General features: G+C 42.3%; 2 protein-coding genes across 2 annotated transcripts; both read left to right on the top strand.

Annotated features, from left to right (window-relative positions):
* The first annotated feature begins 90,899 nt into the window (after positions 1 to 90,899).
* On the top strand, positions 90,900 to 148,743 carry LOC116639653 (aldehyde oxidase 4-like). Its single transcript, XM_032416168.1, is given in 40 exon segments — positions 90,900 to 90,953; positions 94,342 to 94,395; positions 95,030 to 95,033; positions 96,372 to 96,468; positions 99,234 to 99,342; positions 100,559 to 100,685; positions 102,842 to 102,903; positions 105,320 to 105,409; positions 106,214 to 106,294; positions 107,380 to 107,524; positions 107,776 to 107,868; positions 110,047 to 110,144; positions 110,146 to 110,199; positions 111,575 to 111,668; positions 113,291 to 113,400; positions 115,581 to 115,641; positions 115,644 to 115,764; positions 116,782 to 116,944; positions 119,131 to 119,223; positions 119,950 to 120,119; positions 120,674 to 120,787; positions 121,545 to 121,668; positions 123,387 to 123,456; positions 123,459 to 123,479; positions 127,368 to 127,492; positions 129,497 to 129,630; positions 130,853 to 130,940; positions 131,254 to 131,340; positions 131,525 to 131,716; positions 132,683 to 132,707; positions 132,710 to 132,906; positions 135,510 to 135,605; positions 137,379 to 137,507; positions 141,039 to 141,113; positions 142,197 to 142,249; positions 142,679 to 142,793; positions 142,979 to 143,042; positions 145,188 to 145,375; positions 147,694 to 147,861; positions 148,690 to 148,743. Coding segments are annotated over 40 exon segments (3,999 nt in total).
* Positions 148,744 to 158,496: 9,753 nt separating this feature from the next.
* On the top strand, positions 158,497 to 236,131 carry LOC116639550 (aldehyde oxidase 2-like). The gene is given in 35 exon segments (XM_032416098.1): positions 158,497 to 158,550; positions 160,473 to 160,530; positions 162,283 to 162,379; positions 163,863 to 163,971; positions 165,349 to 165,475; positions 166,712 to 166,773; positions 169,801 to 169,890; positions 172,496 to 172,576; positions 174,372 to 174,516; positions 179,011 to 179,103; positions 183,217 to 183,368; positions 184,894 to 184,987; positions 186,978 to 187,087; positions 188,713 to 188,897; positions 189,564 to 189,741; positions 191,006 to 191,098; positions 192,198 to 192,367; positions 192,963 to 193,077; positions 194,574 to 194,696; positions 197,630 to 197,726; positions 198,247 to 198,371; positions 199,273 to 199,406; positions 201,693 to 201,780; positions 204,603 to 204,689; positions 204,879 to 205,070; positions 207,342 to 207,569; positions 211,918 to 212,013; positions 213,867 to 213,995; positions 215,916 to 215,990; positions 216,744 to 216,796; positions 217,960 to 218,074; positions 222,150 to 222,215; positions 222,327 to 222,515; positions 225,487 to 225,654; positions 236,046 to 236,131. Coding segments are annotated over 35 exon segments (4,032 nt in total). The 3' UTR covers positions 236,100 to 236,131.
* The last annotated feature ends 468 nt before the right edge of the window (positions 236,132 to 236,599 follow it).

Here is a 236,599-nt window from a genome sequence, read left to right as displayed (position 1 = left end):
GTGAATTTTATGGTATGTGTATTACATCTCAATTTAAAAAAAAAGCATATGTGGAGAGAAACAGAAAATGTGGGAAAGATTGAGAAGTTGTGATAATCATAAGAAATTTATCCCAATGGCCTTCAGTGACAAGACCTCAATGGGGGCTAAGCAGCAGGACAAAAATCACTGGAAGATTCCATTTGCATTAAAGGCAGGAAAAAAAATATCTACACTGAAGTATAAAATACTAGAGATTAATGGATGGCACCTTCTCCCTGTCACACTCTCAACTCAAGAACTCTTGTCCCAAGACCAAGTTAAGATGGTAGCAGTTCTTCATGTTTGCCTTTCATTGCCACATGGATGTGTCTCAAAGACACCTCAAACTTAATGGGTCCCAAACAGATCTCCCTGTCAGTACAGCCATCCCCGAGATGCTAAGCCAGAAATGAGGGAGTGATCCAAGATGCTCCATTCTCTTGGTGCGTGCACTTGTTCAGGCATGAAGTCCTGTCAGTCCCACCTCAGAGAAATCTCCTACATCTGTGCCTCCCTCTCTTTATTCCCATGGCTAATATGTTAGTTCCAAGCCACCATTATTTCTAACCTATGTGGTAGTCTCCTTATTATTGTCCTGCATTCATTCTGTTTCCCTTCCAAATCATTCTTCAGATTAAAGTGAATGTTATATATAAGTTTAGGGACACACACACACACACACACACACACGATATGATTATGTTACACCCTTGCTTAAAACCTTCAATGGCTTCCTATTCATTGCACCAGAATAGTATCCCAAGTCTCTAAGGTGGCATACGTTCCCTCTGTGATCTGGCCCCAGACCATCTCTCCAGTGTTGTCTCACAACCCCCATTTTTGTCATCAGAATTCCCCATTCTGTTTCTCACTCTGGAACCTTGGTCCTCTGCCTGAGAAGTGCTGTCACTTCCATCCCTCCTTTTGTCTGCCACTATGTAGTGCTTCTTAAATTTTAAAATGCACACAAATAACTTGAAGATGTTGTTAAAATGCAATCAAGCGATCCCAGAAGCAAGAAGGTGTGATGGAAGTGGTCCATCTAGAATCAAGCACAAGTAGGATCAGAAGGAACCCAGTTATCCTCTGCTGTTATATCAGCATCCCTCCTGCAGGTCATACATGTGGCTAGATGGTGGAGCGAGAGGCCCCTCATGACAAGCTGAAGGAGAAGGAGAAAGTCTGAGCTTGGTTCACAAATGGGTTGGTTGGAAAAAAGTCCAAGCTTGGTTCACAAATCAGTATGTGCATACAAGCCAGATATGGGCAGTGACTGCACTACAGACCCACTCAGAGGTGGTGAGGGGAAGTTCTCCCAATGGGCAGAGTTGTGCACCTGGTTATCCACTCTGTGTAGGAAACAGAGTGGCCCAAGGTTAGGGCATGTATGTATAGTAGCAAATGGTTTGGCCAGCTGGGCAGGACTTGGAAGAGGAAGGATTGGAAGATGGGGGACAAGAGGCTCATGAATGGGTATATGGGGATGGGCACAACGTGTCAAAATGTTCATATTGCACATTAGAAATATAAACTGTTCACTACATAAATTTAGAAAAAACAATGTGGAAAACTTACTTTCTTCCATTCACAAAATAAGTTCATCTGACTCTTCAGAATGAGATATTATGCCAAAATAATTGGCTGGATATTATGAAGTTACATCGAAAGCACTTGCTGCTATGTCCGCCTGAGACCATGTTGGTGAAGGCTGCGGGGAACAGACTCTCTTGTGCAGGCTTTGTTGGACTTGTACACACATTTTGGAAAGTGAGTTAGTTGGGCCTCTCAGCAGTCCCACCCAGAAATCCCAGTTCCTGTTGAAATCTCCCACCATGAAAGAGGCACTAAACAACCAAGTATGTACACAAAATGGCATTTGACATTAGCCCTCTCTGCCATTGGTCACCCCACTGCTTGACACAGTGGGCGTGGGAAGAGTCATGACAGCAGGGATGGGTGCTCTGCTTCCACGTAGCTGCTGCCACAGCTGAATGTGCAACCTGCCCCAACACAAGCCAGGACTAGCCCCCAAGTTAGCACCATGGTCCCAGGAGACCAGTTAGCCCCTGGGGGGCACACTGACAACTCCACGCTGCAAGGAGCAGTGATTTAACAGAAATAGATACGCATTCTGGGTAAAGGTTTGCCTTGCCTGCCTGTACGGCCTTAGCCATTACCACCTAAGGGCCTGTGCAATGTTACATGCACCCTCGTAAGATCCCCATGTAACACTGCATCAGACCAGTTTACAGCCAAGTAAGGGCAGCTATTGTACAGCAACGGGGTGAGAGTGTGACATGTGATCCACTGGTCTTTTCACATCTGTACCACTCAGAAGTGCAATGGATATTGCTCCAATAGAGCAATGGAATGGCCTAGAGAAATGCCAGCTAGGAGGCTTGGGAGGATGGAGCTCCATCCTCCAGGATGCAGGATACTTGAAATCCAATGGACAGTTAACAAGCTGGCAGAAAATATCTGGACATTTGTAGCAGAATATGGTTAATATCCATTGTATATAATTAAATTCTTCACATTGGTAAGTCAAAAACCTAATAGAAAATAGTCAAAGGACAGAAGAATAAATACAAATATTCACTAAATGTATAGCAAGATGGAAGAAACCTAAAAATAATAAGAAATGCCAATTTTGGACTGTCCCTTCCCCCACATATTTGAAAAATGGTAGCATGGATAATACGCAGTGTTGGTGAAGGCTGTGGGGGAACAGATAATCTCTCATACATGATTCGCCATATTAGCACACACATTTTGGAAGGTGAGTGATTTGGACCTAGCAACATGCTTACCCTTCAACCCAGAAATTCCAGTTCTCAGAATTTGTGCAGCAGAAATACTTGCTCAATGTGCCACATTAAAGCCTAAGAGTTTTCATTGCAGCATTGTTTGTAATAGTGAAAAATGGAAAACAAATTAATGTGAACTAATAGAGGACAGTTTATGGCAATAATGAAAAGGCTAACAGACACATGAAAAAGTGCTCCACATCATTCAGCATCAGGGAAATACAAATCAAAACCACAATGAGATACCACCTCACACTGGTCAGAATGGCTAAAATTAACAAGTCAGGAAACGACAGATGTTGGTGAAGATGCAGAGGAAGGAGAACCCTCTTACATTGTTGATGGGAATGCAAACTGGTGCAGCTACTCTGGAAAACAGTATGGAGGTTCCTCAAAAAGTTAAAAATAGAACTACCGTGTGATCCAGTGATCACACTACTAGGTATTTATCCAAAGAATACAAAATTAGTGATTCAAAGGGACACCTGCACCCCAGTGTTTATAGCAGGAATGTCCACAATAGCCAAACTATGGAAAGAACCTAGATGTCCATCGACAGATGAATGGCTAAATAAGATGTGGTATATATACAATGGAATATTACTCAGCCATCAAAAAATGAAAATTTTGCCATTTGCAGCAACGTGGATGGAACTAGAGGGTATTATGCTAAGCAAAATAAGTCAGAGAAAGACAAATACCATATGATTTCACTCATGTGGAATTTAAGAAATAGACAACATAGGGGATGGGAAGGAAAAATAAAATAAGATAAAGACAGGGAGGCAAACCATAAAAGACTCTTAACTATAGGGAACAAACTGAGGGTTGCTGGAGGGGAGGTAGGTGGGGGGATGGGGTAACTGGGTGATGGGCATTAAGGAGGGCACATCATGTGATGGGCACTAGGTGTTATAGGCAACTGATGAATCACTAAATTCTACCCCTAAAACTGATAGTATACTATATGTTAACTGACTTGAATTTAAATTAAAAATGTTTTTAAAAAGAGAAAAAAAAAGTAACATTTATTGAAAACTTACTAGGTGCCAGGCACTGTTCCAAGTACTTTGCATGTATGAGCTGATTTAACCCTCACAACAACCCCGAGAGACGTACAGCCTCTTTGTCCATTTCACAGGCGAGGCAATTGAGGCACAGAGAGCCTAAGTAACCTGAAAAAAAGCAGAATTTGAAATAGTATGAATAGTTGATTTCACTTTTTAGAAACCAACAAAAAAATTCATGTATGTAAACATGTGTGTAGGGAAATTCTGTATGTATATGGAGGAGTCTGGTAATCGTTAACTCTGAAAAGTGAATATTGGGAAGGAGTATTTTCATTTTCTGCTTTATACACTTTTGTATTTTTGATTTTTTTAAAAAAAACAAGCATTGGTTTTAGAATTTAAAAACAAATGCATTAACACCTAAAAATGCACCTGAATGCATTGTGTCTGCCGGATTTAGTTCCATTTCACTGACCAAAGAAGGTTTTGTTGCTGATTATAAGAAGAAATTTTATTCCAGGGCAGGAAAATTATGCATTGTTTAAGAACTACATTGAGATTGAAGTTCAACTTGGCTTAAGGCAGGAAGAAAATGGGGGTAGCAGAGGAAGATGGGGAAATAAGAGGATTGGGAGCATAGACAGACAGGATTTGATTAGAGGAAAAACAGAGAGCAGACTCCTCAGTGCAGAAACAGACCCCAGGAGAAGTCTAAAATTCTGCCCCTCCACCCTCCTCACAGCCCTCCTGAAGGCAGATGACCACATTCAGGGGCACACTCAAGTTCTCTCATTCTCCCCTTGAGAGGTACAGTGAATTTCATGTGCATTCAGCAGCCTGACCATTTGGGGGAATGCTTAATTATCCTCATTCTTCCTCCCACCAGTATTTTTAAGCTCCCCTGTCCTAGGCACTGGGAACCAGTTACCTGCCTTCATGGAGCTTACACTCTGGTGAAGTTATTGAATGACTTGCCTTCGAGGTGGTCTGCTTTGACTTTTCCTCATATCCTCTGGATCTTTATAAGATCACACATAACCTCGAGATTGGAGGGTAACGAGTTAATGATTTGACCAAACATAACAGCCGGTAAACTGAAAAGGACATAGGAATAAATAGAGATCATTTCAACTCCTGAAATACATTTTTAACAAGATCATTTGGAGGAGGAAATGGCTTTCTTCATTCCAAGTAATAAAAGATTTTTTAGGTAGCCATACTCAAATTCAAAATCATTTATGTAACGGCTCGGCTTTAATATGTACTCAACTAGTTAGACTCATGTCAAAGAAATTGCTGTTATAATCACCTAAATGCATTTTTCTTTTTTCCTTTTTTTGGGAAACCACTGCTGTAGCGAGAGCAATGCTCAGCTTCATTGTCCAAACTCTGAAACCACGTCTCCGTCCCCGCCTGCCTGGGGCCCATCTTCTGCTCTCTCTTTGGAGCTACCGTCACCACTGCAGAAGCTGCAAGAAGCAGCAAAACCAGGATTCGCCTAGTTCAAGTAAGAGTATATGTTAACAAGTTCAGAATAACTATGGATTTAGGGGGCTTCTTTAGTGGTCTGAGCCATGGGTTAGGGTTTTAGAGGACCAAGATGGCAGGTGAAGGTTTTCATCCCTTTTATAGGAAGAAAAGTTACCCTTTTCTTAAGTTCTTTTATCCTTCTCCAGATTTCTGTATTACCATTTGAAGTTTGTTATACTTCTGTAAAAATGTGAGGGGAGGTGGTCCAGAGGGAGTGACACCCCATCTGTGTCACCTTGGACCGTCTCATTGCCTCAGGGAGGAATCCTCCCTTCAGGAAGGCTGTGGGTCCTATGCACACAGAAAGGGGACAATTCACCTTTATCTTGGTTCCTGTAATAAAATGAGAAAAATAAGGAGGCATATTCTATGTTTGGTCCGTGTAAATAGTCATGCTACAAATTCTACCAGAAAAAAAAAAAATACTTCTGTGATTTGGATATTTGAATTTCGCATGTTATGTAGTAGTCTTTAATCAAGACTATATTTGTTGAATATTCCCTAAACTGAGTTCTAAAGCCCTTGGGAGTGAGGATTGTGTCTGTTCTAAAAATACCTTCCCAGACCATAAGGAATTGGTTGACCTAAAGGTTGCTGGCAGGCCACTGAGCCAGAGGCCAGAAGGAAGAAATATCACGGGGCTTTTTGTCCTTTTGGCTTCAAGAAACTCCTCGGATCATCAGAGGTACAGGTGCATTAATCTCAAGGCTGATTTTTGTATAGGATTTTTTAACTCATGTACTGAAGATGCATTAGTGAAAATGTCCCAAAGTGAATAGAACACCAGATAACCCTCCAACATCAGAACAGGAAATGAAAAGTCGAAAAGCTGGAGCTCTCTTTATGAACAGAAGACTTTACAATAAATCCCTCCAATTCCAATTCTTTTTTTTCCCCCCAAGCAGTAGCAGAATGAGAGAGGCAACAAAGTAGACGCAGATGATCTCAATGTCTGTGGTCTTGGTTGAATCCAAACTGGGCTCTTGAAGCCATGCCCTGAATTGACTTTGAGGGCTTCCTCTCCCAACTGCCTCCATGGAGTCTCTACCCAGAAAGCTTCTGTCAGCATCTTAAATGTGAACAATTACAGCATTTCTAGTGGATTCCTGACAGGCCTGTGCCTACCTCTGCCTTTGCCAATCAGAAGCCTCTGTCTCATTTCTGAGAGCTTTCTGCCCATCACTTTTAGCCTGGATCCTCTGTGTTCTTTGTTTTTAGGAAGTTTGCTAATGGCCATGGCACCCAGTATGGATTCTGCACCCCAGGCATGGTAAGGAGCATCAACACTCCGAAGGAACCATCTGGAGCCCTCCACAGAGCGGTCCATGGGAAGCTTGGGGGTGAGTCACAAACCCCTACACTGCAGAAGGAATATTGTCTTTAACAAGAGGACCAGAGACGCTTGAACATTTTCCTCCAGGGAAGTGGGCCAAAGGACTTGACATGGATCTTTATGATCCATGCCTCTCAAGCAGTGTTGGCAAGGATTATCCAACCCTGTTTAGCAGAAGGGTAAACTGAGGCAGCCAGCCAGAAAGTAAAGTGAATTTTCCATATGACTATTACATTCTTGGCACCATATCAATTGTTCCTGATCATTTTAGTGTAACGTATGTTTGGAAAGCATATGCTTATTGAATCCATGTGCATGGGTGACTTTGATGCAATTGCAGTGTTAATGGAAGGGGGTGTCTGGAAATATTAGGACTTGAGAAATCTTTTAATTATGTACTTAGAGCTAGCTAAAAGAAGCAATGACTTTGGGGTTGTTTTTATTTTCGTTGTAGCTGTTGCTGCTATACTTGTTATTTAAGTATTATTAATGCTTAGGAAATCATAGTTTTTAGTTAGGAATTCGGAAAAAATCACTTATGACTCATAAACTTACATTCAGTTGAAATGCCTTAAGACTTTTAAAGTGGTATTTCCCCCTTCTGCCTTTTGGAAACTTTTAAATTCTTATTAAGTTTCAAATATTCATTCTGTTCTATTAAGATACTTTTTAACTTTTATTCTATTATTTGAAAATCTGATGAACATTGCCTTCGATCTGCACATAAGTTGTTGATTAAAATATCAGACACAGTAAGCCAAGCAAAGAACTCTGAGAAAATTAAGCAACACTGTTAACATAGAGCTATTGTTCAGTCAAGTACAGACCTTCCTGTGGTATCATGCATTTAGATTTCTCTATCCCCTCCACAGAGGGAGCACAGACACCATCAGGTGGCTTGTGAGATCCCCATGCACTGTGTCTACAGCACTGATCAGTTTCTCAGTCTAGAAATCTCATCTCAAAAGGCATCGAGGCTAGTTTTCCTGAGTACCCAGTCTCCTCTTTGGGACTGCTGCCCTAGGCCCTCTCATCAATACTCCATTCCAAAAGAGATCCAGAAAGCTATCCAAGAGCAAAGTCAACCTCACCTAAATCCATCTTTTTGGAAACCAGGATCCATGGTCACCTGTCTCCAGTGCTCTAGCCCTGCTCTGGTTTTCTGTGATGTTTCTAAAAGATTACTGACCATGGCTTCACAATCTCATTCACAAATTATTTTAAGGTCATGGGACATAATTCACCTTGACTGATCTGACCATTTGAATAAATTTAAAGGCTAAGCCCTTTCTTATAATCTCCACATATCCTGGGCTTCAAGTCTTGTTTTAACTATGCTTGTCTGATGCTTTTAATTTACAAAGCATTCCTTTGGTGAGAAATATGGAAGCAAAAATAGGAATAAGTTCTGCCTTCTCTCTGACTTCTGTTAATATTCTATCTTCATTGAGCAGTATATTGAGTCTCTGATACATTTTAGGCTGATAGTATTTTCTGCAAAATACATCCCTTAGACAACTGGACATTGCTCTGCACCATACTTTTGCCTTTGTTGTCAGTTTGCCCCAGTACTTCCATCATTTGCTCACATCGTTTCTTTGTTTTTGCTGGTCAGAGAGCAGTCTGGTTACAGTGCCTTCCCAAGTCCTTAGTTCTTCCTCATTTATAATTATATCCTCCAAATTACATTTCTGAGTGCTTCCTGTGCATTTTATGCTATATTTTCTTGTTACAGTTTCTGGTAAGTGGGAAAAAGTCCATCACTGTTCTGTACTGTCTGAATTTGGCTTTTTATAAGCCTGTGGCCCTGAGTAACAACACTGGTATTCTTCTCCTTCTCTTGTTATAAACCCAAACAAGTTCTCCCCCAAACATTCTGTCACAGGCTCTGTGGTTAGCTTGACAGCCATTCCCCTCATTTATTCCTCTCATTTCTGAGCCAGGCAAGAACTTTTTAATCCCCTCTTCCTTAGAAATGGTAGAATTTTTTAAACCTGGGTAATTGAAGGGTCCCTTCCCAGCTGTATCCTTCCTCTGTTTCAGTTTTCTAATTTGCTTCAGGGAAGCCCCATCCACACCTTTGGTTGGACCAAGTGACCTGTGTTGTCCACCCTGCTGAGAGCTAGATGTTGGTTCAACAGATAGGATGGGATTGGAGTTATGAAGAGATCCCATATCGCGGCTGCCGAGGATACTTCCGACCAAGGAAGCTGGGTTCAATAAGCCAGAAGTAGGAGTCTCAACATTTAGCCAAAAACTGGGGGCCTAGCAATTGGTATAAAAAACAAGGAAGACCAAAGATCAGAGGGTCCAGTTAAAAAACAGGAAGGAAAGAAGTAGTGAATCTAGATAGTTACCTTCAGCAAGCACTGAAGAGAGTTGTGGGTGCATTTCTGTTTGTTTCTCTTTAAGCTCTCGCCCTCAAAGTCTCTACCCTCTTCTTTCCTTTGAGGTTCCTGGATTTCCTTTCATGTTTATATTTTATGATCATATGGTCTCTGCCTTCTTCGTTAGTTTTTTTTTTTTTAATATGGCCAGATACCATTAGTGGGTCTCATCCCTCTGGGTTTGGGTGATGGCTAGTAGACAACAGTAGCTTCACTGCACCAAAATTTCAAGTCCTCTCTCTTAATACCCTAGTCTGTGCTTTCGTATCTAGACACCCCCAAGTGGCCACCTTGTACCGAGTACTTCCTGTAGTACTGGCTCTGTGCCAATTGTGCAGAAGACAAAACTGAAGTCCAGAGTGCTCAAGCTATTGCCCAAGATCCCACCACTAGCAAGTGGAAGGGTCAGGACTTGAACCCAGGCAATCTGGTTGTAGAATCTGTGTTCTTTTTCTTTTTTTAAGATTTTATGTATTTATTTGACAGAGAGACCCAGTGAGAGAGGGAACACAAGCAGGGGGAGTGAGAGAGGGAGAAGCAGGCTTCCTGCTGAGCAGGGAGCCTGACGCAGGGCTCGATCCCAGGACCCTGGGGTCATGACCCAAGGCAAAGGCAGACACTTAATGACTAAGCCACCCAGGAGCCCCTAGAATCTGTGTTCTTAACACCCTCATCTGAATCTACTTATTTTCCCGATACCGTTTTCTTTGCTATTTTTCCTGGAGAATTACCAGCACCCCTTTACTATGATTATTACTTCCCTGCGTGCCCCCCCCCCCACAATATAGCTAGTGTCCTCTTTGGTTTCATATTTTGGAGTATCATCCAGGTAAGGTTTTAGTCTTCTCCTGTACTTACTTCTTTCTCACACTTATTCACGAACGCTTCTGTAAGCATTAGTTGAGTGCCTTCTGTGCTATGAGTAGTGTGACCATGGTTCATACCCTTAGGGAGAATCAGTCCCAATCAGCATTTCTGAGTCAGGGACAATTCATGTCATCAAGGGACCCATGAATACGCAGAATTTTGCGCAAAGTGTGTGTGTATTCACATGTGACTTTGAGGGTATATTCACAGAACAGAACTATCATCAGATTCTCAAGAGTCTGTGACTGCCTCCCAGAAAGGTGAGAATCACTGGTCTAAAGGAACACAGAAATAACTATAAAGGACAGTGACATCCTGCTTAGATCAAGGCGCCATGCTCCCAAACATGCTTTCCCAACCATGTGAGAGTACTCCCTCTTTGATCGGGTCAGTCCTTCCAATGTTCTATGATTTTTTAATACCATCTAGTGACTGTCAGGAACTTTAAAGGGTCTGAGATTTTACTTACAAGCTAACAAGTTGGGCTGGTGCAGTTCGATGGATGATAGCAGAACACACAGGACTCCTGAGTCAGAGACAAAGACTTGATTCTTCACAGGAAGAGTATAGCTAGAGTCTTAGCATTTCCTATTAGCTCCCCAAGCCCCAATTCCCACAAGGCAACGTGGGCCAGGTGACACCAGATGTGCAGTAGGTTGCATTTCAGCAGAAGAACCCTGAGATTAGGGAGCTCACATTTTTATAATGGGTCGTAAGCCACCCACAAGGTGATGTTCTCTTTAGGATACTGGACCGTAAGCATTCCTGCTAATTCCTTCACAGAGAGTCACGGCTGCTCGCTATAACAACATCCTTGGAAAGATAGTCTGGAACAGAAGCAGTCAGCGCCTCTGCTCATTCAGCCTGTTCATCTCTGGCATGTGACTTGTACTCCGCGAGGGGTTTCCTCAGTCCTTTCCCTTCCTCGTCACTGATTTCCTGCTCTGCACAGTTCCATGGAGTGCACTCCAGAACTGTGTCCTAAATGTCTTCTGAGGATACTAGCTCAATCTAGAAAAACTACCAGGATTTTATATATGATTTTGGAGGTAGGGGAGGAGAGTCCCAGTTAGAACAAGGGAGACATGCCAAGGGTAGAGACGTGGCCTTTGGGTTGAAATATCACGCATTTCCTTCTCCCTGGGTAATGTCTGCTGTGGTCCTGGGCAGAGACCCGTTGTGAAGAGTGTTTTAGTCCTGGGAGTGGGAAACCACTGGCAGCTGCTGAGCCTGCTCTTCTGCATTCAGTAGCAAAGCATCACACCCATGACGTGGAATTGGTTTTCAAGGAAAGCACAATATTGTGCATTAGAGACTCAGGTTTACCATTTTGCCCATCTCAGTGAGGGTAGCCACTGATATCTTTCTCAGAAACGCAGGCAGGTAGCACCTTAATGGCTTATTCAAAAGGAAAGCTTATAAAAATACCATATTCTGACTGAAAACGGATTAGGCCATCTTCCTAATGTCTAGCTTTGTGACGAGGAGAAGCAGAGAAGAGTCTGTTCCTCACATTGCCATTTCAGCTGCACATTTTATGGAATCACAGCCCAAGTAAAACATTTTTGCGAAATAGATGCCCGTCCTCTCTGAATCCGATTCCGTCTCTGATTAGTACTAATGGTCTATGAGGAAGAGAGGAGAAACCATTTCCATCTTTCATGTTGTGCAGAATCAGTAGCCACTGAGCATATGTAACATCCACAGAGCATTAGCGTCAGACCCTCCTCTGCCCACTCCCTCCACACACAGCCCCCAAAAACCTATAAGTAACTAAGAGAGACAATACGGAATTATTAATTTTAAAAATACAGTTTTCTCCTGCAAAAATATACCTTATAAGCTGCAGAAATTGTATAGCCAGAGATGTTTGGATTCCTAAATTGTTAAAAAGGAAAAAAAAAAGGATGTGGAAAATGAGAAATGAGTTAAGATGATGCCAAAGGGGACATGCAAGGAAGTATGTCCACAGAAACGACTGAGGAATGGAGACTAGAGAACTATGTAAACAAAATAGACATGAATAATCCATGTAAAACTTCTGTTATGGTGCATTGCAGCTGTAAATATTAGTATTACAATTTACCTGAGCTGGGGAAGCAAGACAAATTGCAGTAAGATGTATTTATATATTTGTTCATTTATTTTTCAAGTCATTTATTCATTCATTATTTATTTGAAATTATGTGTTCTAGAATCTAGGTACCTTCCATTGTCACCTATATTTCATTTTGTTTCCTCATGAATTTAAAGATTACTTGAGTCAATTTAATTAGCCAGAACACTGTCATCAGATAAACACAGAGGAAAGACCTGTGCCAGATTCCCAGGCTGAAATAGATGGAGGGGTTATAGATTTGGCAGAAGGAAGACTCCTTCAGGGGAGCCAGCCCCTGGCTCTCAGTGGCAGCCGGGGATCGGTCTTCTCTTGGGCAGCCTGCTCCCCACTCCTGTCTCTTGGTTGTTTTGAGCATTAGAGGCCTTAATGAATGGGAAGTGCTGGACTGTGGTAGACAGCCAGGAAATTATAGTTGTTATTAACAATTACAGGCAATACAGTTATGTTTTATAAGCATGAACTTCGTTATCAAAATGCATAGCTTCAAATTCTGCTATTCTTTAGCTATATAACCTGATAAATTATTTAACATTCCTAAGCCTCTGTTTCCTTATCTGTAAAAGAAGATTATGATCATGAGGATTTAAATTATATCATGTCTGTAAAGTACAAATCAGGCTGAGCACATACCGAGTGCTAAATAAAATGTCTACTACAATTAATACCCCTACTACTACCACTGCTGCTACCACCACCATCATCATCATCATCATCATCATTAATACCTCTTTTGATATTACAACTGTAGGAATCCTGCTTTGCCATCCTTGTTTTTCTTTAATAGAGTTCATCTTGCTGTCAAATGAATGGGGAAGGGAAATGTTGCTTGGGTCAAGAAGAAAAGAAGCCTGAGAACAAAGCTAGTGTGTCTTTCTTTCTCCTCTTTTATCTGCAACTTTCCATATCTGGTCTGTAAGGATGAACCTGACCAACAGGGCTTGGAGTGCTGGTGGGGACCTCGTGAACGTTCTAAAAGCACTTGTCCTTCTCCCAGTGCTTCTACCCCTTCCCTTCCATTGGCCCTCAACCACCACAAACCCAAGTCTTCCTGGGAGGAAGGAATCCCCGTGCCGGGCCTGTAGGAAATGACAACTCGCCAAAGATGGTTCCAGCATGGGGACACCAACTTTGGGAAGACAGGACCCAGCTCAAGTCCCAGCCCTGAAACTTTCCAGCTTGGGTTTAACTTCCTCCTCGGTATACTTGGGATAATCCTTCAAGGGAAGTATTAGATGGGAAGACTAGATGACACACATGAGTGATGTACATAAAGTCCCAAACACTGTGATAAGCACATTGCTGTTACATAGTCAATGCCAGTTTTTCCTAATGACTGATGTTTGGAATTGTTCTTAGAACAGTCTTGGCAAGAAATGGCTTTCTAGAAATTAGAAATTAACTAATTTAATTATTTATTAAATATTATGATTTAATACATTATATAATTATTTAATTATAAATTAAATAATTTTATAAAATTAAAAATTAAAAATTTCTATGTATACCCTTTTTGAACCAGTATTTGCACTTCCAGGAATGTACCCCAGAGAAATAATTAGAGGTAGGTCAAAGATTTACTATATATGCTTGTCACAATGTTATTTATAATAACAAAAATTAGAAATAAATGTTCAACAATCGGGGATCATTTAAATAAATCATGGCATACCCATATGATTGGAACTTCAACTATCTTGAAAAATCTTTTTTGTGTAATAATTGAATTTGAAAATAAAAATGATTTAAGTAAAAAGTTTTTAATTGAGCACTCTGACACCAAATTTGTAAGGAAAAACTTGTCTATATATACAGTATGTGTACATACACACAGCAAGAATAGAAATGGAAGGAAATACATTAATAGTAGTTCTCTTTGTATGGTTGCATTATGAAATTATCTTCTAGATTTTATAGCAACTCTACTTGACTTTTTTTACATGAACATGCATTGTAAATTTTATAACAGAAAAAGTTTAAACAAAATGAAATTCCTATGGATGATATAATAGTTACAAATGCATTCCGTCTGGGGGCACCTGGGTGGCTCAGTCAGTTAAGCATCTGACTCTTGGTTTTGACTCAGGTCATGATCCCAGGGTCATGAGATCGAGCCCCCCGTTGGGTTCCGCACTGAGCACAGAGTCTGCTTGAGATTCTCTCCTCTCCTTCTCCCTCTGCCCCTACCCCCACTCACTCGCATACTCTCTCCCTCTCTGCCTCTCAAATAAATAAATAAATCTTTAAAAAAAGAAACACATTCCCTCCGAAAACCAATTTCACTTGGTTTCCAGCATAGATTGGGAAGGGGAGAGGAAAAATTTTAAAATTGGCATGGCTGCTTATTGGTGACCACCAAATATCATTGCCTGGGCTGGCAGGAAAGGGCAGACCTGCCCCTCGCATTTGCAAGAGGTGAAGCAAGAGTTCAAACAGAAGACATCCGCTTCTCTTCTCTTCCTGCCCAGCTCTGCCCTGCACTGGTGCTCACATGTCCAAGCTCCATCCATCCCCCAGACAGCCACCTCTTGGCCACCACACAGGCTTAGGGGTGAGTTCCTAGTTGTACTTCTGCCCTCTCTGGGAGGAAGGACTGGAGCAGAGTCAACATGGGCCCTGGAAGTGGGTTTGGGGCCTTTGGGGCAGGGAATTCTGAGGTAGTGTGTCCCCACAGCTTGTGGCTAGAAGACAGAGTACTGGCTGAGCGTGGAATGTCCCTTTGATCCCGAGGACTCCTTGCCCCTGGGGGAGGGGTGTGGCAAAAGAGGGACAGAGTTGGAACCCAGAGCAGAGTTCCAGTGACCTGAGGCCCAAGGATGAAACTGGGAATGGATTCCTGGGTGCCACATTTGATGCTTCTGTCATCAATAGAAATATAAATAAGAATGAACTCCAGGATGGCAGTTTATATGACTAAAAAAATAACATTATAGAAAATCTAATAAAGCGCTTAATCGAACCATTACTCATTCTTCAGCTATAATTTCCCCTACATCACCTTCCTGCCGTGTGTCAAGTAATCACGTTTCGTTCCTGTTACAACATCCACTTCTCAGTGGTGAGCTTCCCTGGAGCTCCCCCAGCCAGCACACAGAGCTGCAACCGGCAGTCCCCCAGGGCCAGCTCTGTTGTGGAAAGCCATTTCCTATTCTGACTCACTCTTTTGCCACTCAGCTTCTGCTACCCCTAATTGCAGTTCATCTTTCTCCAGCTGGGCCCAGAGCTCGGCAGGAGCAGGGATTTAGCAGCCTTCAGGTTCCTCTCCCCCCCACCTCCCACCCCCACCTTCTCCTCTGGCCAGAGTGAAACCAGGAGCTGGTCTTGTCTTGCACCATCTCGTGCCCCCGCCCCCAGCCCACCGCCTTTCAAACAGAACGAATTTAACACCTGCCTGCTAATGCCCACGATGCTTATCAAACTTTGACTTTGTTTTTACCAAAAGACTAAAACATTAATTGTTTTTTCTTAAGGCTTGTGTCAAATTGTATGAAAAAGAAGGATTTCTGCCCTTGGACCCAACCCAGGAACACGTTTCCACCTGAACTAATGGTATGTTCTTTTTCTCCTGATTTCTTTCTCTTTTCATGCCAACGATGAGGGAATAAACAGTCCCATCAGCTCATCCCCAGTTGATACTTTCCAGCATCTTTTACTCAGATATCTTAACCTGAATGTCAAAAGGAAAATGTGAAACATCTTCAAGGCAAAACACACTCATCCTTATAACTTGTTTCTTTAGTTTTCATCCATTAAAAATAAAGCCAGGGTGAAAAAAGTCTTAATATCTTTCATAGCAAATTTTACTTAGAATGTTAATTGGCTTAACATCAGTTTGTCCCCACAGTCAACTTTGCGCTACTGTCACTCTCAGTAACCTGAGAAAGGCATTTTTTCTCCCAGGACCTGCCCCTGGGTGGACCCACCTTGTCCCTGAACTCTCACCTAGTACAACTCTCCCTCTGTGACCAAAGCAGGAAAGTCACAGTCGATTCTGGTACACAAGCATCTTTCTTAAAAATCCAAGGAAAATCCAGGGTACAAATACTAGGCAGGTGAGGGAAATTACCACCTCCAGATCTCACTTTCCTGAGAGTTTGGCAGAGTTTTTAAAGCATCTAACTGCCTCCTTTTATTTTTTTTTAATTTTTTTTAAGATTTTATTTTTAAGTAATCTACACCTAAGGTGGAGCTCAAACTCATGACCCCAAGATCAAGAGTCTCAGGCTCCGCTGACTGAGCCAGCCAGGTGCCCCTTTTTTATTTTTTTGCTTGTTCCTCCAGGTGTCCATGGACCTACTTGTAATTGTTTCACAAACTTCTGTTGAGAGCCTCCCAAATGTCAGCACTGAGCTGGGCACTTGGGATACAGAAATGACACACTGCCCGTCCCTTGGGAGCTCACAGTCAAATGCAGGGATCAGATGCGCCAGCAACAATTAACAGTGGAGCATGCAGAATCTGGGAGTAGAGCAGAGAGCAAGAGGTGGGATAGGGAGAGAAGAGAGAGACTTCTCCAGAGAGCCAGACTTGAGCTGAAACTTGAATCGTAAATAGTAGTTATCAGGAGGTGGGAAGGGGGGATGAACGGGACATAGAGAGGGAATTCTAGGTAAAGTAAAAATCATGCACATTGGCTTGTGGCTTTGAAGAACTCGTAACTTACAGGAAAAACAAGCAATTCCAAATGACTAGGCCATGGCATGTTGGAAGGTCTGCTGTAACCCCACTCCTACCCTGTAACGTGAGGCTGGGCAGGGAAGAGGAGGCCAGATCCTGATACGCCTATAATACAGACCTAAAGGACATGGAGTTTTTGTACACGAATGGAGAGCCATTACAGGATTTTGATAAAGGATATTTACAGTTTTGAAAGATCACTCTGGCTATTGTATGGAGAAGATTGGGTTATAAGTGAATGCAGGGTGACAAGTGTGTATGGCCGCAGCCCAGGAGAGGGACGGTGGTTATCTCAGATTAGGGTGCTAGTAGTGGAGATGGAGAGAGAGGACGAATGGGAGAGATAGTTAAGAGGCAAAATCAAGAGGGATATTGGTGGCAGATTGGATGTAAGTGGGTGAGAGAGGAGCAGGGGTCAGGAGTGACTCCCTGGCTTTCAGTCTGCACAGGGAGATGTGAAGTTAGAGATGAGATACTGGAGCAGAAGCTCCTTTGAGGGATTTTCACATCCTTTTTAAAAAATCCAAAGAGGAGTGACAGGTAGGTAGTTGGAAGCTCAGAGGAGAGGTCGAGATTGAGTGTTTACAGTTACAAGCCATTTGGGCTCGAAGCCAGGGGAATGGTGAGTACATAGCTGAAGAGAGGCCCTGGATCAAAGTCCTTAGGGGTTTCCAACAGCTAATGAATAGGTGGAAGGATGAGTGGACTCAAGAGAGTGAGAATGAGAGGTCAGAAAGGGCATACCAATCAGAAGACAGGAACTCCAGAAGCATTGAGAGAGGACGTTTTGAGAAGGAGAGAGTGGTCAAATGCATGAAGTATTGTTGCGAGATCAAATAGGAAGAGAACAGAAAGCAGTGACAGAGGTGGTGATGTCAACTATCACAAAAGCAGGAAGGAGTGTGTTGCGGGAGGCGTGGGAAGGGAGGAAATGGAGTCAGGGAGGCCAGAGTGCTTTACACAATTAGCTGAGGGAGAGAAAATAGAGAGCACAGCAGCTGAAAGGGACCTGGGATGGAAGCGTTTGAGTTTTGCCTCTTGTGTTATGAAGTTTGACTGTTGATTGGAAGGATACAGGTAAAAGGGAGACACTGAATACTTAAGAGATGGAAGGAGTGGGTCCAAGGCATGGACTGAGAAAAGTCTTCTCCATTTCTTTCAGAAACCCTTCACTGAAGTATTCTTGCCTAGTTTGGGAGGAGGCCCACAGTGCCCCCTAGAGCTCTGCCTTTTCCCATAGGGTATTTTCTGCCCGATGGCATTGCCTATTTTCTCACGAGGTTGTGAGCTCAAGTCAGCTCTGGGAGGCAAGTGTGGTGTTCACCATTGTGTCACCATTGCCTAGTACAGTGACTCTCAAGGTTTTGGTCTCAGGGCCCCCTGTACCTTTAAAAATTACTGAAGATCCTAAAGAGCCTTTGTTTATGTGGGTCAACGGATGTTTGTAGTATTTGTAATTAAAACTGGGAAATATTTTAAATATTTATTTATTTACTTGAAAACAACGTGGGTAAACCCACTGCACATTAACATAAATAACATGTTATTCATGAAAAATAACTATATTTTTCCAAGGAAAAATCATTGAGAAGAGTGGCATTGTTTCACAATTTTTGCCTATCTCTTCAACACTGGCTGAAGAGAAGACAGCTGAATTCACATGTCTGTGTCTACACTCAGCAAGACATGATACCACACAAAATTCAGCCTTTGGGAAGCTCCACTGTAAACTCATGAGAGAATGAGAAGGAAGAAGGCAAATAACACGTTGCATTATAAAATCGTTTTGACCTTGAGACCCCTGGAAGGGTCTCAGGGACTCTCTGCGATCCTTGGTTCCCCCTCAGGGAACCAGTGCCCTGAACTGTGGAGAGGAGCATGTGAATTATTTCATTAACCAGAGCTTTTACTACGTCCCCCGGGACTTCCAGCTCTCTGTCATCCTTTCCAACAGAACACACGACCGAAGGCAACAATGACAGAACCCTTATGATAAAGAACCTCTCGTGTAGCCAGTCCGCCTTTAATTATCGTTCCCATTTCCATCTCTTTAGTCAGTTAAGCAGCTTCTACCATGATTTGTGTTCAGTGTTGAAATTACTCAGTGTGAAAGGATTTATGAAGACACGGAACTCTCACCGAAAGATCTGCCCTTTCGATGGCTCCCACAGTGAACAAAATAGTTCTGCATAAAATGTTTTTACAAAGGTATTATCAAATTTAATTCCAAGGAAAGTAAACAATTCAACTCCCTTGAGAAATGGTTCCCTTGTTAATTTTAACCAGCAGAAATGATTTAAACCATGTTTCTTCTGGACGCATGGAGCCCTTTCAGTTTCAGGGCACTGGGCAGGGAGCCTGACGCCCTCGGGGTCATGGTCCCGTTCACATTAACCATCTGTGTCACCTTCACCAGGTCACTTGCCCTCTCTGGGCCTCACTGTTACTTTCTTCTGCAACACTAGGCCAGTGGTTCTAATCCTCGTGTGAAGGAGCAATGGGAAGCCAAGGGCTTTTCCTTGAATACCATATTCTTTGCTGAGCACCATAAAGTAGTGGCAAATTTAGTTAGACTGAGTGGAAAAGGAAGTTTTAGACTTAGAAAATTATATGATCCCTGTACTGGATCAAACCAGTGGGCACAGAAGTTCATTAAAAAGAAAAGAAGAGAAAGGGGAAGAAAAGAAAAAAGTCATGCAATTCTGCACAGTCAACTATCTGCGAATTATCCTCACAAAGAGTTATTTTCTATTTGTTTAGTCCATCTTACTGTCAGCTATCACTTGTGGAGACTCGGCTTTTAGAGAAAAGGATGGGAGGAAAACTTTAAAGAAAGTCTGTCCATTAACTACCTGTGCTAATTGAGAAAAGTCCCAGTTTTCAACTATAGCTTTAAACCCCTCAATTTTGCAATGGAAACAACAAACCTTCCTCATCGGCTTTAAAAAGTCCAACATTCTAGGCTTTTTGCCTCAACAAATAGCCTCTGAAAGCCAAAAGAGCTTCTAGTCAAATCCGTATTTGTAGATAAAGCAAAGCCAGGCCTAGAGAGATTCTGGGGTTTTCCTAAATTACTTGGCTAGCTTGCAGCCAGGCTGGACTTAGAACCCGGGTCTCGTGTTCGCTGGTGTACTCCGTGTTTTTCCACTCTACAAGCTTGTCTGATAATAAATCGCATAAACACTCCAGTACACATATAGTTCATTGTCTGTTGATGTTCTATCATCATTTGTAACTTAGCCAACAATTATTTCTTCGGTTGAGAAGTTCACATTAGAAATCTCATCTCTGGCACATAAGATTCTTATTTGTTTATAAGTTAAGATTTAATTAAAATTCACTTAGTTCTTTTTAAGCTACAAGAGATGGAAAAATACGCAAAGCAGTGAATTTAATTATGAATTGATTAGGCCACTGTTCTCTAAGTGTCTGTCTTCGTTTTTTGGTGTTTTTTTTTTGTCTTCATTTTGTTACCCATGGTAGGTTCTGTTCATTCTTGTTTAGTTTGTGAGCTATAATGAAGTCTATGTGTTTGTCATTGAGATCAGCATTAAGTCTGCATTTATCTATTGTAGTGGATGGCAGAAGATCTCAAAAAGAAATTTCTGACTGTCCATTGGGAGAAGACTGTCCGATCACTGTAGAAACCCTAAATGACCTTCCAAGAATGAAGTACCCCCCTCGTGTGATGGGGAACACCTCTCTTGGTGGGCAGCAAAGAACCCACAGTTCCCACATCCCATATTGAAAATCAAAGTTCATGAAAGAAGATGTGAGTTGTAGCATCCAGTCACCAATGAAAATACATGCATGGTGAGTCAAACCTACCATTTTGCCCAACTAATAGCCGACTTGTTATATAACTAATATCTCTAGCTCCTCAACAGCAATTGAGCACCTCTTTCCTACTCTGGAATGCAATTGGATTTTTTCTGAGGTTAAAATTCCCATTCTTTAAAGTATCAGTAAATAGTTAAACAGATGTTTCTCTCAGGTTCTAGAGTGAAGAAACCTGCAGATGGGTTTACTGCTTGGGTCAAATTCCACTCAAATATGGGGGAGGTTGCTGAGGCAAAAAGGCTTATTTGTCGTAATTTTATTTCACTTTGCTTATTAGACTTATAATAATCACTTCTAGGTCATAGCGTTATTTGCAACACGAAACCTAACTTGCTTCTTTTCCTCTTATGATAATTCTACCTTTTAGGGCCTGATAAGAAGTTTAAAGAAGTTTAAAGTTTAAAGAAGTTTTCCATCCAAGGGTTATCTCTCTTGCAAGGATTTAGGGATTATTTACAGTGACTCGCATAAAAGAAGGTATGTTCCGTTTATTATAACAAAGTCCTCTTGTTGCCGATGTTTCTGCTAAAGAAAGCTAAGGCTATTTGACACTAACTGAATCACAGGATCATGCAGATGGAGGAAAACATATTTGGTCCTGTGATGCTGACCCACATCTGATCTTTTGAAAAGAGGATGTCCTTGGATTCAGGAAATCCTAGTAAAGATGGTTCATCCTCTCTTGAGACTCCATTTTCTGCTGATAGCTGGGGTTCCACGAACGTTTGTCGATTCATCCAGAAACTCAGTCAGCTGTCTCTAGCCACCTCCATTATTCGCGGAGTCCTTACGCTGTTTGTCCCCCCAGCAGCAGATGAGAACAGCTGCCACAGTGTCTCCCACATCACCCCCAGCGTTGTTGCTGGCCCACCAGCCACCAGCTGTTTCTTCAGTGTCCCTCCTCCCACTCAGCAGGACCAATTTCAGTGACTGTCCCAAAGGTATCCAACAGCAAGAGCCATGTTTTGTTGTTTTTTTTTTCCCACAATTTAGGACTCAATTCTCTAGGTCCGTATTGCTCTGTTTTATGAATGTCATCGTTATTCAGCATTTACCCTGTGCCAGGCCCTGGGCTGTAGGCCAGTAAATCATGCCTACTGAGAACGACAGGATTTCTTCCGTAGGAACTCATGGTATTATGGGAAAGATAGATATTTTAAAAGATAGTTATAGAGTGATATAAGTGTGATATTTGACCTTTATATTTTCCTTTATCATCAGTGGAATCTTCCCCACAATCTAAGGAATGCTTTCCAAATTCTACTGTTTTTGCATTAACCCAGTTATAGCAATGTTTAATTTCAATTAAGGAGTATTTGGAGATTTTGAAGGAAGGAAAAGACGAAAACAAATACCCATTTCAGATGCTGCATACATTAATTGTAAAGCTAGATATAAAGTTATAAGCACTAAGTAAAATAAATACCTTGTGTATTTATCCCCTTATTCACACTTTCTCCTGTATTTTCTATTAACAAATCTGTTTGACTTTGATAATGAGAAAAAATAGGGTTTTTTAAAAAATTGTGTTTTCTATCTTATAGAAATATACTAATTAGATTTGTACAACAAGAGCAGGGGTGATACTAGGGAAACTTCTATCTAATATGCTGTTTTCTGTCATTATTACAGTTCTTTGGATAACTGGAAAATTGTAGCTTACACACACACACACACACCCATCTGTTAGTGTTATTGATTCACCTCTGATTTCAATACTGCAGAGTCCCTTCGTGGTTCTGGCTTTTAATCTGAGAGATGAATTTATTTTCTCAATCTTTATTTACTTTGCCTTTGAACTTGGATCATGTGTAGTAAACATCCTTTGAAGGCTAAATAAATATCTTTTTTATAATCTCAAAGGGCAAGTGTTCAATGTCAAATCATAGTCATGTTAAAACAAATCAAATAAGTTTATGTCCTGAGTTCAGAGCGAAATATAAAAGGCCATAGAAATGTGGACATGTAAATAGTTGTCGTCTTTCTAGATGAATCCTTAAGCTCTTCAGCTGGGATACTTGTTCTAAGTTAGACTGTTTGGTAAGCAAAACAGAACCTTATTGAAAAAAACTCTGCCCCCAAATGAACTCATTAGTCACATGTATTTATGCAAATGAAAATTAAATTATCCTTAATCAAATGGTCTTTGCTCCAAGAAGTACTAAAAGGAAACCTTATTTAAAATGAGAGCTGCAGGGCGCCTGGGTGGCTCAGTTGGTTAAGCGACTGCCTTCGGCTCAGGTTGTGATCCTGGAATCCTGGGATCGAGTCCCGCATCGGGCTCCCTGCTCGGCAGGGAGTCTGCTTCTCCCTCTCCCGCTCCCCCATCTTGTGCTCTCTCTCTCTCTCTCTCACTCTCTCTCTCAAATAAATGGATAAAATCTTTAAAAAAATAAAAAATAAAATGAGAGCTGCAGGGCGCCTGGGTGGCTCAGTCGTTAAGCGTCTGCCTTCAGCTCAGGTCATGATCCCGGCGTCCTGGGATCAAGCCCCGCATGGGGCTCCGTGCTCAGCGGGAAGCCTGCTTCTCCCTCTCCCACTCCCCCTGCTTGTGTTCCCTCTCTTGCTATCTCTCTCTCTGTCAAATAAATAAATAAAATCTTTAAAAAAAAAAAAAAGAGAGCTGCAAAGTTTATTTCAGGTTCTTTTTACAAGAGCCTTCCTTTCTGTCCAGTTTCCCAAAATTAAAGTATGAGCTCCCTCTGCTGAGTGAATTAATATATGTCGATGAAACAGGAAGGAGGAAGGCAAGCAGGCAGGTCTGCAATTACTTATAGTGTCATTTAGGATGATGATTCAATTACAGACGATGCAGGCCTAATCATATGGAACTAGATACAAACTTAGTAGGAACTGAGAGAAAGGGGAGAATTGATGAAGGCATGGTGAAAGAGCTGTGGAATTCAAACCCAACCTTAAAGGTGGGAAGGGTTTAGTCAATTTAGACAAGGAAACAAGTATTGTGCTAGGCACTGGGGATACGATGTTTTACTAACAAAAGGAGCGGGGAGGGCATGGACACTGTCCTCACGAAGCCTACAGGCTGACAGCGAAGATGGATTTCAAACAAATAAGCACCCAAATAAATGGGGTGGGGTGGGGGGTTAGGGAAGACTTCTCCTAGCAGTAATCAAAGGGTAAGTGGGAGCAACCAGGTAAAGAGGGGGGAGGGGGCGCAGCGTGTGCCAAGGGCCAGAGACAGAAAAGAGCACTGTTGCTGGAGTCAGGGAGGAGAAGACAGGAGACTGACTTCACAGCCTGGGGAGGGGGCACTGTCTTCGTCCCAGGAGCAAGAAGTGGTTCTAATGGTTTCCCTCAGTTTTTCAGGGATTCTAAGTTATTTTTACTCTTTTTCCTATTTTCTGTATTTACGAGATGGTCTACTACAAGTGTGTGTTACTTAAAAATGAGAAATACGCAACATTTATGAAAGAGAAAGGGGGCATTATATGCCTACCATAGCCTTCTTGCCCTCCTTGCCTTATGCTTTGTCAGGCTTACAGAATTAATGAAGGTGTCTCACTTTCAGGCTGAACCCAGGTACTGGCCCGAGCCTGGCCAGGTACAGGGCATCCTGGGAGATGCCACCCCAAAGCTCCCAGTCACGAAGACACAAACATAAATCATCTGAGGACCTCAGGGACATGGCAGTAGGTTCTCTTTACCCACCACCTGGGTATGGGTACTTCAGTGAGGATATTCTATCATTTCATATTTTTACTATTTCCTGATATAGCCATCTGTGTTTTTTACATGGCTGAATCAGATGGATTCCTTAATTCCACATCATTGTGGCATAAGCCACTTAAATGACTGCCTCCCTGGTCCCCCCCACCCATGACCCAAATCTTGTCTGTGGTTGTCTGTTAGGATCTGTCCTGTCCAGAAAGATCTATATTTAATGGCTCCCAAAGGGGTTCTTCAACTTGTTACCTTAGAAAGACAAACAAACGGTTTCATTGAGAGTAACTGGCCTCATAAATGCAAAGGAGTCCAACACAATTCACTCAGCCCTTTAGGGTAATTCTGGATCGTAACAACTGCAATCTATAATAGTAACTCTGAAGTAGCGACTATACATGACACACATGCAAAGAACTCTATCACTCGGGGCACAGTTATCCTTGTTAACTCCATGTCTCTCTGCTGTGTGTGCAGCCCAGTCTAAATCCCTTCCGTGAGAGTGGTGGCCTTGTGTTTCTGCTGGCTCCTCGGGGACCCCGTGACGTTGGCGTTCTAGCTGCCTGAGTTAGAGGCTGCATCTGTCTGCAAGGGCCCCAGGCGGGGGTGGGTAGTCTCAGTCCTTGTACCTGCAGGTCATCGTTCAGAGCCAACTCCTCAGAGCTGGAAGCCCTCATCAGCGGCCTTCCTGGCGTGCAGCTTCCCCAGACGGAAGGCCAGGACCGTGTGCCCTGCAGGCCATCTCTCCTCCGCCCCCACTCTCCCCGGGCTCTGTCACCGGTCAGCTCTGCGCCAGCTGCATTGTTACTGCCGCCGTGGGAAGGATTTTACAGTGCCCGGCCAGGAAGATTTCCATGCCTCGGGGATGTTGCCTGTCCCCTCCATCAGTCACATCCTCCTGCCCTACCCGACACCGCACCGTCTCCCCACTGCTCCACCCCTACCCTATCTTAGTTCAGGTTGTTATAACAAACACCGCAGGCTGGAGCTTATAAACAACGGAAATTTATTTCTCACAGTTCTGGAAGGTGGAAGTCCAGGATGGTGCTGGCATGTCACATTCTGACCAAGGCCCTCCTCCTGGTTCATGGCTGGTGCCGTCTCACTGGGTCCTCACATGGTGGACGGGACTAGGGCTTTCTCTGGATGAGTACCTCTTTTATAAATTACTTATCCTGTTCGTGAGGGCTCCGTCCTTATGGCCTAATCACCTCCCAAGGGCCCTACTTCCTAATACCATCATCTTTGGGCGTTAGTATTTCAATATATGAATTGGAGGGGGGAACATAAACATTCAGTCTATAGCACCCCCCCACCCCCTACCCACCCTGCTATCCCCACCCGCCCACTGCCAACTTACTCTGCTTACTTACTCTGTTTAACCATTTTTGTCTATTTATGCAAGTTACACATGCATCATTTCAGAATGAATTCTTCATACATAAATCATAATTTGAGTCCCTCTAACTCAGAAGTTAGAAGTGGGTGGCATTGAAGGGATTTTCACTATTTGTCTTCATAGTTTCTGTTGTATAAATAAGTAAAGGGATTCATGATTCCGGTAAGACATTTTTAGGATTTGCAAGGACATCTCTCCTGCTGGCATTTTTTACTCTAATTACCCAGAGTGAAAAGAAATGCCATCCTCTATTTAATTCAGCATTCACAGTAAAAGCCCCAAGGTTGCGGATTCATCTTTCTTTTGGTCCTTAGGAAGCCATATTATGAGCAGACTTTTAGTTTATGACGCCAACCCATTCGGAGTATAGGTAACTGCATCCTCAAGGTGGTTTCAAAAGGCGGGCTGCCAAACCCCCTTTTAAGTGCTGATGTCAGTTTTATAAATATATTGAACACAGAGCGTTGGGATAAGATGAACCCTCATTTACGTCACTGGATACAGAACTAGCTCTTCTCTTGCTGCGGATAGCAGTGAGAGCACATGCGTCATGAGGATAGTGGGTAGAAATGAGACACCGTAGGTAATCAGAAAGTACGAGTGAAGCACCTCAACTTGTCCTTCCTCTCTATTATCAGGAGATAAAACGTTTGCGATTGAAATAAGTTTATGATTAGCGTTATATATAGCAAAACTATGATGTAATGGAGCATAGAGTTTTTTTTGTTTGTTTTGTTTTGTTTGTTTTTTAATTTTATTATGTTATGTTAGTCACCATACAATACATCATTAGTTTTTGATGTGGTGATCCACGATCCATTGTTTTTGTATAACACCCAGTGCTCCATGCAGTACGTGCCCTCCTTAATACCCATCACCAGGCTAACCCATCCCCCCTCCCACCTCCCCTCTAAAGCCCTGTTTGTTTCTCAGAGTCCATCGTCTCTCATGGTTCATCTCTCCCTCCAACTCCCCCCCCCCATTTTCCCTTCCTTCTCCTAATGTCCTCCATGCTATTCTTTATGTTCCACAAATAAGTGAAACCATATGATAATTGACTTTCTCTGCTTGACTTATTTCACTTAGCATAATCTCCTCCAGTCCCACCCATGTTGATGTAAAAGTTGGGTATTCATCCTTTCTGATGGCTGAGTAATATTCCATTGTATATGTGGACCACATCTTCTTTATCCATTCATCTGTTGAAGGGCATCTCGGCTCTTTCCGCAGTTTGGCTATGGCGGACATTGCTGCTATGAACATTGGGGTGCATATGGCCCTTCTTTTCACTACATCTGTGTCTTTGGGGTAAATACCCAGTAGTGCAATTGCTGGGTCATAGGGTAGCTCTATTTTTAAATTTTTGAGGCACCTCCACACTGTTTTCCAAAGTGTCTGTACCAACTTGCATTCCCACCAACAGTGTAAGAGGGTTCCCCTTTCTCCACAACCTCTCCAACATTTGTTGTTTCTTTCCCTGTTCATTTTTGCCATTCTAACTGGTGTAAGGTGGTATCTCAATGTGGTTTTGATTTGAATTTCCTTCATGGCTAATGATGATGAACATTTTTTCATGTGTCTCTTAGCCATTTGTATGTCTTCTTCAGAGAAGTGTCTTTTCATATCTTCTGCCCACTTTTTGACTTGATTATTTGTTTCTTGGGTGTTGAGTTTGAGAAGTTCTTTATAGATCTTGGATACCAGCCCTTTATCTGTAGTGTCATTTGCAAATATCTTCTCCCATTCTGTGGGTTGCCTCTTTGTTTTGTTGACTGTTTCCTTTGCTGTGCAGAAGCTTTTTATCTTGATGAAGTCCCAAAAGTTCATTTTTGCTTTTGTTTCACTAGCTTTTGGAGATGTATCTTGAAAGAAGTTGCTGTGGCCGATGTCAAAGAAGTTACTGTCTAGGCTCTCCTCTAGGATTTTGATGGATTCCTGTCTCACATTGAGGTCTTTCATCCACTTTGAGTTTATCTTTGTGAACGGTGTTAGAGAATGGTCGAGTTTCATTCTTCTGCATGTGGCTGTCCAATTTTCCCAGCAACATTTATTGAAGAGACTGTCTTTTTTCCATTGCATGTTTTTTCCTGCTTTGTCAAAGATTATTTGACCATAGAGTTGAGGGTCCATATCTGGGTTCTCTATACTGTTCCATTGGTCTATATGTCTGTTTTTGTGCCAGTACCATGCTGTCTTGGTGATCACAGCTTTGTAATATAGCTTGAAATCGGGCAACGTGATGCCCCCAGCTTTGTTCTTCTTTTTCAACATTTCCTTGGCGATTCGGGGTCTTTTCTGATTCCATACAAATTTTAGGATTGTTTGTTCCAGCACTTTGAAAAATGTCATTGGAATTTTGATCGGGATGGCATTGAAGGTATAGATTGCTCTGGGTAGCATAGACATTTTAACAATGTTTATTCTTCCGATCCATGAGCATGGAATATTTTTCCATCTTTTTGTGTCTTCTTCAATTTCTTTCATGAGTGTTCTGTAATTCCTAGAGTATAGATCCTTTACCTCTTTGGTTAGGTTTATTCGGAGGTATCTTATGGTTTTTGGTGCTATTGTAAATGGAATCGTTTCTCTAATTTCTCTTTCTATAGTTGCGTTGTTAGTGTATAAGAAAGCAACTGATTTCTGTGCATTGATTTTGTATCCTGCCACATTACTGAATTGCTGGATGAGTTCTAGTAATTTGGGGGTGGAGTCTTTTGGGTTTTCCACATAAAGTATCATGTCATCTGCGAAAAGAAAGAGTTTGACTTCTTCTTTGCCAATTTGAATACCTTTTATTTCTTTTTGTTGTCTGATTGCTGTTGCTAGGACTTCTAGTACTATGTTGAACAATAGTGGTGAGAGTGGGCACCCTTGACGTGTTCCTGATCTTAAGGGAAAGGCTCTCAGCTTTTCCCCATTGAGGATGATATTCGCTGTGAGTTTTTCATAGATGGGTTTTATGAACTTGAGGAATGTTCCCTCTATCCCTATACTCTGAAGAGTTTTAATCAGGAAAGGATGTTGTATTTTGTCGAATGCTTTTTCTGCATCAATTGAGAGGACTGTATGGTTCTTCTCCCTCTTCTTATTAATTTGTTCTATCACATTGACTGATTTGCAAATGTTGAACCACCCTTGCATCCCGGGGATAAATCCCACTTAGTCGTGGTGGATGATCCTTTTAATGTATTGTTGGATCCTATTAGCTAGGATTTTGTTGAGGATTTTGGAATCCATATTCATCAGGGATATCGGTCTGAAATTCTCCTTTTTGATGGGGTCTTGGCCTGGTTTGGGGATTAAGGTAATGCTGGCCTCATAGAATGAGTTTGGAAGTTTTCCTTCTGTTTCTATTTTTTGAAACAACTTCAGTAGAGTAGGTATTATTTCTTCTTTGAATGTTTGGTAGAATTCCCCAGGGGATCCATCAGGCCCTGGACTCTTGTTTTTTGGGAGGTTTTTGATCACTGCTTCAATCTCGTTACTGGTTATTGGCCTATTCAGGTTGTCAATTTCTTCCTGTTTCAGTCTTGGCAGCTTATAGGTTTCCAGGAAGGCCTCCATTTCATCCAGAGTGCTCAGTTTATTGGCATATAGCTGTTGATAATAATTTCTAATAATTGTTTCTATTTCCTTGGTGTCAGTCATGATCTCTCCTCTTTCATTCATAATTTTATTAATTTGGGTCCTTTCTCTTTTCTTTTGGATAAGTCTGGCCAGTGGCTTATCAATCTTATTAATTCTTTCAAAGAACGAACTTCTAGTTTCGTTGATCTGATCTACTGTGTTTCTGGTTTCTAATTCATTGATTTCTGCTCTAATTTTAATTATTTCTCTTCTAACGTGTGGCTTAGGCATCGTTTGTTGCTTTTTCTCTAGTTCTTTAAGGTGTAGAGTTAGTTGGTGAATTCGGGATTTTTCTATTTTTTTGAGTAAGGCTTGGATGGCTATGTGTTTCCCCCTTAGGAGCAACTTTGCAGTATCCCATAGGTTTTGGATCGATGTGTTTTCGTTCTCATTGATTTCCATGAGTTGTTTAAGTTCTTCTTTGATTTCCTGGTTGACCCAAACATTCTTGAGCAGAGTGGTCTTTAGCTTCCAAGTGTTTGAATTTCTGCCAAATTTTTTCTTGTGATTGAGTTCCAGTTTTAAAGCATTATGGTCTGAGAATATGCAGGGAATAATCTCAATCTTTTGGTATCGGTTGAGACCTGACTTGTGACCCAGTATGTGGTCTATTCTGGAGAAAGTTCCATGCGCGCTCAAGAAGAATGAGTATTCTGTTATTTTAGGGTGGAATGTTCTGTAAATATCTATGAGGTCCATCTGGTCCAATGTAGCATTCAAAGCTCTTGTTTCCTTGTTGGTTTTCTTCTTAGATGATCTGTCCATTGCTGAGAGTGGAGTATTGAGGTCTCCTACAATTAACATATTGTTATCAATATGACTCTTTATTTTGGTTAACAGTTGGCTTATGTAGATGGCTGCTCCCATGTTGGGGGCATAGATATTTACAATTGTTAGATCTCCTTGTTGGATAGACCCTTTAAGAATGATATAGTGCCCTTCTGTGTCTCTAATTACAGACTTTAGTTTAAAATCTAATTTGTCTGATAAAAGAATTGCTACTGCAGCTTTCTTTTGAGGTCCGCTGGCATGGAAGATGGATCTCCATCCCTTCACTTTCATCTGGATGTATCTTTAGGTTCAAAATGAGTCTCTTGTAGACAGCATATGGATGGGTCCTGTCTTTTTATCCAATCTGCAACCCTGTGCCGTTTTATGGGAGCGTTTAGGCCATTCACGTTGAGAGTGATTATTGAAAGATATGAATTAATTGTCATCATGTTGCCTGTGAAGATGTTGTTTTTATAGATTGTCCCTGTAAATTTCTGTTGTAGATCACTCTTGGGGTCTTTCTCCTTTTATAGAACCCCCCTTAATATTTCTTGCAGGGCCTGCTTAGTGGTCACATATTCTTTCAACTTCTGCCGGTCGTGGAAGCTCTGCATCTCTCCATCCATTCTAAATGAAAGCCTTGCCAGATAAAGTATTCTTGGCTGCATGTTCTTCTCATTTAGTACCCTGAATATGTCTTGCCAGGCCTTTCTGGCTTGCCGGGTGTCTGTGGATAGGTCTGATGTTATTCTGATATTCCTCCCTCTGTACGTAAGGAAACTCTTCCCCCTAACTGCCCTTAAGATGGTTTCCTTGGTTCTAAGATTTGCAAGTTTTACTATTACATGCCGGGGTGTTGGCCTGTTTTCCTTGATCTCGGGAGGGGTCCTCTCTGCCTCTAGGACACGAATGTTTGTTTCATTCCCCAGATTAGGGAAATTCTCAGCTACGATTTGCTCAAATACCTACCTCTTCTAGTCCTCTCTCTCTCTCCACTCCCTCCGGGATTCCAATTATTCTGACATTGGAATGCCTCATGGTGTCACTTATTTCTCTGATTCTATTTTCATGGATTCTGAGTTGTTTTTCCCGGGCCTCCTCTTTTCCCTTTTTATCTATTATATTGTCTTCCAGGTCGCTTATTCGTTCTTCTGCCTCACTTACCCTAGCTGTTAGATTATCTAGATTGGATTGGATCTCATTGATAGCATTTTTAAGTTCTGCCAATTCAGCTTTCATTTCTGCCCTTAGAGACTCTATGTTGCCATTAATTGATTTCTCCATTCTAGCCATTGTCTTCACAATTGCTAGCCTGAATTCCATCTCCGACATCTTGGTTATATCTGCATCCATTTGTAAATCTGCAGCATAAGTCATAATCTCTGAGTCTTTTCTATTTTGGGGGTTTCTCCTCCTAGTCATTCTGTTGATGGGTGTTTGAGGGAATGTATAGAGTCCAAATTATTGACCAGAACCCAAGCAAGATGCACCTGTTTTCTTGGGACCTTAGGGTTGCTGGCCTCTTGTTTTCCCAGCCTGTCTTCTGCAGGAGCGGCCTGCCGCGCTGTTACTCAGGCAACCCTGTTTGGGTGGAGTTGCCCTGCACCCCTGTGGCGGGGGATGGGCTCAGCGGGAATCAGTCTTTGGGGCTTTTGTTCTCTGGCGCCTTTCCCTGGCGGCTTTCCGTGTCTCTTCCGTGAGTCAGAGCAGAAGAGACCATTTCCAACCCTCTGCCTCAGAGCAGAGAGACCTCAGTCTGTTCTTCAGTGAGCTCTCCAGGCCACACTGTCTCCGTTTCTGTCCGTGCTGCTATAAACTGCAGCGTCCTGGGTTGTGCGCCCCTCCGCAGTGCCCCCAGTCCTGCCTCCAGGTCGGGGCACGTCTCTGTCCTTTGTGCTTCTAAAACCGCCAGCGGCTCCCAGTTCACGTGGGGGCGCGTGACTCCGCCGCTCTGGGGTTCCTGCCCCGGGGGCTGCAGTTTGCAGGCGCGACCCCCGCGGCTCCCGGTTTCCATCCGGGGGCTGCAGTTCGCCCGCGTGACCCCGCCGCTCCAGGTTTCCGCCCCGGGGGGCCGCCCTAGAGTCCTTTCCCCGCCGCTACTGGTCTGCGAGTCTGTGCCCGTCCGCAGCACGCGAGGCTGTCGCTCACCAACGGTGTAGGTGGAGCAGAGAGTTTTATTTTAGGGGCAGATTTATTTTAATATCTTTTTGACTTTCTGTCCTGGACTTATATTTTCAGGATTTAAGAGAGAATTTCCTTTTTTTTTTTTTTTTTTAATACTTTGGAATCTTTTATGGAAAAACTTTTAACTACAGCGGAATCCTCAGGAGAAGATTCGTGAGGATTACAAGACCCTGAGGGCAGGGTATCAAGAGCCAACTGAATATAAAATATCTAATTTTATACCGAGCTTGTCAGATACATTAATTGGAAAGGAAAGTTTCAACAGGACCAGCCTGGGAAAGTGGCCCCTATGAGTTGAAACTGAAAACAAAACAGAACATTTTTGGTTAATGGGCTACACAAAATATGTCTCTTTCTCACTTGACTTTTGACCAAAAAATGTAATGGCCAGTCTGACTCCTGCCTTACCCATCAAGCTGGCTTCTGAATGTCTTTTACCTCTTACCACTCAAACCCACCTTCAAAGGATAAAGATTTATCGCTACGAGGGCCACAGGCTCTGCAAGAACACCCCCCAAAAGAGTTCCCAAAATGTCCTGAGGAGGCCAGCACTATTGAGGTAAATGTGTAATCTCTCTTAAGGAGCCAACTTCAAAAGGAATACCATTTATTTGCATGTCTGTGTTTCGGGATTGGGTTGAAAATAATCACATGACTTTCTGGCCATCTTTCATGTACTAATGTTCCTTTTGTCATCTGTACATCATTTGGTGATGTCACTATGCTCCTGAGTCATATACCCATGTTCACCTCTGTCCCTCTTGAGATATTTCAACTCTTTGAACTCACCCTCATGCTCTTCCCACAACACACCCATCTGTCTTTATTGTCACATTTACCTGCTGATTCAGACCATTCTGGCCTGTAAATCACACATCGTAACTTTGGCACATTGCCTCCCATAAAGTGGAGGAGGTCTGCTCTGTTAGCACAGCAGGAGACTGTTTTCCCAAGGCAGGGTCCCAGGATACATCTGGATGGGACCACATCATGAGAGAGTCATGATATTACATGTGGCTATTTTTCAATTTCACTTTAACTTTAGAATGCACTTTTATAATAAAAATACTACTGGATTTAATAAAGTACAAAATCATTTCTGTAGTATATGGTACCTTTAAATGAAATGCTTCTTTTTTCCCCCCGCTAACAGAAGGAACACCAGCAATTATTATTTTCTTGATGGAGCAACAAATGCAAGCCTTAAACCAGGACAAGCCCTGGTTTCTGTTTTCATTACTGTCTCTAAAAAGGTACAAGATTATGAAGTTTATGATGTCCACTTTGATCTGTTTGTTTTAATGAATTAAATTTAACATAATAAAAATAGAATTTTCAGCAAATACTTGATGCATGCCTAGGTGCAAACAATAATAACAGGTTAAATGTTAATCTGTTTCATTAGAGAACTTCAAGACATTGCACTATTTTCTTCAAACACTCTGCAAACCTAGGATCATTGAAATCACAAATCATGTCATTGAAAGGAGTAATTAGCTAATTGTATAGGTGAGGGACTGAAGTAGAAAGAAATTTAATTATTTCAATGAAGTTTCATGGTGAAAGGGAGACAGACCAGGACCACAATTCTTATACAATAAAAATACTGAAACTGAATAGCATATTCTTAAAATTTTTTTAGTAAAATGCTTAGGGTTAACAAGAACCCAACAACAGGGGGCAGCAGAGACCTCTTCTGCCTGCACATATCTTATGTTCCCAGTTTAGGAATGTGGCTTTTTCTGTGACGGGGTTTCAAAGGTGACAACGTGTAGCAAGAAGGCAGATTTGTGATGAGTTCTTGTCATCTACTAGTGGCTCATGGCAAGGTGGTATCTCTGGGGCCTTCTCTCCATACTTTATTGTAATTAAATATGCACATCCTACATAGCGGGAATCTTGCAGTCCCACCCATCAGAGCCCAATGGATGACATCACCTCTGCTCCTAGGTTTACTGAGTTGTGCCACTGTCTTTTCAGGAAGCCGGCCTTTAAATCACCAGCACTCTAATCTGGGTTTTCCACTGAGAATCCTTTCCAACAGTCAATAAATTAGGCAAAGTAGAGCAACGAAAGTAGGAAACTGCCATAAATTCTCATTTGCCTTTCTAAGCAAACACCAGCAACCATAGTCCTGTTGGCTCGTGGTTTCTGGGTTGGAAATGAGGAGTGGTTGGGAGGGGAAGATGAAAGATAAAATCTGAATGTGAGAACAAAAAAAAAGACTAGACTGAACCAGTTCCCTTCCCTCCTACAAGGTGCAGGGGTGGGGCTGGCCGGGGAAGATGGGTGTCAGTGCAGGCTCCCTCTCCAGTCCGCTGCTTCCAGGCTCTTTCCCATGCTTCGGCCCCTTTCCTCCTGGGGTCCTCTCTGCCCTCCCCTGGGTCTCGTATTTGAGACCTTCCTGTGCTTCCCGGTCCCTCACTTGGGACTCAGACCCCAATTTCCACAAATAAAGGGCCAGGGCCTATTCCTGCACTTGTCTTCAGCTCCCACTGGAGAAGTCAGTCCTACGCCCAGCTTAGCTGACTGTGGAAATGGATTTCGTCAACTTTAACCTGTGCTTATCCAGCAAAACAGTTGTTTTCAGGGAACACCTTTTCTTCTATGTCCCCTGGAGTCAGAGTTCACCCTGCCACCTGCAAAGCTGCTTTTAGAAGTCCTGGGGACGTAGGTCCTTCATTGGGTCTAGGGCCAGGGAAAGTACGGACTGAGAAATCAATATAGAATGTGTGTGTACACATAAACACATACATATTTGCACTTTCTTAATATAAAAGTAAAACATGGCCTTTAAGAGATTGACATATATAAGAACAATATCAAGGAGAAAATTTAAATCTCACAGCCATTGCCAAACTATTTTTAAAATATTAAAAATTTGATTCTCATACAAATCTCATTAATGAGGAAAGCGGCAAGAGGATAAACTGAATGGAAGTGGATTTGAGAGGCTGAGGGTACGGACGCTGACAAAACAGTGGCAGAAAATTGTTAGTTTAGATGCAAAACTGGTTAATGTCTTATAGAGAATACAACTGTAACCTCTGAGAGCAGAACTGATTTGATCTGCTACTGGAAAAAAAATCTAATGTTATCATACAAGCTCACAGGGTCTAGGTCCTATCCAATAGTAAATAATAATGTTCCTTAGAGGAATGTCCCAGCGGAGAATCAGGTAATCCGTGGGTGGGTCTGCTAGACTGTTTCCATATCACATGGAAAGGATATATAGTCATGTTTTCACTTTTTTTCCAAGTTCTAGATTGTTTTTATTTTAATAAATTTTCTTCCATTCTTAAGAATTTTTAGAGCACATATAAATATATGAATAAATAAAACACATATTTTTACAAAGTGAGGATTAGATGGCATGTATAATCATAAATATTTCTTCTTTCACTTAATAGTGTATCATAAACGTGGTCCAGTCTCTTCCTGCTCTCCTCTTCCCCACACCTACCCTCTTTAGCTTCACACAGATTGACAATGAGGAAAAGAAAACTCTGGTTTAAGCTAAATAAACTCACTTGGAAAGTCCCCCATCACATTGGGGAAGATCTTTGCATTTCTTAGCAGATATTCTATCTTATAAACACTCCTGCTGGGTCAATTTGCTTTCTTTTTTTTTTTTAGAGTAGCCTCCACGCCTAGCATGGAGCCCAATGTAGAGCTTGAACGTGAGATCAAGACCTAAGCTGATATCAAGAGTGGGAAAGTGGGACGCTTAACCGACTGAACCACCTAGGTGCTCCTATTTGCTTTTTTTTTTTTGAGAGAGTGAAGTGGGGGTGGTAGAGGGATACAGAGAGAGAATCTTAAGCAGGCTCCACATCCAGTACAGAGTCCGACGAGGGATAAATCTCATGACCCTGAGATCACAACCTGAGCTGAAATCCAGAGTCAGATGCTTAACCAAATGGGTCACCCAGGGACCCCCCCCATCTGCTGTTTTTTTAAGCATAGTGTGTAGATCCCCAGCAGCACCCCCAAGACCCAGTTGGACACCTCATCATGCATCATCCAGGTGTTAAATATGGCACAGGAAAGGGTGCACTTTGTAATGACATGCTGCCTTGGCAGGAGAACCTTTCCTGGCTATGGTAACCAGCACCGGCCACATGCTAAAATTACACAAAGGGCAGAGCTGGAAGGCCAGTTATACCCAGCAGGCACTTAAAGGCATAGTTACCTATCAACAGCCTACTCAACTCAATACACTGACTGAAGTATTTCACAAAAAGCAACCCCAACATTTAGCTTGATAAAACAAAATTTAAAAGAAAGAAAACTGTGGGTTTGGGAGTGGATACAAAAGTAGACCCCTGCCAAGATAGAAAGCTGGTATCTGAAGAACCAGCGGTTATTATCTGAGAATGTAAAGGGTGAAAACAACTCCGTCAGCTCATGAGATCCCAAAGAGCTTTAATTCTCTCCACTGTTTTTCTGAATGTCCATCTTCCAAGGAGCCTGAATTCCTCGGAGTGCCGCGGACTGAGTATTGGTTTAGGAAACTCGAGGATACGCCCCCAGTGGAAGGTGAGAATGACACACTCTCTCCGGAGGACGCCTTCCCCCCTCATCCTCTGCATCCAATGAAACCAGGGGTTTCCACTTCCCATTATGGACTTGCCTGGGGGCGCTCCCATGAATTCCGGTGGGTTCTTGGGCTTCCATTCACACGGAAGAGGGCCACATCATCCCATGTAACACTTGGCACCTTTGGGGTTCTGTTTCTTCTCAGTTCCATGGATGCCTCTGAGCCCCCGGCATTGCCTGGTGGGGTCCACGTGATAACGGCTCTGCACGTTCCCGGGGGCGGTGACGGAGGAGAAGAGGAGACTGTACGCACAGGACCAGGTAGGATGACGACAGTGTCGGGGATTCTCGCAGCACCTTAATAATAGTAGCAGCTGCTCTTCCCTGGTAGTTTGCCAGGTGCCTTTAGACACATGACCCCATGGAGCCCTCCTGACCACCTTAGATGATTTATTTGTACTAAGCCCATCTCAGAACACATTTAAGGCAGCTAAGAACCCTGTTAAGTTGACACAGATGTCTCCATTTTAAGAGAGTTCTGGTAAATTGCCTGAGGCTGTAGAGTTAGTGGTGACAGAGCCAATATTCAAACCCAGCCCCAAGCTCTATCCTGCAGGTAACCCCACACACATCGCAGCCGGGCATGTTGTCCCTGGCTAAGGGGACCTTGCTAGTGTATGTTTCTGTTCCCTTCTGGAATGTTACTTGGTTCTATTTTTTCTGCAGGTGATTTGTGGGGATCAGACTGTACTGTGGCTGCTGATTCATATGCTTATGCCAGGCAGGTCACAAACAAAGCAAAGATTGTGAGCCAAGATGTGGAGCCTGTGATTATGGGCATTCGGTCAGAATTCAGTCAGTCTCTGGTCATTTGGTGGTGATGATTCTTTCTGGAAAGTTCCAAAGCATATTGTTAGCAATATGTTTGTGAAACCTTTTTCTCTTGTGTGGCATTTCCCAGCTGCTGCAGAGATACAACACAGACCACGAAGCATACTTTCTCCTAAAAGTTTCAGTCTGCCTTTCTTTCTCTTACTGCTACCTGGAAATATGTCCTCTCAGGCCACAACAGATCCATAATTGTGCCTACTGCCCTTAAATATTCCTGAAATGGTCTGCTCGTCCTAAAGGGAAACCGTTACAGAAAGCCCCAAGTTCCAGATTTGACGTTCAGAACTTAGAAAGTTCAAATCCGTGCCCTTTAACATTTTTAAATTTGAACTTTGTTTCTCTTAGCTCCTGCCCCATATTTCACCTGCCCTCATCTTTACCTCCCTTAAGTTTTCTCTTGCTCCATGTAGAACCAGCTTACTCACCACTAAATGTGAGAACTGTCCCTTTTTCTTCCTGGGCTTCTCTGCACTTTTTGCCAGGTTCCACGGTAAAGCTGCAGTGATTCGTTTTGTGTATTCCTGATGCCACTGAAGAGGGAAATAGCAGTCATCGGAATTGTTTGCATTACGTTGGCTTGGATAGCAGCCTGCTAGATGCCCTTGGCCCTTTTACTTAAGGACAGAAATGGAAAATTTGTTCACAAATGAATACAGTAGGATGACATCTCACCTGGGGTCAGCTTCCAAGTGAAAAATCAAGAATGATCAAAATTAACCTTAACATACTGTCCCCTGACACCAAGAGAAACCAAGATAAAAAGGATTAAAATTTAAATGTCAGAAATGAAATCCAAAGAATAAAAGAAGAAATCATGGACGAATTCCTTTATAGTATTTCTAACTATGACTCAAACTCTAAATTCCATAAAAGAAAAGATTAATAATTCAGTTACATACAATAACACACTTCTGCATAAAGAAAAATATAATAAACAAAGTTCAAAGACAAGCACCAACTGGAAAAATTTTTGCAAACCACAACACAGACAACAAGCTAATTTCCTAAGTATATAAAGATCTCCCAGAAGTCATGAAGAAAAAGCCCATAAAAAAGTGGACAAAGGATGCAAGCAGTCAGATCACAGGAAGAAAATATAAATGGCCCTTTTATAAATGAAGAGATGCTAGGTCTTACTAGTAGGAGAAATTCAAATCAAAAGCTACAATGAAAGGAATGCCATTTTTAACCTATCAGATTGGCAAAAATACAAAAGTTTGACAAATTCAGTTGCAAGCTGTGGGAAAAAACAGGTAGTCTCTTATGTTGCTGATGGAAGCGTAGATTGGAACAATCTTATGAAGGGAAATTTAGCAGTATCTATTAGAATTCCAAATGCTTTCGCTTCCTGACCCAGCAACCCCACTATGGGAATTTATCCTGCAATGTAGCTTGAACACATTCAAAATAATATGTTTTCAAAGTTATTTACTGCAGCATCATTTGCAATAGTAAGATATATATTTCTATATGTGTATTTCTAATGCAATAACTCATGCCCATCCATCTCTACAATGGAATTTTATGTAGCTATATATATTTTAAAAAGGAACAAAGACGTTCTCTATATGCAGATATATAAAGATCTCCAAGTTATAATGGTAAATGAAAGGAAAATGCAGAAGAATGTTTGTACAAAGGAGGCTCATAAAAATATTCATTTTGCTTATATATGCATATAGAAACTCTGGAAGAACACACAACCTAACAATGGCAGTCAGCTTTGATAGGAGTAGGTAGAAACTAGACAGAGAGACAGGGAGAAGAGCAAGATTCTTCATCAAATACATTTTATTTTTTTCCATTTTAAATTGTTTGAATGTGTTTCTATTTCTGAAAAATAATTTTTTAAAAAACATTGAAAAATCCCTTAAGTTGTCTATAAAGTACAGAACATAAGGTTTCATACATATGATCTTATTCCATAATGTTTATGCAACTTAAGTTAGAGAACAACTTGACTAAAATAAGGAACAAAGGTTAAGTTGCTATGCAGGTATCTGGGTATTGAAATCATTCTCCTTTAACATACCTGTCAAATTCCTGGCTGGGAGTGGGTGGAGAATTCTAAAAAGCACCTGCTTGCCTGGAGGGATTAGACTAATCTAATACCAAACCTCCAAAATAAGCCTGTTTGTTGTTGTGAGAACAGGAGAAGAGGGGAGTGCCTGGGTGGCTCGGTTGGTTAAGCGTCCAACTCTTGATTTTTTGGCTCAGGCCATGATCTCAGGGTTGTGGGTGGGGCCCTGCACTCAGCAGAAAGTCTGCTGGAGATTCTCTCTCTCCCTCTCCTTCTGCCCCTCCCCACCCCTTGCCTGCCCTCTGTCTCTCTCTCAAATAAATAAATAAATCTTAAAAAAAAAAAAAAGGAAATCAAGGATTCCCAATTTCAGTGAAGGTTGAAGTTCATGGGTAAGTTAAATAAGCAGCTGATATGGGATTCCATGATATGGTGGTGATATTTTCTAAACTGTGCCAGGCCAGGGTTCATGGTCTGAGAAGTGCAGCCGTACCCGGTGAGGCACTAGGAGGTCATATCTAAAATTGGTGCTGTCCTAGGGAATTCAAGAAGTAATGGTTAACATCATGTATGATTTTCAGAGTGAGGAATGTGGAGGTGATCCAAGTCAGAAATCTTGAATTGCACTACATTGGTAATACCTTTTATTTATCTCTCAAGATGCAATACAACACAAATCATTCATTGGGCCTGGAAAAAAAAAGAAAAAAAAAACTGAGAACAAGGAAATATTGAGGGTGCCTTTCAATCCATTGATTAGATCATTGAAGGTGAATTCTTAAGTCCTTTTTCATCGTGAGAGTTTTTAATATATAGATAAGATTTTAATCAATAATGCTGATTCTATAGAACTTGGGTGCAATCAACTCATCTTAACTCTTCTCATGGAAATTAGTAGAGAGATGGACCATCCAGGACATCAGACTCAGAGAGGAGGGGAAGGTTTTATGAAGGCCCTTGATTCCTTGGCCAGAAAGTTAGTACTGGTTCCATAGACTATGGGAAACATTTGAAATTTTGAATAGGAGGGTGATGTGATCAAAATTTCCCTTTAGTGAATTCGGCAGTGCAACTGGAGCAAGGTGGGAAGGGAGTGTCCATGGGAAGCAAGATAAGGGTCATTATCGTCTGTCAGGTAGAGATGATGACTGGGACTGGGTGTGAAGAGCAAAGGAGGATCAAAGAAAACCTTGAGATTAGAGGTTGGTTGACTGGAAAAAAATGGTTATCATTAATGACATGGGGAGACATCATGACCTGTTTAGAAGTAAGCAGAAGATGAAGGTTCAAGGGACTGGCAGAGCATTCAGGGGCATTGCCCACAGGTAGTTAGGAGGGAGTTCTGGTGCTTTGGGAGACACTGAAGCTGGAGTTGTAGGTTTGGGAGAAGCCATGAGAGTGAATTAAGTCACCAAAGGAGAGAATAATATCTGAAAATCTGTTTTTTAAATATTTCTAAATAAAAATACAAGTGCTTTAAGACCAAAACCTGAAATAAAGTAGAGAGAGAAGGAGTTGGTACTATGATTAATGAAAATTATAGCCACCATACACATGGCAGAAGCAGGAGAGAGAGTAGAGAGAGAGAGAGAAGGGAGATGGCGTGAAGATAGAATCCTTAGCATCACTTCCAGTTGGAGTTATTACTAATTCCCACACTTCTGTCACCTAGAAAACTAAAACTGGATGAACATAGTCATTTCAGGATGCCCATTCTGGACACTCAAGGGTATGAATTCAAGGGCTGCCCCTATATAAATATTTTCTGATACCAGATAGATCTAAAATTTATATTGACAGGTGGATCACTAAATGCGTCACCAAGTCTTTTCAATTGCCCTGATACTTTTCTGCACCATCTCCTGCTTCTTGAATGCAAACAAACTTGATTTTCTAATACCTATGATTAATGATAGATTTCTGAAGTTTTTACTTCCTACTTGGGTGAAATTTGTTTTTTAAAAGAGCTTTCATCCTCCACTCCTTCCCCACCATGCCCCCACTTCGCTCCCATAGAACCATGTATTCTTCATAGATTAAGGTCCCTGGGGGTTTTCAGGGCACCTCTCTCAGTGGGTGCTGAATTGTGGTTGGGAGTCTAATCTTTCCAGGGAAGCGAACAGTGTGCGACTGGCTGGGTGTCACTGTTGAAGTACAAGTCTCTCCGTGCTATGGGAAGTCAGCTCTGCGCCCAGGCCGTTTCATCGTAGAAATGGCTTCACTCTTAGGAAAGACCATCTTACTCTTTATTCTTATGTGATAGCAGAGTTGGCTCAAGCCAGTAGTAATTAGTTGTAAATCTTGGCAACACACCGCTGTGGGTATGTAGGGAAATGGAGCCAAACATGTAGGAGACATTCTAATTACACGTAACTCCTCAGGTATCTTGTGTATATTAACAGCTGCCCGTGAACACTTCACCAAATTATAATGATTCTTTGAAATCAACACAGGAAACCAAATGTTATCCCCATTACCTGGAAGAAAATAATATTAACGTTTAGTAAAAAGCACTGCATTCTGTTTTGAATATATTTAAATTAAGTATCTCTAAAAACCAGAGCCTCATCTGCTCGCTGTGTTTAACAGGGGAAGTGCACTTTGGAGGGCAGGCACATTTTTATGTGGAAACTCAAAGTGAACGTGGTTCAGAGGATGGAGAAACGGTCATACACATGTCAAGCCAGGATGCAGCATTTGCACAGGTGGGTTTCCTTTCCAGTCCTGATTTTGGGGTCATAGTTGATGCATTTCTAAATGAGGTGTTGTCATTTTCTTGCTTTATAGCTGTAGAACCCAGGTGTAAGAGATAACATTCAGTTAAACATTGAACATCAAGATAGGGGCAAAACCCAGCTCCAAATTATACCAGTTTCCTCTAGTCCCCCCAAGAGTACTCCTCCCCTTCTTCTCAAATGATGGCTGCTTCCTACGTCTCCATTACCACCATCACCCCATTTCCTCTCCTCACCCCCAGCACACGCACAGTCTCAGAGGGTGAGGGGTCCTCCCTCCTTTTCAGGGCCAACCCTTACATTGTGCCTTTGGTTCCACTCACTGTCCATAATTACCCCTTCTGTGTTCTATATCTTTAACTTCATCTCTTTACTGCCTCATTCTCATCAGTCCATAAATTCAAGTCTGTCCCATCCTTAAAAGTGACCCTCTCTTAATCCTCCTTTGACCTTTAGCTATGGCTTCTGTTTCCTTCCCTTCTGAGACAAATTTTTATATCAATTGCCTACCCTCTCTACTTCCTTACTTCCCATTTATGCCTCAACATACTGCTTCTGCCAAGACCACCAGTGGCTCAACAGTTCTTCAATCAAAGAGACACTCTTCTGCCCTTTCTACACTAATGCCATCTACACTGCAGACCATTCGGTCCTCACAACTCTACTACCCTAGCTTCTCTGACACTACTCTCTCCACTTTCTCCTTATGCCTCTTTGCTCTTGCTTTAATTCCCCTCTGGGCTCCTCCATCTCTGTCTGGGCCTGTTATTCTTTTGGGAGCCCAGATCCCTTTGAGAGTCTGAAGGCATAGACCTTTGTCCCAGATAAAAAGGACATATGTTCTATGTAAGTCACACTACCAGCTACAACAGACAACCCCCAAATCTTAACAGATTAGCACAACCAAGGCTGATTTCTGGATTGGACAAAGTCTAATGTGGATGTTCTCCTAGACATGTCTCCTCCGAGCGTGACTCAGGGATCCACCTCCTTTTATGTGGCTCAGCCATCTCGGATTCTTTGGCTTCCAGATGGGAAGTCAGGGTGGATCCTGCCCCCATTCCGTTGGCCAGAACTCAGTCATACAATGTCACTTAGAAGCAAGAGAAGCTGGAAAATGTAGTTAGCTACATGCTCAGAGAGGAAAAGAATTGGATATCAGTGAACACAATGCTGGGGGTCTCCAGACTCCTTGAAGCCTAGATCAAGAGCTACATTAAATGTTAGAGTTCCATTGGATCCCCATAGTCCATTGCTTGCCCTTCTTTTTCAAGGTCTCATTGGTGTTCTCACTGCCTCTCATCTTTTCTCTACCCTCTTCATACTGAAAATTACCCACTATGCATCTCTAGCTCTGATCTTTCCCCTGAAGATCTCATTTTCATATCTAAGATATTTCATTTGGTTGGGCCATAGTCACTTCAAAATCAACAAGATCAAAACTCAACTAACCATCTTCTTCCTTAAGCCAATTTTACTCTGTTTTTGACCTTAAACAATGACCTTATCATTTACCTACGGCAGAAAACCATAGTGGCATTTTTAATCTCTCCCTCACCCTCACTTCCTGCAGAAAACCCTCCCAATTACCTCTTAAATGTTTTTTAACTATTCAATATATTTCTCTTATGTTTTACTATTTAAATTTTTTATTTTGAAAAATTTCAATCATTTAGAAAAATGAACACCTATAGACACTCTTACCCTGGATTCACCAGTTGTTAATATTTTGCTTCATCTGTGCTCCCGTCCCTCTCTCTCTCTGTTCCCCCCACACCCTCCTCTATCAGTGTTCATTCTGCTGAATGGTTGAAGTTTTTCAAAATAAAAGATTTAAAAATAGCAAAACATAAGAAATAAAATGTTAAATATCTATATATACACACATATTCCTATAATACTATCCTTCATAATCACAGCCAACATTCTTGGAAAACTTAACATTGATAGAATAATATTTATGATATAATAGTAATATATGAGTCTTATTTAGATTTCTCCTATTGGCTTGATAATATCTTGAGGTTTGTTTATTTGTTTTTTCTGGTCCAGGACTAAATGCAGGATTATGTACTGTATGTCTCTTTTAACTCCTTTAAAACAGTTTCCCAAACTTTTTTTTTTTTTTTTTTTAATAGCATGAATGTTTTTGTAAAGCCAGGATAGTTGTTCAGTGTAATATCCCTTAGTTTGGGTTAGATGGTTGTTCCCTCCTGAGTAGATTCAGGATAACTATTTTTGGCAGGGGTGTCTTTTGAGGGCATCACACCTAGAGGCACATGACATTTGTGTGGCCCATTATCAGTGATGTTCAGTTTGATGATCTGGTTAAAGTGGTACTTCCAGGTTCATTGTATGTAAGGGTGACTTTCCCCTTTGAGATGAATAAGCTTTCTGGAAGTGTTCATTTGAGGCTGAATGAATATTCCGTTCCCCAGGAGTCTTTCACTCATTTTAATTAAATTAAATTAATTAATTAATTAATTATTTCAGAGAGAGAGAGAAAGGGAGGGAGTGAGGGGAGGGGCAGAGGGAGAAGGAGACAAACAGACTCCCTGCTGAGCAGGGGCTCCATCCCAGGACCCTGAGATCACAACCTGGGCCAAAATCAAGAGTCAGAGTGATGGGGTTTTGGAATGTAGGTGAGGTTTGGTGGGGTGCGGTCCGGAGCCAATGACCAAGAAAGAATTCTTGAGGGGCGCCTGGGTGGTTCAGTCGTTAAGCGTCTGCCTTCGGCTCAGGTCGTGACCCCAGGGTCCTGGGATCGAGCCCCACATCGGGCTCCCTGCTCAGCGGGAAGCCTGCTTCTCCCTCTCCCACTCCTCCTGCTTGTGTTCCCTCTCTCACTGTCTCTCTGTCGAATAAATAAAATAAAATCTTTAAAAAAAAAAAAAAAAAAGAATTCTTTAGACATCTTTGGTGCAAAATGGTGGTTTTATTAAAGCACAGGGACAGGACCCGTGGGCAGAAAAAGCTGCCCCGTGTTTGTGAGGCGTAGCTAGTTATCTACTTGGGAGTTGGGGGACTAAAGAAAAGGGAGGTTTCAGAAGGATTTTCTTATGTTAAAGAAGACTCACAGGATAACTGGAGGCCTTGCCATTGTCAAGTTAAGGTTGTTTCCTTCTATGTAAAATTAATACACAGAAATCAGTTGCATTTCTATACACCAACAACAAGACAAAAGAAAGAGAAATTAAGGAGTCGATCCCATTTACAACTGCACCAAAAACCATAAGATACCTAGGAATAAATCTAACCAAAGAGGCAAAGAATCTGTACTCAGAAAACTATAGAATGAATACTCATGAAAGAAATTGAGGAAGACACAAAGACATGGAAAAATGTTCCATGCTCATGGATTGGAAGAACAAATATTGTGAAAATGTCTATAGTACCTAGAGCAATCTACACATTTAATGCAATCCCTATCAAAATATTATCAACTTTTCTCAAAGAAATGGAACAAATAATCCTAAAATTTGTATGGAACCAGAAAAGACCCCAAATAGCCAGAGGAATGTTGGAAAAGAAAAGCAAAGCTGGTGGCATCACAATTCCAGACGTCAAGCTCTATTACAAAGCTGTAATCATCAAGACAGTATGGTACTGGCACAAAAACAGACACATAGATCAATAGAACAGAATAGAGAGCCCAGAAATGGACCCTCAACTCTATGGTCAACTAATCTTCAACAAAGCAGGAAAGAATGTCCAATGGAAAAAAGACAGTCTCTTCAATGGAAAAAGACACTCTCTTCAACGAATGGTGTTGGGAAAATTGAACAACCACATGCAGAAGAATGAAACTGGACCATTTCCTTACACCACACACAAAAATAGACTCAAATAGATGAAAGACCTAAATGTGAGACAGGAATCCATCAAAATCTTTGAGGAGAACACAGGCAGCAACCTCTTCGACCTCAGCCGCAGCAACTTCTTCCTAGAAACATCTCCAAAGTCAAGGGAAGCAAGGGCAAAAATGAACTATTGGGTCTTCATCAAGATAAAAAGCTTTTGCACAGCAAAGGAAACAGTCAACAAAACCAAAAGAACTGACAGAATGGGAGAAGATATTTGCAAATGTTTTATCAGATAAAGTGTTAATATCCAGTCTATAAAGAATTTATCAAACTCAACACCCAAAGAACAACTAATCCAATCAAGAAATGGGCAGAAGACATGAACAAACATTTCTCCAAAGAAGACATCCAAATGGCCAACAGACACATGAAAAAGCGCTCAACATCACTTGGGATCAGGGAAATCCAAATCAAAACCTCAATGAGATACCACCTCACACCAGTCAGAATGGCTAAAATTAACAAGTCAGGAAATGACAGATGTTGGCGGGGATGCGGAGAAAGGGGAATCCTCCTACACTGTTGATGGGAATGCAAGCTGGTGCAGCCACTCTGGAAAACAGTATGGAGGTTCCTCAAAAAGTTGAAAATAGAGCTACCATATGATCCAGCAATTGCACTACTGGGTATTTACCCCAAAGATACAAATGTAGTGATCCAAAGGGGCACCTGCACCCCAATGTTTATAGCAGCAATGTCCACAATAGCCAAACTATGGAAAGAGCCTAGATGTCCATCAACAGATGAATGGATAAAGATGTGGTATATATATACAATGGAATATTATGCAGCCATCAAAAAAATGGAATCTTGCCATTTGCAACAACATGGAAGGAACTAGAGGGTATTAGGCTAAGTGAAATAAGTCAATCAGAGAAAGACAAGTATCATATGATCTCACTGATATGAGAAATTTGAGAAACAAGACAGAGGATCATAGGGGAAGGGAGGGAAAAATGAAACAAGACGAAACCAGAGAGGGAGACAAACCATAAGAGACTCTTAATCTCAGGAAACAAATTGATGGTTGCTGGAGTGGAGAGGGGTGGGAGGGAAGGGGTGGCTGGGTGATGGACCCTGGGGAGGGTATGTACTATGGTAAGCACTGCGAATTGTGTAAGACTGATGAATCATAGACCTGTACCCCTGAAACAAATAATACATTATATGTTAATTTAAAAAAATAAAAAAAAAAGGTTGTTTCCTTCTAGCAAGACATTAACAGTAAGATAGTTGGGAGTTTCCTGGAGGAACATTACACTCTGCCCACTTCAAGTATCTGTCAATGGGCTGCAGGTTATAAGGACATTTCATTGTATCTACATTTCCTTCTGGAAGCTAGGTTATTGATAGAAATGCTTTGTTCTTGTAGATTGCTAAGACATTTGTAAACTGAGGGAGACTCCTGTCTTGCAGGATTGCGGTCTCTATAAGTTAACTATTTGTTTTTCCTTTCCTTAGCTTTAGGGCAGCCAAGAGCGCCTGAGGAATGTCATACATGTCCCACCTTGAGGGTGGGGGGTTGGGGTATCAGCTTCTGCTTTGTCCTCAGCTTGCCTTCTACTCCCTCATCAAGAGGCTTGACTGAGACACTCCGGCGCCCCTCATTCATTAGTTTTCATGTCACTGATGAGTCTTGCCTGGCAATTCTTCTAACTCTCTTATGCACTTTACATTTATTACTTGGCATTCTTCTATAAAGAGCTTTAAAATTTTTTTGTATCAGTGTGGACTCAGAGTCTTTTTTTTTTTATTAATGTGTCAAAATCCATCCTGGCCATTATTTTTGATGCTCAAATTGTCCTAAATGTGGCCAGTAGGAGCCCCTCCAAGCTAGTTCCTGTAGCCTTCTTGATGAGGGAGCAGAAGCCTAGCTGAGGACAAAGCAGAAGCTGATACCCCAACCCCCCACCCTCAAGGTGGGACAGGTGTGACTCCTCAGGCACTCCTGGCTGCACTAAAAGGAAGAACAAATGGTTAACAATGGTTAACTGATAAAGATCACAGTCCTGCAGGACAGGAGTCTCCCTCAGTTTGCAAATGTCTTAGTGATTTACAAGGAAAAGCTTTCTTATCAATAGCCTAACTTCCAGAGAACCGTAACTCAGTTTTCTGGAGCCGTAACATCACCCTCCCCTCCACGAAATTGAGGGAGGCTGAGGCGGAAGGAAATGTAAATAACATTGAATTTCTGGTGCCTGGGTGGCTCAGTCATTAAGCGTCTGCCTTCGGCTCAGGTCATGATCCCAGGGTCCTGGGATCGAGCCCCACATTGGGCTCCCTGCTCAGCGGGAAGCCTACTTCCTCTCCCACTCCCTCTGCTTGTGTTCCCTCTCTCGCTATCTCTCTCTGTGTCAAATAAATAAATAAAATCTTCTAATAAAATAAAATTGAATTTCTTTTGAAACTGCCGCCCATTGACAAGGACATGTGATACGAGGAATGTAACATTCCTCCAGGAAACTCCCAACTGTCTTCATGTTAGTGCCTCATTAGAGGGAAAAACAGCCTTAGCTTGCCAATAACCAGACCCCCAGTATCCTGAGAGTCTTTAGAATATGACAGTCCTTCTGGACACCGCCTTTGTCCTCACCTTCCCAACTCCTGAGTATATAATCAGCCTGGAACTGGCCTTTCCTCCAAGGAGCCCTGATTACGTTTAGTGGGAAATAGTGTTTAGAAACCAGATCTGATGCTACCGGGCTATCTTTGCTCTTAGGCTTTTTCAGTGGACAGAGCTAGGAAATATATATATTTTTTAAAGAAATGAGGCCATACTGATACCTCTAATTGCAATCTGACACCACAGGATTCTTCCTCACTTTTCCCCACTCCATATTTGCATCTCCCTTTGCCCACAGTGAAAACCCTAGTTTGCAGCAATATACATGTACTTATTCATTTGTTCAATCATGCAATACACTCAAAATGGTTTCAGAATCACTACACTCAACACTGCCATATCCAAACTTACTAAACACAGTTAAGCTTTCTTTTTATTCTAACAGTCTTTCCCAGTGAGAACGTATAGCCCAAATATCAAGTTCAAAGTTTACTTGGATTAATGTTTTTTGGTAATATCAATTTTATATACAGCTAGGTTCATTTGTTTCTGGTTACACATTCAATTTTAGAGTATTTTCTCCATTGCCATTTACTTAAATTTTTATTATAAAAACATCCTCATAAATATTAATGGCTGGGGGCACCTGGGTGACTCAGTCAGTTGAGCATCTGACTCTTGATCTCAGCTCAGGTCTTGATCTCAGAGTACTGAGTTCAAGCCCCACATTAAGCTCCATGCTGAGTGTGGAGCCTACTTAAAAATGAAATAAAAAAAAAATAAAAATAAATATTAATGGCTGTATATAATGCTTCAGTTATTGAGATTTTACTAACAAGATATTTGGCTTAATTTCAGATTTTACAAGGATTTCTTCAGGGGCCCCAGAGAGTTTGCACAAATATAATTAGTAATTAGTTCTCCCCCAGTGCCCTTGTACACCTGAGAGTGTGACTTACCATCTCCTACCAACCAACCTACCATGACTATCTAGGTGTGGCTGATGAGGGAACAGAAGGCAATCTGAGGACAAAGCAGAAGCTGACACCCCACCAACCCTGCCCCCATGGGGTATATGTGACATTCCTCAGGCACTCCTGGCTGTCCTGAAGGAAAAACAAATAGTTAACCTGTAGAGATTACAATCCTGCAAAACCTGAGTCTCCCTCAGTTTACTTACAGAAGCCTTAGCAATAGCTTCCAGAAGGGAATGTAGATATAATTAAATGTCTTTATAACTTGCAGCCCATCAACAGATACTTGAAGTGGGCAGAGTATAATGTTCCTCCAGGAAGCTCCCAACTATCTTAATGCCTTACTAGAGGGGTAAACAGCCTTAACTTGACAATGGCAAGGCCTCTGGTATCCTGTGAGTCTTCTTTAGCATATGAAAGTTCTTTTGGAAACCTCTATTTTTCCTTACCTCCTCCAACCCCATAGTATATAATCAACCACCCCTCACAACCCCGGTGCAGCAGCTCTTTCTGCCCATGGGTCCTGTCCCCGTGCTTTAATAAACCACCATTTTGCACCAAAGATGTCTCAAGAATTCTTTCTTGGTCATTGGCTCTGGACTCCACCCCACTGAACCTCACCTACTTTCCAAAACCACATCATATGGCGCACAACATGGGGCTTTGAGTCTTTACATCTGGACTCTGAGCTTTGGTGCAGAATTGGTGAGTTTTTTCTCTTCTCTTCCTTTACTCTCATTTCTGGGGCTCTTCAAAGAGTTATTGGAACACTTTCACATAGATTGCTCTTGCTGCAATCCTCTAGCCCATGGCTACTCTATGGGGAGGAGAAAGCCTGCCTTTTGGCTGGAAGTTAGTACCCTGGCCGGGATGGTAATAAGACCCAGAAACTTGATGCCCTCTCTTTATTCCTGTCCTTATGCAAAGTTGTCTGTCTTGGGCACAGGACAGCCACCTAAGTGACTAGCATGGCTGCCAATCTTAAGACTCCATATGAGGTTTCCTCCTGATTGATCTAATGTGATCCCCTTCACATCCCTGGTCTAGCCACTTCTGGCCATGGGACCTCCACTGGGGGCCAGCCGAAACCAGTACCCAATGGAATAAAAGCCCAACCGGGGACCGTTTCCTAGGGAAGTTGGCTGTAAAGACCACATGTGTTGGAATGTAGCTTAGATCATGATGGATTTCCATCTTTACTGTTTTTTGTCAAGGCCCTCTACTATTTAGGCTACAAAATTAGGTAATTTCCCCCTTGTAAAACTTTTCTAGTATTTTCCATGGGTTAAAATAGCAGGGTAGTACGCAACCTTCAGGGCATATGATGGCACGGCACAGCCTAGGGTGCGATGGGGTAGGGGAGGGACGCTGGCATCTCTCCAGGGCCTTTTACAGCAGGAATGCCTTCACAGGAAGGCAGGATTGTGATCATTAGCGATGTCTTGTTTGAGGGACACATGGGAACCTCTGACATATCCTGCATGGGACGCCACCCGGGAGTCGGGGGGAATTTGGTAACGGACCTTCTTTACTTTTCTGGAAGCATGGCCTCAGTAGGCTTCTTCAGTTCCCAAGGACTCTCCTTTGGGGTGCCTTTTAACCCACTGGAAACAATTTGCATTTGCAAAACTTAGGAAAGGACTGAGCTCCTGTAACACCGCATGGCCTCAGTGGGATCTATCAGTTAGATCTCTGCAGGAAATAGGGCAAATGGACCTAGGGTACCTTCATTGCTTGTACCTGGGCCTTCATTGCTCTACACCAGGACCCTGACCTAAGGGCCTCTTGCAGAATGTGTTTGCCTGAATGGGTCAGCTAGTAAACTCTCCTGACATTGGATGATAATTATCTAAATAGGCCTCCTCCAAATCAGGTTGCTGGAGGAAACACAAACTAACTAAAGTTGCATTTTAACTAAGAATAATAACATGGGACTAAATGAACTAAAAGTTGATTATAGTTTTGTACTCTTTTTTGAAACACTGCTGGTTCTCTAATGTTTGCTCTCCTAGATTAAGCAAACTTTATCTTAAGATCTGATTGTCTTTAAATGTTTGTTGTTTACCTAAGCTAGACAACTTGAGGTAAACTTCCAAGAAATTGCACAATAGTTCATATAGACAATATTTGTGCTTTTTACTCTGTGGGGATAATAACAGGAACCCATGGACACATGATTATTTAAACAGCTGGAAAATGGGATTGATTCCCCAATGATTGTGTAACTCAGCTATCACTTTGACCAATTCCATGTGGCTGGGATGACAAAATCATTCCCTAAAAGCCAGGGCATACCCCATTCCAGAGGGTTAACTATGGACTTGTGTAGATAATGGATGACCCCACTTTCCTTGTGAATGGACTGGCTGATGACGTGGGGATGCCCTTATCTCTTGACAAGTCTTCCCCCACTTGCCAGTGATTCCTCATTAATTAAGATATTAAGGCTAGACCTCAAAGAGGGCTTCTTGATGGCATCATCCCTCATAGTTATATTTATCCTAGAAGCCACCTCTATGGATGTACAGTTACAAGTAGAGGCTTTAGCCAAGCATACAACAGCCCTCTTGGTAGGAGCCTCAAATCTCACAATGGGACAGTCCCTGTCTGTAATGACTTCACATCAGGTCCAGAATGTCTTAGAGACCAAAGGCCACCAATAGATGATAGGAGGCCAACTTATTAAACACCAGGCAATGCTTATAGATCTGCCTGAAATAATACTTGAAACCTGTCAGACCTTGAAACCTGTCCTACCTTCATGCCTGGACCTGACCATTGTACACGTATAGAGCATAACTGTTTAGAGGTTATCGATTTTGTTTATGCTAGTCGACCAGATTTAAAAGATGCCCCTATTGAAAATACAAATGACAGTTGGTTTACTGATGACAAGAGCTTCATGGAAAAAGGAATAAGAAAAGCTGGGAATGCTATAATCAGTCTGATTCAGACTGTTGAGGCCAGAGCCCTGTCAGCAAACACGTCTGCCCCAAAAGCAGAATTAATAGCACCCACCTGTGCTTTGCAATTGGCAAAAGCCTTAAAAATTAACATTTATATCATGACCTGGAGTCCTGGGATCGAGCCCTGCATCGGGCTCCCTGCTCGGCGGAGAGCCTGCTTCTCCCTCTCCCCCTGCCTGCCGCTCCCCCTGCTCGTGCTCTCTCTCTCTGATGAATAAATAAATAAAATCTTTTTTTAAAAAAGATGTCATTATAGTGAATAAAATAAAAATTATATGCAGTGGTGCTTTGATATTAATTTTCAGTTAATTCCTCATCCAAGAATTGGCGAGTCTTCAGCCCATTTTAGCTAAAGACTGTCCTTATCTTCTTTCTCTGCCCCAATTCTATACCATGTCTATGTCTCTGGTGTCTTTATTATCTCCCACAGCTCTGTGGATGTCTGATTCATGGCCCTCTTGCACTCCACAGATTATTCTCAGTTCCTACAGACACCCAGTCCATTTGTCATTGTGTTTCCCCAGGGGCTACTCCCATTATCACTCATTGCAAAGAATGCCTCCTGCTCGTTCTGTGGCCTCTAATCCAGAGGAACCCCCAGGTCTTCCTACCTCTCTATGCCAAGTGTCACCCAGCAGAGCATTCTACACCAGTAGACCAACAAAGTGGCAGGAATCATTTTCTGATTGATGTCTGGTTAAACACAGATCCTGTGCTAAGCAGAAACATAGACATCATAGAAAGAAAAGGAGGCTCCTTTCTTTAAAGTTCCTCCTGTCCTGCTGCTGTGGAGTTACCCTCACCACTTCTCACCTGCAGCAGTGGGACCATTTCCAGCTTCCGTCTGGGCACCTACTTCCAGCCCTGCCCCTGCATCCGCCACACACCCAGGTTTATCTTTGCAGCACATTGGCTGCTGCCGTGCCATTTTCCAGAAAAGAACATAATTAAAAAGGCATGAGGCATATGTTCTATTTTAGTAGTTCAACTAAAATTAGGAGCTTAAGAGCTTCATAAAGGAGGTAATATTAAGTGAAATATTGAAAAGAAAAGAGTGAGGTTCAGTATACTGAAGGGAAACCACTAGGTTTCTGTTATGGGAGTCATAATCCGAGGGATGTTTCCTTAGAAGGCAGCCTCTGCTACTTTTATGGGGTGGATTGAAGATGGAAATGGTCAGAGAAGACTCTGGAATTTGAACAACTGCTGTAGTTGGGATGCAAGGAAATTAAGGCTCAGACAAGAGGATGGCTATTGAAAGAAGAGAGCTGGATCCTGGAAATGCTGTGGGAGAAGAAATGAATGGCAGGATTTGAAGATGGATCAGTGTTTGGATGAAGAATGTGAGAAAGTGGACTTAAAACTAAATTTTGCAAAGCAGTTAATCATTGATGTCATTAATGTAAAATGAAGAATCTGGCCAAAAGGTATCAGAAAGGAATAAAAAAAAAATCTTAACCTATTCAGAGAGTACCAGTGAACAGCTATTGATGACCAATCTTAAAAACTGAGAATTGTGCACAAAAACAACCACAAAAAGTGGTCTATCATTACTCCTAAGGAAGAGCTACAGAAAAAGAACTTAAGCACTAAGATAGCTTTCTAGCTGCCTCATTTATTATGAAAAACAAGAAATTCATAGCTTCCTACTCTTTTCTGGGAGTAATTCTACTCTTCGTCTCTTGTATACTCAAGAGGATATCAGTGATTTCTGGAACATTCCACAAAGCTGAACTGCCAATCTCAAATCATATAAAGTTGTGATTCTCTTGTTTTCCTCTCTAGGACCTATCCATTTTATTCTAGAGCATGAGGATGGCATGTTAATAACTGGAGAATGCCTTCCACTACTTGGTATGTGTTAAGGTAAGTGGAAAGTCATTATATTTAATACAAATTCAGTGATTCACCAACCTGAAGTTCCAAATATCTGCAGAGCCCTGTGCTCACCAGGATTCCCCAGACAGTGTGATTGCTGCACCTTTTTATCAAGCCTCACTGCTGCTATTCTATATGACAGCTGAGTCACTGCACATCAAAGGGAGAAGGGGGTGAGAGAAAAGCTAAAAGAAGATGAAGATGTGAGCAGAAGCTATGGCATGTACAGATCTCCAGTTTCTGAGGCCCTCAGGAATACAGATATACTAGGATTTGGGGTGAAACTTACTCAAGCCTGATTCATCCAATGCATTTGTAACCTAGTTATACAAATGTTCCCACTTCCCTAAAGGATATTCTTCAGGCAACTTAAGCACTGTGGAATATAGCTTTGAATCTAGAAGGAAGCAGAAAATACCACTAAGAATCTAAAATAACCATTGCAAAGCTGCAGCACTAAACCCCAGAAGAGTTCAGGCTGTAAGAAAGGCTCTTTGGTTCTCACTCAGAGCTTTATCGAGCCTAACTTACAAGCATGGGTGGTTTCCCATGCCACCACAGATTAGAAGCAATCCCTACTCAGGTATCATCCTCCCTAGAAAATCTCCCTGAGTGAGCCTGGATTCCCTACAGAATTAGTTCACTCAGCATCAGAATTCGTGGGCACTTCCCACTTGCCAGATGCTGTCTCTCCTTCCTGGTACCTAGTACAGACTTCTAGCATTGAACTTCCAAATCTGAATCAAAGGTCTGATTATAGGCCAGTCTCCCTGCCAGACCATTGGCTTCTTGTGGGAAGATGGTCCCTGTCTTTGCATTTCTATTTTCCTAGTATCTAGCACATAAAATACACATAAAAGATGCTCAGTGAGTGTGTGCTGAAATGCAGCATGTGAGAGCACACTATAAAGCAGTCAGGGAGTCAGAGAGGAAGAAGTCATACATGCCTGCCTTCCTTGGAGTGATCATTCATTCCACAGATAGATAAGCAGTTGAGGGTCCTTTGATAGGACTTACCAGAGTATCAAGTCAACCAGAACAGTGACTGAGAACAACATCATTAAAAACAATGGAAGAAACGCAAAATGCTTAGTCTGAGGAACGAAAGAGCTGAGGTACAGTCAAGATACAGGAAGTTCTCCAGCAAGGAAGGGCTGCATGTGTGAATGCTGGAAACAAAACAAAACAAAAACACAGCTATTGGTCAGCCAGGACAGAATTCACCACCCCACCCCCCACCCCCCGCTCCTGTCCCCTCCCCGCAGTCTCCGAGCTGGGGCTTTGGATTTCCTCCCCTGCCCTGCCCCAACCCTCTGGCGGCTACTGTCGCACCTAAGAGCTCCCCACACTGACCCTCGGCAAACCCATCTTCAGCTGATTTAGGCAGCCGGGATTAGGACCCCAGTGCAGCCCATCCAGGGGGCTGGCCCTGCTCAAAGTTCTGAAGAGCTGTGGAAGGAAGAAGTAGAGCCATTCCCAGGTCTAATGGAAGATGCAACCGGGGAAAATTGGATACGAGTTGAAGGCAGACTTTCATACTGTATGAGAGCTGGCCACCGTAAGAACAACTGCCTCCCTGATGCCATTCCTACGGCCAACAGGAAGGAGTGCTTTAGGCCAGCTTTCAAACTGTTTCACCATGATGATAAAATCTATTTCATGATGGGACCCAATACACACACACACGCATGCACGCACACACATGCGCGCACGCACGCACACACGCATACTGAACCTAAATTACCCAGAACACTTACCACTGTGATACAGTCTGATATTTCCTGTTCTCTCCTCCTCTTTCTTTCTCTTCTGTTCTGCTTATTCTTTTAAATATGCTGGCCCCAACTGAATGAATTGATTTCATGACTTACTACTGAGTCATGCTAGGCAATTTGCAACACACTGAACAAGATGCTATTTCTGTGGAGATGGTCAGAGAACACCCACATCAGAGTCCGGGAGATGCTTACCAGACTCCTGAGCCTCACCTGCGCCTCCTGAATCTGAATTTTTAGGGCTGCTGAGGACCCAGGTACAGGCTCCAGAAAGAAGCTCTGCCCTGGGAGAGTGTGGAGGTGACCTCTAGAGTTCCTTCCAACTCCAAAGACTGGGATTTACTGGGCCCCTACCATACACAGGCTATTATACTAAGAGTTATGAAGACAGAAAGAATTCTAACACACAGCACCTGTCCAGCTGGAGAGACAGGACGTGCACATGGAGGGAGCTACACAAGAACTTCACAATTCACAGCCAGAGAGGAGTCCAGGCCCTGATGCCCTGAGTCCAGGAGGCTGAGTGTACTTGCACACTGCAGCGGTCAGGAAGGACCTGGTAACCATTAGTGGGAAGGTATGAAGTTCTCGTTAATACTATGCTTTCTCACTGATAACCACAACAACAGGTATAACAGTAATAAATAGCTAACATTAATTGAACAATATTAAATAGCTAACATTTATTTAATTGCTTACAACATGTGGCTTTATGTGAATTCTCTTTTGATGCTAACAACAATCTTACACGTTGGGTCGTTGGTCTTTAAAGTGTAGTCCCTGGACCAGCAGCATCAGCATCACCTGGGAATTTGTTAGAAATGCACATTTGCACTGACGGAGAAACTCTGAGCCAGGGCCCAGCCATTTGTTTTAACAAGCTCTCCAGGTAATTTGGATGCATGTTAAATTTTGAGAACCACTGGGTTAGTAACAGTTTTGTCCCCATTGTTACATGTGGTGATGAAGTGTAGAAAGGTTGAGTGGGTTCCAAGGTCACCCAGCTAGTAAACGGTGGAACGAGAGTTTGAACCCAGGCAGTCTGACTCCCTGGGACACTCTTGCCTGGAACAAAGGAGACTGTGCTTACACTCTGCAAATGTCCAGGATGCAGCGCTTGGGCCTCCCCTGCTCACAGAATCTAATGTTGCTTACCTCTCACAGATTGGCTTCTTGAACCAATGGTGGGAAAATCATGGCAGCATTGAACACCACATCAACAGAGGCTGCGTACCAGGTGTTTCAGAACTGGTAAGAGGCTTACAAAAATGACTCGGTTCCATTGTTTGTGGGGTAGATTAAAGGTAAGCTTGGGGCACCCGGGTGGCCAGTCGGTTAAGCGTCAGACTCTTGGTTTTGGCTTAGGTCGTGATTTCAGGGTCGTGAGATGGAGCCCCATGTTGGGCTCCATGAAATCTGCTTGGGATTCTCTCTCCCTCATCCTCTGCCCCCATGTGCGTGCACTCTCTCTCACTCACTCACTCTCAAAGATAAATAAATCTTTGAAGGTAAGCTTCTTAGAGTATAGCTTTAGAAGATGTGTGTGTACCCACACTCACTTCGCGTGGAATATAACCTGGGGTCACAAAGGTGACTCAAATAGCTTCCAGGTCTCCCCTGTCCTCTGTCTTTGAGGCAGCAGGGACCAGCAGGGCCCCTCTGCTGCTTTGATGAGAATGCCCAATGTTCATTCCCCTTTGCTACACTCTGGCCATCGTGTGTCCCTTTGATAAATGCCTCCAGTTTCCCCCCAAAATACACTTCTACAGAGCTCAGTCATCCTTTCTCCTCTCCCCCCGACCTCCTTCACCCTAGGCAAGGCCAGTAAGGGTCAGGGAAGGGCATTCTTGGTGTCCAGAAGGAGGGCAGAGGTTTGAGACTGTCCCAGGCAAATCCCTCTTCTGCTTATGGCAAGGGAAACGGTCTACCTACACACCTGTCAGCACCTCCTCTCCAGCCCAGAGCCTGGGCCCATCCTTGGCCCTCGTCCAGGCCCACCTGCCCTTGCAGTGTCTCATGCTCCAAAATCACAGAGCCCCTCCCATGGCCTCTTTCACTCACTATCTAATCCCTTGACAATAGGTTGGAAGACATCACTGGCCTCTTTGGCTTTTTTTCCACTCTGCCCCGGTATTTCTGCCTGTCCTAGAAGCTTCAGAATTTGTCTTTTCTCAACCTGCTCATTTCATTGGAAGGAAGCCCCACCTGTTACCTTTGCTTCCTAACGAAACCTTAAATGGAAACCCACATTGGACTCCCAAATGGAATTTTCATGACCCACCCACCTATGGTTTTATGACATGCAGGTTTTTTGTTCATTCTCAAAATAAATATATTCTAATTTAAAAAGCAAATGAGCACTAGCACCTTGGAGGAAAAAATGCTGTCCTGAGATCCTAACTCCACAAAAGGCTGGGATTGACTGCGCCCATCTGGCGGAACTGGTCTTTCCCTTCTTCTCTCCATCTGGCGATGGACTCGCTGATTCGGGAGAGTCACTCTAGGCCATCAGTACCAAAATGTTTTGGTTAGGTCATTATCTGAAACTTTGGGCTTTACTTGAGGCTTCATGTTTTAAATATGCAGAAAAAAAAATGGAGAAGATCTCAGGAAATACTAAGGAAGTCTCTAGCCTAAAGGAAAAAACTCTGAGTATCCATAACACTCATAACATTTTGAGATGTCAGAAAATTTTTTAAAAAACAAACATTAAGTTGTTTCCATTTCTACCAAATACAGACTATAAATTAGTTTAAGTTGCAGAAATATCTTTTATCTATTCATATAAGTATGGGCATATATACATATATATATGAAATGCTCATAATTTAAAATTAAGTAGCTGGTCACTGAGGTAGGTTGCTGGAGAACCTGTGAGGTAGTTCTCTCTGGTTGCCTCTGAGAATCAAGTAGAAAAATACATTTCAGAAGGGCTGACATTCCTCCGGCCTGAACAGGGAATTTGATTATTGCCTACTTAAGGTGGCATCAATCCAGATTTCATCACTCTAATCCCCTTTGTACTTGGAACACTTTTCAGGTAATAGAATATGCTTTACTCAAGCAAAATGCTTATAAGGTTCTTAACCTGTGGGCTCAAGGCCAAGCCTACAAAACCAATTTGCTGTCCAATAGAGCCTTCTAGGGGGTTGGGTTTTCCCCAAGGAGTATTTGTAACAGAGACTTGGATGACAGCTATGGCAGCCAGATGCCACCTGCCACCAGAGAAGGTAACAGACAGGACCTAGTCATCAGAAAAAGTCTTCGAAAAGATAGAAGAAGCACAATCTTTTCAGTTCCCAAAACTGTTGAATCTTAAATGCCTAATTTTTCTTCAGTATGTTCTTTCATGTTGGTTCCATAATATTCTACAAGCTAATCTCTGTCATGGACACACACTGTCTGTGGGTCTTGTGAAGCTTGGCATCTTCACCCTCCAGGTTAGGGAGTTAAAAGTGTACAAAACAATTGGTAGGACAACTTGCAAGCAAGAATTTGATCCAAAGAATCTGATAGGATGCTGGCAGAAATGTGTGAAAACTCTTCATACTCTAGCAGGAAAAAAGCTGTAGAAGAATTTAACCAGCAGAGTTAATGGAAAAGAGGAATTGCCATTATCCCAGTAAAATGCTCAGTTAGATTCCAAAGACATTTTATTATCAGGTAATTTTCAGAAATGCTTCTAAGTCTGAAAACAATTTTCTAAGAGCTTATAATAAAAAATGTATTGATACTAACTTTTAGAAAATTATCTAGCAACTCTCAAGGTTTTGGTACTAGCTTGGCAGATATGTTTCCATTTGCTATAGCAGTCACATGCTATTGGTTAATGATCAATTACTGACAACAAAAAAGGTCTGTAAGGAAAACTGATACTAAAAACACCAAAGTTCTAATGTACAGATAATTTTGAGGACTACCTTAAGTCACAATCCCACTTAACAGCTGTTGTCATGCTTTTGCGTAACCCTTAAGTATGACTTCTGGAAGGCTTATACAACCTGCAATACTGGCCCTGCACCACCTACTCTTGGTTTTTAACTGATTGCAGTCACACAATGGTGAAATTGTTGATTTCCCTTTAGGGCTTCTCATTATAGGCTGTAGGATAAGCCCTTGCCTTAATCATTTCGTTATTCCTCTGCAAACACAAGGCATAAATGTCTGGATGGATGGATGGATGGATGGATGGATGGATTGTTGGTTAATGGATGGGTGAATGGATTGTTATGTTACATAAATGAGAAGGTGAAACAACTTTTTGAGGTATTGGGTCTTCCTTTCTAATGTCTTTGAAATTGCTTTACTAGTCTAGAAAAATAAGATCCATGTTATGGTCTTTCCTACAAAGGCACAGTGGAATCATTGGAAAACTACAGAGAAGACACCAACATTTCTGCTAGTGATTTGTGCCATTGAAATCAAGCAAACACAGATTCCTGAAAGGCAACGTTAATGAGTGGGATTTTAGAACAATATTTTTAACTGAGTTTTGTGAGATTATACTAGATTATTGAGAAAAAAGTTGAAAATATATAAACACTGCTACATAGAATATTCAGGGACTCCTTGCCAAAGAGATGAAACTCTACAAGATGCTTCTCTTGCTTCTAGCAACCACCTTCCCACGGGTGTCCCTGGGAAACAGAGCAACTCCAATGTGTTAAATTGCCCCAAAGGGATTCGTGTGTCTACTTCAGCAATTTCATTTACCACTAGATGATTTGAAAACATAATCCTTACTTTGTTAACAGAGATTTCTTTGAATAGTGTAATTAACCACCCCCAAAATTGTGATTGTAACCAACCATTAAGTTCAGGGAAGACAGTGACTAGCTTAGTTTTTTTTCCCCAAATTAACGTATATGTATATTTACTAACATGCCCAAAGTTGCCTGTGATCTGCCCTCCGGTCATACCTGTCTCCCAGAACTTTTTACCTGACAGGGTCCTATTTGCTCAAGACATTATCCCTTCTGCTCTGGAGAGACACTAAATTGAGATTATAGATTAATGAATTGCACCCACCTGGTAAAATCTGTATTTTAATGAGAGATTTCTAGAACAGTGCCTAAATCTCCATGTTTTCCCAGTTTAGGAACCTCTGACAACATTCAGAGCCCCATCGAACACACGCTTGGACCAGGGGATGCCAGCCATCTTTTATACCTGACCACAGAGATGGCTGCTCAGTAGCCTCTGAATGAAAATAGCTTCACTGCTTTTTTAAAAATAAACAATATGCTTTTTGTAATTATATAAATAATATGCTTATTGTTATTATAAAACATGTTCACTGATATATTAATATCCTTTTCTATACCTCTCAATGCATATGTACATGTCTGTTTAACTTTACACACTAGGGTTTCTTTTTTACATGCTGTATGGAGTTGTAGGCACATTTTAAAAGGTTTTGCCTTTTTTGTTTTGCTTTGTTTTGGTGGCATAAGGGAATATTGCCTCCCCCCCCACACACACACACATACCCGCAGGTAACCAGTATTAATAGTTTGGTATACATCCTTCCATTTCTTTCTCCATATTTATATAATCATAAGTAGACATTCATCTACATAAATGGAGTTGTGGCATACAATATCTTAATGTCTTTATTTGAGAATATTCCCTCATCTGGTACTTCCTACCATTCTTCTTTACCTAGTGATTGAGTAAATTGAAACAAACCTAGGATCAAACTGAGTGCAAAAGCAGTAGCTGAAAGGGAACTGTAATGAGGTGGGGGTGGCAAAGCCTCTCTGCCTCCCTCAGAATCCACATTCTATACATTCCCTCTCAAGTCACTTGTCATCTGCTCTCAATCAAGAAAGAGAAAACCCAGAGCCACTCAACTCTGCACACCTTTACCTGGCACCTGCAGTGAGACTGATGATGTAATCGAGGCAGTGGGTTGCAAACAGGATTTGCTACTGGGAGGTCTGGGTTTGCACCCTGGTTCTGTGTGTTTAATGGCTGTGTAACCCTGATGGGTCTCCAGTTCTCATCTGTTTCCTCATCTGCAAAATGGGAATACAATAGTCAATCTCAGAGGATTGTCAGGTGGATTAAATGAGATAATACATGTGAAAGCATTCTTAAGTTACAAAGTGTGTTAGGTAGTGTGGGAAATATAAAGAAAGTGTAAATCTTACCCAAATTGATGAGATTAACACGGAATTGTTGCAGTCCTGGGGCAGCTGGCTGCTGAAGGGTAGGGCCATATACCCTCATGACCAAGGGCAGTAACTCCTCCGGATAAGAAATGTGCCCACACACAGGCTGTACCAGCTTCATCCCATTGGTGGAGTGACACCCTTCCATCCATGAAAAACCCTCAGGGAAGGCCCTTGGCCTAGATCACACCCACCAGTTAAGGCTGGGCCCACCGGAGCAGAGCAGACTCAAAATGCTACCTGTCAAAAGTGAGGTCCCTTTTATGGCAGGACTGTTCAGGAAAGCCCTTCCAGACCCCCAGGCTCAAGGGCATTCCTATAAGCAAACAATAACTACCGTAACATAAAAGCCCAAGCAAGAAAGCAGAGAGTCATGCTGGTGAGGATATGGTTGAATGTGCACAATTACAAAAATAACTATAAACATTTTACTACACATATCCTCAGACCTACTGCTTTCACTGCTAAGAGTTAACAGCTTCATTGAGATATAATTCGTATACCATAAAATTCACCCATTTAAAACGTACAATTCAGTGGTTTGTAGTATATTCTTAGAGTTGTGTAACCATCACCACAATCTAATTTTAGAATATTTTTATCACCCCAAAAAGAAACCCTGAGTCCACTGTCACTTAGGAATTTAACCAATGAACATATTCACAAAAACTTTTTTGACAAGGTATATACACAAAGACGTTCATTGTGGGGAGATATTGATATAAGACTTAAAAAAAAACATACAAAGTATGCCTTATTTGGGACTTCTTAAATAAATTATGATGCTTCTATATAATGAACTACTGGGAAGATATTAAAACAAATGAGGTAGACCTATATATGTTGATATGGAAAATTATGTAAGAATTGTGTTTATAATATACCTTTTAAAAATTATTTCAAAATATTTATAACATTCATAAAAATAAAATTCTAGAAGGAATTACAAGGAACTGATGTCAGCGGTTACTTTTAGGAAGAGGAGCAGGACTGATGAGTGCGCAGGGAGCTTTCATTCTTCATCTCATGCCTTCTTGTATTGTTTGATTTTTCTAGGTACATGTTCATAATCCCTTCTATGGAAACCTTGAGGCCAGATGTAGTTTGGAATTCTACATTTTTTTATTTTAAAAGATCGTATCTGTATTACACATATTACATAAAATCTTCAGTGGAGTCTAGAGCAACATACCCTATTTAAACGTGTTAATATTTCTGCAGTGAAGTGTATGATTATTCACACTAACTGGAATTTTTTTGAAGACTATGAATCTTATAATTGGATGAGATTGAGTCAGATTTGTCCACCAAATTGGTTTTCAGGGTTTTTTGGAATTCAGAATTTCAGTTAAGGGGTTGTGGACTTACATTAGCACTAATTGATTTTTCTTATAATAACAGGGTGTGTGTGAGTGATGAAATAATGGACCACTTTTGTCTTTATATGTTACTTTCTCTTATTCCTTACTTATCTGCATGCTTTTTACTCCCCAGAAGCAGCTGAGAGTAATATGCTCAGAGGACTAAGGAGAATAAACTCACTAGGACAGTGTCAGTCCCTAAATGACAACTAAAGGCAGTCTGCAATCTAACAAAAGGCAGTAAGGTCTAACTTCTCCTGGTTGCTAATAGTTTGGGTCCATCTGTTATTGCTTTGCAAAGTAGGTGAAGCAGGGTGAAGAGCTCTCCTTGCTGAAATCAGCCGCATACTAGAAGAGACTCAGAGGGGAGAACTGTGCCCAGCAGGCCTTCAAACTATGACTAGTTAGTGCTGTGGAAACCAGCCAGAGGACCGTGAGACAGCTCATGACCAAAGTCTAACAATATGGTACACATTCGGGCTTTTCCTTCTCGGTTTTCACAGAATGGCACATTTGCTATTCACAAGTGGCACACACCTCTGAATGAAACCCCTGGTCCTGTCCCTAATAGCATGACACTGTGGCTTTATTCCAGGCGCTTTGGGTAACTGTTCTTGTTAGTGTCTCACTGTCAAAGATTCTGGTACAGGTGGCAGGAAGAACAGATTTCTCATTTTTATTTCCACGCTGCTGCTCTGGTTCATGTCTGCGCAGATGGGTCTATATTGGTTGCTCATGGTAGAGTTGAATTGGGGCAAGGTGTTAATACCAAAATGAAACAGATGAGAGAGGTAGTTTCAGTTTTGCCATCGGCCAAAAGTAGACTTTATGAAATATTCCCAGACACTGTATTATACAGTTTTGGGGCTTTGTGATACAATGACCAAAATCGCCCACAAGTGTCCCTAAGGAGCTCATTCTGGATTACCAGGAAATAAGTCAGCTGGGACTTGGGAAGGGGGCTTTACCTCCCTTGTCTCTCACCAAAACTCCCCTTCCCCAGGGACCGGTGGCTTCTTTCCCTCTGGCAGAAGGTCTGTAACTTCTCAAGGGCTCCTAAGTCCAAGTGCTAGGCTGCCAACATTCCCGGACCAGTCCTATCCATAATTAGCACCCCAAGTTCAGACTTCCTAGTGCCAGACAACCTATCCATTGCTCCATCAACAAGTCTACTTTCTCACGGTCACCCTCTACAAAGGGAACCCATGATAGAGTTAGGGCCCCTCCTCCAGAATGTTGCATATCCAGCAGGCCTCTCTGGGGGTCATGATAGGATGGAGAATCTGTGCTCTCGCTCTCTCTCTCTCTAAGATTCCCCTTTCCACAATAAAGCCTACTTTAACCGCATGCCATGTGACGTTGTGGGATTTGTCCTGACCCATGGCACTTGAGAGGTTTGGGGTATAGAGAAACACTTCCCATTTTAAAACTTTAAAACTCTTTATAGAAATTTTGGTTTGAAAATGTCTATTTGAACTGTAGATGATGAATCTCCTTATCACCTTTGAAAGAGAAAAAAAAGCTTTTCTAATAGGTTTAGGTTATTGTCCCAGTTTCACTTTGGGACCAGCACATTCTGTCTGTTTGCCTGTGCAGGTGGCCAGCCATGAATTAAAGTTACCAATGTCTTCCATATACCTTGGCTAGATGAATACCACGACAGTGCCCAACACAATTCCCATGGCAGCCTCTACTAGTGCAGATGCCAATGGAAAAGCTATGCAGGTGAGGATTTTACTGATTCCTAACCTTCTCTTAAGTCTCAAACCCTTTTCCAGAGGAGCCTTCTGGTCCAGTCTAGAAAACTTTTCCTGATGCTTTTCCCCAGGAGCACTGAGGTCATAGATGAGATCCCTGATGTATGGAGAGTATAAGTCACTTGCATGATGAGAAGAAGCAGAGCCCTTCCATCCCAGAGATGTCCGACTCCAGAACCCAAATCTCTTCACACCACACTGCCTTGCTCTGTGCCTGGTCTAAGGATAGCTCTTGTGCTTGCTGCTCTGGACAGTGGTTTTCATGGCCTTGTTAAGTATTCAGCAAATCATAAAGGAAACCTTAACATAAAGCAAATAAAAGCATAGCTGTTTGGGTTGAACTGGGCAAATAGGGCTCACATTTTATCTGGCTTACCTCTAGCCCCCTCCCCTCGCCCCCTGGGTGGTCTTGTAAACCCCACACCTCGGCCCCTCTTCTGCAGGGAATCCCAGCCCAACCTTATAGTCTTACATTCCTCCCTTCCCTCAACTCTCAGTTATTCTGCATTTCCACCTCTTGTTCCTCCTTTACCTCCTACCTCAGCAGAATTCCTTCTTCCTCCAAAGACAGACCCTCTAACAGGCTTACCATCCTATACCCTCCTTCCTCCTCTGAGAGTCCATTCTATCAATTATCCCTATCTTCAGATCTTTCTTCTGGTTCATCAGCCTCCTCTTACAAATATATTCAACTTGCCCAGATCTATTAAAAAACAAATCAAACAACAATTGACTTCTGCCCTCAAAGTCCCAGAGATTGATCCACAAATAAGCTCATTTTTCCTTAGGAGCTTCAGCTTCAAGCCCTGCTGTAGAATGTTGGCCATTACATGGGAACACACTTGGAAATTCCTTGGCATAAACTGGAGGTAAGAAGGAGAGTTTTTCCATAAGATAGAGCTTAATCCTTACCCTGGGCATTCCCGAGTTTGGTTAGCTCCCTGTGGGCAGTGCCCCAGGCTTTTTTTCCATTAACCTGGGAGGAGGAAGAGTCCGGGGTCAAAGAGGAAGGAGAGACAGTGTGTGCCTAGCAGCCTCCTCCCAGGAGAGGAGACCCAGGGCTGCCTCTCACCTCTCCAACCTCCCTTTGATGGGGGCAAGAGAGCATCTAGAATTGAACTTGTCACTAGGAAAGCCCTTCTCATTGAAATGTCCTCACAATGAAAGCAGTAACCAATAAAATATCCTTAGCCTTTGGCCTATTTTGGTAGCAACAGTCTTTCCTTTTAGAGGGGAATGGGGACAAGGAGAACTCTGGATTTCCCTTAGCCCATAGAACATCCTTTCTTTCTGAACCTTTAGCCATCTCTACTGCAGGTTTCTTGGGCTGGCTTCCCCCAGTTAATTACATAATGCCCACACAAGGATCTCAGAGCCTGAAAGATCCCACCCCACTCTTAGACCACATGATGGAGTAGCTAAACTGCACTGCTAAAAATCTGAAAACAAGACTCCAAGAACTTGTTTCATAATCAGCTTGTCTGCATTATATCCTGAGCTATTCTCAGGATTTGGGAATGTCTACATAGCATACCAGCAGTGGAGGCTGCTCACCTTCTTGAAAAAACAGGTGAACTAGCAGATGATGGTCAGTGGGTTCCCTTAACCTTGTTAAGCCTCAAGACCAGAAGCAAGTATAAAAGGAATGTCTTCCACCCCTTCAAACAAGAGAGAGACTGTAGCCTATAATACCTACTCACACAGTTAGACAGGGGGGATCTTTCTACACCACCATCACTACCATCCCTCAACCAAGAAGCAGGCTAAGTTCACAGCACTGTACCTTTTACTGAGGGCCTTCCTTCCTGAAGCCACCCTCACCAGTGAGAGGGTAACCCTAACCTTCCTGTTCATTTTTCCTATTAAAGGTAGCTGAAAATTTTATGCAATGTCACATAAGGGGATTGAGCCCTGGGGTCCCATTTTAATATGGGTGGAGTTTAAGGGCTTCCATTCCCTGGAGAATCTAAACTTCCATTTGATTTTTCCATCTGTTTTTTAAGTTTTAAAGACTGACAGTGTGTTTGATAGGTTGATTTTTTGTCTGTCTCTAATCAAATCAGATCTATGGCTGACCCCCAGATCCACTTCATCAGCCCGTTTTTACCCACAAAAAGTGTAGAATTCACTATACTGTACTTCCTAGACAAAGATAGAAATTGTTTCTTTCCTTTGCCCTTTCCTTTGCACAAAGGCAAAGGTAAGCACAGGCTTACCATCCTATACTCTCCTTCCTCCTCTGAGAGTCCATTCCATCAATTATCCCTATCTTCAGATCTTTCTTCTGGCTCATCAACCTCCTCTTACAAATATATTCAACTTGCCCAGGTCTATTAAAAAACAAATCAAAAATCAATTGACTTTAAAATTTCTCAGGTGAGCACCTGAGTAGTTTTTCACTGCCTATTAGAGGATCATAGAGTTAATAGACTAGTTACAACCACCATTTTTTAATTGAGTAGAATACATTAGTGTAAAAAATATGAAAATGTTATACACATAATAAGGGAAACGATTTGTTTCTTAAATATGTGTGTGTGTGTGTGTACATGTGCACATGTTGCATAAGTGAGTGTACTGATAAAATGTAAAATGTGCATCTGACATTGAATTACGGCCAAAAACATTTGAGGAAACACTGCCCTGAAGTGTCTACATCCTATATCCAGGTCAAGTGCAATCCCAGTAAATTTATCTCATACACAACATAGTGTGATACATATCCTTCTTCTTCAGCCCTAACAAGCATCATCAACTTTTTTTTTTAAAGATTTTTATTTATTTATTTGAGAGAGAGGGAGAGAGAGAGAGGGAGAGCAGGCAGAGGGAGAAGCAGACTCCCCGTTGAGCAGGGAGCCTGACACGGGGCTCAATCCCAGGATGCTGGGATCATGACCTGAGCCGAACGAAGGCAGACACTTAACTGACTGAGCCACCCAGGTGCCCCAAGCATCATGAACTTAAATCCATTCTGGAACAAGTTTCAGAAGAAGTAACTTTTTCATGTGAATAATTTCATAAAAGGACAGGCTACTCAGAAATTTGGTTCTTGTGTTGTCACTTAAATTTTTTCTTCTTTTAAACAGACTTCATCAAAATAAAAATTTAAATGTCATGATACATTTTACCAGAATATATTTTCATATCATCAAAATCATCTGTTTCAGAAAAGGCATAGCCTATGTGGAATGGATCACAGGAGTTCTAGACTAGATAAAATCCTATGAAATTCCATAAACAAGGCTGGATGCCGCTGGAACTATGCAGGCCTGTGACGGTGACCCATGATTCCTGCACGCTCCTTTTTCCAGAGAGCTTACAAGAGGGACAGCGAGGTACCCATTCCAGATCCTAGAAACAAGGGTATTAGTGGTGGAAGAACCTCCTTTCCAATGATTATGGCCTTTTGAAATCCACACAGGGAAAAGGCCATAATGATGCATCATAAATCTTTCACTTGTTTACTTTTCTGAGGTGTGCATTTTTCAACCAAGACATGTTTAGATTACAAGAGACCTCTCGATCCAGCACAGCATACACATTGTCTCCTCATTTCCTCCTCCACCTACTCACCCAATCCCATACCCGTCTAGGCCATAGGACAGAGGAGAGTAGGGGGAACCTCAGTGGAGAGCTGGGATTATCAACCTGTCATATATCCTTTCCTTCCCTTTTGCCCTGGGAGGCATTTGTATCCAGGGCCCTGTTCCACCCCATGTCTCTTCACCTCGTGAAGCCTCCCAGCCCTGGAAACTCTGCCCAGTGGGCTTCCATCTGCTTGCTCTCCTATGTAGATAGTTGGGGCCGCTAGGCCTAAGCCTAGACCCTGAGGACCTCCACCACCTGTAGCCACCTGACCCTCGGCAGGACACTTGGAGCGCAGGGACCTCATTTCCCAGGGTGGTTGACAGGATTCAACAGAAGGGCACCAGTGGCATCATGCAGAAGGCAGGTGTGAAGAACGACAACCACAGGCTCCCTCCTGCCTGCCAGCAGCACTCTGGCCTGCCCTGTGTGTGTGTGGGGGGGGGGCAGGGAGGTGGCAGTGAGCCTGTGTGCCTCCAGCTGCCGAGAAGGTTTGACCACTGCTGAGAACAGGCCTGCCCCCATGGTCACTGCTGTAGGACCGGACTGAACCAGTGTGGCTGGGTTCATGAGCCACCTGTTAATGTCACTTGAAAGCCCTTGAAGGCCTTCCTGAGCCAAAATAACTCCCCTACCCGCCTGCTGATTCCCAGCGTTAGTCACACTCACTGTTCGAGGGATGTCTGAGGTGCATTATGGGAGGTACGGCATGATGGACCTGTTAGTAATGGAGCAGCCACAGGGTAGGTGAGTAAGGAGAAGGTTATGTAATTCACAGTCAAAACGCTTTGATGGCTTCCCTTGCACTGATAATAAAACACATCATTCTTAATGTGGTTTCCATGATCCGCCCTGCCAGGCTTTCCCAAAGCTCCTTGAGCCAGGATTACCACACTTAGGCCCACACGGCCTTCTTCACTTCCTTGAAAGGACGCGTCTTCTCTCTCCCTCAAGGCCTTTGCACACATCACCTGCATAAGTCAGGATTCTCTAGAAAACCAGAACCAGGATGAGTACATGGATGTATGTGTATGTATATATGTATGTGAATAATATATATATTCACACATACATCCATATATACACATACATATACACATACATGTGCATATATACATATGTGCACATATACATATACACACACACATATATACACACACAGAAAGGTATTTATTTTAAAGAATTGGCTCACATAATTGTGGGCACTGACAAGTCCAAAATCTAGGGCAGGCCAGCAGGCTAGAAAGTCAGGTAGGATTTCTATGGTACAGTTTTGAGACAGAATAGTTCCTTCTTCTCTGAATAAGCTCAGTTTTTGCTCTTAAGGCCTTCAGGTGATTTGGAGGCTTGCCCACATTGTCAAAGGTGATCTCCGTTCCTTAAAGCCAACTGATTGCATCTGTTAATCACATCTACAAAATACCTTCACAGCAGCATTAGACTAGTGTTTGACCAAGCTACTGGGTACCATAGCCTAGTCCAGCTGATGCACAAATGTAACGTCATACCGACTCCCTGCTGGGATTTCCCCTCCCACGGTCCCTCCCCTGACTACAGCCTTCTCGCCTCTAGATGTCAGCGTAAATATCACTTCTGCAGGAGCCAGCCCTGTCCCCTCACCTTATGTAGGTACCACAGTTGTTCTTTTTTCCTCTGTTGCCCTGCCCCGATTCTAAGCCCACCTTTGTGTCTGCTTATGTCCTCACTGTCTCTCCCTCCTGGATCTACGCTCTGTCCGGGCAGGGCCGTGGAGGTTCCGGCGGCCCCTGCAGAGCCCAGAGACCATCTTTGGGTACAGGAGGAAAAGGCTGCCTTCCTCCAGGTGGCTGTGCCTGGGGAGTGAAGTGGGGCCTGGACTTCACCCCACTGCCTGGAAGCCCTTGTTCAGGAGTCAATCTGTACAGCCAGGCAGGATGGGAGACAGTGAGTGCTGTCAACAGGGGACAGGGCCAATGAGTGTCCCTGACTCAGCTGAGCAGAGACCAGGTGCTGGGATGCTTAGATTTCATCCTGGAGAGGACCACAGGCAAAGGGGGGAGGTTGGGGATGAGGAAGCCAGACTCAGGATTGGGGTGGGGGGACTCAGGCAGTGGGAATGCCTTCACCATAGTAGGGGGTAGGCACAGAGGAGAAGCCTCCAGCGTGAGAGGAAGAGGTCAGTGAGGAACACCCGTTCACAGGAAAAGGAGGACAGGGTGGGGACATCAGTGGCAGTTGGCAAGGACATAGAAACATATACCATCAGAATTAGAATAGGCCCCAGGGAAGCTCTAACCCAGAGACTCTCAATGGCAAGCCCCACCCACCAAGGGGACACATTAAATCTCCAGGGAGGGGCATGTGTACCTGAAAAAGCATTGACTCATTATTAGAGTACTCTAAGTTTATATTTTGGGAAAAGCTTTTTAAAGCCTATTACCTTCTGAATTTGAAGTACAGAAGATAGACCTCTGGCACTGGCCTGACTAGAAGTGTAATCAAAAAGCAAGAAGTTTCCAAACCTTCCATATCTTTTAAAAGCTCAGTTCCTGGGCACCTGGGTGGCTCAGATGGTTAAGCGTCTGCCTTCAGCTCAGGTCATGATCCCAGAGTCCTGGGATCGAGTCCCGCATCAGGCTCCCTGCTCCTTGGGAGCCTGCTTCTCCCTCTGCCTCTCTCTCTGTCATGAATAAATAAATAAAATCTTAAAAAAAATAAAAAAAAAAAAATAAAAGCTCAGTTCCTGCTGTGGATAATCCCTGAAACTTTGGCCAGCTTTGCCAGCCCCACCCACACTATCCCCGGGGCATCTGCATGCTGGGCCTGATTGTCTCCTGACATTTGGCAAGCGGGGCCAGCTTCTGAATTGCTACCTGGGCCTACCCTCCTCCAGAATAGGGCTCCTTCAGGGCCCAGGTGGTTCCCACAAGAGAAACCAAGCTCTGCTGCAGAGTTCAAAGCTGCCTGTGAATTGGTCACAGGGGACAGTTGAAAACGTCACCCTCTTAAAAAGAATGAGCCCAGGCAGGCAGTGATTTAGAAGAGGCCAGAGACTGTCAGCCAGGACTGACACATGGTTAATCAATGGTGTTATTTATTCGACAGACTTTCTCGGAGCCCCCGCGTGGATCAGTGGCTGAGCCAGGCCAGAGGATACAGCAGTGAGCAAGACAGAGAGATCCACTCAGTGCCTTCCCAGTGGTCTGCCGGCTGGCTGCTCCAGGGATGGAAGGGAGGGGGGTCCCTTCAGATGCTTTTCTAAGCCAGGTCAGTGTGCCCACCCCCCCACGGGTTCAGTATCTCAGAGTATGTTTATTAAAACTCCTCCCTTTTAATTTTGTCTTCTCTGCCCCCAGGACCGGGGAGAGTCAGGAATGTATCTGGGGTTGTCTGTGGTCCTCACCTAACAGACACTAGGACTGCACCTGGCAAGGAGAGGGGCCTGGCCCCGACTTTGACAACGAATAACCAATTCAAATGGCCTGTGTGGATGGTCTGCAGAGGTGGCATGGGGTTCCTCCTTGTCTTGTTAATTCTCTGCAACTCCTTCAGACATGCCTTAACGTACATGAGGGCAGGGAACATATATTAGTTTAAAAGTAAATTCACAGAGGCTTCAACACCACCCCCCCAGCCTCCTGGCAGTTTATCTTCCGATATATCAACTCAGATTCACTTCTCCACACCTCCTGCCTTGCGAAAAGTGGTCGCTTTTCTTTAAAGAACTTACCAAGGGGCGCCTGGGTGGCTCAGTTGTTAAGTGTCTGCCTTTGGCTAAGGTCATGATCCCAGGGTCCTGGGATCGAGCCCCGCACTGGGCTCCCTGCTCAGCGGGAAGCCTGCTTCTCCCTCTCCCACTCCCCCTGCTTGTGTTCCCTCTCTCGCTGTGTCTCTCTCTGTCAAATAAATAAATAAAATCTTAAAAAAAAAAAAAAAAAAAGATTTAAAGAACTTATCAAACTCAACACCCGAAAAACAAATAATCCAGTCAAGAAATGGGCAGAAGGTATGAGAAGACATTTCTCCAAAGAAGACATACAAATGGCCAACAGACACATGAAAAAAATGCTCAACATCACTCGACATAAGCGAAATATAAATCAAAACCACAGTGAGATACCACCTCATACCAGTCAGAATGGCTAAAATTAATCACTCAGGAAACAACAGTTGTTGGTGAGGATGTGGAGAAAGGGGAACCCTCTTACACTGCTGGTGGGAATGCAAGCTGGTACAACCACTCTGGAACACAGTATGGAAGTTCCTCAAAAAGCTGAAAGTAGAGCTACCCTACAACCCAGCAATTGCACTACTGGGTATTTACCCAAAAGATACAAATGTAGTGATCCAAAGGGGCACATGCGCCCCAATGTTTATAGCAGCAATGTCCACAATAGCCAAACTATGGAAAGAGCCCAGATGTCCATTGGCAGATGAATGGACAAAGAAGATGTGGTATATATATATAAAATGGAATACTACTGAGCCATCAAAAAAAATGAAATCTTACCATTTGCAAAGATGTGGAAAGAACTAGAGGGTATTATGCTAAGCAAAATAAGTCAATCAGAGAAAGACAATTATCATATGATCTCACTCATATGTGGAATTTAAGAAACAAAACAGAGGATCATAGGGGAAGGAAGGGAAAAATAAAATAAGATGAAATCAGAGAGGGAGACAAACCATAAGAGACTCTTAACTATAGGAAACAAACTGAAGATTGCTGGAGGAGAGGTGGGTGGGGGGATGGGGTAATTGAATGATGGGCATTAAGGAGGGCACGTGATATAATGAGCACTGGGTGTTATATATAATTGATGAATCACTGAACACTACCTCTGAAACTACTGTTATCTTGAGAGTTAGGATCTCAACACAAATTTGGGGAAGACACAAACATTCAGTCTAGAACAACCTCTAAACCTCCTTCATCCCTCAAGTTGCTCTTCCTCCCTGAACCTTTCCAATTGTAGCAGGATTTCTTTTCCTTCGGTGCCCGAGGTTCTTGGTCACACCGCTTTGAAAAATGAAGAGGTCGATCAAAGAGTGGTGGGCAGCAAAGCAAGGTTTATTGAGTGATAGTAAAGCAAAGTTTATTGAGTGATGGTACAAAGCTCCCGAAGAGGGAGGGGACCCAAGAGGGTTGCCACCAGAGTTTCCAAGTCTAGGGGGTCTTTATGGGCTTGTTGGCAGGCTGTTTTAATCTGATAAACCCTCCCTGTGCCTGTCACCCAATCAGGTTTTTGTCATCTACCTATCACGTGGGAAAGGGGGGAGGGCTCCTTCCAGGGCAGTGTGAGGGTGGTTTCCCTGTAGGGCTGGAGGCCCCTTGTCCCTGCCTGTCTTTCTTCCAACTATCCTTCATTACAATGACCCAGCCAAACCAAGCAGCCCACATCTGCCCCCCATTACATTTGTGTTCTGAACAACACCATTTCAGTTTGGTTCAGTTCCACAAACACAGTCTGTGTGCCTGCTCTGTGTGAGGTGCTGTGTTGGGCCAAGAGAGAACCATTCAGAGGACATAAGTCCCCGCCCAAGGGAGGCCACAGTCTGGTGGAGAAACAGACAGGGAAACAAGTGATCGCCATACAAGCTTTCCAGTGCCAGGGACTGCACACCAAGGGAGCGCCAAGGACTGAGAGATGTTTTCTCACTCAGAGTGCTTCTAATTCTTTGTCCCCAGCTATACAGACTGCAAGCTTTAGAACAGGCAGCAGGTCTTATTTCTTCCCTCCATCACTGAGCTTCGATACTCACAAAATGCTAACTGACTGGAAAAGTTTTGAGTGACATGGTGGCTTTAAAACCAGATGATAGGGTTTTCAAATCCCAGCTCTGCCACTCAAACCAGTCATAAGTGGGACCTTGGGCAAGTTTTTGACCTATCTGTGCCTCAGCTTCCACATTTGTCAAACAGAGAAAATAGGGGACCTACCTATTAGAGTCCCTGTATTAAATGAGTTTAACTGTACAAGTGTTTAACCCAGGATGGGGGCACATGTTAACAACTCAATAAATGTTAGTATTGATTATTATCATGATCTTCATGATGACGAGTATTACTCCTCAGCTAGTCCATTATGCTTCCTCATGTCTTCTGCTTTTTCTAGCCCACAACCCCGTAATGCAGAAGTGAGCAAGGGACATTTGACTGAGTCACAGTGGCATAAGAAGATAGCTATCTGAGGTTTGGCAGAATGCTATAAACATTGGGGTGCACATGCCCCTTAGGATCACTACATTTGTATCTTTGGGGTAAATACCCAGTAGTGCAATTGCTGGATCGTATGGTAGCTCTATTTTCAACTTTTTGAGGAACCTCCATATTGTTTTCCAGAGTGGTTGCACCAGCTTGCATTCCCACCAACAGTGGTAGGAGGGTTCCCCTTTCTCCAAGGAAACGTGAATTTGATTTTAGATTTATAGCCTGGTTGTCCGCCAAGGGATTTACCCAATAGACAGTTAATTTGGGATTGGCAAGAGGTCTGGGCTACTGAAAGGTTTATGACTAACGCATGTAATTAGTAATCAGAGCCAGAAGACTGGATAAAACTCACCAAAGTGTAACACTGCAGAGAGGGAAGAAAAAAGGAAAATGTGGAAGGAGAGAGAGGGAAATAGAAGAAGAAAAAAAAGGAAGGAGAAAGAGAGGAAGGAGTGAGTCAAGGACGGCTCAGGGAAGGAGTACCTGAGGGTAGGAGTAGGGGCAGAAGCACTAAACGCCTCAAAACTAAGGATGGGGTGCTTGAGGCTCTGTGCCCACACTCACAGCAGTAACACACCCTCAGACACAGCCCACCTCCACGGAGGGCAGGGGGGCGGTTAACATTAGCAAGATTTTTTTTTTTTTTTTTTGACAGAGAGATAGAGAGCACAAGTAGGCAGAGTGGCAGGCAGAGGGAGAGGGAGAAGCAGGCTCTCTGCTGAGCAGGGAGCTGGACGTGGGGCTCGATCCCAGGACCCCAGGATCATGACCTGAACCGAAGGCAGCCGCTTAACCGACTGAGCCACCCAGGCGCCCCACCATTAGCAAGATTTTAAAGGCCCTGAAAAGTCCCTTACTTAATGCCCTCACCCCACCCTCACACACACCTACTTAAAAAACCTCTCCTCTTTTGGCCTCAAACCACTCGATCATAATAACCCTAGAGTGGAGGAAGGCACTCCAAAGTGCGGGAAACCTCTGTTAATGTGCCCCTAAATCCAGGGGTGCTCAGGGGCTGGATGGAGCCTGGAAGCCCTCTCTCCTGGCTCTCACTGTCCCCTGGTCTTACCACACCCACAAGGCTACCACAATGACCACTGGCCATTCTGACCCAGATCCTCCCGGTGCCCAAACCCCCCTATCCTGCCCTTCAGTTGGAGCCCGCCAAGGCGGTGCACCTCGTGACCAGGCGGAATCCCCGCGCGCCTGGAAACGTTACCGCTCTGCTCAACTGACACTTGCAGCTGCCTCGCGGATCCGCCAACGCTCTGCTCTTTCCGGTAGAGGCCGAGGAACGGCGGCCAGACCCGCCCACCACGCCCACGCGGGAGGCGGGCCCTCCGGGCCAGGACGACCGCCCTGCACGTGGAGGCCCGGCCGCGCCCACGTGCCCCCGCGCACGTGCGGAACCTGGGGCGGTTGCGTGCGCACGGCCGGCACCATTGACCCCGCGGCGCCGCCTCCCCGCCGAGCTGGTCCGGGACCCGTACCCCGCCAGCCCTGCCCGCGCAGGGACCACGACCAGGTGACCACGACGGGGCCCAGCCGCGGCCACTCCTCAGTGCCGGCTCCGGGACCGCCTCGTGGAGAGCACCCCTGACAAGGATGGCGTTGATCCTTGTGCAAGGAGTCTTTAAGCTAAGTATGTTTAGGCCCTCCGGGCTGTTTCCTCTTGGAAAGCGTCTTGGTAGGAAACAGAAACGGAAAATGATACGCAGCAGGGGCCAAAGGAATCCACTTTGTGAAGAAAAAGGTCCTGAAACAGCTTCAGACACCTTGATGTTTCTTGAACCCATTTGTCGAACTTTTCAGAAACTCAGAGAAATTTATTTGTGTTTTAGGAATGCAAGTGCAAATGGATGTATATCCTGCTTTCAAGAAATGGATTTTTCTTGTTCGTCTAGTGCCTGCTCGATGCCGGTCCAAGAATTTAATTGGAACGGATACCTGGTTCCCCAAGTGAAGGAAAGGTGTGAGAATTCTCTTGCCTGTAGACTGAGCGAGGACAGAAATGTGCCGGCATTCATTTGAGGATTTTATTACCAGTGGTCTGGCCTCCCCGAGAATATTGGACAAAGTAGTTCACTATTGCAGAAGGGCTGTCCTCGTGTCCGGTGTACTGGTTTGCTCTGCCCTGAACAGAACGAGGTGGTGGGCGGGACCGAGGAAATCGGTAAAGAAGGCCCCAGAGGGAATGGCCCGAAGCGCCGGAGGAGTTGCCCAGGAGGGTGAGTACAGTTGGTGTGCGCAGCTTGAGCTACTTAGTCACTTAAATTGTGAGCTTTCTTTTTTGTAGCTCCAGACACTGAATGAACCACGGGGCAGGTCTGTCTGCTCACCACTATTCACATTACATTCACCCTCTTTCCGTACCAGCACGTGTTCAACTTGGACAGCAAAATGCTGATCTTTGTGTGTCTCCTTAAAATTTTCTGTGTAGATCACCAGAAAAGACACAGCAAGTGATTGTCATGGACAAAATGTGGAAAGCTGAGAGGCTCATCAGCTGGAACTCTGCAAACTTGTTATGCCTGTTTTAAATTTAATGATCCCACCCAACTAAGTTAAGGTGCCTAACAGTGAAAAAGGCCCTCTCTGAATGACTTTCCTTTGTCATGCTCCTTTGCTTGATATATAAAGGAAAGATTTAAAGCCCAGAAAATGTCTTTTAAAACGATGCTATGAAGGGGCACCTGGGTGGCTCAGTCGGTTGAGCGTCTGCCTTTGGCTCAGGTCATGATCTCGGAGTCCTGGGATCCAGCCTGGCCTCAGGCTCCCTGCTCATCGGGGAGCCTGCTTCTCCTTCTCCCTCTGCCTGCTGCTCCCCCTGCTTGTGCTTGCTCTCTCACTCTCGCTCTGTCTCAAATCTTAAAAACAAAAACAAAACTGCTACGAAGACATCATCTTGTGCTTTTGGTTTCTAATGAACAGACAAGTACTGAAAGAATTCAGGAAATTCTGTTCTGTGCAATAAATACAAATTTACTTTTTAGATAAATTTTGACCCTACCAGATATTAGTGAATTCTAGTTATCTGCAAATCTTCCCTTATTTAGATAAAAGATTGGTAAAGGAAGAATTTGATAGCCTAAATGTAAATTGTTTTACTTGTGTGTTCAGCTTTTTACACCTGTTCCATACCAAATCCTTCTTCAGTTTCCATATCTCTCCAGTGACTACTTGGTTTTAAAGACTACATTAGTTTTTTGGTTTTTTGGAAACCAAAAAAAGATGAGCTCTTTTTAACTTAAGACAACTTTATGCTAATTTGACTTTGCTTTTACTTTATTTTCCCTCTCCTTATAAGAAAAAAAAAGAATTTTATTTTTTTAAAGATTTATTTATTTTTTAAATTTTATTTATTTCTCAGAGCATAAAGCAGGGGGAGCTGCAGGCAGAGGGAGAAGCAGGCTCCCCACTGAGCAAGGAGCCCTATGCGGGGCTCAGTCCCGGGACCCTGGGATCATGACCTGAGCTGAAGGCAGATGCTTAAATCAACTGAGCCATCCAGGCATCCCAAGATTTATTTTAGAGAGGGAGAAGAAGAGCGAGAGAGAGACAGAGACAGAGAACACACTTGAGCAGTGGGTGTCTGGGAGGGGGCAGAGGGAGAGGGAGACAAGCAGACTCCCTGCTGAGCACGGAGGCCCACTTGAGGCCGATCTCATGACCCTGAGATCATGACCTGAGCCAAAACCAAGAGTCAGACACTTAACCAACTGAGCCACCCAAGCACCCCAAAATAACTGAATATTAAACTTGCAAACAAGCATACATGAGAAAGAAAAATCACAAGATTTTATGAGGCTTTTCCTTTGTTTTATATACTATTTATAAAACAAGCTATACACATTTTTTAATAATATGGGTAAATATGATGCAACTGAAGAGTATTCTCTACCCTTCATAATTTTTTTCTTTGTTTCAATTTTGATGAAAGTCAAGATTTTTTTAAATTTTAAGAATTTAAGAATTTAAACTCAAGAATTTTTGCTTCTGAAGGGATTGCAGTTTGCTCATGCTAATAAGAACCTCATATAAATTGATACTAATGTCAAAAGGCCTAAAATAAAAGGTCAAACATAGAAGAGAATTTTTAAATAAATATATTTGTCATGATTTGAGCATGTTGATTCCCTATCTTTACTGCTATATTGAAAAACAATCTCTTCTTAGCTAGAATAAGTATTGTATTAATCTCTGCTGTATAGTATGTCAAAGAATTAAGAATCCTTTTAATTTATCCACAAAAATAATGAATACCTGTTTGGAAAGAGAAAATAAACTTATACAAGTTAAATAATTTTTGAGAAATAGATTAAATATTTACAGAGAGAGAAATTTGGGGGCACGTGGGTGGCTCAGGTAGTTAAGCATCTGCCTTGGGCTCAGGTCATGATCCTGGAGTCCCTGGATGGAGCCCCATGTCAGGCTCCCTGCTGAGCGGGGAGCCTGCTTCTCCCTCTGCTCCTCCCCCCTCTCTTGCTCTCTCTCACACTATCTCTCTCAAATAAATAAAATCTTTTAAAATAAGTAAAAAGAAATTTTGCTGCTAATTAATTATAGTGGGTTGTTTTAAATTTTTTTACTGCTTTTATTTTATTTTTTATTTATTTTTTCAAAGATTTTATTTACTTATTTGACAGACAGCGAAAGAGGGAACACAAGCAGGGGGAGCGGGAGAGGGAGAAGCAGGCCTCCCGCCGAGCAGGGAGCCCAGTGTGGGACTAGATCCCAGGACCCCGGGATCATGACCTGAGCCGAAGGCAGATGCCCAACCAACTGAGCCACCCAGGCACCCCTTTTTACTGCTTTTAAATCATATTCCTTGTTTTCTGAATTTTTCTTTTAGATTCCATGACTTGATTCTAAATGCTATTGCCTAATATTTGGGGCTCGAGAACGAAAGTTGATTTTCTGAATGACTTAAACACTGGACAGGTCATTAGTATAAACATCTTTATCTCAAATATATAGAAAATTAGGGCAACTCATAAATATTTGTTTTTCATATTTACACAATTTTTCACATTCACATATTTTAAAAATACGTAATCTTCAGTTATTATGTATTAGCAATTATGTTCCTGGAGCTTCAGTGAAAACATGGTTTAATACAATTTTTTTCTGATTGTGGATGGTATTTCCATGCTGATTTTATAAGGAAAATGAGAGCCAAAACATTTCTATTCTTAGGAAAAATGGGAGAACAGAAAGGGTTTTGTTGTTTGCTTGCTATTTGTAGAGTTTCTTATTTAAGATGCTATGGCTAAAAATAATTTTTATTGAGCTTTCATCATTAGTCTGTAGTCTGGAGTATAATAAGTGATAATCCATGGTGATTAAAAAGCAAATTCTTGTTTATTTTAGTGCACAAGTTGACAATTCACTTGACTTTCTAGGCTCTCAGTTATTAAAGAATCATTAATTCAGTCAGTAAAATGTTGGCTAAAGCAGCGTCACCTCTGAAGATGATTTTTGGAGAGGAATGTGAAGGAAATATGGAAATAATTAAATAAAATTTATGGAAATATTTGCCACCATTAACTTCAACACAGTAATGTTTAGCCTAAGTCTGCTCATTGAATTTTTTTCCCTTACGTGTGTGCTTAAAATGGAGATTGGTTGTATTTACTACTAAAATAAATGTACTATGTTAAGGTGAGAATGGCCAAATAATTGTAGCCAGTATACTTATAGGTTAAGTTCAAAAGGCATTAAAACATAATATTTTTTAATTTATCCAAAGCATATTCAAAAAATGTTCAACTGGAGTATTCTAACATAATTTTCAAATACCAAACAGTACAAAACATCAAACTTCTTTTTGTCCCAATTTTTATATATACAAACAAGCTGGTTTTGCAAATGGCATTGCCATACACCCACTCAACTCAGTAAGTCCTTTTTGAATTCCCACTCATTCCCTTTCACCTTTTTCTTTTGGGGGTGCTTCTTCTACACCCATCATTTTCAGCACTGGGGGCAGCTCATAATGTGGGTTATATGAAGGGTGAAAAGGATGGCAGGCTAAGCAGGAGTTTGAAATTAGGGAGGCAGTTTACATACTATGCAGGCTGTCAGGAGTTTTTGTTGGAACTATAACAAGGAAAACAACAACAAATAAAATAATTACCAGTATTTGCATGCCACTTTCCAGTTTACAAAGCATTTTCACATGCTCCTCCTACCTGAAGCCTCAGAGCAAGTTTGCTTTGGGGTACTTAATAAAATCTTGCTTTGTCATTTTTACTGAATCATTATATGCAACTGTCAGTTTCTTGAGGGCATGGATTGTGTCTTGTATGTTATAAGCATACACACACATATAAACCCCTCAGAAATAAACATTCTTAAACTGACTGCCAGGTTGTTAAAAGTAGATTTGCTGGATTTGGTGATGAAGGAGCTATTAAGGCCATAAGGAGATTAAGGACACCATCAGAGAGGACCATAGGAAGATCTGTGGTGAAGGGGCCAAAGTCAGCAGGCTGGACACAGGGAGAGAAGACTCTAGGAATCCCCCTCGTCAGGGTTAATGCTGGGCCAGAGCCCTTCACATCTTGTATATAGAAATCTTCATTATTTTTATTTTTATTTTATTTTTTTTTAATTTTTTATTGTTATGTTAATCACCATGCATTATATCATTAGTTTTTGATGTAGTGTTCCATGATTCATTGTTTGTGCATAACACCCAGTGCTCCATGCAGAAGGTGCCCCCTTTAATACCCATCACCAGGCTAACCCATCCTCCCACTCCCCCTCCCCTCTAGAACCCTCAGTTTGCTTTTCAGAGTCCATCATCTCTCATGGTTCGTCTGCCCCTCTGATTTCCCCCCCTTCATTCTTCCCATCCTGCTATCTTCTTTTTTTTTTTTCCTTAATATATATTGCATTAATCTTCATTATTTTTAATGGCTAAATTGTTTTCCATAGTACCCTACATACCATAGTCATCTATTTTTTCCATTGAAGTGCATTTGTCCTAAATTTTTGGTAGTATGAGCAATGCAAACTTTTGGCATAAAGTTGAATGTAATGGTTATATCCTGGTTCTTATTCCTAATTTTGTTTATTTGAATTTTCTCATTTTAAGCATACTTACTAGATATTTAAATTACTAGATTTTCAAGAAAAAGTTTTGGTTTTATTTATCAATTCTACCCTTTTTTCATTTTCTAAATATTTTTTTCTGCTTTTGTCATTGTTATATACCTATATCTACTTTCTTTTGATTTTTCTTTTCTACTTTCTTGAGATGAAAATTTAGTTCTTTTACTTTTAATCACTCCAGGTTAAAAATAAAAACATTTGAAGTTAAGAAATTTCCCCCTGAATATAGTCTTAGTTGCATCCCATAGATATTGATATATAACTTTTTCATTGCTGTTTATTGTTATGTCTGTATTTTCTGTTTTTATTCCTTGTTTGAAACTAAATATTTAAAATTTAAATATTATCTGTGGCTAGATGTCTTTTTTATCTTTAATTTCGAATTTGGTAACATTGTGATCACAAATGATTGTTTAAAGGGAAAATGAGTAGAAAATGAAATGAACAAACTGGGAGGGGGGAGGACAAAAGCATGAGACATGCATTAATGAGCAGAGAAAAATAAAATGAGCATAAATAAGAAAAGGAAGTAAAAGGGCCCAAGGCAGAGCAGAGGACTGAGTTTTGAGAGTTACTGGCATGGCAGTAGGTTTGGATTGTTGTATAGGGTACATGATGCACAATCGTGTCAGGAGACCAGAAAGATAGAGGAGAGGAAGTGTATGGGAAGAAATGCACAGGAAAGACAGTCCTCTGAGAAAATCCAGCTGCTCCTTGGTTGTGACATGGAAGCCTAGCAAGGAATGTCTGGGCACCACCTGTTATGCTCTGATGGTTTAAGTGTTAAGATTTAAGACATTAACCCTTTTCTGGCATCATTCCTTGATCTTTTAGCTTCTTGGGAAAATTTAATTATTTCTGTATCTTCCATTAAATTAGCAGAATGGACTTCAACACAGAAAATGAGCCAGGAACCCAAACTGAGGAACCCATCCCATTTGTGTTACTTTCTTCATTCAACAGTCTTTTTGAGTTCCTATTATGGCCAATACTGTGCCATATGATAAACACAAAAGGTCATCATCAGCTTCTAAACATCTAACTTATTTTCGGCCCATATCTGTATGCCAGTTCTTTTTGCTGAGCAGAAAGCAGCTTCTCCCACTTGAGAAAGAGTGACTGGCCCAAGCAGCAATTACTTCCCAGCCAACAGAAAATTCCATATACCCACCATCTGCCTGCAGTACCGCAGTCACCAGGGGAGCAGGAGATGAGATGGGTTCCCTGAGCCACTCCCTAATGACTTCTTTCGTTGACAGGTTTGATTAATGAAGCTACCCAAAAATAGCATAGCCTTCACAAGTCCCTAGAGACGCCCTGGTACTTAGCAGAGACCAGCCAGGACTCTGGAGCCAGGCGGCCTAGGTTTGAATCGTGGCCGTACTATTTATTAGAGTCTGACCTTGGGCAAGTTAGTTAAACTCTCATGCCTTGGTTTTTCTGATCTATAAATGGGCATTATAATAGTCCTTGCCTCATTAATTTGGTTTGAAGATTAAATGGGCTAACACTTAGAACAGTGCCCAACACATACTAATCACTCAATAAAAATGAACTCTTATTGTTATTCCAGAATGCAGATGCCCTCACCACTGTGCAGTCATAGAGACAGTGCTGGTCCTGTGGAGAGAATGAAGCTACCAAAGAGAACACAGATACAGGATGCTCAAGTTAAACAAAACCACGGCAGCACAAAGTCCTTCCCATTAGAAAGTTAAACAGACATCCGGAAAGCTACAAAGCAAACTGGAGGGAGGCCAAGACTTCACTAGAAGTCACTGATGGGGATTTCATACTTCATGGCTTTTTTTTTGAGCAAGTGCAAAAGCAAAAAGCTGAAGAACTGTCTGTGATGAGCACTAAGAGTCCTGAAATAGAATGGGACTCATAGAAGGACAAGAACAACATAGATCACCCAGAAGAGGGTCCAGAAGGAATACAGATTATTCTCAGCCACACTGCATAGGTTTATCATCAGTTCTTTAGTGAGGAAGAACAAGAAATCAATAGCAGACCCACTCTAAAATCTTTACTATAAAGATCTCATTATAGTATGGATTCAGTCATTCTTTAAAAAAAAATATAAGTGCCAGACATTGGAGACAAATGGTTAACAAGACAAACGTAGACCCTGCCCACATGGGCTTTATGATCCAATAGGAGAGACTGGTATTAACCAAGTAATCACACAAATGTCATTGCAAGCTTTGATAAGTGCTCCAAAGAAATACGAAGTGGTCAATGAAGATAATATCAGGGGCTTTTAGATTTGGGAGTCAGACACCTTCCTGAGAGAACAACAGTTAGGCCATGCCCTGAGGGATGAGGTTTTACCGGGGAAGAAACTGCAGCCGATGGTGCCGAGGGAATAGCATGCTTGAAGGCTCTGGGATGGAAAATGAGGGGTGTGGTCCAAGACCTGGGACGCCTGTGCTAGGAGCATGTCAGTGGGATGGAGAGTCTGCATGGGGCAGGGCCAGACCCTCAGACCACGTGGGCCATGTTAGCATCTTTGTTTTTTTTTTTAATACAGGGCAAGTCACAGAAAGACTTTAGGCCACACACAATTGACATTGACGTATTCAGATTTGTGTTTTTAATGGATCATTCCAGCTGCATTGTGGAAAACAAGTTTGAGGGACTAGAATGGAAAAGGGGAGTCCATTTGGGAGGCTTTGGGCCTGGCCATTAGAGTCGAGGCTGTGGTGAGCACAACCACATACGAAGAGCCCTTTGCTGTGTGGAGTCCTGAAAGGCTCACATCTCTCTAGCTCTATATCCTACAGAGTGGCACCCAAATCATAGGAGTCCATATGAAGTAGAGTTCCTCAAGTAGTAAAACTTTTATTTAGATTAAATTCAGTTGAATGAAAAGGTGTCAGGAATAACATTTAGTCATATAGCAGTTTGTGAAAAGAATGGGTTTGACCCACTGAAATAAGCAGCTGGGAATGTGGGCAGAGAAATGATTGTTTGTGCTGATGTGCCAGAGTTTAAAGAGGTCACCTGGATGCAGGGCAATTGAGCAATAGATAGGGAAGTTACAGGAGGATCAAATTACTGTACAGATTTTTTTAAAAGCAAAGTTGGAGAATTTGGTTTAGGTCTGTGGACAAGGAGTGTTGCAAATATTTCAGCCCTGAATTCAACCTGCCCCAATAGACCAAAGTAGGCCCTGCAATCGGGGGAGATGGTGCAGGATAGAACCTGTTTTGGGGGCTTCTGCCTCTGTGGGCTCCTTCCTCCATAAATAGTGAAATTGTATTTTACAACTGCGTCGGTACAAAAACACAATCCAGTTTCATTTATATTCATTTTTTTCTTCTGATTTTGAAAGGAAAACATTTTTGTGGACCCCTAAACTGGGATACATCAGCCCACCAGAGGTCAGAATCCAGGAATTTCGGGTGGGTGGGTCCTGAGATAGAGGAGGGGGACTTGAGCTGAAAAGTGCCAATAACGGACAGTGTTGCTCTCATAGGGTCCACCCTCCACCAAAGTACACTAAGATCCAGATGTGTTCTGGTTCTGGATGACCAGATTTTCATACTGACAGATTTCATGTTCCCAAGGATCTGTGTACCAGCAGCACTAAGAAATATAGTCTGGTAACCAAAAATAATGTTAATATGTTTTCCAATCTTTGTGTCTCTTGAAGAATGTTCATCGAAATCTGTAACTCATCACACCACTTCTAAAAATCCTATTTCCTCCTAATTCTCTCAAGCCCCCCAACTCGTCTTTCTCCAAAACCCACCAAATTCTCTCCCTAGTTGCACTTGTCTGTCTTCCCCAACTCCATCTTCGTTTTGTTTCCTCCCCACCATCACCCAGCTTGTTCTTACAAAGGAAAGCACAGAGACCAGTGAGGAGGAAGAATGCTCCTCCCTAGGAGAGGTAGATAGGAGGAAGGAAGGAGTGCTGAGGATACACCTACCTCATCAGTCTTTGCCCTATCACAACTGCAAAAGCTAAAAGCCTTAAAAATGACCCATTTTATTACAACATCAGTATGGAATGTATCAACAGAAATGCCCTTTGTGGAGGCAGCTGTCTGCAGAGATGTGGGAGAAGCGGGAGCATAGGGGTAGGTGAAGTGCCAGGAGAGGCCGGCTCTGTCTGTCGGCTCTGACACATCCACGGAGAATTGCTGCAGGAGTCCACTTTTTACAGGAAGAAGTAAATGTTATCCAGCCCTTCATGGGAAAGTTTTAGTTCCTGGAGTAGATAACTGCATGGCCGAAGAATACTGTGGAGCTCTGGGCTAGCCACTCGGTGGCAGAACTGAGGGCTCCGTTTTATAGATTAACCAGAATTCAAAAACAAAATCAAGTACAGATTGTAAATTATAGACCAAAGCTACAGAAATGTTGGAGGAGAGCAGTACCTTTTAGACTATTCTGTCCTAAAGAGCCTTATTTCTGTCTGGGTGTTTGATTCGTTACTGGTACTTTCTGACTGGAGAGGGGGAATACAGGATGAGGTCTCCAGACCTGCAAGGTAGCTGAGCTCTGAACACGGCCTGCATTTCTGGGGAGAATGAGACTTCCCACCCAGACAATGAGACATCCATAGTTTTATGTCTGAGCGAACAAATCCAAGCCTACTGATAATGCAGGCACTCAAGAGCTATCACTCCCATGTATAATTGTCCATTTTGACATAGTAGGAGTGACTGCATCACTATATTGTTACAAGCTTAAAGAACCCTAGGGCTCTGGAAGGATCTCTGTGCTGTTAAATCTCTAACAGCTGATATCCTATATATACACATTTCTACTCACCAGGGAGACACTGCAGGTCCATCTGCTTGGAAAAAAAAAAGTCAAAATAGCCTGGACCTGGAATTGCCAATACACCTCAGGAGGGTCATACTGGGTCTTCCTACTAAGCATGTCCCATCAGTGATAAAACTAAGCTAAACCAGCTGGTGGCTGGAAGGCACCCAGAATCAGGCCTTAAGAGTTTTTGAAAATTTGATGGACAAAAACTAGGGGAAATTGCACTGACATTTAAAAGCTGCAGTTGTCTGCAGTGGAAACTTCATTACCCTGTTAGGGTAAAATATCTAGCATTCCAGGGAAATCAAATTATTCTCTGTCTCACCAGGGGGTTGAGGAAACAAGTGTGTGAAATTTTAGATAGAATTATTTGATAGGGCACAGACTCAGATGTACAAACATGACTGTATCCTTCTCTGAATGCTTCAGATCCCTCATTTGTAAAATGGAGATTTTATTCCTACCTCAGAGTTCATCATGAAGATTGAATGTGCTAATACAGGAAAGCATTTCCCTTGGCATATACATGAGTGCTAAGTGAGGTTGGCTATTACACAAATGTAAAATAATATAGAGATATATGTATAGACACAGACTTAAGTTCTATCTCAAGCTCCATTCCACCTGGCAGCAGAAACTCGGTCCCACTCAATTAGAGGAAACCCCATAGTACAAAGTTCCTGTAGTAGATTCAGGACAGAAGCATGGGAAGAGGACACTTGCCTTTGGCATCCCTGTCCACAGCATCCCGTGCCTTTGTTCCTGGTGTCTCTGCCAAGAGTTTCAAGGGCCTTTTTTGAGCCTACACTAGATTTTTTTTTTTTTTTTTTGCATTCCTGCCATAAGGATCCACTCTAAAGGCCAGGAGTGTGGAATGCCCTCACTTATACCTGAAGAATGGGGAAAGGAATGGCCAGGAGGAAGCACATCAACCAATATTTCAAAATATCTTGCCACAAGAAATGTGACTTTTTTTTCTGGTACTTTACAGTTCCCACACAGTGTGTGCTTACATCATCTATGAGCTAATGATTCTTCAATTGGCTTCTTCAGTCTGGACTTCTCTGACCTCTGGGTCCCTGTATCCAACCGACACGTGCACTTGGAAGTCCAATTAACTCAAAGTGAAGAGACCCCCTTGGTTCTCCAAAATTCATATCAAGCTGTTCCCTTCTCTCCACCTCTGCTTCCACCACCCTGCACCCTGGTTGATGCTCCCATCAACTTCTAACGGGGAACGGAGAAATGGCTTCAGAGCTCATCTCCCAGCTACCCTCTTACGAGCAATAACTTGTTCTCTGTACAGTGGGATGATATAATACAAATCACACGATCTTACATCTTCGCTCAAAAGTCTCCAGTGGCATCCCTTCCCACCTTAGAAATCTGCAAACCCCTTGTCCTGGCCCCTACCATCTCTCTGACCTCCCCTCACTCCCCCTTCGTCCTGCTGTTCACAGTCCACCACACTGGCCTTTTAACATGCCAACCTCAGTTCTTTCTCAGGGCCACGGGAGACTCTTATCCCATGCCATCTCCATGGGCTTGCCTTTAGTACTCAGGTCAAACGCACTCCAGCACTGACTACCCAAAACTAAACTAGTCTCCTAAGTCTCTTTGTATCGCCTTAACCTTTGATCACATTGCTCACCATCTCCTGAAGTTACCTTGTTTCTCTAATTTATTATCCACCACATTAGAAATACATGTCATTTTATCTAATGCCTTAAGGTTCCCACAGAACTCACGTACGCGCACACACACACCCCTAAGCTCCATGAGAAAAGTGATCTTGTCAGGCACACGAGTATTTTTGAATGAATGATCTTATTTGATAACTCATATTTCTGTCATTCATTCCCATGCAATTCATATATAAGGATAAAACTACTTGTAAATCTCTGAAACATAATATGCAGTTTCAGACTTCCTTGACTTTACACAAATGGTTGCCTCTGCTAAACATGTCCTTTCTTTGTTCTGGTAAACTGTTGGTCCTTAAAACCCCTATTTGGGTAGGGAGCAATCAGAGAGAATGAGAATGGGAACTGTGGAGGCAGTGAGGCAGGGGAGTATGTAGGCATACTGCTCAGTTGGTGAGGTCAGAACTTGGAACTTAAAGGAAGACTGGATTGGAGTCCAGGCTTTGGTGCAGAGGTGAAATTCTGCCCCAGATCTGGAGTCTTCTTTCTCCTCGAGACAAAAAAAAAAACAAAACCAGTTTTGAATATCCAGCAACCCACTCACCATCTCCATTTGCATGTTTTTTAGGCTTTCCAAACTTAACATGTCCAAATAGAACTTATGATGGATAGCCTCATCCACCTGCCCCACCCAAAATCTGTGGAGACATCCTTGACTCAGCACCCCCAACACCTCACATCCAGCCCACCGGCAAATCTGAGCCCTCCTTGCCCATCTCCCCACTGTCACCCTTGTCCTGGCCTCCTCATCTCCTTACTGTGCCACCGTCTAAATTATCATCATCTCTCTTCTTCCACTCTGGCTCCAACCTTTCATTTTCTGCAAAGCAGCCAAAGCAGTCTTTTTAAAACAATCAGATCCTGTTATCCCCTCCTCAAAACCCTCCAATGGCTTCCCATCATATTTAGAAGACTCAACATAACCCTTAATGGACCGACAAGACTTCCCTACATATTCTGGAGCACCTGCTCCTTCAGCCTCATTTCCTACCATGTTTCCATGTGGAGCACCGGAAGGAGATTAAAGACACAGACTCTGGAGCAACTCTGCCACCCGTTGCCTGTGTGACACTGGGCAAGTTGTTTAATATCTCTGTGCTTCCATTCCTTTGTCTCTAAATCAAAGATGATAATACCTTACCAAGCTGTTGAAGGATGAAAGGAGTCCCAAGAACAGACTGGAGCATGGCAAGCCTCTGTACATGTTTATGGTTTTAGGTAGTTTGATGTCATGAACCCTTAAATTTGAAGAAACAAGGTGAGTACAAAAAAAGATTAGGGAAGGAGAATATACTTGCAGGTTGTTATAGTTGAGTTTTAAAGACACATGAAGTCTTCAGTTACATGCATGGTGGAATCTTCCCTTTGCACGGGAAAAATCAAAGAAAGTTTTAGGAGTTGTAATAGCACTGTGTTGATTGATGACTTGGCCAGATAACAGCCAGTTTAAAACTCACTTTTTATCTATTAGTCCTTGGCTTTAAACACATTCCCCTGGGGAAACCAGTCAGATTCCAAAAGGGATGGGCAAAGACACTGACTTGATTTGTAAGAAAGGAGGAACAGGGCACTACCAAGAACCATTCAAAGTCCCTGTGGGCAGGGTGGGCAGAGAGCCCTGGTTGGTGCTCCTCATGTGGCAGTGTGACTATAAATCACCCCATGCAGTGGGCAAGGCTGATAGTTACCCAGGTTTTTGCTCTAACATATCTGCTCTTTAGAACAAACAAACAAACAAACAAACGTCTATTGTGGTGGAGGCATTCTTTTCCTGGTATGATGGCTTCTGTTCCCAATTCTGATGAACTGATTTTTTTTGTGAATGGAAGAAAGGTAAGTTTATGAGATGATTAATGTGAATTTTTGTATACCAGGGACAAAAGCCAAGGTAACTTTTTTTTTCACGGCAATGCCATTTGTTATGTCTTTATCCTCTCCTCTCTTTTTCAAGTCATATATAGTAGTATGAACCTGAACATTGATCATTAGTTCAAGGTTTGGTGCAAAGTATTAAGGCACTGGGGCCTTTGCTTGCTCTTTGCTTTTCTTTTGGAATCAGTAAGGAACTCTCATTTTCTTTGTTATATTACAACCAAAGTCAATTCTGACACAGGTATGAAAAATTGTCATTCCCCCTTTTTTTTTTGGATATTAGCTCTACTTGAGTTCACCCATGCTATTTTAATAGAAGGCATATATGACATTAAGGGTAATAGTAGCAAAGAATGATTTTGTTTTGCGTTAATCATCTCACACTAATCAATTAACCTAGAGGCGGGAGCCTGTCTGTCTGAAACATGGAGGACTAATTAAGCTACCTTCTCCAGAACAGATGTGGCAGCTCTAATGCTTAGCCTGGGCCAGTTGTTCTCAACCCTGTACTTTAATGAGCAAAATGAATACATGGAAAGTTTGAGGTGCCTTGGGAAAATTAGAGAAAAAAACTAGTAAATTATTAAAATGAAAAATTATTTTGGACAGTCATTTGGTGCTAATGCTTTTGCTTCTCAAGCCTCAGTTGTTTTAGATTACTGATGTTCTTCCCTAAAGAAAGAAACACAACTTTAATCAAGGCAAAAATTCTTGGGATTTTTGCCTGTCAAATAGCAGGGAAACATCATTTTTAGGAGGCCTATGAACTAAACAACAGAAAGAAAAAATAAAGAACGAAGAAAAAGTCTGGGTTTAGCAATAATGTTTACCTGTAAGTCAGGATCTTGAATGACCTGAAGCCAACTGGAACATCAGAAAAATTATTGCTGAGCGACAATTTGTAGTAATTCAAAAGCTGAGTGTGAGGAAAATGGGCTTTGCTGCTTTTCCTTTGTTGGGAAATAAAACCATTTCTCCCTTAATATCACGTTAAAATGATTATTCCCTCTCCAGGTCTTCAGTCTTTTGAAATCACAGCTGATGTTTTGCTGTTTTTAACCTTCTCTGTCTTACAAATTTCTAAGACAAGTTACAGATGGCCAAAGGAGGGAAATTATACACCTCTTTGAAGAAATTGGTTTTGTTGTTATTTTTGTGGTTGTTTTTCCTTCCTTTAGACCCAGGGGCACAGAGTTGAGCAAAGCACACTCATCTCTGGCTGTGGCACACCATCATCACAGTCTGGACAAGGCTCCTCTTTTGTTTTATATTATTTCTTTTTTTTTCTTTTTATGTCCTATCTTTTCTTTATTTCCTTCTCCCATAAGCATCCACTCTTGTGCATTTTAAATATATGTCCTTCCCATCTTCTTTCCATATGGTCATTTAGAAATATAGATATATCTTTGAAATATACAGTGTTTGGCCTGCGGAGTGTTGTGCATGAGTGTGTGTGTGTGTTCTTAACTTACACAAGTGGTATCGTGACTTATAAATTCCCGTTGTGACTCATCACTGTTCTTGAGATTTATCCATGTTGCTCTTTGAAAACCTGTGACTTGTGCATGCTAGTTCTCCAGGCTCTGCACATCCTTCATTCTGCTTATCCAGGACCCTAGCGATAGACACATAGGATGCTTCCAATTCCCCACTACCCCAAGAAATGCTGCAGTGAACATCCTACGACGTGTCTCCTCACCAACACTGACAAGAAAATTTCTAAGTGAGATTGTACCTTGCCGATTTCAGATGTCCTGCCAAGTGGCTTTCCAGAATCCTGCACAAGTTACTTCTCCCACAGTTCATTGCATGACAGATGCTGTTTCCTTGCCAAGAGATTATTTGCCAATCTTTAATGTGCCAAAACTTGTTATAATCAGACTTCCTAAGGTTTGCTAATCTAATGGGCATGTTGTCTCGGGGCTTTCTGCTTGCGTCTCTCCAATTACTGGTGAGCTTTCTCCTGTTTTCATATACTTGCTAAAAAGGGATTTATTTCCTAAGTGTCTATAAATTACTGGAGGAAACAGGATGTACCTATATAATTTTGTGAGTGCGGCTATTGGTGTGACCAGTATTTCTCATATGATTACTGAAATATTTTTTTAAATGACTGGGAGTACCATATATTTGATATGTCAGAATTGCAGTTGGCAGCCTTTAATTAATTTCCCAAAGTCTAATCTTGCCTTTTTCTTCGTTTGGAACCTGAGGCCATGTCATGATTGAAGGAGACAGCATTAAATCAAGTGTTGCACTCACTGGGCAGCTAAAGTGGTTGGAGAAGGTTTACTATTTAACTGAAATGTTGTCTCAGGTATACCGATGTCTTTATAACACAGAATAGGGTCGTCAGGCTGTGTTCCCCCATTATAGAGACAGGAAGATGTTATATTAGTCCTGGTTTGCACACCGTCACTCCCTACCCCCTCTTTTGTTCCCACCTTTGGAAATAATTCCCATAGCCACACAATTAGGGTGTTAAAGCAAATCTAACTATAATGCTTTGTTTCTGAGATGCCACTATACTTAGCCTCCTCCCCATGCTATGATTCTGAGTGGAGGGGTGATAAGCTCATCTCTGGCTGAGTAAATCTAATGAGGACTCAGAAGTTTTGGAAATAGGAGGCAGCATATGAAGAATAATGTGGCCTGTTGCCTTTTTCTGGGGTGATAAAAGTAAACACTTTTAATGGAACAATGTCCTCTGTTTCTGGGCTCATAGCTACACTTCCTTGTAAATTTCTCTCCCGTTCTCTCTAATCTTGCCTGACTATCCCTAGCAGAAGAACTGTCTGGGCCAGTGAAAGCAGAGAGTTTTCATCTCATGTGCCAGCTTCTATCTATTGGCAGTAACAGCCAGGAGTGCGACACGAGAGGCAGAGCCAGATTCATGCTCCCTTCTGCTCTTCCTTTGCATAGTGGCGCCTCCACTTCACTAGGGCGCTGGGAGCAGGGTATGGGAACAGGAGGGGCTCCCTTTATAACAGACACCCCATGGCTCCATTAAGAAATCTCTGGCTAACCTCTTCTATGACTTCCTATGGCCATGAGTTATCTGAGTCAGTTTTGGAATCTATGTATCTGTTTCCCTATTTGGGCCCTTTCTGGGTAACTATAAGGAAAAGCAATCCAGAATTTATAATTGTCATATATATTCAGAGACATTGAAATAATGCTCCATAATGTCTTTAAAATTGGGTCCAAGTCTTAGAAAGTTTTCCTTTGTTATTTTTTTCCCCTGTGAAGGTACCATCTGTCAAAAACCTGCCCCCAAAACAATGGCTAGAATTGCCCTAACATGTTGGTATTATCTTCCTAAAATCCCTGTTCTCATTTCACAATGTAGGTCATAGAGAAGAATGCTGATCCTGAAGGAAACCTCCTGTACTAGCTGAGGAAAGTCCATATCCTTTATATTTTACTATAATGAATCTGGACTGGGTGATAAAAAGTGAACATGCTAAGACTTCTGAAGAAAGTCACCCTGTATTTGCTCAAGGTAAATACCCTTGTGTTCGATCTATAGAGTCTAGTTGGAATTGACAAAATGCATCCAAAAGTGAGAGATCCATGCTTTGTCGTATTTTTCACCTGAACAAAACCAAAAGAATCATCCAGTGAGGCATGAGTGTGCTAACTTTCGAAATAACTTTATGACCTTTTGAGTCTCGTGGCCCCCTGACGACAGTTTTATATTCAAGAGTGTTAAAGTAAAAACATCCAGCCAGCTGCTCAGGGGTACATGGTACCGACAGTGGTCTCCCATGAGGACTTCCCTGACTTGTCACTTAACACCTTTTCATAAGTCTTATTGGAGAAAAAAAGGTTCAATAAACGTATTTCAAAATTCCAACATAGAGCTAATGTACTCTCAGCTCTCCACCTCTGATCTGGACCTTTTTTCACCCCCTACCCCTCCAATACCTTCAACAGACCTGTAATAAATAATTCAGAAAGAATGTCTTGGGTTTGGGGAAGCATGAGTAATTGTGGCAGTGGTGACAGAGCTCTGTCTGTGACATAAAATTGCCTAGAACTGTACATATATGGTATGCGTGCATGTGTAAGTGGTGAAATCTGAGTAAGCTCCCCAGTCTGGTTATCAGTGTAATACCCTGGTCAACTTCCTGCTTTTGATGTACTATAGCTATGTGGGATGTCATCTTTGGGGGAAGCAAGGTGACAGGTATTGTCACTGTATTATTTTTGCAACTTCCAATGAAACTATAAATATTTCAAAATAATAAGTTAAAATATATATGCTTATTGAACACCTACTAAGAGCCAGGCACTGTGTTAGGCTCTGGGGATTCAGTGGTATACAAGATAATGTTATCCCCTCTCTTCGGGATCTTCACTTCCTTCCCCCACTTCTGTCTTTTTGCCTCCCAACATACCCATCTAAAAACACTACTTTGTTTCTCCCTGTTATTTCCTTGCCAAATTTATCTAAGAGATTATGTATACCTGATGCCTCATTTTCTCTCCAGACTCTGTCTCTCACTACATAACCCTTTGCAATCTGGTTTCCTAACCCATCATTCACTGCTCTAGCCGGTATTGTCCCTTAATGTCCCATTCAACTCACTATTCTGCCCAAACCAGTTATGACCTCCACCCATGAAATCCTTTTTAAACTCACCCAGAAAAGGCCCCAAGCAAATTTCAGTAGATTCTTATAGAACCTAAAGCAGGAGATTTAATATATTACTTGTTCTCTCTTTATGCAAACATGCAAACATCTTACAGGGAAAAGGTACACAGTGCTTGTTGACATTACCAGTTCAGGAGCCATGGTTATTTAAATTAATATTCTCTAATCCAATAAGAAGGTAGAAGCATACATTGGTGAACAGTGCAAGTTAAGCCTCCCAGAGACGGTTTTCCAAATTTTCCCATGCACTACTTCCCAGCACCTCCACAATGACCCATTGTCCACAACTCTGAATTCAAAAGCCTTTTTACACCTCATTTGGATGGTCTCTCACGAGGCCCTTGGTGGTCTTCCTGTTCCCCATTTAGTGTGAATATCCCTATGGTTCACTGCGGAAATATTAATGTGTTTGATTACAAGGTGCTGCCCTAGCCCTACTTGGGAACACTATCTTATTACCTTTGTAAAATATGGAGATTTTTACATTAGAAATGCATCCGGCCAGGAGAGTTTCAGATAAGGCAGTGTGAGTCTGTAAGGATTTCTTCTCATCTTTTCAACATTGAGCTCATTTATATGCAAAATAATGGAATAGCTCTCTAAACAAGAAACCTCCGTGAGACTCAAGAAAACATATTAGTCGTTATCTGTATCCCAGGAAGAACAGCGTAAAAAGCAAAGTGGCCTGCACACCTCTTTTTCCTTGACTCCCTTCCTTCCAGTCTATCTCACAGGCACCAAGTACAGCTGTGGGGGAGGGGGCTGCGGTGCCTGCACCGTCATGGTGTCAAGATACATCCCCAAGACCAAGAAGATCCAGTATCCTTTGTGTTGGGCCAAGCCTGGCCCTAGGCACATCTGGGAAGGACGCAAAGCCGCCTCCTTTTCCTGCCCACAGGCACTCCCCTCACTTCTTTCCAGGTGTTTATCACACTCACACTACCTCCCAGCCTGCTCAGCCCACAACTTCGTAAGCTCCAGATCTTTCCCATAGACTTTGTTTCCATCAGAATATATCTGTCCTGGGTGCCACTCTCTGAGGGCCATGCTCTCTATTGCTATACAAATACTTCTTTGCTTTCAAGCAAGAGATTTCAGAGTGGGGAGTCAGGCAAGAATGGCTTAAACACAAAGTAGTGATACACTGTTCTGGTAGAAGATTTAGGGCTTTGACATACACTAAGAGGAATTATTTGCCTGGAAGGGCTGAATGGGATCTCAAATCACCTTGGCCTAAAATGCAAATTTGCTCACTATGATTGAAAGTGGTGGTGAAGGAGTTGTCTGGCATGATTCCAAGCTCTTGTCTTAAGTCACTGGGTGGTGCTGTCCACAAAGTAGGGAACTTGGGAGAAGAGGAGCAGAGGAAGGGAAAGCAGTAAATTTAGCTTTGGACACATTGCACTAGGGTAATTACGGGACACCTAAGAGGAATTGTCCACAGGCATCGAGATAGACAGTTCTCTCACTCAGAGAAGAGGTTGCATCTGGAGCTATAACTTCCTGGAAGCTATCAACGTAAATATCAACAATGGTAATAAAAATAGCTAACACTTTTTGAATGCTTATCATATACCAGGCAGTGTTCAAAGTAGCTTGCATATATTACCATATTTAGTCCCCAAAGCAACTTTGAGATAGGCCTTACTATCACTCACATTGAAAAAAGAGGAAGCCAAGGCAAAGTTAAATACCTGGCTCAAGATCATGTGGGCCAGTTGGTGGTGAAGGCAGGTGTTCAGCCCTGGGCCATCTGGAATGTAGCACACTGCAGAAGAACTTAAGAGAGTGCAGGACACTGTAGAACAACAGACACCTCACAGCGAGGAAGAGGGAGTAGTCCGAGTTGAAGGAGGAACAACGAGAGGAGAAAGTTCCAAGAAGGTAGAAGTGTTCGATGGTATGAGACACCAGGGAGTAACCCAGTGCCATTAGATTGCTCCTGGAGCAAGGTCAGTGGAGAGATGAGGCCGGAGGATGAGGTACAGATGGCACAGGAATGGCTGAAAGGCTGGGAAGTTGTGGACAGCTCTTGAAGAAACTTGACTAAGAAGGGAAAGAAAGATGGGCCAGTAGCTGGAGAGAGACATTGGGTTTGGTTTGGTTTTGTGTAGTGACAGCAAACACTTGAATTTACTTTTAAATTCAAGGGAATTGAGGGAAATGAGACTATAGAAAGGAAAGGTTAGGAGGACTATCGGTGATGGAGCAGGTCCATGGGGAAAGAAGAATAAATGAGAGCCAGAGCACAGGAGAGGAGGAGGAAGGATTCCTTCCCTCCTGGCCTAGAACGCAGGGGAGTGACTACAACCCTGGGTGAGAAGTGGTGGGCTGGGAGTGGTTGAGGCTCATGCTTCTATTTTCCAGATGACCTACAAGGGTAAGACTGAGGAGAGCAATGAACACTGGAAGAGCTGTTGAGAGAAAGGAGAGGGGAGGTTGAGATTAAGAGGGAGGAAGTTACACGTAATATGGGGAGAGGGAGTACTTAGAGGACACAAAAAACAAAAATTGATCCGTTGCACACTCTTTCTCTGTACACCAAGCACTCTCTCAGGGTCCCCCACCAGCCAGCTGGGTGGTTTCCAAACACCTCTGACCAAAAGGCTGGTGGAGCCAAGAGCAGCACTCTTTTTTTTTTTTTTTTTTTTTTTAAGATTTATTTATTTAGTTTTAGAGAGAGTGAGGGTGCAGGGGGTGGGAGGGGCAGACAGAGAATCTCAAGCAGACTCCACACTGAGCACAGAGCCAGATGAAGGGTTCAACCTCATGGCCCTGAGATCATGACCTGAGCCAAAATCAAGAGTAGGCCACTTAACCAACTGAGCTTCCCAGGTGCCCCTGTCTTTTCTTCAGAACAGCATGCTTACTGTCTTCCAGGGTAGGAGAATAAAGGAAAAATTCCCTAGGAGAAGGACAATATCCCATGCCTGAAAGAGAATAGGACTTAGTCTGAGTGGGAATAAAGAGCTAAATTAGACTAATGAGGTCTGGACCCCATTCCCAACCAGTCAGATGAGAATCTGGTGCTAACCACACCCACTTCATCATTAACACAGACTCTACTGTGGGGAAGATGATCAAGATAAGGGCATAAATGGGTGGCTTCCACACATGGCCATACATTGGAATTGGCTGAGGAGCTTAAGTGGTGAAGTGATCTCGCCCCACAGATTCTGATTTAATTGGACCAGCATGCAAGCAGAGTGTCTGTATATTTAAAAGCTGCACGTGATTGAAAATAAAATGGGCTAAACTACCCCATGGTGGGGTTTATACAAGTCAGTGTGCTGTCTGAAGAATAAAAGGTTTCCTCTCTCTAGAATGAGAAATAATAAAGAATGAGGGTCTCTTGGAGGTCTTACACAAAACTCTTCATTATTCTTTTTCTCCATTTCTCTCTGCCATTTGATGCCAGCCATATGTAAGTTCTTTCCTAGAAACTTCTAGAAATCTATGGGTTTTTATCTAGTATTCTCTGTACTCTCAGGGAAATAGAGTCCCTTGACTTCCCTGGACTCCCTGAATGATGGCATTCACTCCCTATGATTCCAGTGTGTTCTCTTTACAAATACCCATCGCAGTCACTCTCCAGTTACAGCGTGCCTGGTGCCCATCTGCTCTCTGTACGGGGCTGCTGTCACCACAGTGGAAGGTGTAGGAAGCATCAGCACCAGGATTCATCCCGTGCAGGTAAGAGCGTAATGGGACTGGAACCAGATGCTGGTATAGGCATCCTACATAGTCTGTTGTACTCTCACCAACTTTGAAATCCTCTGTGCTTCTAAATTTTCATTTTGCCATAATCAGTGCTTCATAACTAAGGTTCTTTTTAGAGACTGGTGTGTAAATCAAGATTCCTTCTTTGGTTTTGATATATCTTTGCTTCTAAGCCCCATCCTTCCCCTAAATTAAAACAAGGACACTTTATACTACTAAAATTGATAGAAGCTACAAATTAGACTTTCCCCAGAGATTCGGTTGCTAACCATTTACCATCACATTTACAGCCAGGTTTATATGCCGCATCCGAAGCAACTTGCCATCTAGCAATAAATCCAGCACATTTCCCTCTAACATTAGAACAATCTCTGTCCTTTCAGTTGAGGTACAGAGGAAGTGTTTGGCTTTCATCTTAGGGGTGAAACATTTGAAAAATGTTTATTTAAAAACATGTGAAGCACACTCGAGCCAGCCAGTTGAGTACCCTGTGAGAGACACATAGAAAAGAAACACAAGAGGGACCCACAGAGTCATGTTCCCCACCTATTTTTATTGTTTTGTTGTTTGAATGCATTAAAGTTAAATGTGCATGAATTAAATATATGAATGGTACAACACTACTAAGTTACACTTGACAATTTTCAAAGCTTTTGTATAGATTTTCTCATTTAGTCCATCAAAAATTCTATAATATAGATAGAGAAGGGGATGAAAATGACTTGCCAGAGACTAAGTGATTTGCATATACTCATTCATTTATTCTCACAACCATCCTGTAGGGTAGATATCATTATTATTCTAATTTTAAAGATGAAGAAAAGTCAAGTAAATCACCAAGGCACACAGTTAATGAGGTATAGTAGGGACTAAAACTCACAGGAGTGGGACTCCAAAGCATTTTACTTGTGCCCTAAGCTACACTTCTTATTTCACAGATGAAGAAATCAGTCTAGAGACTAAAGTCACTTAATTAATACCTGCCACTAGGCTTCTCTTGAGAGGAGAAAAAAAAGGCTTTTAAAAATAGAAATATTTTCAAGAAATAGAAATATTTTTCTTCCAGAGCGACATCTTTTATCCTGCACTCATTTCTGGAAAGCTAAATAAATAAGCTGCACTCCTTTCTAGTGTCCAAGGTAGGGAAACAAGAGGTTTGAAGCATAAATAGTGTACTGTTTCCTCCCAGGAAAGACTTGCCAAGTGTCACGGCACACAGTGTGGCTTCTGCAGCCCGGGGATGGTGATGTCCATCTACACACTGCTGAGGAACCATCCAGAGCCAACCCTGGAGCAGATAACCAAAGCTCTTGGAGGTGAGCCTTCTTAGTCCTCTGTAGGCAGGGCCTAGGGTGGGAAGTGCCCAAGTAACTAGAAAAGGAAATCCCAGCCCATGGAGAGACATTGTGGCACACTTTGAGGTTCCAGGCACCTGGCTAACATGAGGGCCTCTTTAGTACCTTTAATACTTTCCAGTAAGTATTGCCTTCCTTTTGTGAGCAGTGATGCCAAGAACTGGGGCAATATTGATTTCATTATAAATCTTTCTCCCTTAATGGATCCCAGTGTCCCTCTACAAAGGCATTCAAATAGGCTCTTCCTAACACTTATAATATTATCTTTTTCCAATGTGAAAATTTGGGTAGTGTGGAAGAATGAGATTTTGTGTTTATTTTTAAATTAATCTGTTAGAATCATTCATTAACTCTACTTACTGCAGTTAATTAAAAAAAATTTATAAAGAGGATAGACTTTCAGATACTTTACTTTTTATGTTCTGGTTGGATTAGGAAGTCATGGGCAGCAACTACTTATCACAAATAAACTTAGTGAGAAATTCAGTCTCCTAAAATGAAATAACTATCAAATTTAATGGATAAACACAATTTTCTACAAAAACAAAACAAAAGCATGTAAACAAATGTAGTTTTCTATAACAAACATACCCACTTTCAAGGTAACTGGCCCCTAGTTCTTAGAAGAAAGCTGTGAAAGTAAACCTCTAAATATTATAAGAAAGCTTTTTGTCCCTTTCAGTAAACAGACCTAGACAGAAATTCTGTATTGTGATAAAAAGATGTAGACTAAAACAAAGGGATGCAACTTAAATTTTATGGTAAGTGGCATATAAAATTTCTTTAATATTTTCCCTTGTTTCCCAACAACTTCTTCACTCGAAATTTTTCAGTTTCTTATAAAGTACTACTAAAACTTTGGCCTATGGTTTCAATTATAATTTTAACCCAACATGAATGGATAATCTTTATTCAATGAAATAATCCACACTAAAAGAAGTGTCAATGTTTAAACCTACCCAATCCACACATTTGTATTGCTTCTGAAATTGTTAAACTGCATCTGAACATAATCACTTTAAATTAATTTTTACTATAAAAATAACACATTCCTATTATGAAAAATGCAAAAAAATAATTAAAAGGGAAAAAACTCATTCATATTTCTGCCCTCAGGAAACAACCACAGATACTTCTGTTTCCTTTCAGTCTTTTCTATGCATAGTTTTTGTTTTCTTATTTTAAATACTGTAGTTACTGTATATATGATTTTATATTGTATATACAATTTTAACAGTATAACATAAGAATTTTTTCATTTTATTAAAACCTCTTCATAAATATCATTTATACTGGCTACAAAATTTGAATATACTTTGTAAAAAGACAGTCATTTCCCCACCTTTTCCACCGTGCTTTGGAACTATTGACTGATTAAAACAATACTAAGTACTTATTGAACACCCATTGTGCTGTACTGGGAGGGTTCATGAAATCTAAGGCACTCCTCGCCTTCTCCAGGAATGTAAGTTCCATTGAGGGAGATGAAGCATGTACATAAATGATCCTACTCTAGCACAGTTGATGATAGGCCCGCAAAAGGATCCAGACAGTGAGTGGTACAGCTCTGGCTGGGTTTTAGAGCAGACGCCATGGAAAAGGAGGCTGGAGCCCTGCAAATGGACATATTCTCCCTAAGAGAACATGTAAGAAAGAAAAGACTGTGTAAGAAAAGCTTAACAAAGAGACACATGAGATGTTATGGGAGTGGCAGGGTTACATGAGTTAGGACAGGGGTGGGAAATAAGGCAGGAAGAGTTGATTGGAAAAATTATGGAGACCTTTGTGATATTTCAGGAAGAAAATGTAATCACAAGATTTTTTTGAAGATCGCTGTTTCCAAGAGAAACAAAAAAAGAATCTAATTACTAACAGAGCTATTTCACTGAAAAAATGAAGCACAAATAAGGAATATATTTCATTACTATTCCTTAAAAATTGATCTCCTCTTTTTTTTTTAAAGATTTTATTTATTTATTTGAGAGAGTGAGCACAAGCCAGGGGGAGGGGCGGAAGGAGAGGGAGAAGCAGGCCCCAGGATCATGACCTGAGCCAAAGATAGACGCTTAACCGACTGAGCCACCCAGGTGCCCCCAAATTGATTTCTTCTTAATCAGGTAATTTGTGCCGCTGTACTGGATACCGACCAATTGTAGAAAGTGGAAAACATTTCTGTGCGGTAAGTTAAAATAAAAAATTTTTTTCAGTTGATTTAATACATTAATGAACATTTGCATAAAATCATCTATTGCATTCAGTTATTTCTAAAATACCCTCATGTTGACCTTTCTGACATTGAAAGTTGTTGAATGCCACTGTTGGCATTTTTTAAATAAACCTTTAGCATGTATCTTATTTATAGTCCTAAAATAGGCACTTTCCTAAGAAGTAAAATATATGGTACATGACTTCAAGAAATGCAAACTCTATTGAACTCTATTCCTTAGTCTGTATTATTTTAGACTAATAGACTAAGACTATAGACTTTTTAAAGAAAAAAATATATACTAAGAAATAATAAAAACATAATTAAAAAGCAAGATATTAAAAGTTCAATATATCCTCTATACCATGTATATCAGTTTTGAAGGAACATGGATTAAAGAGAATTAATGAGTGGGAAGGGAAGACACAAAGGAAACATTGGAGAAGGGGAGTTTTGAGCTAGGTCTTAAAAGAAGTGATAGGAATGAATGGGTGAAGAGAGGCCAGCAGAAAATTCCAAGTAAGAAAATGCATTGAAGTAGTAAAAAGAAAGATGTCCAAGGTTCAACTAGGAAACTGATGTAGCCAAAGCACTAGGGAGCAAAAAGATATTATTCTGGGCTAAGGAATTTAGACTTAAAGGTGGTAACCAATATATAGTCATTGTCTGTTCTCAAGCTAGGAGTAACATGGGAACGGTATTTCAAAGGGAAAAATTCTTGGCACCTGCTAGTAAGAAGGATAAGCCTGAAAAGGGATGAGGGCATGACTAGTGCAGTCCTCCATGAATGAGGGAATGAGAGCAGTGTGGTAGATACGGACCCAACAAGATAACTTTCAGGGAGGGGATTGCCAGAATCATAACCTCCAGACAATAAAGGATATAGTTAAGAAGAAATCCAAGTCATCCTCAAAGTTAAGAGATTAAAGAACCAGACAAGATGAAGGAAATTGGAAAAGAATGATTTAGTGTATGGCACGAGGTGGGGGAGGCTGTAGTTTGAGATATATTAAGTTTTCAGAACGTTAAATATCCACGAGGTTTCAGTTAGGATGGATTTCTAGCACCCATTTTTTATGGTAAAATTAATTTTATATAATTTTAGTTGACCAAAACCAATTCAAGTTACACAAGTTAATTCCAAATACCAGAAAGTCTTTGAAAAAAAATCTACTTTTAGTCCAGTAATGAAGAATCCGAAAAGCTTTATAAACCACAGCTATTTTGAAATCCTGGGTAAGATACCATTCATGTTGAACCATATGAATTGTCAGTTTTCCACCATTTTGACTCACAAAAACAGCAACTTCGTATGATTCAAGATTCAACCTAATGCTACATGATTATTGTCCTGGAGACCAAATCTACCTATGAAAAGATAGATATTTTTATCTCACTCACTTGGGTCCCCACATTCAGCTGTTTGTCATTCGTTCCTTTATTGTGCACAGCATTGTGACAAAATCCAAATCCCTTCTTAAGTCTACAGAAAATTCCTCACAGGTAAAAATATCAGCCCCCACTTCTGCGGCACTTCCTATGTGTCAGATACTGTGTGTACCATTTGCATATTTAAATCGAACAGACCTGTTTGGGAGGGGTTTTATTTTCCTAATTTAACAAACTCAACCCAGTTACTATGTGTTAAAGCAGGAACTAGAACCCAGGACTCCTTGACTCCATGTACAAAGTCAAACCATAGGTCTCCAAAGCACCCCAAAGCCTTGGGTTGTGTCTACACATGAAAAGGACAAACAAGAATGAAAACAATTAGCTAGAGTTGCAGTAACTGACCAGGGCATTCAGGCCAAAACCACTAGTTGGGGTCTGCACGAAGTGTCCTGAAAATTAAGGTAAAATAGTTTGGGACTTGAGTCACCCAAATAATTCAGAATAGTTCCAATAACACCCAAATAAAACTCAGGTTTTCAGTTTATTTTTCTTTGTGTATAGTAAGTCTTAAAAGCAGTTTGCCTTCCCAGGACTTTGTTAAAGATACATGCTGTATCACTCTTAGGATAAAGAAAAGCCATCTTTTTTGGTTTTTTTGATGATCACCTTGTTAACTACTCCATTTACCTCACCCTAGTGGAAGCCTTAGGTGGCTGACCCCACCTCCTCTGACCTCCTTCATGATCCTCTGGGATTTGAGTGACACATTAACAAGACCCTATCATAGCATGGTTACATGCTCCCTGTAATTTTCCCTAATTGTTCAGTGATGACTGGCTTGTTCTCTGCTCCACCCCATTACAGAGCCCTTGAAGGCAAGACATGCTCTGTTACTTCTTCCGTCACTCCCGTGGGGCCTGGGGACTGCAAGTACTCCGGTTGATGTTTTAAGACCTGACCAATGAATTTATTTTAAATTCTTGCATTACTTCCTAAGGAATCAACTGTCTGTGGACTGAAAGGATCAGGAAAATGTTGCATGGATCAAGAAGAGAGGTCTTTTGTGGGGCGCCTGGGTGGCTCAGTCGTTAAGTGTCTGCCTTCGGCTCAGGTCATGATCTCAGGGTCCTGGGATCAAGCCCCGCATCGGGCTCCCTGCTCTGCGGAGAGCCTGCTTCTCCCTCTCCTACTCCCTCTGCTTGTGTTCCCTCTCGCTGTGTTTCTCTCTGTCAAATAAATAAATAAAATCTTTAAAAAAAAAAAAAAATTTAAGAAGAGAGGTCTTTTGTAAATAGACAGGAAAAAGTAAGTATCTGGTGTTCTCCTTCAGTTGGGATTGACTGAAAAATACCCACATAAATGCAAATGTATTCATTTCCTGTTCTTTTCGGTGAGTAAAGTAAAAGGAAGTGAATTCAGGAAGTAAAGCGTCTTAAAATGCTTCAAAAATTAGCAGGCCCATGACTTTCATGAGGCCAATCACCACAGAAGCATTTTCCTTCAGAAGCTTTACAATTTTCTGTGCCTTAATCTGGTTGACCAGCACCCTTCCCCTCAACAAGTACTATGAGAGATGTAAACAATGCATCTTCATGCTCATGGCAAATAAATATCTGTTAATAATACCTGAGACCCAGCATAGAAGCTTAAAACCTAATTCCTGATGCCAAATGAGGAAGCCCAGAGTCCAGTAAATCTGCCCAGGAAGCCATGACGGTCCTCTGAGGGTGGGAAGAATTCCACTCAGGGGTGCTCTGTGACTCTGGCACCTCCATTCTGTGTCCGGGGTGTCAGAGGTATGGTCCTGACTCTGAAGTCTCACACTTAGAAATTCCTGTACATCTTTCAGGAACTCTGAAGTTCTATTTGTATTTTGTTTTGTTTTGTTGAGATGTGTACCAAACTGTATAATGAAGATGAATTCCAGCCCTTGGATCCATCCCAGGAACCTATATTCCCTCCTGAACTAATAGTAAGATGCTTTACTTTTGTTGTTTCATAACATGACATGGTACAAGCCTTTTTGCAGTATGCTCTGGAATTACTGAGTTTTAGACATTAGAATTTGGAAGTGTGTCCAGTGTGATAACCCACGTTATGAATTTTTTGGTTCCACTATAAATAATTTCAAGCAGATAGCTTAGAAGATTGGTACTGCCAGGACCTCAGACATGCTTTGGTTCACCCCTTCAGTCAAAGATCCTGAGCTCAGAGAGTATAGGTAACTTATTCAAGGTCACACAGCTACACTGTGAGATATGTTAAAGATATCTTGTAAAATGATACTTACTATAATGGAATTACATTATTCTTACTATTAGCCTCTGTGATTTCAACTCAGTGGGGAGAAATAGAATAATATAAATAGTGTGTATGTTCATCATTGCATTCCATGACTATGCTCAGAAGCGAACATGAGATGGGGGATATGATTCTCTACTGGCTTCCCAGAGGGTCACAGTCCGCACACACCCCTCAGAGTGTGAGAACTTGGACTCACTATTTAAAGAGTATACACACACACGTGACATATATATGTGTGTATATATAAAGAGAGAGTTGTAAAAAAAAAAAAAAAACAATTTACACTATACCTGGTGAATGATTTAAGAGATTTTTCAAGGATAATTTTGCCTATAAGCAATTTTTGTCATACCGAAACACCGAATCCCCAAAAATGAGGCCCCTTGGAGTCACTGTTAGGGCAGACCTAGAACAAGAAGCCTGGCCCTTTAACTAAGACACTTTCATTTTCATTTTCCATGATGCCTCCTCTTCAGACACTCACTTCACAAATATAGATAGAGTTTGCTCTACTCTATATGCAGTTGTTGATGGAGAAATACCTATTATGATGTTTATTCAGTGGTGCCCACATGGATCTTATCAATCTAAGTAGTTTCAAACAGGCCATCCTTTCTGATCAATACAAGGTAGGTCACCTCAGAAAACTAAAATGACCCATCAGACCATTTGGACAACCAGAGCAGTGGATATACTCATGGCATGTAGCTCAGCAGCCTTACTCAAAAGCCTGTTGGATTTGTTTCTCTGCAGAGAATGGCAGAAGATCCAAACAAGAGAAGGCTGACATTCCAGGGGGAGAGGACCACCTGGATTGCCCCTGTGACCCTCAATGACCTTCTGGAGCTGAAAGCCAATTTCCCTGAGGCCCCCCTCATCATGGGGAACACTGCAGTGGGTGGGTGGTTTTTAAGCATGTTCCTTAGTCTAGCTCAGGTAACCTAGACATCTGTCTCTCTTTTTAAACTCTTCAGAAATGTAGTTCATTTTAATTAATAGATACCTATGGTCCTTTAGAATGCTACATTGTTTTCTTTTGCAAATGGTGTTGTTTGTGTCACAATTTTCACTCTGGATTATCAGTGAGCAACATCTGTTAGCACCCATTGACTTCCTTTTCTAATTACTTTAAATGCTTTTCTCCTTAAGGACCCAGCATTAAATTCAGAGATGAATTCCATCCAATTTTCATATCTCCACTTGGCCTTCCAGAACTATATTTTGTGGACTACACAGATGATGGTATGAACCTTCTTTTTCCTTGACTGTTGATAGGCTATGAGTAATTATATGCACTGGGCTTATTTGAGCACTTCATAGAATATCCGACCTCATTTATTCATTCAGAAATATTTATTCAGCATCTACTACGTGTCCTCTATGAGTTTTATCAAACTGAATTATTTCAGCTATGCCGCTGAGTACTACATGGTCCTAGGAGCCATAATGGTGGGAAGATGCCATGTTGGTTGTCCAGATATAGAGAGATTGACTGAATAAGGAGACTTAAGACATTGGCTGACCTGTAGGAAAGGTTCTTGCCGGATATTAGTGCCTGATTCATAAATTTGCTCAAGGCTCAGCTTATACCCACACATATTCAAAAAAAAATTCTGGGACACAAAATTTGAAAATTTAATTGTGACTATCTTATTTATTTTTATAGTCTTTTCACAATTTACCAAATGCTTTCACATCTCTTGTTTCTTTTAATCCTCATGACAGTCCTGGAAGGCAGAGATAGCAGGTGGTAGCCTTGGTATCTCCTTTCTCCTAAAGAAGATAAAAAATCAAAGGAGTTAAGTAAATTTCCCAACTTCACACAGCTAACACATGATCAAATCAGGACTAGACTCCAGGGTTTCTTACTTCTAGTCAAGTTCTCCTTCCACATAATGCACTGAGTAAGACTGAGAAACATATCCAAACTCAGCATTTGAATAGATAACAGGGTATAGGAGATAAAAATTCTTTCTTTCTTTTTTTTTTAAGATTTTGTTTATTTATTTGACAGAGAGAGACACAGCAAGAGAGGGAACACAAGCAGGGGGAGTGGGAGAGGGAGAAGCAGGCTTCCCGCGGAGCAGGGAGCCCGATGCAGGGCTCGATCCCAGGACCCTGGGATCATGACCTGAGCCGAAGGCAGACGCTCAACAACTGAGCCACCCAGGTGCCACCTAGGAGATAAAAATTCTACTTTAAAATAAGGTTCTCCCCAATGAGTAAACAGAAATCAAATGAGAAATTATCTGCTTTCCCCTCTGATCTGCTAATTTTAAGTCAATCTGCCCATTCATTTTTTTTTTTAACCTGTTGGAATGTTCATATCAGTGGACTCATAGGAAGAAATGGGGCAAGGGGAGGCCAGGCTGATACAGGAGAGGGTTGGAAGTACGGTGTGGAGGTACTTGGTTAGGGTGGGGTGGGAGTGAAGGGACTGGGGAGGAGGGAGAGCCTATAACACTAAGTCAATGTTTCTCAACCTTTTCATTATTGCCTCACTAGGGAGCAATAGACACTTACCCCCTAATCATCCCTCCACGAAATTTTAACACCATAGATAGACCATATATCTGTTTATGTACAGTATGTATATCAGGGCTTTATACATCAAAAGAGTAAGATTTTCTTCACCCCTTTTGGGCTGGTATTACCTTCCTTGAGAATGTATGAACTAGATGACATCACTACTCAAAGCATTCCCTGAAAGCACACTTGCAAGCAAAACTGACCCAAAGTACAGACAAGTGTCTATTCTTCTTGTTCTGTTAAGGGAACAATATGAAGAGATGGCTGTAGAAGAAGGGCAAATGGGCAATGCAAATGTGTAGGTCACTTCCCACTTAGACTTCATGATCTTTTAAAAGTCTTATAGAATCAGGGCGCTTTGGGTGGCTCAGTTGAGCATTGACTCTGAGTTTTGGCTCAGGTCATGATCTCAGTGTCATGGGATCGAGCCCCACATGGGACTCTGTGCTCAGCTCAGAGTCTGCTGGAGATTATCTCTCTCTTCCTCTCCCTCTGCTCCTCCCCCTGCTCGCTCTCTCTCTCTTTCTAAAATGAATAAATAAAATCTTAAAAAAATAAAAACACAAAAGTCTTATAGAATCTTGACTGAAATTTTTATATTTGATCAATTTATTCAGGAAAACACTAAATTGGGAATTAACACAGTAATGAGTTTCAGATATCTGTGGTTGGTATGTCCTAAAATGTGTGGCACATGTGACTGTGTACATGACCGAGAAAAAGAATTTGGTACTTTATTTGGGAATAAAGCAAATTGCCAGAAATATCTTTACCTTTCATTTTTCTAAGTTAATATAAAAAGAGAAGATATACTTGAAAGATTATTTCTATGTAGTCCATACATCTTGTTATAATTCACCTTCAGTTTATATCCCACTGTCTTATTTTCAGGAGTGACAATAGGTGCAGGTTGCAGCCTGGCCCAGTTGAATGATGCCTTACATCTTACTGTTTTGGAGCAACCAAAGGAGAAGACTAAGACTTACCGTTGCTCTCCTGAAGCATCTGAGGACCCTTGCTGGAGCTCAGATAAGGAATATGGCGGTATGCACCCTAGTGTGATATGAAAGAAGCCACAGTTATAGACAGTCACACAGTGTGTTCAGTTTAGCAAACGTTACTCTGAAGAGGAATCCCCAATCAATATCGAACAAGTCCCTACAATGTAAGTGTGAGTGTGTGTATGTGCCCAAAGTGAGAGTTACCACACTGCATGTATGTGTGTGTCTTAAGTGAGAAATGGCATATTATATCACAAGATTATGGTACTGGAGTCTGAAGATGCCCAAATTCTAAACCCAGTCTCTCACCCATGAATGGTATGATCCTGGAGAAGCCACTTGACCTCTTTAAGCCACTGTTTTTTCATTTTAAGAGTTAAGGTTCAGGGGCGCCTGGATGGCTCAGTTGGTTAAGCGACTGCCTTCGGCTCAGGTCATGATCCTGGAGTCCCAGGATCGAGTCCCGCATCAGGCTCCCTGCTCAGCGGGGAGTCTGCTTCTGCTTCTGACCCTCTCTCCTCTCGTGTTGTCTCTCTCTATCTCATTCTCTCTCTCAAATAAATAAATAAAATCTTAAAAAAAAAAAAAAAGAGTTAAAGTTCAACCACATGGACTGTCCAGCCCTAACAGTCTATGAAATATGTCTTATCCAAGGTAGAGTAAGAAGAGCCTACATCTCGAAAATACTCTTTTTTGGCTGTTTCTTGTCTTAAACCTTTGCACTGAGCTCAGTTTCTTAACATGTGCATCCCACATATCTATTCTTTGATGCCCCCCAGTTGTCTAGCTTATTGAGGTTTCCTTATTATTTAAGATTTAAGAGTAATTGGTTTGGGCCACTGCCCATTCCACACATGACTTTGGTGTGGGGCATTTCTCCTGATTGTCTCTGCCCTTATTTCTGTTGGTTCTCAAAATTCACTATGTGTTTCCACCTTCTGCATCTTCTGTTCCTTTTTTGGACCAGGTTATTCCTCTCAACATCACCCCTTGCCCACCATCCCGTCAAAGTTTCTCATTCAAGCCTATGTCTGAAGCAACTCTGTTGATGGTTTGGAGTAACAGACGGATTCCACCCCACAGCAGCACAGCAAGCATTTTGAGTGAGAATGCTACATATCCCGGTTCTTTAGAGTTCGCTCAGAGTCCAGTCCGCATTTCCCCCCATGTTATTGGACACTCATCCTAGGGTCAGCTCTCAAAGAAATTTTCTTCCAATAAGTTTGAACTGGGGTCAGGGGTGGGAATCTTGCACAATATGTGGCCTGACTCTATTTAGTTGCCCTAAAACCAGTACCAGATCATTCTATGAAACAAAGAAGAGAATTAAAAAATTAAAACTTACACAAGATCCCTGTACACATAATTCCTTATTTGTCAAATAACTAGCTTAAAAAATGTTATCTTTTTTTATTTAGACTTTAGGAGGACATGTGGTGAGCAGACCTAATTTTTCTGACCTAAATCCCATTTTAGCAGCAGGAAAGGCTACCATCAATCTGATATCTAAAGGTAAGAGATAAGCTTTAGGCATTCGTTTTATAATTGTCACGGTCAGTTATGTAGCTCCTTTCATGAACCATGAGTTAGGAACCCAAGTATATCTAACTTAGACTCACCAAATATATAGGCTATATCTATATTACCTCAAATGTAAGGATGAAACTGAGATCAATTATTCTGTTCTCAGACGCGCTATATCTTGTAGATCAGATAAGTTACTGCACCTGAGAATTTTTCTTAACTATTTGGCCACATTTATATACAGTCCAAATTGTAGTATCAAAGCATTTTTTAAATGAGATGTGTATCTGCAGTTTTAAAGCTTTATAGCACATTTCATTTCAAACTTTTATAAAGATGGAAATTTTTCTTACAGGATTTTTCATTCTTTTTTCTTAAGACTTTATTTTTAAATAATCTTATACACAATGTGTGGCTCAAACTCACAACCCCAAGATAAAGAGTCACATGTCTACCAAATGAGCCAGCAAGGCACCTCTAGGACTTTTCATTCTAAACAAAATCAAGTTTGTGGGGCATATTACTCATTACTTCTCTCTTTATTCAGAGACAGCTTGAGCTTTGCCAAGGGAAAATTATTTAAACTTAGTGAAATAACAATAAATGCATATTATTCATAGAGCTATTGATGTAAGATACCCCCTCTTTGATTAAAATCACATTTTTAGGGGCATCTGGGTGACTCAGTCAGTTGAGCATCCAGCTCTTGATTTCGGCTCAGGTCATGATCTCAGGATCATGGGATTGAACCCTGCCTCAGGCTCTGCACTGAGCAGGGAGCCTGCTTGGGTTTCTCTCTCTCCCTCTCCGCCCCCTCCCCCCCAGCTCACATGCATGCTCGCTCTCCCTCTCTCTCAAAAAAAGAAAAGAAAAAGAAAGAAGGAAAGTAAAGGAAAAAATCACATTTTAAAAAGCACAGTGGATCAAATAAGAGAGTATTGTAAACTGTTTAAGAAAAAAAAGCTATATATCAGGCCTTTCACCTCTGCCACTTGTCCCATCCCTAGCACTTTGAAGATCATTTAACCTCTCTGGATCTCTGGGCCTCAGTTTTCCCACTTGTGAAACACATTGTACTATGTTGTTTCCAAATAGCTTTAAAGTTCTTCAAGGCCAAAATTTGCGAGTGGTGTATAATGCATGCTAAGAACCAGAAAAGACTTTTCTTTTCTTTTTTTTTTTAGATTTTATTTATTTATTTGAGAGAGAAAGAGAGAGAGCAAGCACGGGTGGGGTTAGAGACAGAGGGAAAAGGAGAAGCAGACTCCCTGCTAAGCGGGGAACCCAACACTGGGCTCAGTCCCAGGACCCCGAGAGAATGACCTGAGCCGAAAGCAGACGCTTAACCGACTGAGCCACCCAGGCGCCCCCAGAAAAGACTTTTCAGATTATCTGGTCCAGCCATGTCGTTCTACAGATGAGGAACCAGAAGCCCCAAAAGGGTCTGTGACTTGCCTAAGGTGACCCAGGTTGGACGCTGAAACCAGAAACCACATCTTCTGGCTTCCAGCCTGCACTCTCTCTTTCCACCAGATGCATCATACCTATCCCTTGCTATGTATTCTCCTGTTCGATAAATTCATTCTAATCAAGGTCATTTTCTCTAATAGAAGGAGAATGGCAGATTCCTTTAAACGGCCATTTCCTTGAGAGATCGCCTGAGGCCTGCCTTAAATCGGAAGAGATTGTGTTATCTGTTTATATTCCCCACTCTACTCAGGTAAAGGCTTCCTGCTCACTGCCCACCCAGAGGGAGCTCAGCTTACCCTGCAGGGAGACTTTGGGGCTGCTCTTAGGAAGGGGCAAATTCTCAGAGGACCATTTGTTTTGCTTTCATATCAGGGCAACATTGTGACTTTCGTGGACCCTAGGCACTTTTGCCTTTGTGGCTCCCTTCCTCCATAAAAAGTAAAATAAAAATTTAAAAAATATGACTTTTTCGTATAAAGATGAAAATAACCCAAATATCATTCAGTGTTATATACTCATTATTATTATATTCATTTTTTCTTTTGTTTTTAAAAGAACTTTAAAGGAAAAAATTTCTTGATATTCTAAGAATGTTGTAGAGTGATAGATGGGAGCTACACTTGTGGTGAGCACAGCATAAAGTATAGAGATGCTGAATCACTATGTTGTACCCCTGAAACTAATGTAACATTGTGTGTCAACTATACTGAAATAAATTTTTTTTTTCTAAAAAAAGAATAACATTTCTGTGGGCCCTATCTCTCTGCAAACAGAGAGCCCTTTGTGTGAGGAGTTGAATTTTTGGTTTCAGATAAATATTCATCTTAGCCAAGATTGAGTAAATTTTATAATCAGTTTCATCTATAGCAAGTTAAAGTTCATGATCATAAAGATACTTCCAAATCAACCAACATTTATTAACCACTTTAAATAAAATTATTTATGTATTAACTACCTACCACTCGACATGCCAAGCACAGTGCTGAATCCAGAAGACGCTCCATGTATTCATAAGACATGGGTTCCTGTCCTCAAAAGTCTCTAGATCTGAGAAGAAGGGCTTGAAATTGGAAATAGCTAATCATCTCAGACAGGAAATAGGTGCACAAAGAGCCAGGGCAGTTCCAGTGACAGGGAGAAGTCCTCCTTTGGTGTTGCTCAAAAGGGAGGGAAAGCAGCTGGGATAGAGCAAAGATCAGTAGAGAGAAGTGGGTGCTCATTCCAGGCGGGAGAACAGCTTGGGGGTGGGGGCTAGGTGGAATGGCAGGTTGGAGGCCAGACAACAGGGCAAGGGGGCTGGGGCAGCCCTGTGAGATGTGGCTGGGAGGGAGGCTGGGGCTCCATCACCAAGCAGATCTATTGTTCCATCAAGGAGTTGGTTTGCACATGTTCTAGCAGACAGCCTTCTTTGAAGGCTTTAAAGCAAGGTAAAATCTTAATGAGAATGGTATTTTAGGAATGCCAATTAAAATAGAAGATAAAAAAATAGAGGATAAGCTGGTTGGAGGAGAAACTGAAGGTTGAATGGCTAGTTAAGAGGCTAATGCAGTCATGCTGTAATTCAGGTGGGTGAGCATGAGGGTGGTGGCAACAGGAATAGGGAGGAAAGTCCCCACCAGTCAGTACAGTGGACTAAATAGGATCAAGTGTGTCTCAAGCATCTCTTTATCACTTTTGCTTTCTAAATCAAAAGTGTTTTATCTTTGGCAGGGTCCACAGTGGCACCCCTACCCCCAGCAAGATGCTGGCCACACAAAGAGGTTCCCCTACTTTGTGGCTCTAATATTTCACAGTAGTCATGAGATTAAACCTAGAATGAGAGATTGAAATCTGGAAGGCGCCTTGAAGACCATGTGATCCAGTGGTTTCCAACCTTTTTTTTTAAGAGTAAAACTCTTCATTCACATGAAATTTATGTAGAATGCCAAACTAAAACAGTTAAAAGTGGAGGTGTTGTAGTTCATCCTGAGAGGTACCGCACCTCCTGATTTTCCCTTACCCCTCTCAGCAGCCCTGGAGGCACCATCTGATCAAACCCAACCTTCTCATTTTTAAAGAAAGTTAAGACCCAAACAGTTCAAATCACTTGCCTGAGGCCACATGTGGTGACTCAGATTTGAAAGTAGGTGACCATCAACTCTGGAGCCAGACTGCTTAGATTTCAACCCCAATTCTGCCACTTACTGTATGACCTTGTACAAGTTACATAACCTCTCAGTTTCCTCAACAGTAAATTAGAAATGAGGACAGTTGCTCTGAGGATAAAATATTAGTACTTGTAAAGCACGGGGGCCAGTACTCACAGCCAACACTGTGGTAAAAAGCATTGTTTACAGGATCCTTTTCATTACAGCTGTTCATCAGAGTTATTGCTATACAGCAGAGAGCGGAGAAGAACACTAAAGATTCTGAGTGTTTTTTGGTTTCCAGTGGCACTTTGTGTCAGGACTCCGGCTGGCCCAACGTCAGGAGAATGCCTTTGCCATTGTCAATGCGGCATGAGTGTGACGTTTGAAGATGGTACAGACACGATTAAGGACCTTAAAATGTTCTATGGAAGCGTTGGCCCCACTGCTGTCTCTGCAAGCCAAACATGCAAGCAGCTCATTGGGAGGTATGTCCCAGCACATCTGGATATGAAACTCAGGACTTTGTATTTTAATATTTTAATGAAAATAACAGTTGGAGAATTTTTTTCTGATTACATACATATTACATAATCATATAGGAAATTTAAGCACGGTGGAAGAATTATAAAGAAAATAAAAGTCACCCAAAAGCCAACCTTCCTCAAGATACAATTCTTTTATTGCAGTTTCTATAATAAGATGAATGTACAAATTAATCTAAGTAGATAATATCATCAAATTTTCATTTTTAATTAACCAGCAAAATAAGTAAATGTTTCTAATACTGTACCCTAAGACATCTGAAAATGTCCTTACACCAGAGAAAGAAGATGAAATAGTCTAAAAGTTTAAATGGCCTTCCTCCTATCACTCTCATTGCTTCTAGTGTTTGGAAAGTAAGTTTTTAAAAATTCTTCCCACCAGTGCTTTTACAATAATTTTTATCTACCCATAATATTCATTGTCAACCGTGCAATGCAACTTAATGCAGCTTTTTTTCTCGGATACTAAAATGAGTCGATGCTTTCGAAACATTTCTGTAGAAACTTTCATTTGTGAAAATGTTACAACTATCATCAATAATTGGGTCATTTGCTGGTCATTAGCCTGTATGTGAGTGCAAGGCATGGCCTGTTTGCTGGGGATGCAGCAATGAACAAGACAAAGTTCCAGATCTTGGGAAACTCTGATTTTAGTATTTTGTTACCCCAGCTCTCTGAGCTAAAGTCAACATTCCCAGGCCATGGAGTTACAGATAATAATAAAGGAGGATGGTAAGGAAATTGGAAACCGCTGCACCAGATTCTAAAGAAAGCTAATGATATATCAGAGGGTATTTTGTCCAGACTTCAAAGATGAATACAGATTTTCTCCATCTTCCCTTGCTCTGTCAGTTTAGTCTGTCTTCCCCTCTCCTGTGACGTGTGTTTACATTCTTTTCTTTTTTCTTTTTTTTAATTTTATAACTACATTTTTTTTTAATTTTTTAATTTTGCTACGAGGCTCTGGGATGACCACATGCTGAGTGATGCCTGCCGATGGGTCCTGGAGGAGATCCACATTCCGCCAGCAGCTGAGGGTGGCATGGTAGAGTACAGGCGAACCCTCATCATCAGCTTGCTCTTCAAATTCTACCTCAGAGTGAGGCGAGGACTGAATAAAATGGTAAGTGACTTCTCTGGGCCTCTGAGTGCCTTGACATTCTGAGCGTGAGTCTGCACATGAAGGACTTCCCCTTTCCTGCCCTACTGCAGGAAGGGTATCAGGAAGGGATGGAGCCACAGTGTGGTGCTTCCCAGCCTCCTCTGTCCCTCTCCCGCCCTCTCCCTTCTCCTGGGCTGGGAAGGGGACAATCTTGCTATTACATTTGTCCTATAGGTTGTGTGACAATACTAATACACAATGTCAAGTTGATCTACAGGAATGAAAAGGTTTCAGTAATGAAATTATAACATCTTTTCCTATTTTAAAGAAAATTTTCTTGTTAAAACAATACCTTCTTTAATATTTAGAAAATGTGGATAAGCCAAAAAGGAAGAGAAAATCCTTTGTAATCCCATCACCTGTAGATAACCGTTATTAACATTTTAGTGTGTATCCTTCTAGGCTCTTCTTTATGGATGTGTGTATACATGTCACACGTATACGTCTATAGAACTGGTTAGCATAGCTTGCTTGCTTCACTTAGTAACAAACAGCTTTCGGTGTCATTAAATATTCTTCATGACAAAATGACATAATGGTTGCATGATGTGTCTATGGATAGCCATTATTTGATCTGTTCCTTATTTTTGGATATTTAGATTGCTTCTGGTTTTTTAACTGTTTTTTTCTTACCTAGCCTAGTTTAAAATGACCTTCACAGGCAGTGTTTCTCAGAATACGGTCCCTGACTATGAGTGTCCCCATGACAAGTCGTGAGCTGACCCAAAAATGGCAGATAAATGGCTACACACATTTCTTTTAAGGCTGAAAGCTTTGCTCTGTTAGTTCAGCCAGTCCCTTTTTATCATTTTTATTAACATTATTTATTAGTAGCATTATCATAATATTCTTTATAAATTATTGTATACACTTATTTATTACATATATTCAGTATATATGTATATAATCTGTGTATATCTAATGTTATTACATATAATTTATTAAATATATGTCTCTTGTTTTCTATTCTTATATATTATCATATGTTCTCTTACAGATTATGATTATATATTCTATCTTTATAGAAAATGCAAAAACAGAGAAGCAAAAATTTTAAAAATCAACTGTAAGCCAATAATCCTACCATAAAAACTGTTAACATTTGGAATACATACATATATATTTCTCTTTTCTTTTTTTAACAAGAAAAAGGGATCATACTGTACATAAATTTTTGTAATCCATTTTTTCACTTAATTATAATTCATGAGCGTTTTTAATGTCCATAAATACACTCCTATAAAATTATTTTTAATATGGGCGCCTGGGTGGCTCAGCCGGTTAAGCGACTGCCTTCGGCTCAGGTCGTGATCCTGGAGTCCCGGGATCGAGTCCCGCATCGGGCTCCCTGCTCGGCGGGGAGTCTGCTTCTCCCTCTGATCCTCCCCCCTCTCATGTACTCGCTCTCTCTCATTCTCTCTCTCTCAAATAAATAAATAAAAAAAAAAAAAAAAATTATTTTTAATAGCTGCAAAATATTATATCTTATGGATGTTCCATAATTTGTTTAGTCAGTTCCCTCTTATTGGATATGTAGGTTAATTCTAGTTTCTTTACTGTGACAAATGATCTGTAGCTGAACATACTTGTAGATTAATCTTCGTCTGCTCCCTCAGTTGCTTCTTTGAGATATATGCCCAGAAGATTGGCCCAGACTTGAAAGCACAGCCTCTGTTTGGAAGTGCACATATTTCCACCCATTCGAAAGGAGAGCTGGTCATAAAGGAAGTCTCCACTTCCTAGAAATAGCATTCTCTTTCCTGTGTGCATCAGCAGATATAGTCATGCTGCTGCTAGCCTAGGGAGCTCGAAGCTCAGGGCTCTCTCCCAGCAGATCTGGGAGAATAAATGGGATAACCTATTTCTTTTTTTTCTTTTTAAGATTTTATTTATTTATTTGACAGAGAGAGACACAGTGAGAGAGGGAACACAAGCAGGGGGAGTGGAAGAGGGAGAACCAGGCTTCCCGCGGAGCAGGGAGCCCGATGCGGGGCTCGATCCCAGGACCCTGGGATCATGACCTGAGCCGAAGGCAGACGCTTAACGACTGAGCCACCCAGGCGTCCCGGATAACCTATTTCTACATGTGTTTCTCCAAGCTAGTGACTCAGAATGTAAAGTTAAATGTGAAATGATCTTCTTTTCAGGATCCCCAGAAGTTTTCTGATATCCCAGAAAGGTTCATGAGTGCTCTAGAAGATTTCCCCATAAAAACACCCCAAGGAATTCAGATGTTCCAGGTCAGTGGGGAGAGTTTTTTATTTTTTAATCTTTCTATGCATTCAGATGCATGCATTATGCATATATCTCCCTCTTTTCAATAGCTATATTTTTAATTATTTGTAAGGGTCACGTCTACCAAAGCCAGCCGACATTACCCATTGTCACTCACATACAATTTCACTATTTGCTTGGTTTAGCTTCTTTGCTTTTACTCCAGACTTCATAAGGAATTAGATTCTAAACGTCCCTCCTCAACTATTTCAGTTTTGTTGCTTAAAATGTTCTCCTTTTCTTAGTGAATGCCTGTCCTTTCTTCAAAACCTAACTCTACATTCACTACTTCTAGGAAGCCTTCCTTGCTTTAATAAAGCCATCCTAAATCCCCCAGGAACTTGGGTATTTTCTTTGCACCATATTAGCTGTATAAACTGTTCTTTATTGCTATATGAAGTTGATCATGTTATTTTAATGTGTGTTTGTGTGTATTATGATACCCTTACAAGCTTGTAGAATCTTTAAGGATGAGAACAGTGTCTTCCTTTTGGAGAGGTGAGGGGGTAGATTATAGCCAGATTATATCTCTTACCATGGTACTCAATGGACATTTATTAACTTTGACTCACAGATATGGATACCAACTGCCTATAATTTTTCTTGACATGTGAGTAAGCCAGATATATCAGACGCAATTTTCAGTGCATGAGAATGTCTGGAAGTAAAATAACGGCTTTATTCATTGACAGTGTGTGGATCCCTACCAATCCCCACAAGACCCCGTCGGCCACCCAGTCATGCACCAATCAGCCATCAAACATGCCACAGGGGAGGCTGTATTTAGCGATGACATGCCCCCGATTGCCCAAGAACTCTTCCTGGCTGTAACCACCAGCACCAGAACTCATGCAAAGATCATGTAAGGAAATAAAAGATGTTTCTTTTTATTACTGGAATGCATTCACAATTTCACATTAAAATTGAGAACTTATGGGGCACCTGGGTGGCTCAGTCGGTTAAGCATCTGCCTTCAGCTCAGATCATAATCCCAGGGTTCTGGGATGGAGCCCTGCATCGGGCTTCTTGCTCAGCAGGGAGTCTGCTTCTCCCTCTCCCTCTGCCTGCCACTCCCCCTGCTTGTGCTCTCTCTCTGCCAAATAAATAAATAAAATCTTTAAAAATAAATAAGTAAATAAATAAAATTGAGACCTTATTATATATTTAAATCAACTAAGAATATTCATTTCCTCTTCTGAGTGGAAATCAGTCATTTTTTAAGCAAATTCTTGAAAGAAACTAATGCCAACAGTCCAAACACCTGCTAAACATCGGCACTTTTCAACATAGAATTTGGTCCCATGATTTAGTTATGAGGTCCATTATAGTTTTTCCCTGAGTTTGAGGAATCATTTATATCATACCCTGAACTCACCCCTGCAACTTTGATGTGCACTTTCGAATTTTCCCTCCTAGATCAATTGATGCTTCAGAAGCCCTGGCCCTTCCAGGTGTTGTTGATGTGATAACAGCAGAGGACGTTCCAGGAGATAATAACCATCGGGGAGAGGTCTTCTATGCGCAGAATGAGGTGTGTGATTTGTATGGGGCCTATTATTCAAATGCTCATTTAGAAACACCAAAATGACTATTGTTTATGACTCTAATATCTGTGGATTCATGTTCACGTCACAAAGACTTACAGAGAACCAAGGACTCCATATCAGTGATTCTCAAATTTTCTCTTGAATTGTGGACCCTCTTGAGATTCTGATCATATGCCATAAGCCCTGTCAAAGACGGCTTCTTAAAAAAAATTGTGAAAACCACAGAAGCAATATAGAGCATAGGACATTAAAAGAACCAACAGAATTTCAGGATGACTGGATTAAAGTGTGCAAAATGGGAATAGTGAGGAATGCACCTAAAGATAGTCAGAAGCCAGGTAATTAAATTCTGTACCCAGTTTTTGTACCCTCTAAATCCCACTCAGTCCAGTGTTTTAAATTTATTCTCATAGGTAGGGGCACCTGGGTGGCTCAGTCGTTAAGCATCTGCCTTCAGCTCAGGTCATGATCCCAGAGTCCTGGGATTGAGTCCCACATCGGGCGGGCAGGAAGCCTGCTTCTCCCTCTCCCACTCCCCCTGCTTGTGTTCCCTCTCTTGCTGTGTCTCTCTCTGTCAAATAAATAAATAAAATCTTTAAAAAAATTTTATTCTCTTAGGTAGAAAATAATCTTTCTTTTGGTCACAAGAACCCAGTGGGTAAATGTAAGAACGTGGGAACAGTAATTCCTTTTTTAATGATTCTGTGCCTTAGCTAATGGCGACATGTGCCTTTTCTGCGGGTGATTTGCATGGGTCAGATTGTCTGCACTGTGGCTGCTGACACCTATGCTCATGCAAGAGAGGCGGCCAAAAAAGTGAAGATCACTTATGAAGACGTAGAACCAAGGATTATCACAATAGAGGTAGTCAGGCCACTTCGTGTCTTCTAGAATGCCTAGGACGGTATACTTCTGGCAGAATTCAACTGCTGGAGTCACAAAATAGTATAATTTGGGTTCCATCTATACTCAGTGCTGTCTATAGTTTCAGAGTGAAGGCTCTAGCAATATGCACCTAGAGACATAATTCTGAGAATTTCTGTGGTTGGATTTCCCCTTCCTTCTGGTGACCACTTCTTCTCCCATTGTCTCTTGCTAAGGCATGTCCTCTGAATACAGAGAAGTAACACCAGAGGAATGTCCTTATGACTTCATGTAAAACTAGCCAGTGGGAAAATCCAGAGCACTGTGAACTGAGAACAGTTGTGACACTTACTGAATTACAGCCTGGGTCCTCTGTCTCTGGCCCACTTCCTCCAAGCTCTGGAGACGGAAAACCCAGGTTTGTACTCTGACTCCATCTTTTGGAGGCCTCTTAATAGCAAGGAAATTTTGGCAAGTTACTTAAATTCCTCTTACTTTCTCAGCTGTAAAATGGGAACTATAAAAGCACCTACAGAAAAGGTCATTGCGAGGGTTAAATGAGAAAACCCAAGTAAAATGCCTAGAACAGCACCTGGGAGACATGGAATGCATGCAGTAAATATTTGCTATTATTTTTATTTTAGTTGTTGTTATTAATGGGGGGATGGTGCTTTGTAGCCGCAGGGTTTGGCAAAGAGCTAAGCCCGTGTTGTGTCTTATTAAATTTGTGTGATGGAGGGAGAGAGAATAGATGGGTACATGAGCAGTATGAAACCCAGCCAAGTAGGCTGCAGTCTTCAATATCCTCTGATTCGCCTCTGTTCTTCCCAAGAGTTGCCAAGTTCAAGTCTTTTCCAGTTACCTTTTAAATGCCTTTAAGTCTGCCCCTTTCTTTCCATCTCAGTTTCACCCCCATCACACCCTTCAGTCCAGACCTCACCATTTATTGTCAGACTTACTACAGTTACCACTTAAAGAGGCTCTTGTACTCCATTTCAAACTGTCTACCCACCACATTAACTTTTCTAAGCCTCAGTGTTCACCAGGTCACTTTTCTTACACGATCATGTCCCCCTCGATAAGGTTCTTAGCATAGAACTCAAGGTCTTTCATAGTCCAACCTCAATTTACCTTTGAAGCTCATCCAGCTGCTTCTTGATAGAAAACCTGCTCCCCAGCCAGCCTGACCTTGTTCTCTTTTTGGCCCCTCAGCTTTATTTCAACCTCAAACTATTGCTTTCTGAGGTGCCCTTGACTTCAAATGATTTCCTCTCCCATCTCTAACTGTCCTAATTCCATGCAATTCAGTGCCTAATTTAGGTCACCTACACAAGGCCATTTCTGAGCGTTTGCAGCTCCACCAGCCTCCTCCTTGGCCTCTCTCAACCCTCTTACCCCACTCCCCACTCACACCATAAAGTTGGCACCTGAATACCCAACTGCCTCAGGTCATCCCTCAGCAATCTAGAGGCCATGTTTCAGATATGTTTGTTTCCCCCTCAGCTCTTTCTCAGAGCCCTGAACAAAACTGAGTCACCAATGCCTGTAGTCCATCGTATCCCAGTTTCTGCTGACTCTCCACACTGCTCAGATTGTCTGTTGTGGTGTGTGAATATCTGACAAAGCAAAAGCATAGCAGTTTGATGGATGAATGGCTTATTAGGATGTGAAATAACAAAACTTTTTATTGTTTTGGTTTATTTGTTTTTCCCTTGCAGCAAGCGCTAAAGCACAATTCATTTTTTTCCATTGAAAAGAAAGTTGAGCAAGGAAATGTAGAGGAAGCCTTTATGTTGATCAAATCATTGAAGGTAAGTGGTCTTAGGCCAGAAAAGTAACTCCTCTGAAGTTGAAGACTCTAAGTTCAGTCATCTGGTTTGAGAAATACTGAAACTTCAAGGCAGAGCTCTCAACCCTAGTGTGATTTTTAAATCAAAATTTAAAATGCACAAATAATAAGTTTACAGTTTGAAATTTTATGTATCTGTACAAATCTATGTAAACACTACCCACATCAAGATACAGAACACTTCCAGGGTTCCTTCCCAGTTGGAAGAGCATGCAGCTCTTGATCTTGGGGTTGTAAGATCGAGCCCCACGTTGGGTGTAGAGATTACTTAAAAATAAAATCTTTAGAAATATATATAGAGAACACTTCTAGCAGCCCAGAAAGGTTCCTCTTGCTCTCTCTCAATCAATAACTCTCCCAAAGGTCTTTATCACTACAGAAAAGTTTTACCTCTTTTGAACTTCATACAAATAAAATCTTACAGTATAACTTTCTTTGTGCCTACTTCTTTTATTCAACATTGTGTATGGAAGATTCATCCACATTGTAGCATAGATCAGTAGTTCTTTTTCATCATTTAGGAGTATTCCATTGTATAAATAATTCCACAATTTATTTATCCATTCTATCATTGATGGACTATTTAGCTATTTTCAACATGATGATGTTATTAATAAAGTTTCTATAATATTTTACATATCTTTTGGTGGACATAGCAGTCATTTCCACTGAAATATACCCAGGAGTGGAATTGCTAATTACCTTTAGTAGTTAATGCCAAACATTAAAAAAAAAATTTTGTTCCAAGTTGTACTCCCATTAGCAATTATGAGATTTCCATTTTTCTGTTGTTATCATCAGTCTTTTTAGTTTTATGTAATCTGGTGGAGTACTATCTCATTGTGGTTTCCATTGAATTTCTTTGATGACTAATGATATTGAATCCTTTTCATACATGTATTGGCCATTTTTAGATCGCTTTTGTAAAATATTTGTTCAAGTCTTTTGCCTGTTTTTTAATTAATTACAAGTGATAATTATAATTAATATTATGTTATATTGCCATAATTATATATAATTGATTTTAATATAATTAGTATAATAATTACTCGATGTACTTACAAATTTATAGAAGGTTTCTATGCTTTTGGTATAAGTTCTTTGTTGGTTCTAAATATTGCACATATCTTCTCCCAGCCTGTGGATTGCATGTTCAATGTCCTCATTATTCTTTTTCATGAACAAAAGTTCTTGATTTTAATGTAGAACAATTTGTCAGTCTTTTCTTTATGGTGCCCAATGTTGTTGAGCCCATGAAGAAATTCTTGCCTATCCAAAGGTCATGAAGATATTTTTCTATGTTTACTGCTAGAATCTTAATAAAATATTTTAGCCTTGACACTGAGGTCTATGATCCATCTCAAATTAATTTTTCTGTCTAGTATGACGCAGGGGTCAAGGTTCAGTTTTTTTCAAGTGGATATCCAGTTGACCCAGCACCATCTATTAAAAACTATCTTTTCCTTTAGTGAATTGCGGTGCAGCTTTTATGGTTTTCCAGGTGTCTACGTATGTGTTGTTCTATTTCTGAACTCTTTATTATATTGCATTCATCTGTTTATCTATCTTTGTAATAGACCACACTGTCTTACTTGCTGTAACTCTATTTTAAGTTTTGAAATCTGAGAGTGTAATGTCCTTTTGCTAATTCTTTCTCAATATGACCTTAGCTATTATAGGTTGTTTGCATTTCCATATACATTTATTGTCAGCTCATCAATTTTCACTAAAAATAACTTGCTGGGATTTTGACTGGAATTGCGTTGAAACATATCAACTTAGAGACTGGAAATCTTAACAGTATTAAGTTCCAATCCATGTGCAGGATAGACACTGCCTTTTATTTAGGTTTACTTTAATTTCTCTCAGTAACTGTAGTTTTCACTATAGAGATTTTGCACATCCTTCTTAATATTTATACCTAGTATTTGGTGTTTTATGATGCTGTTTTATTTTTTTTTTTTAAGATTTTATTTCTTTATTTGACAGAGAGACACAGCGAGAGAGGGAAGACAAGCAGGGGGACTGGGAGAGGGAGCAGTAGGCTTCCCGTGGAGCAGGGAGCCCGATGTGGTGCTCGATCCCAGGACCCTGGGACCATGACCTGAGCTGAAGGCAGACACTTAATGACTGAGCCACCCAGGTGCCCCTATGATGCTGTTTTAAATGACATTTATTTTTATTTAATTTTCTACTTGTTTATGTCTAGTATATAAAAACAAAATTAGCTTTTGTCTATTTAGTTTTTTAAATTTTTTATTTAAATTCAATTAGCCAACATATAGTACATCATTAGTTTCAGATGTAGTGTTCAATAACACCCAGTGCTCATCACATCACGTGCCGTCTGCCACAATTAGCTTTTATATGTTGATCGTGTATCTAAGAACTTTACTAAATTCACTTACTATTTTAATAATTCTCTTGAATTTTATGTATATACAAACATATCATGACAGTTTTATTTCTTTTCCAATCTTGATACTATAATTTATTTGTTGGTTTATTTGTTTGTCTGCTTTGATTTACTGAACTGGCAAAGACCTAGTTAGTATGATTTTTTTTAAGTTTTTTTAATTTATTAATTTGAGAGAGAGAGAGCACAAGCAGGGGGAGCAGCAGAAGGAAGCAGGAGCCCCACAGAGCTGGGAGCCTGATGTGGGGCTCCATCCCAGGACCCTGGGATCATGACCTGAGCTGAAGGCAGACACTCAACTGACTGAGCCACCCAGGTGCCCCGATTTTTTTTTAATACCAATGCCCAAATCCCACCCCATACCAATGAAATCGGAACTTTGAGTACAAGGTGAGAGCATCAGTATTTATCTAAAAGCTCCCCAGATGATCCTAAGGTATATCCAGGATTGAGAAACACAGCTCTTTAAAGAAAATTATTTCCAGTCTTGGGTAAGAGAAAATAGTAATTTTCACAGAATCTATTACCCTCTTCTAAAGAGTTGGAAAAGAGTGTTCTGTAAGCTTTTAGTCTTTTATGAAAACCTGGAAGAGAGCTTTTTTTTTTTTTGGACCTTTTTTGCATGACTTACATTTTGTTGTCCAAAGAAATAATTTCAAGAAATCCTTTGACTCCTGGCAAAAATAACTCCTCACTTATTTTAACAGTACAGGAATCTTTTGGCTAATTTTTGTTGTTGCTGTTATTCTTAATTGAATTATAGTTGACATACATTAAAATAAAAATACTGAAGTATTTAGTATTTTATTTCCTTTTAAAGTAAAAATGCCTTCCAAATACTGAAACTAGGGCCAAATGCCTCTTCTGGTATGACCTAGAAAATGATAAGGGTATACTGAGCCAGGCAAAAATCTCAGCTAAACCAGCAGGAGCAGGCTGGTTTTAAGGAAATAAACAACCTCAGCTCTGCCATTTTAAACCTTTGTCCTTTCACCAACTACTGATCTTCTGTGACTCAGTAATCCTGACATCACCAGACTGAGATACATATTGTTATTACCCTCCCCCCCTCCCTGTTTTACAGAGGAGGAAATGAGGTTTTAATAACTTGGCCAAATTCACCAGAGATGGCGGCACCTGGATGTGTGACCAGGTTAGTCTGTATGCTCAAGTCCAGCACATCATGGATCTCGCCACCCCACTCGACAGATGAGGAAACTGAGGCCAAGAGAGAGGAAGTGAATGACCCAGGGTCAGACAGCTGGTTGTGCACAATAAGTCTTAATTAGAAAATAGAAAAAAGTAGTTTACCAAATGATATAAAGTCCAGCTCTCCAGAAGCTAAAGCAACGCACTCCTCATAAACAAAATACCACTGAGAGCCCCCAGCTTGGGACTTTCAACTAAGCATTGTCCTGTGTTTATGACTTACAGGTGAGGCCCATGTAGAAGGGCAGGAACATTTCTACATGGAAACACAAACTATCCTGGTTATCCCAAAACAGGAAGATAAAGAAATGGTGCTATACCTTGGAACACAGTTTCCGAGCCATGTGCAGGTAACAGGATATTTTTGGAAAATGAGACTCCAGCTAATGGTGTGCTATAAGGCCCTACAACCAGGCACTCTGCTCTGGGGAACTTTGGATTCTTTCCACTCCCGTGACTCAAACTCTCTGTATATTTGACATAAGCTACAGTCCAGAATGAAGAAAATGGGGCAAATATTTCCCTAGAAGGGCAGACTTTTCAAAGAAATGAAAATTTTGCTACCTTTCAAAACATGTGCAAGATTTATCTTACCCTTATAACAATTGATAGTGTAAAACCTAATGTCAGGGAGGTCACAGCCTCAGTATTATATTTAAATTTCCCCTGTGGTTCATTGGTGTCGCTTCTCTGTCTTAATGTTTGCATGCATTGGTGATGCACATTTAAAGTGATTACATTTCCAGTGCAGTAGCAGGTGATTTCCAGGCCTATTCCAGTGGTTGAGATATAAGGCGTTGCTGCACCCAGGCAAGTAAAGGAAATCCTCTGACATTCCCCTCTTCTGAGATATAGGGATGTTGGTTCTAGAATAGTGTCTGGCCCAGGGGATACTTAAACAGCTGTACTGGGAGGAGGAGTAATGACAAGCATCACTGAGGGGAAAGCTGAGGGCTTCCTGGTAGAGCAGAGTGAGTTGGTGCCTTGGGGTCCTGCAGGGGTGGTTAGGCTCAGTGGGAAGAGGAAGCTGCTGTTCAAGGCAAAATGAAAGTCTGAGGGCACTGATGTTGAGCTGGGGTGTGTTTGTGGCCTCCATGGTTGCAAGTTCTGAAGTGGACAGCAGAGGAGTGAGGAGTTACGGTTTTGCCCCTAAAAAATTATGTGATCTCCCACAAGTTGCCGAGCACCAGTATCTTTTTCTATAAATTGAGGGAGGTGATAAAGATCACCTCTGAGCTCTCTTTTGACAGAGAGTATGCAGCTGTGGGCTCCAAATGGATAAAATGCATGTCCCAGGTTACCATTGCTATCTATCATCAATACCTTCTAAGGTACAATTAGTTAACTTCATGAGGCATTTCCCAGCGGTAACGAGGGTACAGGGTACTCACAGCCCACAGCCCAGAACCCCGGGGCAATATCTAAAGCAGGCCCAATAAAGGATTTGAATAGATAAAGAAGGTCTATGAATGACTAATAAGCACACGAAAAGATGCTCACAGCTTTGTCACTAAGGAAATGTACATCAAGATCACAATGAGATACCACTCTACATCCACTAGAATGGCTGTAATCAAAAGACAGTAACAAATGTTGATGAGGATGTGGAGAAATCGAAACCTTCATACATTGCTGATGGGCATGAAAAATGGCACAGCCTGGAAAATAGCATGGCAGTTTCTAAGGATATTAAAGATAGTGACTACATAACCCAACAATTCCATGACTAGGTATCTACCTGAGAGAACTGAAGTCATCTACCCACACAAAAATTTATATGTGAGTGTTCATAGCAGCATTGCTTACAATAGCTAAAAGTGGAAACAGTCCAAATGCCCATCAATTGATGAATGGGTAAACAAAATATGGTATATCCATACAGTGGAATATCATTCAGCCATGAAAAGAATGAAGTACAGTTACATGCTACAACATGGACAACATGCTTTCAACAACCGTGAAAATATTATGCCAAGTGAAAGAAGCCAGTCACAAAAGACCACGTATTGTATGATTAAGTTTATATGAAATGTTTCAAACAGTAAATCTATGGAGACAAAAAGTAAATCAGTAGTTGCCTAGTGCTGGCGGGGCTGGAGGAAGATAAGGAGTGACTGCTCAGTAGATCCAGGGTTTCTTTGGGGACGCTTAAATGTTCTCAGATTATGGTGATGGCTGCACAACTCTAAAGATTCTAAGTTATGGAACTAAGTATGTTCTAAGTATTTGTTCTAAGTAAATGTTCTATTTGTTGAATTACGGGGCTTCTTCAACTAGGCAGAGGGGAAGCACACAGGTGAGGAAATAAACTATCAAATTGCACTTACGTGGCTTTGGGGACTTACCTCTTGCAGGAATTTGTGGCTGTAGCATTAAACATTCCAAGGAGTAGAATCGCCTGCCATGTGAAAAGAACTGGAGGAGGGTTTGGGGGAAAAGTGACCAAGCCTGCTGTGCTGGCAGCCATCAGTGCCGTAGCCGCCAACAAGTAAGAGTCGCAGTAGCCGCTGTTAATGGCAGCCATCCTGGCCCTGCAGAGACCATCGTGTCCTTCTGGTCCTGCACCCCAGCTTCCGTCCCACGGGTCACAGCCTTTCGTCTCCGGGGGGGGGGGGGGGCAGTTAGCAGGTCGGGGAAGGAACACTGGACCTGAGCCAGAGGATCTGTGTTCTAGTCCTGCTCTTGAACTGCCACTCACTCACAAGGTCTCCTTGACAAGCCACCTCAGTTTCTTCACCCATAAATTGGTGAAAATAATATCTACTTGTCTTGTAAGATTATTGTGTAAAATAGATGTAATCACTGTGTGTCTTGATTCAGATGTAACCATGTATTACTTTTTCATTGACTTTAACTCTTTAAAATGTTTATGTTTTAAATTGTTAAAGTAAATCAAGCTGAGATTGCCTGAATGGAAGGAGGGTCAAAACCCTAACCTTATAAGGGACATGTTTTGTCATGAAATAAACCAGGGTCTGCTGCTCCTGGGAATATTCACTTAGCCTCTGCATTATCCAGATGGAATAGCCAGACACAGGAATGGCCATGACTTTTGTGAACCTTATAACTACTAAACCTCTCATAAATATTCAAGACAAACACAACTTATCCTAGGCTACCACTACAAAAAGAAAAACTGTGAACGACCTTAGCTCATTGGCACTTTCCAACAATAGAAAAGGCTGTCTTACACATATGGGTGTGCAGGCACTGAAAACATTCCTTCAGAAGCCAGAGGAGTCCTCGATGGACATTTTATGAACATGGAGCCTGAATGAAAAGGAGCCTGAGCTCAACAGAGCATTGGTTCTCAACCTTTCCAGCCTCAACATCCCCCATGGCAGTTATTTTAATGCTCCATTTAATATCCCAAAGTAAAGTTCATAATAATACAACCTACTTATACACATAATAGCAAAATAATCATACAATGCCTTAATGTTATATTAAAAAATTAAAGGAAAGTAACTTATAATGAAATAATGTAGTATTTCGATATATAAATTCTCAGACATGACTAAATCAGGATAATAATAGTAATCGTGTTTTTTTAATTTTAAGGTTCCCACAAACTTCTGAAATGTTGTTTAAAGCATGTAACTTCCCCCATTAAAAACCACTAAGCCTGATTATCTCAAGCCCCCTTCCCCATCTCTTTGTCTCTACAATTTATGAAGCATCCAGCATATTAACAGAGTCATTTCCTATAGGACTGGCTGCCCAATCCAGTTTATTCTAGAGCGTGGTGACGACATGCTGATAACTGCTGGCCGCCACCCACTCCTCGGGAAATACAAAGTGAGTGAGATCAGAAATTTTAGGAAACGGCCTAAAACATTGTTCAGTGATAACCAACCAACCAACCAGCCAACCAACAGGAAGGACAATTACTAAATTCCATACCATCCAGGAATATTTGGATGCTGCCTACAACCGACCAGAACTTTCTGTTGGGATCCTAGTCAACTTGGGCATCAGCCTCAGTGTCCCTCTGGTGACTGTCACTTCGAACCATGTTCATAAATTAGGTAGACTGACAACTGTGATCACATGTGTTTGTGTAGTAACGTGGTTGTATTGAGAAAGTGGTTTTATTTATATCACTTTGCAGATTGGATTCATGAACAATGGTGTGATCAAAGCTGCTGATGTTGAATATTATATCAATGGTGGATGCACTCCTGATGAGTCTGAGTCGGTAAGAAATATGCTTTTCCCAGAGGCTACCAGTTGAGCTGTATGTGTCATACTTTATTTGCATGAATATTTGTCATACAAAATAGATAAGTTCTGTGAAGCGTTCTAGTTAGAGATAAAATTAGGTTAAGTGGTTTTGAATATTTGATAGATGTGAATTGTTGTTTTGTTTTGCTTTAATTCAGGTAACGGAGTTCATTGTGCTGAAATCTGACAATGCATATTATATTCCTAATTTCCGGTGCCGGGGTAGGCCCTGCAAAACAAATTTGCCATCCAACACGGCCTTCCGAGGATATGGCTTCCCCCAGGCTGCAGTGGTAGTAGAAGCTTACATAACTGCTGTGGCATCTCAGTGTAACTTATCCCCTGAAGAGGTAATAAGTCAGAACCCCCTAACGAAACAGCTTTGGTTCAAATATATCTTGAGTACCTACATATAACATTGTATCAGCTTCTAAGTAGATACAAAGAAATAAAGTACACCATCTGTGTATCAGTTAGCTTTTGATATGTAACAAGTCAACCACAAAATTTAATGGACTAAAATAACACAAAGTATTTCTTCTGGTTCTCAGGGTCAGCTGGGTAGCTCTTCCGATCTGAGCCAGCTCAGCTGGAGTTTTATGGTTTAAGACAGCTTCATTTACGTGTCTGATGGTCACTGGGCCAATTAGTCTAGGGAGCATCTCAGCTGAGAAGGGTCATGTCCACTTCACAGAGTCTCATCCTCCAGCAGACTAGCCCAAATTAGTTCTCATGGTGGTGGTCACAGGGTTCCCAAGAGTGGCAGGAATGTGGCAAGCCCACAAGTGTCTGCCTGTATTAATATGCGTTGCCCCATGGGCCAGACCAAGTCATATGGCCAATCCCAGAGTCAGGGTGAAACCACCTAAGAGCATAAATACAGAGAATGAAATGATTGCCATTTGTGCAAACATTCCACCACAGCTCCAGATTTTGAGGAGCTAATTTGAACAGTTAAGAATAAGGAAATGTTGTGTAGGGGTAGAATAATTTTGAGTGGGGAGAATTTTGTCTCACCACTATCAAAACTTGTGACAGCGCTGCTATTTCTCAGGGTTATGGTGAAGTTAACTGAGATAATACACTTACCCTACAGCCTGGAGCAGATGAAGCGTTCACCAGTAGTTTCTATTGTTATTGTGGTTATTGTTGTTATTGTGATGTTTACATATGTATATTTGCACTTGCATATTTATAGCCATTTAAATAGTTTCCTTTTTTAGAAAGACTTTCTTCATATCAGGTATTTAACAAAAACCCATGCTGCACTAATGGAATAAGCATATATCCTTAAAATCCATTTTATTGTCTTTCAGGTTAAAGAAATAAACATGTATAAGACAACGAAACAGCCTACAAGCAGACATTTAATCCAGAGCTCTTGCGAAGATGCTGGAAAGAATGTCTGGAGAAATCTTCATTCTCTGCTAGGAAACTGGCTGCAGAGGAATTTAACAAAAAGAACTACTGGAAGAAGAGGGGGCTTGCTGTGGTCCCCATGAAATTTACCGTTGGGTTCCCTGTGGCCTACTACAATCAGGTGAGGTTGAGAGAGGTGTCTGTCTTCTCACCAGAAGCCCTTTTCCACACGACTGGCTGTCTGAAAACGGCAATCTCATGCAACTAGGGATGGCCCCTGTGGGGAGAAAGACGAAACCGGGGCAGATTCCTACAGCAGGGAACAAAGCGGGTTTAGGCAAGCGTTGGGCACCACAGGTATCGGGGCAGATCGGGTGCGACACGGTACCAGGGGCTCAGAAAGCCATCAGTGGGCAAAGTCTAGCTCGAGGGGTCTGACCTTGGGCAGGGCCCCAAACATAAGCATTGGGGCCTGGGGTCTCATTTCAAATCCATGAGAGAATCGGGAGAAATAAGAGGATCTCTTTCTCTCTTTCCTAAATTCTTAGTGGCAGCAGTGGGGTCATTTGAAGACAGAGCTTTCAAAAACACACGAGAACAGACAGAGCCACCCCGTTGGTGCAGGAACTTGGAGTTACTGTGTGAAAGCTCGGTGACTGGTGTGCCTTGTTTTTAGTGTCACCTTGAACAGTGTTTCATGGGGCTCTGCTCTGGATGCTGTCTTATTTTTTGCTTCTATCTCCATCAACCTCTGAACTGTCCCCTTAACAAACCTATGCCGAGGAAGGAATAGAGGCCCCCTTCACAGTATGAATGTCTCTCACCAGATTATCTTCTGGATACACCTTTCCTCGGTGCCCACGAACAAGGCAGAGAGCAAAATGAGAGGGCAAGGGGGGAAGGCCAGCTGCTCCACTTGGAGCAGCTGCTGTCTTGCCCCCGGGGCGGTGGGGGGGGGGGCTTCTCAAGCTACAATAACATGCAAGACCCCCTTGAAAGGAAAAAAATTTCTGTGGACTCTCAATGATCACTTACATTATTTATTTTGATGTTATTTAACTGTGAATAATCTCAAAACAAGGAATAAGCTTCTTATAGCTCTTATGCCTTTATAAAATACAAATAAAACTGGAAGTTAAAAATCGTATTATAAATGCCAGTAAGAAAATAGTAACATTACCTTAACATAGTAGAAGATGTGGCTTCTTCTTTTTCTTTTTTTTTTTTTTTTTAAGATTTTATTTATTTGGCAGAGAGAGACAACACAGTGAGAGAGAGAGCACAAGCAGAGGGAGAGGGAGAGGGAGAAGCAGGCTTCCCACGGAGCAGGGAGCCTGATTCGGGGCTCGATCCCAGGACCCTGGGATCTTAACCTGAACCGAAGGCAGACGCTTAACGACTGAGCCACCGGGCGCCCCAAGATGTGGCTTCTTTAAAACTCAATCCTCGCTCACAAAATGATGGTAGTTCCGGCTGCTGCTGTACAAGGCATTTTGAAATCTTTATCCTAAATGTCTACGTAGGATGTGCTGACTCACCGTCCCACCACTTGTCTACGAGATGCCCCATTAATTAAAGTAGTCCTCCTTAGTGGTTGTACAATCATCAACATAAAATGTAACATGGGATCTGAAAGCATGTGGCAATACTCATTGTTACATGGTTATCCATTACTTTCGTTAGATTATCATAAGGTGAAAACACAGAGTTTAAAAGTTCTTGTAGAGAACTTGACAGTCCTGAGAATACAGTCTCAGACTCAAGAGACCGGCATAGGTAAATTAGTTGATATTTTCCATACTTGGTAGCAGGGGCACAGGCCCTGGGGTCGAGGTCCCAAGGAGGCACCTGCAGGATGCTGGGCCACATGCACCAGCACGAGAGAGGAATTGCTCTAAAGAAGAATTCCAGCAACTTGCAAACCACCTAACATAGGCCAGCCTCCTCTCTCCTAAAGCCTGGTTCCTGGAGCCATGTGCACAGACTGTGGGTTCTTCCACTGGAACAGTCAGCCCCAGAGAGAGACAACAGCAGTGAGTTTGAAGGAGACAGCCTGGCATGGGAGTGGAGGACACTGGGCTTAAGTTAGGAGTTGTGGGTTCCAGTCCTGACTCTGTCACAAACTAAGCACCTGGGTCTGGCCATTCTCCTCCTCTCCAGGCTTCTGTTCCCCTATGTGCAAAGTGAAAAATTTGGACCAAATCGGTGGATCCCAAACCTGGCCAATCATCAGAATCACCTGGGAGCTTAAAAAATAGATGTTTAGGCTCCACCTCCAAACTTCTACTGAGTTGAAATTTCCAGAATGAGACCCATACTTTTTCCCTACCATGATGCTGAAGGTCAGCAACATTTGGAAACCATTAAAACATCTCAAGGTTCTCCCAGCTCCTCTAGTATCCCAGGCAGTTTGTGCCCAGAAATTTACTCGTACAGGTTCTATTTGCTTTAAAATGAATTTTCATGCCTGGAGAGAAGAATAATAAACTACCGTACAAGTTGAGGCTTTGGAGTGGCCTCAAAGCAATGACACAAGGCCTCCAAAAGGCCAGGGACTGGTAGGAGGGGAGATGAGCCACCATTCATACATCGACATTGATGGTTCTCCAGTGTGGGGTTTCTTGACAGGGGTTGTCTGTTGCTACCTGTAAAGGCTTTCTTCCCTAGTGCAAACAGTGAGAGATTGGCTCAATAAAGCAAAACCGTTCATCTGGCAACCTCAGCTAAACTCTCAGCAACATTTGGCCTCATCATTTTCCAAACTGGTGTAATTATTTCCCCTAGGCTGCTGCTCTAGTCCACATCTATCTTGATGGCTCCGTCTTGGTGGCTCATGGTGGCTGTGAAATGGGACAAGGCCTTCACACCAAAATGATTCAGGTGAGATAAGTGCCCATCATCACCACTGTAGCAAAGTAGAGCCCCTTACCGTCAGCTGAGCAGGAGAAATACCATCACGCTACATGCATGGATCCACTGTAAGACTCTTCTTGATTTCAGGAATGCAGACAGCAGGGGGGTGAGGGAAGCGAGTGTTAGAACTGAGGAAATATGTGATCTTATTCTTCCTGAACAAAAAAAATCAGGTCCTTCACTGATATGAAGAATTCTTAATCTCAGGAAACAAACTGAGGGTTGCTGGAGTGGGGGGTGGGGTGGGAGGGATGGGGTGACTGGGTGATGGACACTGGGGAGGGTATGTGTTCTGGTAAGCGCTGTGAAGTGTGCAAGACTGTTGAATCTCAGATCTGTACCTCTGAAACAAATAATGCAATATATGTTAAGAAAGAAAAAAAAAAGAAGAAGAATGTAGCAGGAGGGGAAGAATGAAGGGGGGGAAATCGGAGGGGGAGAAGAACCATGAGAGACGATGGACTCTGAAAAACAAACTGAGGGTTCTAGAGGGGAGGGGGTTGGGAGGATGGGTTAGCCTGGTGATGGGTATTGAGGAGGGCACGTTCTGCATGGAGCACTGGGTGTTATGCACAAACAATGAATCATGGAACACTATATCTAAAACTAATGATGTAATGTATGGGGATTAACATAACAATAAAAAAATTTTAAAAAAATCAGGTCTTCTGAAAAATGTGATTCCAGTTGTTTGTTTGTTTGTTTGTTTTGAAGATTTTATTTATTTATTTGACAGAGAGAGACACAGTGAGAGAGGGAACACAAGCAGGGGGAGTGGGAGAGGGAGAAGCAGGCTTCCCGTGGAGCAGGGAGCCTGATGTGGGGCTCGATCCCAGAACCCTGGGATCATGACCTGAGCCGAAGGCAGACGCTTAATGACTGAGCCACCCAGGCACCCCGTGATTCCGGTTTTTAAAGATAAAATATTTTTCAGCTTTGTGGCACCTGCTCAAAGCAATACTATGTTAATTCAGATCTTCAATTAAAAATGGATGTGTTTAAAAGGATGAGAAATTATGTTCGTAGAATTCACAATCTACTTAGGAACGCCACATGACTGGCCATTCTGTGTACTAATTCAAAGAAGTGTTTCTAATACTTTTTAAAGAGCAAGCGATTATTTGCAATAGGAAATTTTTCCTTCTTTTTTTAATATTAAATAAGAATTTGTTAAATATGACACCTGAATCAAATTTTGGGAGCAGATATGTGTGGGGGAGGTGGGGGGAAACAAAGCTGCTCTCCCAATGAGAAATAGGGAGAAGATACTTTCTTTAAGGAAATAATATTATTTAATAGAGTGCTTGGAATTAGGAAATTACAAAAATCCACAGGGCCTTCTTCGAACATATCTTGCTTCTTTACAACAAAATCCTTATGCCCGCAAAATGTCCCACAAAAGAACCATAATCTGCTAAATTATCTGTAAATCACAAGCAGATGAAGGTAAAACAATAAGACCAGGCCTCAACCTCACCTGCTGCATGTGTCCTACTAAACTAGATGTCCAAGATGACCGTACCGCTCTTATGAAACTGGTATAAAAACCAAGCACAAAAAGATTCTTTGGTTGCTTCAAACTCATAATCTACATATAAAATCCAAGATGCTATCTTAAATATTTGTCCCAATAGGACAGTAAGGTTTTATACTCAGTTCAAAAAAAGAACTAACAAGTTTTTAATATGGGGGCGGTGCTTAAAGTCAATGAAACAAAGAATATTCTTCTGCTTCTGGCAGGTGGCTAGTCGAGAACTGAACATCCCCCGGTCGTATATACACCTGTCTGAAACAAGCACCGTCACGGTGCCCAATGCTAGCTTCATGGCGGCGTCGATGGGGACAGACATCAACGGGAAGGCTGTACAGGTGACTTTTCTTTCAGTTGTCAGTCACTCAGTGACAGTGCTGGAGGAGACCTTGTCCCACCCCTTCTTTTATGGAAGATGAAACTGAGTCCAAGAGAGGTCAAGTGGCTGGTTGCAGATCATTCAGCTAATTACCTGCAGAGCCAAGACTCCAAGTCCAGTTTTCTGAGGCTCCCATCTGGTGCTCTTTCTGCTGTCCCGGGCTGCTTTTCATAATTAATGTTTGGTTGCGTGTAAAACCTGCAACTTTCAGCAGCTTCCCATTATATGAGAGAATCCCTCCCTGCTCTCACCCCAGCACACCAGAGAAGTGCAGAGTAATCGCATCACTAACAGGGCATCCTCATTCCAGGAAGGGCTTGACCTGTCTTTTAACCTCTCTAAGGATCAGTTTCTTCTTCTGCAAAACTTCACCCAAATACCACCCATCTCACAGAATCACTGGGTGGCTTGCAGATATCGTGCAACAAAGCCACCACCACCTCCTCCCTTCTCCCCACCCTCCAACCTCCAGAAAACCACTGATTGACCATTAGTCACCCACAAAAGACAAACACCAAATTTAAAGAGAAAATTTCAGCCTGTTGAATATGCCCATATATCATGTGAACCATGGATTCCCAAAGTATGTTCCTTGGAACAGTGGTCCCATAACATTCTCAGTGGGAAAAAAGGATTCTGTAGTCAACAAGTTTGGAAAATGTTGCATAGTACATATCCTACTCATAGAGGCTTATGATGCATATTAGCATAATAAATGCTCTGACAAGTCCTGCAGTATAGAAACCTCTTTAACTTTGTTTCACTGTTTTACCCAAGCTTGCTTACCCATGAAAACATTTTCATTTATAAAACCCCTCCTAATACCTATAGAATCAGTACCCAAGAAAAACAGTCCGGGAAATTCTAATTTGGTTAAAACATGTAGGTGACTGAGTCCATTTTTCACCTTTTATCTAGATTCTAGTTGCCTTGCAAGCACAGGTGGCACAAAGACACCCAATGCATGGCTAGACATAGTCTCAGGCATTGATAAAGCAGACATACTAAAAAAAAAAAAGAAAAAGGAAACTAAATATTTTTTAAAATATTTTTATATTTTATAATGAAGAATCATCGTAAAAAAGTCATCAATTTGTGTGACTTCTTCACACTTATTTTACTGATCCCACATTGATTTAATGAACATTTACAGAGGGCCTGCCATGTGCTCTTTTCTTGTTGCCTTAACACAAAGTATACTTCTTGGTCCCAAATGTGGGCAGAGATCTCATGGCAACACTCCACTTATAAAGTGGTCATTCTGATGATGCAAAGTGTGCTTTTTAAATTTTTAAAACATCAGTCCAATGAAAATAAGAAGGATTGAGGTGAAATCTTGGACCCTTGAGATTACACCTCCTGACTCCTGGTATCAGTGGGCTAAGGGTATAAGCACTAAGGGTCGGTAAAGCAGTAAGTGAAACAGGACAAAGTCCAAAGAGCTTGATCTCATAGAACTTACATTTAAGCAGACAATAAATCAATCAATCAATCCTTGAGCCAGGTTGTGAACACAGCAAGAAAAGAAGCCATGCAGGTTATTTGGAGCAGAGGGAGCTAGCTTACTATGCTCGAGAAGCTGCAGCAGGCCTGGGGGACTGGAGCAGAGAGAGCAAAAGGGAGCAAGGTAGAAGAGCTAAGAAAGATAGTGGAGGAGTGAGATTGGGGTGTATATGTTTATTCTTGAAGCTGGATAAGGGGGGCTAGTGCATTATTCTCTCGACTTTTATGTATTTAAAATTTTTCTGTAATGCAAAAAAAGCTGGAAAATTTTGTATCTGGCATTTAGAGCTTCAATAGAGGGAAGTGACCCTACCAAGGGATATGAGGTGAGAGAATTCTCCATACAAAGAAAGGAGTTTGGGAGGTCACAAAAGAATGAAATTGTTCTCTGCAGTATCTCACTCTCTTAAAGGGAAGACTGTCAGACTGCTGAGTGTAAAGTTATGTGTAGGAGTACAAGGTCAGGACACAATTAGGAGAAGAATACCTGATACTTGGGCAGGCAGGAACCCTGTGACTTAGCTTTGCCTCAATGTGGCCCTCTTTTGAAAGGCACCCATTTATAATAAGGTCAGTGATTGAAAGCTGAATGAACCAGCAAAGAGATTTATGAAAACAAGGATCTCTGGGGTGCCTGGGTGGCTCAATCGGTTAGGTGGCTGACTCTTGGCTCAGGTCATAATCTTAGGGTCCTGGGATCGAGCCCTGTGTCAGGCTCCCTGCTCAGGAGGGAGTCTGCTTCAGGATTCTCTTTCCCTCTGCCCTTCCCCCTACTCACTCTCTCTCTGTCTCTCTCTAAAATAAATAAATTTTAAAAAAAGAAAGAAAACAAGGATCTCCCTAACACGTGAGAAGCCAGAAACCATTTCCCAAAGAGGGGATGATAGAAAAGGAGCAGAAACTAAGAGGGGGCATGAGAGGTGATCTGAGGCTGAGGTGAGTACGTAAGGGCAGGCATGAACAGATTCATGTTTGAATTAAGGGTGGAAGCCAAGTTGGGGCCCACTGATACCAGGAGTTAGGAGGTGTAATCTCAAGGGTCCAAGATTTCACCTCAATCCTTCTTATTTTCATTGGACTGATGTTTTAAAAATTTAAAAAGCACACTTTGCATCATCAGAATGACCACTTTATAAGTGGAGTGTTGCCATGAGATCTCTGCCCACATTTGGGACCAAGAAGTATACTTTGTGTTAAGGCAACAAGAAAAGAGCAGTGATGGACTTCATAGGTAAATGCTGTTTTTTCTTGCCCAGTGAAGAGCTGATGATGGCAAGGTATAAAGTGCAGATGAAAATCTAGTGGCGATTTACATAAGAAGAACAGAGAGAAAATTGCTCTGTCGGCTGGCACGCTGCGGGCACACTGAACTCCACCGTCCGTGGGCGAGAGCAGCCAATATGGCCGCATTCCAAGCAGCAGTTCAGCTTCAGAGAAACAGCATCATTAACCAACTAAATTAATGTTGTTATTTTGAATTTTATTGGTATATAGATTGGTTTATGTGCTTTGTCGTTTTATTTTTGCTTTGGAGGTACAAAAGAGCTAACTCTAAGGAGACTCAACCTAGCTTTATGTTAGCATATATTAAAACAACATTATAATAAAAATAATGGGTTAGCCTGGTGATGGGTATTAAAGAGGGCACGTACTGAATGGAGCACTGGGTATTATACTCAAACAATGAATCATGGAACACTACATCAAAAACTAATGATGTACTGTATGGTGATCAACATAACATACTAAAATTAAAAACAGAACAAAACAAAAATAATAATGGGCATCAACATCACAAGATCCACAAGAATATTTGTTTCCTTCAAAGGGGTTCCCTACATTACTCAACTTTAAGAATCTTTGCCTAGAGGACTAGCAAGCAGGTTCACAAAACTGACAGATTCCCTTTGAATTGATTTGAATATTTAACATTTTGCTATTTCCTGTGCCTTTTATTTCCGATGTGATTTCAAATATTTATTTTTAGAATGCCTGCCAAATTCTTATGGCCCGTCTTCAGCCAATCATCAGAAAAAACCCTAAAGGAAGATGGGAGGAATGGGTGAGTATTCTCTTTATTACTCCTGCCAGGAAAAGTCAGATACATCCAGATGGGCAATGGCCCTAAGTGCCTGGGCTGATGGGTGGTGCCCATTCAAGAAACAAAGCATTTATTAACATTTACTTCTGCTTTTCTGAAAAAGCAAAAGTGATGTCTGGATTCATTGAAACTTGATTTTATTTCAGAGCCTGATTTCTCACAGAGCATGGTAAGAGCATGGGCTCTAAAGTTAAACACACATTAGGGTTACTGTCCCTGCTCTGTCACTACTAGCTCTGGGAGACAAGTTTCACCCTCAGTGCCTCAGGACCTTGGTTTTCTCACCAGAGCAACAGAGATAATAGCAGTCCTACTATCAAAGGATTACTCTATTTTTAATAATAATTATTATTATTACCATTAGTATTCTTGTTCCTAGCCCTACCCAGGTTACTCCAGTAGGGAAGCTGACATAATATACTGAGACCGCCAGTGAAATTATTTGGGAAAAAAGCAGAGTAAAAGTACATACATATATAGACAGACACATACACATATAAACATGTGTGTGTATATATACGTATCTGTGTAGATACTTACATACAAAAGTACATGAATATGGTCTAGCCCTCTCCTTAATTTAAAAAGCCAGAAAGGGGGATACCTGGGTGGCTCAGATGGTTAAGCGTCTGCCTTCAGCTCAGGTCATGATCCCAGGGTCCTGGGATCGAGTCCCGCATCGGGCTCCCTGCTCTGCGGGGAGTCTGCTTCTCCCTCTCCCTCTCCCTCTGCTTGTGCTCTCTCTCTCTCTCTAACAAATAAATAAATAAAATCTTAAAAAATTAAAAAAAATAAAAAGCCAGAAAGGGTTAAAAAATAATAAACTTTACACTGTGCAATCCAAAACACTAAAGGGCCTCAGAGCATAGCTAGCAGCTGCCCCCTACACACCTCTCTTGAAAAGCATGACCTGTGGCTTGTACAAGGTGTACATCTCAACTGAGGTGAATGTGGGTAGAAAGCTTGCTCCAAACAGGAGGAGGAAGGTGTTTTTCATTACTTTCCCTAAATTTATATTTCTTTGTAACCAATCATCTCTTCCAGGTTGCAAAAGCCTTCGAAGAATCCATCAGTCTCTCGACTACTGGATATTTCAAGTAAAGGACATTTTTACTTTGGGTTAGATTACAGCTGGGCAGAGATGGTGCACACTCATCAGTCCAAACAGATGCCCAGATAGCCCGGGAGCTCTGCTGTGTCCCCGCTGTCAGCCCTCAGTCCTGGGTCATGGCAGGGAGGTCTAGGGACTCCACCAGGAGGGACACCACAGCTGTTGACACACACTCGAAAACCCATCCCACTAACTGCCTGCTGGAGGGTAGGGGTCAGACAGTAGTGTGCCTTCTCCCCATGCCTGTGGTGGAACTATACGACTCTGATCACACACCCCTTTGCCGAAGAAGGGGAGGGAGGCCGGCAGCCGTGGGGCAGGTGCTCCGTTTATGTCCAGGCCCCACAGTACAGTGGCGATGAGACCACTAGTGGGGAAAGGGCCTGTCCTTTTCTCTGCTGATTTCTCTTCTCAGAGGCTACCAGACATATATGGACTGGGAGAAGGAGAAAGGTGACCCCTATCCATATTATGTTTATGGAGCATCCTGTTCTGAGGTTGAAGTTGACTGTCTGACTGGGGCTCATAAGGTAAAGAGCGACATTTGTGTTCACCATCTGCATAGTGTAAATACAAACATTGACGTGTTTTCCATGCTGTACATGATAATCAACTTGATCCTCCAGGTGGAAGAACCAGGGACAGATATATAATTTTAGTAAAGATCTATTTTAAATAAATCATATTTTCCACTATATATTTTCTCTTGGAACAGCTCCTTAGGACTGACATCTTCACGGATGCTGCTTTCAGCATAAACCCAGCCGTGGACGTTGGACAGCTGCGTGATACCAGGACCCTCTGACCACAGGAACTTTTGATCAGTTCCATTCAGAAAAGTATTTCCCAGAATCCTCCAAATGTTGTTTACACCTGGTGCAAGTACTCTGCAGTATATATTATATATTTTACATACACACACGCAAATAGATAAAATATTAGAAGAAAATTCAAGAAAAAGTTAACAATCATTGTCTTTGTATGGCAGGAATATGTGTGACTTATCCTGCTTTATAATTCTCAGTGCCTTCTAATTTTTCTTCATGAATATTAATATGTTCATAATTAGGGAACACTATGTAAATACATAATAATAAAGTTACATTAGTATTCATATTAATATTAAATTTAAACAGACTGCAATTTAGGGAAATATAAAAGAAAAAGAAATACTTAAACATAATTTTTTGCCTCCTGCCGAATTTAATTCTGATTTTGATCTTGCAAACAATAAAATTAATTCACCAAAAGTCTTTTTAAACTTTGAGTTAAAACCTTTCCAGCTGTTGGTATAGCTTTGCTTTTTTCTAGCCTTGTTATTGAAGGTGGAGCCAGTGGACCAGCCACATCAGTCCACTTCAGACCTACTAACCGGCCCCCAGGTGAGGCAGGGCAGCTGGTCCCCGGTGTCCACCTGAGTAGCATGCTGGAGCAGTTGAGCAGCTTGGCATCACACCTGACGGACACATGGTGCTTCCATCTGCCAACAGGTTCCCAGCATCCTAAGTCCTAAGAGATTGGTTTACCTGGGTTGGCCATTGGGCTTTATAAGGAACAATTTTATTGATCCCTCTGTGCTTCTCAAAATGTGCTCCTCAGACTCTGCAACAGAAGAACTTGTAAGTGTTTATTGGAAACATGGATTCCTGTACCCAGGAATTCAGCCCAGGCTTAGACTTATTCCATCTTAACTTTCCTGGGCTGAGACAGAAACCGGCACATTTAACCTGTACCTGAAATTCATCTTAAGTCTGTAAAGTTTGAGAACCACAGCTCACCCAGTCCTTGCCTCCCCTTCCCTTTCTTACCCCCTCCTCCCAGCTCCTTTCTGCCTCTTTATTGTTTAAGCAAAGGCAGAAAGGGAGATGTCATGATCAGGAAAACCCTACATTCGTCTCATTAGAAAAGGAAAGAAAACTAGAAGTATGTTAGACTTGATCTCTTAGACTTCGATCTTTTCCTTTAGGGATAAGCAGTTGGAAATATCCAAATATAGAATTTAGATTTGTATACCTTATTCCTTAATTTTACATTTTCAATAAAATGCAAACTATAACTCTCCTTCAATTCTTTAACCTCCAGGCAGACACCCCTCAAGCCTTTTTCCTAGGGCATATTAGTTTGTAAATAGAACTCAACATGACTTTTAATAAAAAATATTTAATTTAATAAAAGTTTTTTCTATCCCATCTTGTTTAACATTTATCTACTCTCCATGGTAATTTATAAAGGGAAGTAAAGAAATCCAGATATTATAATAACCTACAGTGTTCCATTTATTCTAGTTCATGTTCCTTTAACGTTAGCTTCTTTTCCCTCTAATTCAACAGACATTTATTAAGAACCTATGTATCAGGCCTCATGCTAGTAACAGAATACAAGAAGGCCAAGGCCTCAAAATACTCATAAACATGAGAGAGAACAAGATGGAAGAGGTGAACAAGGAAAATACCCTCTGAGAGCCACCATGCTGGATGAATGTGTTCAAGATGCAGTGAGCCTGGAGGAAGTAGTTTCTAAATCCACCATGGAGGTGGTAGGAGGATCCAAAAGGCTCCAAATAGGCAGGAACTTGGAGGATAAATAGGAATTCTCCAGGGGGAAAAGCTGAGGTGGGGAGCAGTGAAGAGAGTCAGGGGAAACCACAATACAAAGACTTGGAGGTCTGAATGAAATCTGGTGGGCTTGAGAATTACCCGGAACTTGTCCAGTGTCAGGTACCTGGAGGGTGGGTCACCTGGGCAAGAAGAACTAGGGATGAGGCCAGGCAGGAAGGCAAGCACCAGACCCTGAAGGACCCTTTGTAAGTCCACCCCAGGCTGTCAAGAATGACTCACTATGGTTTGGAGCTCCATTTTCAGTCACATTGGAATATTTATTCAGTCAATATCATATACTTAATAAGTTGTGAAATTTTTGCCTGTAGATTGAAGGAGCATTTATCCAAGGCATGGGGTTCTATACCATAGAGGAACTGAAATATTCCCTGGAAGGTGTGCTCTACTCTCGAAGTCCAGATGACTACAAAATCCCGACTGTCACTGAGATTCCAGAAGAGTTCTATGTCGCTTTGGTGCATTCCCGAAATCCCACAGCCATCTACTCGTCCAAGGTAAGAAAACAAGACCTCTATATTAGTTTGTAGGGCTACCATAACAAAGTACCACACACTGAGTGGCCTAAACAACAGGGATATATTTTCTCACACTTCTGGAGGCTAGAAGTCCAAGATCAAGGTCTGATTTCTTCTAAGACCTCTCTTTGGCTTGCAGATAGCCACCTTCTCACCATGTCCTCCCATGGTTATCCCCTCTATGGGCACATGTCTGATGTCTCTCTCTGTATGTCCTAATTTCCTTTTCTTATAAAGACACCAGTCATATTGGATTGGGGCCCACCCTAAAGACCTCATTTTAACTTAATTTCACCTCTTTAAAGAGCTTATCTCCAAATATGGTCACAGTCTGAGGTAGGGGGTTAGGACTTCAACATACGAATTTTGAGGGAGCACAGTTCAGTCTATAACAACCTACTCTTTCAAGAAATAATGAAATAGTCCCCTGAATTTGCTTACTCCTTTGAATTGAAAATCCCAACAGTAAAGGGAAAAGAAAAGCAAATTCATAGCAGAGTGGTGCTTACTGACTTCAGAAGACCGAGTAGACTCTTCACTCATGAGAGAGATCATGAAACAAATTTAATCAAACAAGAAAGGTCAAGGAAGAGTCAAACATCTAGGGTCATTCGGCTAAGTGCTACCATGAGATAAAACTGAAATTGTAGGCAAATTTCACCAGCACAGAACTTTCTTTCCTACACTCTTCTCGCATGTTCTCCAGACTCAATTCTTTCTTGTTCGTCTTCCTCTCTCCATACCTCCCCAAACTGGAACAGGCTTTCAAACAAGTTTCTCACTATTTGCTCTGAGCTGTTAATAGCTGCTGATATAAGAGGCATTGACCCTACGTTCCCTGGAGCATATGGGCTCTAACTGGCCCATAAAGACCTATGGTGAGGGTTCTTGAACACAAGTGCGCAAAAAAAACACAACTTCCCCCAACTTATGTTCTATTCTGAGCCCACATCTGGTCAGACAGATGGCAGGCTACCCTTAGATTTTTCAGGAAATTGCCTCTCCTTCTTAAAAGTAGGTCAAGATTGGGAGGAAGGCAAGACTTCCTGTCTGATTGGCCTCTATCTCTGCTTCTGCACCAGGAGCATCTCTAAAGACCATCCTGACACAGGGTGCAATCCTGCCTTTTAGGGTCTAGCCACCTCCCTGCCAGTTTGCTCCAAACAGCACATAAGACCTTTCTGCTCCCCTCCTCCTCACTTCAGAGGAAACCCCTCCTTCTACCAGCTCTACCTCTCCTTCTACATTTGCTTTAGAGTAAAAATCAAAGCCAGGGATAGGCTTTTGCTTGGAGATAAAGGCCAATCTCCCCACTACGGCCCTGAGCACAGACCACAACCAGATTACTTTGAAGGAAGAAAGAAGAAAAATCAGTACAAACAATCATTGGTGAATCATTCAAAATATAATGCCACTACACTGTTAATTCAGAAACATCCAAGACACACCAGGGAAGTTAGCACACATGCAACTTCAGCAGCTCACTCTTAAGAGTCAGCACCTCACTGTCTTTTAGGCTCAGCTACAAAGATTGTGGTTGTTTTGTTTGGGTTTTGAGTTAAACAAAAATGGTCTGGAGCCCAAAGTGGAATATTCTAGAGTGCACCAAGGGCTTTGGTCTTTAGGATTTTACCTGGGCCGAGGAACAGGAGGTTTTAGCTGCCCCACTATCCTGATGTTCTGGGGCATTTTCATGAGCTACTTTGAGGAGGACCCCACACACAAATCAACAAGGGGCGGGGGGGTGGGGGTCGGTTCTGGCAATTCAGACCTACTCCATTCTAAGGATTATACAGCCAGAAGAGGTGAGAGAGTGTGTGCGCGTGTGCGTGTGCGTGCGTGCATGTGCGCATGTGTATACGTGTTTATGCACACGGGTGCGTGTGTGCGTGTGTGTGCGTGCGTGCGTGTGTGTGCGCACGTGTATACGTGTTTATGCACACGGTGCGTGTGTGTGCGTGTGTGTGCGTGTGCGTGCGTCCGTGCATGTGCGCACGTGTATACGTGTTTATGCACACGGGTGCGTGTGTGTGCATGTGTGCGTGCATGTGCATGCATGTGCGCACGTGTATACGTGTTTATGCACACGGGCGCGTGCGTGTGTTGTGTGCGTGCATGTGTGTGCGTGCATGTGCGCACGTGTATACGTGTTTATGCACACGGGTGCGTGTGTGTGCGTGCGTGTGCGCGCGTGTATACGTGTTTATGCACACGGGTGCGTGTGTGTGTGTGTGCGTGTGCACAAATTTGTCCCAAGAGAACCATGCATTTCTGACAGCCTTTTGCCCTCCTCTCAGGGCTTGGGTGAGGCTGGAATGTTCTTGGGATCCTCCGTGTTGTTCGCCATATTTGATGCAGTGACCGCTGCCCGCCAAGAGAGGGGGCTGACCACGACCTTCACCCTGAATAGCCCAGCAACTCCTGAGTTTATTAGGATGACTTGTGTGGATCAGTTTACTGACATGGTAAGGGTGGTGAGGAGAGGTCCTTGTTGTAATCACCGCTTACCTGGACTTCCAGGTTCTCAGTATGGATTTGGTAACCATGACAAAACCCCAGGGCAGGTTCATCTTTTCCAATGAAAATTCTCACTCTGCCTCTACCTGCTACTACCTATATACTTCAAAGTAACTGCAAAGTGAGTGAACCTCTTCAAATGATGGCTTGTTTCAGACCCCAAAGAAAAGCAGACTCAATTGAGTCAGTGCTAGTAGCAAATCCACATGGTAGCTAACTTCTTGAAACATTTTATCAAAATGCAGTTGATGTGGTATTGTGATCACCTAAATAACTAAATTAGATGAAATAGATATCTGATCTGGTCAATTATTCAGAAAGCATTTGTTAAGCAAACTAGTAAAAATAATTTAAATTGAAATATCAAAGTCTGGGCACTCTTTGATATGCCTTGTAATGACACACTAATAGAACACGGTTTCATTTTCCAGCTGCTGAAAATATGTCTAGAACTATCATTAGAGACTCTTCCTACTATTGCTGCTTACTGCAGCCCTAACTGAAGGTCTAGTATAAAATTAGATTGCACTTTATGCCTTTGAAAGTACAGGGCTTCTGAATAAGATGCATCATATCCCAAACATAAGTTTATGAGGATAAAGAGATTTATGACTCAAGGATTGAAAGGAATAGGAAAACTATATATTTGTGATAAGAATAAAATGGACATTGGCTTGTTCTTTTTTAAAAAACAATTTTTCTTCTAAATTACAAGTTTTTCATATATAACATTTTATTAATAATTATCTTCCCTCTTTTGATTTTTTTTTTTTTAGATTCCTAGAGATGATCCTTCAACATTTACACCTTGGTCCATCCATGTGTCTTAATCCTTTGTTTCTCTTAGAAAATGAAAGAATACATGATTGACCTTAAAATTTTCAAACCAGAGCAAAGTATAGATTGGCTCCTGATTGTCAAGAATAATTTTAGTATCTTTTAGTTATTCTCTGTGGTGTAGGTCACTGCATGATTATGTTTTAGGACATAAATTTATACCAAAAGATATAATGAAGCTTAGAATCAAAAATTCTTCTTTTCATTTGTATTATCTTGAAGATCTACAACATCATGATTTTAAAACATGGTAGAGGTTTCATTACCATGGAACAACTCAAGAAACTACTCATGCTTTGTTCTTCAGAAATCTGATCATCCCTAAAATCATCCAACCCCAAAATTCTCAGGATTGGATCCCCAAAGCCAATGGTGTGATGGTGATAACCAGCTCACTTGGAAAAATCCATGATTGATTGTGTTTTGCCAATTTCTGTGGTGTAAAGACACCCACCTTGGCCAATTCCAAGCCACTAACAATGAGGTCTCTGAACATGGGGTTGGAAGAAATGTCCATAATTGGCTTTTATGATCTCCAGCACTGCAAGCCTACCACAATCCTCATGTTCCTGCCACTCCCATGTGGCCTGTTTAGATGAATCTTAGGGATGTAAACCATCCAAAGTCTCCAGCTGGTCCTCATCTGCCATGAGCTCTGCTCCTCGTACAGTGTCTTCCTCTCCTGGGAAACCACACAGAGTTAAACAATGATCTCAAATCATTCTGCAGTCCCTTGCTTTGGCTTAGTGTCTAAAAGATGAAATCAGCACTACCTTTCTTTTGCCATTTCAGAGGAACACAAAAATCCTGAGGGTTTTTTTTTTTTTTTTTTTTTTTTAGTTATTTCTTAGCTATTTTACATTGCATTTTCCTAAGGAAATGCAGGGTTATGCCAGAGAAGATGTTCAGTCCCTATGAGGTTTGAAACAAAATAAACAATCTAAATCACTTGTCGGAATCTGTGTGCTAGATATTAAAGCTCTGCATTTATTAATAGTAATTTTGTGGTGGAAGAATAAGTATGAATGGCTGTTCATGTGTGTTTGAGACCAGACTGGAGGAAGAGAAGGCTGGCAGTAGAAAGGAAAGGCTTCTTTCCAAACTAAAGTCTCACCAGTCAGTGTCTCTTATTCTAAGAGAATGTGTATGTGTGTGTGTGTGTGTGTGTGTGTGTGTACATATATTTTTAAATGTCTGTTTGAATTCATCCAATAATTTAGTTTGCCTAGAACCCAACCCACACAAACTCATTGTGCCAGACAGAACAGCGAAAATAGGATTACTGATATATTTTTCTAGTGGTAAAATAGGAAGACATATTTATCACAGACCCAAATTAATTTAAAAAAGTATTATACTTCACAGACCGTGTGGTCAAAACCTCTGAAAACGCAGAAACTGAATTTTTACAAAATAAGTCTGATCACTTCAGCAGTACTTAATTAACTTGAAGAATTGGGTTTTGGGATAAAGTATTTACAAAAATAGTACATTTTATAGGATAGCAGTTTCCAAACATAGGATTAAAATTCTAATGCCCTTAAAATTTGACAGTTTTTATTATCTATTATATTAAAACTTAATCCATAATACTAATTTAGATAAGTATCTTAAAATTTAATTATTGACTGTCTAATTTTAAAGTGTTATCACAGTGATAGTTGCACAGAAGTGTAAGATACGATCTTTCTAACCAGTGATCTGTAAATGGTCAAGAGCCCTCTCGATGATGAAAATGCATAATCATTATTAACTTTGGGCAAAACTGCCACTGCTTGTTACTTAGAAACCCATCATGGCTATTGCTTAATTGTGGGTTTAATAAAAGTCCATCAGAAGAGAAGTAACACATGGCAGGTCTACACTTGCCGTGCTCCTCCTTGCTCTGTTGCACCTGCGAGGCCAAGGACGTCTTACTTCTCCTGGACCAAAAGCTTATGAAGGACTAGTCTTGTACCGTCTGACAAAAACACTGGGCAAATGGAGCTGAGTGAATAGTAGTAGGGAGGGATTTGATTTCTGTTCAGGGTCTTGAACCTGCAGACACTCACATGCACTCAGGTTTTAGAAATGGGATTGGTCAAAAAGAGGGCTGGGACAGGAGGGCTGGGACATCTACGATGTTTCTTTTGAGGAAAAAATCTTTAAATCCTCTGTACTTGACGTTTTCAGTGGTGTACATTGGCCAAATTCCTCACAGTATCAGAACACCTGGAATCACAGGCTAAGTTTTCTGGAAGCAGATGCCAAGACAGAGTATGGGGAGCAGGATGTTTTTCAGGGATCAACACCTGAGACAGGAAGGTAGGAGAAGCAGAATTGGGCAGAGGGAGAAATCAAGCAAGACCCTGGAGGCATCAGGAACTCAGCATGGAGCCTTGGAACAAGCGCTGCCCCCACGACTTGTCCCTGTTAGGCTGAAATGGACAGGCCTGTGTACCCCTCAGTCACTCAGTCATGGGTGGGGCTGCCCCAGGAAGGGCATGACCTTGAGGAAGGAGGCTCTCTGCCCCTGAGGCAGACCCTGAGGGAGCTCCCTTCTATTTGCTAGATGGGATGCTGCCCAATTCATGAATTGTTGCAGAAAGCCAATTAGATCCTTATATTTACTCAGTTGAATTTTATTTTTTAACAGTATCATGTATCAAATACATAATATAAAGTATCTTAAACTATGGTTTCCATCTTTTCATTATTTTGCTGGTTCATTATTTTTGCTGGTTTCAGGGATGAGTAATTTCATTTCTTCTCTTAATTTTGAGGTTCTACTATACCATTAGTTATACATTTCCATTTACTTTAAGAAACAAACACATATTTGAAAACAAGATACCAATATTCACCCATGAAAAGTTACTCTCCTGGCCTCCTGCTCTGTCCCCATATTTCCACCATTTGCCCCAGTGAAATAATACTTTTGTAACTTTTATTTTCCCCTCTTCCCAGCAACCCCCAACCCTTAAGTTGTTGAGGCTGTGGTCTAGTTTAGTCCCAGACTATTAATTGAATTTCCTTTACTATATGACTCTTTCACATTTATATTACACTTTCCCTAATAGCCGGCCCTATCCACTTAGACTTCCTCTCCCCTTTCCCTTTCCATCTGAATTACTTTATTGTTTGATCCTTTTCCTCAGATGGGGTGGTCTTTAGCCGGGAGGGAGGAGGTAAGAGGAAGTAATTTTGCTTCACCTTCATGGTCCCCATTGCCCTTCTTTCCTCCCAGAAACCTGCAGCTGCTAGTCTCCTGCCCTCTAGCAGTGACTGCGGCAGCCAGAAGCTCCATGCTGGGAAGCAGGTGCTCACCAGATGCAGAATCTGCAGGTGCATTGATCTAGAGCTAGGACCTGGGAGGAGAAGGTCAAAACAGTTGAGACTAGAGGGTCTGAATATAGGTGTTTAATGACCAACCCAAGAGTCCTAAAAGTGCCCTATTATCGGTCTGCTTGCCTGTGTTTTGCCTTTGGGTTTTGAAGAGCTCACCACAGAAGGCAACACTCTAGGGACACTGAAGTCATGGCCAGTACTTTTCCATTTACATCCGTGAGCAGGATTTGTTGCAGGTTTTTTCCAGAAATAGGTTTGTTTGGATTGTTGGGGAGGACAGTGTCACATCCAATATTAATTCTTCCATTGGGTAACGGGGACTTTTTGATGTAATTCTAAGACCTTTTCTTATAACAAACATAGAATCTCATCGGTCAATATATATCAAGTTTGTCTCACCAGAATAATCCATTTTAAAGTGAAGAAATTTAGCATTCCCTTTTCATAAAGGAAAAAAAGAAAAAAGCAGTGGTGGCTTTTTTTCCTTTGTCTTGACTAAGATCTGAGAATCAGAAAACCTTGGCAGAGACTGCATGCTACCTTCATACTGTGGGCAACCTTTTGTTCACTCTGAAGTGAGTCATTTTTACACTGAGTTCCCCAGAACCCTGGGGCCTCCTGAAGGAGAGAAAACCAGAGGACTTCAGGCCTTACCCCCAGCCCTCTGGGCTAAGCAGTAACCCTTTTGTTTAATTTGTTTACACTTTATAAGATTTCATTCAAACAAAAGTTTCCCTGGCTGAAACAAGCTTGAAAAACACTTCTCTAAAGCCATTCAAGGTCAGATTTCAGTTTCCCAGCAATTAATGTATTTGGTTCCATAATTCAAACTACTTTTATATCTTCCAAATTTAATACCATAATCACACTTTAGTACCCTAAAACTGTTCTTCTATGTTAAATGCTTGTGTTTTATGTTGACACTGAAGGATTTATTCCTATAAGTATTTTGAAACCCCATGATCCATGCCTTTCATTGTCAGTGTGCGTGCTCCTGTCGATAGGAACCATGAGCTCTTGGTGTTCACTAGTTTCCCTCTTCTAGGGGCAGAGCCAGGTGGCAAATGGACTGTGGACCCTGAAAAACAATCCCTGTGTCAGTTTTCTCCTAAATGGAAGCAGCCATAAGAAGAGCCTCCGTCTCCCCACGCTGCCTCCCCTCCATTCCTAGATCTCACAGAATCAGCTCCCACTCTTCTGTCAGGACTAGATGTCCCTTTCTCAGGCTTTCCCTGACCCCCCTCCCCAAAACAAAGCTAATTCCCCTGCTCTGTGCTTCTCACAATGATAAATATTTAATGGTATGTCAGTACCTACTGGGTGAAGGAATGAATGAATCACTAATTCCTCCTTCACTTAAAAGTATCTTAGGTAACCAATCAGGCATATATTCATTCCCTCAGTAAACAAGTTGTCATTCATGCTGAGCACTGTGGGGGATACAACCAGCTATTCTAACTTCCAAGAGCTTGCTACCTAATTGGGGAACATGAGATACAAACATCAAGTAGACAATGAACTATTAGTGGCAGATAAGAGGCTAGTTTCCCGGTTCCTGGTTTATTAAATGAAAAGTAAAGAGGCAGTTGGTTGGATCTGCAGGTGCTTTTAGAATTGACAGAAAGAAGAGAGAGTGAAAATGAAAACACAACTGTGCAAAACCTTTGGGATGCAGCAAAGGTGGTCCTAAGAGGGAAGTACATAGCAATACAAGCCTTTCTCAAGAAACAAGTAAAGTCTCAAATACACAACATAACCTTACACCTAAAGGAGCTGGAGAAAGAACAGCAAATAAAGCCTAAACCCAGCAGGAGAAGAGAAATAATAAAGATTAGAGCAGAAATCAATGAAATAGAAACCAAAAGAACAGTAGAAGAGATCAATGAAACTAGGAACTGGTTCTTTGAAAGAATTAATAAGATTGATAAAACCCTAGCCAGACTTAACAAGATCAAGAAGAAAAGGGAAAGGACCCAAACTAATAAAATCATGAATGAAAGAGGAGAGATCACAACCAACACTGAAGAAATGCAAACAATTATAAGAACATATTATGAGCAACTCTATGCCAACAAATTAAGCAACCTGGAAGAAATGGATGCATTCCTAGAGACGTATAAACTACCAAAATTGAAACAGGAAGAAATAGAAAACCTGAACAGACCCATAATGAGCAAGGAAATTGAAGCCTTAATCAAAAATCTCCTAACAAACAAGAGTCCAGGGCCAGGTGGCTTCCCAGGGGAATTCTACCAAACATTTAAAGAAGACTTAATGCCTATTCCTCTGAAGCTGTTTCAAAAAAATAGAAATGGAAGGAAAACTTCCCAACTCTTTCTATGAGGCCAGCATTACCTTGATCCCAAAGCCAGACAAAGATCCCATCAAAAAGGAGAATTACAGACAAATATCCCTGATGAACATGGATGCAAAAATTCTCACCAAGATACTAGTCAATAGGATCCAACAGTACATTAAAGGGATTACTCACCACAACCAAGTAGGATTTATTCCCGGGCTGCAAGGTGGTTCAACAACTGCAGATCAATCAATGTGATACACTACATAAATAAAAGAAAGGACAAGGACCATATAATCCTCTCAACAGATGCAGAAAAAGCATTTGACAGAGTACAGCATCCTTTCTTGATTAAAACACTTTACAGTGTAGGGATAGAGGGAACATACCTCAATATTATAAAAGCCATCTATGAAAAGCCCACAGTGAATATCATTCTCAATGGAGAAAAACTGAGAGCATTTCCCCTAAGGTTGGGAACACGGCAGGGATGTCCACTATCACCACTGCTGTTCAACATAGTACTAGAAGTCCTAGTCTCAGAAATCAGACAACAAAAAGAAATAAAAGGCATCCGAACAGGCAAAGAAGAAGTCAAACTTTCACTCTTTGCAGATGACATGGTACTCTTATGTGGAAAACCCAAAAGACTCCACCCCAAAATTGCTAGAACTCCTACAGAAATTCAGCAAAGTGGCAGGATATAAAATCAATGCACAGAAATCAGTTGCATTTCTATACACTAACAATGAGATGAAAGAGAAATTAAGGAATAGATCCCATTTACAATTGTACCAAAAACCATAAGATACCTAGGAATAAACCTAACGAAAGAGGTAAAGGATCTGTACTCTGAAAAATATAGAACACTCATGAAAGAAATTGAGGAAGACACAAAGAAATGAAAAAACGTTCCATGCTCATGGATCAGAAGAACAAATATTGTTAAAATGTCTATGCTTCCCAGAGCAATCTTATCAAAATACTATCAACATTTTTCACAGAGCTGGAACAAATCCTAAAATTTGTATGGAACTAGAAAAGACCCCAAATGACCAAAGGAAAGTTGAAAAGGAAAACTAAACCTGGTAGCTTCACAATTCCAGACTTCAAGCTCTATTAAAAAGCTATAATCATCAAGACAGTATGGTACTGGCACAAAAACAGACACATAGATCAATGGAACAGAGTAGAGGACTCAGAAATGGACCCTCAACTCTAAGGTCAACTAATCTTGGACAAAGCAGGAAAGAATGTCCAATGGAAAAAAGACAGTCTCTTCAACAAATGGTGTTGGGAAAATTGAACAGGAACAGCCACATGCAGAAGAATGAAACTGGACCATTTTCTTAAATCATACACAAAAATAAACTGAAAATGGATGAAAGGCCTAAATGTGAGACAGGAATCCATCAAAATCCTAGAAGAGAACACAGGCAGCAACCTCTTTGATCTTGACCACAGCAATTTCTGGCTAGACACATTTCCAAAGGCAAGGGAAACAAAGGCAAAAATGAACTATTGGGACTTCATCAAGATAAAAAGCTTTTGCACAGCAAAGGAAACAGTCCACAAAACCAAAAGACAGCCTACAGAATGGGAGAAGATATTTGCAAATGTTTTATCAGATAAAGGGTTAGTATCCAAAGTCTATAAAGAATTTATCAAACTCAACACCCAAAGAACAAATAATCCAGTCAAGAAATGGGCAGAAGACTAGGTGATGGACTTTAAGGATGTCCTTAGTGTGTGAGGATCCTCTAGATGTGAAGAAGTAGGGACGTAATGGATGTCCATCCATTACACATGATGTAATGAACACTGGGTGTTATATACAATTGATGAATCACTGAACTCTATCTCTGAAACTAATAATACACTATATGTTAATTGATTGAGTGTAAATAAAATTAAATTAAATTTAAAAAAGAAGGGAGAGGAAATTCAATGCTGCTTTTTGATGGTAGATAAAGAGGGAGGGAGGGCATCATAGCAGGAAAAGAACAGGGTTGTTCTGATTGTAGACATGGAAGAGCCTTCTTCAGTCATTTAACAAATACTTATTGGGCATTTATTCTGTGGGAATTTACTCATTCTAGGATACAGTGGTGAGTTGAAAGTAATATGCAAACCCTCATGGAGATCATGTTCTAGTAGAGAAAGCAAATAGAAAGATGAACAAATATCCACGTCAGGTAGCAACAAGTGCTATGGAGAAAATGAATCAGCATGGTAGAAAAGAGAGTGCCGGAGATACGACTGCAGACTGAGTGATCAGGGAAGAGCTCAGACGCACAGAGCAAGAAGGCACCAGCCATGCCAACGTCTAAGTGAAGAGAAGTTGAGGCCAAATGAATAACACGCACCAAGGTCTTGGCACAGGAAAGAATTCCACATGTTCAAGAAGCAGGGGAAGACCAAGATAGCAGGGATTACAGACAAGGGAGGAATTGTTTGAAGATGCACTTGGAGAGGTGGGCAGGGCCAGTCCCATGGGGCCTCCATGGAAAGTATATGGGGTTTTGCTAAGTGCTCTGGGAGGCCATTGGAAGGTTTTGAGTAGAGCAATGCCAGGTTTAAGCAGAAGAATGGCAATGAGAAGAGTAATTTGGCTGGAGCATGAGATTTTTTTTGAACAGCAAAAGTCTGAGGCCTGAAATAAGGACAGACTATGGAGGGCTTTGCATCCTGCACTAAGGAGTTAGGACCTTATGTTCCAGGCCTAAGAGAGCTACTGAGGGTATTTTTAGCAGGAGTGACGTGATCAAAAACACTGACCTAAAGGTCATACCTAATTCACAGCATGCTCTCCAACATCTCCTCTCAGGACCTTGTTGTGGGTTTATTCAGCAACTTTTAACACATGTGAAACACCTGCATACACACTGAAACATGTGTGTAAACACTTGTCTCCACAAGTGTAGGAAGATGCCTGGAACCTCGGCGTTAGAATTGTAAAGAAAATTGGAAGCTACCAACTCCATTCAATTAGGAGTGTTTCCGGACTAGCTCTGTGGTGGTTAGGATTCTGAAGCCACATGTGGACCAAGTAGGAAAGGGGATCGTCCTCAGTTAGCCAAATCAGGATGATACTAGGTCTTTGCTGTCACTGGCTTGAGGCCCTGTCACAAAGTGAGGTCATCTTAAGACAAAGGGTTGACTCTAGCAATGGTGTGCCAAGGCTCCATGCACTTGTGAAGAAGTGTTAGGGAGCAGAGAAGTCTGGCCTCCTCTCTTGAAACCAGTCCAGTTGAGCAGCTACCTGCTTTACTTTTATGTGAGGCCGAGTCCTGGGCATTACTTTAGCTGAAAGAACAAGAACTGCTTGATTTTATCTCCTCATATCTAACTGGAGAGTTTCAGAAAAGTAAAAAATTATATTTTTCTTTTTATTAAGGAATCTGTCGATACACTTAAGGTGTTTTAAGCCAGGAGATCTTGGTTTGGTTTCCTGCTTTGCCACTTAACTTTCTATGTGACCCTGAGCTACTGATCTCACATATCTGGGCCTCGTTTTATTCACCTGCAAAGTGGTTGCTTTGACTATATCACTCTTTTCCAGTGGAGCAATCCTCTAGGTGTGAGGAAGTAGGGAGGGGCTGGGTGGATGTGGCACCCCACCCCTCCACTTTAGGGCACAGAGTGCACTTATCCATATGTTGTCCTATGAGGACATTTCTGCAGCTAGAGTAAGAAAAAAGTTGGGAAAAGTGGGAGGTCTCAGAAGGCCCACTTCTAGCTCTCTTTGAGAAGAATGAAGTCTGTCCAGAATATATTCCTGGGGCTAAGACAGTGTGCAGAGCGGGTTTAAGTTTAGGTGGTTGTTTATGGTTTTCACACTAAAGCACTCCAACTCACAAGAAAGCAAGAAGAGTGGGCTGTGCATGGAGGGAGCTGTGAAGCCAAGATTGGTGGGAAGCAGAGGAAGAGGCCGGGCCACACAGGCACCCTAGACTTAACAGGCCACAAAACAGGGAAGTCTCCACCCCTTGCCCTGCTCTCTGGGGCTCTAAGCTGCCTGCTTCTGCACAGTTGCTTGGCGCTAAATTTTCATTTCTCTGACTGGTGCCAAAGAACATCTGCACCTAGAGTTGTAAGGCAAAATTTATTTACAGGTGCAATGCCTTGCCCATCGAAATTGGACGACTTGGTTTTCTTTGTGAATGGGAGAAAGGTAGGTGTTGGGTGATACTACTGTGGCTTGCAGAGACAGCAGGAAACTACTAGCTTAGGGGCAGCTCTTGTCCAGTCAGGGACAGGAAACCAGGGCCTAGGAACCCAGACTAATTTGGCCTCTTGCCCACTCAGCCAAGGTCTAGCTTCTGAGAATATGGGGAGGTGGTAACGCATCAGGGTTAATCACACATGCCTCGGCATCAGGCAGTCTGGTTCCAATCCAGCTCTGCCATTTATAACTTTATGCAAGTTACTTCAGCTCCCTGAGCCTCAGAGCACTCACCTCTAGAATCTACTTCCTAAAAAGATTAAAAGCAAGATGCTTCTTTCATCTAGTAGGAATCCCCTGGGTCCTTATAAAACACTTAGCACTGGGCCTGATATCCTGGTAGCACTATATCTAGTAACATATCTTGATCCTCAAGCTCAGGGGGACAAGAAATAGAGCTTTGTTTATTTTTATATTTATCAACTTAATTCTTCTCTCGAGACTTCATTAATCAGAATTAGTTGAAATGTAATTGCCGTCAATTTTCAGTCCCCTTTCCCAGGTTGCAACTAAGTTCTAGGGGGAACCTGTGTGACAAGAAGAGTGGCCTCTGCCATTGTCGCTCTCCCCTAGCATCCCCCGGTCAGTGCCCACCACCAGGCCGCACACTGCTGGTTGACCCTCAGTGCCCTCTGCCAGGCCCGCTCTGCTCATGAGCCTCTATCTCTCAGGGGAACCTTTCTGTAGTTCCCAAAGCATGTGGCTTCGCTGCGATCTTGCCACCTCCTCCAAGGCCCCTCTGCACTCCAATCCCACAAACCTAACTGGGATTTGGCCTTGTCCACCCTCCCACCCCAAGAAAGGAGATAGAACATAGTTTTCTTCATGTGCCTTGTAACTCTTCTCCTGTAACCAGCATCCACAGCCAGTAGCCACCATACATTTTTCCAAACCTTCATTCATGAGCTGAGTCCTAACTCACTTGTTCCACCTGCCTAGGCTTTGGAGTCTCCTTTGTCTATTTTCTGTTCTAAATCCCTTCTGAATCATGAGCCCCAAATTATTTTGTAGGGGGAGGGTCTACACAAATTCATGTTTTTCTTCTAGGAAGAAAGGAAGACCCTAACATGAGTAGACCACTGTGTCTTCTTTTCCTCTGATGCCACAGAATGGCTGGAGGTGTTTACAGGACACTCTAAGATAAAGTCAAAGGAAATATCCCCAAATAAGCAAGTGGGAAAGAAGCACCGGAGAAGATCCCTCCAGGCTTCTGAGTGATAATCCTCCACTTTTCGAGGAGAGGGAGGGAGAGATTCTAGTGTACCACCAGAGATACCCTGAGTCCTGAGCTGGGACGAGTCTCACCATTAGCCGCTCTGCCATGAGAGGACTGGCACACTCAGGGACCCCTTCAGGATGACAGCAACTCTCCCCACCTCCCATTTCTGCCACCAACTCTGGAGGTCGCTCATACTATCACGTGTGCTCCCCACGGGAGGTGTCTCAGAAGTGCCAGATGAGCAACTTCCTATCTAGATGCCTTCCCTCCAGGACCCTGCATTGTACACACACACACACACACACAGCATCCAAGTCTCTCCCCCGTTTCAAATATTCCAAGAGTACAAAAGACTGAGTTGGAAGATTCCACACACACAGGTAATGGAGCAAACATGAAGAATGTAACTCCCAGTGGGGGCTTACCCAGCAGTGGCCCCCCACTCTAATCACATATAAAAGCATTGTTGTCACACTTGGTAAGTCTCCAGCTCTGTACACATATATGAAACTTGTTTGCCTTCAGAGCAAAAAATAAATGGGCAAATGAAAGTATTATACCCGAGTGCCTAAATCAAGCAGGCCACGGCAGACATTACTGTGGGTCACCCTCTCGATCCCCATAATAAATCTCTTTTCTATTTCCAACGCAGGTGATAGAGAGGAATGTGGACCCAGAAGTCACTCTGCTGACCTTCCTACGAAAGAACTGGATTCTTTTGATCAAAATCTGGGCAGTGTCTATGTTTGCCTTAAAACTTAAGCCTGCTATGATTATGAAAACTAATCTAACTTCTCTGTCTCCAGTCGGCCCCGTTGGCCCTTGCTGTCTCTGCTTTTGGCAGTGGTTTTAAGGATGGTAAGTTAATTGGGCTATTTGGAGAGGATGAAGTTTCCCCAGAGCTTCTTATATCTGGATTTAATAGCAATGAAATAGAAGCTAAGCTCTTTACTTCAGCACTAATTATTCCTTTAAGGGCTCTCCAAATCCCCAGGAGGGTGGTTATATAATCGAGGTTTATATTGCATATACCCTGTCCTGGCAGGAAACCAGATTCTCCAGATTCAGGAAGAGCATGTGTATCAGAAAAGATCGTCTTTCCCTACATCTGTTCTCTTATGAGAGATTTTTCCCGACCATTTTATATTCTGAAATTGAGATCTTCATAATGACAAACATTTTAAGTGGTAGGTCTAATGTATCTCTCCGAGAAGCCAAAAGGTAAGTAAAGAAATGGCAGAAATTATAAATTGATGGAGTCAGCCCATGGACAAGTTTTGCTTAAAAGTCCACGTGGTGTTTAGTTAGTTATCAATGTTTGAAAATTAGGAAATCTCATATTTTAAAAACTCAAGATTTTTCAGCTTCTCATGAGAAACGAGAAAGTAGTCATTGCTGCATGGCAGCTGTCTTGCTGAGCAGGGAGGGACTGCCCTAGCGCCCTATCTAGAATGGGCACAAGCTCTCCAGGTACACGCAGCCCACTCCACTCATTTACGTGCCTCTCTGATAAGCATCTGATGTTAGAACTTAGTTTAGATGAACAAGCCTTATGGCTTAAAAAAAAAAAAAGTCAGTGATTCTGAAATCTTCTGAAACAGTCGAATGAATTACATCCAATCTCATAAACTAAACTGGCTGGAAGTGGACCACAATTAGGAAGAAGGAGGAGTAAAGAGAGGCGGTGGAGTCGGAGCCTGGATTTGGGCTTCGACTCTGACCAAGCAAGAGCACAGGGACACGTTAGGTGAGATCTGAAAGTAAGGATGGGGGTTTTTGCCAAAGGCTCAGTCACTTGTTTTCAAGCCATAAGACTCTTAATCGTAGGAAACAAACTGAGGTTTGCTTGGAGGAGAGGGGGGTGAGGGAACGGGGTAGCTGGGTGATGGACATTCAGGAGGACTTGTGATGTAATAATGAGGGATGGGTATCATATAAGACTGATGAATCATTGACCTCTACCTCTGAAATTAATATTATATGTTAATTAATTGAATTTAAATTTTAAAAATTAAAAAGAAAAAATAAAATAAAATAATTAAAAAACAAAACCAATGCAATACAAATGGACAAAACTAGAATACATTGAACTGCTAAAAATAAGATCTTCTCTCCCAATTACACGATTGGGACCCAGAATACCTATAATGAAATAGGGCTTTTCAAAGGGCTTTTACAGCCATCGTCCTATAAGATGTTCATGATAAGCCTGTGAAGGTAAAGTAGGTATTACTTTTCCCTCTTTGCAAGTGAGAAAACTGACAGGAAAGGTTAGTCTGTTCAGTATCACACAACTAACAGGATCTAGAGTGGCCTTTACTGAGACCTGGCAGGCAAATGACTTCTCAGACCTACCCTTCACCCCCCAAAAGAAGACCTTCCTCACTAGTGACACCCCAGGGAGGCAGCTGTAAGGGGGTGACATGTGTGCCGTGCATCTTTTCCTTGAACAGCCCCTCTAGTACGCCTCACAGGAACCAAGTACGCCTATGGAGGAGGAGGGCGTGGGGCCTGCACTGTGATGGTGTTGAAGCGTGACCCGCTGTCCGCGAAGATCAGGTATCCTACCCAGAAGCCAGAGGCCAGGAGGGCTTTGTTTCTTTGCCAGGCTTGTATTCCCATCTGAGCGCAAAATGTCTCTAAGCCCTTGTGATTCTAACCCTCCTTAGATCTTCAACCCCTCTGAAAATTGGATAAAAGCTATGAGCTCTCTACTCAGAAAGTACATAAACTAATTATATTTTGCACATACTTTCAGGGAGATTACAGACCTCCTAAGGCCCGTCTGTGTGGGAATTCATAATGCCTGTCTAGAGAAGATTTAATAAACACATGCCTCCCAGGGTGAGGCCAGTTGAAAAGCAAAGAAAGAGTGTCCAGAAAACTGGGCCCCTTTAAGGTTTCTGGGCTGAAAACAGCCAGATCCTCATTATGGCTCAATGTACTCATCCGGGGAGTAAATGCTTGACTTAGGAGAAACATTTATCTTTGGCGGTCATGTACTCCATGCACTTCCTGTCTGCACACACGTCACAAGCACAGCTTGTTCTAATCACACAATACTCCCTATGCCATTGCCCTGATTATTAAGGCTTCACAGTCCTTCCTGTTTTTCTTATTCCCTTGTTGTGTTGATAACATTCACAATAAAGGTGGGGGCAGACAGAATCCAGCTTGGGACCTTTTGCAACTAGAGCTTCTGGTCTCCCCTCGCCTTCTCCTTTCTCCTATAAGGTGTCTGGAGTAATCTTTTCATTCACCACCTCAGGGTTTGCTGGCCAAACCCAACACATCTATGCGTCCCACGTTAAGAAACCCCAATTTAGGCAAGCCATTCATTTTACAGATGAGGAAACTGAGGCTTAAAGAGATGAAGTGACTTGTTCAAGATCACACAAGTTTCTAGAACAAGGACTTGAACCCCTACATGTTCTGGTTCTGAAGATGATGCCTTTTCTACTGCTGGGCTGAACCAACCCTGCAGAGCAGGGACCTGGGCCACAATTGCATCCTTTAATTAAGGGCCAGATTCCAGGACTTGGGCTGCTCCCAAATCCACTGGCCCAAGAAATCAAGAAATGGCCTCAGAACACATGTCATTCCACTGTTGAATGAACTTATCCAGAGATTTTAAAATTAACAAGCAAAAAAATTCTCAAATGTAAACATAAAAGACATAAGTGTACCTTTTACCTGTTATGGGGTCAATATCCTAATGAATACTAGTTGAGGTCCAGTCATACTCCTGATGACATGAGTCCATTCCCACTGAGTCCAGACCCAAGTGGGTCTGTATGGGCTTAGGAAGTGTTCTGAAGTTCAGAACGCCCAGGTTCCCTCTAAGGATCCTCAATTCTTACGGATAGCACAGTGTCAGCAGAGAGGACTCTAAATTCTCCTTCCCTGTCACCCCTCCAGTTCCCCATCCCCTAGGCTGAATGATAGGCTTGGGGAGTTTTCTGCTGCCCTTCTTGGTTCCCAGATTCCCCAAGAGGCAGGACTGTGTTACTCTCCTTGATTTTCCTGCGTTGCTCATATGAAGACACTTCTCCATTACTGCGTGCCTGGTGCCCATCTGCTCTCTGGACGGGGCTGCTGTCAGCACCGTGGAAGGTGTTGGAGGCATCAGCACCAGACTTCACCCAGTGCAGGTGAGAGCACACTGTAATTTTCTCACTCCTTAACTTTTTCTTTTTAACCAACACTGTGTTGACTGTGCTGCCAGGAGCTTCTAGGTTGTAATCAGGTAAGTAGAAGCTTTGGATGCATATTGATCAAGATAGTAACACCTAGGTGATTTAAAGAAAGCTGGAAATCCATCCACATTTTATTAGACGATCATCTTCTTTTCTTACTTTTTCCACTTGAATGATAAGCAGGATTATCAAAACATTGATTGATGCCTATGTGACTATAGGCTGGAGTAAATATTGTACACAGGATATTATTCATAGGATAAAATGTCAGAGGCGAACAAGATAAAACTCAGGATCATTCCCTGTGGCATAGGAGGTCTTGAGAGTAAAATCAGAACTGAGGCTGACTGCACCAGAGCACATGGACAATCATTTCTCCCAATCTTAACTTGAAGCTGGAACACAGAGCCTGGTTTTAAGCGTTGGCAGAAAACACATCGACTCCTCTGTCATTGTCACGAAGAAGGGAGCTAGAGAATTGGAGAATCATAGGTCCAAATCCACCAGGACCGCAGGTGCTTCCAGCAGGAGGAGCCCAGAGGGTCTCTGGGTTTCACAACATGAGAATCAATTCCAGGAAAGGTCAGCAAAGGCCAAGGACCCAGCAGAATTTACTAGAATGTCTGGGGAGATCAAAGAGGATAACACTCTGAAATCCAGAACAGGGCTTCCCAAGTTTTCATGTGCTAAGAATCATCTGGGAGCTTGTTAAAAATACAGATTGTGAGTCAGGCGTTTGGGAGCAGAGGCCTGTGGTTTTGCACTTCCTGCAAGCTCCCAGGTAGAACCGACCCCACCGGTCCATGGACTACGCTTCAAATAGCAAGGATCTAGGACACAGGCAAAAATCTTGGCTCTTTGAAAGTAGAATTCCTTTTGAGCCAACACAAAAGAATTTAAAGAAGGTAAAGTGAGGTCAACAGTAAATAGCCTCCAAATCAATCAAAAAGAGGTGGCCCCATGGTCAGAATTAAGCTGGACAAGACATGGAGGTATTCAAGAAAATCATTTCTGAAACGTACACATACTTTCCTTATAATTACTGATTTCCAGACAACTCTCACTCTGGGAATAGAAGCTGCACACTATTAACTCCCAGTTAGAAGGATCTGGGCTTCTGAGCTTGAGAGATGGTTATAATGATAGAATATGGCTTCTGAGTCACCTCCTCCAGAGCAGCACAGGAAAGGGGATGCTGGCCATCTCTGAGCCAGGGCAGGGGTGCACTGCTCAGGCACTGGGTTCCAGCATGATAAGGGAGGTGCCAGATGGGGACTCTGGTGAGGAGTGGTGACAACAGAAAGGCCTGTGATCATGCATATGTCCTTCTAGGAGAGGATCGCCAAGAGCCACCACACCCAGTGTGGGTTCTGCACCCCTGGGATGGTGATGTCCATGTACACGCTGCTTAGGAACCACCCGCAGCCCTCAGAGGAACAGCTCGTGGAAGCCCTGGGAGGCAGGGCTGACATGGAAAAAACCACCACACGCTTCAGGCTGCTCCACCCCACTCACAAGGTCATCTCAGCCCCACTCAGGGGCCCCCTGGTTGTTTCTAAAGTAGCTACAGCTCACCCAGGAGCAGAGAAGAATGGCAGAGCACTTGCTGGAGAGGGGCCACACACACACATCTTGACACCTGACTTCTCTATCCAGTGACTTACTTGGCTGCCTTCACTGGGGCTGTCGTAACAGTGTCACCAACTAGGTCAGTTAAAACAACAGGAATGTATTCTTTCACAGCTGTGGAGGCTACAAGTCTGAAACCAAGGTGTCAGCAGGGCCGTGCTCCCTCTGCAAGCTCTAAAAGAGGACTCCTCCTTGCCTTTTCTTTGCCTCTGGTGCTTGACAACCAACCTGGCATTTCTTGACGCATCACTCTAGTCTCTGCCTCTGTCTTCTCATGGGCTTCCCCCCCTGGGTCTGTGTCCAAATTTTCCTCTTCTTATAAGGACACTAGTTCTTATAAGGATTAGGATGGACTCTAATCCAGTATGACCTCAATTTAACTTGAGTATATCTGCAGCGGTCCTATTTCCAAATAAGGTCACATTCATAGGTTCCGGGTGTCAGAACCTCAACATATCTTTTTTGGAGGACACAGTTCAACCCACAACAGAGCCCTTCACATATTGAAAGGACGCTTTTAAATTTAAAAATGGGTTTAAGTTACTAGAGAGGAGTACCTACTCATATCCCTTTTGCAGGATCAATAAACACCATTCTCAGGTGTCAACAGTCTCTAAACAAGTCATCTGTTAAATACACAGATTCTTAGATTGAGACCTGAAGGGTGAGCACAGACACCCTCGTAATCTACCAGTTGCTTCCTTTGCTCTCTCTGCCCCATTACGGAGAATCATACCGTGCCTTAGAACTGGCCTACGTTTTCTTGTTTTAGGATCCCCTGTATCTTACATAGACACATGTTGAATGAATGAATAAACTAATAGATGAATGCAAGTGAGCTCACCAGATGGATGATCATCTTCTTTAGGACAGAAAATAAAACTGGGATTGATGTGGTGGGAAGGTTCATATTCTAAGAAGAGGAAAAAAGCATTGGACAGTCTGGCAGATATTTAAACACTCTCAAAAACAACAACAACAACAACAAAACCTAGGTCTGTTTTAACTTTGGAAAGAAACTAGTGAAAATAAAGCCTACTGATAAGCATGCTTCTTCTCTGACAAGGTAATCTGTGCCGCTGCACCGGGTATCGGCCAATTCTCGCAAGTGGAAGGACCTTCTGTGTGGTGAGTAGGTGACTGGGGACACCCTACAGAGCAAGAATGACAGTGACAGCTGGTCAAGGCTGGGAATACAGGGGGGGAACTGTTTAGATCATCTAAACAGACTATAAGGGAGACCAAGTGAGTTAGTGTCAACTAACTCATGAGAATTTTATCTATTTGTTGAGGATAGGGTGAAAGTTACAGCACCTCTGGTGTTCCACACCCCACCACAGAGGGCAGGCAGGGATCTAACCAGGCATCCAGATATCTTCCATCACTAGTTACACGAGGCACCAGGAAAGCACAGGTAGGAGGGTTCCAGCAAAACCAAGGAGATAAGCAAAGGTGTGGAATTTGCTTTGGGGAGGCAAGGTTAGTTCCAAGAATTCAGACTGGCTGGAAAAGTGTAAGCAGGTAAAGAAACCAAATATGCAGAGTGGAATCCAAAATTCAACCCCAAGTACAAGAGCACAGGGAGTTTCCATCATAAAGTGGGGTGATGGACGCCTGGGTGGCTCAGTCAGTGAAGCATCTGCCTTCTGCTCAGGTCATGATCCCGGGGTCCTGGGATCGAGTCCTGCATAGGGCTTCCTGCTCAGCGGGAAGCCTGCTTCTCCCTCTGCCTGCTGCTCCCCCGGCCTGTGCTCGCTCTCTCTGACAAATAAATAAATAAAATCTTTTAAAATAATAAAATAAAATAAGATAAAATGGGGTGCTTCACTGGGCTACTGTGAAGATCAAATGAGAAATCATTGGCAAAGCATGTAGCAAAGTTCTGGCTGGCACTTAGTTGCTACAGTTTGCTGACAATGCTGTTGAGGCAGGATGGATGTGTGCAGTACTGCCCTTATTCCCAAGCAAGGGGGACTCCACATTTGGAAAGGCCCCTTGCTGGTCCCTCCTCCAGCCATTCTCAGGAGACCATGGAGCCAAGGTGACTTGTTTAGCTGGACCCTTCACCCTTTTCTAGACCATGCTCCAGATTTGGTCTTGACCCCATTCCCAGGCCTAACACCAACCTCTTCCTGAGCCCATCTTCCTAGGGCAGATCATAACAGCCAGTGTGTGCCCCCCTAGGTTAGACGGCAGCCAACAACTGGCTGTTTCTGGAAAGAGTGGACGGAACTGAGGCATTCAGCCCGGGATGTTCACACAGGTGTTTGAGGCCCCTCAGTTCAGAACAGAGCCAGGGTGAGAAGAGGAGGGCAGCAGGCCAAGACCGGGGTATCCATTTATACTCTTGCCCTAGCTCCACAAATAGTAGAGGTGGGCCTGGAAGTGGACCAGCAGGTGTATCCCTCTCCCCAGAGCCAAGCAGCCCCCGTAGGTGCATGTCCTAGACTTCTGCTGCCACACAGGGGAGCCAAAGTTGATAAGCTGAGAAATAAAATGAAAAGCTTGTAAACCCATTAAATTGCCAGTGTAAGTGAAGCACTTGTCAAATATGAATAAAGGAAGTTAAAGGAAACCTCTCTCCCTCTGGAATATGGATGTTATCCACCTTTCCAGGCACAGACTGGGGATAAAGGCAAAAATGTGGTCGGAGACCCACCTGCAGCCAGCTAGCCCCAGGGACTTTAATGGGTGAAAGAAACTGGGCCCCAGTGGAAATACCTGAGGCTCACATCTACTAGGTCAAGAGAAGATGGGCTGTTTCTGTTATAGTTGATTCATGGCCCATCATGGATGCTCTCAGAGCTCTGAGTAAGAGAGGAAGCTCTGGTCACTGGGCCCAGATGGTTTTGCTCCTTGGACAGTTAGGAAGATGGCAGCCTGAGGCATTTGGGCAGAGAACTGAGGTATCAAAAGAAAGTATTTTACTAGATACTGAGGAGAAATTATTTAAGGAAGAAGACACAAGAGGTAAATTTGGAGGAAATGGGAAATGAAAGAACCAGTAAATGGAAACCTGCTGTAAAATTCGATTGTCCATTCATTCTCAGTCAGTCCCATGCAGATCCCAAATGTCTAGAACACCTGGTTCCAAAATAGGTTTTTTTCTCCATCTTTCTTTATTTTTTTCTTTTCTTTTGTCTGAAAGGTCCTTATATAAATGATAACATTCAGTGTTGCTAGATCTTATATATTCTAGAGAATGATTAAATCATCATTGCCCTAAAAGGTATCATATCAATTAATTCTACCACTAGGAATTCACCTATGAAAAAATTCAGAGACGTACACAAAGCTGTCCATGGAATGAACAGAAATGTTCATATGTTATTTATAGTTATACAATGAAGGGAAGAAACCTAAGTATATAACAATAGCAAATGTTATGAATATATTATATAATAGCCAGAAGATGGACTTTTACATGATCAGCAAAATTATATTTTAAAGACATTTTAGATGTATTATATGTTGACTAATTGAATTTAAATTAAAAAAAATAAAGACATTTTAATGATATGGAAAAAGATTCACAATATAAATGAATAAATAAACACATAAATGAACAAAATAATAGGCAAATAAATGAATAAAAAGGCAAAATAAAAAGTATATTGTACTATAAATATAGTACATATATATAATATATAAAAATATTATCAGTGGAATAGGGTAATTACAGTTTCTTTTATGCTTCTTTATATTATTTATTATTATATAAATAATTATTATTATACTATATATTATATTTTTCTATATATTATACATCATATTTTATATTTCATATAGTCTATATTATCATTTTATTTTTTAAAAATTTATTTATTTATTTGAGGGAGAGAGAGAGTGAGCACATGCACACAGAGGGAGAGGGAGAAGCAGACTCCCCTCTAAGCAGGGAGCCTGATGCAGGACTCAATCTCAGGACCCTGGGATCACGATCTGAGCCAAAGGCAGGCACTTAACCAACTGAGCCACCCAGACGCCCTAATCATTCTATTTTTGAAATAAAGCAAAAGATCTTGTGATTATCCCTGTTCCAACAGAAACCACTAAAAAAAGTCTGGAGTCACATTTAAATTGCCAAGCCTTTTGAGGCACATACCCATTTACCTATTAAAAAGTTTTTCATCTAAAGGCATTTCACTGTCCTAGGAGTCAAATGGCTGTCAACAGAAAGGAACAGGAAAATGCTGCTTGGATCCTGGAGGAAATGATTCTTCCTCACTCTGCAGGGAAAGTGACGTGAGTCCCTGTTTGTTTCGTCCTCTCCCTGAGAGTATTGCTTAATGCTGGCCCCGTGTTAAAACTTTGCTTGTTAAGTGTTGATGGTCGTACGCTGCATTACTTTCAAATCTCCAGAGCACATGCATGAATAAAGCACTTTTCATTTGGAACCTGATAACGGGGTGATTCAAAGCCAGCCTCTGATTTTCCCCTTCAGTCTCTGGAAGGATGAAACGAGAAAACATAAACCCACTCAGACAAGAGGAAAAGACCTGCCCCAACTCTGATGAGTCCCATCCTTGGGTGGGAAGGGGGTTTTGTGCCTGGTCCCACTCAGGCAAAGCTGTCCTCTATCACCACGTCCCCTCCTTTGCAGAGAGAGGGCACTGCAACCTCAGGAAGGGAGCCTGTCCAAAGTCACGTGGCAAAGGCATGATCACCACAGCTGGGAAGTTTAGCCGGAAACATTGTGGTCTCTGGCTTTGCTCTCTGAGAGATAGTAGTTTCCAAAAAAGACCCACTGCCAAGTTCTTAAAGGAATTACTTAGAGAAGTTGGAATAAGGATAAAATAGGGTCCGCTCCCCGTAGACAAGGAAATCTGAGAGAACAGAGCTGCCCTAAGACAAAACCGAGCCCATCATCCCCCTGCTGTATCTATTTCTATCCCTCACACCTACCTTGTTCCCATTCTCAGCCTCCCACTGTCACCTCATTTTGGTCTGAAGATGTGCAGTGGAATAGAGGGTTATTGCCAAAGAAGGTAGGCTGCACCCTCCACGAACACTTCACAGAGGATCAGTGTGCCTCAGAGGGGTCAATACATTCAATTATCCTCAATTTTGTGGCCTCGGGAAGTCCATCTGGGCAATGACTGGGCTCTGGGGACCATCTGACTCACTTTAACCAAACTCAAAAGAACATGATATTTAAACTGGAATGTGCCCTAATATTCATTTACAGAAACCCAATTATAAAGTGGATCTTATGGTCACTGAGCTGCATGTCCTTTCCCTATAGGAAAACACACATAGGAAGCTCCATTATAATGAGGTTGCTTGGTGAACATGGATGCAGAGCAATTGGATAATCTTAAGGGTAGTACCACAGAAGACCCCTCTCTTCCACCAGGGTAGACCAGCTGGATGGCAGGGGTCTGCCCCATGACTGTTCCTTCTCTTAAAGCTATGTTAAGATCTTCTATTATTGGACCAGCTATTAAGCCCTGGCCTAACACCTGTTTGGGGAAACTTTAATTCCTCAGATCTGACTCTTTATGTTTTTTTTACATTTTCATTCTCACACACCAGCTTATTCCTAGGTTTCAAAGACATACCACATTATTGCCCCCAGGTACCGCCTACATTTCTTTTTTTTTTTTTTAAAGATTTTATTTATTTATTTGACAGAGAGAGACACAGCGAGAGAGGGAACACAAGCAGTGGGAGTGGGAGAGGGAGAAGCAGGCTTCCCGCCGAGCAGGGAGCCTGATGTGGGGCTCGATCCCAGGACCCTGGGATCATGACCTGAGCCGAAGGCAGACGCTTAAAGACTGAGCCACCCAGGCGCCCCCCGCCTACATTTCTAATTCTAGCTAATGCAAAAACTGATCATTCAGACGTTGGCCTGTAATTCCTCAATCTGGGGTCTTACTAAGAGCCTTTATAAGGAACAGTTTCTCTTCTGGAACCTGGGAAGACCCCAGAGAAACAGAAAAAGAGGGGGAGTGTTGGACAAATGTCAATCCATTTCACCTAATTGTCACAAGTTACCCTTCAAAATATACATTACTTCCATTTATCTTTAGAAAGGTTAAGTACCTTTCTTTTGGGAGGGTGCCAAGTTGTGACAGAGCTGAGAATGAACCCAGATCTGCCCCTGATGTCTACCCATGTTCTTCTCCACTACACAGACCTCTAGCTCTGCTTCCCATGGTTCTCCCAGTTTGCTGCACCTTTTTAGGAATGTTTTCTGGGAATAAGTGTTTCCAAAGCTAAAACAGATCTCTTTCAGACAAGATTAGAGTTTGGGTAACTTTCCACTGTGCTTTAGTTTTCTAATTGGTAAAAATGGAGATGATAATTTACATTCTTTATATAATTGTTGTGAGGACTAAACAACAATTATACATGTAAAAGCACTTGGAATGTAACACTCCATAAATGTTAGCTATTGTTATTTAAATTAGTGGGGGTGGTTTATGCATAGGCATGTATGTCTAGAGTCATTTTTATTTAAACTTCAGGACTTCTCAGAGCCTTTAGCATTTTGAATCCTGACCTGACTGGTGAGAGGACAGTGGCTGGGGCCCAGTGGAGTTGAGTCCCAGACCTACTGACCTCTGATAGTTTCTCATATAAGGTCTTGGTGTTTCACAGGGGACTCTTTGAACTATTTCAGAGAATACTCTTTTCCTTAGTATCATATCAGGGGCAAATCAGTATTTCTCTTACAACAAGATTCTTATTTAAAACTTTGATTTGGTTTGAACTATTTCCCATTACTCTCATATTAGGAGAGTAGGAGAATTATGACTATGTTCATTTTGCCTAATTAATGTAAAGAATTACAATGCTGTTTCTGGTTTAGCTGGGCTGACAAGACCATCTTCTGTCCTTTATAAAGATTTGCACAGAGTTATTTGCAGAAGACGAGTTCCAGCCCTTGGACCCTACCCAGGAGCTCATATTTCCCCCAGAACTCTTGGTAAGACAAGTTGGGTGCTTTATGTGTTTGTTCAAATGTCACTGGTTATAAACTAAGTTTTATAAAACTACCCTTTCCTTCCTGCGAAGTTGTCAAACTGTGGAAATATTTGATCACATCAAGAAGCCTGTCCCCACCCAGCTCAGCAAGCCCTCCCTGGCTGATGCCCTGGACACACTCCCTGAAGCCTCAACTGAGGCTCTTTGTTGAATGACTTTGTCATTATGCTCACCGTGGTCATCTGCAGCATCTCTCTGTTGACTATCCTAGTCATCCAGCTTTGCTCAGCTTCTAACTTGGTCTTCCAGCCACACTAGTACATTGACCCCAAGAAGCACTTCCAGGGCCCTCCCTATGACCTACCCTTCCCTCTATCAGCATCTCTCTCTCCTCTCTGGCATCTAGTGGTCCCATTCTATAAAATACCTATTTCTGAAGGGGTTCTGATGTGTTTATTCACTCATTCAACAAATATCAATCATCCACCAACATGCCAGGCACTGTTCTAGGTACTAAATATAGAGCAAGGAACAAAACTAACACAAAAACCTACCCACAGGGGGTTGTCATCTGGTAGGAGAGACAGGTAATAAGCAAGATGATAGATAAGAGATACAGCATGTTAGCTAATGAGAAGTGGTAAGAAGGAAAAAAATAAAACTGAGAAGGGGGCTGGAATACTGGCCAGAGATTTCTCTGAGAAAGTAACATTTGAAAAAAGTTCACCAGAAGTGAGGGAGCAGCCTCGACCGTAGGGGAAAAGCAGTCCAGGCAGTGCACACAGCAGGTGCAAAGGGGTCAAGGGTAGGAGAGCACCTGCCCTGACCAAGGGGCAGAGCAAGGTGCAGCCTGGCTGGAGCACAGTGAATGAGGTCGGAAAGCCACTGGGGAACAGACCACAAGGACTTAGGCTGCTGACTTTTACCCCGTGAGAAATGAGAAATGATTAGGGAGGTTGGACAGGGGAGGGGCAGGTTCCTATTAATGTTCTAATGGGATCTGGGATAGTTCTGGCTGCTGGGATGGGAATAGCCTGGCGAGGGGCCCAGGAAGGAACAGCGAGCCTCGTCAGGGTGGTAGATCTATCCTGAGAGATGGTGGTGCTGGACCAGGCTGCCAGCATGTAGCTGAGAAGAGAGTGGATTCTGGATATATTTTGAAGGAGAACCAACAGGATTTGCTGCTGGATGTGATGTGGGGTATGGGAGAGAGAGAGATCAAGGCTGACTCTGGGACTTTGGACAGCTGGAAAGGGCAGTGGCCATTGACAGAGAAGAGGAAGACCTCAGGAAGAGCAGGGTATTTTTTTGATGGGGGATCCTTTTTGGGGGCTTCAGAAAGGATGGGGTATGAGGAGCTCAGTTTGGGATATGTTAAATCTGAGATGTCTATTAAACATCTCAGAGGAGACATCAAGTTCTCATTCAGATCCATGAGTTTGGATTTCAGAGGAAAAGTCCAGGCTGATGATGTTAATTTAGGATTATTAGTATAATTATGATTTTTAAGACCATGATACTGAATTGTGTTCAATTGATCTATAATGAAGTATCATTGACAGGTGCCAACCTATATCATCACTTGCCTACCAAGAGCTACATATATTAACAAGTCTTAAGTTAAAGAAGTGAATATCTAATTATGGAAATACAGGCATTAGTCGATGAGTGTAGTGAGTCTTTTCAGTCAAGTGGACCCCGGGACTCCTGCAGTCTCTCTAGAGGAATATACCTCCCTCGGGGAACCTGGAAGGCAGGTGTGCCCATGTGCAGACACACTTGTCCTTTGCACTTAGAGAATGGTAGAGAAGCCAGAAAAACAAACCCTGACCTTTTGTGGAGAGAGGGTTACCTGGATCTCCCCTGGCACCCTCAAGGATCTCCTGGAGCTGAAAGCCAAACATCCTGAAGCCCCTCTCATCTCGGGCAACACCTCAATGGGTGAGTGACTACAGCGTTTCTCGCACCACTATTAGAGCCGAGCCCGACCTCCCATCCCCTACTTCGCTCTCAGTCTACAAACACTCCTTTTTAAGCCTCATCCTTTAGAATAAAAAGGTTATAATATAGTAGTGCATTATAAAAATTATTATAGAAATAATTAGATCATTATATCATATGATATATAATATAATAGTACACAATACGCTATTTCGGGTCATGAATATATGTGATATATATCATATGATATAATGATCTAATTATTTCTATAATTTTAGATATAAATAATATGTGTAAATTGTGTATATTATAATAATATAAAAGCACAATACAAATATTATATTATAATAAAGTGGTCTCCAAAGTTGGGTATACCTATACCCTGGGAGTGTGCAGCATGACCCCCTGAGGTGTGGAGAAAAAATATTAGAGGGTGTTTTTTATCATTTAGTTTATCTTATCTTTTTTTATTTTGTTTTTGTTAAATAGTGAGTAGATATAAAAGAAGTTTTAAAATATGTATGGGTATGTTAACAGTGCACACCCAGTTATCACCTACACCCAGTTTAAGAATGAGAACTTTACCAAGAACTTTGAAAGCCCCGTGAGCCCTCCTAACCACATCCCCTACCTTTCCCTTCCTCTCAGAAGCACTCATTAGTCCAAATGTGGTGATGGTCAGTCACTTTCTTGTTTTTACAATTTTACCACATATATTTGAGTCTTTAAGCAATATGTCATTTACTTTAGCATATTTTTGAACTTCACATAAATAGACTGACACAGTATTCTTCTTCTTCAATTTGCTTTGTTTGTTCAACATTTTTGACCTGAAATACACTCATAATGTTGCAGGTAACTGCTAGATTCCATTGTATGACTGTGTACAATTTGCTCATCCATTCTACTGTTGAACGACATGGAGTGCTTTCCAAGTTTTGGCTCTATGAATATTCTTTTTTTATTATTTTTTATTTTAATTCCAGTATAGTCAACACACAGTGTTATATTAGTTCCAGGTGTACAACATAGTGATTCAACAATTCTGTATATTGCTCAGTGCTCCTCATGGTGATGCAGTCTTTATTTTTTTTTTTTTTTTTAAAGATTTTATTTATTTGAGAGAGAGAGAATGAGAGAGAAAGAACACATGAGAGGGGATAGGGTCAGAGGGCGAAGCAGACTCCCTGCCAAGCAGGGAGCCCGATGCGGGACTCGATCCAGGGACTCCAGGATCATGACCTGAGCCGAAGGCAGTCGCTTAACCAACTGAGCCACCCAGGCGCCCCGGTGATGCAGTCTTTAATCCCCCTCACCTATTTCACCCGTCCCCACCCACCTCCCCTTTGGTAACCATAAGTTTGTTCTCTGTTGTTAAAAATCTGTTTCTTAGGTTGTCTCTCTCTCTTTTTTTGCCCTTGCTCATTTGTTTTATTTCTTAAATTCCACATATGAGTGAAATTACATAGTACTTGTATTTTTCTGACTGATTTATTTCACTTAGCATTATACCCTCTAACTCCATCCATGTCATTGCAAATGGCAAGATTTCATTCATTTTTATGGCTGAGTAATATCCCATTGTGTATATATATATCACATCTTCTTTATCCATTCATCTTTTGATGGACACTTGGCCTGTTTCCATAATTTGGCTATTGTAGCTAATGCTGCAATAAACATAGGGTGCATGTATCCCTTTGAATTAGTATTTTTGTGTTTTGGGGGTAAATACCCAGTAGGGCAATAACTGGATCGTAGGGCAGTTCTATTTTTAACTTTTTGAAGAAACTCCATACTGTTTTCCACAGTGGCTGCACCAGTTTGCATTCCCACCAACAGTGCGCAAAGGTTACTTTTTCTCCACATCCTCACCAACACCTGTTGTTTCTTGTGTTTTTTATTTTAACCATTCTGACAGGTATAAAGTGATATCACACTGTAGTTTTTATTTGCATTTCCCTGATGATGAGTGATGTTGAGCATCTTTTCATGTGTCTGTCAACCATCTGTATGTCTTGTTTGGAGAAATGTCTGTTCATGTCTTCTGCCCATTTTTAACTGGATTATTTGGTTTTTGGCTGTTGAGTTGTACACATTTTGGATACTAACCCTGTATTGAATATGTCATTTACAAATATCTTCTCCCATTGAGTAGGTTGCCTTTTTGTTGCTTGTTTCCTTTGCTGTGCAGACACTTTTTATTTTGATGTAGTCCCAATAATTTATTTTTGCTTTTATTTCCCTTGTCTTGGGAGACATATCTAGAAAAATATTACTACAGATGATGTCAGAGAAATTACTGCCTGTGTTCTCTACTAGGATTTCTATGGTTTCAAATCTCACAATTAGGTTTTTAATCCATTTTGAGTTCATTTTTGTGTATAGTGTAAGAAAGTGGTCCAGTTTCATTCTTTTGCATGTTGCACGTTGCTGTCCAGTTTTCCCAACACCATTTGTTGAAGAAACCATATTTCTCCCATTGTATATTTTTGCCTCCTTTGTCAAAGGTTAATTGACCAAATAATTGTGGGTTTATTTCTGGGTTTTCCATTCTGTTCCATTGATCTATGTGTCTATTTTTATGCCAATACCATACTATTTTGATTACTACAGCTTTGTAATATAATTTGAAGTCTAGAATTGTGATACCTGCATTTTTTTTTTTCTTGTTCAAGATTGCTTTGGCTATTCAGGGTCTCTCATGGTTCCATACAAACTTTAGGATTGTTTGTTCTAATTCTGTGAAAACTGCTGTTGGTATTTTGATAGGGATTGCATTAAATCTTTAGATTGCTTTGGGTAGTATAGACATTTTAACAATATTCTTCCAACTCATGAGCATGGGATGTCTTTCCATTTCTTTGTGTCATCTTGAATTTGTTTCACAAGTGTTGTATAGTTTTCAGAGTACAGGTCTTTCATCTCTTTGTTTAAGTATATTCCTAAATATTTTGTGATTTTTGGTGCAATTGTAAATGGGATTGCTTTCTTAATTTCATTTTCTGCTGCTTCATTATTAGTGTATAGGAATGCAATGGATTTCTATACATTGATTTTATATCCTGCAATTTTACTAAATTCATTTATCAGTTCTATGTTGTTGTCATTTTTGGTGGAGTCTGTAGGGTTTTCTATATATAGTATCATGTCATCTGCAGATAGTGAAAGTTTTACTTCTTCCTTACCAATTTGGGTGCCTCTTATTTCTTTTTGTTTTCTAATTGCTGTGTTTAGGACTTCCAGTACTATGTTGAGTAAAAGTGGTGAGAGTGTCTCATGTCTTGTCTTGTCTTGTCTTGTCTTGTCTCATTCCTGACTTTAGGGGGAAAGCTCTCAATTTTTCTCCATTCAGTATTGTTAGCCATGAGGTTTTCATACAAGGCTTTTATTATGTTGAGGTATGTTCCCTCTAAGCCTACTTTGTCAAGGGTTTTTATGATGAATGGATGTTGTACTTTGTAAATGCCTTTTCTGCATCTATTGAAATATATAGTTTTTATCCTTTCTCTTATTGATGTGATGCATCATGTAGATTGACTTGTGAATATTGAGCTACCCTTGCATCCCAGGAATAAATCCCACTTGATGGTGGTGAATGATTTTTTTAATGTATTGTTGGATTCGGTTTGCTAGTATTTTGTTGAGGATTTTTGCATCCATGTTCATCAGAGATATTGGCCTGTAGTTCTCTTTTTTAGTCATGTCTTTATCTGGTTTTGGTATCAGAGTGATACTGGCCTCACAGAAGGAATCTGGAAGTTCTTTTTTATATTTTTTTGAATAGTTTGAGAAGAATAGGTATTAACTCTTCTTTAAATGTTTGGTGGAGAGGCATCTGGGTGGCTCATTTGGTTAAGTGTCTGCCTTCAGCTCAGGTCATGATCCCAGGGTCTTGGGATCGAGCCCTGCGTCAGGCTCCCTGCTCAGCCAGGGGCCTGCTTCTCCCTCTCCCTCTGCCGCTCCCCCTGCTTGTGCCCTCCTGCTCTCTGTCAAATAAATAAATAAAATATTTTAAAAATAAATAAATAATTCAATGTTTGAATTATTGAATTATTGAAGCTCTCTGGTCCTGGACTTTAGACTGTTGGGAGTTTTTTGATTATTGCTTCAAATTGCTAGTAATTGGTCTGTTCAAATTTTCTATTTCTTCCTGCTTCAGTTTTGGTAGGTTATATGTTTCTTATTATGAATATTCTTATGTATGTCTCCTGGTTCCAATGTGTAAGAGCTTTCTAAGAACCTCCCATCCATTCTATTTTCTATTTTTATATACATATAGTAAATGTATAAATAAGTAAATACATGTACTGGGAGAGCATCCTTATAAATTTACTTTGCAGGACATATAGCTACTGCTTTTACATCTATATTTATTTATTATCAAATTTTTAAAAATTAGTATCTGAATATTTTTATGAGAAACTTTAAATGCCAAGAAAGGGCATTTTCTCTTTCCTAAATCTCTCTAAAATACATATATTTACTTTTCAGGACCTGCAATGAAATATCAAGGACACTTTCACCCAATTCTCCTCTCTCCTGCTAGGATTTCTGAGCTCAGTATGGTATCCAAAACAAGGGATGGTGAGTTCCTGGTATTCTTAGTAAAACATTAGTGAACAAATCCCTGCACAAAACTTACACTTACCAAGGAGCTTGGAACCTACTTACACATTGTCTTGTCTGGCCTATTTCTAACTCTTCATCATTTTTCTGATGTGATATAATATCCCTACCATAAAACCTTACTATCAAAAGCTTTGCACAGAATATGAGGTATTCAGATGACATCATTTAAGACCTTGTAGTCACTTGCAGGATTCTTGCCTATAAAATGCCATGGTGACCCAAAGACAGTAAATTTGCAGTGTAATTTTGATGGGAAGACAGCAAGAGAACTAGTGCTATCCATCAGTTGAATAGTCAATTTCTAGGAGGGAGGATGTTTGCAAGGAGAAAGTAGGAGAAATATTGTCTGGCGCTCAAATGCTACTTAATGGCAAGAGGTAAAATGAGACAAAGACCTGCCCAGGCAAGCACCCCAGTCACTTACAATGTCCTTAAGGGACATTGTGGCCCACTACATGCAAATACTACTACATCAGGCAAGGTGGTACTCACAAAGTAGGAAGAAAACCTGCAAGACTTTGCCTTCAAGATGCACAGCAAACCCTTTGATAAAAGGAATCTTATTTTACTCCTTTCCTCATCCCCCAGAGCTCCTAGCATGTAAGCACATGCATATAAGTACTATACATGCATATAAGTGCTCAGTTCAATGACTGACGAATGAGTTAATGGGAAAAAATGAATGAATGAGTGGGTCAGGAACTTGAATTTGTGATACAGTGGTAATGATGACTTTCTTAACTTAGGCAACAAGGAGGTGGACTGAACTGAAAGCTGAGTCAAGACTGACTTGTAGGCCATTGTGTGCTTGTGGGCATCAGTGGTAGGCAGGGGAGGGGACCTGCCTTGGCTGTATCACTGCCATCCAGGAGTCCCATCTTCCTGGCTCCTAACCAGCATCAGCCGAAGTCAGACTGTGCAGCAGACCAGCAAGCATGCCTTTCCCCGGCATCACCCTACTCATTTGCAAGGGAAGGGACCCTTCCTGGTTTCGCCCAGCACTGGGGCTTTGCAGCTCCAGCCTCGGGATGACTCAGGTAGCACACCTGAGTGTCACTCAGAAAACAAGGGGAATGTGCTTAGATTCACTCAAAATCTTGGTGAGAACAGAAGGGAGAGAAGAGGGAGTGGTAGAATGGGTGGATTGGGAGCAAAGGTAACCAATATAAGCAGGAGGTTAAGGCAGGAAAAACTTTCCCTAATCTTCACCCCAGGTATTATTTAGCCCAGTTTTCAGACTTCTCTAGCACCCCAACCCTGCCTTCAAAAAAAACCCCTTAAACAGAATAAATAAATGAAAATAAGCTGCTCTGTTCAAAGGAGAGGGGAGACTTTTCACCATCCCCCTATCACTGAGCCCCCTTATGTCTGTGCCTGAGAGGACCCTTCCGAGCACAAATCAGATTCCTCAGGGTTACCCAAATCCCTCATTTTTAGGAATTCCTCATGAGGAAGCCAAGATGCAAAAGGAGAGTAGACTTGCCGAAGGTCCCCAAACTGGCTAGTGGCCAGGCCACCAAGCCACACATCTCCCGTTTCCACTTGAGAACTCTTTTCCTTACTTGATGAGCCTTTCCCCATCCCCCAGGCTCACCCTGTGGCCTGCCCAACTGGTGGTTGGAATGGACTGCTCAGTTTGGATCTGCAAAGTAGAGCCAGATTCTGAAATCTGAGGAAGCTGTAGGCCTTCCTCAGGCCCTCTTAAAATTAAAGTGTGAGTACCCTCTAGTGGCAGAATGTTCCTCCAGGAACTTTTCCCAAGATTCCCAAATTTTTCCTAAGGCCCGGAAGAATGCCAACATTGGTGGGGGAGGGGTACATTGGAGCCAAATGTGTGTGTTCCCCCCTCCCAGGACCCCTCCCACGGGAAATAAATTTCTGTGAAGGTTTATATTTGTTTAAATTTTGAATGCTGATCCAAATCACGTACATGTTTGACTCAGTGTACATTTTTTCCCCTCAAAATCTTTAGTATAGTAAGTGCTCCAGAAAGTCCCCACCTCTTTTTTTTTTTTTAAGATTTTATTTATTTATCTGAGAATGAGAGAGAGAACACGAGAGGAGAGAGGGTCAGAAGCAAAAGCAGACTCCCTGCTGAGCAGGAAGCCCAATGCGGGACTCGATCCCGGGACTCCAGGATCATGACCTGAGCCAAAGGCAGTCACTCAACCAACTGAGCCACCCAGGCGCCCCAGTCCCCACCCCTTTATCCCATAGACCCATGCACTCTGAAAAACATGAAGTTAAAACAAAACCCACATTCTGAGAATAAAAAAAGTCGAAACTCTTTCCAATTATACAGGCTAGGTTTTGTGACCAAAGATGGAATAAAATGTGAATAGGAATACAGTAAGTAGAATTTTCTCAGTACAGCCATGTCAAGCCTAACACAAAGTCAGGGGGTAATGTGAGCAATGGAAATAGAGCAGAGCAGACAGCCAGCATTTTACTCTCCCCTGGGGCTGAACGGCCCTATTTTACCTGTGTCAAATAAGAGACAGGCTGGTCTGTACGATGCTTCTGACCTTAAAATAACAACAACAACAACATCTTTTTGTTTCTGAATTCTTCCCTACTAATAAGGCTCTGGGTCTATAAGGTAGGAGGGATTGCATGACAGGAAACAAGCTTGGACTTCCCAGTGCTCCTGAGAGCAAAAGTATGGCCAGGATTTTTGCAGAAGTTAAAGACCAAGCTCCAATGGACCCTGTGGTGATAGGAAGCAATGAACCATCGCTGATGGGTCTGGGATGGGCTCCTATGTTACAGGGGCCTTTTATGAAACACTGGGCAGCAACAGGGTGAGGACTCTAGGTTGAGACATTCCAGGGGGAGGAGAAGTTGAGTTATCTTTAGGCAAGATTTGCTTCATATAAGGATAATAAGGAACAGATGGTGGTTTCCCTAATCAATTAGGTTAGCTGTGATTATTGAAGCTGCAGGTATGTTATGTGTTATATGGGTATGTTGGCAGGGGTGGGAGAAGTATTGTGCCAAGTATGTTCTTAATATTGATAAAAGATAAAGCTATGCGGGAGGGGAAAATATTCTCAAAGATTAATCCACAAGAGAAAAATCAAAGCCTAGCCTGCAACCTGCAAAACAGACTAACTAAAGTTAGAACCCAGCCCTGGAAGTGATGTCAAATCAGACTCTATGTGTGGGCAATTCATTCTACAAATGCAAAGAAGTCAAGGATTAATTTTAAAAGGCCGACTAAGTGATCCCTTGACAGTTTGGGTGACTTCTTCACTTTCAAAGATTGACCTGAACCCTTTTCATCTCTATTGTAGGGAAACCCCAAAGCTGGTGTTAATAGCCTGCCAATACACACAAGTATGCCTGCAACACCTGTTTATTTTTAATTACTTCCTTGTCAGGTAGCAAATAGCATTGCCCCAACCCTCCTGGATGCTCTCCGATCACTCCCACTTCCCTGGACACTCCCTGGGGACCCCCGATGTCCTCACACCCAATAATGCCCAACATAATATCTGGGGAAGCTCCTCAGGAGCTGTGTTCATTCTGATTGGCTGGCGCCCTCTTGGGACTGGTTGTCAAGGATTTTGAGTATCAACACTACCTGTAGAGGTGCAAATCGGCAGTCAAAGCATTATTGATTATAGGCAGTGATCTAAGTGATTGAAAATCCTTGGTCATTATTTTAATGCCATCAGATTTATTCCCCTTAGTCACAAACAGCTTTGCATAGTTTCACTGTGGTCAGTCAGGAGAGTTCTAGTAAGGTCTGCCACCTGCTAGTTGTCACTCTCATTCCTTCTTTCTAGCCTCTATTTCCTTGCATTTGTCTAAAGAAGAGTATAGACCAGCCCAGGGATTGCTCCTGGCTGCACAGAACTACCTGGGGAGCCTTTGAAAAAGCCCCATGTCTGGAAATTCCGACTTAAGTGATTTGGGAGTAAGGTATCTGTGCTGTTGAGTTCCCAGTGATTCTCTGTGCAGCCAGTGTTGGGAGCCAATGCACCAGCTGAACGCGACGGCCCCGGCACCATGATTATAATTCAGTTGCTCCTCCCATGTCACCTATAAAAACAATTTGCTTCCTAGGACTGACAATAGGTGCTGGCTGCAGTCTGGCCCAAGTAAAAGACATTTTGGCTGAGCGAGTTTCCGAGCTTCCAGAGGAGAAAACTCAGACATACCGAGCCCTCCTGAAGCACCTGAAGAGTCTGGCATGCCAGCAGATCCGGAATATGGCAGTACGTTCTAGGGGCCAATCATCAGACACACTGGACCTATTTCTTAATTTCACTGCAGTGTTGAAATAAGCATTGGCAGAATCAGTATGCAAAAAGTTCTCAGCAGATTGAAACAACAGGCACAATAAATAAATACTTAATATTTAACAAACATTATTAAAAATATATTTAAAAGAGGACTCTAAGTCAAGTTCAACATAATAGCCAAGTAGCAATGTAGGTCATAGTTTTGCTAATTTCATGATAAGACTATCAAAGAATGTAATTTAGTTTTAGGCTGCATTAACAGAAGTATAGTACCTAAAATAAGGAGGGTAGCCTTCTCTACTCCATACTGCTCAGACTGCAGCCGGAGAATAATGCTCAGATCTGAGAGTCACACTTTAAAGTCTGGCTGTTTCTGAAGAAGAAGAAACAGAAGAGACACGGCTTTTCAAAATAGGCATGCTCCCTCGCTACATACCCCCAAATGGTATGTTAGAAATCCTTGGGATATGGGCAATTAAGGGAGGACGTATTTCTTTTGAAAAAGCTCTTCCAGTGATTCCTCCTGTCAAGAACTCTAACACCTTGCAGCCTGGTGAGGAGATGGTGGCAGGAGAGTGCGGGGTTGGAAACCACATCAGAAAGAGGAATGGTGGGGGTCAGAGGGATCATGAGCGCTGCCTTCAAATATGTATAGATTCACAAGGGCAGATGTGATTGACTTCATATAATCACAAAGGGTAGAAGTGTGACTGATAGGGGAAAATCCAGGGAGGCAAATTCAGCTCAGTGGAAACAAGAACTGGAACATCAAGCTGTTCCTAGAGGAATGGGGGTTCCCTGTCCTCACCCATGTTCCAGCCCAGACCACAGCAACCCAAGGTGGTCACTGGAGGCACCATCACTATGTGGAGAGGAGAGTATGAAGTAGAATGGCCAGTCATTTCCCTCCCAAGTTCTGAGATGCTATAGGTTCAACCAGACCCCAGAAGAGGAAAAGGGCGGCTCTCCCTCAGTGGTGTAGGAGCCCAGAGCCCCAACACACCCATGTGGGTGCTGGCCATGTTGGAGGCAGGGTTAGATGCGGGACAGCAGCTCTGTAGCCGGGACCGCAGCCACCTGTGGTGTGGCCGAGGCTGAGCAGGGGCTGGTTCACAATGGGCCACAGAATCCTGCTACCTGGGTTTGAATCCCAGGCCTGCCCCTTCCTAGCTGGGAGACCAGGCTCAAGTTTCATAATTCCTCTGTGCCCAGTGTCTTCATCTGAAAAATGGCATCAATTTCACTGGGTTGTCGAGAGAAGTGAGTGAATGTGTGTGAAGAGGTAGAACAGGCCGAATGCTGTGTGAGTGGCAGTTACCATCAGTTCCTCTCCCGATCCCAAGTAGTGGGCAGGAGGGGCCTCCCAGATGCTCGGAATGGAGTCCCTCTGCCAAGAAGAACAAGACTCCTTGTGACTGCGAGAGGACCTTAAGCAGGTGCCCGTGGGGCATAGGATCTGAGGGATAGAATGACCCAGGTTATAACTATCTCTTCTTAGTCCTTAGGGGGACATATTATAAGCCGGCACTGCTATTCGGATCTGAATCCAATTTTGGCTGTGGGCAACGCTACCCTCAATCTGCTAGCAGAAGGTGAGCTGCCCCAGAACATTCTGAACTGCACCGAAGACTTTCTGTCTTTCTTTCTAGGGAATGGCTGTAAGTGAAAGCCCTGGTCTGGGGCTCTCAGTCCACGTGGGGAACTCGGGCTCCTGGAGGAAGGCACACGGATGCGAGGGAGTGGCTCGCGCTTGCGGCTGGCCCCACAGCCCACACCCACACGACACTCCCCCACAGCCGCGTGACAGCCAGGGGAGGTGAGCAGAGCCCCGGCCGAAGGCGCTCTGCTGCCTGAGGGCTGCTCCCTCCTTTTCATGCCCACCCCTCTCAGTTGCTGTGTGTGAAGCCACGAGGCCAGGGAGGACACACTGCAGACACCACGGGCCCTCTGGGGACAGGAGGAAGGGAATGACTCATTCTACATGCTGGCTGAGAACATCATTCCCTTGGGGCCGTTCCACGCGAAACTACCCTTGTCTCCCTGGAAACGCTCATCTCCCTTGGTGCCTCCGCTGCCAGGCCGATGCCGACACGCCCATTTCCTGGGCGCTAACCATGGCCCAGGCTGTGCCGGACATCGGACACACAGCCTGTCTAGTCCATCCAACCGCCCTGCTGAGGCCACCTGTAGAGACAGACACTGATGGGAACCATTGCCTGCAATGGGCTGCCTCCCCGGGGTTCTGCTTCTCCCTGTGATCACTCCTGCCCGTCCCTCACCCACAACCCACCAGATACCCACTCCTTCCACCCACCCCACTTGGCCGGCCAGTCATTCACCGTTCCTATGGGCGGTGGGACCCAGGGGCTAGGCTGCAGGGAAGCAATCACAATCTGCTCCCCACGTGAACTTTGGGGCGAGGTAAGCCTCTCCAGGGGTTTGTTGGCCATAATACGAGCCCATCCCTAACTGGTGGGAAGTGTTGGGAGAGGCTTTGTGCAGAGGAAAAGCTCTCGGTGTCCCTATTGAGCTTTGCATGGGGCCCACCCAGGAGGGAGGAGCCGAAGGGCCTCACCCTGGCCTGGCCCTGTCACCCATTTTTCTCAGCCCTCCCCGCCTATGGTCCAAGACAACCCCAGCCTGACCCCCAAAGAGCAGGAAAGAAGAAGCAAGACTCTGGAGCATCAGGATAGCACGGAGAGCCTGGCCCCCATGCAGAGCCTTCCGCTTCACCAGTAGGAGTAGTGCTAGCAGTGGTGTTCTCCTACTGGGCTGTTGGTCATTACCTTTGGCTTAAGGTCTCTGTTTGCCCAGCTTTGCCCAAGCCACCTCCACCCTGAGCGCAGCCTCGCTCCGGCAAGGCTGGTAGATGAGCTCGCTGACCCCAGCGGCAGGCCAGGCCAGCCAAGGTCAGCAGGGGCTCCTTTGGGGCGCTCCTGCCTCCTTCGGGACCCCCCTGCGTTCCAGTCAGCATCTTGCCGCCGTTGTCAGGCACAGAACCAGCTCCGACTCTCTGGGCTGCAGTTTGAGCCCTCATGGCCCTGCTGTGCAGCCACAAACCACGTTTTATAACGGGGGGGGGGGGGGGGGGGTATTGCTCTGACCGCTAAATTGTAACACTTGGGCTGAAAGGTTTTGTGAATTGCTCACTTCATTTTAAGGGTGTAGGTATCCAGCAGCAGCAGCAAGAACAAAAAGCAAATGCAATGATTTGAGCTCTGCTGCTAGTGGAAATAAACCCTGTCTCTGCCGAAGCTACGCCCTTATCTTGATCATAGCGTTGAACGAGTTAGGTTTAGTCAACCAGCCTCTGCCTAAAGATGAAAACGGCACAGGCCTGACCGGCCTTGGGGGGGGGGGGGGGCAGGAGCCCCAGCTCACAGAGCACGTGAATGCCCAGGGGCCTCCGCCACCCGCCCTGGGCGGAGGAACGGGGGAGCCCTGGACTGTCACGCACGCAGACGGCTGCCTCACTCGGGGCAGAGGAAGGTGACCTTTTCCTCTTTGCTGCTGACATTTAAGAGTGCAGAATACTCCGGCATTCCTGTCACAACTATGCAGAAATGTCATTTTCTTCAACAGCAGGTACACGCCAGATTCCTCTAAACGAACATTTTCTTGCCGGGTTGGCAAGTGCAGACCTTAAGCCAGAGGAAATTTTGGAATCTGTGTACATCCCTCACTCTCAAAAGGTAAGAATTCTGCTGGCTGCTTCTGAGAGTTGTTTTTCCCTTTCCATAACTGAATGCAGTCATCTTTAGAAATCTGAAAACAGATGGAAGGAAAATAACTCTGCCCTGAAAATCTGTTTCCTGTCCACTGTGGGCTGGCCCAGCACCAAAGCTCTCAGACACCCTCGGGTGAGCAGCTCTGGGGTGTGGATTTGGGGTTGTTGTTTCAGCTGTGGGGTGGGGCCCGCTGAGGGCAGCGGTTGTGTTTCCACACCCCTTTGTGTCTACAGATCAACTCTGGGAGGCGGAAATTAAAGCTCTCCAGCTATGGAATGAGCTTCTCTGCCTCACCCACAAAGAGGCGGACGCTAGGGCTGGGCATCCCCATTTCCCACTCTAGCTAACTCCAACAGCTCAGAGAAACACGAGGGCCTCCAGAAGTTTGCTAACACAGGTATCTGGGGTTGATGTGACCACCCAGCTGGCTGTGGCATGGGTCCTCTGTCCTCACTCAGTGTTCCGTGTCTCTCCCCAAAACTGTACCTGAGTCCAAGAGTACAGTCTTCCCAGAGAGAGGCAATTCAACACACACACACACACACACACACAATTATCAAAAGCCAGGAGTTAGCTTGGTTATGCAGGAAGTCTTATATTAAGTCATGTTTTCAGCCATGTATGACCTTCATTTATTTTTCCTTTGCAATGGAAACTTTGAGATGTATTCTAGTGAAATGTGCATCTGCCTAAAGGCTCCAGACAGAAAACCAGGCCAACTCAAGCACAGTGCCCTCAGTGGCCGTACCGTTGGAAACACACTTGAGATACAGGTCCTCGCCATTAACCCCATGTCAAAACATCCACAGTCACGGTGCCAAAGAGCCCAGTGAGGCAGCCATCACCCTCCTGACTCTTGTTCCTGATACAAGAGTCCCTAGTCCACTGTCAGAAAGTTCTAGTCGACTCCTTTGTGACCTTTGCAAAGTGGAAACGTAGTCATTTCTACAAACCAAGAAATGTGGTGGGTCTCTTTCACACTGTAAGCAAATTGCATTTAAAAACACCTATGCTGGGGCGCCTGGGTGGCTCAGTCAGTTAAGCGTCTGCCTTCAGCTCAGGTCATGATCCCAGGGTCCTGGGATCGAGCCCCGCATCGGGCTCCCTGCTACGCGGGAAGCATGCTTCTCCCTCTCTCACTACCCCTGCTTATGTTCCCTCTCTCGCTGTGTTTCTCTCTGTCAAATAAATAAATAAAATCTTAAAAAACAAACAAACAAACAAACAAACAAAAAAACCACCTGTGCTGGGAGGGCTCCTCCAGCCTCATGAAGATAGAGGCATCTGGAGACTAGAGGGAAGAGCCCCTGGAAACAGAGCACATAGACATGATCCAGGTATCTTAGCCTCGGGAAAAGTGCACAGTGATCCCTGTTCCTTGAGGGCGCCGGGCACTGGGGATGGGCCTTCGGGAGGGCGCCATTCTCACTTTGAGTGAGAAGGCCACCGACTTGCCCTCTAGCTGTGCCAAATGTCTTTTGTGTCCTCTTAGATTGAGTCTACGTGATGAATTAGTAGCACCAAGAAGCAGAAGCCATGCTCTTAGTTTCCACATGTCAAACAACCCCAAATGGTTCTTGTCCCCACAGTGGGAATTTGTGTCAGCCTTCCGACAGGCTCAGGGCCAGCACAATGCCTTGGCCGACGTGAGTGCTGGCATGCGGGTCCTCCTCAAGGAAGGCACGGACACCATTGAGGACCTGAGCGTCTCCTACGGAGGGGTTGGGGCCGCCACGGTCAGCGCACGGAAGTCCTGCCAGCAGCTTGTGGGGAGGTAGGCAGCGAACCCTGCACCCCAAAGGTGAAACCTGGTGTCAAAAAAGAAAAAAAAGGAAGAGATTTGGCTCTGGCCAATGTTGTTAAAAGCCCTGGGAAGATGGAAACTCCTGTACGTAGAACACACGGCTTGTTCTCTCTGTAATTTTGCTAATGAATCAAACCTCACTTGACGTTGGTTAACGAGGGGCCGCACCATGGGTGCGGGATACAACAAAACTGGCCCGGCACCGCATTCAGCCCCCGTCCTCACGCGCACACCAGCACGCCAGCAAACCCACACCAGCCGGTGTCCGAGGGCACCTATTGCTGCACCTGCTGCTCGGGAACACTCGATTTCTTCCTCAGTAAGGGCCTGTCCAGTTCCCAATGGAATTGTCCCTAATGGGCTCTTTGTCTAATGCCTGGCTCCAGCGTGGTCTGGCTCTCGGACATGCTTGGTTCATGCTGCAATGAAAGGGTCCCATCCTCACCCTGCCATGACCCTCAGGCCCTCGGTGCCTGGATTTTCCTGAAGGGCTTGGTTAGGGGATTTCTAAGTTCCCTTCCAACTCATAAAAGGAGACCGGGGGTTCTCTAAATTGTCACTATCCAATATCTAGTACATGCTGTGCTGTTGAAACTGCCCTTGAACTCGTCCCTTCCCGGCCTCCAACCCCACCAGGCCCTGGAATGAGCTGATGCTAGAGGAAGCTTGCAGGCTGCTTCTGGAAGAAGTCTCCCTCCCAGGCTGGGCTCCAGGGGGGAGAGAGGAATTCAAGAGGACTCTGGTGGTCAATTTCTTCTCCAAATGCTACCTGGAGGTTCTGCAGGAACTGAAGAGGCTAGGAAAGCTGATGCCTGTAAGTGCTCTGGCATTCCTGGGCTCCTTGCAGCCAAAAGCTCCCAGCTTCCCGCTCCGTGTGCGACCTGTCTGTGGGCAGCCTGGGCCGTTACCTGTCACCTGTTCTGAGGCGGGTCTTGTCAGCTCCCAGCCAGCCCCCCTTCGGGGATTCAGCCCTGGAGGGCTGCTACGTGAGGCTCAGGATGCCAGGCTGTCTGCATTTCTTAGACGTTCACTGCGTGTCCTGAGCCGCACGGCCTCGCGGGGCCCCTGCCCGCAGTGTGCAATTTCTTTTTCTTTTCAACTCAGCTTTACTGCAGTATAATTACATATAACAAAATGCACCTATTTAAACCCAATGAGTTTTAACAAATGTGCAAACCCACATAGCCACCGTCAAACAAGGTATAGAGCATTTTCATCACCCCCAAAAGTCCCTTTTGGCCCCTTTGCAGTCAATCCTCCCAGCCCTGCCTCCAGGCAAACTCTGATCCGCTTCATGGCACTAGAGATTAGGTTTGCCTGTTCTGAAATTTTATATTCAATATAAAATGTAAGATAAAATTTTATTTTTCAAAAAAATACTAAAATTTATTTGTATGCAAATATTTAAGTGGCTTCTTTCTAGACTTTCTGATTGTAAATTTCTGGAATAAGTTAAGCAAAACAAAACGTTCTCTCACTCTCTATTTCTTTCCCTGACTATGAATATAACTCTCACCCTACCTTATACCCCCTGTTTCCAACCACACCCCACTCCAACACTCCTCACGTCACCCAAGGTCCCCAATTTTCATTTACTCAGAGGTAGACCCTCACCAACCACATTCACCAGGGCAGTCATCCTGCCATTTAATTTCTGAATCAAAACACTTGGTGTGTTTCAGACACCCAGAGAGCTTTCCCAATTTTACTGCTGAATTGCTGCGTTGTTGAGAAAAGCAATCAGGATGTGGGCTCTTTTGTGTACAGTGAACTCCATTTCATTCTGGGATGGCTGATCCAGTCCCCAATTTTCTTTCATCTCCTGCCTTTACCCAGCTCATTGACAGGCCTCTCCATCCTCAGGGTGACTGGAGGATCAGATTCAAATCAGTCAGTCCAGTTCCTCTTTATGTGGAAAGGAAGGGAGATCCTGGGAGGTGATGTGGATTTTGGTCCTCCAGGTTACCCCGGGCTTGCAATTTCTTGGATACTGTAGGCAAGTCATTTTCACACACATCAAAGCCCAGTTTAATCATAGGCTAATCGGTTCATCTTTATTGTTTTGAATTGTCTCTCAGGACAGCCATCATTATCCTGAAATTTCAGACCAATTCCTACGTGCTCTAGAAGATTTCCCTGTCACAGGACCCCAGGGAGTCCAAAGGTACCAGGTCAGTGAGTATAATTTAATGGGAACCTAGGAACTAAGAGATAAGCTATAGCTACGTGAGCTAAGCAAGCACTTCAGAGTTGTGATTTACAGTTCTGACTTTCTAGTTTTTGCTAGTACATTGCCCTTTGTTTAGGCCAAGTCCGGGAGCCACTGTATCTAGAATCAGGCCTGAGCTACCACTATGCATACTCAAGGCTGAACCAACCTGGAATGGTTTGACCATCTGACTAATAATTGATAATCTCCTCCGACTGATGTTCTTTGGGCATTTGTTTGAAGAGCACCTAAGCCAGGTGTGGGGGAAGGACTGAGTAAGACAGTAGCAAGGTTCAGCCTCCAGCCCTGATTGCAAATGTCTGATCTCCAGTCAGCAAAGCAAGAGCCCTGCCAGTACCTGAACCCACCCTTCTTGAAGGACAATATAGAAAGTATCCATTATTATCTATTAGCACCCAGCCCCTCCCCCCCACCCCATCTACACACACACAGATCATCCCTGAGAAGCATTCCAGAGTAAACACCTCCATCTCCTTATCCTCCCAGTGATGTTTTTGGGCCACTTACAGGGGCAGCCAACGCACCTTGGTCTGGATCTGGGTGGACTCCATTCCATTAGCTCTTCTCCCCTCTCCCCTCCCCCAGGCCCCGTTCAAGTTGATGCTCAAGGTTTTGGCTTAGATTTTGGTCCCCTACCATCGGGATTTATATCATTTTAGGCTTCATCATCATGATCAGTTTAGTTGTGAACAGTTTGGTCATGAGAAAGGTAAGAAAGCAGGACATGGAGACCCTCTGAATTCCAGAATAAAGCAGTACAGAGGCACGACTTGGAAACAGAAGATGCCAAAAGGAAAAGCTAGGGTGCCCCTTCACCTACTTCACAATTCTGCCAAAAGGTCGGCATTACCACATAACTGACAGGACAATTCCCCAGGCTAGTTACATCATTAAATTGTCACATTTATCATCTGACCCACTCCAGTGTTTGTTGCCTGAGGGCAACTCATTTCTTAATCCTGAATCAGGAGTGTTGGTAATTGGCCAGGCCGCTTGCGGAGATTCAGGTTTTCCAGGGCAACTCTTGTCTCCCTCTGCAGAGTGTGGATTCTCACCAATCCCTCCAAGACCCAGTTGGACGTCCCATCACGCACCTATCAGGTCTGAAACATGCTACATGTGAAGCCGTATTTTGTGATGACATTCCAATGGTGGATGGAGAACTTTTCATGGTTTTGGTGACCAGTACCAGAGCCCATGCAAAAATCATGTAAGTAAATGGAAAGCTTTCAAAAAAATTTTTAAAAGCACACCTGCAGTTTCCCTCAGAAGAATGTGCCTGTTCTGCTGTGTCCTAAACCCAAAGAACCTAAAATTGAAAGAATAAAGAAAAGGTCACCATCCCCAGGAGCAGAAAGGGAGGGTATCTGGAAATGACCATTAAGAAAGAGAGAACAAAAATAGTAGTTATGGGCTCCTTGCTTCTATTCTAACTTCACAATACCTCAGCTCTCTGCTGGAGCCTCAGGCCTGGCTCCCAGGAGTAACTCAGAGTAGGGCGATACTCAGCTGGTGATAAAACCCTGAAATACTGCATTTCTGAATGGTAAATGCCCGGTGTCCTAAGCTTCCTAAGAAAGTCCCTTGCCACAGCCACATGGGCCCCGACCCTCGCTCCCCTCCAGTAGCTGAAGTGTTACCCTAACCCAGCAGGGAACCTCCTGGATCCTGGGGCAGGTCAGCTCTTATTGGTCAGGACCTAAGCTGTTGTAATTTTTATTTTCAACAATGTTCTATCTTTCCCTTAGGTCTGGGGCCCTCGAAGTTTGCTGATTTCTACTTCTTAAATATTTATCTTTTTTCAGATCAATTGATTGGTCTGAGGCCCTTGAACTACCTGGGGTGGTCGAGGTGATAACAGCTGAGGACATGCCGGGCACCAGTGGGACTGAGGATGACAAGCTGATGGCTGTAGATGAGGTACAGAGCACGCCTTCTCAGGCGACCTTGTGCAGATAATCACCAAGGTCCGACCTCGAGCTGGTTTGCAATCGCCCCCCTCCACCCACCCCCCATTGGGGGATAGAAGTGCCAATTCTTCCAGCTTCTCTCTACACCTAACATCTTTATTGCAGAAAAACAAGTCCTAGTTTTCCCACTGTGTGCTCTTGAGTCAGTTTATCCTTGTCTGAAGAATGAATGTAGGAGCTGACTGTACAGGATAGAATACCCTAGAAAAACCTAAAAAGGAGAGTACAAAAAATACAGCTACTCCGTTATCTATACTAAATTCCTCCCTTCCTGGACCAACCCCACATACACACCCCCACCTCCACGGACTCTTACACAGGCCAGTTTTTATAAAGTTGCTCTTGCCATCCTTGACCTTTTAATTCAATTCCACGATTATTCATTGAATACTTGCTTTTGGAACCAGGCTACCCTGGTTCATGTTTCAGCTCCACCCTCACTAGCTGTGTGCCTTTGGGCATCATTATCTGCAAAATGGGAATCATCATAGCACCAACACCGTTGTGTTACTGTGAGATTTAAATGAGCTAATGCATGTAAAATGCTTACAACAGTGCTTGGCCCCCGAAGGCTCTCAGCAGGTGTTAGCTGTACTGTCAGGTCTCAGTGAGTCACACGGACTGTTTCTCCAACCGTGAAACGAATCACTGTTCTTTTGGTTGCACTCCGGGCGAAGAGGTCAGCTGTTACTTAAGAGCTCTATTATCTGCTCAGGAGGCCATAACAAAATACCACAGCCTGGGTCACTTTAACAAAACTGAAACTTATTTTCTCACAGTTCTGGTGGCTGATCAACCAAGATCAAGGTGTTGGCAGGTTTGGTTCCTCCCGAGGCCTTTCTTCTTGCTTTGCGGGTAGTCATTCTCTCAGTGAGTCCCCACACGACCTCCTGTCTGTAGATGAGCCTCCCTGGTAGCTTCCTCTTCTTGTAAGAACATCAGTCCTTTGGGTTAGAGCTCCACCCTGATGACCTCACTTAAGTTTAATTACCCCTTTAAAGGCCCTGTCTCCAAATACCATCACATTGGAGGTTAGAGCTTCAACATAGGAGTTTGGGAAGAAGGAGGGGATTCAGGGTAGTTCGTAACAGGAATCACACTATACAAAAAACACTTTTCCTTCTCTTTAAATTCTACGATGATAACTCATACCATGAAGATGACACGTGTGAACCAGGCTTGACAGAGGACACAACAGATTCCAGTCACAGCCAATCTCACATCCACTCTGGGGCTGACATTCATTTAGTAAAATGGCCAATGGAATCATCTGTATTATTTAAATTATTTTTTAAATTAATTTTCTTAACCAAGCACATGTGGTTGAATGTGACCTCCAGTATGGTTATTATTGCTAAACAAGAATAAATAAGACACCAGCCACTGTTGAGTAAGACTATTTCTACAGATATTTTTCTACCTGCTTCAGGCATATACTTTCTGCAGGTGCTTTGCGTGGGCCACATCATCTGTGCTGTGGTTGCAGAGACAGATGTACAAGCAAAGAGTGCACTTGAAAAGATAAAGATTACCTATGAAGATCTGGAGCCAGTAATCTTGACCATCAACGTAAGCCGGGGAGGCTGGTTTCTTTCCTGTAAGGTTGTAGAATCAAAAGCACCTTTGTAAATTTCTTTTTTTATTTTTTTAAAGATTTTATTTATTCATTTGAGAGAGAGGGAGAGAGCATGTGCAGGGGGAGGGGCAGAGGAAGAGGGAGAAGCAGGCTCCCCACTGAGCAGGGAGCCTGATATGGGGCTCGATCCAGGACCCCAAGATCAGGACCTGAGCCAAAGGCAGACGCTTAGCCGACTGAGCCACCCAGGCGCCCCCACCTTTGTAAATTTCTTGATGCAAGACTAATTCTAACTTTTTCTTGTCACTGACTCGTTCTGGAAAAATCAGCTTTCTCTAGAAGGTATTACTTGTATGAATTAAAATTAGCTTTGGCTCTAAGAAATGAGGGGGAAAAAACACACCAAGAATTGAAGTTTCTTTCTCTCTCACATTCAAAAGATCTAGAAGTAGTCAGTCCAGGGCTTATTTGGGGTTTTATGTTTCAGGGATCTGGGCTCCTTCTATCTAGTTGCTGCATCATGCATGGTTTCTATACTCCACGTCACACTTTGGTCCACAATGGCTGCTGAAGCTTTGGCCATTAAGTCCACATTCCAGACAGCAGAGAGAATGAGATGATGAAGAAGGGCATGTCCCCTCCCTTTAAGGACACTTCCCATATCTCATTGGTTAACACCTAGTCAGATGCCACACCTACATGCAAGGGGAGCTGGGCAATGTAGACTTTATGCCAGGTGACTACATATCCACTAAAAATTGGGTAAGATGATGAGAATGGATATTGAGAACGATCATGTTTTCAAGGTGGGGCCAAAAAAACAGAGTGACTTTCATGATAGAATTCCACAGAAATTTCCCCTCTTATTTTTGGGTCTAGCTGATGGAATACAAATGCTATTTCCAAAGCAGAAAGAATGAAGTTAGAATAGAAAATTCAGATATAGACTGGGATTTGCAGGTTCTAACTCAATGAAGGACAAGTTCAGAGTAACTGAGCTGAGAAAAGCTTTCTTATTTGTGCACTTGTGACAGAAAATAGAATTTTTTCAAAGGCCCCAGTGAACCACTTGACATTTTTTAAATGTGCCTAAAAGGTACAACTTGCTCAATATTCAAAGTGTTAAAAAGGTCATGTTTCTTGATCTTTCTAAACCAAATCAATTCTGTTCCAAATTCCCATTTTGCCAAGTTTGCAAGAAGTCCAGACCCTTTTTCTTGGCTCACTCTCCATCCCTGGGTTGTACTAAGATTCTAATACCAGTTTTTGAAATCTCAGTTCTAATCCCATTTCCTCAAGGGGGAAATGGCACCCAGAAGAAAAACCATGAAATATCCTGGGACTCAGAATGGTTAGAGATCTAGAGTTCTCTCAGAATGGGACTGTCCAGAGTCAGCTAAAAATTTCTTTTGTGAATGAAAGTAGGTAACAAAATAGTCATACATACCAACACTTACTCACCCATCCACCCATTCATTCACTTCAATGCTGTATATATGAGAGGCAGTGGAGGGTAGTGGCTAAAAGCACAGGTTCTAGAACCAAACTGCTAGGTTTGAACCCTGGATGCGCACCTGACTAACCGTGTCACCTTCAGCGAGTTAAGGTGTCATGGTTTCTTCACCTGTAAAATGGAGCTAATAATAATACCTACCTCATCAAGCTGTTACGAGACTAAATGAGTTAATACATGGAAAGCACTTAGCACAGTGCCTGGCACATACTCAATCCTCACTAAACAAAGCACATATTACAACAAGATTATATGATCTCATGACGCATTTCCAGTATGGCGATAAACATACTTCCACATGAACTCGGGTGGCTCAGTGAGATTTTGGTGTAGAAGAAAATGAAAAAGTCCACTATCTGGTACACATTTTCTGCTGCTTTAAGAAATCAAGTATTCTTCACCAGGCAAGAGGCTTCTGAAAGCTAAGCTGGGGCTCGAACGCTGCCTCCATCTCTTATTTGCAGCATGACTTTAAGAAAGGCATTTAACCTCTCTAAACCCAGTCTCTGCATCTGGAAAAAAGAGAGATCATAATGGAATTAATGTGAGAATGCATATACATGTGCTGTGTATTGTGCAGTGCTTGAACAAAGCGAGCCCTTGGTAAATATTGGCAGCTCTCATCATTATCATAACGAGCAAGATAGATGATGAACTCTAAGGCTATTGGAGAGTAAGAATGCAGGAAACAGGTGCCATTCTGAAGTATGGAAAATCACGTTGGGCCAAAAGGCTCAGCAAGGATCAGCTGTTAATAGGTGAATCCACAGAGCCTCAGAGTGGGATGGCTTCCAGTCTTCATGTGTAGTCAGTTCACACTATTGTCGGAAAGAAAACATAGAAGAAAGGGCTAGAAAGGCCCTTACGAGATATGCCAAATACCCAAAGAAATGAACAAACTTCCTACAGTGTCTATTGGGCTTTCTTGCCCAGAGATGTGTTAGGACTTGAGTCTTCTCTCTCAACTTGGCCTCAGTTCTTTAGATCCCTGAGTTAGAGGTTCTTGTATGTGAGCTACCGAAGTCTTACACAAGTATTTTTCTTCAAGGAGAGGTTAAAGAGGGAAGGCCTAGAACCTCACCCGTACTGCAGTTAGACCTATCACCTGTTCCCTGGACATCCACACTGAAGATGAGAAATGAGCATTTATCATCCTGGGCCATCATAGCATCCCCAGATCTCAATTCTTCACATTTCCCTAATCCTTCTTGTCGGTTTTCCCTGCAGTCTAGAAGACGTCCTTCTGATATCCATCTCATCTCTACCACGAGCCCACTACTCTAGTACTTCCTTGCTTGATGATTCCCTTCGTGGCTATTTTAGGGAGTTTACTGGCCTTTGATTAAGAAAAAAAAATGCCATAGGAAGAAAAAAAATTTTAATTGGCTTGTGTGTTTTTTTCCTATCATTTAGGATGCCATAAAGCACAACTCATTCCTATGCCCTGAAAAAAAACTTGAACAAGGAAACATTGAGGAGGCATTTGAAAAAGCTGATCAAATTGTTGAAGGTAAGTGATTCAGGATATTTAATAGAATCTTTGCACGATTTCTATTTCAAAGCAGATACTGAGAACATGTGATTTTCTCTCAGAAGGGTATCCTCTAAAGACTCAGAACTTTGACAAATTTCTCTTATAGCTCTTCCTCTCAGATTATGTGTGTGTGAGAGAGAGAGAGAGAGTGTGTGCGTGTGTGTGTGTGTGTGTTGCCTTTAGAGGTGGGGGGTGGGGAGCAACAGAATATATAGAAGAAAAATCCCTAGCACTTTGATTAGTCAAGGACAGAGGAATAGAACCAGACACTTTGAACTTGTTATCCAAAACTGTAATCTCAGAAACAGATTGCCCTCTGTTGCCACAGGACAAATGCCTGATCCATCAGTTCCTTGGTCTGAACAAATCCAGACTGGTCAGTCCACATCTTACTTGCTTTTCAATTCCTCAACATAGTAGTTTCCAACTAGCACACGCTTTCAAGAATTTCCCTATCTTGCACTTAACAAGAATTTCCCTATCTTGCACTTAACAGGAGAGGTCCATGTTGGAGGACAGGAACATTTTTACATGGAAATACAAAGTGTGCTTGTTATTCCGAAGGCAGAGGACGAAGAACTGGACATTTATGTGTCAACACAGGATCCAGCCCACGTGCAGGTAAGGCCCAGGATCGCCTTTACCTTCCCAAATTCCTAATTCCATCATGGCCTTTGATGCCCACAGCCTCACAGTTGGCAGCCATTTTACCTGTAGAAACTTGATGTCCAGGTACTAGACCCCAGTGGAGCAGCTAAGATACCAGAACACTTTTATTTTGTCTGGTCTTGTCAAGTAAATAAAAGAACAGTCGAGGTGAAGGGGATTAAGAGTACACTTATCATGATGAGCACTGAGTAATGTAGAGAATTGTTGACTCACCATATTGTACACCTGAAACTAATATAATATGTATGCTAACTATACTGGAATTAAAATAAAATAAAATAAATTAAATCAAATTTAAAAAAAAGAACAGCCACAGTCACTTGAGATTTAAAGAGAGCATTCATTTGCAGCATGCTTAAATGAGCTCTATGATTGGATAACAACACTAAATAATATCCCGTATGTGGTTTTTCTCTAAAATAATCATTACAGATAAACTTTGGAGTGAACACATCACTTTGTAGCACATTTTCATTTCCCAGTTGCAAACTGCCCTAGGGTTTTTAGCTGCAAACATCTTCTTTAGCAAGTTGTCCTGAGTTTGCTGATTTTCACCTTGTTGGGACTTCAGGTCTAGGCATTTGGCTATGATTCCAGCTTCTGACAGGAATCTAGGACTCAAACAGTTTCCCTTCTGGAAAATACCATTTTTCTGCTGGAAAGGCTGTTCTGTAAGATTAACGATGTTTATGAACTCAATAGAGCTCTGCAAGACAGATTTAGACTATCTTAGTTTTTTGTTGTTGTTTTTCTGATAGTAGGTATGGATGAATATTGCTATGATGTTGTTTCAGAAAACAAAAGGATTCTTTGCCATTTCTTGGAAAACTTTTCCATTATCTAACTTTTACAGAAAACAGTGTCCTTTACTTTAAACATCCCCATCAATAGGATCATCTGTCACGTCAAACGGGTGGGTGGAGGTTTTGGCGGGAAAATAGGAAGACCAGCCGTATTTGGAGCTATTGCAGCTGTGGGCGCTATCAAGTAAGTGCACTAGGGGATATAGGAGGGTATAAAATGTACAGAGCTAAGGGTAAATCAGTGAGTCACTGAGGGTCACTTGGACTGCTGTCACAACCACCTGAGTGTCCTTGGGCAATTCAGGCTCCTGTCTCTTTTTCTTTATAATTATAGATAGAGTACCCACCCTCCTAGAGTTATTTGAAAAGTCGAATGTACACAGGACTTCAAATAGGCTAATTTGCTATAAAAAGGAAAAGTGATATTATTAGTTAAATAGTTCCAAGGCTGAGGCTGCCCTGGCCTTGAGTTTCAAGGAAGGTGACCCATTTAGGGGTGGGACAAGTATCCTACCCAAGTGGAACACCAAGGGGGTGGGTCCTCCCCCACTTTTCCTTCCTACTCTAGCTGCAGACAGGGTGGAGTGAGGAAAGAAAGGCTCCCACCCTCTGCCTCTCTGCACCTGGGAAGGGCTGGCTATTCAATGTTAGTTTAATGATAGATGACATCCTCAAAGAAAGTTCCCGGGCTAACCCCAACCAGAAAGCTTGCTCTTTTGCTGTTTATGCTATTCCAGTTGCTAGCTTTTCAGATCCTTGTTCATTTTCTACGACTGTTTCTTGGTAGTAACAAAGTACTGTCAGAGCCCCAGTCAGCCCACAAAGTTCAAAGGTCCTGCTTCCTTTGACAAATTCTGTGTAGTTCAGAGCTAGCTCCCAAAGCACTCAGATGTGTGTCTTGTTCTGCAGTGAGAGGTGGAAAATCACAAGATCTGAATGCCATCTCTAGTTCTTTCCATAATGAACCTCTCTATTCACACCCACCAAGAACCCAGCAAGGGATAATCAGTTCATCATGCTCCCACTAGGCGTTGTGCCTTTAAGACTATTCAAGCATTACCGCACATTTGAATCATCCAGGGAGCACTTAAATCCCAATGCCTAGGCTGCCCCATAAAGATCCAGGCATCACTGTATTTGAAATTACCCCGGTGGTGCCACTGTGCTGCCAAGTGTGGGAACCAGCGCCTTAGGCTACAAGCCTGCCTTAGCGCACATCTGCATGCATTCGGTAGTTCCCAGAGTAGGCTTCCCAAACTGTTGATAATAAGACTCTCCCAGGCTCATAGAAATCCCTGCCTCCCCATCCCAGACCCACCAAATCAGAATCACCAGGGGGTGGACCCAGAAACTTTACATTTAACTGATGCTCCAGGTAGTCTTCACCATTAAAAAAACAAAAACACAAACACAAAAAAGCAAAAAAAAAAAAAAAGGAAACCTCGTGCCAGAATTATAGTTTTCAACACGTACCTGAAAATACCTGATAAGAATCACTGAGAAAAATGCCAATTCTAGGGCCCCTCCCCAATGTATTGAATGAGAGTCCTAGTGCTAAGGCTCAGGAATCTGAATTTTCACCAAAATACCAGATGATTCTTTTGCACTCCAAAGAGTCCAGAACCACTGCCCTAGAGATACAGAAAGGCTAACGCTCCGAATACTGAGGGCCCAACTTGGCCAACAGGGTAGCGTTCATGGGTAGAAATGAAGATGCTAACCAGCAGGCTAAGGACAAGTACTTGGCCTTGTTTTTGCAGTTGTGTTGTTAAGTTTGCATTTATCTATTTGCACTCTTTCTCTTTTGTAACTAGTGGTGGGGATATGCAAAATGGCTGGATCTGGGTGAACATCAAATCTGAAGCCGTAAGAACGCAAGTTAGGGACGCCTGGGTGGGTCAGTCGGTTAAGTGTCTGCCTTCACCTCAGGTCATGATCCCGGGGTCCTGGGATCAAGTCCCACATCGGGGTCCCTGCTCAGCGGGGAGCCTGCTTCTCCCTCTGCCTGCTGCCCCTGCTGCTTGTGCTGTTTCTCTCTCTCTGACAAATAAATAAATAAAATCTTAAAAAAAAAAAGAACACAAGTTAACTGGCATGTGACATTAATCGCTTTAGCTAGATCTCCAACCATTGAGTTATAGGCTACAGCGACAGTAGTAATTTGGTCACATGTTAATTCGGATCAGTGCCCAGCTCATTGTATGTGCTCAGAGAGTATGGTTGCATATCAGTGCCCAGCTCATTGTATGCACTCAGGGAATGGATGGTTAAATGAATGGCTGGATAAATGGGTGGGCGAATGGATGTAGGATGGATGGGTAGAAAGGTAGATAGATGGATGGGTGGGTAGATAGTTAAATGAGGGATGAATAAATGGGTGGGCGGATGATAGATGGGTAGATGGATGAATAAGGGAATGGATGGATGGGTGGGTGGAAAGGGTGGAGAATCTAAGATTTGTTTTCTTTAGAACTGGTCATCCCATTCGTCTTGTTCTTGATCGTGAAGATGATATGCTAATAACAGGGGGAAGGCACCCATTATTTGGAAAATATAAAGTGAGTATTAAAGGTGAAATTATTAAAATACCTCATTTTATCTGAGTGGTTTTATAATTTTTTATTATTTTGATTTTGCTACATTCTAAAAACAATAATCTTACCTAAAATATTAAATGAAAATGCTGTGTACTTGAATACTCATAAATTTTATGAGGAAATTTTAGTAAATCTAGGATAGATTATGAAGAAATTGAATGATAACACAATTTCAAATGATAAAAAATTATTGAAGGAATAAGATTTTCATTGGTGGTTCCTCAAAGACAAAAAATGAAAGAAGCTACAAGGACTTGTTATACCAAAACTTCCTGACTATAAAAATATTTTGTGTAGCGGCACCTACACAAAAGTGTGGCTCAGTCGGTTAAACATCTGCCTTCAGCTCAGGTCATGATCCTGGAGTCCCGGGATCAGCCCCGCATCCGGCTCCCTGCTCAGCTGGGAGTCTGCTTCTCCCTCTGCCTGCCCCTCCCTCTAACCGCCCTCCCCGCCCCCCTCGCTCATGTTCACGTGCGCACTCTCTCTCTCTTTCTCTCTCTCTCTCACTCTCTCAAATAAATAAATAAAATCTTAAAGAAGAAAAAAAAAGAAAAATATTAAAAAGAAAATATTTTAAAAAAAGAAAATATTTTGCAGTTGAAATGTTTGGAAACAATTTTACCACTGTAACTACAAAATCATTTTTACAAGTGTTTCCACTAAGTTGTTATGAAAGTGTCACAAAAGTTCTTTGCAAATAGGAAAAAAAGAATCCACTAACTAATGAAATAATTTTATATTTTTTCAAACCACACTCATTGCATTTTATACAACTATGGCATAAGCACCATTAAAAATACTGTTAACATCTAGTTGACAACAATAGTACTTTTCAAATTTGTGACTGAGTTCTTAGGATAGTTCTAATGTAATGTTTCTATATCAAAGACGTTTTATCTGGGAATTGCTTAGAGCATACACATAGCTAGATACTCTACCTGAGGTCACTGCCTTAGATTACTAAAGTATTGTATTTCCTGGGTTACTAAAGCCATACCACAGCACCATTTTATTTCTTCCATTGGCATTAGTAATTTTTATAATTTGGGAGAAAAGGACCACACTTGGCCATTAAATTTTTTATTTGCCTTCAAATGCACAGAGATGAATACAACTACTATTATCTTCTAGCACCAAGAATAATGTAGAGGCACATTCTAGGATTATGGCAGTGTGTTTTGTTATGGTGGTTGTTGAGTTCTTTGGTTTTGGCCTGAGTTATAAATCAGACTTTATTTATATTGCATTATGAGACTGTTTTAGTACTAGTCTTTATTAAGAAGGTTCTAGACTGTAAATATTTTGGTAATTATAGTAATGTAAAATATAATTAAAATGAGGGAAATAGACTTTAGAAAATCCAAATTTTATTTTATTTTTAAAGAAATATAATTTTACTTCCAATATAGTAAGCTGTGGGTGTGAGAGAGATGTGTCAGTATGTGTATATATATAGAGAGAGTGAGATCCTCATTCAAACCTAGCTAACCAAGTTTTGCTGGGTTATTCAGAGCTATTTGTAAATTAGCATAATAGGTGTTTATGTGTAAATAGGTTCTTCTGAAATTCTTGAAAAGTTTATAAACAGTTTAAGAATTCTCTCTACTACCTTACTTATTATACCATTTTGCTTAGCAGTCCTTTCTTCATGAAAAGTCACAGGTAAACTTCAGCCTAACCTTTGTCAAAATTACCATAAATTCTGAATTTGTGGATTTTTCTACACGTGCTAAGTGCTCTGCTTTGTTATCTCCATAGATGATGATAGCCATACGGTTGTACCTCAGAAAGGCACAGGTACCAGGGCCAATCCTTTTCTGGTGGAACTACACCAGGAAGCGGGAGATTTTCCATCTGGCCTGTGCAGACCAATGGTCTAGGTGGGTGGGAGGGGAGTGGCAACTTCAGGAAAATGCAAGGTGCTTATTTGAGTCCCAATAAGAACAGTAGCACTAGCTCACATTTGTTACATCCTTAATCACAAACAATCACATTTGTTACATCCTCAATCAGAAAAATGCAAGGTGCTTATTTGAGTCCCAATAAGAACAGTAGCACTAGCTCACATTTGTTACATCCTTAAGCTCCCTAAAATGAGAGCAGCCGTTCTCATGTCCCTTCCCCAGCTTCAGCTTCCAAGGCTTTCCCATAATGAGATGCACTCTGGAATTCCAGAGACTTTTCCACAAGGGGGAGAAACTACAGACTAAATTAGAAGGAAAACTAACAAAAAGTGAAGGAGATTTGGGGCACCTGGGTGGCTCAGTTGGTTAAGCATCTGACTTCAGCTCAGGTCATGATCTCAGGGTCCTGGGATCGAGCCCCCATGATGAGCCCACCGTGGGGCTCCTTGCTCAGCAGGGAGTCTGCTTATCCCTCTCCCTCTGCCCCTCCCCCCACTTGTGCTCAAGCTCTCTCTCTCTCTCTTTCAAATAAATAAATAAAATCTTAAAAAAAAAACAGTGAAGGAGATTCTTCCAGGAATAAAGAAGAAGAGGGTAGCAATTATACACCAGGAGGCAAGCAAGGACTTTGGAATTCCATACTGACTGTGAAGCCAGAAAATGATGCCTCAAAAGGATAGGGCTCAGCAAAATTCAGGTCAGGAGGCCTTTGTCAGCCAGGCAATGAAAAAAAGGGGATGGCCAGGAGTGGTACACCACCAAGCAAATGGGAGCAGAGTCTGCCTTCAGTTGTGCCCAATCCTAGAGCTGGGTTGTGACTTAAACTTGGCTTGTAAATTTTAAACAGATCATAATATGTCCTTCATTTGGTGACAGGTGGGATTCATGAACAACGGGCGAATCAAAGCTCTGGATATTGAGTGCTTCATTAATGGAGGATGCATGCTGGATGACTCTGAGCTGGTATGTGCATCAGAAACCAGCACCATCTTTAATCCTGAATAGAATGCAGAACTTCTAGATGAGTCTTTACGGAGCATTTTTCTTCAAGTACTTACCCAAGTTCCACAAGCAGTTAGACTCGGTACTTGACTTTTACAGAAAAAAAACAAAGTATTGTCCAATATATATTAATATCTCCTTTCACTTTAGGTAACAGAATTTCTCATATTAAAGCTGGAAAATGCATATAAAATCCGCAACCTCAGGTTCCGGGGCCGTGCATGCATGACAAATCTACCATCTAATACAGCCTTTCATGGATTTGGCTTCCCACAAGGAACCCTGATAACAGAATCTTGCATCACAGCTGTGGCAGCCAAATGTGGCCTTCTGTCAGAAAAAGTAAGGTTGTAATCAAGGTTGTAACCAAGGTTGGTGAAGAATCAGATGAGGTAGGAAACTAGCTACCCAAGGAAAGACCCTAGAAGAACCACTCAAATTAGCCCCAGCTCAGAATTTGAGGTAAATTAAGTGCTACCTGAAAGAAATGACTTTCCACTATCTTCCTACATCCTTATGCAAACAACTTTCTGTTTCTTTCTTTCTTTTTTCTAATTTGTACAAAAATAATTGCTCTTTTTAAAATTCTAACCACACTGAGGGAATTAAAATAAAAAGTGAACGTCCCCTTTTTCATCCCATCATCCCTATTGATCAAGGGTAACCATTGTTAAGAATTCTATGTTTATTGTTCCAGGCCTCTAGATTCATACACACATATGTAAACATTGATGTATTATATGTGTGTGTGTGTGTGTGTGTGTGTGTGTGTACATAGAGAATTAGTTACCAAAATGGGACCATGATAAGCATATCATACTTTTTCTGCTTGACAGTAGGCCACGGTTATCTTCCTGTGTCAATAGAATGATCCACTCATTCTTTTTCATAACTGAATAGCATTATGTAATAGGGACTTACCATAATTTATTTAGCCACTCCACTATGATACACATTTATGTTGTTACCCATTTTGGGCTGTTAAAATGATGTTGCAAGAAACATCTTGGTACAGATAGACCAAAATATAGATGTATTTTTGCCCTATTGTATATATCTGAAGGATAAATTTATAGAAGTGGAATTGCCAGTATACTTGAAAATTTTTGAGAGATATACTGCCAAAAGATGCCCTCCAAAAATATTATTTTGTACAGTATCCTGGAAGGTGCACAGTATAGACAGGATGCTAGGCCAGAGAGAGGCAGGCCACTGGCAACTGAGATAATTATTAATAACAGCTTTCTAGCCTTCACACATTTCAATTAGGCCCTAGCCTACTTTTTACACTTCTTTTCCCTGTTTCCCCAGTATAGTCTCTCTGCTCCAGAAGCCACACTTAATATATTGCCCTTTGAACCCCTTGGCCCCCAAGTTCAACAGAGAGGACCAGCAGGTTTGTGATTGTCAGGGTACTTCCTACACACAGGAGAACACCTACATATGGTACCAGGAAGAACATAGTTATCCTAGAGAAGTCACATAAAGTGTTCTATGAGTACAAGGGAGAAAGACATCACTTTGGCTTGCGGGGAGGAGAGTCAGCAAGAACTTTCTGGAGAAGATGACACTTAAGATAGGCCTTGAAGAATAATAGGCACAGATAATAGGAAGGTAATCCAGGCAAATGGAGCGGCTCCAGCAAGGAGAGGCAACCTCTTTGTGGTTCAGTTTCCTTATCTATGAAACAAGGATGATATGACTCACCACACAGGGTTCCTGCAAGAATCAAATGAGCTAGCACTTGTTAAAACATTTGTTTCCACAAACTGGATGGTATTATTCCAATGTTACTGCTGATAATGATAATTATTTAATGTTACTAGAGCGAAATGGGGAGAATGAAGACTTCCTGAGCACATCTCAGTGGGCTCTCCTTCTTTATCAAATCTTGCATGCTTTCAGGACATACAACACCCCATATTCAAATACATTTTTAAAAAGATTTGACCACACATTCCAGAGGCAATCAGAAGGCTTAGAGTAGATCTGCTATTTGTTACTCGCTGCAATGCTATTCCTCTGTAGCAGGACAAATCTTCAGTTATGACAATAAACCCTTGCTTTTATATACAATCTACCAGCTCTTCCTCATCCTCTGAACCTTGTAGGAAAGAAGGCGTATCTTCTTCCCTCAGCCTCTCCATCCTGCTGCCCTCCAGGGACCAGTTACTACCGCTACCCTCCACTTGAGGAGGGAGAAACCCTGATTGGTACATTGAAGAAGAGATGAGAAATAACTCCCGTTATTTTTTTTAAAGATTTTATCTATTTATTTGAGAGAGAGAGAGCACAATCAGGGGAGGGCAGGGGAGGGACAGAGGCAGAGGGAGAAGCAGGCTCACCGTTGAGCAGGGAGCTGCCATGGGACTCGATCCCAGGACTCTGGGATCATGACCTGAGCTGAAGGCAGATGCTTAACCGACTGAGCCACCCAGGCGCCCCTAACTCCCATTATTTTTACAAAAGCACATGCTGTTCAAAGAAAGAAGCAGCACCCTGTCTTCTCCTCACCAAAGTTTGTGTTTTAATGGGGAAGCTTTTCAAGTCTCTCTTTTGCAGTCAGTTTCTGTCTTACCATAAACTATCAACTCAACTTCTCACCCATTTCAGATTAGGGAGAAAAACATGTACAAAACAGTTGATAAAACCATCTACAAACAAGCGTTCAGCCCTGAGACCCTGATCAGATGTTGGAATGAGTGTCTGGACAAGTCTTCCTTTCACAACAGGAGAATGCAAGTGGAAGAGTTTAACAAGAAGAATTACTGGAAGAAGAAAGGCATGGCAATCATCCCCATGAAGTTTTCAGTCGGTTTTGCTGCAACAAGCTATCATCAGGTAAGGCTTTTCTACGTGGTGAATAACCCTCACATCAGATGCACTTCTCGCCCTGTCAGCTCACGTTGACTTTGGGAGAGGGTCACATTTCCCAGGCACCAAGCCCCTCCCTCCCCAGCACCTGGGAGAAATGTAAGAACTCTCCTGAGCAGCATCCCCATCTACAAGCTCGTTCAACACAGTGCGGTAGAAAAAATGTCTCGGTGTCAGAAAATGGCATCAGCAAGCCTGCTACCAGCATGGCTGCCAGGACACAGCAGTGACCACAAGCACCACCCCACCCCACCCCAAATCATCCCTATGCCGAAGGGAATGAGAGCCCACAAGGCCTGGGGTGCTGAGCTCTCTGAGCCCAGGGGTTACGGCTTGGGCAGGGAGTGGGGCCTCTCCCGGTCTGTGCCCCAGACCCCTCAGCTCTCCTCGGTTCCCCAAAGTCTAGGCAGAGAGGTCACTGCATGTTGTCCTGACAAGCTGGCTGTTTCCAGCTGCCTCTCCCAGGAATCTGTGTCAATTCTAGTGGGGAAACAGGGGTGCATGGTCCAAAAATCCTTCCAGGTAGATTGCAAAAGGAAGAGGCAAGTCACTCAGAGGCCACATCCAGAAGGGAGGAGGAAAGGTGCAAATAGATGAGTCCATTAAATAACACAGGACTGGTACAGACAAGTGTTCCCAGCAATCCCAATGGGTCCCGTATGGGAAAGCTGTTTACAAAACAGGGAAATGGTATTGCCTCCCCATTATTGTCCACCAGAAGCAGAGACTCCGCAACTGGAAAAATCTTATGTGCATTAGATCTAAATCTAAATCTAAAAATACATTAGATCTCCCTGTGCGTATACCATTGAAAGCATTTTCCCACTTACACCCAACTACCAGCAGCCAATAGACACATGCACGTGCTCACACCACAGAAGCTGCCCTGTCCAAGGAAATCCTTCTTAGGGAGTAAAGCAGTTGCCCCCAAGCCCTAAGCAGCTGCAGTCAGGTGGCCCTAAGAAATCCTTGGCCCTGCCACTTACTAGCTGTGTAATATTGAGCAAGTTATTTAACCTCTCTGAGTCTCAGCTTCCTCAATTATAAAATGAGAATAATAATCCTTTCTCTTAGGACTGATGAGGACTCAACAAGCTAACAGATGTAAAGCACTTGGCAGGGTTACTGGAGCACTGTGTAGCTATCCAAGGCAGCCCACACCCCTTCCCCAGGAGGTCTCAGACGCACCTCGCAGGGCTGTGGCTGCTCCAGCAGTAGGATGAGACTCGCCGGTCTCCTGAGTCACACTCCTGTTCAGGCCCAGCGTGCCTGTTCTGCACAGAGGTGCGGGCAGGTTGACCGTTACACCTACGGGCCTGGACTAATCCAACAGCTGGAGCGTAAGTTATTCTAGATATCTGCCTGTGGGGTTTTTTTTCTCTGATACCAAATGTTGTGTTTTTTTCTGCACCAATCCTCCAACACCAACTGAGTGTGCAACAGTTCAATTCAATTCTGACGCTAACTACCCAGAGTTAGCACAGACCGCACAGATCAAGGGCTAAGTCCCACAAGACTGCCTCCATTTCCGATACCAGCAAAAGTAGGGTGCCCAAGCTCTCACACTTCTGTCCAAGCAACTACAAATTCAGGGGTTTCCACTACCCACCTCACTTAGGTTTGATACTTGCTAGAGCAACTCGCAGAACTCAGGAAAGCACTCTACTTACTATTATGACCAGTTTGTTATAAAGGATACCACCCAAGAATAGCCACATGGTAGACATGCATGGGGCAAGTTATGTGAGAGGCAAATGGGGCTTTCATGCCCTTCCCCTCCAGCTTGTGGCTGTGGTCACCAACCCAGAAGCTCCCAGAACCCAGTTGTTTGTGGGTTTTATGAAAGTTTCATTACATAGTCACAGTTGATTAAATCATTGGCCATTGGTGATTGAACTCAATCTCTAGTCCCTCTCCCCTCCCTGAAGGTCAGAGGGTGGGGCTGAAAGCTGGAACCCTCTAACCTTGTGTTTGGTTTTTCTGGCAACAATTCCCACTCCCTAGAAGCTATCTAGGCTTCTCCCAAGAATGATCTGAACAGCAGACAAAAGACAGTAAATTCCCAGGATTTTTGGACCTCTGTGCCAAAAATCAGGGACAAAGAACATATATTTATTTTTTTATTATACAACACTTCCCCTCACCTGGATGGCTGCCCCTCACCTAAACCACAGTCTACTCTCTGCCATCATCTATGTGAGCCAACTTCCTTACCTCGCCACACACACACACACACACAAATCCTTAAATCAAGCAATGACTTTAAAGCTCTATTTGAAAGGCCTCCAGCTTCTTCACAGAGTTCCAAATTGATGCATCCAAGAATCACCAGGCTAAGAGTTGAAATGTGTTATTTCAGGGCAGCTGATGACTCACAAAGCTGGAACACCTACTCTCCAAACTAGGCATGGGGAGCACTGTCAGAGGGAGTCAAAAGGCCCACGATGATAAATGCTATTATTAACATCTATAAGCCTGGATGCCCCAAAGCTCCTCCAAGCCATTCTGAGACAGAATAGACTGAAATCCTAATTCCTCCCCCTTTTTCCCTCCTCCTCCTGGAATGAAAAATAACACATTTCCATTTGTCCAATTCAACATTTATTTAGTGTTTCTGTGATTCAGACTTGCTCTAAGTTCTCTACAGGACACAAAACTGAACGAGACCAAGTGCCCTTCCTCCCTGAGACTCTCACAGAAGAGCTGGTCACCCCCTGTATTCATTTCCTGTGGCTGCCATAAGAAAGTACCACAAACTGGGTGGCGTACAACAAATTTATGTCTCCCAGTTCTGGAGGCTTGGAGTTCAAAATCAAGGTGTCAGCAGGGTAGTGCTCCTCAGAGGCCCCCAGAGGAGAACACTGCCTTGTCTCTTCCAGCTTCTGGTGTCTCCCAGTATTCCTTGGCTTGTGGCCATGTCACTCCAATCTCTGCCTCCATCTTCACGTGGCCTTCTTTGTTGTGTGTCTTCACACAGTCTCATATAAGAACACCAGTCACTGAATTTAGAGCCCACCCTAATCCACTATGACCTCCTCTTAACAATTTTATCTACAAAAACTCTATTTCCAAAGAAGGTTGCATTCTGAGGTTCCAGGTGGACAGGAATTTGCAGGGGACACTAATCAGCCCAGTTCACCCCTGTAAGAGGAAGTGCAGAGAAGCAGGTAACTGATCCTTCCCAGATGGGAATGAGAAGTGTTTGGGAAGCTTTAACAGAACGGAGATCATAGGTGTGGGTCTGACGGCTGGGGAGCAGGCCAGGAAGTGAGAACAGCATAAGCATGAGCACAGGTCAGGAAGGAGCAGCAGTAAGGCAAAGCAGGAAAAGACAGCGATGGAACTGGAAAAGTACACTAGACCAAATCCTAAAAGACCTCATATTGTAAAAAGGAGCTAGGCTTTCCCATACAGACAATGGGGGATTTTGGCCCACCTTGCCCAGTGGTGAACCCTTCTTCCCTTTTATGATTCCATTCAGTTGTCTCTTTGGGGAACCCCTCCCCAAGCTTCTCAAAAGCAGTTTGATCTATCCTCCCAGGTCCCTAGGGCCCCTTATACCATGCCCATTGCCTCACAAATCATTCTGCATTATGACTTGCTCTCTACCCTCTCCCCCCATTACAGTGGGAGCTACTAAATGTTGAGGAAGAACCACATCTTGTTCATCTGGGTATATCCAGAGCTGAGCGCAGGTTGGAACATAACATGTGTCAAGTACTTAACAAATGTTTAATTAGTTAGCTGAACGGTCAGCCAGAGACTTTAAGAAGGGGAGTAACTTTCAAATAGTTGGAACCAATACTCATAACTCCTGAGTATCCAAAGGGGCGCCTATTAAAACCAGGTTCCTGGGACACCTAGGTGGCTCAGTCAGTTAAGCATCCAACTCTTGGTTTCAGCTCATGTTCTGATCTCAGGGTCGTGAGATTGAGCCCCATGTTGGGAGATCGAACCCCATGTCGGTCTCCATGCTCAGTGTGGGGTCTGCTTGAGATTCTTTCCCTCTCCCTCTCCCTCTCCCTCCTCTCCCCCTACTCACGCTTGCTCATGTATGCTCTCTCTCTCTCTCAAATAAAAAAATAAAATCTTTAAAAATTTTTTAAATAAAAAATAAAAATAAATAAATAAAACCAGATTCCTAAACAGGAATGTTCTTTACAGGTGACTTCTGCACAGAACAGAACTAAACATCAGAATCCCACCAGGAAAGTTTGCTTCTCTGACCCTCTGACGGGGGTCTCACTACCTCATTTGTTTATATTCAATCTCACTAAACTTGCACTGAGCAGTGCCGTCTGGGTTGTTTTACTAGGCAGCTGCTCTCGTTCATATCTACACAGATGGCTCTGTATTGGTCACACATGGAGGCAACGAACTGGGACAAGGTATTCACACCAAAATGCTGCAGGTAAGCTACATAAAATTAAGTCGTTAATCTTTCTATACATTGTTGACATGCCTGACATTTGGCACTAATTTTAGGGGAGATGATCGAACCCTAAGATCTTGACTATTTGATTGAAAAACTTCTTCCGTATCAAATGGAATGTCTGAGGTAGCAGAAATCCCACGTATGTACAAATAGTCCTAGAGCATGGCCAGGCTTTATGGGTGGAGGTGGTTGTTAGTGAAAACACCACTAATGAGCCCCTGGAGCACTGTGGTAGGTGCCCCACCAGACTTTACCTAGAGTAGGAGTTTCTCAGCTTTTCTATTTTGAGACCAGTATGCATGATTTCTAAAGTTTGGACAACAACATTAGGTTGCTAATATACATTTTGGACAAGTAAGGACAAGTAAGTCATCAACTGTTATCATGCTATAATTTTTAAAGTATAGTTTAACACACACACATACATATACATGAAGTAGGAAGATATCTCAAGAGGAAAAAAAAAGAAGAATCCTTTAAATTGAATAAATTTCACTATGACAAATTTATTAGATTATTATAGTACACATCTGCAGCTTTTGACTATCCAGCCCCTTAGCTCCTTTGGAATACACCCCCTACATTCCATAGAGTCCTAAAGGACTCCTCAATTCTGGTACCTTTTAGCCCCATTTCCCTCCTTTCCCCAACTCCTGCCACAGATAGAGGCACAGGTGCCAGGCCTAGCTAGTCATGGCTCCCGAACCCACTGGCTGCAGGGATGGGTCCAGGGGGAAGGCACAGGACCAAGATCCTTTCCTGGGACTGATGTGTAGATGCTGACAGAGAAGAACTAGCATTCCCTTATGGTTGCTGAGCTCCTCTGCTATAAGTCAGGGGATGTCAGAGGCAATTTTCCTGTGCCATCGAGGAAGCATGCCTATTCTTGGAAATAACATAGCCATCGTAGGAAGAAAAGCAAATGTGAGAGGCAGCGAGAGGTCGCTGATAATACCAGAAAGACTTAGATGCATATATATGTGACACAGTCTCCACTTGTCCTTCCCATGTAGGGGACCCAATACATTCCCTTTGGCTCTTCATCACCAAGAACCAATAAAATTGTCCTTTTTTTTTTTTTTTTTTTCATTTTGCCTCTTTCTGGGGAAACTTAAACTTACAACAGCACTACTCTCTAGATTAGCACTTGGGAACAAGTCCATAACCGTAGACGTCTGGAGAAAGTGTTTTTGCCAAAACTAAAAGACAAAAGAAACCAAAAAAATGCTTTTTCTCTTCCTTCCTTCCTTCCCTCCCTTTCTTTCTCTCTTTTTTATTCTTTGTGATTAAATATCTTTCTTTCCACATGTCTGCTAGAGAGACTGGAAGAAAAAGAACAGAAAAGAAAGCAGTGAACAGCAAATACTAGAGGAGTATAAACAGGAGGGAACAAATAGAAGACAAGGGGGAGAATCGAAAGATAAGGTGGGATGAGGGCAAGAGAGAAGATAGGCCCTCAGGGTTATTTGAAATTCATCGCATGCTCATACCAACAGATTTAAGACCAACCTTTGAACCAGTCAGTCCGATCTCTCTCTTCCTGCCAATGCCACCAAATAAAACTCAGAAACAAAGGAAATCCTTCACATCCTAAACACACTAAGTTTGAATGGAAGAACCATTATGGAATCCTACCAAGAAAACACTTTAAAAATCAGCGTGAGGCTCTACTAAGAAGTGGTTTTCATTTTTTTAAGACACATTATTTTAGGCTTTCAAGGATTTCATGGATGTAATAAAAATGGTAGTGTTTTTTAATTAAAAAAAAAAATGACTCAACTCTTCCTAGAAAACTTTGCCAGACTTGAAAATATTTATTTTTCACATAGGTGGCCAGCCGTGAATTAAAAATACCCATGTCTTCTATGCACATCTGTGAAACAAGTACGGCCACAGTGCCCAACACCATTGCTACAGCAGCTTCCATTGGTTCGGATGTCAATGACAGAGCTGCGCAGGTGCTGTCCCCTGTCTTTCCCTTCCGAACTTTTTCCATATTGCTGGTTTGCTTAGCTGGATACAGACGCAAGCAGTTGGCTTCAGAGAAGTCATCCGTGGCAGTAAACATAGTCTCAGGATAACCAAAATGTCAGGAGAGTGGGCTAGTTTGAGTAGGCTAAACTGAGGTGACACATAGACACATAGTATACAGTGCCTCAAACACGACAAAAGTCCCTTCCTTGCACACGTAACGGTCCAGAGGGAGCTTTCGTCATTAGAGTACCCTGAGATTAATGGCAATTCCTCCACCTTCAACATGTGGCTTTCAAGCCTGCCCTGAGCATCATCATCAGGGAAAAAGCATGGAGGTCAGACCTGGAAGTGATGCAAGTCACTTCCCCTAATCATCCACCAGCAGAACAAGTCTCGGGCCATGTCTAAGTGCAAGGGAGGTTGGGAAAATGTGGAGGAGTACACCATAGGCCCAGCTACTATGGAACAAGGGGAGAATGGAGTTTGGTGAATAAACAGTCTCTGTCGCTGGGAGAAACAAAGAAGAAATCTGGGTACCGAGTAATGCAGAGCTGGGCAAGTCTCTGACACAAACAAGTTCTTGCAGGCAGGTAAGCAGGCAGAACACCAGCTCAGTAGATCTGGTTCAATTAAAGTGTTTCCGTCAGTGCAATTCAACCACAGCACTCATACCTATCCTTTGTATTTATTTTCTAACTGATATTTTTAAAAACTGCTAAATTTTCACTTTTTCAGAATAGACTATGACTCCCATATTCCTTAATTCAGAGATCTGATCGCATGTACTTTTTTTTTTAAGATTTTATTTATTTATTTGACAGAGAGAGACAGCCAGAGAGGGAACACAAGCAGGGGGAGTGAGAGAGGGAGAAGCAGGTTTCCTGCTGAGCAGGGAGCCCGATGTGGGGCTCGATCCCAGGACCCTGGGACCATGACCTGAGCCGAAGGCAGACACTTAATAACTGAGCCACCAAGGCGCCCCTGATCGCATGTACTTTTGAAGTGATGTCATGTTTCTGTTATAAACTGTCCACCTTTCCCATTGGGATGTTGTGGAGAGGCATATTCTCAGAACTGCACTTATGCTACCAAAAGGAACCACTTTCAAATCCATCTGATCTTCACAGAGACACTTGTTAGGGGCTTTTTCACTCAGAACAAATGTGTAGGAAACTTCAAATTCTTGAGACCCAGTTTTGGGTAGGATCAAACATAAGATAGGAATAGTTCAGTGCGTATGGGGGTTGTCAACGCAAACTAAGCATTAACCCATCTTCTAGAGCTTTATGTTTCTGTGTTAAGGATCGGAAACCTTGCGGATCTAGATTATTATAAAGACAAATTTAGTTATCTTCTCACTTCACACCCAAAACCAAGGCCTTCATTACAGTAGTTTGATGGTGGATGGATAAACAGATGGAAGGATGGACAGAGACTTGAATAATATTTCAGACCTACAGGAATATTGGCATGTTATTGTTGCAGACTGGAAAGCACAAATTAGAATGAAAATAAGATGTTTTGTTCCTTTGATTTTAATGGCTGGAAAATACAAAAGAAGGTGTAAGTTAAAAATGTAGAAAAAGAGAAGGAATTAAGAGCACAAATAGAAAGGAGACCTGAAAGTAGAAATTCAGCTGAGCCCGTCTTTTCACAGGAAATGAACCAGGGAGGTTTAAAAAACAAAAAACAAACAAAACAAAACAAAACAAAAAAACCCTGCAGTAACTGATACTCTCAAGGTCAGGGACTGTGTTGTTATTGTCTCTGTGTTCCCAATGTATGAGTATCAAGCACTCCAGAAACATTCACCAACCTAATCAATTATCAATTACTATTCTTCCACACAAATCCCAACCACCCGGCTCTTCTCTAATGAGGCTTCATTTCTTTACCCCTTCAAGAACGCTTGTCAGATCCTTCTGAAACGCCTTGAGCCCATCATTAAGAAAAATCCAGAAGGTACATGGGAAGACTGGGTAAGTGTTCCACTCTGTTTGTGATGACAAATGAGAAAACACTCCAAAGCAGGGCCGAGAGCATCACGGCAGCATACAGCCCCACCACACACAGTTTTTCTAAGAATGGACTTCTACAAAAGGGCAGGATCATGAAAGGCTGAGACAGCTTCTCCATGCTGTGTACCAGGTACATGTATGTGAGAGAGTGCCCAGGGAACAGCATCACTGAGAGGAGGAAGGAAACATATGAAGAACACCTAGAAGGCCTTACCCATTCCGTTTAAATAAGAAGAGGAAGAGACTTAGTCTTCCTAAGCCATAAGAAAAAAAAATTGTTGTTTTAAATGGGGAGGAGGAAAACCAAAAGGCCTAATTGCTATTAAACATGTCTCAAAGGAAATGACTCATCTAATCCAACTTTACAGCATCCTTTATCTTATCTCATTAGAACAGTTATCTCACACACACACACTTATCTAGAGTTCTAACACTGAGAAACGAAGCCCCAAAAATACCTTGTGAACTCAGCCCCTACATCATGGATGTACAGCAGGAATCTATTTTATTTGTTTAATTCAGACATCTCAACCCAATCAGAAGGAAATTGTTAGTGTACCAGCTGAGGAAAAAAATATTAAAATGAGTTCCATTATTGGTAACAAAGCACCAGCAACAATTATCAGATGTCAATTTTGATATAGGGAATATTTTCATTTTCACCTCTCAGATAATGTATCTATTTTCTTCTGACTAAATATGCCCATTCTGCAGATAGAAGCTGCTTTTGAACAAAGAATCAGTCTTTCGGCCACTGGATACTTCAGGTAAAAATTACAATAATGTCTGGGCTTAGCTGGGAAAATATAAGGTAACCCAATTGCTCTGGGCCTTAGGTCCCTTATTTGTAAAACAGGTTTTTATTATGTGATCAATGAGGTCCCTTCTAAGCCTAAAATTATATGATTTTATGTAAGTCTTTGAACTATGTCCAGAGAAATACTAAATAATAAAAATACCCTTATTGGGTAAAAAAAAATTTTTTTAATATGACTTAGAACATCTAATCATCATTTACTATTCATTGTTGAGTAGTAAAAAAATAGCATCATTAGAAACAACTTCCAACTCAGTTTTACAAATCTCCCTCCCTTTACCATAAAACCTTTCTGTTTTGAAGCTCCTCTCTGGGCAGGAAGAGATGCGTAGGATAATCACCAATCCTCATTTGTGCAGTTTCTGTCAGTGGGAGGCCCTCAGTCAATTCATGTTCACTGAATGAAGCACAAAGAGGAGAACTGGTTGTCGAGTTCAGGAAGTGTATGACATCAGTTTTATGATCTAGTGAAACAAATCACCAAACTAAACACACACATGCACAGAGAAAGAAAACACTAGAGCAATTTTTTTATGAAGGAAGGAAGGAAGGAGGAAGGTAACAGCACAGCCCAGTGCCCTGTACTTAATGAGCTCTAAATTTCTGAGTTCAGTTACCCGAGAAGAGAGCAAATCAGTCCTCTAGCCCGGTACATCTTCCATTGTACATTAATGCACTGAATTACGTGCCCTTTTTTACCATCCCTGAATTACCATCACTTCCCCAGTTAGCACAGTCTAGGGGGGCCCTTTGGGAATGCTGATAAAATCGGTTAAGGTTCTCAATCCACAGAGCTAAAGCTCAACCCCTAAACCATGGATACAGACACACTGGGAGGTCCAGACCAAAACAGTCTATTGGATTCTCTCTCTTTTTGTCATCCTAACTGTAGCACAAAGAGTGTCCTCTTTAAATGGAGGCCCATGATAGTGCTGCTGTAATTAGCTAGGTTGGAAATACAGGTAGCACTTTAAATGAGTTTAAAAAGCAGTTGAAATAAGTATCAATAAAATGAAATACTATCATAATAACTTTTAAAATGAGTCAACATCGTTTGCAACCCCACCACCACCACCACCACCCCAAGCTGATGGGCTTTCTTTCTTCCATTAGGGGCTACAAGGCTTTCATGGACTAGGAGAAGGGAGAAGGAGACCCTTTCCCATACTATGTCTATGGAGCAGCCTGTTCCGAGGTTGAAATTGACTGCCTGACAGGAGCTCACAAGGTAAGCCAAATATAACTTTCCTCTTGGCAAATTAAAACAACAACCACAAAATTGTGTTGTATGATAAATAGCCCAATTACATTATGTAATACTTGTACAATAAGAACAGGATTTTTTCAGTTCCTTGGGAATGTCTAGAGATCCAATCTCATGCTGAATTTCCACTTAAGAAGTCGTGAAGAAGGAATTGCTCCTAACAGTGGTCAGTGGTTGCCAGAGGTGGGGGGTAGGGGCTTAGATGAAAAGGGTGGAGGGGGTCAAAAGGTACAGTTATAAAATAATTAAGTCATGGGAATGTAAGGTACAATGTGGAGATCATAGTTAATAATACTGTATTGCATGTTTGAAAGTTGCTAAGAGAGTAGATCTTAAAAGTCCTCATCTCATGAAAAAAAAAACATTTTTAACCATGTGTGGTAATGGTAACTATGTTAACTAGACTTATTGTGATAGGCATTTTACATACAAATATCAAATCGTTATGTTGTACACCTAAAACTAATATAATGTTATATGTCAATTATATCTCAATTAAAAATTAATTTAATTTTTTAAAAAATTTTAAAGAAGTAGTCAAAAAAGAATTGTTCATGACAGCCTAAAATGCATTGTTTTTTATTCCATTTCAGACAACAGAGTTGCTTTCCAAAGTTTTTGCCAAGAAAAAAAGGGGTCTGTTCCTAAAGTAAGGTCAAGTTATCTAATCCTGAAGGAATAGGTCATTTAGTAAATTGTCTTGAGTAAACATCTGAGGGCACATAACAATGTGATGTTTCTCTAAAGGCAGTTATCCCAAGGGTACTACTGTCCCTAACAAAATAGATGGGGGAAGGGTGTGAAAATAATTTTTTTTTAAATATTTTATTTATTTGAGAGAGAGTGAGAAACAGCATGAGAGGGGAGAGGGTCAGAGGGAGAAGCAGGCTCCCCGCTGAGCTGGGATCCCGATGTGGGACTCGATCCCAGGACTCCGGGATCATGACCTGAGCCGAAGGCAGTCGCTTAACCAACTGAGCCACCCAGGTGCCCCTGTGAAAATAATTTTTATGTTTACTACTTAATCAAGCATCCTACTGGAGGCAGGGAGTCATATTTAATCAAAAGCTAACAACTTCCAAAAAAAAAAGTTAACATCCACCATAAAAGGTAAACCATGAATATACCTCAGATATCATTCTCAGAATAGAGAAATTACAGAAACCTGAAATAGAATATAGTATATCCAGTAAGAAACTCTTAACTATAGGAAACAAACTGAGGGTTGCTGGAGGGGAGAGAGGTGGGGGGATGGGGTAACTGGGTGATGGGCATTAAGGAGGGCATGTGATGTGATGAGCACTGGGTGTTATATGCAACTAATGAATCCCTAAACTCTACATTTGAAACTAATGATACACTATATGATAACTAATTGAATTTAAATAAAATAAGTTATAAAAAATATATAGAATATCCAAAGCATAGTAATTGTTAGGAAATTTACAGAATGGACCAATGACACATCTAAATTCCATATACAGATTATTCCAACATCATCTTGAACCATCTTAGCTGAAACTAGAAATGATCAATTTATGTAAAATAGGAAGGAATTTGCAAATACTGCCTTGGAAATCTTATCAAAATGTCTTTTATTGCCCCAATGTTAGTAAATTTGTCCGTAACTTAAATTTTATATAAATAAGATAGAAAATACAGTAAAAGAAGGGACGTCTGGAGAGCAGTCACCCTCACACTCCACTGGAGTTCATCCTTAGGATACGTTATATGCCCATTTTCACTCTAGATCATTGTGAAGAAGTAAACCCATGAAAATAGGAGCAGATTGCTCATATGATAATATTAAAACTGTGTTTCCTAATGCTTTTCACATCATGGTACATACAGATAATGATAATATTTGCACAGCACATTTACAAACAAGGACCTCATGTGGGCAGGTAACCAGCCTGAGAATCTTGCCCAGCCCCGCAGAAGTCCGTGTCAGGGTCCTGACACACCTGTAACCCATTCAAGGCTGCACACTCAGTGGAAAGCTGTTCTTAAACTTTTTTTTAAAAGATTTTATTTGTTTGAAGGAGAGCGAGCGAGTGAGCATGAGCAGGGGCAGGGGCAGAAGGTGAGAGAGAAGCAGACTCCCCGCGGAGCAGGGAGCCTGACATGGGGCTCGATTCCAGGACCCTGGGATCATGACCTGAACCAAGAGCAGATGCTTAACCGACTGAGCCACCCAGGCGCCCCTGGAAAGCTGTTTTTAGAAATCAACTAATTTTTCTGATCCTCCACCCTGAAGGTGGTATTGCCAGATTTGTTGCTAGCAAATAAAAATACAGGATGGCTGGTTAAATTGGAATTTCAGATAAACAACAAATAAATTTCTGGTATAAATATGCTCACTGCAGCATTGGGGACATACTTATTTTATCTGGCAATTCTATCTGAGGGCCTTGGTATAAATCCCTGAAGAAACAAATCTCACAGGGATATTCCAGAATTTATGGTACCAGTAAAGTTAAAATCTGGTTGTCCCTGTGCCTTCCTTATTACTGGCTGAGGTTCAGTCATTGTGGTATCACTTCAGCCCTTGAAATAGTTTATTCCTTGAAGAGGCAAAACTTCTTTTAACTAAAGGGAAATCAGAGAAATTAAATGACAGGCCTGTTGCTGCTGGCCACTTGTGGGTGCTGAGCCAGAACGTGTGCCCGTCCCATTACTGCACAGCCGTCTCTTCCCACTGTCCAACACCCTTCATGCAAAATATACCAGTTTTCAAGGTGGAAATAAATCCAACGCCCACTCTGAGGTGTGTCCAACCTCCTGCCCTATCTGTTGAGAATAAATGAAGGCTGGTCCCAATGCCCACAGAAGGTTGTCTGAAAGGTCAACATTTGAGTCAAAAGAGAACTGTCAACCCAAAGGACTAGATAGAAAGGAGGAGCCCGGCTAGTAAGCCTAAACGGAGAATGCTGATGTTGTCAGAACAAGCACAGGACATGGGGGCAGAAGGAAAGCCCAGAGATATTCCCGAGATAGACCACTGGCACATACGGGCTTTCTGTGGCTCCTTAACAACCCGTCTGCACGAGCCCTGTGCCAAAACATAAGGGCCAAATTAGTGTGATGTTTCTCAGGGAAGGAAAGAGAGTAGCGTAGTCAGAGGTAGCGTCAACATTCTCCCTTCATATGTCCCAAGATCTTTGAAATCTCCAATTTCATACATGCCACTATGGCTACATGATTTCCTCCGTAAATCAGCAATAACACCACCTCCATCAAATCATCACGAGGACTTGATGAGCTCATGAGTCATAGCAGAACAACAAATCCAGGTTTAGAATGAGATGAGCAACCAGGATCAATTATTCACTAAGTTACACTCAAAGGCACTCACATACCATGGACTTTGGAGTCACTTAAGAAGTCAAACCAGGGGCACCTGGGTGGCTCAGTCGGTTAAGCGTCTGCCTTCGGCTCAGGTCATGATCCCAGGGTCCTGGGATTGAGCCCCACGTCAGGCTCCCTGCTCAGGGGGAAGCCTGCTTCTCCCTCTCCCACTCCCCCTGCTTGTGTTCCTTCTCTCGCTGTGTTTCTCTCTGTCAAATAAATAAATAATACCTTAAAAAAAAAAAAAAGAGAGAGAGAGAGAAGTCAAACCAGGATTACGTTAGATCTCCTGGGGTCACCGCCAGTCCTAGCACTAAAGTTGAAGAGTTTGGCAGATTTCTTACCACTTCTGATATTGATGAGGTTCAGTGCAGTGTTAATTAACCAGTGAGAGTTCTGGAATAACTGGAGACCTTTTAAATAATTTTTTTTTTTAATTTATTTATTTGACAGAGAGAGACACAGCAAGAGAGGGAACACAAGTGGGGCGGGGGGTGGGGCGGAGGGAAAAGCAGGCTTCCCACTGAGCAGGGAGCCCGATGTGGGGCTTGATCCCAGGACCCTGGGATCATGACCTGAGCCGAAGGCAGACGCTTAATGACTGAGCCACCCAGCGCCCTCTTTTAAATAAATCTTAAGATAATCTTTTTAATTTAAGCTTTTATGGTGAAGTAATTTTCATTTTTGGCAGAAAATCAGAACAGACATCGTCATGGATACATGTTGCAGCCTAAATCCCGCCATTGATATTGGGCAGGTAGGTGCTGGCCCATGGAGATGGATGCCACTTCCTGAAAGTCATTGCAGGGAGACTAAGTACCTCTAAAGAGCATACAGCCTCACAGAGCTTGACATTTTCCCCTTTCAGGTTGAAGGTTCCTTTATTCAGGGAATGGGCCTTTATACCACTGAAGAGCTGAAATATTCCCTGGAAGGTGTTCTGTATTCTCGAGGCCCAGAGGAGTACAAAATTCCAACCATCACTGATGTCCCAGAGGAATTCAATGTCTCCCTGTTGCCATCATCACAAACCCCACCAACCATCTATTCATCCAAGGTAAGCGCTCAAACCTACTGCTGTGCAATGTGATCCATCAAGTAGCATGGTAAATGAAAGCAGGTAGACAAAAAAAATAATAATAATGTCAACCTGTATCAGGACCAAATTACAAGAGACTGTTAGAATTTGGAGAAGAATCACCTAGAGAAAAGTGAGATTCAGAGAGGATAAGTGATCTCTGCCTAATGGCCATCCTTGGCCAAGGTCTTTATTTATTAGTATCTTCTTTCACTGGAAATGCTAAAATTTGGTGAAAAGTTCTGATTTGATAGAATAATATTTTCACTTAAGAACCTTAAGACTAAAATGGGGGGCGCCTGGGTGGCTCAGTTCGTTGGGTGACTGCCTTCGGCTCAGGTCATGATCCTGGAGTCCCAGGATCGAGTCCCGCATCGGGCTCCCTGCTCGGCGGGGAGTCTGCTTCTCCCTCTGACCCTCCTCCCTCTCATGCTCTCCGTCTCTCATTCTCTCTCTCTCAAATAAATAAATAAAATCTTTTTTAAAAAAATAAATAAATAAATAAAATAAAATATTAAATGGGATTAAAGGCATGATACTACTAAAATTTTAGGAAGAAGTGGCAGCATGGGAAGAATCCTAGACTGGGCCTTAGTGGACCTGGGTTCTTAGCCTAGCCTCGCCAGCTCCCTGTGATCATAGATGAATCACTCACCTCTTGGGGGCTCAGGGTCCTCATCCATACCCATAAATGGATCCAGAACAATGGTTCTCAACTGGTCCCCAGGGTACATTTGGCAATGTCTGGAGTTATATCTGGTTATCACAACTACGGTTGTGGAGGGAGGAGATATTCCTAGTCTGGGTAGAGAGGCCAGGGATGCTGCTAAATAGTCTTTAATGCACAAGACAGCCCCCCAACAAAGAATTATCTGGCCCAAAATGTCAGTGGTGTCAGGAAGCAAAGACACAAACCGTTAGTAATTGCTAAAGTAGTGGAGCTGCAAATGAAAATAAAGGTCAGCATTTCTTGTCATTGCTGTATGCAGATTATGTGAAAATCACTCTCAGAGTAGAAACTTTCTTTAGTTTTTTTTTTTTTTTTTTTAATAAGATTTTATTTATTTATTTGACAGAGAGAGACACAGCGAGAGCAGGAACACAAGCAGGGGGAGTGGGAGAGGGAGAAGCAGGCTCCCCGCAGAGCAGGGAGCCCGATGCGGGGCTCGATCCCAGGACCCTGGGATCAGGACCTGAGCCGAAGGCAGACGCTTAACGACTGAGCCACCCAGGCGCCCCGAAACTTTCTTTAGTTTTAAGATGTATTGTTAAAATTTTCTTTTAAGTCTTTTAGGAGACTTCTTACTAGGGGTGATGAATTGATATAAGAGAAAATGAGTTCATCTATATCTGCTGGAATGTTATCATTTCCAAACTGGAGGCCACTGTCAGCCCAGGAACTTTCTCTCATCATATGGTGACGGAACTGGAGGGTGGAGAGGTGGTAGGGGTGCAAATTTGAAAGGAAGGACAATCAGCATCCCCTTTGGGTTCTCATTAGGCTGGAAATCACTCCAAGAGCAGCATTCAGGCCACCAACAGCAATGGGACAGGCAGGACCTGTGAGTCCTATGGTTGTGACCAGCCACTCATATGCAGACCCTGAGGAAACTCATGGGTTTACAGGTGCCCCATAGAGTATATTCTGTAATAATAACAGGGACCTACCGAGTACCAGGCACTGTGCTAGCAGCTTTTGCACTTGCTAAACTTTACAACACCCTGTAGCGTAGATATCATTGCTTGAATTTCACTGATAAAGGAACAGAGGCTCAGAGAGATAATCTCACCCAGAGAAACAGAGGGAGTAAGGGCCAGGTTTCAAACTTCATGTCTCTAGCTTAGGGTTGCAAATTGGGGGCCCACTGGCTGAATCTAGGCTGCAGATGTGTTTTTCTGTGACCCACACAGTGTTTTTAAAAATCAGGGAATTGTAGGGGTGTCTGGGTGGCTCAGTCGGTTAAGTGTCTGCCTTCAGCTCAGGTCATGATCTCAGGGTCCTAGGATAGAGCCCTGCATTGGGCTCCGCATTCAAAAGGGAGTCTGCTTGAGATTCTCTCTCTCCCTCTCCCTCTCCTCCTCCTCCTCTCTCTCTCAAATAAATACATCTTTAAAAATCAGGGAATTGTACATTAAAATAAGAATATCTAAATTCTCTTGAAAAATTGGATGATCTGGTAATTTTGGCTACATTTTTAGAAGACACCAATGGCCCCTTTAGACAGGACATGGGGGTATCTCTACTTCACCATAATTCCCACTTTTCTTTGCTGTCCTTCAACTGCCCACATCCTCTCATTTATATTACCTGATTGTTCCTTGCAGATGATGGGCTTGCAACCCATCATCTGGTACCCAAGTCTGTACTCTTCTAGAGTACCCTACCTCCCCTGATGCTGGAGTCATAACGAGGCATTTTTCTCTCTGCTCATGAAGTTGGCCATTGAATGTGCTTCCCTAAGTAGGATACCACACAGGGTGCCTGGGTGGCTCAGTCAGTTAAGTGTCTTCAGTTCACGATCCCAGGGTCCTGGAATCGAGTCCAGCATCGGGCTCCCTGATCTGCCAGCAGCCTGCTTCTCCCTCCGCTCCCTCCTTCTCTCTCTATCTCTGTCTCTCATGCATAAATAAATAAAATCTTAAATAAATAAATAATAGGATGCCCCCCCCAACACACACACACACACACACACGTGCATGTGCATCCACCTTTCCTATAGAACAAAGATTTAACCTAGACAGCATTACAGATATGGGAAGTTCAGGTGGTATTGCGATTTTTAAGAGTACTCAAGCTTCATTCAGTCAATAAGTTACTGAACAAATTATTGTGAGCAAGACACTGTGCTAGGAGTTAGGGAATACAACGGTGAATAAAGACCTGGGTCCTGAAATATAGTAGCTTGTAACCTAGCATAGAAAATTCTAAAACAAATGTGCTTTCTTCCAGGGCCTGGGGGAGTCCAGGATGTTCCTGGGCTCATCTGTGTTCTTTGCCATCACTGACGCAGTGGCCGCAGCACGCAGGGAAAGAGACATAGCTGGGGACTTCACAGTGAGGAGCCCAGCAACACCAGAATGGGTTCGAATGGCCTGTGTAGATCGGTTCACAGAGATGGTATGGAATTATTGATTTTTTTCCTAAAAGGTGGCTTTTCTATCTCTTGTTTCTTAGACCTCTAAGGTAAATTCATAACCTAATCTGATCAAATTACAAGGTCAAATTATAAAATGTAAGCTTATCAAAGTATTAAGAGGCGGGGTGCCTGGGTGGCTCAGTTGGTTAAGCGGCTGCCTTCAGCTCAGGTCATGATCCCAGGGTCCTGGGATCGAGCCCGCATCGGGCTCCCTGCTCAGCGGAGAGCCTGCTTCTCCCTCTCCCTCTGCTTGCCTCTCTGCCTACTTGTACTCTCTCTCTATCTCTCTGTCAAATAAATAAATAAAATCTTTTAATAAAAAAAAAAGTATTAAGAGGCTAAAAATAAATCACACAAATACCTTGTGTATATGTAGCAATTCTAAATTTTTAAAAAGCATTTCTACATCTGTTATTTAATTTGATTGTCTCGGCAACCCTGAAGTAGGATGATTTATCATGCTTCAAAAACTAATAGCTAAATATGAAACAACTGGATGATTTCATTGAACCATTATATTTCCTCCCTCTATCCTACCTAACCTATCCTACTCTTAAGAAAAACAAACACAAAAAATAATCCATGTATCATGTAGCTACATTTAATAATACACTGTCCGTGTTCCCAGTACAAACACAGAGTACACAGTCTACCTTTCCTTGAGAAATAACGGGATCTTATTACCAGCTGCCGCTTTTCCACTTCATGACAATGCCTCCCAGCCCAGGAGAGGGACGACTGGGAGTCACCTGCTAGATGCCCATGCACACAGCAATCCCAGCCTGCTGAATGCTCGAGAGTCACCACCAGTCATTGAGTCCACCGGTGCCCATTTCCTCATAGCATCCTAATATACACATTAACACTAGTTAGCATTGATTGAGCACCGTCCTAGATATTTTACACAGATTATCTCATGAGTCACTACTATAACTGTCAGGTAACTGGTATTATTTTCTTCATTTTACTATTGAGGAAACTTTGCCCAAAGTCAAGATTCAAACCCAGACCATCTGGCTCCAGTATAGTATATTGCCTCTTAGAGAGAAAAGAATTGATTCTCTACCTCTTAAAGGAAATTTGTGTTTTCAGATCTATATTGAAAGAAGCCTAAATACTTAAATGACCTCTTCAAAACATCCAGCCATAGAGTGAAAGAATAATGTGACCCAGGATTTGGAAATACTGCTCAAAAGGAAGTGTCATCATGACACATTTCCTTCCCTTACATGATCCAGTCCTCTTCCCATCTCCAAACCTGACTCAACATTGCTTGTTCTCCAGTCGTACCAACCACCCCGTCTTTCCCACCAAGTGTCCTGGCAATAGCTCTGCCCTCCCAGGCGGCCCCTCACCTGACTGTGCTGTCCACAGAAGGTTTACTATCACCTACCTCAGGTCAGCCCTGCTCAGCTGGCCACGGTCAGGGAACCAGCACTCCTCCACTGCAGGGACCCCTTCCCAGGACTGACTTGGGCCTAGAGGGCCCTGTCCACCTCCTCCCAACAGCAGTGGTCACATGGTAACTGCGGAATCGCTTGATCTCTACCCCAGTGCATAAGCACTCCCAACCTTTCAAAAAATGTTCTCAGTCATCTTTTGCAGTAATAAATATCCTTTCCCAAAATGCGGCAGATTAGCAAAACTAAAAACATGCAGCAGCAGGTTCTAATCTTCCTTTCTTGCCCATGTTTAACTTTGTCAGTCTTCAAATGACCTGGCTCTCAGAAAATGAATTCCTTCATTTCCAAGTTTTTAGGCCATTTTTAATAGTTGGGTTATCTGGCAAAGTCAGTCTGTCACATGCAATGGTAAGAAGTGAATCGCTTGGATTTCAATTACTATTTGGGACTCAGCCTGCCAGGTACCTTGCTCGTGGGAAGGGGCCATATTTTCTCCCAAGTCTGATGGTTTTTTGATAAGACTAATTTAATATGTCTCTGTGGATATAAATCATGTACTAATTTGTATACCCATCAATCAAATGCTCAGGGTCAGTGTAAAAGTAACATCACATTTTCTTTTTTATATATATTTTATTTTATTTTTTAAAGATTTTATTTATTTATTTGAGAGCAAGAGAGCATGAGCGACTCTCACAAGAGAGCACGAGTGAGAGACCATCAGCCAGTGGGAGGGGCAGAGGGAGAGGGAGAAGCAGATTCCCCACTGAGCAGGGAGCCCGATGCGGCGCTCGATCCCAGGACCCTGGGATAATGACCTGAGCTGGAGGCAGACACTTAACCGACTGAGCCACCCAGGAGTCCCTTCACATTTTCTAAAACACACCTAAATAGCACCTCATGTTATAGTCTAGATTTGATATATAAACCTCATTTTAGTAACATGTATTATTTTTTATCTTCATAAAAGTAACACATGTCCATTATGGAAAAGTAAGAAAAATATTGCAAAGAATAAGATGAAAGTTAAAATCAGCCATACTCCCACTAACCAGAAATAATCATAAAAATTTTGGTATTTAGGGACACCTGGGTGGCTCAGTCGGTTAAATGTCTACCTTCTGCTCAGGTCATGATCCCAGGATCCTGGGATCCAGTCCCGCATCGCTTCTCCCTCTGTCTGCCGCTCCCTCTGCTTATGCTCTCTCTCTCTCTGACAAATAAATAAATAAAATCTTTTTTAAAAAATCTGGTATTTATATATATTCACACACACTTGTAATCATCTCTTAAGTCATAATTATTTATATGTACAATTTATTTACATACTCATTTTCCAAAATTGAGATATCCCTGATATAAATGTTTAAAAAGATTTGAACAGTATAATTGGGAGTGACTTCATGATGAGAGTATGGGCTTCTTCAAATTCTTGACAATACTTCCGGGATTCAAGAGTTTCTCTGTTCTGACCTCCAGACACCCACAGCAAAGGATAACCAGAAGCCAGCCTTCAGTGGGGCCTCCCAAGGGAAGCAGAGAGGAGGAAGTCCTGACTCTTGGTTTAACAAAGAGGACCAGAAACACACGAAATATAGATTCTGCTACTTCCTGTCACAGGACATGGCAATACTCCTCCATCCGTATTGTACCGCACAGCAGGTTCCAGACATTGTTCTGGGGGCTGGGAAGTCAGAAGTGAATGAAACAGAGAGCAGCCTCTCCATTTGTGGAGCTTACTTTCTAGAAACCCGAAGTCCACCTTCCATCTCTCTAGCCTGGGTCGAAGCAGCCTCTTCGCTGGCCTTCCTATACCTAGTGCAGCTAGAAAGTTGTGGTGTGACAAATGTGATCATGGCACTCTAGCATGTACAGAGGTGAGAAGGTTCCCAGTGCTCTTCAGATAAAGATATAACTTTTTAACTTGCCCTGCCAAACCTATAAACCTGCAAGTCCAGCATGGCCGGCCTCGCCCACTTCTCCAGCTCTGCACGGTACCCTCCCCTGCCTTCTCTCTCCATGCTGGCCACCTTCTGTCTGTTCCTCTTGTCAAGGACACAGGCCTCCAACAAGCTCTGCCTTCTGCTAGTAACCATCTTTATCCTTTTTTCAGGCTAATCCCACTCACCTTTCATATTTTTAATCAAATTCAAGAAATCAATTCAATACTTTCCTTTTTGCATATTTTGAAGTACTGGGAGTATACTGGGGAACCAGACTCACAGGTACCTGCTCTAAGTTGTTTATGGTGTAGCAGGGGAGAAAGACAAATAATTACCGTGAATTGTTAAGTGCTTAGCTGACTCTGGGTTATGCCTGTGAATCAATAGAACAAAACTTTTCTAAATTAGCCTTAACCTTTTCTTAAAGTCAAAGAGATCATAGATTTGGCCCCAGCTTTGATCATTCAACATGCAATCATTCATTCATTTTTCCATGCACTGGACACTGCTGGGGAACTAAAGAAGCAGTGAGCCAGTCAATCCCTGCCCACATGGAGCTTACATTCTACTGGGGAAACCAGACAGTAAATAAGTAAACAAACACACAATATAATTTCAGGTGGTGATAAATACTATGAAGCAAAATAGAAAAATCGGGGGCTAGAATGTGATGGAGAGATTATTTTAGATAATTTTTGATGGCTTATTAGAGAAATTTTCTCTAGGGCATTGACATTTGAGCTGAGGCCTGAATGAAGTGAGGGAGCAAGCATAAAGCTGGTAATGGTATGGTTAGAGAATAGTTAATGCAAAGGCCCTGTGGCAGTTTCATTGGATTCAAAGTAGCATGGGACCAAGTAGCCCTCAAAAATGGCCTTACCTTGTTAGTCTCTGATATTGGTAGAAAAAACTTGTAACTAAAAGGCTGCAGTTGTTGTTCTTCCTGGCATAAAGATATCAGAAATAAAAATGTGTGGGGTGCCTGGATGGCTCAGTCGATTAAGCATCCGACTCTTGATTTCAGCTCAGCTCACAATTTCAGGGTGGTGAGATCAAGCCCTGCATCAAGCTCTGTGCTGAGTGTGGAGCCTGCTTAAGATTCTCCCTCTCCCTCTCCCTCTGCCCCTCCCGCACTTGCTCTCTCTCCCTCTCTAAAATAATTAATTAATTTATAAATAAATAAAAATAAAATTTGTGACTTACTTATCTCCACATCAGGAGGGTGAAACCTGAATAATCCTTATTCCAGCTTCCGTTGCAACTAGCCTCTATCACAATCCAGGTCTATATCTTCAGTTCTTTAGAAATTACGATTTGTTCACACGGCAGGCCTCCTAAAGTTCTCATAGCCTGGCTCCTCACACAGACCAGTCTCTTTAAAGCATCTTAGAACAAATCTGAGCCTATATCAGATTTACATTTAATCAAACTACAACATGGTATTTTAACCGAAATACAGTCTACCCTTGAACAACACAGGTTTGAACTGTGCAGGTCCACTTATACCCAGATTAATACAGTACAGCACTGTAAATGTATTTTCTCTTCTTTAAGATTTTCTTTATAACCTCTTCTCGTCTCTTACTTTATAATAAGAATACAGTATATAATACATATGTGTTCATCAACTCTGTTATCAGTAACAGGATTCATTTCAGTCAACAGTAGGCTATTAGTACTTAAGTTTTGGGGGAGTCAAAATTATAAGTGGATTTTCACCTTCACGGGGGGTCAGCACCCCAGCCCCCACATTGTTCAAGGGTCAACTGTATATAATGATTCACTCTGGCATATAAAACTGTACTATGCAAAAAAACAAAAAACAAAACAAACTTTTTTGAGAAACAGATATTAACACTCCTAGTATATTTGGCCTTTGAATTCTGTTGTCAAAACACAATTTGTTATGACACATGAGAAGGCAAGAGGTTCAGAAGGTCTGTGTACCAGAACATGAGCATTGGAAAGTCTAAAACCTCCTCTTGAAATAACCTCCTTTTAACCATAAGGTAAATAACAGCCTGCCTATATCTATTTCTTAAACAGAAATGATGGTCAAACCCTCATTACTTGTCCTTTGGAATTAAATAAAATAACACATGTAAGAATATTGTGTAAATACAAGTCACTCTGTAAATATTAAAGTGAAGTTTCCACCAAATACCCATAACTATTAATGACTTTCTTCAAAATATGCCTCTCCCAAAGGGCTTAAAAAGAATTTCCACATTAAATCAAGCTGACCTGCTAAGGGCTGAAAAAAACAACCCTTAAGACTAGCAGCCTCATTTTCACAGATAATTAGCTTTAAGCTTCAACAAAAAGCAGGCCGAAAAAAAAAAATTCTTCTATTTGAACAATCATTTACTATATCAAAGATTGTTTACATCTGTGGCTTTGGTTACCTTGATCAAAGTTGTTGATTATTGTTTTTATCCATGGGCCCTTTCCTAGGTGGTTAACTCCTGGTCAGAACAGTGTTGCTGGTGGTAGGTCCTGCTCAGAGCCCAGCAGAGCAGCCCGGCTCAGCCAGACCCAGCCAGAAACATCATCTGTATATATTCGCCTTTTTGGTGATGGGAGAAAGAAAAATGTATTTCTCGGAAAATGTGTTTTGTATAGTCACTTAAAATTCCACAAGGGAAAAAAAAGGAAATTTCTCTTAAAGATATACAGAAAATACCTAATTAATACTTTCAAGTTAGAACTTTTCCTTAGAAACAGTGATTTCATCCAAAAAAAAAAAAAAAAAAAATCTTTAGGATTCAAAGACAAGAAGAGCTCCACAGCCTTAAAAATTAGAAAAATCCTGCCTTAAGGAATTTGGCAGTAGGACAAATACAAAAACCTTGTTATCACTAGCAGCAAAAAGTATTTATTAAAGTAACTACAACACCGTGGTGGGTAGGGGCTGCCACCACGGGAAGCCATGTAAAGTCAAGGAGCAGATTCAGTTTCTGTCTCCTGGAAGCTAAAATCAGACACTCAGCTTAGAAACAAGTATGTAAACAGGTTTCAGTTCACCCCACATTTTAAAGGGGCAGCTTTATCATGCTGACTCATAAGGAATGCTTGCAACCACAATGAGTGGGTATGTCATGTGTTAGGCGGAGGCCTGACTTTAGAGTAACTTCATGGGAACCAGTCCTTCCATTCTAGACCGTTACCCAGTTCCGATGGCCATGCCTGCCCTGCCCTGTTATCCTGTACAGCTGGTGGGTGTCTGGTTTCTGAAGGCCTTTACCCTCCCCACTCTGCAAACCCTAATGCAGCCTCCTTCCACCTGCTTCCTTCCCTCTGCATCACTAGCACCTTGCCACCCCCATGCTTCGCTTTCCCTTCCTGCTTCTTTTGTATTTCTAGATGCCCAGACTCAGTGAGAGTTGGCAGCATTAAAAGTGCCACCTGTTTAGTTCAGTAAAGGGAGCCCTTCCTGCCAGATGAAGGAGAGACATATGAACATTTCCTGCGCTGTGAGCAGCCCGGTTTGCCTACACTGCCGTCAGCTGGTTTGCCCCCAAACACTAGTCCTCAACCACATATCCTGTGTGCCACCTTGCATTTCTCTGAGCAGAGGGAGATGTACTGCCGGTCCTACATGATTGTGTTCTATTTTTTTGTAGTGTTGGAACCTACCCCCATCACATGTAGAAACAGGCATTCTGCATCCTGTCCTGCTGAAAGCTAAGCCACAGATACTTGGCAAGGCCTTAAAACTAGCACAGACACACCTCAGCCCCATGGGTTCTGCGAGCTGGAGCGCAGACACAAACGCACGCTGAGGAGATGACTGCAGTGGAGGCTCCCATGGTGCCTTCCTCAGAATGCTGTCTACCCTTCTGCACACAGACACACAAACACACAAACATTACTCACATGCACATGCACACACGCTCAGACAGGCACATGCCCTCTAGTTCTTCATCACGTTCTCCTCCCAGCCTCTCACACTATCTGGGAAGACGTTTTACTGGCACTCGAACAGGCTGGGAAACTGGTTCTGTGTTGAACATGCTTGTTGCAGGGTGTGGGGGCCAAATCTGTTCCCTGCCATGCTTGGTGACACTTGACACAGTGGCGTTTCTTACCACTGAAGGGGGATTATCTGACACTGTTACTGAATGTATATTTTTGTATCTAAGAGCTCTCCTACCTGGTCTCTGGAAGGTAACTCCTCTAGCTGAGAGAAGCAGAGGAAGAAGAGAGGTAGGGAGAGCACCTAAAAAGGAACAGGGCAAAGCTGGAGGCATTCCTCGGATGAAGAGAGAAACAAGCAATGCAGACTGTGACACAGGAAGGAGGCAGCCGTTTAACTAGCAATGGACAGGAGTTCCAATGTACTTAGTGGTTAAGACACAGGTGCTGGAGTCAGAAGGATGTAGGTTAGAATCCTAGCCTTACATTTGGTGATTCATATAACTTCTCTGATCATTCAGTTTCCTTATCTATAAAATGAGGGGAGAGGTCTGTGGAGAGAATAATTCTAATTACTTTACAGCATTGTTGTAAGGATTACAATAACGCATGAATAGCATTTTCGCACTTGTCACACATAGTAAGTGGTCAATACACACTGAGGATGAGGATGAGGATGGTGATGATAATGAAGATGATTGAGTCAAAAGTCCACGAGACCACCTTCAGATTTAATGATTTGCTAGACGGACTCACAGAACTCAGAAAAGCTGGTATACTCACGGTTATGGTTTATTACAGTGAAAAGATACAGGTTAACATCAGCAAAGGAAAAAGGAACATAGGGCAGGGTCCAGGACAGGCCAGGCACCAGCTTCCAGTTGTCCTCTCCCAGTGGAGTCACATAGACAACACCTAATTCTCCCAGCAGTGATGTATGAGAAGATATACAAGGTATTGCCAACCAGAGAAGCTTACCTGAGCCTTGGTATCCAGAGTTTTTATTAGAGATCAGTCAAGTAGGCATAAGTTGCCTGCATCTGACCTTAGTTACTCAGCGTCCAGAACTTCCAGAGGTTAAATGATACCACATGGCTCAAGGCCCCAGGTAAACAAAGACATCTTATCAGGTGGGATTTCAAGGGCTTTGGTGTTACCTCTCAGGAGCTGGTCTGGGGCTAAAACTTTTTTTGGAATGTGCAGAGTTTGGACAACCCAGGCCTGCTGACTTACTCCTTTACTGCACAGTGATGATGACAAAGATGGCAACTACCCATTGTCACTAGACCTTGAGACCAATGAGATTGGGCCAAATATATCTCAGAAGCTGAGAGTTAATGAAAAGCAGAATTGGTCTGGACAGTCATAGTGAATATTGCCTTAACTGTTGAGAACCAACAGGGAGAAATAGAATGGAGAAGGAAGGGGATGATGGCACCAAGCAAAGAAGATAAAGGGAAGATTACCCAAAGCCAATGAAGAGCAGCTTAAGTCCCAGAGGTGGGGCCTTTGAGACCAAAACAAAACAAAACAAAACAAGTGTTAGGTCCTCACTCCAAGAGCTAAGGAGTTGGTGAGACTCAAGAAGGCCAGGAATGACTATTGAACTGTGTTCCAAAGCAGAGGGGCACCTGGGGGCCTAGGTCTGGTGAAAAGAATTAGAAGCAGGTTTTGGAAAAGACTAAAAATTCCATTCCGTTTAGCAGAGGAGCTGACCTAAAACCACCTTAGACTAGACTGAGGCGCTTTGTCTGAGTCTAGCCCAGCCCAGGTGCAACAGGATGGTTCTAAATGAGATAGCCAAGCAACTCCCCAAGCCCCAGGTAAGTAGAGAACACGGAAAGGCCCTTTGAGAAGGGCAAACCTAGCCCCCATTTACATTTCAATACAGACTAAGAGCAAACAGAACAGAATTTGTGAAGATAACAGGTTAGAATTTGAGGGTTTTTTTGTTTGTTTTTGTTGTCTTCTTTTTGTATCTCTATGAAAGAAATATTAGGAGAAATGCTTTTTGGAATCTTCGTAACTTTCCATTACTTATGGGAAGTTTGTTTTTGTTTTTAACAGTTTTGTAACTAAAAGTCAACTCTCCAAACAAAAACAGGACAGCAGCAGAGGGGAGGAATACCTGCTTTCTGCCAGACCTGAGGGTGGGGGAGGTCCCAGCAGAGGACTCAGGAATTGAGGAGCACAAGGAAGAAGGATAAACAAGTCAAATTCTTGGGGCTTGTAGCCCAGGATAGTAGAATGAGCCTGGGGGTTAATTAGCAAGGGCACTATTCCACACAAATCATTTGGCTAAAGGTGTAGATGGGGCTGTTCTCAGATCACTGCAGAGGAGACCAAGTCTGTAGGCTCCAGTGCAAACAACTCTCAGCCTAACCACTCTCCCCTTCCCACTATCCTCCCCCAAACATCTTCCTAAAATATATCATTCTGAGGGGCGCCTGGGTGGCTCCGTCGTTAAACATCTGCCTTTGGCTCAGATCATGATCCCAGGGTCCTGGGATCGAGCCCCACTTCGGGCTCCCTGCTCTGCGGAGAGCCTGCTTCTCCCTCTGCCTGCTGCCCCTCCCCCCACCTACCCCCACTTGTGTGCAATCTCTCTCCCAAATAAGATGTATCATTCTCTTTGGAATTCACATCTGGGAAGCAAAGAAGATAGGTAAGTAATCAAAGTGCCCTCTTAAGCAACATTTAAGTATAGCAGAGATCACAACACGGAATCACTGTCACTTCAGAGTTGTCATGAGAGGAATGGAACCATCCCATTCCTCAGGAAAATCCTGACTCCTCCTCTCAGAAAATTTTTCAAGGGTTGCCTGGATGGCTCAGTAGTTAAGCGTCTGCCTTCGGCTCAGGTCATGATCCCAGGGTCCTGGGATCGAGCCCCACATCGGGCTCCCTGCTCCGTGGGAAGCCTGCTTCTCCCTCTCCCACTCCCCCTGCTTGTGTTCCCTCGCTCGCTTTGTCTCTTTCTGTCAAATAAATAAATAAAATCTTAAAAAAAAAAAGAAAGTTTTTCAAAACCTACAGATTTGAGATAGTTTTTCTGATGAGATATTGCAATGGCATTATGACATTAAGTATTTTATTTGCTTTCTTTCTTAGATCCCAAGAGATGACCCAAAGACATTTAAACCTTGGTCTATCCCTATAGCGTAACGTTGCTGTCATTTCCTAAAAGGTAAGATTATTAAGCTGAAAGACAATTACTCAGAAAGAAAAAACATCAGCCAGGCCAGTAGCTTTCAAACTGTTCTAAGGAAGTTTAGGATTGCACAAATGTATAAATCTAGTTTCTTTTTTTAAAAGATTCTTTATTCATTTGAGACAGACAGAGAGAGAGAGAAGGAGAGAAGGAGCAAGGGGAGGGGCAGAGGGAGAGGGAGAAGCAGGCTCCCCAATGAGCAGGGCATCCTGCCGCCCAGAACCCTGGGATCATGACCTGAGCCAAAGGCAGACCTTTAACTGACTGAGCCACCCAGGAGCCCCTCTAGTTTCATTTTTAAATTCTTATCCAACATTTAATTTTTTAACACTAAACACGCATGGCTTTGGATGCTGACAAGGAAAGTCAAGGTATTTTATCCAAGAAAAACATAGCAATTTTTCTTTTCATTTTCTTCTCTTTTCTTTTTTAAAGATTTTATTTTTAGGTAATC

Source organism: Phoca vitulina, unplaced genomic scaffold, assembly GCF_004348235.1.
Source record: "Phoca vitulina isolate PV1807 unplaced genomic scaffold, GSC_HSeal_1.0 scaffold1, whole genome shotgun sequence".
NCBI classification, from domain to species: Eukaryota; Metazoa; Chordata; class Mammalia; order Carnivora; family Phocidae; genus Phoca; species Phoca vitulina.
This window is presented reverse-complemented; position numbering and strand designations above follow the sequence as displayed.